This window comes from Eurosta solidaginis, chromosome 1 (assembly GCF_040869045.1).
Source record: "Eurosta solidaginis isolate ZX-2024a chromosome 1, ASM4086904v1, whole genome shotgun sequence".
NCBI classification, from domain to species: domain Eukaryota; kingdom Metazoa; phylum Arthropoda; class Insecta; order Diptera; family Tephritidae; genus Eurosta; species Eurosta solidaginis.
The window spans coordinates 26,434,566-26,701,271 of NC_090319.1; the positions used below are offsets into that span (position 1 = coordinate 26,434,566).

Genomic DNA, 266,706 nt, shown 5'->3' on the forward strand with positions numbered 1-266,706 from the left:
CCGATGATATCAATGTCATCAGCATATGCCAGTAATTGCACGCTTTTATAGTATATTGTTCCAGTGCGGTTAAGTTCTGCTGCTAGTATAATTTTCTCCAGCATCAAATTAAAGAAATCGCACGATTGGGGGTCACCCTGTAGGAAACCTCGTTTAGTTTCGAACGGCTGGGAGAGGTCCCTCCCAATTCTGACTGAGCTGATGGTGTTGCTCAACGTCATTTTGCACAGCCGTATAAGTTTTACGGGGAAACCAAAGTCAGACAAAGCGGCATATAGGCAGCTCCTTTTCGTGCTGTCGATGGCAACTTTAAAGTCGACGAAGAGGTGATGTGTGTCGATTCTCGTCTCACGGGTTTTTTCCAAGATTTGACGTATTGTGAAAATCTGGTCGATGGTAGATTTACCAGGTCTGAAGCCGCACTGATAAGGTCCAATCAGCCGGTTCACGGTGGGCTTCAATCTTTCGCACAATACACTTGAAAGGACCTTATATGCGATATTAAGAAGGTTGATTCCACGATAGTTGGTGCATTTTGCAGTATCGCCATTCTTGTGGACTGGGCAAAGAACACTTAGATTCCAACCGTCGGGCATGCACTCGTCCGCCCATATTTTGCTAAGAAGCTGCCGCATGCGCCTTACCAACTCCACGCCTCCGTACTTGAATAGCTCCGCAGGCAATCCATCAGCGCCCACGGCCTTGTTGTTTTTCAATCTGGTTATTGTTATTCTAACTTCGTCATAATCGGGCGGGGGGACATATGTTCCATCATCATCGATTGCGGGATCGAGTTCTTCATCTCTGCGCGGTGAATTGCTGCCTCCATTTAGGAGAGCAGAGAAGTATTCCCTCCATAATCTAAGCACTCTCTGGACGTCAGTTACAAGGTCGCCGTTTTCATTCCTACAGGAGTTTGCCCCGGTCTTTAAACCTTCCTTCTGTCGCCGTATTTTATGGTAGAATTTTCGGGCGTTATTCCTGGTGGCTAGCAGCTCAAGCTCCTCGCACTCACGCCTTTCTGCTTCTGATTTTTTCTTCCTGAAAAGGCGTCTCGCTTCCCTTTTCAACTCACGATAGCGTTCACATACTCCTCTTGTCGCGCTCGCTTTTAACGTAGCCCTGTAGGCAGCGTCTTTTCTTTCGGTTGCAACGCGGCATTCTTCATCGTACCAGTTGTTTTTTCGTGGCCGCCGGTAACCAATTTTTTCCTCGGCGGCAGTACGAAGTGCTTTGGAGATATGCGCCTACTGCTCCTGTATTCCTTCAGGATGAGTTGCGCTCTCAGAGAGCAGGTGTGAGAGTCGAGTTGCGAAATCATTGGCAGTCTGTTGTGATTGAAGCTTTTCGACGTCTAGCTTTCCTTGTGTTTTTTGTTCCTTGGTTTTAGCCGCGTTGAGGCGGGTGCGTATTTTGGCTGCAACGAGATAATGGTCCGAGTCGATGTTAGGTCCTCGGATCGTGCGCACATTTAAAACACTGGAGGCATGCCGTCCGTCTATCACAACATGATCGATCTGATTTCGAGTATTTCGATCAGGAGACAGCCATGTAGCTTGATGTATCTTTTTATGCATGAACCTCGTGTGAGGACCCCAAAGTCGAGGACTTTGTATCCTCACAACATACACATATCCATACATTTTTCTAAAGAAGATACATTATGAAATAACTTATAATAATATTTGAATTTATCACTTATACATTTTATATGAAATATACATATGTATACCTTTATGAATTATACCCTGAATACATATATTCGGTTGTACATTGAATTGATAATTATTAAATTAGACTTGCGCACTTTTGCACGCAAGCAAAGTACTTACATTTTCGCAAACATAAATTTTAAATATAGGATCACCCTAACATGCATTGAATATTTGGAAGGAAGGTAGATACGCACAAAACATAAAAATGCAGCGGTCAACCAACCCTTTGCAATCTCAAAATCCAATACATCCAGCTACAAATACAACATACATAATAACTTAAGTGAACGGAGATCAGCAGCAAGTCGTCAAAATAAGCGCCGCTACTAATAGAAATTTCGCTATACATATTTACGCACTAGCATACAACACACCAACGCACGCCATACTACAGAAGGCAGAAGCATTGGGCAAAGCAAAACACAACATTAGAATCAGGTGATCACAAACAAATGTACAAACACACAATATATAAACCAAAGCCTGGAAAGCACGGTATGAGCAAGTACAAAGGCATTGTATTCAATAAGGAGCATTATGGTGCATGGAAATTCATGGGAAGCAAATATTCACCGGAATAACAGTTGTTTTATATTGTTAATACTATTAGTAAGAAGTTGTTATTATAAAATAACCGTTTGCCTGCGTGCAAAAATTAGTATATAAGGGCGACGAGTTCGCATTGAAATTCAGAGATTAGGAGACAGGCATACGAGTCGGTAGGCTTTATCACTACCGACCAAGAGTACACCTGAAGGCTTTTTCACTTCATTTGTACTACAAGTATACTCGTCTGGAGGCTTTATCACTCCATTCGACCGCAGAGGTTGGCCGAGGGCTTTATCACCTCAGTCACCCCTTATAGAGCAAGGAAATCAGCCTAGGAGTAGAAAAGTAGAATTTTATTGAATAAATAATTTTTTATAACGTTTTGTATCGAACAAAACAGAGTTATTCTTTCAGAAGGACCGTTAGGAATTTCTACTTCCCGGAACCCTGGACGGACTGAGACCAACCCCGGCAAAGTCAAGGAAAAGTCCGTCACACTCGTGCTGGATATGACCATGTTTCGAGCACCGGCAAAGTCAATCAGCCTCAGTCCGTTAGGAGAAGTTTCATTGTGTAGGCTGAACTTTCCGACTGTAGGGCCAAAAACACCTTCTTAACCCACCCTGTCGTTAAAGTCGCCAAGCACGACTTTTATATCATGACGGGGGCAGCGATCGCATGTGCGTTCTAATTGTTCATAAAAAGTGTCTTTCACCTCATCGTCTTTCTCCTCTGTCGGCGCATGAGCGCAGATGAATGATATATTAAAAAATTTTGCTTTTATTCGGATAGCGGCGAGACGCTCGTCCACAGGCGTGAACGCCAGCACTTGGCGACAAAGTCTCTCTCCCAACACGAATCCGACGCCGAAACTGCACTTATTCGTATGGCCACTCCAATAGATGACACAATTTTTGATCTTCTTTCTTCCTTGCTTCGTCCAACGCATTTCTTGGATGGCGCTGATGTCAGATTTTGCTTTGACGAGGACATCAACCAGCCGGGCATCTGCACCAATCCCATTCAGGGAGCGGACGTTCCAGGTGCATGCCCTCAATTCATTGTCCTTCAAGCGTGTGCCATGGTCGTCATCAATAGAGAGTGTATTTATCCGAGGCTTGTTGTTATATTTCATTGGAGTATGGTTTTACGTGGCGGGTCCCAAGCCCAGCGCACAAACCGCTCAGTGGGGGTGAAAATACTACTTGCATGTTTATATAGCGAGCCGCTTACTCCAAGACAGACGCCCGCTTGCAGCCGCACCTAGAGGTGTACAGACGCTGCCGATGAGATCTCCCCCGGCTAGCCCTTAAACCGATTATGTCAGAGTGACTTAGCCAGGTTGTCGCCTTGTCACATTAGCTCACCGCTAAACGGATGTTTAGCGGCTACCCAGGGGATACTTGGCCGCAAGCGACCGGCAGTAGTGAGCTGCTTTAACCACATGCAAAAGAATCGCTCTGGCCATTCCCAGGTGAATGGCGGTCAGAAGCTTTCCCCACTTTCGTGGACTTCTACACACGGCTCCACCCTCCCAATGGAAAATATCCAACCATGTCGAAAAAATAATGTATGATTGGCAAACAAATGTGTTTGGAATTTCCATTGTTAGTAATACAAATATCGCTCATTATGCAAAACATAAAATTTTATAGGAAATATCCACGTAATCATAAGGAAATAAAAACAAGTTTCAATCTAATGTACATGGACATATGTTAATAAATTTATTTGGGATATAACAACCTTTGGTTAGACAACTGATCATGATGATGAATGACAACTTAGAGGATCGTTCCAGTTGGAAGTGAAGCTATCAACCTAAGTAGTATTACTCACATATTGTTTGAGCATATTGTTTAGTCGTAAAACAATACGCACTCCCCCGCAAGGTATTCGTCACAAACATCTATAGACACGATTATTTGTAGGTGGGTATGTATGTACCCATATGCCTACATAAGCGCTCACGATATACCGTAACATCCAGCAATGTACTTGTATGTACAAAACAATCAGTGCATAGCCATAACGTTATCCAAAATAGTGGATATATTTATTTTGGATATAACAAAATTGGCTAGACTTAAGGATGAAACCATAAAGAATCGTTGCTAAATGAAAGCTTTTGGATGCCAACCTACGAATCCAACATTTTTTTACATATTGTCTGGGCAATTAGAAAAACCGCCGTTTTCGATCATACATCTTCTCTATATATATAAAAAGAAGTGTACATTTTGATTGTCACTCCATAACTCGAGAACGGATAGAAAGATTGCCGTGAAATTTTTAGGAAAGATACAGGAAGGAGAGATGATGGTTAGTTGATTTTGAAATCCCAAATCAGTTTAGCCATTCTTGAGTTATGATTTTTTTTTATCTTATATATAAAATTCTTCTGTCACGGTGTTAGAGGCTTAACTCCTCCGAAACGGCTGAACCGATTCTCATGAAATTTTGTGATCATGTTGGGTAGGTCTGAAAATCGGCCAACGTCTACCTTTTTTTCGCTACGTGCCTAGGGTCTTGAGATCAAAACGTGGACCCGGGTACTCCTAGAATGTGTTTATACAATATGGACATCAGATGAAAGCTGTTGATGAGTGCTATAGTACAGGATATTTTTCATACAACTGGTAAGCTAGGGTCTCGATATATAGCCCAAAACGTGGACCCGGGTACCCCCAGAATGTGTTTATACAATATGGATATCAAATAAAAACTGTTGGTGAGTGCTATAGTACAGGATAATTTTCATACAACTGGGAGGCTAGGGTTTCGAGATATAGCCCAAAACGTGGACCCGGGTACCCCTAGAATGTGTTTATACAATATGGATATCAAATGAAAGCTGTTGATGAGTGCTATAGTACAGGATAATTTTCATACAACTGGGACGCTAGGGTCTCGAGATATAGCCCAAAACATGGACCCGGATACACCTAGAATGTGTTTTTATATTATGGGTATCAAATTGAAGTTGTTGATGTGTGCTATAGTACAGGATAATTTTCATACAACTGGGACGCTAGGGTCTCGAGATATAGCCCAAGACATGGACCCGGATACACCTAGAATGTGTTTTTATATTATGGGTATCAAATTGAAGTTGTTGATGTGTGCTATAATACAGAGTAAGTTTTACACCGCTGAGTGACTAGGGTCTCGAGTTATAGGCCAAAACATGAACCCGGATACCCCTAGAATGTGTGTGTATTATGGATATCAAATGAAAGCTGTTGCTAAGAGCTCTAAAGTTCATTGTGATATTCGATTTAGTCGCATCAACCTGGCAAAACTGAAAAATATGCATGCGAAGCGGAAATAAAGACAAGAATTAATAATACCCACATACCTATTTACATACGTCCTATTCGATATGCCTGAAATTTTGTATATAAATTTGCCTATATTAGTATTTACGATGCTTTTTATAGTATACCAGAGACGGACTGGGACTGGTATTAGGACTAGGACTGGGACTGAGACTGAGACTCCGAGTGGGACTGGGACTGAGACTCCGAATGGGACTGGAACAAAATACATACCACCCTCCGGGGCTGGCAATAAGAGATGAAGAAGAAGGAGAAAAACTTGAGGGAAGAGAAAAGAGGGAAGGAGACTGAGAAAGAGATGGAATGAGACGAAGATGGAGATAAAGCAAAAAAGACGGAAGGAGGAGTGAATAAAAAGATTAGGAAAAAGTGTAGATGGGTAGGGCAGAGTTAGTCGGAAAAAGCTTATTAAAATGTATGCAGGAAGGAGGAGTGAATAAAAAGATTAGAAAAAAGTGTAGAGGGGTAGGGCAGAGTTAGACGGAAAAAGCTTATTAAAATGTATGCAGGTAGGCAAGAACAACGTCTGCCGGATCTGCTAGTTATTTTATATAATGAGTGTAGTAAAATATGCACATGCGTGTAAACTTACCGGAGAATATGTTTAGATCAACGCTCATATACCATTCGCCCTATATGATGTATGTATATATTCGCCTCGATAAGCCCTTACGATTTACTATTGCATCTTAAATTATCCCGTACATGCAACAAAGGAGAATTTTTCTTTCAACAAAGGGGAAAAACAATCAAAAATAATTTAAAAAAACCAAAGGTAATCGAAAAAATCAAAAGTAATGAAAAGTAATCACTTTGGTTACTTTTGATTATTTTTGATTTTTTTGATTTTTTTCAATAATCGGAAAAAAGATGATTTATTTTTTATTTCTTTCTAATGGTAATTAATTAGTAATTGTTTTTTCGGAAAACAATTGAAATAATCATTGGCCATTACAAAAGGCATCTAGTTAATTGATTACTAATGCTAATTCAAATTTAACAGGTCTGTTTGGAACACATAATACATACAAGAATAGAAAGCTACCTATGAAAAAAAATCTCCGCTAGGTGGCGCAAGGATTGAGATATTCACAAAAATCGTATTTGTGGTCCGATTTGGATCATATTTGGAACACATAATACATACAAGAATAGAAAGCGACCTATGACAAAAAATCGCCGCTAGGTGGCGCAAAGATCGAGATATTCAAAAAAAACGTATTTGTGGTCCGATTTGGTCCATATTTGGAACACCATTATACATACATGAATAGAAAGCGACCTATGATGTCCGATTTGGCTCATATTTGGAACAAATATTACATACAGTCCGGTAGAACTGACATCAAAATATTTTGGAGTTGGAGGAGGGACAAGCATACGTGGCGCAGAGTAGAGTAAAGCCTTCCGAAGGATTATATATTCAGGACTTAGATTGTAACAAATTGTCAGGAAAAAGTCCTTGTAATATTGAGTCACTAAATGAACTAAATAGAAGGAGAAATATTAGGCAATTAAATAAAGACTAAAAACTTGAAAATAAAATAATTTAAAAAAAATTTTAAGTTAAACGGTTTTATTGAAAACAATACTTACATGAAGTAATAATACTAAAAGCTAGAAAATAATTAGGTAGGTCCTAGGTACTAGTCATCACACTCCTCATCAATATAGGGCGTTGATCAGACAATTAAATAAAAGTGTTGGACGCGTCAAATTTCTATTGATAGTCATATATAAGACCAACTGAACCTTAACCAGGTTATGCTACGCCTCACACTTTTAGAAACTTCACGCGCCGAACACTTTTATTTAATTGTCTGATCAACGCCCTATATTGATGAGGAGTGTGATGACTAGTACCTAGGACCTACCTAATTATTTTCTAGCTTTTAGTATTATTATTACTTCATGTAAGTATTGTTCTCAATAAAACCGTTTAACTCAAAAGTTGTTTTTAAATTTTTTTTATTATTATTATACCTTTATATTAAGTCCCTTTCATGTTTGTCACCTCATTTCCATACGAATTTTTGACCCACGGAAAAGTCTTTTCGGTAAATTCCCGTTGAGCCAGACACTTGATACTTAGAACATAGTTCAGATCTGGGAGACATTACAATGCAAGTGAAAAAAATCCGCTACGTGGCGCACGGATCGATATATACAGAAAATTAATTTTAAAATGGCAATTTTGCCATCGACTTTTAACTAACTTCTCGGTGATCCAGGGACTTGAAACTTAACACATAGTATGCGAGTCGATGGCACTACAATTCGTGGAAAACAAGATACCGCCAAGTGGCAGATGAATCGAGATAAACGAAAATCCCTGAAAATCTCTGAAAAAACGCAGGGAACTGAACTGGAGATATAAAACTTGAGCAGTAAGTCAGAACCCGATGACAATGCAATATTTTATCAAAAAAATTTCGCTAGGTGGCACATGGATCGAGATATTAAGAAAATTAGTTTTGATTTGGGAATCTTTCAATCCATTTTTAACTAACTTCCCGGTTACCTAGAGACTTGAAACTTGGCACACAGTTCGAGGCTTGGTGACAATACCACACACAGAAAACAAAATTCCGCTAGGTGGGGCCGGTAAGTGAGATAACTACCAATCCTTGAAAAACGGGGGGAATCTTGCAATCGATTTTTGTGTAACTTCCCGGTGAGCTGGAGATATGAAACCTAAGCCGTAAGTCAGAACCCGGTGACAATGCAACATTTGATAAAAAAAATTCGCTAGATGGCACGCGGATCGAGATAGTAAGAAAACAAATTTTAATTTGGGAATCTTTCAATCCATTTTAACTAACTTCCCGGTGGCCTAGAGACTTGAAACTTGGCACTTGTTTAGAGGCCTTCAGACATTACAACTTACAGGTGGCGCGCTAGTCAAGATAACTGCAAATGTTTTAAAAACGGGGGGAATCTTGCGATCGATTTTTGAGTAACTTCCCGGTGAACTGGAGATATGAAACTTGAGCCGTAAGTTAGAACCCGGGGACAATGCAATTCCGCTAGGTGGCACATGGATCGAGATATTGAGAAAACTAGTTTTAACTTGGGAATCTTGCAATCGATTTTTAACCAACTCCCTGGATATCTAGAGACTTGAAACCTGAAATATAGTTTAAAATTCGGTGAAAGTGCAACGTTTGATCAACTAATTTGAGATACGTAACGCACAAGTCAAACTATTTAGAAGATTAGGCCATACCTTCATGGCTAGCCGCCTGAGTGTTGCAGGCGTTGTAGAATCCCACCTCTTTGAAGGCCCAACTCAATGCACGTCCTTGCATAGTTTTAGGCGTACGCGACTTTCACCACGATTATTTTAGACTTTCAGGCGTATGTGAGTATCACCACGATTTTCAGCTGTGAAAAATAAGTAGCTGACAAACCACCACATCAACAATTGTGTTGAACTTACTCCCTCAACAATTATGATCATATTCACCAACATCGATTGCTTTGCACTATCCGGCTTCGGCTGGAGTCGAATAATCGCCAACAAGAACCATTCACCACATTTATCCTCTTTGTCCAACTCACCCGCTCCACCAATATCAAGAACTTCGAACAGCTGTAATAATTTTCCGATTTATATGTAGCACACATACATCTTTCTACTGTCACCTAAGCCGAGTATAGATGTAGACGTAGTACGGCCGAGCAACGCCAAAGAACTGGTATCTATTTTGAACAAATAAATAAAGATAAGAATTTTCACTTAGGAATTACTGAAATTACTAATCAAAGTTGCAATTGCCTTTTTGTAGGCAGTACTAAAAAATTGAAAATAAAAAGATCGCGTGTTTGAATCGAGCTCAAGGCCTAACAATAAATATTTTATCATTATTATTGTTATAATATATTTTTTCTTAATTGAAAAAATATCAAAAAATTAGAATAGAAGAAAGAAAATTTTTTTTAGCAGTTCCCGAAATGAATCTATACAACGAGCTTTGGCAGTTGTCTAAATTTTTTCTTTCGTCTATTCTAATTTAAAATTTTTTCAATTAAGAAAAAATATATTATAACAATAATAATGATAAAATAATTATTGTTGGGCCTTGAGCTCGATTCAAACTCACGATCTTACAAATCAGTAGGCCGATATAACAACAAAATTTGTTAAAATAACAAGATGATAAAAATTTTTGTTGTTATATCGGCCTACTGATTTTAAGATCGCGGGTTCGAATCGAGCTCAAGGCCTAACAATAATTTTTTATCATTATTATTGTTATGATAAATTTTTTCTTAATTGAAAAAATTTTTAAATTAGAATAGAAGAAAGAAAAAATTTTAGACAACTGCCAAAGCTCGTTGTATAGATCCATTTCGGGAACTGCTAAATTCCTTCATCGGCAACGTTTAGGCGCTGCTGCTATAACCATTCAGCCATCACAGCGGTTTTTTGTTTGTCTTCATTAATCCTACTTCTATTCTGTTTCGTGCCAATTGATATTCACAACACTGCGACATCTGTTGCAGAATGGCTGTGAAAATTGATGAAGGAATTTAGCAGTTCCCGAAATGGATCTATACAACGAGCTTTGGCAGTTGTCTAAAATTTTTTCTTTCTTCTATTCTAATTTAAAAATTTTTTCAATTAAGAAAAAATTTATCATAACAATAATAATGATAAAAAATTATTGTTAGGCCTTGAGCTCGATTCGAACCCGCGATGATAAAAATATTTTACGGACTACCTTTATATAAATGGACCAAAAAATAGAAGGCAATTTTTCCTTTAATACAGACATAGTCTTCTTGAATTTTGACTAAAAAACTATAACAATAGCTCTTGTAAAATAATTTTGTGATATAAACCTATAAAGGTGGAGCCCAATCTTTCAATTTAAGGTAAACCATGTACTTGGGATTAACTAATTGATTATTTGAAATTTAAACACGCGCTCTACCTTTATAATTTAAAATCCCGAAATTCTTTTACAAGAGCTATTGTTATAGTTTTTTAGTCAAAATTCAAGAAGACTATGTCTGTATTAAACGAAAAATTGCCTTCTGTTTTTTGGTCCATTTATATAAAGGTAGTCCCTAAAATATTTTTATCATCTTTTTATTTTGAATAAAAAAAAAATACATTTTGTTTTTAAGTTAAATTAATTGATATGACAAGGGTGAAAGGATTACTACTCATAGAACAAAGGAGTGAAACTACAATTAGCTAAAACCAAAGGGTATTTTTAGATGAAAATAGTATTGCTTTTTCGGGTATTTAGTTGGTTACAAAGAGTGTAATTATAGCTATAACCTTTCGTTACAGGATTCATTTAAAAAACCCAAAAATAGAACGAAAAAGTAAGGAAAGCTAAGTTCGGGTGTCGCCGAACATTACATACTCAGCTGAGAGCTATGGAGATAAAATAAGGGAAAATCACGATGTAGGAAAATGAACATAGGGTAACCCTGGAATGTGCTTGTATGACAATTGTATTAAAGAGTATTTTAAGAGGAAGGGGCCTTAGTTCTATAGGTGTACGCAATTTAGGATATCGCCATAAAGGTGGACCAGGGCTGACTCTAGAATTTGTTTGTACGATATGTGTACCAAATGAAAGGTGTTAATGAGTATTTTAAAAGGGCGTGGGCCTTAGTTCTATAGGTGGACGCCTTTTCATGATTTTGGCATAAAGATTTATATATGTAAACGCCGAACAGTATTCCTGCCAAGATTCCAAGGGCTTTTGATTTAGCCCTACAGACCTTTTTTCATTTTACAAAGTTTTTTTCTAAAGTTATATTTTGCGTTAATCATCCCTTTTTTCATATTTGGTATAGAATCATGGCATTTTTTTTCATTTTTCGTAATTATCGATATCGAAAAAGTGGGCGTGCACATAGTCGGATTTCTGCCATTTTCCATACCAAGATAAAGCGAGTTCAGGTAAGTACGTGAACTGAGTTTAGTAAAGATATATCGATTTTTGCTCAAGTTATCGTATTAACGGCCGCGCGGAAGGACAGACGGTCGACTGTGTGTAAAAACTGGGCGCGGCATCGGCCCATTTCGCCCATTTTCACAGAAAACAGTTATCGTCATAGAATCTATGCACCTACCAAATTTCACACGGATTGGTGAATTTTTGTTCGAATTATGGCTGTAAAAGTATCCTAGACAAATTAAATGAAAAAGGCGGAGCCACGCCTATTTTGAAATTTTCTTTTATTTTTGTATTTTATATTATATATATTTGTATTATATATATATAAAAATGGTGTGAAAAATGTATAGTAATTCATCAATTGAGAACGGCAGGACCAATTTGGCTCACATTTTTTTTCAGTTTTTCGTAATTGCTAGGAGAAGGTTTTTACTAAAGAAAATTTTGGGAAAACCCTGCGGAAAAGTCGGAAAATTGGAGAAATCGAAAATTGAGAACGGCGGGACCGATTTGGCTCAAATTTATTTTCAGTCCATCGTAATTGCTAGGAGAAGGTTTGTACTAAAGAAAATTTTGGGAAAACCCTGCGGAAAAGTCGGAAAATTGGAGAAATCGAAAATTCATTATTAATATAACGAGATAAATAACAGATGGTGCTGTGTTTCTGTAAGTTTCGGATAATTGTGAAATTCATTGTGATAAAATTGCATTTTGAGTGGAGAAATTAACGAGATAAATAACAGATGGCGCTGTGCTTAGGTTGAGCGTAATTTGACAGGTGCATTTTTCTCATTGTCATTTTTTATTAAACAAATGTGCTATTTTTCTTGCTGCAATTTATTCGAGTTTTTCTGATTTTCGTGTTCATCGATTTATTTGTCTGATTTCGGATAGTCATATATCGCGTATCACATCCACAAACGCTAAAGCATTACTATCAATTCGATCATTTTTTAAGAAAAAATGTGGGCATACATTGCGATACATTCATTCCGTAAGGGTTTTTTAAAGAATTTTATTTTTAATAGGATTAGACAAAAATTACTTCATTGCATTTTAGCTAGAGTTATTTGCTTGACTAATGCCTCCTATTAGACGATCGAACCTTGGACGACGTACCCGCCGTGCAATAATTAGTCAGAATGTCCGTGATAATCAAACGCAAGAGGAACGTGAGAAGAAAATGAATGGAGACGTGCCCATATTGCACAAGTTCGCGCTGCACAATCACCACCACAAATTCAACAAAATGTTGTTAGAACACCAGTCATAAATGTAGGCTTGAGTCGCGCTGCTTTCGAATACGATTCCGCGATTGCCTACAAAGATTTTTGCTGCGTTGATATCGGCTCATTGTCTGTCGTACGCCAGCATTGCAATGCTTTGGAGTTTCAATCAGAAACCCCCGGCTTATGCTGCGCTGGTGGCAAAGTGAAATTACCCGTTTCAACCCACCCGCCAGAGCCATTGTATTCGTTACTCTATGGAAATACAATCTAATCAAAACATTTTCTAGATAATACACAAAACTATAACGGATGCTTTCAAATGACATCATTTGGAACCCAAGTTGTTGATGTACCCGGCTACAATCACACTTTTAAGGTAATGATGTCCCATTATTATCAAAATGAACAACTGCTGTTATATTTTTTCGAAATTGCTTCCAAAGATTCAGATTCAAGGGAAAATTCACCATCGAGCGGGCGCTTTGTTACCACTACCGAACGAAGATCATAAGTTCCTTCAGATCTATTTCGTTGGTGATTCGGCAATTGAACTAGATCAGCGTTGTGCAATTTTTACTGCGACTAAACGTGAAATGATCGAACAATTACAAAGTCTTCTGCATGAGCATAATGAATTGGTCAGATTGTTCAAAACAGCATTGGATATGATGCCTTCAGACGACCACAAAATCATTATTAGAGCAGACAAAAGACCCGCTGGAGGCCATGCAAGACAATTCAATGCTCCCACTATCAATGAAGTCGCAGTGGTGATTGTTGGCGAGAATAAGGAATCACGCGATATTGTTCTTTACCGTCGGCATGGTGGATAATTGAAGCGCGTTTACGAGACGCATCGGTCATATGATGCACTTCAATACCCGTTGATGTTCTGTCGTGGAGAGGATGGATATCACTTCAATATAAAGATGGTTAATGCAACGACAGGTTTGTTTACAAGTCATCACTATTATTTTATTTTGCAACCGAGTTTCGAGTGCGTATCGTTTGATGATTCGGCGCGATGTTGACAATCATCTTTTGAGATATCGCCGGTTGTTTCAACAGTACTGCGTTGACATGTACGTCACGGTCGAAACGGAGTGCCTCAATTTCATTCGTTTCAATCAGTCCAAGTTACGATCAGATGAATACATACACTTGCGTGATGCCATGGCTACTGAAGGAGAAGCAACCAACATCGGTTGTTTGACCATTTTTCCAGCTACTTACGTTGGAAACCCGCGCCACATGCACGAGTACGCTCAGGTTGCGATGACGTATCTGCGGAATTACGGACGGCCGGATTTATTCATCACGTTCACTTGCAATCCGTATTGGCCTGAAATTACGAATCTCTTGCTGACAGGACAAACTTCCAGCGATCGTAATGACATCATTGCACGAGTGTTCAAACAACAGATCAAAGTACTCATGGATTAGATCGTTAAGCTTAAGGTTTTTGGCATAATCCGTTGTTGGATGTACTCGGTTGAATGGCAGAAGCGTGCCTTACCACATGCAAACATTTTGCTTTGGATGCTCGACACGATCCGTCCAGATGATATTGATTCGATCATTTCGGGCGAATTACCAGATCCAGAAACTGATCCGGAGCTGTATTATATTGTGACAACGAACATAATCCATGGGCCTTGCGAAGTCCACAACCCAGACTCGCCGTGCATGGAAAACGGAAATTGCACAAAGCGTTTCCCCCGTCCGTTGGTGGCTGACACAATCCCTGGTATCGATGGATATCCATTGTATCGGCGTCGACATGGCGGTATTTGGCATTGTTGAACCGAATGCAAACGACGAGGTAACGAAATTTCAACTTGGACGTTACGTGAGTTGTAACGAGGTAATTTGGCGCCTGTTTTCGTTTCCGATTCATGAACGTCACCCGACTGTGGTACATTTGGCAGTACATTTGGAGAACGGCCAGCGTGTCTACTTACGGACGCAAAAGAGCAGAACAACCACCAGCTACAACGTTGACAAATTTCTTTTCGACATGCGAAAGCGATCCGTTCGCAAGGACTTTCCTGTATTCGGAAATGACACGCTATTATACATTTAGCGCTGCATCAAAGAAGTTTCAACGCCGGAAAAAAGTTAATGTTGTTGCTGACTTTACTGGTGTCTATTCCACCAATGCTCTCGGACGAATATACACAGTTCATCCACGCCAAGATGAATGCTTCTATCTTCGCTTGCTTTTGGTATACATCAGAGGCCCTACATCCTTCGATTCCCTGCGTACTGTGGATGTTGTGTTATGCGCAATGTTTCGAGAGGCTTGCCTACGTTTGAATTTGCTTGAAAACGATACACATTGGGACTCCACTCTCGCCGATGCAACTGTTTCTTCGCCAGCGAATCAAATTCGTACATTGTTTGCGATCATCATAGCCGCATCTGATCCATCGAACCCGACCGCATTGTGTGACACATATAAGGACGAGATGGCTGACAACATTTTATGCAGATTTCGTATGAAAACTTTGAATTTCGATCTTCAAGTTAATGACGAGATGCGCAACGAAGCGTTAGTTCTGACTATGATCGAGATGAGCTGGCCGAAAGAGTCCGAACAAATGGGCAGCTGTTGAATGCAGAGCAGAAGAACGTGTACGATTCCCTGATGAAGGCTGTTGACGATGGAATGGGAGGCATTTACTTTCTCGATGCTCCTGGTGGGACAGGAAAAACATTCGTCATTTCTTTGATTCTGGCTACAATTCGGGCAAGATCTCAAATTGCGTTGGCTGTTGCTTCCTCTGGCATTGCTGCCACATTATTGGAAGGCAGTCGAACTGCACATTCAACTTTAAAACTGCCGATGAATCTACACTCGGTAGACAAGCCAACGTGCACAATCTAACGATATATGAGATCAACGCAAGAAAGTCAATTATTTTGCTATTATCGTTGATGCTACGCCTGATGCTAGTCACGTTGAACAGTCTACGTTCATTTTGCGCTACCTCCATTTCATTTCGAAAGCAACAAATTTTACAATTCAAGAACGGTTTTTGGCTTTCGTGGATTGTAACCAACAAACTGGTCAGGAAATCGCAGATTTAATTTGCTATACTCTAGGTAAACATGAAATCCCATTAAAAGATTGTTGTGAACGGCGCCAACATGAAATGAGCTTTCAACGGAGCAGAACGTCATATTCTCAACAAAAGCTCGAATGCTGATTATTCGCCTTGTGTAACCCACAGTATCAATTTATGTGGTATTGATGCTGCAGAATGTTGAACGGCTGCAATTACTTTCTTCGGAGTTGTACAAAAATGTCTTACTATTTTCAGCAGTAGTCCACAACGACATCCTCAAAAAAAAAAAGTGTACCGAGCTCTCTTCACAGTCTTTCAGACGCTAGGTGGTCGGCTAGAATTAAGGCAATCAGACCATTCGCAAACTATGTTCCAAGATTAACACAATCACTAAACGCATTATTATTATTATATTCCTTGATAAAATTGAACATATAGTTGACAATCGCAAAAGTTAAAACTAATACCATAGCCATCCAGTAGCACAACTTATCGCTCCTAGCCGGAGCATAGGGTGGAGACAAACGCTCTCCAACGATTTCTATCAGTAGCTAAACGTCTTATTTCATTCCAGGTGGCGGTGGAAGAGCTCTCATTGAAAATCGTACGCATTCAAGTTTGTCGATGACGTCCCCTGCGCCGGCTTACTTGTGGGTTCCATTGTAAGGCCATTTTGGCAACGTTGTCATCTTCTCTGCTGAGAGTGTGACCGATCCAGCCCCACTTACGTTTTTTACTTTCAGTGTTGATTGAGGGGTTGTCTGTGAGTGACAGTATCTGCGTTACTGATTGTTCAAACCGACTGCGCGAGCGTTGATTTCGAGCTTTTCGGCAGCAGCAGCTAGTGTGTGAGTAGTAAAAACTAACGCACTCCATATCGCGTCACGGAAGATTGTGTCAAACGCACGTTGAAAGTCAGCGAAGAGAAGATATAGTGGCGATCTCCATTCATTAGACTATTCTATGGTTATTCGTAAGGTATTGATGTGGTCCAGGCAATATCGATTTGGTCTAAAGCCGTTCTGTTCTTTACGCAACTGTGCGTTGAGCGTGGGCGTTATTCTTGCAAGTATGATGAATGCTAGAATGTTATGGATTTTGTTAAGCAATGTAATGCTGCGCCAGTTTTTGCATTGGCTAAGATCGCGTTTTTTGGGATAGTGATTATAACCCCTTCTTTCCATTCACCAGGAATTGTGGAGCCTGTCCACGCTGATTGTATAATAGGATGTAGGGCGCGGGCAGTGACGTTCGCATTACCTAAGCTAGATTTGACTGCACAAGCATATTAAGATGTTACCGACATTCTCAAGTACATCAACAAGTTCGAATGTATCTTGCTGTACTCAATTTGGTTCAAAATACTGACTACCATTAATGAAAGAAACGTTGTACTCCTAGCTAGAGACGCCACCATAGATGAAAAGGTCCGACATCTAGATGCCTTATCTGCTGATTTGAAGTTGATCAGGAACCAATGGGAAACAATTTGAAACGAATGCAAAACCGTTGCTATTCAATTAAACATCTCGCCAAAGTTTCCAGACATTCGGAGGAGAACACCCAAAAGACGTTTTGAAGATAATGGAAATGAGATGATTACGGATGATCCAATACATTCTTGGTGATCGTTGATTCGGTAACCACGGCATTACTGAGAAATTTGAACGAGACGTTTTCCTTTTGGTGGCAATTTGACGACATAGATGAAACTACGGTTCAGCCGAGCGCAGCAAAATTTGTCGAAAAATACAAGTCGGACGTTTCTTAAAGCTCAGAATGCGAAATAATTCACTTGAAATACATTTACGAAGCAAATTTTGATAAAGGTCTGTCGCCATTGGAAGTGCTAAATGCCATCTATGTTCAAAATCTGTATACAATTTTCCCCAACATTTGTGTTGCTTTATATATCTTTAGCACTATATATGCCATTGTAGCTAGTGCGGAACGTTTTTTCAGCGTCCTTGCAAGAACCAAAAACTTTCATAGATCGTGTTCATCTCAAGAGCGAGTTTCAGGACTTGCCACCAGGGCTGGATTAACAAGTAGGCAGAATGGCGAGTTGCCTAAATCGGGGGCCCTAGAAAAATGTAAAAAGTCTTCAAAAATTTTCTTACCAACATAAAATTCTAGAGAGTGAAAGAAAAATATAATCAGGGCACGTATTACGATCAGTGACTGAAAACCATTTTCACTCAAGCAATAAGTATGCAACTGTCAAACTTTTTTTAAAAATTATAATAAGGAATAGATCTAACAAGTACTATTTGTCGCTAGTTCAAATATGCGATTAATCCGATCCACATTTCAAGATCTATTGTGATTTAAAAAATGAGTTTCGATCACGAATCGTAACACGTAATACAGGCCCAGAACTGAAAATAAATTTTGCTCAAATAAATAAAACTCAATTTACCGCATTCAAAATGCGACGACCGACGAACTAAGCAAGGTTCTTAAAAAGGACATTTCCGACTCATTTGACAAATTGTATGAGCGTACAAAGAAGTTTATCGAAGTGAAAGGGGAGTATATTGAATAATAAAAAAGAATTATCTAAAAATGTACACTGGTTGTTTTATTTTGATAAATTTCGGTTAGTTTTGGAACAGAGGGTGTAGCAGCTTTCAAGCGGAAATTTCAACTACAATGATGAATGAGTGAAGGATTAATGATGGATGACATATAAATGAATAACGAATTTTAAATTTTTAAATCAAACAGGTTGCTGATTCCTCAGGTTGCGCTGCTTTTATACTCTCGGTTTTCTCGTTCACCCATCTCTCCTAAGGTCTAGTAATATCGCGAACTGTTGTAAGTCATGCTTGGTTGCCAGCTATATACATATATATTTGTAGTTTATACATGTGTATGTGTGAGTAACTACTTCGGCTGATGACTACATGTGTGTGCGTGATATATCTCTTCACTTCGAGCTGCTGGTTATATTTGTGGAATGTTTTTCGTTGACTTGTACATAAGTGTCGCTGCTTGCAGTGTTTTGTTGTTGCGAATCCAGCCCTGTTTGCCACGCTTTGTGTTGAATCTGTTTTGGCAACACAGTTAAATTTGGATATTATTATAAAAAATGTTGAAGCGAAAAAATCAAGAAAAGCCACTCTTTGTTATCCGAATGTACTAAAGTGTTACCAAATAACTAGAAAAGATCATTTAAAACAATATGTGGCTGTTAAAAGAGAATTTTATTTCTACGTTACAATAAAACAGTATAAATAGTAAATATTCTGTGTTGATTTTATTTTCAGATCTTAGGCCAAAAATCAATTAGTTGATGTGGCAAAAACTTTTTTGATGTAATCTATCAATAATTATTCATGCATGAGATGTCCTTAATTCAAATTAATCAAATGTATTATTGAATTTATTATAGGGGGCCCGTAAATTGTTTAGTCCCGGGCCCGGATTTCCTCTCTACGCCCCTAGGTGGCGCATGGATCGCAATATTTCACAAAAAATCGTATTTGTGGTCCGATTTGGCTTTAAATGCGATTTGTGAAAAAACTAAGAAAGATAAAAAATTTCGGTTTGCTCCATTGGAAATTCCTAATAAATTTCCATATCGAAAGTTTCGATATATGAAAAAACTGGGACAATGCATTAACAAGTAATGATAAAGTGCGTGGGTGGAGCCGTGTGTAAAAGTCTACGAAAGTGGGGAAAGCTTCTGATCGCCATTCACCTGAGAAAGGCCAGACCGATTCTTTTGCATGTGGTTCAAGCAGCTCACTACTTCCGGCCGCCTGCGGCCAAGTATCCTCTGGGTAGCCGTTTAGTGGCGACAACCTGGCTAGGCCACTCTGATATAATCGGTTTAAGGGATATCCAGGGGATCTTTCATCAGCAGCGTCTGTCCACAACGAGGTGCGGCTGCAAGCGGCCGTCTGTCTTGGATCAAGCGGCTAGCTATATAAACGTGCCATTCATATTTTCGCCTCCGCTGAGCGGGTTGTGCGCTGGGCTTGGAACTCGCCACGTCAAACCACACTCCAATGTAAAGAACCAACAAGCCTCGGGTAAAAAGAAACGCTCCTATTGATGCAACTGGAACGTCCGCTCCCTGAATGGGATTGGCGCAGGTGCCCGGCTAGTTGATGTCCTCATCAAAGCAAAATCTGACATCACAGCCGTCACGAAATGCGTTGGACGAAGGAAGGTAGAAGGAAGATAAAGAAGTGTGACATCTATTATAGTAAACATACAAATAAGCGCAGTTTCAGCGTTGGATTCGTGGTGGGAGAGAGACTTTGTCAAGTACTGGCGTTGACGCCTGTGAAGGAACGTCTCGCCGCTATCCCAATAAAAGCAAAATCTTTTAATATATCATTCATCTGCGCCCATGCACCAACAGAGTTGAAAGACGATGAGGAGGTGAAAGACGCTTTTTATGAACAATTAGAAGGGATATACGAGCGCTGCCCACGCCATAATATAAAAGTCGTGCTTGGCGACTTTAACGCCAGGGTGGGCATAGAAGGTGTAAAACATAAATGTCCCATCTGCCAATTTGTAGGGAAAATCAAAAGGGAGCAAGACGCAAATTTGAAGAGACGTTCGGCCTAAATATTCATGGAGATAAATCGCGCCAAGCACTAATTATTATTATTTTTCTATTTTATTTTTTATGGTTAATGCGTCAATCATTATCAGTTAAACAAATAAATAGCTTTTATTCTACCGAAATAACAAATACAAGGTTTTTATGTTTATTCTAGCAAAATGAAATTAGTGCGTATGTTCTATTATTTTTCAAAGGAAAATTTAATTGTGTTTCATTGTTCGTTTCTATATTTGTACAGCTGATTCGTGGTATTAACTTCACATAGGTTAAGTGATACGTGTACAATATGACCGTATTTTTTCCCCAGCGGGTCAGGGGGTCAGAATATATCCGCGGTAGGTATGTCAGGGCGGCTGTGTAGCGCAACCCTTCAGGTTGCCAGCGCAATATATAGCTTCTCCAAACCCAATAGTCAGACCCACATAACCGCGGCGAATCCTGTTTCACTAACAGACGAGGCTCGGGCGACCCCAAGCTCCTCATGGAACTTGGGGGTGGAGAGGGAGGGATGGCTGGAAGGTTTAATGTGGGCACATAAATCGTTCCCGAGATGGTCGGGACAGCACCTTAATGGTGCTGTGTTACCGGAGCGTACCGGATATATATCCGGCAAAGGACCATCACATCGATAACCCTCCCCAAAGCCTTCGGGGATAACAACAACATGACCCTATTTTTAACCATTTCAGGCATATGCGACACAGGTGTCCCAAAAATATTTCCTTGTACAGCAAGCAGGCCGTCAATATTTTACTAGTTTTTTCGTTATAAGTTACTTAATCTTATCAGAATGTATACATCCGAACCGATTTTCATTAAATTTAAATAATGTTTATTTCTGTGTATTTCTACTACGAAAAGCTTTTCGGTTAAAATCCCCTACAGTCGGAAAGTTCAGCCTACACAATGAAACTTCTCCTAATGGACTGAGGCTGATTGACTTTGCCGGTGCTCGAAAAATTGTCATATGCAGCACGAGGTTCATGCATAAGAAGATACATCAAGCTACATGGCTGTCCCCCGAACGAAATACTCGCAATCAGATCAATCACGTTGTGATAGACGGACGGCATGCCTCCAGTATTTTAGATGTGCGCACGATCAGAGCACCTAACATCGACTCGGACCATTATCTCGTCGCAGCCAAAATGCGCATCAGCCTCTGCGCGGCTAAAACCAAGGAACAAAAAACACAAGGAAATCTAGACGTTGAAGGGCTGCACTCGCAACAGACTGCCAATGATTTCGCAACTCGACTCCCACACCTGCTCTCTGAGAGCTCACCTCAACCTGAAGGAGCAGTTGGAGCATATCTCCAAAGCACTTCGTACTGCCGCCGAGGAAATTATTGGTTACCGGCGGCCAAGGAAAAAAAACTCGTATGATGAAGAATGTCGCGTTGCAGCCGAAAGAAAAGACGATGCCTACAGGGCTACGTTAAAAGCGAGTGCAACAAGAGGTGTGTGTGAATGCTATCGCGAGTTAAAAAGGGAGGCGTGCGCCTTTTCAGGAAGAAAAAAGCAGAGGCAGAAAGGCGTGAGTCCGAGGATCTTGAGCTGCTAGCCACCAATAACGCCCGAAAATTTTACAAAAAAATTCGGCGACAGACGGAAGGTTTTAAGACCGGGGCAAACTCCTGTAAGAACGAAAACGGCGACCTTGTAACTGATGTCCAGAAAATACTTAGATTATGGAGGGACCACTTCTCTGCTCTCCTAAATGGAGATATCGATTTACCGCACATGGATGACGCACCCGATCCCGCAATCGATGATGATGGAATGAATTTCCCCCATCCGATTATGACGAAGTTAGAATAGCAATAACCAGATTGGAAAACAACAAGTCCGCGGGCGCTGATGGATTGCCTGCGGAGCTATTCAAATACGGCGGCGAGGAGTTGGTAAGGCGCATGCATCAGCTTCTTCGAAAAATATGGGCGGACGAGTGCATGCCCCACCATTGGAATCTAAGTGCTCATTGCCCAGTCCACAAGAAGGGGGATACTACAAACTGCAACATCTATCGCGGAATCAGCCTTCTTAATATAGCATATAAGGTCCTGTTAAGTGTATTGTGCAAAAGAGTAAAGCTCACCGTGAATCGGCTGATTGGACCTTATCAGTGCGGCTTCAGACCTGGTAAATCTACGATCGACCAGATTTTCACAATGCGTCAAATCTTGGAAAAAACCCGCGAAAAAAGAATCGACACACATCACCTCTTCGTCGATTTTAAAACGAAACTCATACTCTACAAGTCACTGCTGTATGGTTCAGAAGCATGGACCATGACAACATCAGATGAAGCGGCTCTGGGAGTGTTCAAGAGAAAAGTTCTTCGAAAGATTTATGGACCTCTATGCGTTGGCGATGGCGAGTACCGAAGAAGATTTAACGATGAGTTGTACGAGCTATACGCAGACATTAACATAGTCCAGCCAATTGAAACGCAGCGGCTGCGCTGGCTATGCCATGGTTTGCGAATGAAAGATGACGCTCCGTCCAAGAAAGTGTTTCTATCGGAACCCGCCTATGGAATCAGAGGTAGAGCGCGGCCCCCACTACGTTGGAAGGACCAGTTGGAAAACGATTTGACCTCCCAATTTGTGTCGGTTGGCAGAGAGAAGGAGTGACTGGCGTGCCTTGTTGGACGGCCATAACCGTTTCAACCGTTAAGCGCCAATTAAGTAAGTAAAAGCTCTCAGTGAAAACACATCTGCCTTGCAGATGCCGTTCGGTGTCGACATAAAACATGTAGGTCCCGTCCGGCCAATTTATAGGGAAAATCAAGAGGAGCACGACGCAAATTGGAAGAGAAGCTCGCCCTTATATATCTTCGGAGATTATCGCGCCTTACATTTATTTTTTTTATAAGTAAGTAAGATTAAGTGCATGAAACATTTTGGGTGGATTAAATTCTTCGCGTAAAGTTCAAAAAGAACATTTTTTAAATTTATCTTACAAGCTTTGCGCATGTGTTATTTTTATTTCACGTTAGGGTATATCGCTTTATCTTGGTTTTCATCAGGTCAAAATGAATGCAATCAAAATCTGTCTGAAGCTGACACGCTGTTCAATTGGAGTCAAAAGGGTTTCTCATGCCACATTACTGACTCAAAGTCGATAAAGCAGTACGGGTCAAAACCCACGCTAAAAATTTGTGTTCATGTATTTCCCTTTATTTGGCAAACGAAAACAATTCCAATAAACTACCAACACGTTGACAAATGAAGCTTGAATGCCAAATTTTCCACACCGTTGGGCCATTGCCGTTTTCACTTAGTCGCTGTTTAGACACAATAATTTTTGTTGCTGAAACTCCTTACTTGAATAATAGGGGCTGACGACGAAAGCGAACAGGCACCGAGTTGCTTATGCTGGGCAACTTGTTTGTGCTGTCTTTCTTCTGTTGTCAAATTCTGGTTTTTTTATACCCAGCTGTACTTGTACATAGGGTATTATAACTTTGATTGGATAACGGTTGGTTGTACAGGTTTAAAGGATCCGAGATAGATATAGACTTCCATATATCAAAATAATCAGTATTGAAAAAAATTTTTATTGAGCCATGTCCGTCCGTCCGTCCGTTCACCTGTCCGTTAACACGATAAATTGAGTAAATATTGAGATATCTTCACCAAATTTGGTACACGAGCATATCTGGCCCCAGAATAGATTGGTATTGAAAATGAGCGAAATCGGAAGATAACCTGCCCAATTTTTATATATATAACGTTTTGGAAAACACAAAAAACCTGATTATTTAGTAAATAATACACCTGGCACCGCCCACTTGTGACAGAATCAATTTAACAAATATTATTAATCATAAATCAAAAATTGTTAAACCTATCGTAACAAAATTCGGCAAAGAGGCTGGCTTTACTATAAGGAGTGCTTTTAAGAAAAATTAACAAAATCGATTAAGGACCACGCCCACTTTTATGTAAGAGATTTTTAAAAGGTTCGTGGATGAATAAAATAAGCTATATATATGCAAAAAATAACTTTATAGCAATGGTATTTTATTTCCCAAGTGGATTTATAACAATAAATAGGAAAAACTTCAAATTTAAAAAAAATTAGCGAGGCACCGCCCCTTTTATGATTAAGCAATTTTCTATGTTTCGGGAGCCATAACTCGAAGAAAAATTAGTTCAGAATAGAACCATATGTATATGTATTATTACGCAGCCTTGTACCACTATTAAGCACACAAAACAAACAACAACAGCATTTTAAGTGTACAGCTGGGTATGTAATGTTCGGTTTCACACGAACTTAGACTTCCTTACTTGTTTACACTGTTTTTGTACACAGCTGAGCAGAGCTCACAGAGTATATTAACTTTGTTCGCATAGCGGTAATCCGTAACGGCATAAACTAATCGAGATAGATATAGACTTCTATATATCAAAATGATCTGGGTGAAAAAAGAAATTCATTTAGCCATGTCCGTCCGCCTGTCCGCCCGTCCGTAAACACGATAACTTGAGTAAACTTTGAGGTATCTTGATAAAATTTGGTACGTAGGTTCCTGGGTGCTCATCTCAGATCGCTATTTAAAATGAACGAAATAGGACTATAGCCACGCCCACTTTTTCGATATCGAAAATTTCGAAAAACCGAAAAAGTGCGATAATTCATTATCAAAGACGGATAGAACGATGAAACTTGGTTGGTGGATTGACCTTATGACAGCAGAATAGAAAATTAGTAAAATTTTGGACATTGGGTGTGGCACCGGCCACTTTTAAAAGAAGGTTATTTAAATATTTTGCAAGCTGTAATTTGGCAGTCGTTGAAGATATCATGATGAAATTTGGCAGGAACGTTACTCCTGTCACTTTATGTATGCTTAATAAAAATTAGCAAAATCAGAGAACGACCACGCCCACTTTTAAAAAAAATTTTTTTAAGTCAAATTTTAACAAAAAATTTTATATCTTTACAGTATATAAGTAAATTATGTCAACATTCAACTCCAGTAATGATATGGTGCAACAAAATACAAAAATAAAATAAAATTTGAAAATGGTCGTAGCTCCGCCCTTTTCCCTTTAATTAGTCTAGAATACTTTTAAGGCCATAAGTCGAACAAAAGTTTACCAATCCTTGTGAAATTTGGTAGGTGCATAGATTCTATGACGGTAACTATTTTTTGTGACAATGGGCCAAATCGGTTGAAGCCACGCTCAGTTTTATACACAGTCGACCGCCTGTCCTTCCGCTCGGTCGTTAACACGATAACTTGAGCAAAAATCGATATATCTTAACTAAACTTAGTTCACGTACTTATCTGAGCTCACTTTCTCTTGATATAAAACATGGCCGAAATCCGACTATGACCACGCCCACTTTTTCGATATCGAAAATTACGAAAAATGAAACAAATGCCATAATTCTGAACCAAATATGAAAAAAGAGATGAAACATGGTAATTGGATTGGTTTACTGACGCAAAATATAACATTAGAAAAAACTTGGTAAAATGAGTGTGACACCTACCATATGAAGTAGAAGAAAATGGAAAAGTTCTGCAGGGCGAAATCAAAAGCCCTTGGAATCATGGCAGGAATACTGTTTGTGGTATCGAATATATAAATAATTTAGCGGTACCCGACTGATGACGTTCTGGGTCACCCTGGTCCACATTTTGGTCGATATCTCGAAAATGCCTTCACATGTACAACTAAGGGCCACTCCCTTTTAAAACCTTCATTAATACCTTTAATTTGATACCCATATCGTATAACACACATTCCTGAAATTGCATCCACATATAGAACTATGGCGCACTCCCTTTTAAAATATTCTTTAATACTTTCTATTTGAAACCCATGTCATACAAACACATTCCAGGGTTACCCCAGGTTCATTTTGCTAAATGGTGATTTTCCCTTATTTTGTCTCCAAAGCTCACTGCTGAGTATGTAATGTTCGGTTACACCCGAACTTAACCTTCCTTACTTGTTATTGAAGAAATTTATTTTGATTTGAAACACATATTTTTAAAGTTTTAATCAAGGAGATTCCATACAAGGTGATGGCAAAGCGAATTCAAACAATTAGCCGTGCAGAAGAACGTCAAATCAAAACAAAATTTTCATTGATTTCGATTAACTGACATATTGTTGTACAAGGCGTTGCATGGAAAATAATCATGAAGAAGCAACCAGCTGTTGGGATAACAACATCTGGTACTGAATTCGCCTTGGTTTTAGTTGATAGGTATTTCCAATGATTCACAACAATTTTTCAAATTTTAAATAACTAAAACAAAAATATCTTAAAAACATTTTAGAATGAGATGAAATGAAATGTCAGACTGTTGCTTAAAAAGAGTCGCCGTGCGTAAATATGATAAGCGTCTCTAAAAGAGAATTTGCCGACAATCAGCAAGCAATATAATTATCGCTTTTGACGTTGTATGACAAGTCGTTTTTATTGATTTGACCAAAATTGTCCAAGCGAAAACCAAGCTATATGTTGTTATAACGTGGATTTAGTCATTTGCAAAGGATTTGATGTTGGGAGTAAATGAGAATTTCTGCAGGTTAAATGCCACTTTATTTATTTTTTAAGAAATACTTCTTTGTTTACTTTTGAACAGGTGAAAAATATCTTAAAAACAATTTTTTTTTGTTCAAATAAATAGGTGATTAATTGTCAAACCTCATTATTGAAACCTTAATTAATGTGCTTTGTTTGCTTTTTGTAAACAAATGGCAAAAACTAGAAAAATTATACCTTAAAAATAACAAAATATTTCCCAATGAACCCATGGCAAAAGAACATTTTAAGGTCAGTGACTAAAGTTGGAAGGGCTTTGGAACATTCTTTAATTTTTTTGTATCCTTGCACTGATCCCTTTCATATTTATAACTAAATCCTTTACTGTACGAATGCATTAGGTATAATAAGTACACAATTGTAAGCCCTAGATACTTAGGCATTGAGAACCAAGAATTCCCATGCCTTCACAGCCTTCTTTAGATGTTACACAACTCAATAATAGATACCCAAATAGATCTTTAAATTTCACTTCACTCATAAGGGACTGCATTATCGTTTTTTTTATTGCACCTTCGCTGCCAACGCACATTCGTATGTGTAACCCGCAAACTTTTGAATATTGATTTCGTCATGGCTTGACTTCAGAAAATTCACTTTACATATGGGATAGCCCAAATACGTAGTTTCTATTTCATTTTATTAGTTAGCGTGCACTTACTTTAACAGAACGTAGGGTTGTTGATTTACGAATCACACAATCATACTTCTTGTTACTACAGCACTTATTTAGCGTTCCTTTGCAACAATGTTGTACGTAGTGTAAAAAGTTGTAAGGTAAATTTTCCTTTTAAGTAGCTATTTTAGAAAGTTTTATAAAGAAAGTGCAATACAGTATGGTAAGTAGTGTAAGAGAATACCTCTTTTCAAAATTCAAGGCTTTAATTTATGATATATCTATATCTATCTATAAATCTTATAAAATAAAGTCGCTAAATGTTATTGTACGCCCATCACTTCACAAAGCATGCTCCGATTTTAAAACGGCGTTTTCCATTTGAAAGCTTAGCAATGTGATATAGACATTTTCGATGTAATTTGAAGGTATATATTATAAGGGCGTGGAAAATTGTCAAAATACAGGTTAACGCAACAAAAATGGTTAAAAGTTCATCGTCATTTGAAAATCTAATTTTTAAGCAAAAGTTCTATTTTTTTGTAATGTTTGTGCTTTAAGAAGATTTAATCTATCTATCAATATACATATACAGAAGGATGTATGTTTGCATGCGGCTTATGGGCTAGGAAATCATTCTCCGATTTGGATCAAATTTGCAGGGTCGCTCAAGAGAATTCCTATCAAATCGCTTCTAGAAATGGGACCCGGGAAAGATTTATTCGAACAAATTCTAGTCACGGTTTGATTTGCCTGAAATTGGGTATTAGGTATCTCTTACCCTAGATTACTATTTACAAGAATATTTTCCGGAAAACGGACGAGGGACTGACTGAGAGTAGAAGAAGCACTCCGACTGCGACTTGGGCTTTGACTGGGTCTGTGACTTTTGGGCTGGGATTGTAACTGGAACTAGGACTAGGAATAAGGGATGGAGAAAGAAAGGGACTAGATGGAGAAAAGAGTGACGACGAAAGACACTGAGAAAGAGATGAAGCTGGACGCAGATAGAGCAAAAATTACGGAGTAGAAACAGAAGGGCAGAGGGAGGAGTCAATAAAAGGTCACGAAAAAGGAGGAGGGAGAGTTAGAGATAAAAACTTCTTAAAACTTGAGTAGATAGATCAAAGTTAGGGCAGAACAAGGTCTGCCGGGTCTGCTTATATTTATAGATAAAAGAGATAAAAATTCATTTTTCCACTTTTTGGAACTTTTTATATTCTGCTTACTGGGCTCATTTTCAATACATGCAAAAAAGATTAAGAATGTGATAAATTAAACAACACATGTCTCTTAAAGGTAAATAATTTATTTTTGAAGCTTATAATTGCCTTTTCATAGCAGTTTAAGAAAACCAAACTAAAAATTGTGTGCTATTGAATCATAAAAATCAATAAGTTTTAGAACAGAAATGAATACCCAGCAGAAAATGAAGAGCGGGACATTTAGTATTCACACGTGTACCAATAGCGCTTAGGTCCGAGCTAGGTATATATATTTAAATAAATTAATCAAAGCCTGAGACTATTTCAAAACCACCTGCCACTGAATCAGTTAAAGACGCGTTTTTAAAGCGTTCCTAATTGGTGTCTTAGGTGGTTATGAAATACTCGTAAACTTTTATTAATTAATTTAAAGCCGTATTGGTCAGACTTCAGCATTGTTGATACAAGTGTGGCTACCTACTCTCCCGATATGCATCCGATTAGCACCAGTTTGGAGGTAGTCATTAAGGGTCGTTTTACCATCTCCAGCTAAGTTAGGTCTTATCAGGAGGATAGCTAATTATCAGATAGATTAATTTGACACTTATGTTTTCACTTATACAGCGTGACCAACCAAGGGTTGAATCTATAATTGGAAAATTTTTTAGAATAAAACATCTTTTGTGAATACACTAAAATTGGCCAAACAGCTTACTTATTAACACGCTTTTATTAGCTTGGCCTGTAGGTAGGTAGGTTGAACTGGCCGGTCCTTGAGGACCTCACATAGACTGATTGAGTCCGTAGTGTTACCAGAAGTTTGTTTTAACGACCAAACTGAAAAACCCTATCAAAAACCAGGACCTATGTTATAAAATAACTCCGTCCTCTTGGCAAATACTAGAAGCTTCCTAGGACTTAAGCCACTTGCTGCTTCTAGATCTGACAGCTGTATCACTCCTAATAACTGGAGTCTTAGCCTGGCAAGTGCAGGGCACGAGCACAGAACGTGCTCGATCGTTTCCTCCTCCAACCCGCACTTCCTACATCTGCTATCACTGACCAAGCCTAGTTTAAAGGCATGTGACGCAAGAAGGCAGTGTCCAGTCAGAATACCCGTCATGAGTCTACAGTCCTCTCTTTTTAATGATAGGAGCAACTGTGTTAGTCTAAGGTTGTAAGACCTACACATAATCTTCGACACTTTACAGCCCCGCGATTGAACCCATGCCTTTCCCGCTTGGTCGATCATGTGCACCTCTCGCCTTCGCTTAATCTCGCCCAATCTAATTGGGACATCTACGGAGCAAGCTTCAAGGGATGCGCCCTTTTTAGCTAGTTCGTCCGCTTTTTCATTCCCATCTATTCCGATATTCCCTGGGACCCAATATAGATGTATGCTTCTCCCTGTCCCGATTCTCTCCAGAGACTGCTTACTCTCTAATACGCATTTAGATGCTGTGCTAAGCGAGATTATTGCCTTAATTGCTGCTTGACTGTCAATATAAAAGTTAACACGGTTGCAGCTTAAGCTATTCTCTTCCAGGGTTTCTACTGCTTTGGTTACGGCTAATATTTCCGCTTGGAAAACGCTACAGTAATCCGGCAGCCTGTAGGATCTGCTTATTTCCGGATCAGCGCAGTATACCGCAGACCCTACTCCTTCCACTACTTTGGAACCATCGGTGTACACATGTATCGCCGCGTCCGCCTTGCGCCAACCGTCCACCTCTATTGTGACCTTAAGATCTCCCTCGAAGCGCAGATAGGGAATCAGGGAAAAGAAGCTATACTACTATGGCCAAATGGTCGCCGCTCAAGCTGCCCCGAAGCACCGAGCCTGGTTGCGGTCGTTAATGCTTTGTTCTTTGCTACCAGGTCTACAGGTGCGATGTGCAAAATGGCATACAGTGCAGCCGTCGGGGTTGTTTTCAGGGCTCCCGTAATGCTAAGCATCGATAGTCTGCATACCCCCTCTAATTTTTTGAGGTATGTTGTTTTTTGTGTGGCTTTCCACCAAACAAGAACTCCATAGTATAGAATAGGGCTTACAATCGCTGTAAAAACCCAATGACAAAGAGAGGGCGATAGGCCGCACGTACACCCCAGCATCCTTTTACATGCGTAGAGTGTCGTTGAGGCCTTCTTGACCCTCTCATCCACGTTGAGCTTCCATGACAGCTTACTGTCTAGGATGATTCCCAAATATTTTGTGCAAGGTTTCTCCTGTAAGGTCACCCCTCCTAACTTAGGCCTGGTCCAATTTGGGACCTTGTACCTCTTTGTAAACAAGACCATAGCCGTATTCTCCGCATTGACTTTCAACCCGACATTAGATGCCCAGGTATGAATATCGCGAAGGGCCCGATCCATCAAAGAACTAATCGTTGGAAGGCACTTTCCACTTATGACAATTGCAACGTCATCTGCGTAAGCCGTAAGTTTTACGGGTCCCTCATCGAATTGCCTGAGCATTTGGTTGATGACCAGCGTCCACAGCAGAGGTGATAGCACCCCTCCTTGCGGCGTGCCCCTGTCCACTGATTTCGTGGCCTCGTATAATCCCCATTGTGATATAATCTTTCTGCAATTTAACATGCAGCCAATCCATCTGATTAAGGCAGGATGTACTTTAATGTAATTAAGACCATCCATAATCGCCCATTTTGCAACATTATTGAAAGTCCCGGCAATGTCCAAGAAGACTCCTAGAGCATACTCCTTATATTCCAGGGATTTCTCTATGCTTATTACCACCCTATGCAATGCGGTGTCTACCGACTTGCCTTTGGTGTACGCATGCTGTGTTGTGGAGAGCAGCTTTTCATCCACGTTGGACTTTATGTACACATCTATCCTCTCAAAGATTTTGAGCAGAAATGATGTTAAGCTAATGGGTCTATAGTCTTTGGAATACATGTGACCGATCTTCCCCGCCTTTGGTAGAAAAGCTACACGAGCAGTTTTCCAAGAGTGCGGTACATGATTCAGTCGTATGCACCCATCGAATATTATTTTAAGCCATTCCACGACCGCCCTACTTGAGACTTGTAGCATGGCCGGGAATATACCATCTGGGCCCGGCGATTTAAACTTAGAAAACGTCTTCACTACCCACTCGATCTTGGTATCGGTCACCAAGCCTGGCACTACTAGCTCTGTGATCGAAGGGTGAGTGATGTCTGCTGGCTCCTCTAAACCGTCTCCCGATGGGAAATGGGTATCAAGAAGCACCTCACTAATACGTGACCATTCCCCGTTCTCTTTCTTTATTAGTCCTTGGACTATTTTTCCCTTTGCTAGGACTTTTTTCAACCGTGCTGTTTCGCTGGAGCACTCTATGTCCGTACAGAAACTTTTCCATTAGTTTCTCTTCGCCCTGGTAATTTCACGCTTGTAGATCCTCAGTAGATCCCTGTACTCGTCCCGACACGCTTCGCTTTCCGCGGTCTTTGCGAGCTTAAATATTTCTTTAACCTGTCTTAGAAGACTCAGCTCATTGCTCCACCATGGCGGCTTTGCTTTTCCTCTGAATCTTCTTAGAGGGCAAGCTTTGTTATACGCAGTCATAAGCGTCCTTGTTAGGAATTCATTCGACTCCTCCAGTTCCTCTACATTAGCAACCTCTTTGGGTTGTCCCAGTTTTGTTTCTACATGTTTCTGGAATTTAGTCCAGCTCGTTGACCTAGGGTTTCTAAAGGTTCCTCACTTCTCTACCCTCTTTAGGGGGATGTTGAAGCTGATATACGCATGGTCGGAGAAGGATGGTCTATCAAGAACCATCCAATCATACCTTGATATATCACGCTCGGAGCTCAATGTAATATCCAGAACATTGCTGGATGTTGGACCAATGTATGTAGGGACATTTCTCCTGTTGGCTATCTGCAAATTGGTTTGCAGGATGTAACAAAACAGAGATTCGCCTTTCCCGTTCGTATCTGCTCTTCCCCACGTATTGTGGTGCGCATCTGCGCTTATGACCAACCGGCCTTTGCGCCCTTCCTCTTGTACTAGCCTTTTGCACTCCATCGGTGGGACCTCCGCAGCATGGGCCATGTAGCAGGACGCCAGGATAAATGCCTGCTTATTCTTTTGCTCAACGGCCACCGCTACGAGATCCTCAGTGGTGTAATTAGGCAGCATATATGAATGCAGATGTTTCCTTACCATTACTACAGCTCGCACCCGTCCTTCCGTTTGCGCGTAGTAAACGCCAAACCCGCGCGCGCGAAGTCCAGAAAACTTTCCTCCCGATGAGAGCCACGGCTCCTGGATCAGCGCCACGTCGAACGAACCCTCCTCAAGGGTTAGAAGGAGTTCGCTCGACGCCACTTTACTGTGTTGGAGGTTTATCTGTAGGACTCGCAGCACCATTGGGCTGTTTGTCCCCCTCCAGCACCTTCGTCTTGACGTCGTCGTCCTCCCCTTGCCCTTTTGGTTTAGAGTATTCGAGGCCCCCTTCAGCCTCTCGTGACTGTTGTGCAGGGTGTTCCTCTGTGCGAGTCACAGCACCATTTAGCGGTTGGTCCTCTTCTAGCACGTTCGTGGTGACGTCGGGGACCTCCACCTGTCTTTTTTCCCTTAGGCTTTTGAGGTCCTTTTCGACTTCGCCCACCTCTAGCGTGTTAGGGTTTTTATCCTCGGGACTTCTTTTCTTGAGTCGCATGTAAATTTTTCCAGTGCCAAAGGACATTTTACCAAGCTGCGTGTACAAAACATCCTCCGCCTGATTGTTTATTTGGAAGATGTAGAACTGACCATCCTCGGTAGGCCGAGATACAGTAAGTACCTTCCAATCCTGTGTCGGTATGTTCGGATTCTGATTCTGCAGAAGTCGCAGTGTATCCTCCGACTTCATCACGCATGGTATCCATACCTTAACTTTTGGTACCGTGGGGATTTGCGCTTTATCCACCACCTCAAACCGCGCGTTCGTGCCTTGCCTTTGGAGGTTTGGAACCACTTCCTCCAGCCACTGCAAGCTCGCGATGTTGTCGCACGCTATCATCTTCACACCGTTATACCATCCCCCCGAATCAAAGGTTGGAAGGGGCTTACTTGGTTGTTCCCGCATCATTTTAAGCATTAAGCTAATAAGCTCCCTTTCCACAGATCTCCACCTTTCAGTAGTCATTTGTCCGAAAGGACTGCTACGATCAACCAGCGCCCCAGTCAGTGAATGCTTTGCCACATCACTCACCTTCTCGGGAAAAGCAGGAGTCTTAGGGTTATCTCCCTTTGGCACCTCCGAGAAAGACGGAGTTTTAGCGTTAACTCCCTTTAGCGCCTCTGAGAAAGTCGGAGTCTTATCGCTATCTCCCTTTGGCTTATCTCCTACTTCCTTAATTGGAACATCCCTCTGACTCGCAGCTTTCGAGGTAGTTGCTACCTCGCTATTGGAGCCCATCTGTCTTACAGCTTTGAGCCTACTTGTCTTGTCTATGCGACTGCCCTGCCTCGCGGCTCTAGGACTGGGTCCTTTCTGCCTCTTGAAAGCAGGCTTGTCGCCTTCCGCCGAACGTTGCCTCTTCATTCTGCCATTCGACGCTTCTTCCTCCTCGTACCGGTTGCAGAACCGAGGGTTTCTCGCAGCAAACCTTTTGAACTGCCTTCGACCTATTTCTACCGCTTCATGGGCCCATTCCAAGCGCTCGATCTCCACTTCTGTTGGGTCGACCACTGCTCCCAAGCGTTGAACAATTCTTAGTGCTGCATGGTACTGCGAGAGAGCTCTTTTACTTCCTCTGCTCCGTACCCTTCTCCACTCTTCTACTCCGTATTCATTTGTGTGCTTCTCCAACACGGAATTCATTGAATCAGCACTACTCTCGCTCCCCGAGTCCAACGCATCGCTTAATTCGTATTTGTCGTCCTTGGATTGCGACTCAGTCCTCCTCTTTACATCGTCCTTATTACAGTCAGTTAATGAGCCGATCATCTTGGTCGTACGACCACCTGCCCGACAAGGCGGGCTCAGCGGTCCAGTATTATATACGGGGAAAGAACCGTCCGCCACAGCAGCGCCCCTTCCTGTGGTAAGGCCATTAATACTTCCCGAGGTGGCCCGGTATCGGGAAGGCTCCGTTCGAATACAGCCGAATTTATCCCCTGGCTGCAAATCGTCCAATAGGCACGGTCCGCATAACACCCTGGATTAGGGGGTTGGCAGTTCTTGGTCACCGACATCCCGCCGCCCTCGTATGAGGCGAAACGGCGTAGATGTCAGTCCTAACCAGCTCCGTCTCATAGTCGGGCGCTATGGAGTTCGGCTAAGACCTCACACCAACGACAAGGTGCCTACCCTAGTGAGGGATCTTGGCCTGTAACTATGTAATGGAATTTTTGAGCTTAATTTTGACCGGTTTCTAGAAGTCTGATTAATGTGAAACTTTGTATACGTATCAAGGACCGATGATAATGCGTTAATGTGTTGGTGTGGTGACATAAGGCCAACGGCCATAAGGTAAATTGGCCTTATTACTACTTTAAATGGCCATAAGTTTGATTGAAACTTTGCACACGTATCAAGGCTCGATGACAATGCATTAATATGATGGTGTGGTGACATAAGGTCAACGGCTATAAGGTCAATTGGCCCTATTACCACTTTGAATGGCCATAAGTTTGATTGAAACTTTGCACACGTATCAAGGCTCGATGACAATGCATTAATGTGATGGTGTGGTGACATAAGGTCAACGGCCATAAGGTCAATTGACCTTATTACCACTTTGAACGGGTACAATTTTGATTGAAACTTTGCACACGTATCAAGGCTCGATTACAATGCAATAATGTGATGGTGGGGTCACATAAGGTTAACGGACATAAGGTCAATTGAACTTGTGACCACCCCAAATGGCCATAGATTTGAAACCTTGCACATAATGCGAAAAACGCATTCCTTTATTAATGATACAAGTGGATGCATGGCACATCTACGAAAGAGCATACTGGAGCCCTTTTTAACACGTTTTTATTAGCTTGGCCTGTATCTATCTATGTATCTATGTATCCATGTATGTATGAAACGGACTCTATAGTGGAGGCGAGAGCCCCGGTAATGCAGAGCTCCAAACTCCGTTGCGACTTTTGAAGCATTTTAAGATAGGTACTTTTACCTAGTGCAGGCCACCAGACCAAGGCACCATAAGGAAGAATCGGGCACACAATGGCTGTGTAAATCCACCTTAGGGGAGAAACCCCAGGAGGTGCCAATTGCCATCGTGCAGGTGAACAGCTCTGCTGCTGCCTTCTTGTATCGCTCCACTATATGGTCACTCCATTATAGCTTCCTATCCAGAATGACTCCCAAATAATTGACTTGATCGCTAAACGCTAAGAACGTACCCCCAATTGTTGGCGGTATAAGATTTGGTACTTTGTACCTCCTCGTGAAGATGACAAGCTCGGTTTTATCCGGGTTGACTTCCAAACCTGTGGCGGGTTGTACTCCTGCAGCAGCTCCAGGATGTAAGCTGGGACCGTTGGCGTCAGTGGAACCCAGGCTCTAGCCCTTGGTCGTGAGGGGATATCACGCGCCTTCACTACCTTGAGGCGCGCGCCTGGATATACCATCCCTATCAGCGTGACGGCGGCCCTATAGAGGTTTACCGACCTGGCGTCGTCACAGGCAATTAGCTTGACATTGCCCTGGAACCACCCTGCATCGGTGTAAGATGGCGGTGGACCAGGGTTGTCTTTCTTAACCTTAACGTCCACCGTAGCGATCGCGGCCTCGATCCACGTCCACTGGTGTTTCGGAAACCTGCCATCTTCGCTGCTCTCGTCTATAATGCCAATGATCTTCCGACCCTTGGCAATTTCGGCGAAAGACCGCGTCCAGTCTCCCTGCGTCTTGGCCCTTTTCAGTGCCGTGGGCTTGGATTCATCCATGGACCGCTGGCGTTTCGAGGTTTCATCACTCTCGACTAAAACTTTTAAAATTACTTCAACTAAAAAATTAAAAATAAATAATAGTTTAAAAAAACTAAAAAACACGCTTTTATAGCTAACCGAACTGAAAAATAGAAAATAATTTTCAATTAAAAAGAATTTATATAACAGTAGTAGAAGGTCAAACAACCATTTATAGTTAATCACCTCAAAAAAAATATAATAAAATTTAAGTTATTAACCGAATAATTTAATTCACAGTAAAAAGCGTGGGGTGCTTGATATTGAATGTTACAATCATTCGATTGGCAACTATCTGAGAGGAAAGATATGAAATGTAGTCAAATGCACCCCACGCTTTTTAATCTTGTGTTGCTGTAGAAGGTCCTGCTACTGTTATATAAACTCTTTTTAATTGAAAGTTATTTTCTATTTTTTAGTTCGGTTAGCTATAAAAGCGTGTTTTTTAGTTTTTTTTAAACTATTATTTAGTTTTTACACTGTGTTTGAGGGCCACGCCCACTTCACAGTTTTTTTCAAGCATGCTGGTAACAAAGAATTCAACCACGATATACAGTCAAATGAAATTGATATAATGGAGCAAAGTTCGAAAGTTAGAAAATTTTTGAAAATGGGTGTGGCACCTCTCTTATTCATATACATTGAAAATCAATGAGGTAAATCCTCGCCTAATTAATAACAATAAACAATTTTGGTAAATTATATGTCTTTTGTGGGCTCACAGAGGCACATACTAGGAAAGCCATAAGTAACTGGGAAGCAAAACACTTCAGACAACACTGGATTGAATGCCCAGGGCAAAGACAGACCAATTCGCTTATGCCCCCAGCAACGAGAGTATTAGCCCACTCATTAATCTAAGCGGAGATAACTTATGAACTCTGCGTACTTTACGGCACACTGTAGTCTACGATATCACCTAAGTAATTTAAATCTATCCGACAATCTCTAACTTCTGTGAGCTGCAGGATGAAACGCCGGTTCTGCGTATACATAGCTCTGTTAAGGCAGAGAAACTCCCGCCTAGGTAGCGCGTCTCTTATTTCCTTCGCGATATGAACCAAAAAGCTTGAAGGAGTGCCTAAATGCATTAAAAGTAGAGTTGTCACGAATATTCGGCAACTATTCGGTATTCGGCCTATTCGGCCACTTTTTTTGCTATTCGGTATTCGGCCGATTACCATATCATGTAAAAAAGACACGTTATATTACTCAAAATTATGTACTTATTTCGAAATTACAACACTTTAGTATTTAAAATTGATCAGTGGTAAGTTATGTTAGACATTTTTGGGGAGTAAACGATTATGCTTTTCATCGTAAATTTTACCAGCATCAGAAAATAAGGTCTCACTATACACGCTACTTCCAGGAGAAGAAAGATAAACTTTAGCAAACTTTTAAACTTTGCCACAGCATTCTTCTCCACGTCCTCCTCATCATTAGCATTTTGCATATTATCTGTAGCGACTTCCTCAAAGCAGTTCCAGAAACTGTCGTGTATTTCAGTAGTCCTCTCATTTTCATTCAGGCTTCTTTTCTTACGAATTGGAGAAGAATCGTCATCGGTACTATTTTCAGAGCTTCTAGAAGAATTTTTTGTCTTGCTCTTTTTGCTTGAACCAATCTTAGGAAACACGGTTTGAAGCGAGGATCCAGAAAAGCAGCAACCAAATATTTGTTTTTTTCATCGAAGCTGAAACGCCTTTCAAACTCGCCTTGCAGTGATGATCTCATTGTTACTAAATTTGGTACTTTCTCAGCTGTCTCTGCTTTCCCCAGATATTTTAATAAATTTACTGCATGTGGAATCACTTCAGAGATGCAACGTTGAGCTCGTTATTTTTGTAATGTCTTCGAATGGTTTGAGGAGTTCGATACATTGTTCCAATAGTTCCCATTGTCAGATTTATTAAAGTTTCATGATCTGTTAGGTACAAGCAGGAAAACAGGTGTCCACTTGTCTTAATCCAGCATGTATTTCGTGCCGAATATTCGGCACTTCGGCCGACAGCGTTGCCGAATATTCGGTATTTGGTATTCGGCCAATTCACTATTCGTGGCATCTCTAATTAAAAGCCTCCACATACAGTAGAAGGTTGAGATGACAAGCACAAATAATAGATCTAAATAAAGGTTGCAGTTCATCGATGCTAATAATAATAAAATAATAAAAAAAAAGCTCATTGTATTCCTATAAATATAACAAAGAAACCAATCCTTTTAACCACCAACAAAAAAAAAAGCCTTGAGCCAAAACTAACGTACAAACTGTGTACTGTGCAAACAATAAACTATGCAAGGAAGTCAATTGGGACACGTTGCATAATAAAAAAGACATAGCCTTTACTGAATGTGCTTGTTACGGTTCAGACTTCGGAGGAGTGCGGGTTCGAATCACTCTCCCGTGAGAAAAGGCTCTGAAGATATTTACAAAGTAGAACAGCGAAACCTGTCACCTTGTCCGTCCTGATGCGACGTTTTTTAAATCTTTCCCAAATTATTAATAAATTATCCACGAATTCTCACAATATTTGATTAGAGTATTGTTTTTACAACAATAACTGTTTATGAAAAAAAAGAGGCGGAAACAGTTTGAAATCACGCTTACTTCTTATACCCAGTCTTCCATCTGTCTTTCCATATCGAAAGTTTCGAGATATGAAAAAACTGGGACAATGCATTAACAAGTAATGATAAAGTGTGTGGGTGGAGCCGTGTGTAAAATTCTACGAAAGTGGGGAAAGCTTCTGATCGCCATTCACCTGAGAAAGGCCAGAGCGATTCTTTTGCATGCGGTTCAAGCAGCTCACTACTTCCGGTCGCCTGCGGCCAAGTATCCTCTGGGTAGCCATTTAGTGGTGAGCTAATGTGAGAAAGCGACAACCTGGCTAGGCCACTCTGATATAATCTTTTTAAGGGATATCCAGGGGATCTTTCATCAGCAGCGTCTGTCCACAACGAGGTGCGGCTGCAAGCGGGCGTCTGTCTTGGATCAAGCGGCTAGCTATATAAACGTGCCATTAATATTTTCACCTCCGCTCAGCGGGTTGTGCGCTGGGCTTGGAACTCGCCACGTCAAACCACACTCCAATGTAAAGAACCATCAAGCCTCGGATAAAAAGAAACGCTCCTATTGATGACGACCATGGCAAACGTTTGAAGGACAATGAATTGAGGGCATGCAACTGGAACGTCCGCTCCCTGAATGGGATTGGCGCAGGTGCCCGGCTAGTTGATGTCCTCATCAAAGCAAAATCTGACATCACCGCCGTCACGAAATGCGTTGGACGAAGGAAGGTAGAAGGAAGATAAAGAAGTGTGACATCTATTAGAGTGGCCATACAAATAAGCGCAGTTTCGGCGTTGGATTCGTGGTGGGAGAGAGACTTTGTCGCCAAGTACTGGCGTTGACGCCTGTGAAGGAACGTCTCGCCGCTATCCCAATAAAATCAAAATTTTTTAATATATCATTCATCTGCGCCCATACACCAACATAGTTGAAAGACGATGAGGAGGTGAAAGACGTTTTTTATGAACAATTAGAAGGGACATACGAGCGCTGCCCACGCCATAATATAAAAGTCGTGCTTGGCGACTTTAACGCCAGGGTGGGCAAAGAAGGTGTAAAACATAAATGTCCCATCTGCCAATTTGTAAGGAAAATCAAAAGGGAGCAAGACGCAAATTTGAAAAGACGTTCGGCCTAAATATTCATGGAGATAAATCGCGCCAAGCACTAATTATCATTATTTTATTTTTTATTTTTTATGGTTAATGCGTCAATCATTATCAGTTAAACAAATAAATAGCTTTTATTCTACCGAAATAACAAATACAAGGTTTTTATGTTTATTCTAGCAAAATGAAATTAGTGCGTATATTCTATTATTTTTCAAAGGAAAATTTAATTGTGCTTCATAGTTCGTTTCTATATTTGTACAGCTGATTCGTGGTATTAACTTCACATGGGTTAAGTGATACGTGTACAATATGACCGTATTTTTTCCCCAGCGGGTCAGGGGGTCAGAATATATCCGCGGTAGGTATGTCAGGGGGCTGTGTAGCGCAACCCTTCAGGTTGCCAGCGCAATATATAGCTTCTCCAAATCCAATAGTCAGACCCACATAACCGCGGCGAATCCTGTTTCACTAACATACGAGGCTCGGGCGACCCCAAGCTCCTCATGGAACTTGGGGGTGGGGAGGGAGGGATGGCTGGAAAGTTTAATGTGGCCACATAAATCGTTCCACAGATGGTCGGGATAGCACCTTAATGGTGCAGTGTTACCGTAGCGTACCGGATATATATCCGGCAAAGGACCATCACATCGATAACCCTACCCAAAGCCTTCGGGGATAACAACAACATGACCGTATTTTTAACCATTTCAGGCATATGCGACACAGGTGTCCCAAAAATATTTCCTTGTACAGCAAGCAGGCCGTCAATATTTTACTAGTTTTTTCTTTATAAGTTACTTAATCTTATCAGAAGGTATACATCCGAACCGATTTTCATTAAATTTAAATAATGTTTATTTCTGTGTATTTCTACTACGAAAAGCTTTTCGGTTAAAATTCCCTACAGTCGGAAAGTTCAGCCTACACAATGAAACTTCTCCTAATGGACTGAGGCTGATTGACTTTGCCGGTGCTCGAAAAATTGTCATATCTAGCACGAGGTTCATGCATAAGAAGATACATCAAGCTACATGGCTGTCCCCCGAACGAAATACTCGCAATCAGATCAATCACGTTGTGATAGACGGACGGCATGCCTCCAGTATTTTAGATGTGCGCACGATCCGAGCACCTAACACCGACTCGGACCATTATCTCTTCGCAGCCAAAATGCGCATCAGCCTCTGCGCGGCTAAAACCAAGGAACAAAAAACACAAGGAAATCTAGACGTTGAAAGGCTGCACTCGCAACAGACTGCCAATGATTTCGCAACTCGACTCCCACACCTGCTCTCTGAGAGCTCAACTCAACCTGAAGGAGCAGTTGGAGCATATCTCCAAAGCACTTTGTACTACCGCCGAGGAAAATATTAGTTACCGGCGGCCACGGAAAAACAACTCGTATGATGAAGAATGTCGCGTTGCAGCCGAAAGAAAAGACGCTGCCTACAGGGCTACGTTAAAAGCGAGTGCAACAAGAGGTGTGTGAAGGCTATCGCGAGTTAAAAAGCGAAGCGTGTTGCCTGCGGAGCTATTCAAATACGGCGGCGAGGAGTTGGTAAGGCGCATGCATCAGCTTCTTCGAAAAATATGTGCGGACGGGTGCATGCCCCACGATTGGAATCTAAGTGCTCATTGCCTAGTCCACAAGAAGGGGGATACTACAAACTGCAACAACTATCGCGGAATCAGCCTTCTTAATATAGCATATAAGGTCCTGTTAAGTGTATTGTGCAAAAGAGTGAAGCTCACCGTGAATCGGCTGATTGGACCTTATCAGTGCGGCTTCAGACCTGGTAAATCTACCATCGACCAGATTTTCACAATGCGTCAAATCTTGGAAAAACCCGTGAAAGAGAATCGACGCACATCACCTCTTCGTCGATTTTAAAGCCGCATTCGACAGCACAAAAAGGAGCTGCCTAAATGCCGCTATGTCTGAATTTGGTTTACCCGCAAAACGTATACGGCTGTGCAAAATGACATTTTGACGACGAATTGAGCAACACCATCAAGCCGTTCGAAACTAAACGAGGTTTCAGACAGGGTGACCCCCTATCGTGCGATTTCTTTAACTTGATGCTGGAGAAAATTATACTAGCTGCAGAGCTAAACCGCTCTGGAAAAATATTCTATGCATATGACATTGATATCATCGGCCTAAATACTCTTGCCAATATATGCTACTTTGGACTAGGTAGGCAACCGAAAAGTAAAGTCCTCTCCCGGCAAACGAAAATCATACTCTACAAGTCACTGCTGTATGGTTCAGAAGCATGGACCATGACAACATCAGATGAAGCGGCTCTGGGAGTGTTCAAGAGAAAAGTTCTTCGAAAGATTTATGGACCTCTATGCGTTGGCGATGGAGAGTACCGAAGAAGATTTACCGATGAGTTGTACGAGCTATACGCAGACATTAACATAGTCCAGCGAATTGAAACGCAACGGCTGCGCTGGCTAGGCCATGGTTTGCGAATGGAAGATGACGCTCCGGCCAAGAAAGTGTTTCTATCGGAACCCGCCTATGGAAGCAGAGGTAGAGGGCGGCCCCCACTCCGTTGGAAGGACCAGATGGAAAACGATTTGAACTCCCAATTTGTGCCGGTGGGCAGAAAGAAAACCGACTGGCGCGCCTTGTTGGACAGCCATAACCGTTTAAACGGTTAAGCGCCAATTAAGTAAGTAAAAGCTCTCAGTGAAAACACATCTGCCTTGCAGATGCCGTTCGGTCTCGACATAAAACATGTAGGTCCCGTCCGGCCAATTTTTAGGGAAAATCAAGAGGAGCACGACGCAAATTCGAAGAGAAGCTCGGCCTTATATCTCTTCGGAGATTATCGCGCCTTATATTTATTTCTTTTATAAGCAAGTAAGATTAAGTGCGTGACACCTTTTGGGTGGATTAAATTCTTTGCGTAAAGTTCAAAAGGTACATTTTTTAAATTTATCTTACAAGCTTTGCGCGTGTGTTATTACTGTGGTTTGAAGCTTATGTTGTGAAGCTTTCCGAACAATCCCATATTTTTTTTGTATCCTTCGTTTAATCCCTTCCACGTTAGGGTGTATCGCTTTATCTTCGGTTTCATCAGGTCAAAATGAATACATCCAAAATCTGACTGAAGCTGACACGCTGTTCAGTTGGAGTCAAAGTCATGTCACGTTACTGACTCAAAGTCGATAAAGCAGTACTTGTACACAGGGTATTATAACTTTGATTGGATAACGGTTGGTTGTACAGGTTTAAAGGATCCGAGATAGATATAGACTTCCATATATCAAAATAATCAGTATTGAAAAAAATTTTTATTGAGCCATGTCCGTCCGTCCGTCCGTTCACCTGTCCGTTAACACGATAAATTGAGTAAATATTGAGATATCTTCACCAAATTTGGTACACGAGCATATCTGGCCCCAGAATAGATTGGTATTGAAAATGAGCGAAATCGGAAGATAACCTGCCCAATTTTTATATATATAACATTTTGGAAAACACAAAAAACCTGATTATTTAGTAAATAATACACCTGGCACCGCCCACTTGTGACAGAATCAATTTAACAAATATTATTAATCATAAATCAAAAATTGTTAAACCTATCGTAACAAAATTCGGCAAAGAGGCTGGCTTTACTATAAGGAGTGCTTTTAAGAAAAATTAACAAAATCGATTAAGGACCACGCCCACTTTTATGTAAGAGATTTTTAAAAGGTTCGTGGATGAATAAAATAAGCTATATATTTGCAAAAAAGAACTTTATAGCAATGGTATTTTATTTCCCAAGTGGATTTATAACAATAAAGAGGAAAAACTTCAAATTTAAAAAAATTAGCGAGGCACCGCCCCTTTTATGATTAAGCAATTTTCTATGTTTCGGGAGCCATAACTCGAAGAAAAATTAGTTCAGAATAGAATCATATGTATATGTATTATTACGCAGCCTTGTACCACTATTAAGCACACAAAACAAACAACAACAGCATTTTAAGTGTACAGCTGGGTATGTAATGTTCGGTTTCACACGAACTTAGACTTCCTTACTTGTTTAAACTGTTTTTGTACACAGCTGAGCAGAGCTCACAGAGTATATTAACTTTGTTCGCATAACGGTAATCCGTAACGGCATAAACTAATCGAGATAGATATAGACTTCTATATATCAAAATGATCTGGGTGAAAAAAGAAATTCATTTAGCCATGTCCGTCCGCCTGTCCGCCCGTCCGTAAACACGATAACTTGAGTAAACTTTGAGGTATCTTGATAAAATTTGGTACGTAGGTTCCTGGGTGCTCATCTCAGATCGCTATTTAAAATGAACGAAATAGGACTATAGCCACGCCCACTTTTTCGATATCGAAAATTTCGAAAAACCGAAAAAGTGCGATAATTCATTATCAAAGACGGATAGAACGATGAAACTTGGTTGGTGGATTGACCTTATGACAGCAGAATAGAAAATTAGTAAAATTTTGGACATTGGGTGTGGCACCGGCCACTTTTAAAAGAAGGTTATTTAAATATTTTGCAAGCTGTAATTTGGCAGTCGTTGAAGATATCATGATGAAATTTGGCAGGAACGTTACTCCTGTCACTTTATGTATGCTTAATAAAAATTAGCAAAATCAGAGAACGACCACGCCCACTTTTAAAAAAAATTTTTTTTAAGTCAAATTTTAACAAACAATTTTATATCTTTACAGTATATAAGTAAATTATGTCAACATTCAACTCCAGTAATGATATGGTGCAACAAAATACAAAAATAAAATAAAATTTGAAAATGGTCGTAGCTCCGCCCTTTTCCCTTTAATTAGTCTAGAATACTTTTAAGGCCATAATTCGAACAAAAGTTTACCAATCCTTGTGAAATTTGGTAGGTGCATAGATTCTATGACGGTAACTATTTTTTGTGACAATGGGCCAAATCGGTTGAAGCCACGCTCAGTTTTATACACAGTCGACCGCCTGTCCTTCCGCTCGGTCGTTAACACGATAACTTGAGCAAAAATCGATATATCTTAACTAAACTTAGTTCACGTACTTATCTGAGCTCACTTTCTCTTGATATAAAACATGGCCGAAATCCGACTATGACCACGCCCACATTTTCGATATCGAAAATTACGAAAATGAAACAAATGCCATAATTCTGAACCAAATATGAAAAAAGAGATGAAACATGGTAATTGGATTGGTTTACTGACGCAAAATATAACATTAGAAAAAACTTTGTAAAATGAGTGTGACATCTACCATATGAAGTAGAAGAAAATGGAAAAGTTCTGCAGAGCGAAATCAAAAGCCCTTGGAATCATGGCAGGTATTACATATATAAATAAATTAGCGGTATCCAACAGATGATGTTCTGGGTCACCCTGGTCCACATTTTGGTCGATATCTGGAAAACGACTTCACATGTACAACTAAGGGCCACTCCCTTTTAAAACCCTCATTAATACCTTTAATTTGATACCCATATCGTACAACACACATTCCTGAAATTGCGTCCACCTATAGAACAATGGCGCACTTTTTTTTAAAATACTCTTTAATACTTTCCATTTGAAACCCATGTCATACAAACAAATTCCAGGGTTACCCCAAGTTCATTTTGCTAAATGGTGGATTTCCCTTATTTTGTCTCCAAAGCTCACAGCTGAGTATGTAATGTTCGGTTACACCCGAACTTAACCTTCCTTACTTGTTATTGAAGAAATTTATTATGATTTGAAACACATATTTTTAAAGTTTTAATCAAGGAGATTCCATACAAGGTGATGGCAAAGCGAATTCAAACAATTAGCCGTGCAGAAGAACGTCAAATCAAAACAAAATTTTCATTGATTTCGATTAACTGACATATTGTTGTACAAGGCGTTGCATGGAAAATAATCATGAAGAAGCAACCAGCTGTTGGGATAACAACATCTGATACTGAATTCGCCTTGGTTTCAATTGATAGGTATTTCCAATGATTCACAGCAATTTTTCAAATTTTAAATAAATAAAACAACTTTTTAGAATGAGATGAAATGAAATGTCAGACTGTTGCTTAAAAAGAGTCGCCGTGCGTAAATATGATAAGCATCTCTAAAAGAGAATGTGCCGACAATCAGCAAGCAATGTAATTATCGCTTTTGACGTTGTATGACAAGTCGTTTTTATTGATTTGACCAAAATTGTCCAAGCGAAAACCAAGCTATAGATTGTTATAACGTGGATTTAGTCATTTGCAAAGGATTTCATGTTGGGAATAGATGAGAATTTCTGCAGGTTAAATGCCACTTTATTTATTTTTCAAGAAATACTTCTTTGTTTACTTTTGAACAGGTGAAAAATATCTTTGAAAACAATTTTTTTTTTGTTCAAATAAATAGGTGATTAATTGTCAAACCTCATAATTGAAACCTTAATTAATGTGCTTTGTTTGCTTTGTATAAACAAATGGCAAAAACTAGAAAAATAATACCTTAAAAATAACAAAATATTTCCCAATGAACCCATGGCAAAAGAACGTTTTAAGGTCAGTGACTAAAGTTGAAAGGGTTTTGGAATATTCTTTAATTTTTTTGTATCCTTGCACTGATCCCTTTCATGTGTATAACTAAATCCTTTACTGTACGAATGAATTAGGTACATTAACTAAACAAACGTAAGCCCTAGATACTAAGGCATTGAGAACCGGGAATTCCCATGCCTTCACAGCCTTCTTTAGATGTTACACACCTCAATGATAGATACCCAAATAGATCTTTAAACTTCACTTCACTCATAAGGAACTGCATTATCGTTTTTTTTATTGCACCTTCGCTGACAACGCACATTCGTATGTGTAACCCGAAAACTTTCATTATTTCGTTGCTGATCCACAAATAGGATTTGCGTCTTGTCATTGCAATAGTGCCTATGCATTAGACTGGGTCGATTTATTAACCGATATCGCGCCATCGATTTTTCGATAGGACTTGGGCTAAGGAGAACAAGTTCCACTACGCCTGAGAAATTACATTTTTGGGTCGGAAAGGTTATACATATGAAATTGTTTTTAGTAGGTCATGAAAAAAACCTTAAAAATCAAAGTCGAAAAAAAGTCAAAAAATGAAATTTCGCAGGGTCGAAAATTATTTTTTTGGGTATGTGTAGTGGAACTTTTTTTCCTGAGAACAAATCCTGTCGAAAGATCGATGGCGCAATATCGGTTAACTTCCGTCCATACAAATCGACCCAACCTAATTAAATAAAATAAGAGAAGTATTATTTTTTATCAAATAAAAATGTTTTCCGTGTTAATTTCGCTGAAAATTTCCTGAAAATTGAAATGAAAACAAAACAAAAGCAATTAAAAGCATTGAAAAACAAATCAAAACAAACATATCTAATGCTTGTTTTTATTAGGTCAAAATGACTGACATCAAAACTGCAGCTTGACTGACCCTGTGGTCAGTTGGGGTCAAAGCCGTTTCATTCTGACACATTACTAACTCAAAGTCGATAAAGAAGTTCATGGTCAAAATCCACGCTAAAATTTTGTGTTCATTTATTTCACAACCTATTTCATTATTTGCCGTTGTTTTACACGCTGTGTCATTATATGATGATGGGACGCCAGTTGGCAAACGAAAATAAAATGCCAACATGTTAGCAAATGAAATTTTAATGGCAAATGGGCAATTGTCGTTTTCATTTATTAGTCATCTTAGTTGTCACTTTGTAGTCAAAATCGACGGCACACCATTTGACGTTGTATAAAAAACAGTTTTTTTATATGAATTAATCGAGGATTGCCCGTATTGCTTTAAATGTATGAACATTTATTTCAAGCAATTTTTAATTTTATAATTTCTAACCATTTCAACTATCGTAGGAGTGCGGGTTCGACTCCCACTCCCGGGAGAAAAGGCTTTGAAGAGATTTACAAGGTATAATCGAAACAGCTGTCGCCTTGTCCGTCCTGATGTCACGTTGTTTAAATTTTTCCCATATTATTAAATAAATTATAAAATTAAAAATTGCTTGAAATAAATGTTCATACATTTAAAGCAATACGGGCAATCCCCGATTAATTCATATAAAAGAGACATCATTTGGTTAGTTCGTTGTAGTTCTATAAACTGAACAAAAACAGCAATAAAACCAAGTTTCTATGAAACCGTCTTACAAACATGCATAACTTCAACACATAACTACATACGACGTATGGAATGTGTGGAAGGTAATATTTGCGAAAAAAAGGCAATTGGGAAAAACTTTACAACAACTAAGGCATGACGTATCTGAATGCGTTTCTAACCATTTCAATTATCGTAGGAGTGCGGGTTCGACTCCCACTCCCGGGAGAAAAGGCTTTGAAGAGATTTACAAGGTACAATCGAAACAGCTGTCGCCTTGTCCGTCCTGATGTCACGTTGTTTAAATTTTTCCCACATTATTAAATAAATTATAAAATTAAAAATTGCTTGAAATAAATGTTCATACATTTAAAGCAATACGGGCAATCCCCGATTAATTCATATAAAAGAGACAACATTTGGTTAGTTCGTTGTAGTTCTATAAACAGAACAAAAAGAGCAATAAAACCAAGTTTCTATGAAACCGCCTTACAAACATGCATAACTTCAACACATAACTACATACGACGTATGGAATGTGTGGATGATAATATATGCGAAAAAAAGGCAATTGGGAAAAACTTTACAACAACTAAGGCATGACGTAGCTGAATGCGTTTCTAACCATTTCAACTATCGTAGGTGTGCGGGTTCGTCTCCCCCTCCCGGGAGAAAAGGCTTTGAAGAGATTTACAAGGTATAATCGAAACAGCTGTCGCCTTGTCCGTCCTGATGTCACGTTGTTTAAATTTTTCCCAAATTATTAAATAAATTATAAAATTAAAAATTGCTTGAAATAAATGTTCATACATTTAAAGCAATACGGGCAATCCCCGATTAATTTATATAAAAGAGACAACATTTGGTTAGTTCGTTGTAGTTCTATAAATAGAACAAAAACAGCAATAAAACCAAGTTTCTATGAAACCGCCTTACAAACATGCATAACTTCAACACATAACTACATACGAAGTATGGAATGTGTGGAAGATAATATATGCGAAAAAAGGCAATTGGGAAAAACTTTACAACAACTAAGGCATGACGTATCTGAATGCGTTTTTAACCATTTCAACTATCGTAGGAGTGCGGGTTCGACTCCCACTCCCGGGAGAAAAGGTTTTGAAGAGATTTACAAGGTATAATCGAAACAGCTGTCGCCTTGTCCGTCCTGATGTCACGTTGTTTAAATTTTTCCCAAATTATTAAATAAATTACAAAATTAAAAATTGCTTGAAATAAATGTTCATACATTTAAAACAATACGGGCAATCCCCGATTAATTCGTATAAAAGAGACAACATTTGGTTAGTTCGTTGTAGTTCTATAAACAGAACAAAAACAGCAATAAAACCAAGTTTCTATGAAACCGCCTTACAAACATGCATAACTTCAACACATAACTACATACGACGTATGGAATGTGTGGAAGATAATATATGCGAAAAAAAGGCAATTGGGAAAAACTTTACAACAACTAAGGCATGACGTAGCTGAATGCGTTTGTAACCATTTCAACTATCGTAGGAGTGCGGGTTCGACTCCAACTCCTGGGAGAAAAGGCTTTGAAGAGATTTACAAGGTATAATCGAAACAGCTGTCGCCTTGTCCGTCCTGATTTCACGTTGTTTAAATTTTTCCCAATTTATTAAATAAATTATAAGATTAAAAATTGCTTGAAATAAATGTTCATACATTTAAGGCAATACGGGCAATCCCCGATTAATTCATATAAAAGAGACAACATTTGGTTAGTTCGTTGTAGTTCTATAAATAGAACAAAAACAGCAATAAAACCAAGTTTCTATGAAACCGCCTTACAAACATGCATAACTTCAACACATAACTACATACGAAGTATGGAATGTGTGGAAGATAATATATGCGAAAAAAGGCAATTGGGAAAAACTTTACAACAACTAAGGCATGACGTAGCTGAATGCGTTTGTAACCATTTCAACTATCGTAGGAGTGCGGGTTCGACTCCCACTCCTGGGAGAAACGGCTTTGAAGAGATTTACAAGGTATAATCGAAACAGCTGTCGCCTTGTGCGTCCTGATTTCACGTTATTTAAATTTTTCCCAAATTATTAAATAAATTATAAGATTAAAAATTGCTTGAAATAAATGTACATATATTTAAAGCAATACGGGAAATCCCCGATTAATTCATATAAAAGAGACAACATTTGGTTAGTTCGTTTTAGTTCTATAAATAGAACAAAAACAGCAATAAAACCAAGTTTCTATGAAACCGCCTTACAAACATGCATAACTTCAACACCTAACTACATACGACGTATGGAATGTGTGGAAGATAATATATGCGAAAAAAAGGCAATTGGGAAAAACTTTACAACAACTAAGGCATAACGTAGCTGAATGCGTTTCTAACCATTTTAACTATCGTAGGAGTGCGGGTTCGACTCCCACTCCCGGGAGAAAAGACTTTGAAGAGATTTACAAAGTATAATCGAAACAGCTGTCGTCTTGTCCGTTCTGATGTCACGTTGTTTAAATTTTTCCCAAATTATTAAATAAAGTATAAGATTAAAAATTGCTTGAAATAAATGTTCATACATTTAAAGCAATACGGGCAATCCCCGATTAATTCATATAAAAGAGACAACATTTGGTTAGTTCGTTGTAGTTCTATAAACAGAACAAAAACAGCAATAAAACAAAGTTTCTATGAAACCGCCTTACAAACATGCATAACTTCACCACATAACTACATACGACGTATGGAATGTCGCTTCCCAAGGCAGTCGGTTCTATGTACCGGAGCGACTCGGGATTTTTCCCGACCAAGTGTGACCCCATCTAATTTGTTTCGTCCCTCCCACAAAATGTCATCCTCCCAGCAGCTCCTTGCAGCAGGACTGCTCCATATTCTCTTACTCCGGGAAGACATCGAATCCAATCCGGGTCCGTCTCCTGACCCCGGTCCTGAGAAATGGGTTTGCTGCATCTGCCCGAAAAGAATCTTTTTAGGACGGTCATACTCTGTTCAATGCGCCTCGTGCAAGGTATGGTTGCATCGGACAGGTGGTTCTGGGCTTGATCCCAAAACCCGACGTCCACGTAACTTTTATAAATCTTTTGTGGCTCCTTGCTGTTTCCGCCCAAGGGCGTCCCGTAGCCTACGCCTAAGCGCCCCCCCCCCCCCCACTACCTTCCAGCAGCCCCGCTGCTCAGCAAGCCACAACAAGTACCCGCTGCTGCTCGCGCCCCACGGCGCCTACAACTCAAACAGCTGATACCACTCATAACTACTATCTTCGTAGTAGAGTTGGTAGCAATGCTGAGCATCAGCCCCTGGCCAGTTTCCCCCCCCCCCCCTCTTTTCCGGCAGCAATCGTGCAGGTCAGGGAAACAGACTCTTAGTCCCTACCTCCGTTTGCACCGTCTGCCAGCACAGAATATATAGGTTTGCGACATCCGCCCAATACAGCTCCTGCCTTGGGTGTTCTGGTCTCCGCGACGGCAACCCCCGACGGGTTTCATCGCGCCATGTTGCCAGGTCGCAAACCCAAATCATCCGGGTACCCCAATGCTTGCCCAAGGACGCTCAGTCCCAGGGCCACAACAGCAATTGCGTCCTGGCCTTCCACGTCCCAGGCGTAGTCACCCGCCACTTACCCCCAGAGTGACGGCGTCTTCCCTTATGCACTTCAGAATTCTGCAGTTAAATTGTAATGGACTAACTGGGAAGATTACGGAGATAGTCGATTTCATGAAGCGGCACAACATCCGCATTGCTGCGATTCAAGAGACTAAACTCACAGCAAGATCTGCATTGCAGACCTGCTGTGGGTATAATGTCCACAGGAAAGACCGCGAGAGCGGAAATGGAGGCGGTCTCGCGTTTATCATACACCACTCTGTGCAATATTATATAATTGATCCTGGCATCGACCGCAGGGACAATGTCTTATAACGTCAAGGCCTATCTGCAAACCTAGAAATCATTAACATCTACATCCCTCCTGCCACCTGTTGCCCCAGTGGATACCGCCCTAATATCAGGGCCTTACTCACTGGCAACAATCGCATTATCTTAGGCGATTTCAATGCCCATCATGATCGATGGCATTCAAACTTGCGGGCGGACAGTAGGGGTGAGATGTTGGCGGATCAAATAGAAGAAACGCCGTTCTGCACAATAAACGGAGACGCCCCCACACGTATGGTAGGAAGCTGTCACAGCTCGCCAGATATCTCAATCGTGAGCGCAGAACTCGTAAACTGCGTCAACTGGCAGCCGATGGTAACATTGGCATCCGACCACCTGTCCATACTTATTTCGCTTGAGCGTACCGCCGACTTCATCGTCACTGAAAAACGCACTTTCATAAACTTCAAAAAAGGAAAGTGGGAAGAATATAAATCCTTTACAGACAACCGCTTTTCTGCCCTCCCTATCCCGACTGATGCCCGCCAAGGGAAGCGTGCCTTCCATAAGGTCATTGAATCCGCCTCGGCACATTTCATTCCCGCCGGGAGAATTCCCGAAATCCGGCCCCACTTCCCGGCGGAGGCCGCAAACTTAGCGAGAGAACGTGACCTTATAAGACAGCTTGATCCAGGCGACCCCCAAATAAGGGATATAAACCAACGCATCAGATTGCTTGTGGATGAACACAAGCGGGCGAAATGGGAGGAGCACCTAAGAGGTTGTAACCTCTCTACCGGTGTGGGTAAACTTTGCTCCACCGTAAAGTTCCTATCGAATCCGACTAAGCACAAAGACAAAGTTTCCATCGCCTTTGGCGACAAAGTGCTGTCGGACGCGAAAAAATGCGCGAGCGCTTTCTGCCAACAATATATAATGCATCCTACGGTCGACAAAGATAGACGGAGAGCCAATAGACACGCACATAAACACAAATTCAGCGCGTCCCCAATCACCATCACCGCTAAAGAGGTTGAGGACGCCATTGGTCGTGTTAAACCATCCAAAGCAGTGGGCCCAGACGGCATAGCCATGCCGATGCTTAAAAGCCTAGGGAAAGAGGGTTTCAAATATATAGCGCCTGTCTTCAACCTGTCTCTTTCCACCTTTGTCATACCTGAGAAATGGAAAATGGCCAAGGTGGTCCCGCTACTAAAGCCTGGGAAACCAGCTAACATAGGTGAGTCGTATCGTCCGATATCTCTCCTATCGCCAGTGGCAAAGACGCTTGAAGCCATTTTGCTCCCTTATTTCCAAGCAAATTTGCAGTAAATGTTCATACATTTAAAGCAATACGGGCAATCCGCGTTTAATTCATATAAAAGAGACAACATTTGGTTAGTTCGTTGTAGTTCTATAAATAGAACAAAAATAGCAATAAAACCAAGTTTCTATGAAACCGCCTTACAAACATGCATAACTTCAACACCTAACTACATACGACGTATGGAATGTGTGGAAGATAATATATGCGAAAAAAGGCAATTGGGAAAAACTTTACAAGAACTAAGGCATGACGTAGCAGAATGCGTTTCTAACCATTTCAACTATCGTAGGAGTGCGGGTTCGACTCCCACTCCCGGGAGAAAAGGCTTTGAACAGATTTACAAGGTATAATCGAAACAGCTGTCGCCTTGTCCGTCCTGATGTCACGTTGTTTAAATTTTTCCCAAATTATTAAATAAACACAGTTTTTGCCTGACATTACAGTATTTGCCAAATTCAGTTGCATGTCGGAAAAGCGAACTCACTTAAACTTGTCACTGCCTTCACTTCATTGATTTCGTCATGGCTTGCCTTTTAAAAAATTCACTTTACATATGGGATAGCCCAAATCCGTATTTTCTTTTTCATTTTATTAGTTATCGTGCACTTAATTTAACAGAACATAGGGTTGTTGATTTACGAATCACACAATCATACTTCTTGTTACTACAGCACTTATTTAGCGTTCCTTTGCAACAATGTTGTACGTAGTGTAAAAAGTTGTAAGGTAAATTTTCCTTTTAAGTAGCTATTTTAGAAAGTTTTATAAAGAAAGTGCAATACAGTATGGTAAGTAGTGTAAGAGAATACCTCTTTTCAAAATTCAAGTCTTTAATTTATGATATATATATATCTATCTATAAATCTTATAAAATAAAGTCGCTAAATGTTATTGTACGCCCATCACTTCACACAGCATGCTCCGATTTTAAAACGGCGTTTTACATTTGAAAGCTTAGCAATGTGATATAGACATTTTCGATGTAATTTGAAGGTATATATTATAAGGGCGTGGAAAATTGTCAAAATATCAGGTTAACGCAACAAAAATGGTTAAAAGTTCATCGTCATTTGAAAATCTAATTTTTAAACAAAAGTTCTATTTTTTTGTAATGTTTGTGCTTTAAGAAGATTTAATCTATCTATAAATATACATATACAGAAGGATGTATGTTTGCATGCGGCTTATGGACTCGGAAATCATTCTCCGATTTGGACCAAATTTGCAGGGTCGCTTCATGGCAAACTAAAGAGAATTCCTATCAAATCGCTTCTAGAAAGAGGACCCGGGAAAGATTTATTCGAACAAATTCTAGTCACGGTTTGATTTGCCTGAAATTTGGTATTTAGGTATCTCTTACCCTAGATTACTATTTACAGGAATATTTTCCGGAAAACGGACGAGGGACTGACTGAGAGTAGAAGAAGCACTCCGACTGGGACTTGGGCTTTGACTGGGGCTGGGACTTTTGGGCTGGGACTGTAACTGGAACTAGGACTAGGAATAAGGGATGGAGAAAGAAAGGGACTAGATAGAGAAAAGAGTGACGAAGAAAGACACTGAGAAAGAGATGAAGCTGGCCGCAGATAGAGCAAAAATTACGGAGAAGAAACAGAAGGGCAGGGTGACTCCTCCAATAAAAGATTAAGAAACAGGGGGAGGGAGAGTTAGAGATAAAAACTTCTTAAAACTTAAGTATATAGATCAAAGTTAGGGCAGAACAAGGTCTGCCGGGTCTGCTTATATTTATAGATAAAAGAGATGAAAATAAATTTTTTCACTTTTTGGAACTTTTTATATTCTGCTTACTGGGCTCACTTTCAATACATGCAAAAAAGATTAAGAATGTGATAAATTAAACAATACGTGTCTCTTAAAGGCAAATAATTTATTTTTGAAGCTTATAATTGCCTTTTCACTTTAAGAAAACCAAACTAAAACTTGTGTGCTATTGAATCATAAAAATCAATAAGTTTTAGAACAAAAATGAATACCCAGCAGAAAATGAATAGTGTGAGTAGTATTCACACTTGTACGAATAGCGCTTAGGTTCGAGCTAGGTATATATATTAAAATAAATTAATCAAAGTCTGCGACTATTTCAAAACCACCTGCCACTGAATTAGTTAAAGACGCGTTCAAAAGGCAAGATCATTGTATACCTTTTTAAAGCGTTCCTAATTGGTGTCTTAGGTGGTTCTGAAATACTCGTAAACTTTTATTAATTAATTTAAATCCGTATTGGTCAGACTTCAGCTTTGTTGATACAAGTGTGGCTACCTACTCTCCCGATATGCATCCGATTAGCACCAGTTTGGAGGTAGTCATTAAGGGCCGTTTTACCATCTCCAGCTAAGGTAGATCTTATCTAGAGGATACCTACTTACCAGATAGATTAATTTGACACTTATGTTTTCACGTACACAGGGTGACCAACCAAGGGTTGAATCTTTGATAGGGAAATTTTTTATTTATGGTAAAACTATTAAGGGGGATGATAAACAGTCCATTTCTGCTTGGCGAGGTGATGTTTAATGTCCCTTTTAGGTCCTCTCGGTATTTCCAACCGCTATATTTAAATACATGTAGATCGAATTTTCAAATGCATTAACCTCTTCGTTGTCTGTGTCAAGATTTCAATAATCACTGCAATAATATTGATACTTGCGACACACTTTACAGTATAAAAAAATATATAATCACTGCCTTGAACTCATAACTGTTTCAAAATCACATGTTAAACTAAATATGTTACCTGCTCCAGTTACTTTGGGCGGGTGGCTTGGAATCACGTCCTTTCCAACCTCCCACACATCGCAGCCCTACTCATTGTGTGTTAAATATACATCAGCTGCTCGAAATCACGTCCATTCTGACAGCACTAATAATCAATAGTTACTTTGGGCGGGTGGCTTGGAATCACGTCCTTTCCAAACTCCCACACATCGCAGCCCTACTATTGTGTGTTAAATATACATCAGCTGCTCGAAATCGCGTCCATTCCGACAGCACTGATAATCAATTCCGTTGCTCGGCATCACAGTCCATCCCGACAACTGATTCAATAATATATGTATATACATATTTTATAATATAATTTTGCTCACTATGTATGCTTGTTAATTTTACACTGTAATCCGCATTTATATTCATTCATTCATTCATATTTAGTCTGATTAATTGTAAAATTTGTAGACTAACAAATAAATAAATAAATAAAAACATCTTTTGTGAATACACTAAAATTGGCCAAACAGCTTACTTTTTAACACGCTTTAGCTTGGCTTGTAACTATGTAACGGAATCTTTGAGCTTAATTTTCACCGGTTTCTGGAACTCTGATTGATGTGAAACTTTGCATACGTATCAAGGACGGATGAGAATGCATTAATGTGATGGTGTGGTGACATAAGGTCAACGGCCATAAGGCCAATTGGTCTTATTACCACTTTAAATGGCCATAAGTTTGATTGAAACTTTGCACACGTATCAAGGCTCGATCACAATGCATTAATATGATGGTGTGGTGATATAAGGCCAACGGCCATAAGGTCAATTGGCCTTATTACCACTTTGAATGGCCATAAGTTTGATTAAAACCTAGCAAACGTATCAAGGCTCGATGACAATGCATTAATGTGATGGTGTGGTGACATAAGGTCAACGGCCATAAGGTCAATTGACCTTATTACCATTTTGAATGGCCATAAGTTTGATTGAAACTTTGCACACGTATCAAGGCTCGATGACAATGCAATAATGTGATGGTGGGGTCACATAAGGTTAACGGACATAAGGTCAATTGAACTTATGACCACCCCAAATGGCCATAGATTTGAAACCTTGCACATAATGCTAAAAACGCATTCCTTTATTAATGATAGAAGTGGATGCATGGCACATCTACGAAAGAGCATACTGGAACCCTTTTTAACACGCTTTTATTAGCTTGGCCTGTATCTATGTATCCATGTATGCATGTAACGGAATCTGGAGTGGAGCCAAGAGCCCCGGTAATGCAGAGCTCCAAACTCCGTTGCAACTTTTGAAGCATTTTAAGGTAGGTACTTTTAGCTAGTGCAGACCACCAGACCAAGCCACCATAAAGAAGAATCGGGCACACAATGGCTGTGTAAATCCAGTAGGTCACCTTAGGGGAGAATCCCCAGGAGGTGCCAATTGCCCTCTTGCAGGTGAACAGCTCTGCTGCTGCCTTCTTGGATCGCTCCACTATATGATCACTCCATAATAGCTTCCTATCCAGAATGACTCCCAAATACTTGACTTGATCGCTAAACGCTAAGAACGTACCCCCAATTCTTGGCGGTGTAAGATTTGGTACTTTGTACCTCCTCGTGAAGAGGACAAGCTCGGTTTTATCCAGGTTGACTTCCAAACCTGTGGTGGGTTGTACTCCTGGGGCAGCTCCAGGACGTCAGCTGGGTCCGTTGGCGTCACTGGAACCCAGGCTCTATCCCTTGGCGCCTTCACTACCATGAGGTGTGCGCCTGGCTATACCACCCCTACCAGCGTGACGGCGGCCCTATAGAGGCTTACCGACCTGGCGTCGTCACAGGAAAATAGCTTGACATTGCCCTGGAACCACCCTGCATCGGTGTAAGATGGCGGTGGACCAGGGTTGCCTTTCTTAACCATAGCGGCCACCATAGCGATCGCGGCCTCGATCCACTTCCACTGTTGTTTCGGGATCCTGCCATCTTCGCTGCTCTCGTATATAATGCCAATGATCTGCCGACCTTTGGCAATTTTGGCGAAAGACCGCGTCCAGCCTCCCTGCGTCTTGGATCTTTTCGGTGCCGTGGGCTTAGATTCATCCATGGACCGCTGGCGTTTCGAGGTTTCATCCCTTTCGACTTAAACTTTTAAAATTACTTGAACTAAAAAATTAAAAATAAATAATAGTTTAAAAAACACGCTTTTATAGCTAACCGAACAAAAAAATAGAAAATAATTTTCAATTAAAAAGAGTTTAGATAACAGTAGTAGAAGGTCAAACAATCATTTATAGTTAATCACCTCAAAATAAAGTTATAATAAAATTTAAAATATTAACAGAATAATTTAATTCACAGTAAAAAGCGTGGGATGCTTGATATTGAATGTTACAATCATTCTATTGGCAACTATCTGAGAGGAAAGATATGAAATTTAGTCAAATGCACCCCACTCTTTTTATACTCAGTTGAGCAGAGCTCGCAGAGTATATTAACTTTGATTGGATAACGGTTGGTTGTACAGGTATAAAGGAATCGAGATAGATATAGACTTCCATATATCAAAATCATCAGGATCGAAAAAAAAATTTGAGCCATGTCCGTCCATCCGTCTGTCCGTTAACGCGATAACTTAAGTAAATTTTGAGGTATCTTGATGAAATTTGGTATGTAGGTTCCTGAGCACTCATCTCAGATCACTGTTTAAAATGAACAATATCGGACTATAACCACGCCCACTTTTTCGATATCGAAAATTTCGAAAAACCCAAAAAGTGCGATAATTCATTACCAAAGACGGATAAAGCGATGAAACATAGTAGGTGAGTTGAACTGATGACGCTGAATAGAAAATTAGTAAAATTTTGGACAATGGGCGTTGCACCGCCTACTTTTAAAAGAAGGTAATTTAAAAGTTTTGCAAGCTGTAATTTGGCAGTCGTTGAAGGTATCATGATGATATTGCAGGAACGTTTCTCCTATTACTATATGTATGCTTAAAAAAAATTTGCAAAATCGGAGAACGACCACGCCCACTTAAAAAAAAATTTTTTTTTAAGTCAAATTTTAACAAAAAATTTAATATCTTTACAGTATATAAGTAAATTATGTCAATATTCAACTCCATTAATGATATGGTGCAACAAAATGCAAAAATAAAAGAAAATTGCAAAATGGCTCAGGCCTGGGACAATAACTTATGTCTGTGAAAAAGGGCGACATCGGCTGAAGCCACGCCCAGTTTTTATACACAGTCGACCGTCTGTCCTTCCGCTCGGCCGTTAACACGATAACTTGAGCAAAAATCGATATATATTTACTAAACTCAGTTCACGTACTTATCTGAACTCACTTTGTATTGGTATAAAAAATGGCCGAAATCCAACTATGACCACGCCCACTTTTTCGATATCGAAAATGGGTGTGACACCTACCATATTAAGTAGAATTAATGAAAAAGTTCTGCAGGGCGAAATAAAAAACCCTTGAAATCTTGGCAGGAATACTGTTCGTGGTATTATATATATAAATAAATTAGCGGTATCCAACAGATGATGTTCTGGGTCACCCTAGTCCACATTTTGGTCGATATCTGGAAAATACCTTCACATATACAACTACCAACACTCCCTTTTAAAAGCCTCATTAATACCTTTAATTTGATACCCATATCGTACAAACCCATTCTAGAGTCACCCCTGGTCCACCTTAATGGCGATATATCGAAAAGGCGTCTACCTATAGAACTAAACCCCACGCCCTTTTAAAATACTCATTAACACCTTTAATTTGATACCCATATCGTACAAACGCATTCTAGAGTCACCCCTGGTCCACCTTTATGCCGATATCTCGAAAAGGGTGCCCCCATAAATTTAGAAAACAAAAATTCTGAAACACACTTTTTCAGAAAACATTAGTCAGAACCCTTTTTTCAGAAAGACAAAATTCTGAAGTCAAAACTCAGAAGTCAATTTTCAGAAAGTAATCAGAATACAGAAAAAACATTAAATATTTATCAAAATTCAGAAACGTTTATTTATTTAGAAGGTATTATGTATAAAGAAAAAGTAGTACAATCTAAAATTTTAAATTGTGTGCAATGGCAAGCATGTAATTAATTAAATCATTTTCGCGTTCATCCTTTTCAAATGAATTTACAATATTAAACAAACGCTGGTCGAAGTCTTTATATTTTTTCTTGCGTTTTCGATATGGCTCACCTCCAGCTGGAAATTGCTGTGGTTTTGTTTCTGTTATTGTTTATTTTATTTATGAAATTAAATATATTAGGGTGTGTCCCAAATGCATTTCGAATGGCGTTGTGCCACCCTTCGATAGTATTATTTGTTCGGGCTTCACCCAATTTGGTGATATTATACATATTCCATAATTCGATGGGATATAACGACTTCTTCCGACGTTGCTGTGTTCCAGGAAGTGGCAATCCAATATAAGTTACCTCGAAATAATTTAATAAGTTTTGTATTTCGGAATTGTATTCCTTATCGTCGTTATCCACATAAAATTCCAGTTCAGATATCAATCCGAATGCATCGATCACCATTTCCTCTAGAACAAATGCAAATGCTAGTAAATATTTTAAGTTCATCGCAAAAATTGAACAATTTGTATAACTCGTTTGCAGCCCTATTGATTGGATATGTCTCCAAATGTTTTTGAAAAAGTGGAAAAAACATCCATGAACCAATGCTTCGGGAAACGAGTTTTTTACTGAATTAATTGCCGCCTTCTCGAAATCCAACATCACATATTTAGGTTTAAATAAGTTTCCTTGTTCTAATAAAGTCTTCATTATGATATTATATGTTTCTTGTTTTTTGTTACATGCTAGTACATACACCAAGGGGACTATTAAACCATTTAAACCTCCTGCAAATAATAGAGATTTTCAATAGAATCGAGAACTTTATTCAAATATATACATATAAATGAAACACTTGCCATGCAATGTGTATAATTGGGAAAAAAGTGGAGGAACAACAGAAAATGTGCCGTCCATATGAATCGAGGAGCAACTTGCTAAAAATTTAAAATTTTCTTCTGTGGAAAAAATGATTAGCCTTTGATCATTTGGCCAACTATCATATAGCAAAAATTGTTTTCCATCTATTATTTTGATAAACTCATTTTCAAGAACGAGTTCTTTGAGATTATTAGGATTTTTCGGAACGAAATTTAAAGCACGTGTTCGCCTGACGGTGCGCATCATTTGATCGACTGAAGGGAGAATCGGTCTAACAGCTGTATTTGCATTTGATATAATCTGTCCTACAATATCTCTCGAGGTACTACACTTTTCCGCAGCCTTCCATTTTAAGTCTTTTGCCAATCGATAACATTCCACTTTCCCAGCATCTGGTGCATGTAAATGTATGCCTGTTATCTTCATGTTGTCATTATTTTCACCTGGTTCCACGTTGTTATATCGAATTAATCTTGCACCACAATTCGATTCACGTTTTTTACTAAAACATATTCATGAAAGTGAAAAAACTTCAAATTTTGTGAATTAGAATTAAGTTCTTACTTGCTACAGAAAAAATAATCTGTTTCATTATATGACCTATCGAGTGTATATTCAAATCCATCTAAGAAAATTTTAGGATGTTTGTTCTTATGACTTATAATGCTGTCCATTCTGATAATACGTGTTAACTAATTTTAAATCACATTGATATAAATTCGAGCTCGTAGTAAAGAAATATCGTAATGGTTCGATTATGAGAAATATACACAACAATAATTGTTCTCGAAAACTGTAAAACAGAGTAGGTGAGAGTTATTCGAAGACGAATTAAAAAAAAAATCTATTAAGCTTTGCCCTCCTCTTCTCCACGCCCAATAGCTTGTGTATCAAAGCGCATATATTTACAAAGTCACCTGTTTTAGTAGTGACAATAGCCGCTTTTTTTTTGCTAGAGGAAATAAAACGCTAGGTATATTAGAGAATTGCATAGAAAGCAACAAAACAAAGTAAGCTAGTTCAGTTGGCTAAGCGGTTTGGTTGAGTGTCTAAAACGTACTGTTCCAGAAGTAGAAATGTCAAAGCAGCTAAAAAAACGTACCAATTAGCTGATAAACTTCCACCTTTAGGGTTCCGCTATGATGAGACTGTTTACCTAGTTGAAGCGTTTTTTCAAGCTCGTTTGCAAAAAAAAGCAATTCATGTTTTATGCCAGCGTACATTTGTATTCACATACGTACAATAATGAATGGAAAGCAATGGTAAACAAAATTTATGCACTGATCAAATTAAGCACTGGGGGGAGTGCAGACTAAAATCAAGTAAATGCTTACATACATTCTTACGTATGAATGGAAGAATGTATATCCATATGGGTATGAAAAATTACAATAACACGAAAAAGTGATGATAAAAAATAAAAATGGATTAGTAGTTTATACTGAAATTCATATAAGATGAATTTCGTATCAAAGGCTGAAAAAAACGTACATTTTGAACCCGACACCCTCAGAATTTGATGAAATTTTGCATGGGGTTACATCTTACCCACCCAAACACAACCTCATTTTTAGAAATTGCATTTTCGAAAAATTGTGGGCGTGGCAAGGTATCGAAATACCGAAAATATTAGAAAAATGACGATAATAGGTACTTTTAAAGTGTGATTACTACGGAATGGCTTTACCGATTTCAAAGATCTTCATACCATTAGATAGGTATTGAAATAAGCTTTCAAAAAAATACACTGTAAAAACTTTTTAGTACACTGGAAAAAAAATTTTTTTTAATAAAATTTAAAACTGAAAAAACACTTCAAAGATCAAGCGATTTTGAAAAATAAAATTTTATTTTAGAAAGGTCTATTTAATATATATAACATATCTGAAAACTAAAATGGGGTTTTTTTTTTTTTTAAATTTATTTAAGTAAATGCATCTCTTGGTTACTTTCTCATATTTGGATATCACGCGTAAATTAATCAACCAATTTGAAAAATTTTTATACCGTTAGAAAGGTATTAAAATCACCTTTGAAAACATATACTGTAAAGATTTTATATTACACTGAAAGAAAAAAAATTTTTTAATTTTTTTCTACATTTTTTTTTTTTTCAAACTGGGAAAACACTTCAAAGACCAAGCGATTTAAAAAAAATTTTTTTTAGAAAGGTCGATTTAATATAAAAGCTAGAATGGTGTTTTTTTTTCTTTTAAAAAAATTTATAAGTAAAACCATCTCTTGTTAACTTTATTTTATTTTGCTATTATTGTGTGACAAAAAAGGTACCTAGCTATACTTTGGAAGTTATACAGATACAGATACTATGACTAAGTATTCTAATAGATTCGAACAAGAATCGTATTATCAAATTTTTCAGACACGCACAATAAATAGACATACACTTAATAAAGTAAATTTTTTTTTTATTTATTTAGATTTAATATAAAACTTTGCGCAGCTCATACTGCTGACTTTCGGAATATTTGCTTACTTTTAGTGATGTTTCATCTAAAGGTACAAAATAATGGAAGCTTTGAGTTCCCGTAATAGTTTTGGCATTTTTGTATCTTGAAATTAGCTCTTCTTTTGTTTTGTTGTATTCATCAGCGTCTGCGTAAGCAACTTCTATGGAGGTGTTATACGTTTGTGAAGCCCAATGATAAAGGTCCTTCGCTGAATTTGATTTGTATTTGCTATGCTATAATTCCGAGCGCCTCTTTTTAATGTCCCACCTATACCATCACATGCAGATTTTCCATGGCTAGTTGCGTAAAAGTGCCACTCAGCGAATATTTCGAAATCAATTTTATGATGACATAAATTAATTAAGTTGTATTTGTTTTTGTACTGTGCTCCTGCACCATCTGACACGTAGATAATTTTCGTAATTGAATTGCTTATATTAGTCTTAACAAAATTAATCATTTTTGAAATATATAGATGAGCATAGCAGTTCATGGATATTACAATCGGATATTATGCAAAGGTTCTATGAATTAAATTATCGTTATCTTTGTAATAAATAATATATATAATAATATAGTAATATTATAATAATATATATATATAATATAGTAAGCTGGGTCGATTTATTAACCTATATCGCGCCATCGATTTTTCGATAGGTTTTGAGCTCAGGAAAAAAAGTTCTACTACGCATACCCAAAAAAACATATATGTATGTAATAATCCTATGTTGCTAATAGAAAATGCTCGCAATGTGTTTTGAATTCGAAATCAAAACAAGACAGCCTATAAAATTTGTGTGATTGTAGGAGCCTAAGTGTGACAAGACAAAATTCAAATTTAGGTACATTCGATTATTGAATACAAAAACAAAAACGTTTAAACAGCAATATATCGGCACTCTGATGTTTGGGAATGTACCTAGCCTGTTGTAGCAATATAGGAGTATTACATATATGCTGAAAATATATCAAAAATGAAAAACCAAACATTTGAGTAATCAGAAGGCAGAAAGACTAAAACTTAAAATTTGGAAAATAACCAGACGGCTGAAAAAAAAAAAATTCAGAAGTTAAACTTCAGGAGTCAAAATTCAGAAAGTAATCAGACAGCAAAAAAACATAAAATTTTGCGCAAAATTTAATGTTTTTTTGCTGTCTGATTAGTTTCTGAATTTTGACTTCTGAAATTTGACTTCTGAAATTTGACTTCTGAAATTTGACTTCTGAAAATTGACTTCTGCAATTTTGATTTCTGAATTTTTGTTTCTGAGTTTTGACTTCTGAATTTTATTGTACAAACGCATTCTAGAGTCACCCCCGGTCCACCTTTATGGCGGTATCTCGAAAAGGCGTCCACTTATAGAACTAAGGCCCACTCCCTTTTAAAATGTTCATTAACCCCTTTCACTTGATACCCATATCGTACAAACAAATTCTAGGGTCACCCCTGGTCCACCTTTATGGTGATATCTCGAAACGGCGTCCACCTATGGAACTAAGGATCACTCCCTTTTAAAATACTCATTAACACCTTTCATTTGATACACATGTCATACAAACACATTCCAGGATTACCCTCGGTTCATTTTCCTACATGGTTATTTTCCCTTATGTTGTCACCATAGCTCTCAACTGAGTATGTAATGTTCGGTTACACCCGAACTCAACCTTCCTTACTTGTTAATCTTGTGTTGTTGTAGAAGGTCCTGCTACTGTTATATAAACTCTTTTTAATTGAAAATTATTTTCTATTTTTTAGTTCAGTTAGCTATAAAAGCGTGCTTTTTAGTTTTTTTAAACTATTATTTAGTTTTTACACTGTGTTTGAGGGCCACGCCCACTTCACAGTTTTTTTCAAGCTTGCTGGTAACAAAGAATTCAACTAAGATATACAGTCAAATGAAATTGATATAATGGAGCAAAGTTCGAAAGTTAGAAAATGTTTGAAAATGGGTGTGGCACCGCCACTTTTTTAGTAAATCTCCCTTATTCATATACCTTGAGAATCAATGAGGTAAATCCTCGCCTAATTAATATCAATAAACAATTTTGGTAAATTCTATGTCTATGGTCTAGAGCCCTTTTGTGGGCTCACAGAGGCACATACTAGGAAAGCCATAAGTAACTGGGAATCAAAACAGTTCAGACAACACTGGATTGAATGCCCAGGGCAAAGACAGACCAATAATATAATTAAAAGTTATAGGATGAAAAATGTTTATTTAAGTTCAAAGATACCAGATAATGCCTGCGTTACTTGGCCAGATATACGTATTTCAATTAAAAAAATTAAAAAGTCAAATGCAGGAGAAATAATATTGGAAGCAGTCCGGTTTAAAAATGTCCATCCTTTCTTTACAGCTCCATTCACTTCACTAGCTCTAGGAATAGCACTTTCGGATTCATTATCTGAAGAAATTGAAGAATTTAAAGCGGATGATGTAGCATATAAATTAATGTTGCTTCCTTCTTCACAAAATTTTCTACTATTGCCTTTATTAAATAGCTGCACTTTTTAATAGATAACAAAAAACAAAACGAATATAAAAAATATAATATAAAAAAATATAATATAAAAAATGTAATATAAAAAAAATATAATATAAAAAATATAATATAAAAAAAATATAATCTAAAAAATATAATATAAAAAATATAATATAAAACAAGTAAGGAAGGCTAAGTTCGGGTGTAACCGAACATAACATACTCAGTTGAGAGCTATGGAGACAAAATAAGGAAAATCAATCTGGGGTAACCCTGGAATGTGGTTGTATAACATGTGTATCAAATGAAAGGTATTAAAGAGTATTTTAAGAGAGAGTAGGCCATAGTTCTATGGATGAACGCCATTTAGGGATATCGCCATAAAGGTAGACCAGGGCTGACTCTAGAATTTGTTTGTACGATATGGGTATCAAATGAAAGGTGTTACTGAGCATTTTAAGAGGGAGTGGGCCTTAGGTCTATCGGTGGACGCCTTTTCGAGATGTCCCCATTAAGGTGGACCAGGGGTGATTCTATAATGTGTTTGTACGATATGGGTATCAAATGAAAGCTGTTAATGAGTATTTTGAAAAGGAGTGATCCTTAGTTCCATAGGTGGATGCCGTTTCGAGATATCGCCATAAAGGTGGACCAGGGGTGTCTCTAGAATGTGTTTGTACGATATGGGAATCAAATGAAAGGTGTTACTGAGCATTTTAAGAGGGAGTGGGCATTAGGTCTATAGGTGGACGCCTTTTCGAGATATCGCCATTAGGGTGGGCCAGGGGTGACTCTAGAATGTTTGTACGGTATGGGTATCAAACGAAAGGTGTTACTGAGCATTTTAAGAGGGAGTGGGCATGAGGTCTATAGGTGGACGCCTTTTCGAGATATCGTCATTAGGGTGGGCCACGGGTGACTCTAGAATGTGTTTGTACGATATGTGCATCAAACGAAAGGTGTTACTGAGCATTTTAAGAGGGAGTGGGCATTAGGTGTATAGGTTGACGCCCTTTCGAGATATCGCCATTAGGGTGGGCCAGGGGTGACTCTAGAATGTTTGTACGATATGGGTATCAAACGAAAGGTGTTACTGAGCATTTTAAGAGGGAGTGGGCATTAGGTCTATAGGTGGACGCCTTTTCGAGATATCGCCATAAAGGTGGACCAAGGGTGACTCTAGAATGTTTGTACGATATGGGTATCAAACGAAAGGTGTTACTGAGCATTTTAAGAGGGAGTGGGCATTAGGTCTATAGGTGGACGCCTTTTCGAGATATCGCCATTAGGGTGGGCCAGGGTGACTCTAGAATGTGTTTATACGATATGGGTATCAAATGAAAGGTGGTAATGAGTATTTTAAAAGGGAGTAATCCTTAGTTCTATAGGTGGACGCCTTTTCGAGATATCGCCATAAAGCTGGACCAAGGGTGACTCTAGCATGTTTGTACGGTATAGGTATCAAACGAAAGGTGTTACTGAGCATTTTAAGAGGGAGTGGGCATTAGGTCTATAGGTGGACGCCTTTTCGAGATATCGCCATTAGGGTGGGCCAGGGTGACTCTAGAATGTGTTTGTACGATATGGGTATCAAATGAAAGGTGGTAATGAGTATTTTAAAAGGGAGTAATCCTTAGTTCTATAGGTGGACGCCTTTTCGAGATATCGCCATTAGGGTGGGCCAGGTGTGACTCTAGAATGTTTGTACGATATGGGTATCAAACGAAAGGTGTTACTGAGCATTTTAAGAGGGAGTGGGCATTAGGTCTATAGGTGGACGCCTTTTCGAGATATCGCCATTAGGGTGGGACAGGGGTGACTCTAGAATGTTTGTATGATATGGGTATCAAACGAAAGGTGTTACTGAGCATTTTAAGAGGGAGTGGACATTAGGTCTATAGGTGGACGCCTTTCGAGATATCGCCATTAGGGTGGGCCAGGGGTGACTCTAGAATGTTTGTACGATATGGGTATCAAACGAAAGGTGTTACTGAGCATTTTAAGAGGGAGTGGACATTAGGTCTATAGGTGGACGCCTTTTCGAGATATCGCCATTAGGGTGGGCCAGGGTGACTCTAGAATGTGTTTGTACGATATGGGTATCAAATGAAAGGTGGTAATGAGTATTTTAAAAGGGAGTAATCCTTAGTTCTATAGGTGGACGCCTTTTCGAAATATCGCCATTAGGGTGGGCCAGGTGTGACTCTAGAATGTTTGTACGATATGGGTATCAAACGAAAGCTGTTAGTGAGCATTTTAAGAGGGAGTGGGCATTAGGTCTATAGGTGGACGCCTTTTCGAGATATCGCCATTAGGGTGGGCCAGGGGTGACTCTAGAATGTTTGTACGATATGGGTATCAAACAAAAGGTGTTACTGAGCATTTTAAGAGGGAGTGGACACTAGGTCTATAGGTGGACGCCTTTTCGAGATATCGCCATTAGGGTGGGCCAGGGGTGACTCTAGAATGTTTGTACGATATGGGTATCAAACGAAAGGTGTTACTGAGCATTTTAAGAGGGAGGGGGCATTAGGTCTATAGGTGGACGCCTTTTCGAGATATCGCCATTAGGGTGGGACAGGGGTGACTCTGGTATGTTTTTGTACGATATGGATATCAAATTAAAGGTATTAATGAGGGTTTTAAAAGCGAGTGGCCCTTAGATGTATATGTGAAGGCGTTCTCGCGATATCGACCAAAATGTGGACCAGGTGATCCAGAAAATCATCTGTCGGGTACTGCTAATTTATTTATATATGCAATACCACTAACAGTATTCCTGCCAAGATTCCAAGGGCTGTTGATTTCGCCTTGTAGAACTTTTTCATTTTCTTCTACTTAATATGGTAGGTGTCACACCCATTTTACAAAGTTTTTTCCAAAGTTATATTTTGCGTCAATAAACCAATCCAGTTACCATGTTTCATCCCTGTTTTCGTATTTGGTATAGAATTATGGCATTTTTTTTTTAATTTTTCGTAATTTTCGATATCGATAAAGTGGGCGTGGTTATGGTCAGATTTCGCCCATTTTTTATACCAAGAAAAAGTGAGCTCAGGTAAGTACGTGGGCTAAGTTTAGTAAAGATATATCGGATTTTGCTCAAGTTATTGTGTTAATGGCCGAGCGGAAGGACAGACGGTGGACTGTGTATAAAAACTGGGCGTGGCTTCTACCGATTTCGCCCATTTTCACAGAGAACAGTTACCGTCATAGAGTCTATGCTCCTACCAAATTTGAGAAGGATTGGTAAATTTTTGTTCGACTTATGGCAATAAAAGTATTCTAGACAAACTAAATGAAAATGGGCGGAGCCACGCCCATTTTGAAATTTTATTTTATTTTTGTATTTTGTTGCATCATATCATTACTGGAGTTGAATTTTGACTTAATTTACTTATATACAGTAAAAATATTAAATTTTTTGTTAAAATTTGAATTTAAAAAATTTTTTTTTTAAAAAGTGGGCGTGTTCTTCATCCAATTTTGCTAATTTTTATTTAGCGCATATAGAGTAATAGTAGTAACGTTCCTGCCAAATTTCATCATGATATCTTCAACGACTGCCAAATTACAGCTTGCAAAACTTTTAAATTACCTTCTTGTAAAAGTGGGCGGTGCCACGCCCATTGTCCAAAATCTTACTAATTTTCTATTCTGCGTCATAACGTCAACCCATCTACCAAGTTTCGTCGCTTTATCTGTCTTTTGTAATGAGTTATCGCACTTTTTCGGTTTTTCGAAATTTTCGATATCGAAAAAGTGGGCGTGGTTATAGTCCGATATCGTTCATTTTAAATAGCGATCTGAGATGAGTGCTCAGGAACCTACATACCAAATTTCATCAAGATACCTCAAAATTTACTCAAGTTATCGTGTTAACGGACGGACGGACGGACGGACGGACATGGCTCAATCAAATTTTTTTTCGATCCTGATTATTTTGATATATGGAAGTCTATATCTATCTCGATTCCTTTATATATGTACAACCAACCGTTATCCAATCAAACTTAATATACTCTGTGAGCTCTGCTCAACTGAGTATAAAAACGAAATATATGAAAATGACTCAGCAACAACCAAATCAGATAAGACAATTTGACTTCAAAGAGAATGAAATAATATTTTGTGAGTATTACAATAATTTGACAACATGCTAGGTATTTTTTTAATAAAATTTTGATACAAATAATTTTAAAAATGATTATTTTGCAGATTACCAAAAAAAAATGATGGAAGTTCAGGCAAAGCAAGGCGGCCAATTAAGCGTTCTTGCTAATAAGGACGCAGATTTGAGGAATTTTAGCAAACTATTCCCTATAAAAACCATTGAGGAAATGGAAAGCGTCAATAACGCCATAAATGAGGTGAACATCAATGAATATGTAAGTTTAATAATTGATTTATTGTAAATTCCACTAATAATTATGAATTAATATTTCAGATTAACGCAATAAAACACTTATTAAAGGGGGAACCTGAAAAGCACTTTGAGGAAATTATCTCCAGATCTATGTGCAACGAAGTCAATGTAGGCGGCGTCCATGGCAAGATTTGCCTAAAAAAATATACTTTCTTGTATGATGCTATTATAAGTACGTATATAAATTAATTTTTGTTTAAATATATTCTTCAATTTATTTTATTTTTAATAACAGGTGGACAGTCGGCGACGTCAGAAAAGCCCGATAAGCAACTATCGAAATGCCTCCACATTGTTAAAAAAAAGGCTGTATAGATTGACCACAGTTAATCGGAAATAATTAATATAATTAACACTATAGACTTTTTATCTATTTTCATTATAAAAACATCTTTTTCCTTTCTGAAAATGTGATTACTTTTTCCTTTAATTTTTGAAATCATTATCTGAGAATTGTTTTTTTTTAAATCATTATTATAAATTATACTTAGTTTCTAGATGAGAAGACTTTAAATGTTTAAATTAAACGAAAGGTGATGAATAAAATCAAAAACCGTATAGGTATATATATATCAAAATATAAAAAAACCAAAATAAAAAACGAGCAACTTTCATTTTTAGAAAAATATATATTGCAGACCAAAGTAGGTAGGTATTATGCAGTTCGATTGGTCTATGCATAAGACAGTCAATTGCATAGACCAAAGTAAATATCTTTTATGCAGTTCGATTGGTCTATCAATGAGACTGTCTTATGCATAGACCAGAATAGGCACTATTTGTATAGTTCATTTGGTCTAGCATCTGACTGTATTATGTATAGACCAAACCGTCTATCTTTGGTCTGGACTATACACGGCATGAATGGTATAATGGTAGACCAAGCCTAGGACATGCTCCGTGTAAATTGGTCCTATGATTTTATATGAGATTGGTCTAGACTTGATCCAGTAGTAAGGCAACGAAATACTGTCTTTTATACAGTCTTAGACCAGACTCGCTTTTTGCAGGGAAATTACGAATAGGTATACATATATGTAGATCAATTACTAGGGTAAACAAGTAGAACATTCTACAAGGAGAAACATCTGGAATATCCCAACGATGCAGAAGACAAAGATGTCTTTCATCCTGATGGCGAGGAGACAACAACAAAAATTGAGGAGAAAACCGAAACATCGCAGACAGTTACGAGCACAGACTTGAACATGATTTTGGCGGCAATATCTGCTCAAACATCGACAGTGTCATCTCAACTGGCAGAACAGAAGACATATATGTCATCTCAACTGCAGGAACAGAAGACATATATGACATCACAAATGCCATCTCAACTAGAATCACAGGAGACACGCATAACATCACAGATTGAAGCTTAAGGAACGCGTATTTCAGAAATGTCGACACATATTACATCGAAGATTAAAGCACAAGAAACACGTATAACAGAAATTTCATCACAAATATCCACAAATATGGCATCTCAACTGGAAGAACAGAAGACATATATGATATCTCAGTTGGCTTAGCAGTTGAAAGCGCAAGAGGATCGCATATCATCGCAGTTGGAGGGTTTTGGTGAACGACAAGATAAACTGGAGGCTGAGATGGATGCTTTGAAAGATCGGATTCAGGAGTTACAATTGAACCGTCCAATCACTTCAGCGTCTACTCTGAAGGTAAAATCACCAACGTTTGATGGTTCTGTTCCTTTCCAGGTATTTAAGCTTCAATTTGAGAAGACGTCAGCAGCGAACAACTGGAATACCGAAGATAAAGTTGCAGCATTGTTCGTTGCTTTAAAAGGACCAGCTGCTGAGATCCTACAGACCATCCCAGAGTACGAACGTAACAGTTACGAATCATTGATGGCTGCTGTAGAACGAAGATACGGAAGCGAACCTAGGAAACAGATCTACTAAATAGAATTGCAAAACCGCTACCAAAAAGCTAACGAGACTTTGCAGGAGTTTGCTTCGGACATTGAAAGATTGGCTCATCTTGCAAATGCGGATCCACCCGTGGAATACACGGAAAGAATGAAGATTCAGAACTTTATAAATGGCATACGGGACGTCGAAACGAAGCGAGCCACATACGCGAACCCAAAGCAAACATTTTCTGAAACGGTATCCCATGCATTGACTCAGGAAACGGCGTCACTATTGAGTAAACCAGCATACAAAGCTCATCCTGTGGAAGTAGAAAGGCCAGAGTGGGTAGATACAATTTTGGAAGTTTTGAAGGGATCACAACAGAAAAATGCTGGAGTTATGAAATGTTTCAAGTGCGGTAACCCAGGTCACATTGCACGTCATTGCAGTAGCAATTCCAATAGTTCCAACAATGTGGGTGGCCGTAAACGCAGAGCTGAAGGAGATAAGCAAATCTCCAAGTATACTCAATCGTTAAACTAAAGCGAGTCATCCGCAAGGGGCGACAGCTGGCTCCCCCAATTGAATGCCCCATAATCTCTATCTCGCAAATCGGAAGAAGGTCAAACAATCTTACTGTAGGAGGACATGTGGATGGCAAGGAACATTTACTGGCTGTAGATGCGGGTGCATCTCATTCCATTATTCGAGCGGATTTAGTCAACAGGAAGATAAGACCATTGCATGGAGCAAGATTGCGTACTGGAGAAGACACCACTGTCCTAGGAGAAGTAGTATGTGAAGTCGTAATTGGGAACGTCACGGCAGTATACAATTTTATAGTGGTGGAGATTGTTGATGAAATCATAATCGGAATGGACTTCTTAATCGACCAAGGCATCAAGATCGATATGCAAAGAAAGATGATGCGATATAAGAACATGGATGTGCCACTTAATTTCGGCTACGAGAGAGGCTACAGCAGGAAACGAGTGATGGTGGAAGAGAATCAGCAAATACCACCAAAATCAGAAGCAGTCATCTGGGCAAAGGTTGATGGAGATTGTGGGACAAATATATTGTGGGTTGTCGAAGCAGCAAACAAATCAACACCGAATGTTCTTGTAGGAAAAACCCTGGCTATGACAAAACAAGGTGGACGTATTCCGATAAGAGTACTCAACGAGTTCAATTCACCAATCAAACTTACCAAACGAGCTACATTGGGAAGATGTCAAGAGGCTGGTGTAATTATTAACTGTGAGCAGCTCCAGGAGCACGTTCCAACCAGCAACAATGATCTTTCAAATGACATCATGGCATGGACGGAGGGGCTAGAGGAAGATTATCAGAGTAAAGCAAAACAACTGCTCCTAAACGACGCGAATATATTTGACCAGGATGGCTCCAAACCAGGCCGCACCAAAGTTGTGAAACATCAAATTGACACTGGAGATGCGAGGCTGATCCATCAAGCTCTTCGTAGTGTTCCACTTGCGAAGCGGGAAGTTTTAAGTCAAATCGTGCAAGAAATGAGCGACAGCGGCGTCATCGAACCATCAGCTAGACCATGGAGCTCACCCGTGGTACTTGTGAAGAAGAAGGCTGGAAAAATGAGGTTTTGCGTGGACTACCGCAAGTTGAACGACGTTACGAAAAAGGATAGCTACCCATTGCCAAGAATTGACGATACTCTGGACTCTCTATCTGGTACGAAATGGTTTTCCACACTGGACTTGAAAACGCGCTACTGGCAAGTGGAGGTGAAGGAGGAAGACAAAGAGAAAACAGCCTTCAGTGTTGTTGATGGTCTTTGGCAATTTACAGTGATGCCTTTTGGACTTTGTAATGCACCAGCTACTTTCGAGAGACTCATGGATCAGGTATTGAAAGACTACATTGGAAAACTGCTAGGTGTACCTGGACGACATCATCGTATTGGGCAAGAACTTTGATGAACATCTTAAAAACTTAGAGGAAGTTTTCCAGAGAATAGCTGGCGCTGGTCTGAAACTAAGTCCCAAAAAGTGTTCGCTGTTTAAAAAGGAAGTAAATTATTTGGCTCACAAGGTAACGACAGAGGGCATCTGTACTGCGAATGAAAAAATAGAAGCTGTAAACGATTGGCCAAGACCACAGAACTTGCATGAAATAAGAAGTTTCCTTGGGCTGTGCACATATTACCGCCGAATTGTACCAAACTTTTCCAGCGTAGCCCATAGCCTTCACGAGCTTACAAGAAAAAATTAAACTTTTCAGTAGAAAAGGGAGCAAGAAGTGGCTTTCCAAACATTGAAAGAGCGATTGTGCACTGCCCTATGTTGGCATATCCGATTCCAGGTGCAACGTTTATTCTAGATACCGATGCGAGTGGATATGCTATAGGAGGCGTTTTATCACAACTGGTCGATGGACAGGAGAAGGTAGTTGCATATTACAGCCGATCAATTGGAAAACTAGAGGAACTATTGCGTTACACGGAGAGAACTATTAGCATTGGTAGAGTGCATTAAACATTTTCATAAATACCTCTACGGGCAGCGATTCCGCGCCAGGACAGATCACGCAGCGTTGAAATGGCTACTGCAGTTCCGTAACCTAGAAGGTCAATTGGCACGGTGGATCGAGCGACTACAAAGCTATGACTCTTCCATTGAGCATCGAAAAGGTAGTACCCATGGAAATGCTGATGCAATGTCACGAAGACCATGTAGTTTGTAATGTAAACACTGTTCAAAAGCTGAGGCTAAGGAAGACATTATAGATGTTCGGCTTATGACTATGACGTGTTCGGATGACTGGGACATGGAACAGCTAAGGAAGTGTCAGCTAGAAGATTCAGATCTGTCCCATGTTATGCACGGGCTCGAACGAAATGAGAAACCGAATAAAGAGGAGATGTCAGCAGAAAGTCCTATTGTGAAGTCATATTGGGCCCAGTGGAATAGTTTACAATTGATATCCGGTTGCCTGTATCGAATATGGGAGAGCGAGGACGGCCAGTGCAAGAAGAAACTGATAGTTGTTCCCAGGAAAAGGATTCCTGACGTTCTCAACGAGCTACATAATGGTCCAAGTGGAGGTCATCTGGGAATCACGAAAACGCTCGAGAAGATTAAACAGAGATTCTATTGGGTTGGTTGCCGTCAGTCGGTCACTGAGTGGATTGCCAACTGCAAGGTTTGCAGCAGAGCCAAAGGGCCCAGAACACGAAGTCATGGCCAGATGAAGCAATATAACTCAGGTGCACCGTTTGAAAGGATTTCTTTAGATGTCGCGGGTCCATTTCCTACTAGCAACAGCGGAAACAAATACGTATTGGTGGTTATGGATTATTTTAGCAAATGGCCAGAGGTATACCCAATCCCAAATCAAGAAGCGGAAACAATTGCAGTCTTGGTTGTAAATAATTGGGTTGCAAGGTATGGTGTACCAATGGAATTACATTTTGACCAAGGCAGGAATTTTGAATCAGCTGTGTTCCAAGAAATGTGTAAAATACTGGGCATTCGAAAAACACGGACAGCTGCATTGCATCCTCAGTCCGATGGTATGGTGGAACGATTCAATAGAACCTTGGAGGAGCACTTAAGGAAAGTAGTCGACAAGTACCATAAAGAGTGGGATACGCACATACAATTATTTTTGATGGCTTACCGATCGGCAGTGCATGAGACAACGGGCCAAACCCCCGCAAAAGTAATTTTTGGTAATGACCTTCGACTACCAGCCGATTTGGAGGAGGGATTAATGCCGATGCGGAGAGAAATGCCAAGAAATCCACTGGTGTCTTGGAAGAAGAGATGAGAGAAATACACGATCTTGTAAGACAACGAACAAAGATTATGAGTGACAAGATGAAAGCCAGATACGATAAAGCAATTATTTCGGAAGGTTTTCAGGAAGGCGATTTGGTGCTGTTATATAACCCACAACGGAAGAAAGGTTTGTCCCCGAAATAGCAGTGTAATTGGGAAGGCCCATACAAAATTCTAAAGCGAATCAACGATGTAGTTTACCGCATACAAACCATCGGCAAACCACGAACCGAAATGAAAGTGGTTCATTTGGAGAGGCTAGCAACGTTTAGATAAGGAGATTTGTCTGATCGGGACGATCCGACTTAGGTGGAGGGCAGTGTCACGAATATTAGAATCACTAAGTGATACTCACATCACATCGCTAGGGTGATTCTAAGCAGTATGTGCGTAAATAAATAAATCATTATGTACACATTACGACAAGCAACATTTACATACACGCAGCGGGGAAATACACATAAAAACATTAATCGTCGTTTACCCACATGCACACAAGGCAACCAAGAGATAACTCACACACAGATGTAGATAGTTAGTCAACAGTCAAAGTATTACTCACATATATACACGCATATGCCTATGTGAGAGTCCATAAACTACAAATAGGTATACATATATGTAGCTCAATTACTAAGGTAAACAAGTAGAACATTCTACAAGGAGAAACATCTGGAATATCCCAACCATGCAGAAAAGAGTATAAAAGCGGCAAAAGCGGAGTAGTCTGACTTGAGTTTGATTTAAAACACGATAACAGTTGTGAAGTATAAGTGTTATTCAAAGTGGTCTAATAAAGACCGTTTTGCATAATTAAATATTTGATTTATTTATTCCACAATTTAGCGATACGAACGTAAGAAGCAAGTTGAAAATAATCGGCGTTACAGTAAAATCGTTACAATATATATCCCATACAACCGACTGTTCCGGTAAGAGGATTTTCATCATTTTTGTCGAAATCGATTTTTAGTGCGATTAAGACGATTTTTTCAGACAACCATCTATGCCGAATACGTAAGCTTGTGGTAGCTGTTAAAATTTGCTATTTGCAGAAATAGCGCAGAAATGGCAAAAGCCCTCTTATTGAACAATCGGTTGTATGGGAGGTATATGCTGTAGTGGTCCGATCCGGTCAGTTCCGACAAATGTCAAATTCCCCATCAAAATATGCCTGCTTACCAAATTTCATCAAGATATCTCAAAAATTGAGGGACTTGTTTGCTTTCAAACAAACAGACAGACGAACAGACGGACATGGCTAAATCAACTCAGCTCGCTCCCTGATCATTTTGGTATACTTATTGTATTGTATATTATAACATATACATAAAAAATGATATGGAGCACTGAAAATGAAAAAAATCGATTTCGACCAAAACAAGTCCCAAAAACCAAAAAAAAAAAAATATATATTTTTTAAAACTGTTAATGCCAACGTTTTTATCGCATAATTTTAAGTGGGATAGGAACTATGAGACAAATTCGTTTTCATCAGCAACACTTTTGCACGTTTCTGAAGAAACTCTTATAAAAAAACAGGCAAAAAAAATAAATTTTTTCACCAAAACACTCCTCAAAACCAAAAAAAATATTTTTTTTTTTTTCAAAAATCTGTTATCGCCAAAGTTTTTAGCGGACAATTTTGAGTCGGACAGGGTATACATGAAAATTTTTTAGTAGGTCATGAAAAAAACCTTAGAAATCAAAGAAAAAAAGTCAAATAAATAATAGTTTAAAAAAGTAAAAAAACACGCTTTTATAGTAAACCGAACTAAAAAATAGAAAATAGTTTTCAATTAAAAAGAGTTTATATAACAGTAGTAGAAGGTCAAACAATCGTTTATAGTTAATCACCTCAAAATAAAATTATAATAAAATTTATGTTATTAACAGAATAATTTAATTCAGAGTAAAAAGCGTGGGGTGCATTTGACTACATTTCATATCTTTCCTCTCAGATAGTTGCCAATAGAATGATTGTAACATTCAATATCAAGCACCCCACGCTTTTTACTGTGAATTAAATTATTCTGTTAATAACTTAAATTTTATTATAATTTTATTTTGAGGTGATTAACTATAAACGATTGTTTGACCTTTTACTACTGTTATATAAACTTTTTTAATTGAAAACTATTTTCTATTTTTTAGTTCGGTTTACTATAAAAACGTGTTTTTTTCTTTTTTTAAACTATTATTTATTTTACTTTTTTTCTTTGATTTTTAAGGTTTTTTTCATAACCTACTTGTTTGAGCGACTGTCGTAGTCGCCAACAACCAACCCTTCTATTTAATAGAAATTAGGCTTAAGAAAACCTAAACCTGAATTTAAATGAATTTAGCTGAATTTTATATTGAAGTTTTTTACATATGTACCTTTTACGTATAAGTATGCATCGTGAATTATTTGCATGTACAAATACGTATATTCTATATTACGTACATATTCCTTATTAACGTTAAGTATTTGAGATGTTTGTATTTTACGCTAACACGCGAGCGTATTTCACCTCTCTGGCAACCCCAACAATGGGTTGACAGATGTGACTATGTACGTACATACATACACTTATATTATTGTTTTGACACTTCTTTATATTTTTACTCATTCGAAATTATCCATCTCGTGTGTGACACAAAAAAAATTGTAAAATCTCCTTTTAAAGATATATATATGCATAATATACTAAAGCAATAGTGAAGTTGAAGTGAAAAGAGTTTTTCTTGTAAATTTGCCAAATATTCCCCTTTGTTTTCGTGCGGAATACTCGTGTAGGAAACATTTTTCACCTCTAGTGCACTTGCAGCACCATATACCTGGAACGAGCCACACCAACCACCATCATCAAAGCAGCAGCTGCAGCCAACAGCTACATCCCACAGTAAAACGGAAGGTAAATTTTAGCTTGTGCTCCCCTAAACAGTGGTCCTTCGACGCCACTAAGGAACCAGCGACAATAAATACCCATTTGCCAAAAAACCGTGAGTATTAAATAACATTTGAATACACCCTAATCACGGAAAAAATACATATAAACAAAGAAAATTAAGGCAAATTTCATTTTCGAGGATTATCATTTCCCGCCAAATTTTCTCAAGTTCCCACCAAATTGGCACATACCATTTCGTATATATATATATATATATATATATACATATAGCAATAACCCCATATTGCAAAACTCAGTACGGTATATGTGCAAAGCAAAATAAGAAAAACTCAGTAGTTAGCTACAGTGGGCACACTTGCTAAAAGCACCCCTTATATTTTAATGCGAAAAATCTCTTAATAATTTTAAATTTCCTCATTTTAAATTAAAATATCTCTTGTCGTTAATTAAATATATTGCACAACCTCTGCTAACTTCTGATTTTTCCCAATTTAAATTAATACAAAACGCAAAAAATATTTTCAAATTTCCATACTTGCGTATACATACATACGGATATAGAAAAGAAAGAAAACGACATAAGCGGTGAAATAAAATATCGTGCACAGTGGTACAAGAGTGGTGCAGTGCGTATTATAGCACTTTTCTCGCATTAAATTTGCACGCTATAAATTCTCAATCCCCATTAAGAATTTCGATAAGCTACTAATTTCTCTCTCCTCAAAGCCCCTACAGTCCAACAAATCGAAGCTAAATAAGACTCCTCTAAGTCACACAAAAAAAAAAAAAAAATAAAAATACACATTTTTAGATAATCTCATACGTATCAAAATTATAATAATTTACCCCCGAGATACTTTTAATACGTATATATACATATATCTCACATAATTTTTCCCACGTATATTTAAACCACCCTCATATACATATATTAAATATAGTGCAAACGCAGCACAGTGGTAAAATTTTCTCAGTCTCACCCTCAAATAAATTTAGCTTAAAAACTTTTTTTTGGTTTTGAAAAGTACTCTCTCTTGCTATTTAACGTGAATATTTTAACGTAACTCCCTCACATAGTTAAAAGCAAATACTCTCTCTTCAAAAAAAAAAAAAAAAGTTTTCTCTCTGAAGTTAAATTTTTTGTTGATTCTCAACTCTAAGCGACATAAAACAAAGCTCAAAAATGAGTGACGATGAAACCAAAAAAGGTGGCTCCAAAACTCAAGGAGTTAAAAAATTTAAAATCTCGTCTGCCCCCAAAAAATTTACATCCGAAACGGAAAATTTTTTGGAATATTGTGCTCGGTTTAGGTCGACGTCGCTCCAAGACAACACGGAGTCCTCACTCAAAATAAAAAACGCCAATATAGACAAATTTTGGAATAGAGTCCAAGCAGTCTTCGATAAGATTGTCGAAACCCCAGATCAGGACCTGCCCGAAGATTTTCCAACATCTGCTAATAGCATATACAGGTCCTGTCTCATAGCATACGAAGACACAAAAGCCCAGATCGAAGACCAGCTTCAGTTGCTTAAACAAGCAAATGCCCCCGCTCCCCCTACCGTCACAACAGGTCCACCCGATAACTCCGGTATTTCGCTAAAAATCCCTCCCTGCGATACCGAAATATTTTATGGTGGTTATGAAAAATGGCCCTCATTTCGTGACATGTTCACAGCCGTTTATATTAACCACCCGAAACTCTCCCAAGCGCAAAAATTGTATCACCTCAGATACAAAACCCAAGGAAAGGCAGCTCAAATAGTCAACCAATTTCCCTTGACTGACGACAACTTTGCCTTAGCGTGGGAAGCCCTAAAGGCCCGATACGAGAACAGACGAGTTCTCGTAGATAACCAAATACGGGCCCTGATGAACTTAAAAACTATCACTACCGAAAACAGTGAAGACATTCAAAGGTTGCAATCGTCGGTAAATAATTGCCTTCAAATTCTCGCCACGCAACAAGTCTCCACAGATAACTGGGACCCCATACTTATTTATCTGGTTACCTCTAAACTCCCAGAAAATACAGTCACGTTGTGGGAGCAATCTCTAACCTCAAGAAGAGAACTTCCCAACTGGTCCCAAATGGACCAGTTCCTCACAACGCGATACGAAGTGGTAGAAAGAGTTGATCAATGGCGCCCAAGTAAAAGTAAATTCACTCCTCCTCAAACTAGGACGCCATTTAAACCCCAACAGTCACATGCGTTTCCAAATAAACCGACACCCAGTCCCATATGACAGAGCAGCGAACAATGTACAAGTGCGCTTTGTGTAAAACCTCATCTCACCCCCTTATAAGTTGCTTCAAATTTAAGAAGCTGTCGACCTCTAATCGCAGAAGGTTTGTGAGAGAAAACAATATGTGTTTCAATTGTCTCTCTCAGTCACACATATTGAAAGACTGTTCCAGTACTCAAACTTGCAATCAATGTCAAGATCGGCACAACTCAGTTCTTCACGAAGACTCATCTCAAGTGCCGAAAAGACAACCCTCACGATTGCAAAGGACAGCCTCACAAGCCACCACCACGAATTCCACAGTCTCACCCGGCAATACTCCCGATCAAGCCAATGCTCTGGATGAAAGCCCTTCATGCTCGCAGAAAAGCCAAGTGCAATCGTTTTATTCCGAAAACGATTGTGAAATAATTTTACCCACGGCTATCGTTCCCGTAGAGCATAAAGGAGAAATTTTTAAACTACGAGCTCTTGTGGATCAGGGATCTGAACGAACCTTTATCTCTACCAGAGCCCAAGATAGACTCAAACTCCCATTCAAACCCTCTAGATTTGAAATATCAGGGATGGGCGGCAAGGTAGTTCAGACCTCAAACAAATTGTGCTCTCTGACTTTGGTATCCCCCGATTTCAAAACCAGAATAAGTGCAGAGGCAATAGTATTACCCCGGCTAACTAAAATGCTCACTAGCGAGCTTCAAGCAAAATGGGCACACCTCAACCTCGCAGACTCGAACTGTCACTCCCCCTCGCAAATAGATCTCGTCCTAGACAGTGATGTAATACCGCAAATCATCCAAAATGGCGTTGAGAAACTTTCCCCCCATCTTCTAGCGCAGAAAACCATTTTTGGATGGATTCTGAGCGGTAGAGCTCCTGTGTTGGTAAACGCTTTCTGCATGCAAGTGTCAGAAGTGTCCAACGAAGATCTTAACTCTTTATTGCGTAAATTCTGGGAATTGGAGGAAGTTCCCACCAAACCCCAAATAATCCCAGAAGACGAGTTTTGCGAAAATTTCTATGCAGCCACAACCTCACGCGGTGATAACGGTCGTTATATCGTAAGGCTGCCGTTTAAACCCAGCTTCCCAGAGTCAATCTCATTATCCCACTCTCGGTCTTCAGCTCTAAGCCATTTTCTTGGAATGGAGAGAAGTCTGCAGAAGAAAGGGGATTTAAAGACTCAATATGATAGTGTTCTAGAAGAATACCTCACCCTCGATCATATGGAGGAAACCGGCTCCTATGAAAAATTTGACGGAGGAAAATGCCTCTCATTTTATCTTCCTCATCACGCAGTTGTCAAACCCGAGAAAAAGACATCAAAGGTGCGGGTCGTGTTTAACGCCTCAAAGAAGTCGGCATCTGGACATGCGCTCAACGACGTTCTTTATACCGGCCCTACTCTCCAGCCCGATCTGATGCTTCTGATTCTCAAGTGGCGTACCTACCAATTTGTTTTTAACGGAGACGTAGAAAAAATGTATCGTCAAATCATAATGCATGAAGACGACAGAGACTATCAGAGGATCGTCTTTCTCTCATCTCCGAGCGACCCCATAAAAGACTATCGTCTGAAAACAGTCACATTTGGTGTGAACTGTGCCCCCTACCTCGCCATACGTACTCTTCACCAACTGGCCAAAGATGTAAAGGAAACTTTCCCCAAAGCCGTCCCTGTTTTGACGAAAGAAACATATGTAGATGACATTCTCTCTGGCAGCCATGAAATTCTCTCTGCTGAAACATCTCTCTCCCAAGTCATCCAAGTGTTAGCGTCAGCAGGATTTCCATTACGGAAAATAACGGCCAATCACCCCAGTATAATAAAAAACATCAAAGAAGAGGACTTGCTAGATACCAATCTTTTGGAATTCGAGAAAGCAAGCAACACCAAAACTCTCGGCATACAGTGGAACGCTCTGACCGACACGTTTTCGTATACAGTGGACTCAATACCCCTCTCGTCCGCTAGTACAAAACGACAAATTCTCTCCTCGGTCGCAAAACTTTTTGACCCCGCAGGGTGGCTTACGCCGATTATGATTCAGGCCAAGATTTTACTCCAAGAGCTATGGATAGACGGAACTGGCTGGGACGAACCAGTGAAGCCGCTCCGCTTTATTAAATGGACGCAGTTCGCAAAAAATTTACCCAACATCTCAGATATAAAGATACCTCGATGGGTTGACTACATGCCGAACCAGCAGGTTGAACTGCATGGTTTCTGCGATGCGTCAGAAAAGGCATATTGCGCCACTATATATCTGCGAACAACCCACGGTGCCACCACTTCGTCCCACCTTCTGGTCGCTAAAGGCAAGGTTGCCCCTCTTCGCACTACCAGTCTTCCAAGACTAGAACTATGTGCAGCTCCACTCCTTGCCCGACTAATCGCCGTCGTACAATCCCATCTCGAGCTCTCTCTTACAAATCTTTACATGTGGTCTGACTCGGAAATTGTGTTAGCATGGCTCGAAAAGCCTCCCCACGCTTGGAAAACTTTCGTATCCAATCGAACAGCTGAAATTATGGATCTCGTCGGAAGCGCCTCCTGGAAGCATGTAGGCAGTCGCGACAATCCAGCAGACATGGGCACTAGAGGGTGCAAACCCATGGACTTGGCAAATTCTTCGCTGTGGTGGAATGTCCCTGCGTGGCTGACCCAGCCCCCGAAGCTTGGCCAAACCCATCTACCCGCAGCATCAACCCGCCTGAAATGCGCCGAGTCGAAGCACTATACTCAGCTGAAGATGACCCCGATGTATTGGATCGATTTTCCTCATTTCCTCGCGCCCTCAGGGTCATGGCATATGCCTTCAGGTTCATTAATAATCTCAAGGACCGAATTCGAGGCAGTAAACCCGCTTACACTCCCTCTCTGTCTCATGAAGATCTCCGCAAAGCGAAAAATAAACTTGTGACGTTAACACAAACCCGATATTTTCCTCGCGAAAGAGCATGCTTGGAAAATGCAAAACCCATTGATCAAAGAAGCTCTCTACTAACCCTCAACCCATACCTCGATGAAAACGGGCTCCTCAGGGTTCATGGTAGACTAGTTCATTCGACGTTGACTTACAATGAAAAACATCCCGTTATTATCCCAGAAAGATCAAGATTCGCTGTCCTCTATATACATTACCTCCATGAACTTCTTCTCCATGCCGAAATACGTCTCATGCAGCAATGCCTCAGACAGGATCTCTATATTCCACGACTTAAACCCCTCATAAAGAGATGCATACATCAGTGCAAAACTTGTACCCTCCACAAGCAGCAAATGCGATCGCAAATCATGGCGGCTTTGCCCCCGGAACGATGCACATATGCTCCGCCTTTCACCACTACCGGTGTCGACTTTGCGGGGCCTTTTCAAATAAAAGCCTCCTTGCTAAGGTCTCACACCTTACTGAAAGGCTACGTGGCCGTTTTTGTCTGTTTCGTGACAAAAGCTGTCCACCTTGAGCTGTGCTCGGACCTAACAACAAATGCCTTTCTCGCAGCATTCGCTCGCTTCGTCGGACGTCGTGGATATCCTGCCACAATGATGAGTGACAACGGCAAAACGTTTATTGGAGCTAAAAGAGCGACGGAAAAAGAGTTCGTTGACTTCATGAAAACTGCCTCTCAAGAAGTAATCGCAAAATACTCTCCCCAGGGCATTAATTGGAAATTCATTCCACCCGGAGCTCCCCACATGGGCGGCTTGTGGGAGTCTGCAGTGAAGAGTTTCAAACTGCACTTCAAGAGGACTGCAGGAACCCACAAGTTCACATTTGAAGAATTTACCACCCTCTTGGTAAGAATTGAAGCCGTATTAAACTCTCGTCCTATCTCACCTTTATCCCAAGATCCCACAGAGTTTACCGCGCTGACCCCCGGCCACTTTCTCCGAGGTAGCCCCCTCCTCGCTATCCCTGAAGTGGATCACGCGGATTTATCTCTTATAAACCGATGGGACAGGGTAAAAAGTTTACATCATCAGTTCAGCAAAAGGTGGAAGGAAGACTACCTAAAGGATCTCCAAAAAAGGCAGAAGTGGAAAAATCCACAACCCCAACCCAAGGTCGGTGAGTGTGTCTGCATTCACGACGACTCACTTCCCCCGACTGAATGGCGCCTTGGACGTATTGAAAAAGTATATCCCGGACCTGACGGCCATATACGTGTTGTTGACGTTCGTACTCGAACCGGCACCCTCACACGACCACTTGTCAAGCTCTGTTTCCTCCCTCAGATTGAAAGCCAACCCTCTCGGGCAAACCCGGAGAATTCGTAGCTACTCTCAAACCACCTCTGACCACTCTTACCACATCACCGTCTCCAATAGTCGTATTTCGCAACATAATGCCAACTGAAACTCCCTGCCTTAAAATTTCTCTCACCTAAAAGGCATTTACAACTATACTTTCAGATTGTCATGAATCGCGAGCAGCAACGGGCACCCCGAAACTCCTTGCGGTCAGCAGTGGTCGCGCGCAGCCCGCCGCTGCAAATCGACTACCGACGATGCCGCGTATGTATGCAAACCCACGCTCTTCGCAATTGCAGAGTCTTAAAGCAACTGAAGCCGCCACAACGATGGATTCTCGCGCGGGCGCATAAATTCTGCCTAAATTGCTTAGCGCTATCGCACGCCACAGATGAATGCAGCTCACATGATCGCTGCCGAACTTGCGGCTTACGACATCACTCTCTGCTACATCGACGGGATACAACCCCGAGCATCCCACGTCATACCCAGGCACCCCGGCCTGGTCGCCAAGTAGTACCACCTCAGGTACCCTCTGCCCCCACCGTGCGACCCCGTTCTCGCCCAGCTGTCTCTCGTTCTCATCCAGCTACCGACGCACCATCGCCAGCATCTACTGCCGCTCGACGCACCATTCGGTGCACTGCTCAAGGGCTGCAGACTGCCACTTTCAGGGGAAAGGTGTCAGACCTCCTCGTACGCGATGCTTTACGGACTCTTCAAGAGCTGCAAGAGGCTCTAGCCGCTGAACGCGCCTAGGGCGGGGACGATGTTTGAGCGACTGTCGTAGTCGCCAACAACCAACCCTTCTATTTAATAGAAATTAGGCTTAAGAAAACCTAAACCTGAATTTAAATGAATTTAGCTGAATTTTATATTGAAGTTTTTTACATATGTACCTTTTACGTATAAGTATGCATCGTGAATTATTTGCATGTACAAATACGTATATTCTATATTACGTACATATTCCTTATTAACGTTAAGTATTTGAGATGTTTGTATTTTACGCTAACACGCGAGCGTATTTCACCTCTCTGGCAACCCCAACAATGGGTTGACAGATGTGACTATGTACGTACATACATACACTTATATTATTGTTTTGACACTTCTTTATATTTTTACTCATTCGAAATTATCCATCTCGTGTGTGACACAAAAAAAATTGTAAAATCTCCTTTTAAAGATATATATATGCATAATATACTAAAGCAATAGTGAAGTTGAAGTGAAAAGAGTTTTTCTTGTAAATTTGCCAAATATTCCCCTTTGTTTTCGTGCGGAATACTCGTGTAGGAAACATTTTTCACCTCTAGTGCACTTGTAGCACCATATACCTGGAACGAGCCACACCAACCACCATCATCAAAGCAGCAGCTGCAGCCAACAGCTACATCCCACAGTAAAACGGAAGGTAAATTTTAGCTTGTGCTCCCCTAAACACTACTTAAAAAATTGTCATGTATACCCTGTCCGACTCAAAATTGTTTTTTTAAACTATTATTTAATTTAAATTTTTTAGTTCAAGTAATTTTAAAAGTTTTAGTGGAGAGTAATGAAACCTCGAAACGCCAGCGGTCCATGGATAAATCCAACTCCACGGCACCGAAAAGGGCCAAGACACAGGGAGGCTGGACGCGGTCTTTCGCCGAAATTGCCAAGGGTCGGCAGATCATTGGCATTATAGACGAGTGCAGCGAAGATGGCAGGATCCCGAAACAACAGTGGAAGTGGATCGAGGCCGCGCTCGCTACGGTGGCCGTTAAGGTTAAGAAAGACAACCCTGGCCCACCGCCATCTTACACTGATGCAGGGTGGTTCCAGGGCAATGTCAAGCTAATTGCCTGTGACGACGCCAGGTCGGTAAACCTCTATAGGGCCGCCGTCACGCTGATAGGGGTGGTATATCCGGGCGCGCGCCTGGGTTCCAGTGACGGCAGCGGATCCAGCTGACATCCTGGAGCTGCTCCAGGAGTACAACCCGCCACAGTTTTGGAAGTCAACCGGAATAAAACCGAGCTTGTTTTCTTCACGAGGAGGTACAAAGTACCAAATCTTACACCGCCAAGAATTGGGGGTACGTTCTTAGCGTTTAGCGACCAAGTCAAGTATTTGGGAGTCATTCTGGATAGGAAGCTATTATGGAGTGACCATATAGTGGAGCGATCCAAGAAGGCAGCAGCAGAGCTGTTCACCTGCAAAATGGCAATTGGCACGTCCTGGGTATTCTCCCCTAAGGTGACCTACTGGATTTACACAGCCATTCTGTGCCCGATTCTTCCTTATGGTGCCTTGGTCTAGTGGCCTGCACTAGCTAAAAGTACCTATCTTAAAATGCTTCAAAAGTTGCAACGGAGTTTGGTGCTCTGCATTACCGGGGCTCTCGGCTCCACTACAGAGTCCGTTACATACATACATGGATACATAGATAGATACAGGCCAAGCTAATAAAAGCGTGTTAAAAAGGGCTCCAGTATGCTCTTTCGTAGATGTGCCATGCATCCACTTCTATCATTAATAAAGGAATGAGTTTTTCGCATTATGTACAAGGTTTCGAATCTATGGCCATTTTGGGGTGGTCATAAGTTCAATTGACCTTATGTCCGTTAACCTTATGTGACCCCACCATCACATTATTGCATTGTCATCGAGCCTTGATACGTGTGCAAAGTTTCAATCGAACTTATGGCCATTCAAAGTGGTAATAAGGCCAATTGATCTTATGGCCGTTGACTTTATGTCACCACACCATCACATTAATGCATTGTCATCGAGCCTTGATACGTGTGCAAAGTTTCAATCAAACTCATGGCCATTCAAAGTGGTAATAAGGCCAATTGACCTTCTGGCCGTTGACATTATGTCACCACACCATCACATTAATGCATTGTCATCGGTCCTTGTTACGTACGCAAAGTTTCAAATTAATCAGACTTCTATAAACCGGTGAAAATTAAGCTCAAAGATTCCGTTACATAGATACAGGCCAAGCTAATAAAAGCGTGTTAAAAACGCAAATTTTGCGACTCGAAAATTATTTGTTTGCATATATGTAATACTCCTATATTGCTACAAAAGGCTAGGCACATTCCCAAACATCAGAGTGCCGATATAATATTATGTATTGCTGTTTAAAGGATTTTGTTTTTATATTGAATAATCGAATGTACCTAAATTAAAATTTTTTCTTGTCACACTTATGCTGCTAAAACTCAAAAATTTTATAGGCTGTCTTGTTTTGATTTCGAATTCAAAACACATTGCGAGCATTTTCTATTAGCAACATAGGAGTATTACATATATGTTTTTTTGGGTATGCGTAGTAGAACTTTTTTTCCTGAGCTCAAAACCTATCGAAAAATCGATGGCGCGATATAGGTTAACAAATCGACCCAGCTTACTATATAACATTTCGGAAAACACAAAAACCTGATTATTTAGTAAATAATACACTTAAGCCCCCATTACTGATACTTAGTATAGACTTTACTTGACTTGGCGTAAACTTGGCAACTTAGCCAAGATTATTCTCCACTTGGCGCATAAAATCTGGCATCATAATCAGCGTTGAAATTTATTTTTAAATAAATGTCAATTTGTATGACAAAATGTCAAAATGAAATGGAATCAAACAAATGGCATCTCAAAATGTAAACGTCACTTAGAACTTACATAGAAAATCAAAATTCAACAGACTTCTAAGTCAAGTTAAGTTTTGAGTAATCAGTAACATGCAATGTCCATTTAACAGAACTGTAAGTGACAGTTCGCAAGCCAAGTCAAGTCTATGCTAAGTATCAGTAATGGAGCCTTAAGAATGTTGAAATTTGACGTGTGGACTGATATTGAGACTCTTGATAAAAATTTGAAAAAATTTTTTAAAATATGATAGAATCAATTTTACAAATATTATTAATCATAAATCAAAAATCGTTAAACCTATCGTAACAAAATTCGGCAAAGAGGCTGGCGTTACTATAAGGAATGCTTTAAAGAAAAATTTACGAAATCGTTTAAGGACCACGCCCACTTTTATGTAAGAGATCGTGGACGAATAATATAAGCTATATCTTTGCAAAAAAGAGCTTTATATCAATGGTATTTCATTTCCGAAGAGGTTTTATAACAATAAATAGGAAAAACTTCAAATTTAAATAATGGGTGTGGCACCGCGCCTTTTATGACTAAGCAATTTGCTATGTTTCGGGAGCCATAACTCGAAGAAAAATTAGTTTAGAATAGAACTATAGTATATGTATTATTGTGCAGCCTTGTAACACTATTAAGCACACAAAACAAACAACAACAGCATTTCAAGTGTACAGCTGGGTATGTAATGTTCGGTTTCACCCGAACTTAGACTTCCTTACTTGTTTAAACTGTTTTTATTGAAGAATTTTATTTTGATTTGAAACACAAATTTTTAAAGTTTTAATCAAGGCGATTCCATAAAAGGTGATGGCAAAGCGAATTCAAACAATCAGCCGTGCAGAAGAATGTCAAAACAAAATTTTCATTGATTTCGATTAACTAACATATTGTTGTACAAGGCGTTGCATGGAAAATAATCATGAAGAAGCAACCAGCTGTTGGGATAACAACATCTGGTACTGAATTCGCCTTGGTTTTAATTGATAGGTATTTCCAATGATTCACAACAATTTTTCAAATTTTAAATAAATAAAACAACTTTTTAGAATGAGATGAAATGAAATGTCAGACTGTTGCTTAAAAAGAGTCGCCGTGCGTAAATATGATAAGCATCTCTAAAAGAGAATGTGCCGATAATCAGCAAGCAATGTAATTATCGCTTTTGACGTTGTATGACAAGTTGTTTTTATTGATTTGACCAAAATTGTAAAACGAAAACCAAGCTATAGGTTGTTATAACGTGGATTTAGTCATTTGCAAAGGGTTTGATGTTGGGAGTAGATAAGAATTTCTGCAGGTTAAATGCCACTTTATTTATTTTTCAAGAAATACTTCTTTGTTTACTTTTGAACAGGTGAAAAATATCTTAAAAACAATTTTTTTTTTGTTCAAATAAATAGGTGATTAATTGTCAAACATCATAATTGAAACCTTAATTAATGTGCTTTGTTTGCTTTGTATAAACAAATGGCAAAAACTAGAAAAATAATAACTTAAAAACAAGTAAGGAAGGCTAAGTTCGGGTGTAACCGAACATAACATACTCAGTTGAGAGCTATGGAGACAAAATAAGGAAAATCAATCTGGGGTAACCCTGGAATGTGGTTGTATAACATGTGTATCAAATGAAAGGTATTAAAGAGTATTTTAAGAGAGAGTAGGCCATAGTTCTATGGATGAACGCCATTTAGGGATATCGCCATAAAGGTAGACCAGGGCTGACTCTAGAATTTGTTTGTACGATATGGGTATCAAATGAAAGGTGTTACTGAGCATTTTAAGAGGGAGTGGGCCTTAGGTCTATCGGTGGACGCCTTTTCGAGATGTCCCCATTAAGGTGGACCAGGGGTGATTTTATAATGTGTTTGTACGATATGGGTATCAAATGAAAGCTGTTAATGAGTATTTTGAAAAGGAGTGATCCTTAGTTCCATAGGTGGACGCCGTTTCGAGATATCGCCATAAAGGTGGACCAGGGGTGTCTGTACGATATGTGCATCAAACGAAAGGTGTTACTAAGCATTTTAAGAGGGAGTGGGCATTAGGTCTATAGGTGGACGCCCTTTCGAGATATCGCCATTAGGGTGGGCCAGGGGTGACTCTAGAATGTTTGTACGATATGGGTATCAAACGAAAGGTGTTACTGAGCATTTTAAGAGGGAGTGGGCATTAGGTCTATAGGTGGACGCCTTTTCGAGATATCGCCATTAGGGTGGGCCAGGGGTGACTCTAGAATGTGTTTGTACGATATGGGTATCAAATGAAAGGTGGTAATGAGTATTTTAAAAGGGAGTAATCCTTAGTTCTATAGGTGGACGCCTTTTCGAGATATCGCCATAAAGCTGGACCAAGGGTGACTCTAGAATGTTTGTACGGTATGGGTATCAAACGAAAGGTGTTACTGAGCATTTTAAGAGGGAGTGGGCATTAGGTCTATAGGTGGACGCCTTTTCGAGATATCGCCATTAGGGTGGGCCAGGGTGACTCTAGAATGTGTTTGTACGATATGGGTATCAAATGAAAGGTGGTAATGAGTATTTTAAAAGGGAGTAATCCTTAGTTCTATAGGTGGACGCCTTTTCGAGATATCGCCATTAGGGTGGGCCAGGTGTGACTCTAGAATGTTTGTACGATATGGGTATCAAACGAAAGGTGTTACTGAGCATTTTAAGAGGGAGTGGGCATTAGGTCTATAGGTGGACGCCTTTTCGAGATATCGCCATTAGGGTGGGACAGGGGTGACTCTAGAATGTTTGTACGATATGGGTATCAAACGAAAGGTGTTACTGAGCATTTTAAGAGGGAGTGGACATTAGGTCTATAGGTGGACGCCTTTTCGAGATATCGCCATTAGGGTGGGCCAGGGGTGACTCTAGAATGTTTGTACGATATGGGTATCAAACGAAAGGTGTTACTGAGCATTTTAAGAGGGAGTGGACATTAGGTCTATAGGTGGACGCCTTTTCGAGATATCGCCATTAGGGTGGGCCAGGGTGACTCTAGAATGTGTTTGTACGATATGGGTATCAAATGAAAGGTGGTAATGAGTATTTTAAAAGGGAGTAATCCTTAGTTCTATAGGTGGACGCCTTTTCGAAATATCGCCATTAGGGTGGGCCATGTGTGACTCTAGAATGTTTGTACGATATGGGTATCAAACGAAAGCTGTTACTGAGCATTTTAAGAGGGAGTGGGCATTAGGTCTATAGGTGGACGCCTTTTCGAGATATCGCCATTAGGGTGGGCCAGGGGTGACTCTAGAATGTTTGTACGATATGGGTATCAAACGAAAGGTGTTACTGAGCATTTTAAGAGGGAGTGGACACTAGGTCTATAGGTGGACGCCTTTTCGAGATATCGCCATTAGGGTGGGCCAGGGGTGACTCTAGAATGTTTGTACGATATGGGTATCAAACGAAAGGTGTTACTGAGCATTTTAAGAGGGAGGGGGCATTAGGTCTATAGGTGGACGCCTTTTCGAGATATCGCCATTAGGGTGGGACAGGGGTGACTCTGGTATGTTTTTGTACGATATGGATATCAAATTAAAGGTATTAATGAGGGTTTTAAAAGCGAGTGGCCCTTAGATGTATATGTGAAGGCGTTCTCGCGATATCGACCAAAATGTGGACCAGGTGATCCAGAAAATCATCTGTCGGGTACTGCTAATTTATTTATATATGCAATACCACTAACAGTATTCCTGCCAAGATTCCAAGGGCTGTTGATTTCGCCTTGTAGAACTTTTTCATTTTCTTCTACTTAATATGGTAGGTGTCACACCCATTTTACAAAGGTTTTTCCAAAGTTATATTTTGCGTCAATAAACCAATCCAGTTACCATGTTTCATCCCTTTTTTCGTGTTTGGTGTAGAATTATGGCATTTTTTTCATTTTTCGTAATTTTCGATATCGATAAAGTGGGCGTGGTTATGGTCAGATTTCGCCCATTTTTTATACCAAGAAAAAGTGAGCTCAGGTAAGTACGTGGGCTAAGTTTAGTAAAGATATATCGGATTTTGCTCAAGTTATTGTGTTAATGGCCGAGCGGAAGGACAGACGGTGGACTGTGTATAAAAACTGGGCGTGGCTTCCACCGATTTCGCCCATTTTCACAGAGAACAGTTACCGTCATAGAATCTATGCTCCTACCAAATTTGAGAAGGATTGGTAAATTTTTGTTCGACTTATGGCAATAAAAGTATTCTAGACAAACTAAATGAAAATGGGCGGAGCCACGCCCATTTTGAAATTTTCTTTTATTTTTGTATTTTGTTGCATCATATCATTACTGGAGTTGAATTTTGACTTAATTTACTTATATACATTAAAGATATTAAATTTTTTGTTAAAATTTGAATTTAAAAAAATTTTTTTTTAAAAAGTGGGCGTGTTCTTCATCCAATTTTGCTAATTTTTATTTAGCACATATAGAGTAATAGTAGTAACGTTCCTGCCAAATTTCATCATGATATCTTCAACGACTGCCAAATTACAGCTTGCAAGACTTTTAAATTACCTTCTTGTAAAAGTGGGCGGTGCCACGCCCATTGTCCAAAATCTTACTAATTTTCTATTCTGCGTCATAAGTTCAACCCATCTACCAAGTTTCGTCGCTTTATCTGTCTTTTGTAATGAGTTATCGCACTTTTTCGGTTTTTCGAAATTTTCGATATCGAAAAAGTGGGCGTGGTTATAGTCCGATATCGTTCATTTTAAATAGCGATCTGAGATGAGTGCTCAGGAACCTACATACCAAATTTCATCAAGATACCTCAAAATTTACTCAAGTTATCGTGTTAACGGACGGACGGACGGACGGACGGACGGACGGACGGACATGGCTCAATCAAATTTTTTTGCGATCCTGATTATTTTGATATATGGAAGTCTATATCTATCTCGATTCCTTTATATATGTACAACCAACCGTTATCCAATCAAACTTAATATACTCTGTGAGCTCTGCTCAACTGAGTATAATAACAAAATGTTTCCCAATGAACCCATAGCAAAAAATCGTTCTGCGGTCAGTGACTAAAGTTGAAAGGGTTTTGGAACATTCTTTAATTTGTTTGTATCCTTGCACTGATCCCTTTCATGTTTATAACTAAATCCTTTACTGTACGAATGCATTAGGTATATTAAGTAAACAAATGTAAGCCCTAGATACTAAGACATTGAGAGCCGGGAATTCCCATCCCTTCACAGTCTTCCTTAGATGTTACACAACTCAATGATAGATACCCAAATAGATCTGTAAACTTCACTTCACTCATAAGGAACTGCATTATATTTTTTTTTATTGCACCTTCGCTGACAACGCACATTCGTATGTGTAACCCGCAAACTTTCATTATTTCGTCGCTGATCCACAAATGGGATTTGCGTCTTGTCATTGCAATAGTGCCTATGCATTAGACTGGGTCGATTTATTAACCGATATCGCGCCATTGATTTTTCGATAGGACTTGGGCTAAGGACAAAAAGTTCCACCACGCCTGCGAAATTTCATTTTTGGTTATACATATGAAATTTTTTTTAGTAGGTCATGAAAAAAACCTTAAAAATCAAAGTCGAAAAAAGTCAAAAAATGAAATTTCGCAGGGTATGTGTAGTGGAACTTTTTTTCCTGAGCACAAATCCTATCGAAAGATCGATGGCGCGATATCGGTTAACTTTCGTCCATACAAATCGACCCAACCTAATTAAATAAAATAAGAAAAGTATTATTTTTTATCAAATAAAAATGTTTTCCGTGTTAAATTCGCTGAAAATTTCCTGAAAATTGAAATGAAAACAAAACAAAAACAATAAAAAGCATTGAAAAACAAATCAAAACAAACATATCTAATGCTTGTTTTTATTAGGTCAAAATGACTGACATCAAAACTGCAGCTTGACTGACCCTGTGGTCAGTTGGGGTCAAAGCCGTTTCATTCTGACACATTACTAACTCAAAGTCGATAAAGAAGTTCATGGTCAAAATCCACTCTAAAATTTTGTGTTCATTTATTTCACAACCTATTTTATTATTTGCCGTTGTTTTACACGCTGTGTCATTATATGATGATGGGACGCCAGTCGGCAAACGAAAATAAAATGCCAACATGTTAGCAAATGAAATTTTAATGGTAAATGGGCAATTGTTGTTTTCATTTATTGGTCAACTTAGTTGTCACTTTGTAGTCAAAATCGACGGCACACCATTTGACATTGTATATAAACCGTTTTTGTTGACATGGTCAAGCATTACAGTATTTGCCAAATTCAGTTGCATAGTGGAAAAGCGAACTGACTTAAACTTGAGACTGCCTTCACTTCATTGATTTCGTCATGGCTTGACTTTCAGAAAATTCACTTTACATATGGGATAGCCCAAATACGTAGTTTCTTTTTCATTTTATTAGTTAGCGTGCACTTACTTTAACAGAACGTAGGGTTGTTGATTTACGAATCACACAATCATACTTCTAGTCACTAAGTGCTGTAGTGCGTTCGTTTGCAGCAATGTTGTACGTAGTGTAAAAAATTGTAAGGCTCATTTTTCTTTTATGTAGCTATTTCATAGAGCTACATTTAAGATTTTTTTAAAGCAAGTTACAATCCAATACGTTTAGTATTGTATCAGATTACATCTCTCCGACTTTAATTTATGATATATCTATATCCATATATAAATCTTTTAAAATAAAGTCGCTAATGTCATTGTAGGCCCATCACTTCACACAGAGTGCTCCGATTTTAAAACGGTTTTCTGCATTTCAAAGCTAAGCTACATGAGATTGGCATTTTCGATATAATTTGAAGGTATATATTATAGTGGTGGGGAAATTTGCAAAATGTTCGGTTCCCGCAACATAAATGGTTAGAGGTTAAATATACTTATAAAGAAGGATGTATGTTTGCAAACAACTTATGTACTCCGAAATCATTCCCCAATTTTGATCAAATTTCAGGTTCGCTTCATGGCAAACCGAAGAGAATTCCTGTCAAATCCCTTCCTGGAAAGGGGACCCGGGAACGATCCATTCCAACTAATTCTATTCACGGTTCGATTTGCCTGAAATTAGGTATTTAAGCAGCCCTTTGTCTGGATTAGTATTTACGAGATTTTTTTCCGGGGAGCGGACCAGGGACTGACTGGGACTAAGACAGGGACTCCGGGGGGACTTGGGCTTTGACTGGGGCTGGGACTGTAACTGGAACTGGGGCTGGGAATAAGGGATGGTGTAGAATAAGAACTATAGAGAGAAAAGAATGACGGAGAAAGAAACTGAGAAAGATATGGAGTTCGACGAAGATAGAGAAGAAAATACGGAGAAGGAGAAAGGGACGTATAGAAAGAGAAAAACAGAGGGACGAGTGAATAAAAGGACAAGGAAAATGGGGAGGAAGATTTAGAGATAAAAGCTTATGTAGATAGATCAAAGTTAGGACAGAACAACGTATGCCTGGTCTGCTTATATTTATAGATAAAAGAGATGAAAATTGATTTTTTTTACTTTTTAGAACTTTTTATGTTCTGCTTGCTTGGCTCATTATCAATATATGCAAAAACGTGTACGAATGGGATAAATTAAACAACACGTGTCTCTTAAAGGTAAATAATTATATTTTGTAGCTTATAATTGCGTTTTCAAAGCACTTTACGGAAACTAAAGTAGTATTGTGTGTTACTGAATTATAAAAATCAATAAGTTTTAGAACAAAAATGAATACCCAGCAGAAAAAACGAACGGTGCTGAACGGGTACAAATCGGATGAAGAGCGTGACATTTAGTACTCACACTTGTAGCAGTAGCGCTTAGGGTCGAGCTAGGTTTATATATTTAAATAAATTAATTAAAGGCTGCGACTATTTCAAAACCACCTGCGACTGAGTTAGTTAACGACGCGTTCAAAAGGCAATTTCAGTGTAGACACTTTTAAAGCATTCATAATTGGTTCAGTCTCCCGATATTCATCCGATTAGCACCAGTTCGGAGGTAGTCATTAAGGGCCTTTTTACCATCTCCAGCTAAGGTAGATCTTATCTGGAGGATAGCTACCTATCAGATAGATTCATTTGACACTTATGTTTTCACCAACACAGGGTGACCTACCAAGGGTTAAATCGATAAGTAGAACAAAACATCTTTTGTGAATACACGAAAATTGGCCAAACAGTTAACTTTTTTTACACTATGTTAGGAAATGCACATAACAGAGACGCGAGTATGTAGAAAATAGAAATTTGTATATGTAAACAAAATAATTGTAAGGCGCGATAACCTCCGAAGAGATCTAAGGCCGAGCTTCTCTACTAATATGCGTCGTGCTCCTCTTGATTTTCTCTACAAATTGGCCGGACGGGACCTACTTGTTTTATGCCGACTCTGAACGGCATCTGCAGGCAGATGAGTTTTCACTGAGAGCTTTTCATGGCAGAAATATACTCGGAGCGCTTCCCAAACACTGCCGAGGGGCGACCCCGCTTAGAAAAATTGTCTTCTAATTGAAAAACCTTATTTCTAAAATTTTGATGTTGCTTTGCCAGGGATGGGAACCCAGGGCATAAGGTGTGGTAGGCGGAGCACGCTACCATCACGCCACGATGGCCGCCAATTTGTATATGTATCTTAGAAAAAAGGGACGGACCTAAATCTATTGCGAAACTGTCGCTTTGCGTGATTGTCTCTAATTTTTTCTGTAGGGTATATACAATGTTACCCGAACTTAGGCTACTTTCTGTTTTTGTTTTGTTATTTGGAATGGTATAATGTGTTTTGTGTGTGTGTGGAAATTTCGCTGAAAAAATCGGCATAGATTGCAAGTATAAAAGGTGTGAAAAATTTTAATATCACATTGTCAGTTTCAGTGTTGAAGACGTAAGTGATATTTTGTTGTAATTTCTTCAAGCTAATACTTTACAAAATGCTGAAACATCTGATTGCTAAGTAAGTAACTAAATTATATTATCCTTTCAGAAAAAAATAGTATCGTAAATTAAAAGATATTTTAAGAGTCAAATCGATATATTAGTACAGCACATACTGCTATATGTCCTTTGGTTTAAATTTAGAGGAATATATATGTACATCCTGTTTTTTGAATTTTTCCTTTATTTAAATCAGATATAGTACAGTTAGTGGCATAGGTCCTAGAAAGCTTTATCAAAAGGACGAACTTATTTTATAAGATAGGTCCTGCTTTTAAATATTATTTCTCAGTTTGGTCGTTAAACAAACACAATGGACGCATATAGTATATTTGGGGTCCTCACAGACCAGCTAGTTAACACAACCAGCTAACATAACTTTATTGAGCGCGCTGAATCTGATTTCTGATAGGCTATTGGCTACATTCAATGCGTTCACACGCAAACTAAATTTTAAAATACCGAGGGGATCGATTCGGCCACGTTATCAAATTGGTGATTTATTTCTGCAGTCGGTTGAAAAACATATCTATGTATGCCTTTGCAAAGTTTTCCTTCCAGATATTTTTAGATAATTTTATCGTCTATCACCAGAAAGTAACTAATTCGATACGTTTTGCAGTTACTACGGCGATATAAACTCATTTCATAAATAATTTGACAGAATTTTGGCCTCTAAGCAGATATTTAGGCGATCGTTAACTGTAGCGTTTTGAATTTTTCTTTGTTTCGATAATTTATATGGCGAATGGTCCAAACAGAGATTTTTTGCAAATAATTGCAAAACTTAAAATTTTTCTCTAGTCTATGCTTTCGCAGGAACACACTTTTGCACTTTCATTTGTATAAAAAACATAGAAAACATATAGTTTTTCTAATTATTGTGAAAAACTTTTTAAACACAACAGCAAAGTAAGTCGGTAAAACATTTTCTAGGATTTCTGAATTTCTGTACCCAAGTTCTTTATATTTGTGTTCGGGTGCAAGCGAACATTACATACTCAGATGAGAGCTATGGAGACAAAATAAGGGAAAATCACCATGTAGGAAAATGAACCTAGAGTAACCCTGGAATGTGTTTGTATGAAATGTGTATCAAATGGAAGGTATTAATGAGTATTTTAAAAGGGAGTGGGCCTTAGTTCTCTAGGTGGACGCCTTTTCGAGATATATCCATAAAGGTGGACCAGGCCTGACTCGAGAATTTGTTTGTACGATATGGGTATCAAATGAAATGTGTTAATGTGTATTTTAAAAGGGCGTGGGCCTTAGTTCTATAGGTGGACGCCTTTTCAAGATATCGCCATAAAGGTGGACCAGGGTGACTCTAGAATTTGTTTGTACGATATGGGTATCAAATGAAATGTGTTAATGTGTATTTTAAAAGGGCGTGGGCCTTAGTTCTATAGGTGGACGCCTTTTTAAGATATCGCCATAAAGGTGGACCTGGGGTGACTCTAGAATTTGTTTGTACGATATGGGTATCAAATGAAATGTGTTAATGTGTATTTTAAAAGGGCGTGGGCCTTAGTTGTATAGGTGGACGCCTTTTCAAAATATCGCCTAACGGTGGATCAGGGGTGACTCTAGAATTTGTTTGTATGATATGGGTAGTAGCAAATGAAAGGTGTTAATGAGTATTTTAAAAAGGAGTGGGCCTTTGTTCTATAGGTGGACGCCTTTTCAAGATATCGCCATAAAGGTGGACCTGGGGTGACTCCAGAATTTGTTTGTACGATATGGGTATCAAATGAAATGTGTTAATGTGTATTTTAAAAGGGCGTGGGCCTTAGTTCTATAGGTGGACGCCTTTTCAAGATACCGCCATAAAGGTGGACCTGGGGTGACTCCAGAATTTGTTTGTACGATATGGGTATCAAATGAAATGTGTTAATGTGTATTTTAAAAGGGCGTGGGCCTTAGTTGTATAGGTGGACGCCTTTTCAAAATATCGCCTAACGGTGGATCAGGGGTGACTCTAGAATTTGTTTGTATGATATGGGTAGTAGCAAATGAAAGGTGTTAATGAGTATTTTAAAAAGGAGTGGGCCTTTGTTCTATAGGTGGACGCCTTTTCAAGATATCGCCATAAAGGTGGACCTGGGGTGACTCCAGAATTTGTTTGTACGATATGGGTATCAAATGAAATGTGTTAATGTGTATTTTAAAAGGGCGTGGGCCTTAGTTCTATAGGTGGACGCCTTTTCAAGATACCGCCATAAAGGTGGACCTGGGGTGACTCCAGAATTTGTTTGTACGATATGGGTATCAAATGAAATGTGTTAATGTGTATTTTAAAAGGGCGTGGGCCTTAGTTCTATAGGTGGACGCCTTTTCAAGATACCGCCATAAAGGTGGACCTGGGGTGACTCCAGAATTTGTTTGTACGATATGGGTATCAAGTGAAATGTGTTAATGTGTATTTTAAAAGGGCGTGGGCCTTAGTTCTATAGGTGGACGCCTTTTCAAGATACCGCCATAAAGGTGGACCTGGGGTGACTCCAGAATTTGTTTGTACGATATGGGTATCAAATGAAATGTGTTAATGTGTATTTTAAAAGGGCGTGGGCCTTAGTTGTATAGGTGGACGCCTTTTCAAAATATCGCCTAACGGTGGATCAGGGGTGACTCTAGAATTTGTTTGTATGATATGGGTAGTAGCAAATGAAAGGTGTTAATGAGTATTTTAAAAAGGAGTAGGCCTTTGTTCTATAGGTGGACGCCTTTTCAAGATATCGCCATAAAGGTGGACGAGGGGTGACTCTAGAATTTGTTTGTACGATATGGGTATCAAATGAAATGTGTTAATGTGTATTTTAAAAGGGCGTGGGCCTTAGTTCTATAGGTGGACGCCTTTTCAAGATATCGCCATAAAGGTGGACCAGGGTGACTCTAGAATTTGTTTGTACGATATGGGTATCAAATGAAATGTGTTAATGTGTATTTTAAAAGGGCGTGGGCCTTAGTTCTATAGGTGGACGCCTTTTTAAGATATCGCCATAAAGGTGGACCTGGGGTGACTCTAGAATTTGTTTGTACGATATGGGTATCAAATGAAATGTGTTAATGTGTATTTTAAAAGGGCGTGGGCCTTAGTTGTATAGGTGGACGCCTTTTCAAAATATCGCCTAACGGTGGATCAGGGGTGACTCTAGAATTTGTTTGTATGATATGGGTAGTAGCAAATGAAAGGTGTTAATGAGTATTTTAAAAAGGAGTGGGCCTTTGTTCTATAGGTGGACGCCTTTTCAAGATATCGCCATAAAGGTGGACCAGGGGTGACTCTAGAATTTGTTTGTACGATATGGGTATCAAATGAAATGTGTTAATGTGTATTTTAAAAGGGCGTGGGCCTTAGTTCTATAGGTGGACGCCTTTTCAAGATATCGCCATAAAGGTGGACCAGGGCTGACTCTAGAATTTGTTTGTACGATATGGGTATCAAATGAAATGTGTTAATGTGTATTTTAAAAGGGCGTGGGCCTTAGTTCTATAGGTGGACGCCTTTTCAAAATATCGCCATAACGGTGGACCAGGGGTGACTCTAGAATTTGTTTGTATGATATGGGTAGTAGCAAATAAAAGGTGTTAATGAGTATTTTAAAAGGGAGTGGTGGTAGTTGTATATGTGAAGGTGTTTTCGAGATATTGACCAAAATGTGGACCAGGGTGACCCAGAACATTATCTGTCGGGTACCGCTAATTTATTTATATATGTAATACCACGAACAGTATTCCTGCCAAGATTCTAAGGGCTTTTGATTTCGCCCTGCAGAACTTTTTCATTTTCTTCTACATTAAGTAGATGTCACACCCATTTACAAAGCTTTTTTCTAAAGTTATATTTTGCGCCAATAAACCAATCCAATTACCATGTTTCATCCCTTTTTTCGTATTTGGTATAGAATTATGGAAGTTTTTCATTTTTCGTAACTTTCGATAACGAAAAAGTGGGCGTGTCATAACCGGATTTCGGCCATATTTTACACCAATACAAAGTGAGTTCAGATAATTTTTTTTAAGTGGGCGTGGCCGTTCTTCGTTCTTCAACGACTGCCAAATTACAGCTTACAAAATATTAAAATTACCTTCTTTTAAAAGTGGGCGGTGCCACGCCTATTGTCCAAAATTTTACTAATTTTCTAATCTGCGTCATAAGTTCAACTCACCTACCAAGTTTCATCGCTTTATTCGTCTTTGGTAATGAATTATCGCACTTTTTCGGGTTTTCGAAATTTTCGATATCGAAAAAGTGGGCGTGGTTATAGTTCGATATCGTTCATTTTAAATATCGATCTGAGATGAGTGCCCAGGAACCTACATATCAGATGAGATACCTCAAAACGGACAGACGGACGTATGGCTCAATCAAATTTTTTTCGATACTGATGATTTTGATATATGGAAGTCTATATCTATCTCGATTCCTTTATACCTGTAAAACCAACCGTTATCCAATCAAAGTTAATATACTCTGTGAGCTCTGCTCAACTGAGTATAAAAACAACAATGTTACACGTGTGGCACTTTATATTTTGTTAAGTTTCTCTAGACTTTTTTGACTCTAATTTAAATATATTTTTCTTTCCGTATGTTTCCGCATTCTTGGAGGCTGCAAGTCTTCTATTATTTATATTTCCGTAGGAATATATGCAACTGTTTCATCTACTACAAAGTTTTATTTAACTATCAAATGCAACTCAGCTTAAAGTACTCTTACGTACCAAAAAAATGCAACTCTAGACCTGAGATTTACGAGCGAGGCTGTTTGAATTTTGACATTTATCCCTTAGTTAACACACTTTGTATTGTACACAATGATTGTGAAAGTACTATATTTTCTCTGTTTTAAATATGAGTCCACACATATCAAAAGTGCCTAACTCCACAAATGGCATTCTTACTAGTGTTTCGTGTATTATACATTAGACGATCAAATCAAAAGTTTTTAATAAAACAAGCAAGGTTAAGACAAAATAAGGGAAAATCAACATTTAGGAAAATGAACCTAGGGTAACCCTGGAATGTGTTTGTATGGCATGGGTATCAAATGAGAGGTGGTAATGATTATTTTAAAAGGGAGAGGGCCTTATTTCGCAATAAGGTGAACCAGGGGTGACTTAAGAAGGTGTTTGTACGTTATGGGTATCAAATTAAAGGTATAAATGGGGGTTTTCAAAGGAAGTGGCCTTTAGTTTTATAAATTAAGGCGTTTTCAAGATATCGACCAAAATGTGGACCAGGGAGACCAAGAACATCATTTGTCGGGTACCGCTAATTTATTTATATATGTACGAACAGTATTCTTGCCATGACAACAGAGCACACAGACCTTGCTGCCAACGACCCAAGGCTCGTGGGCTAGAACGACGTCCTCATATGTTGTGCTGTGGCATAATATTAGCGCAGCCGAAGCTGCCTTAGAGTGGTGCAGGTTTATTTGCAGTACCTGCGCGCTCGTTAACGGTCGGTTTCAGCATCGACGTCCATCCTCCGCTGATCCGCATCGTCGTATCTTCCTCCACGATAGTATCGTCGAATTCAGCATCCGACGGATCTAATTTCAACAGAAGTTGCTCGTCCATGCCAGTAAAGAACTGGCCCGCAATCTCAGATACCGAGAATGTATCTCTCTCGCTGAGTGCTAGTTTTATATCGGCCCCATGCCCACTCAAAGTGTTGCACGGGTCCTCGCAATTTGTTGTGGCGGTTGCGGGTTCGCTCAAGGCGGTGCCCCCAATCACCAGATTTTCAGTCGGCTAAGAAGTTCTTAAAAAACAATAAAGAACTATTAGTCCTGAACGCTGACAAGGGCAACGTAACAGTTCTGATGGAAAAATCTGATTACGATAAAAAATTACAGGAAATGGTAAAGGATATTTCCTCATATCGGGGTTTGAAACGCGACCCACAAACAAGTTACAGGACAAGAATAATGAAATTGTAGAAAAACTTTTTAAAAAAATGTGATAAATATAAAAGAAAAATATAGTCTCCTCAGTACACTGCCAATACGCCTAGGTTGTATGGTTTGACGAAAATCCATAAAGAGGGAGTTCCACTTAGACCCATATGCTCGTCCGTTAATTCTCCGTCGTATAATTTATGTAAATATTGTAACGAATTTAGTGAAACTCCGTTTGTTTTACACCTTCTGCTAAAGTTCGGACCGCTAAATTGTCGAAAAAATAACTCCAATATTTGGCAATGCAAAATGGTCTTTATTAGATTACTTTGGGAGTAGTACAATTATACTTCACAATTATACTTCACTTCGCAACTGATAGCGTGTTTAAATCAAACTGCTTACTGACTAATCAGCTTTCGCTGCTTTTATACTCTCTGTTGCTCGTTCACCCATTTCTACTGAGGCCTAGTAACTTCGAGAACTTCACGCCTGGTTATCAAACATATATGTAAATGTATATTTGTAGTTTATAGTCTCTCGCATAGCCACATGCATGTGTATATGTGAGTACTACTTCAGCTGATGGTGAGTATCCCTCTGCTGCCTTTTGTCCATGATGATTGATTTGTTTACGTACATACTGCTTATTATCGGCTTAGTGATGGTAGTATCGCTTACGAATACTAATATTCGTCACACTGCCCTCCACCTAAGTCTAATCGTCCCGATCAGATAAATCTCTCGATCTAACCGCTGCAAGCCTCTCCAAGTGAATCACCATTCTATTTCGTGGTTTCCCAATTGTTTGTATGCGGTAGACGACATCACTGATCCTCTTCACAACTCTGTACGGGCCTCCTAAATTGCACCAAAATTTGGACGGAACACCTTTCCGCCGGTGAGGGTTGTATAGCAGTACCAAATCTCCCTCCAGGAAACCTTCCGGATTATTGTTCTTGTCGTACCTGTGTTTCATCCTACTACTCATTATCCTGAACCGTTCCGTCACACTGTGTTGTTTGGCGAATGAACTACTTCGCAGAGCTTTATCTTGACGAAATGACTTTGCATCCTCAGTATAGTCTTGACAGTTCACAACAGTAGTGCGTCCTGGCTTGAAATTACCCTTGTGTTCTTTCTGGGAAATTCTTTCCTTCGTTTTAGTGCGTCCATTTGGTTTTGTCAATACCAGTGTTTCTCTCGCAGATACCTTTGATTTTGCTTTATTTGGCCCATTCGTTCCACCAACCTTTACCTTTGACTTTCGTGGTCTTTGTCGAGTCTCCTCCACCAGCACTCGCTTACTGCTGCACCCTTTCTCCAAACTGAAGTTAAGTGGCACATCCTGGTTCGCATAGCGCATAATCCGTCTCTGCATATCGATCCTGATGTCATGGTCAACTAAGAAGTCCACTTCCACTCCTACTGAAACACGTATTTTCCTTATAGCAGAAAATATTCCTAGTAAAAAATGGACGGGATCGGTTAAATACCACGGCAAATTAGATATAAAACAAGTTTAAAAGGGTCGTAGACAAGAATAATAAGCTATAACTTAGCAAAAAATAGTTTTGAATCAATGATATTTCACTTATCATGTTTTATTGTAAGAGGAAACGGGGAGTAATTTTTTTTAAACGGGCGGTGCCACGTGTTATGTCGACAAGTAATTTATCTGAAATGAAATGTACACTTAAAGTACACGCTGCGGGCTATGCGAGAGACTATAAACTACAAATATACATTTACATTATATAATGTTCGGTTACACCCGAACTTAGACACCTTTACTTGTTATATTTTATATTTACCTTAAAAATCGCTTAGGTATGTACATCTGTTCACTATATATTTCTTATCTTATAAAGCCGATTATTTGGAGATTACGAATGGGATAAGATTATTGTTCAACCCCATTCATGAAAGGTATGAAGTCTTCGGCACAGCCGAAGACAGTCCCGTCCTTACTTGTTTTTTTGCGATTTTGCGAAGTGGAATTCCGGTTACAGTTAAGATAATTATTGTGCTTTTGTAGGGTCCTCTCCTTCATTGCCAGGAGGGAGGCGTATCAGTTTGACGAGGGCTCTCGTCACTTGGCCTCGAGCGGTCATGATTGCGACCACTTGAATTCGGTCGTCGTAGCCAAGGTGGACTTTGACCACCCTGTCCAGTCTCCATTCATTCGGGGGGAGGTTGTCTTCCTTTATGCTCATCAAATCCCCTATTGTCATATTTGTTTTTTGGTGCCACCATTTGTTAAGTTTTTGGAGTTCGATTAGGTTGATGACCGATGGTGGGTTTTCGCTGGCATCGGGTTGTAGAGGAGCAAGTAGTGCCCTTCAATTAGGAAATGCCCAGGCGTTAGTCGTTCCATATCGACTTTATCATTTGAGGATGGGGTTAAGGATCGAAAATTGAGACAATACTTCATTCTGCGCAATAGCGTGGCAAAGTCCTCGAATTTTTATTTGGAGTTTTGAGACATTTTCGTGAAATGTTTTGTGAAACTTTTGACTCCTGCTTCCCACAGCCCCCCCATGTGAGCAGCCGCAGAAGGGATAAAAAACCACGCTATTTCTTGGTGGGTGTAAAGAGCTAGGATCTTGAGGCGGGCATCCGTTAATAATGCCTTAAATTCTGCTCTTAGCGCCCGAGCTGCCCCGACGAAGTTAGTTCCGTTCCACATGGATGGCCTTCGTAGAGAAGCAGATCCAGCCAAATACGTCTAAAATAAGGTCGACTGATTCGTTAATAAAGAACCGTTTGTCCGCTAATATGATTTTAGGGAAAGCTTGTAATGCGGCTGGATTTGCCTGACAGGTTGGGAGGTTTCACTTTCGCGGATACCTGATTAGTGATACCAGTGACAGCCTAGTAGGCGGCAAGTTGATACGGCCTTTGAGCCTTTCTGTAATAAAGGTGCATTCGGGCCCAGAATCATTTAAGGCACGCGCCGAAAAATTTGTATTATTGTAAAATACGTTTTCGTGTGCTGTACCTAGTAAGGCTTCCGTATTTTATATTGGAAGCTGAGAAACATGATGTGACATTATTGACATTGTTGTTGTGCTTATTTGCCGCATCACGCCTCTGCATTGCTTCGGCCGAAGTGCCTGGGATGTTGTCATTGGGGTATGATCCTTTTGACCTACCCGTAGGTGTTGATGCAATTGCCTGAATATGTAGGAGCATGTGATGTCGTAGGTGGCAAGTGCTGTAGTTATATGAGCTAGTACACTTAGACACAGTATGTCCCGACGAGAGGCACTTGATACAAGTGTTGTTACTTTTAATAAAGTGTAATCTGATATCGGACAGCTTATGAGTTTGGGCTCGTTGGACTTGCACATACTGCACGCGCGCTTGGCCACGCTTCTTTGAAAGGCGCCAAGCTTTCGGCGCGAGCGAAGAATCGGTAGGCTGTCTACCGTTCTGCTGTTTAGGGGCTTTACTAGTATCGCTACCGGTAATTCCTGAAACAGTTTCCAGTGCCTGGAATCTATGGGAAGAATTTGTCCATTTCTTTCCACTTGGAGACTTTTGTCTTATTGGCGACTGTCTGTTCCCAGAGAGCTAAGGTACTTTCTGGCAGCTTGGTCGAGCATAGGTAAGTAATGATGGCATCCCAGTTTGAGATGTCGATCTGAGCGTTTTAAGGTACGCGATACAATTATTGATCTCGCGTTGCGTCGAGTTACCACACTCACTCAAAATTTTTTTAAACTAAATAAAATCTTTAGTTGGGTGTTGATCAGGATACTTTAGTCAGGATACCTGTCAGTTAAATTCTTCCATGCTGTGGTGAAAACGTCGTTTGTGAGTTGGTACTCTAGAACAATTTCCTTTGCTTCCCCCTCAGTCTTTTGAATGAGGTAATAAAACCTCTCGACATTAAGCGGACTCTCGTTGATATATATGGACGTGAACATGTCCTGGAAAGTTGGACAAGATAGGCAATCGCCCTTAAATACTTCGGTGTCGCAAGGAGGCAAGCTGATATTGCGTTCACGCTCGCGCTCTACTTTGGGTCGAACCTCACTGTCTTTTTATACCTTTCATGAAAATGAAATAGTATATTAATTTCGGCACGAATACTAAAATTGTAAGTTCTTAAAAGAAAATAGATAGACCCACCACTAGGTATACCGAAACAATTAAGATGAAGAGCTGAGTTGTTTTAGCCATGTCCGTCTGTCCGTCTGTTCGCCTGTCCGTCTGTCTGTTTGTGTGCAAACTAGTCCCTCAATTTTTGAGATATTTTAATAAAATTTGGTGAGCGGGTGTATTTAGGTGTCCGATTAGACATTTGTTGGAACCGGCCTGATCGGACCACTATAGCATATATCCTCCATACAACCAATTTTTCAGAAAAAGAGGATTTTTGTCATATCTTCCTCAATTTATCAGATTGAAGCTTCAAACTTCACCATATGCTTTCGTATATTACACATATTGTTATCTGAAAAAATTAAAGAAAAAAAACTTTTTTAAAAATAAGCTTTTATTATGGTTAATAAAATTAACTAAAAAGTAAACAATAAATTGACTCTAAAGAAATATAACACTTTATAAGTTCATTGTAAGCTTAAACGATAATTAGGCTTTTTCGTAAAAAATTCTATATTGTACATAATTATATTTTTTTAACATTAAAACTTTACACCTAAATTATTAAAGCTTACAGTTTATATCACAGTCCTAATTGTTCTAATAAAAAACGTGTTAAATTTTGATGGTATAATTAAGAACATTTAGGATCTCATTTTCTGGCTATCGCAATGTAACACGCTTTTATTAGAACAATTAGGACTGTGATATAAACTGTAAGCTTTAATAATTTAGGTGTAAAGTTTTAATGTTAAAAAAATATAATTATGTACAATATAGAATTTTTTACGAAAAAGCCTAATTATCGTTTAAGCTTACAATGAACTTATAAAGTGTTATATTTCTTTAGAGTCAATTTATTGTTTACTTTTTAGTTAAGTTTATTAACCATAATAAAAGCTTATTTTTAAAAAAGTTTTTTTTTCTTTAATTTTATTTTTTACTTTTTAGTTCGTTTTATTAACAAGTAATAGAAGCTTGTTCTTAGAAAAGCCTTTTTCTTAAATTTAATTTAAATATGAATTTTTTTTTTAATTTTTAGTAGGGTAAAATATTGTTTAAATAAGTTACGTAAACTTTACTTAGTTATTTGTAACGTTTCTCATTCTATCCATTTCTTTTAATGCATCAACATTACAGGGTTTCTTCGAAGTCAACTTTGAACAGTCAAGTTCTTCGATTCGAATACCTGATAAAGACCTAGCTCGGCTTAAAGCCACATAAGCTTGACCAGCAGCAAATAATTTGCAGCCTAGATAAATAACAGCATGATCTACAGTAGTTCCCTGCATTTTGTGCACAGTTGAAGCCCACGACAAGACAATCGGGAGCATTCTTCTTTCAGCTGTGCCGTGATTAAATTTAGAAGGAAATTGAACTGATTTAGGCTGTATTATATGAGCGCCATCGTTACCAAAGTCTACGCGAACCGATGGTATATCGTTATGGTACAGTTGAGCACGTCTGTAATATGGCCACATAATTTCAGTAATGTGACCTATTGCTCCATTTACAAGTCCCTTAGCAACGTCAACGTTAGACCTCAACATAACTTTAGCACCAACAAATATTTCTAGTTCTTTTGGAAGACCTCCTGTTTTGTTAATGTCTGAGTGTATTATATTATTAACATCAATCTGATCATTGTTTTTTGTTCCATCAATTAATTGATCTTGGGCTGTTATTTTAAATATTTCTATATTTTTCTTCCTAAAATGTTCGAGAACGGCTGCATTGTGTTTATTGACTTGCTGATTCGTTGGGTAAATTCGTAGAGCGTTTTCAATGGAGAACTCTCCAGAGCTATTTACAAGTAATTTCTGCATAAGATCAGAAAAGTGTTCAGTAGTCATCTCACCTAATCTCAAAGAGTTCAATATATTCACAAACTTATCGCAACCCTTTTGTCTCATGTTCTCTTTTAGCTCTATTAAAGAGAACAGGCGCCATAAATGTGTCGCTGGAACCATTCTTCCTGGTTGATCGAATACTTGGTTTCCTCGTACCGGAGGTAGTTGCATTAGATCGCCGAACAAGAGCACATTAAGACCACCGAACATTTCTTCACTATTCTTAAGCTGTTTTAATCTGGATTCGATCATGCAAAGCATCTCATACGGCACCATTGATATTTCGTCAATAAATATAAATTGTATATCTTTCCACTGCAACCGCATTAATCTGAGAAAGTTTCCCGTCAGCATAGGCATTTGGCATATTTTTCCATCTTTTTGCACAGGTAACTTTAGTGCAGTATGAAGTGTAGAGCCTCCAATCAAACGCGCTGCGACTCCTGTTAGAGTGCACACTTTAACGACAGTCTTGGCATGGCAACGGTTGGCTTGATTTTTCAGCAATTTAAACAAAAATGTTTTACCAGTTCCCGCGTTCCCTGTAATGAAGAGCCTTAGTCTGTTGTCGTCTCCATGAATCTGCTCTTGAATATTTCGTGTCACAAACCGAAATACTTCTGCCTGATCACCATTCATAGCTCTGCAACACGTACTGAACTCATCATCAGCCATACATTTTTCAGGGGCTTCGATTTCATCAATGGGTTCGTCATTAGGTTGTAGATTTTCTTCACCGAGAATGTGAAATGCGTGAACTTGGTTAAACGCGTTTTCTAGCTGTCGGTCTCGTTCTCTAAAAAGTTGCATACGCTCGTTGGTTTGGCGGAGGAATTCTTCTTTTGCCAGGAATGCTTCCTGAGCGGAGTCGTATTCTTCCAGTAGCTCACATTCATTACGATACGGCATGTATTGTAGCAAAAGACTATAATAATAGCTCTCGGGGTCTGTCGCTGCTACAAAGTATGGAACTCGTACTATGGCTGGAATATTTCGAACTACAAGTTTACTATTATCGGGCAATGTGATAAGTCGTCTTCTGGTGGTCTTTTCTTGAGATTGGTGATCATCTACGGATTCATCGTTGTTCACGTTGTAGGTTTTTTTTATGTAATAAGGCTCAAATAACATTGCGAATTCTAGCAAACTCATCTTAATAAAGTCGAATTCTGGGTGTTCGTGTGGACGTATTTCGTACCTGTCAAAGATATTATTGCAATATCCCGTTGCTTGTCCGTCGTCATCAAATTTTAATACTCGGTATCTGACTTCCGGCTTACGAGTGTTTAAGAAAATACATTTCCTTGAGCTATCGCGTAGATTTAGATGACACAGTCTAAATGCGGACTCACAAGCAGAGATTTGTCGCTCTTGCATAATTCGCATACAAACCTTAAAGAGTTTTCGGGATATGTCACTTTCTTCACGTTGTATGTTTCGCACTGCCTGGGCCAGACTTGAATCTAATGCATTTGGTTCAGATTTAGAGATATATTTCGCAACATAATATGCTATTGCTTCATTTGAGCCACATGGTTGCAAATCTATATTCCCATTCCAAACCTTTAGGAAAGTTGGATTATAATTATTAACCCATCTATCCTCCAGGCGTCGCCTTAGAATACAAATTCTACCACCATTCCGGAGGTATTCATCAGAAGTTTGATCAATTATCCGAGTTTCATCGGATTCTTGTCGGGGAAATCCGAACCGGCAAGTATTGGTGTTGTTCTTTTGACAGGTATGGGTATGACGGTGAATTTGATTTTTTTTAACCAATTCATAAAGATCAGTATTTTCTGGTGGCAATTGGCAGGATACAACTTGGTCAAGGAGACGAATGCCTTCTTCAGTTTCAAAAGATGGGTAATTTTCGATCCATATTACCATGTGTAAATGTGGGCTCCCGCGATTCTGATATTCAATGCGCCACCAGAAATCTTTCATTTGGCCGCCGAATACCTCGTGAGAATATGTTAAAAACGTTAAAAGTGCATGAACTCTTACCATAAAATGCCGGCTTACAATAACTGGATATGATTCAATCAATTTTTGTACTTCCAATATGTTAAGGCCGGTAGGATCTTCATTTGGTCTCCCGTCAGCAATCAAAAGTGTCTTTCTCATGTCAATCCAATTCAAATCGTTGCAGCTGAAAGTTAGAAAATACGTCGGTGGTCCAAGACACCTGATTTGTGCTACGAGATCATTCAGTGCTGCTCGCCAGTAAGAAGCAGAGCCTCTCAATTTTTTTAAATATAAATGTACATCCTCAACCATACCATTATGTCCTTGAATTTTTTTTCCACAAGCAGCAATCGTAGATTTGATTCTATAAAATTCAAACATTGATAAGGCGTAGAACAAATAATCATTCCTCTGAAATCGAGTATCATCGCTAAGAATGCGGTACTGATAGTAATCAAGAGGAGATATTAGAACTTGCCTCGTCTCTTCATTTAATCCATTGACACCGTAGGGGAATAGGTAAAACCAAGATAATTCTTCTGCTTTCCGTTCGTGGTTTACGTTAACAATGTTGTCTTTCGTTTTGCGTACGATTTTATTGATATTACCAGATACTTCGAGCTCATCTTCAACTTCCGGTTCATGACAATCAATCGGACCCATGAAAGAAGTTTGTACAGGTAGATACGCATCGTTGATTGCGGTGCTATTGGATATATTTTCATTAGTTGTTAATTTTGGTAAATGCGGCGTGCTTATCGGTGCGTGATTTGGACTGATGATGGGTATAGTTGTCACTGCAACATATGTCAAAGTGTATGGGACATTTTTCGATGTAGTAGCTCGTTTACATAAACGAACTAACTCATCGACTGTTGTGCATTCAATCACGCATGCTTTCCCATCATTAGCTCTAGCCCCTTTTGGGCCACACGAATGAGAATCAGTTAAATAGAACTTTCGATCATAACAAATAATCCCAAATGATTTTCCGGCAGCTATAAATATACCTGTTTTATGTGTCAAGAATAGCCTGCACATAGCATCTTTTAAAGGCAGACCAATATTGTTGCGATTAATCGAATCTCGTAAACTGCCGAACAAAGAACTGTCACTCTCATATTCTAAAGCAAAGGCACGGCCAAATATTTCCAATTTAGCTTTAACTAAATTGAAATGCCTTATTTCTAAATAACCGTCTTCTTGGATTTGGATACCTGCAGGATTTTCAACATTTAATAATCGCAGTTTGACATACAGTGAATCTCCTTCTACCATGTTTTGATCAAGAGTATTTTTGCTCCACTGCTGAGGTGGAGTAATGGATACTCTTATAATATTACTCATTGCCATAGCACAGCATTGCAGGCCAGCATATCCCGATGTAAAAACTTCAACATTTCCTTGATGCCATGATGCCTGTAATATACGAGAAACGTCATTAATTTGTACAAAGTCCTTATTGCTAGGGACCGCGCTTTGAAAAACAGTTTGCGATGTAGAACAAGCGTTTTCGAAAACTAAAATCAGATCGTCGGTCGATAGGTTTGCGTTGTTGTCTATAAGGACATCTTTGTACAAGGGATTATTAGCCACCAACCATGTCAGAGCCTCGAACACATTATCGCGAGAAACTGAGAACTCACGAGTAATATTAAAATTCTCCAAATGCTCTGTAACAATAACAATTCCACATTTATTCACAGATCTAGGCAACATATGTGGAAGTTTTTCGGTAACCTCGAAAAGATCTTGAGCAAAAAGAACTGCCTGGCCACGAAATCCATATTGTCCAAATAAGCCGTCAAGCTTTATAATTTTTAAAAACGGTATTATTCGAGAAATAAGGCACTTTTCAGTTTGCGACAATCGTAGTATAACTTCTGGAATATGCCCAGGTTCCATGCTGTTCCAGTATGCCCTAGAAGGAGATACGGACGTGTTGCTTTTACTTACGTGATTTTTACATCGGCAACACAGTAACAATTCTTTCTTCTCGCGCAATTCTCGTGGAAGATAAGAAGGAGATGTGGCACTAATTTTATATTTGGTCACTTGTTGGGGATAACATCTCTTCGTGCAAATATTACACACTGTATCGCAAAATGTATTTATCGAGTTATTAAAGTATTCAACGCTACCACGTTGAAAATTTTTTACCATGCGTTCCTCTCCCGTTTGCGTTAACTGACGTACTTGCCTGTTAATTGTGTTCCTTTCGAGTCTGACCAAGTGTTCTTCTTGTAATTCATTTTTCCTTCCCTCTTGATGACGTATTCTATCCGTATCTTGCCTATTTGTGCGTTGTTCTGGTGACTCATTTTCTCTATGCTTTCCGACTGCTAAACTTATCTTTTCTAAGCGTTGCCGCTTGTGGGCATCGCTTTCATTAGCAATCTTCTCCTGCCGCTTAAATTTCCGCTTCTCTAAACGTCGTTTTCTTTGTGTAATAGTTTCTTTCTTTTTGTTCATTTTGTTCCCACGAGTGTAGAACAAAAAACGGTCCATCCCCCCAGAGGTCCATTGTAGAGGGATAAGGGCTTCAGTACAACAGGGTTCGCCCTGGTACCCTGAGGTGCAACGTTAGCGATATGAAATTTTTATACACCCTCATATCATTAAGCCCTCGGCACGTGCTCACCTTGGCATTGGGTCATAAATACTAATAATAAATCAGAAAAAATCCACATTCATAACCAACAAATTTTCCCTGTGGCAGAGATCGGCATCAGGTAACTTTTTTGATACTCTAATATATCCGCAGCAATTTGAGTATGAGTACGTATAAAACAACCAAGCGCAGCTAGCCTGATCTATTCGTTGACATACAAAAATTATTGTGTAAGTATAAGCTATGATGCATATGGATACAAGCTAAAACGGTCTCTCACGAACTATTCTCGTGTTTGGTTTGTTTTCGTGTGAAATTTGTCATTTAAATACGAAGCGAAATTGCTGCGCATAAAATGTGTACTAATAAATTTCAATACGCATTATACGCAGATGTAACTGAAATATGTGTTTTTGTTTCACCCCCTACACTAATTCTATGTATTATATGTGTGTCCACAATTCATCGCAACTGATTTAGCTATATGTTATACACAGGCATACAACAGAGGGTCGTGTCTTCGCTTTTCGGTACACGCTGTAGCTAGTTGTTTAACCACTGCCGCTAGATGGGTCTCGTAAGCATTATTTAAGCGAGGACAGGCGTTTTTTTTCACGCGCAAACGTAAACCTATACGCGTGTATAAAAAAACACGGCTAATATTCCAACTTTCGCTTAGCTAAAATTCCATCGCCAAAAATCTGTAAAACAAAATCAAGTGCGCAGAAAAGTATGCAACGCTTACCGATAAGAGCCTAACCGCGTTAGCGTTCGTTGTATCACAGAATTTTTACACTTTGTAAATGACGGCTGTTGTTTGCAAGGTTGCATTCCTTTGAGTGTTTGTTTTCACCATCTGGATTAACAAAGTCATGAGCCTGGGCATTCGCGCAATTTTAGTGATGTAAATTGCATGGCGCCAGCGGCAATGCGGTGCCAGCTCAATGGTAGCTCATTGACGAAATTACTCCAAGCGAATTTTTGACGCTTCTTAGTAGTGAGTGCGTAGTACATTTTACTTGCGCTATTGAGTGAAACGACTTTTGTGTGTCAGGCACGAGTTTGGTGTTATTGGCGCTACTGGCAATGATGACACTGAGCTGTTGACGGTAGCGCTGGTAGTTCAGATTTTGAATCAGAGAAAGAATTGATGACCCGTGTGAATTATTATGGCTTTGGCCGTGTAAATTATTATGGTGTATTTGTATATTTTAGATTTAATGCACAATTAATATTTGTGTGTTTGAGCGGCCAAATAATAACAGTAGTATTGCTAAAGTGCTGCTTAGTTGATGGAATGTCGCTAATTTCTTAGCGATGATCAGCAGATTGTCAATATTTCGTTCAACGGACGTGCGAAATTGCCACATCTGCTAAAATTTTCCAAAGATTTTCCATTCTTGATTTAACTTAAGCTGTTATGCCAATATTTTTCAGCCAGCTTTTTTCAAATAGGTAATTTTTCCAAAAGCAAAATAAATTACCGAAAAGATTACAGGGTTAAACAGCCTTAAAAATTCAGCTATGTTGGTTATACACAGAAATACAACAGGGGGTTGTGTCACCGCTTTTCGCAAGCGTTGAGATTCACCACGCGTGACACGCGTGATTCACCACGTCCAAATATCACAATGCACGGATAGGTACCGGCGGGTTTGTATGGGACTTAGGCTGTTATGCCAAAGTAAATACAAATCTTTACCGATAACTGTGTTATCGATTAATTTATCGAATTCTAACAAAGTAAAATTGCATTGTCATCGGAGTTATACATGTGTGCAAAATTTCAGCTCAATCGGACACCGGGAAGTGTATCAAATTTAACTTGCAAGATTCCATTACAGACAACAAAAGTGAAAGTAAATAAAAGCTTATAAAAATGGATGAGATCGGTCGTATATATAGCAAATATCTCCCACAACCGATTGTTCAGATAGGAAACTTTTCGTAATTACTGCCCCATTTTAAGAGCTAGAGGCTTCAAATTTCAACAAATGCTGCTGTGTGAATAAATGATAGTGATCGGTTGTATATATAGTATATATCTCATACAACCGATTTTTCAGATAAGAAACTATTCGCAATTTCAGCCCCATTTTACCAGTTAGAAGCTTCAAATTTCACCAAATGCTCACATATATAGCATATATTGTTATCTGAAAAAATCGTGGAGATCGGTGCTATATATCTAATATCTAATCTAATCTAGTCTAATCTAATGTATATTATAAATATGAAAGTTTGGATGTTTGTATGTTTGGATGTTTGTCCAGACTTTTGTTTTTGTGGACTCAATAACGCACGAACAGACAGATTTGGATGAAATTTCCACACATGTAGCCAATAGTCTAGAAGGATCTACTAGCTATATTTTTTTGAAAAGGGGGGGGGGGGGGCGGGAAGTCCCCGCCCCCCAGGAACAGTTATGATTTAATTATTGTATTTTTTCGTCTTTGTAACTGAATCACACCAGAATGGCTACACGGATTTAGGACAGAGACAATAGTCTACTGGCGAAATCTTTTTCGACCCCTTCGAATAATTACTTTTTAACAATTTTTACACGTTATAACTTTACGTATACTGACCTTCACCAATATTACAAACTCAATGGGTCAAATAAGTCGAGAGCTTACAAAGTGCGCAGTGACACCCCCCCCCCCTCGTGATCCCCTCTGGTGCACAATCTGTAAATTGGTATAACTCCATGTAAATTTTCTCCTAAATCAATAATTTTTGGTATCTGGCCCATACAGTTCGTGATCTAAACAATTTTGGAAAAACGATCAGAGGTGCTCTCCTTCTCCTCCCGGCATCCCCCCTCCTTCAATTGTTTTTGTTAGCTTTACCTGTATGTTTGTTTGTAACTCTTCAACGCGCCTGCTGCCTTATTAACGTGCTTTTATAATTAATTACCTTCACCATATTTGTAGTCCCGTCAGGGTCATATCGAGACCCTTCCGGGATAATTTCTGAATGGTTTTCGGTATCCGGGCGGGATCCCGTCGTGGTCTTTTCGGGACTATTTCCGGATTGTTCCGGGATAATTTCTGTACAGTTTTCGGGGTACGCCCGGCATCCCGTCGGTGTTATTTTGGGAGTTTTTCGGGATTATTCCGTGATCATTTGGGGATCATTTCGGGACTATTTCGGTATCATTTGGGGACTCTTCCGACATCATTTCTGGATGGGGTTCGGAATCCCTCCTGAATCCCGTCGGGGTAATTTGTGAATATTTATGGACTATTTCGGGATCAGTTGCGTACCCTTCAGAGATCAATTCTGAATGGTTTTCGGGAGCCCTCCGTCCCGTCGGGGTCATATCGGAACTTTTTCGGTATCTTTTTGGGACCCTTCCGAGATCATTTCTGGGTAGTTTAGGGGATCCGCCCGGCATCCAGTCGGGGTAATTTCGGGACTTTTTCTGGACTATGTCAGGGTCATTTCGGAACTTTTACAGGATTATTTCTGGATGGTTTTCAGGATCCGTCCGGCGTCCCGTCGGCATTATTTCGGGACCTTTACGGGACTATTTCGGGATAATTTTGGAACCCCTTCGGTATAATTTCTGAAATATTTGCGGGATGGAACCCGTCGGAGTTATTTCGGGACTTTTTCGGGATCCTCTGGGGATCCTTCCGGTATCATTTCCGGAAAACTTTCGAGATCTCGCCAGGGTCATTGCGGTATTTTTTCGGGACTATTTCGGGATCATTTCGGGATCCTACCCAGATCATTTCCGGATGGTTTTCGGGATTCCGATAGGGTAGTTTCGGGGCTTTTTTGGAACTATTTTTGGACCCGTCCGGCATCATTTCTGGATGATTTTCGCGATCCGTCCGGGATCCCGTCAGGGGCATTTCGGGACTTTTTCGCGATCATTTCTGGATAGTTTTAGGGATACATCTGAGATCCCGTCGGGGTTATTTCGGGTCATTTTCGGTATCCCTCCGAGAGCATTTCTGGACCACGTGAGAGTTATTTCGGGATCATCTCGGATCATTGGGGACTCTTCCGCTATAATTTCTGGACGACTTTCGGGATGTGTCCGGAATCCCGTCGGAGTTATTTCGGGTCTTTTTCGGGATCATCTGGGGATACTTCTGGTATCATTTCTGGACGATTTTTGGGATCCCGTCAGGGTCATTTCGGGACTTTTTCGGGACTATTTCGGGATCATTTGGGGATCCTTCCGGGATAATTTCTGGTTGATTTTCGCGATCCGTCCGTGATCCCGTAGGGTCATTTTGGGACTTCTTCGCTATCATTTCTGGATAGTTTTTGGGATACATGTGGGATCATTTCGGGACTATTCCGGGATCTTTTGGGGACTCTTCCGGTATAATTTCTGGATGATTTACGTGATCCGTCCAGGTACTAGTCAGGGTCTTTTCGGGATCATTTTGGACTCTTACGGAATCATTTCTGGATAGTTTTCGGGATCCGTCCGGGTCTTTTCGGGACTTTTTCGGGTTCATTTAGGGACCCTTTGGTAATACTTTCTTGACGGTTTACGGAATCCCGTCGGGGTCATTTCGTGATGGCTCAATCAAATTTTTTTTCGATACAGATGATTTTGATATATGGAAGTCTATATCTTTCTCGATGTGCAAAGCACGATGAGTATAAAAATAGGTAGGTACTTGTGTGAAGATGCCAAATGATCCCGGAATAGTGAAATGATCCCGAAAGGATCCGCAAATTATCCCGAAATAATCCCGAACGAATCCCTGAAACCATCCAGATATGATCCTTAAAGAGTCCCTAATTGATCCCGAAATGACCTTGACGGGATCACAGATTGATCCCGAAAGCTATGCAGAACTGGTGCCGGCAAACTCTCCGTCCGTCCGTCCGTCCGTTAGCACGATAACTTGAGTAAATATTGAGATACCTTCACCAAATTTGACACACTAGTTTATCTGGACTCAGAATATGTATTGAAAATGAGCGAAATCGAATGATTACCACGCCCACTTTTTATATACATATATAAAATTTTGGAAAACACAAAAAACCTGATAATTTAGTAAATAATACACCTAGAATGTTGAAATTTGAAATGGGACTGATATTAAGACTCTTGATAAAAATTTGGAAAAATTTTTTCAATTGGGCGTGGCAGCGTCCACTTGTGATAAAATCAATTTTACAAATATTATTAATCATAAATCAAAAATCATTAAACCTATCATAACAAAATTCGGCAGAGAGGTTGCCTTTACTATAAGGAATTATTTGAAAAAAAATTAACGAAATCTTTTAAAGACCACGCCCACTTTCATATAAAATATTTTTAAAAGGATCGTGGACGAATAAAATAAGTTATATATTTTGGAAAAGAACTTTATATAATGGTATTTCATTTCCCAAGTGTATTTATAACAATCAATAGGAAAAACTTCAAATTTAAAAAAATGGGCGTAGTAGCGCCCCTTTTATGACTAAGCCATTTTCTGTTTCGGGAGCCATAACTCGAAGAAAAATTAACATATCGTAACAAAATTGTGTACACGTATTTTCCTTATAGCAGAAAATATGTCTAGTAAAAATGGACGGGATCGGTTAAAGATTACGGCAACTTAGATATAAAATAAGCTTAAAAGAGTCGTAGACTAGAATAATAAGCTATAACTTAGCAAAAAATAGTTTTGAATCAATGATATTTCACTTATCAAGTTTTATTATACGAGGAAATGGGGAGATATTTTTTTAAACGGGCGGAGCCACGTGTTATGTAGAAAAGTTATTTATCTGAAATGAAATGTACAATTGAAGCTCACGCTGATTATATAATGTTCGGTTACACCCGAACTTAGACACCTTTACTTGTTATACTCAACTGAGCAGAGCTCACAGAGTATATTAATTTTGTTCGCATAACGGTACCCCGTACCGGCATAAACTAATCTAGATAGATATAGACTTCTATATATCAAAATGACCTGGGCGAAAAAAGAAATCCATTTAGCCATGTCCGTCCGCCCGTCCGTCCGTCCGTCTGTCTCTCCGTGAACACGATAACTTGAGTAAATTTTGAGGTATCTTGATGAAATTTGGTATGTAGGTTCCTGGGCACTCATCTCAGATCGCTGTTTAAAATGAATGAAATCGGACTATAACCACGCCCACTTTTCCGATATCGAAAATTTCGAAAAACCGAAAAAGTGCGATAATTCGTTATCAAAGATGGATAGAGCGATGAAACTTGGTGGGTGGATTGACCTTATGACAGCAGAATAGAAAATTAGTAAAATTTTGGACATTGGGCGTAGCACCGGCCACTTTTTAAAGAAGGTTATTTAAATATTTTGCAAGCTGTAATTTGGCAGTCGTTAAAGGTATAATGATGAAATTTAGCAGGAACGCTACCCCTATTACTATATGTTTGCCAAATAAAAATCAACAAAATCGGATTTCGAACACGCCCACTATAAAAAAAAATTTTTAAAAGTCAAATTATAATAAAAAATTTAATATCTTTAGAGTATATAAGTAAATTATGTCAACATTCAACTCCAGTAATGATATGGTGCAACAAAATACAAAACTAAAAGAAAATTTCAAAACGGACGTGGCTCCGCCCTTTTTCATTTAATTTGTCTAGAATACTTTTATGCCATAAGTCGAACAAAAATTTACCAATCATTTTGAAATTTGGTATTGGCATGGATTCCATGACGATAACTGTTTTCTATGAAAATGGGGGAAATCGGTTGAAGACACGCCCAGTTTTTATACATAGTCGACCGCCCTTCCCTTCCGCTCGGCCGTTAACACGATAACTTGACCAAAAATCGATATATCTTTACTAAACTTAGTCCACGCACTTATCTGAACTCACTTTATTTTGGTATAGAAATGGCCGAAATACGACTATGGCCACGCCCACTTTTTCGATATCGAAAATTACGAAAAATTCCATAATTCCATACCAAATATGAATAAAAAGATGAAACATGGTAATTGGATTGGTTTATTGACGAAAAATATAACACCTACAATATTAAGTAGAAGAAAATAAAAAAGTTCTGCAGGACGAAATCAAAAGCCTTTGGAGTCAGGGCAGGAATACTGTTCGTGGTATTACATATATAAATAAATTAGCGGTACCCAACAAATGATGTTCTGGGTTACCCTGGTCCACCTTTATGGCGATATCTCGAAAAGGCGTCCACCTATAGAACTAAGGCCCACTCCCTTTTAAACAATCATTAACACCTTTCATTTGATACCCATGTCATACATACACATTCCAGGGTTACCCTAGGTTCATTTTCCTACATGGTAATTTTACTTTATTTTGTCTCCAAAGCTCTCAGCTGAGTATGTAATATTCGGTTACACCCGAACTTAGCCTTCCTTACTTGTTTTTTAATTAATTTCATTTTTTTTTTTCAGTTCCCCTTTGTTAGTTTTAATTTTTTTGACATCATCATATTTGGTGGCCGGACAAGGCCGAAAGCCAGGTTCGTGTCGAACAGATATACAATATTTGCAAAGAGTCGACAGAGCACGTGTGAGTATGAAGTTTTATATACTTAAATAAATTAAGTGTCAGCTCTATGTATATAGCTGGGCCAATTTTATAGTACTATGCATAGATTTTAAAACCATTTTAAAAGCTTATCGTCGCTGCGCTAACGAAAACAGTTATGTGTTTTTCTTAAAATTTTTTTTATTGCATATTTTGTTATCACTATATAGAGCCCACATTTCTGCATATGCAGTTTTTTTATATCTCTTTTGGTTTAGAAGTGAATGAAAACAACTATGTGCTCACAGTACTAGAAGTACTCTGAAAAACGGTTATGTACTTACTCACTAGCTTATAATTTTTTTGAATCGCTGGCGAAAGTGCTTTGATTTCAATGTAAAAAATAATTACAAACCATCTCGCTTCCCAAGGCAGCAGGTTCTACGAACCGGAGCGACTCCGGATTTTTCCCGACCAATTCAGTGTAACCCCATTTAATTTGTTGCGTCCCTCCCTCAAATTGTCATCCTCCCAGCAGATCCTTGCAGCGTGACTGCGCAATATTCTCCTGCTCCGGGAGGGTATCGAACGCAATCCAGGACCTCTACCTGACCCCGGTGCAGAGAAATGGTTTTGCTGCGTTTGCCGGAAAATAATCTTTTTAGGACGGGCACACTCTTGTCAATGTGTCACGTGCAAGAGATGGTTGCATCGGACAGGATGTTCTGGGCTAGAGCCCAAAACCCGAATCCGTCATAACTTTTATAAATTTGGCTCCTTGCTGATTACGCCCAAGGGAGTCCCGTAGTCAGCGTTCACTTCCTTCTACCTGCCCCGCTTCTCAGCAAGCCATAACAAGTAACCACTGCTGCTCCGGCCCCATGGCGCCACCAGCTCATATGATCGCTCCTCCCCCGATGGGTAAGGGGGTCAGAATATACCCGCGGTAGGTATGCCTGTCGTAAGAGGCGACTAAAATACCAGATTCAAGGGGTGTGTAGCGCAACCCTTCAGGTTCCCATCGCAATATATAGCTTCTCCAAACCCAATTGTTAACCTCGCCTATCCGCGGCGAATCCTGTTTCACTAACAGGCGAGGCTCTGGCGACCCCAAGCTCCTCATGGAACTTGGGGGTGGGGAGGGAGGAGATGGCCTGAATGTTTAATGTGGGCACATAAATCATTCCCGAGATGATCGGGCTAGCACCTTAATGGTGCTGTGGTACCGGAGCGTACCGGACCTGTATCCGGCAAAGGACCATCACATCGATAACACTCCCCAAAGCCTTCGGGGAGCAACCCTATCGCTACAACAACAACAACATCGCTCCTCCTCATAACTACAATCTCCGTAGTAGAGTCGGTAGCAATGCCGATCATCAGCCCCCGCCCCCGTCTTCTTCTCCCCCTCTTTCCGGCACTAGCACTCGAGTAGGTCATAGAAACAAATTCTTTGGGCTCTACCACCTTTTGCACCGTTTGCCAGCACAGAATATATATGGTTGCAACATTTGTCCAATGCAGCTCCTGCCTTGGACGATGCCACTTTCTTAGATGTTCTGGTCTCAGCGACGGCAATCCCCCGACGGGTTTTATCGCGCCATACTGCTAGGCCGCAAACCCAACTACATCGGGTACCCAAATGCTTACCCAGGGAAGTCTAGTCCCAAGGCCACAACAGCAATTGCGCCCTGGCCTCCCTCAACTCAGACGTACCCCCAGAGTGACGACGTTAACCCCGTTGCACTTCAAAATTCAGCAGTTAAACTGTTATGGGTTAACTGGAAAGATCACGGAGATATGTAGTTGATTTCATGAAGCACATTGCAGCGATCCAAAAGACCAAACATACAGCAAGATCTGCTGAGGACCTGCTCTGGACATAACGTCCACAGAAGAGATCGCGAGAGCGGAAATGCAGGCCGTCTCGCGTTTATCACCCACCACACAGTGCAATATAATCTATTTAATCCCGACATCGGCAATACGCTACCGACTGTCTTACACCCTAAAATCTTGGGTGTGACGTTCGATCAGGATCTACATTTTGGATTGTACCGAAAATCCAGAGCCGTAATAAAATCGCCAAACCTCTTTCCGGCAGCACTTGGGGTAAAGACAAAGAAACACTCATTACTACTTACAAAGCAATTAGCCGGCCGGTTGCATGCTTCGCGCCCCGATATGGTCGCCAAGCCTAAAGGTTACTCACTGGAAGAAAATACAGGCCTGCCAAAATACTACTCTCAGAACCGCTACGGCCTGTTTTCTTACGTCCCCAGAACACCACGTACACAATGAGGCGAGAGTACTCCCAAACAGTTCTGTTTCTGTTGAATACCCAGAAACCTGGGCAGCCCAACAGACATCTGATTGATGAAGCTACACCTCCCATGGGCTTAAGGGGTAATCTCCGTAATCATAATGAGGAATAACGGCAAAAATTGCATGCATTTCCCTGCCGCCGAAAGCAAATTTGAATCATGTTTGAAAGCAGCTATGTGCTATAAAACGGCGCAAATATTTATCACGTCGTAATTGGTTAAAAATAATGATTTTTTCCTTCACACATCAATAACGTACTTTCCATAAAATATTTCAAAATACGACATTTGCAAAATTTTGCAAATGGACACCAGAAATAAATGTTTTTGATCTCCTGAAAAGTTACTGAAAAACACATAACTGTTTTTGGGAGCGCAGCGACGTTATGCTTTAATTATTTACAGTTCGAAGGTATCTGGTATATGCACCATGGAATGACCCTCGACAATCCTAGGGCTTTCCGCTGCCGAAGAATGAATTTCACGTATTTATATATAAGCCCAGACGAAACGGGGTATAGAGCAGAAGCATTCAGAATACGTAATAGAGGGTAAGTATTTTTAATTGCAGGCAAAGCTTTTGGTTTTAATTGAAAGTTATGTTGTCTTTTATGTTGTTGATTTTTCGATAGGGTGCAAAAGTGAAGACTTGTGTCAAAAGAAACTTTTCTCAAATACCAAGTGCATAGGTAAAATATTAGTTTCCCTTTTCGTTCTCAAAAAATAGCACTGAAGATGGCACAACACCGAACCCGGTTCGTTTTCAAATCAAATTTGACAAGGAATGATGGAAAATTGTTCCAATATACAGCAATTACTTGAATTGGAACCATTTCCCGCCATTCCGCGTCAAGTTTGGTACGGAGACAAACCGGTTTCGGCGTTGCGCCATCTTTAGTGCAATTTATCGAGAACGAAACAAGAAAAACAATTTGACTATAAAATTTGATTTTGAAAAAAATTTCTTTCAACCCAAATAACTACACTTTTCTTTATATTGGAACGAATTTCGGGGAAATTCCGCTTATTTCAAACTTTCTGCTAACGTTCGAATCGCTAAACTGTCGAAAAATTCACTGCAATTTTCACTATTTCAAGCTGGTCTTTCTTTAGATTTTGGGAGTAGTACAATTATACTTCAATATCAAGTACTTAACAAAAGCGTGTTTAACTCAAACTGATTACTCGTTCGTCAGCTCGCGCTGCTTTTATTCTATCTATTGTCTCTTCCGCATATTTCTCCAAAGGTCTAGACGTTTCACCTTCTGCAACTGTTGTATCTCCTGCTTGGTTACCAGCTATATATGTACATGTATATTTGTAGTCAATGCTTTTCTACTGGTCATATGCGTGTGTATGTATGAGTAACTACTTCGGCGATGACTACATCTGTGTGTGTGGAATATCTCTTCGTCGCCTTTATGTACGCGTGTAAATGGATTAAATTGATGTGTTCGTGTACACAAGAGTGGCAGCTTGCTTTATTGTTGTTGTGCCTTTATTTACTAACAGTCTAGTTATGCTAACATTCGCCACACTGCCCTCCACCTAAGTCGGCTCGTCCCGATCTAAACACTGCCATCCTGTCCAAATGAACCACTTTCATTTTCTTTCGTGGTTAGTATGTTGCAAACTACATCGTTGATTCGTTTTACAATTTTTATGGGCCTTCCTACTTACACTGTAATTTCGGAGACAAACCATTTTTTCGTTGTGGGTTGTATAACAGCACCAAATCTCCTTCCCGAAAGCCTTCTGACTTAATTGCTTTATCATATCTGGCTTTCATCTTGTCACTCATAATCTTGGTTCGTTGTCTTACAAGATCGTGTATTTCCTTCATCTCTTCCTCCAAGACGCCAGTGGATTTCTTGGTATTTCTCTCCGAATCGGCATTTATCCCAGACATCAAATCAGTTGACAGTCGAAGGTCATTGCCAGAAATTACCTTTGCGGGAGTTTGGCCCGTTGTTTCATGCACTGCCGATAGGTAAGCCATCAAGAATAATAATATGTATGTATCCCACTCTTTATGGAACTTGTCCACTACTTTCCTCAAGCGCTCCTCCAAGGTTCTATTGTATCGTTCCACCATACCAACGGGTTGAGGATGCAATACAACTGTATCCGTGTTTTTCGAATGCCCAATGTCTTACACATTTCTTGGAACACAGCTGCTTCAAAATTCCTGCCTTGGTCACAATATAACTCCATTGGTACACCTCCACCCCAATTATTTGCAAACACTTCTGATATTGTTTCAGCTTCTTGATTTGGGATTGAGTATACCTCTGGCCATTTGCTAAAGTAATCCATAACCACCAGTACATATTTGTTTCCGCTATTGCTAGTAGGAAATGGAACTGCGATATCCATAGCGATCCTTTCAAATGGTGCACCTGAGTTATATTGCTTCATCTGGCCACGACTTGGGGATTCGGGCCCCTTCGCTCTGCTGCAAACCTCGCAGTTGGCAATCCACTCCATGACCGACTGACGGCAAAGAACCCAATAGAATCTCTGCTTAATTTTCTCAAGCGTCTTCGTGATCCCCAGATGACCTCCACTTGGACCATTATGTAGCTCGTTGAGAACGTCAGGAATCCTTTTCCTGGGAACAACTACTAGTTTCCTCTTACATTGACCATCCTGTATCCAAACTGTTCCAATATGACTTCGCAATAGGACTCTCTGCTGACATCTCTTTATTTGGTTTTCGTTTCTTTCGAGCCCTCGCATAACATGTGACAGATCTGTATCTTCTTGCTGACACTTCCTTAGTTGTTCCATGGTCCATTCATCCGAACACATTATAGTCATAAGCCGGACATCTATGATGTTTTCCTTAGCCTCAGCTTTCGAACAGTGTTTGCATTCCAAATTACATGGTCTTCGTGACATTGCATCGCCATTCCCTGGGTACTACCTTTCCGATGCTCAATGTAAAAGTCATAGCTTTGTAGTCGCCCGATCCACCGTGCCAATTGACCTTGTGAATTACGGAACTGCAGGAGCCATTTCAACGCCATCTGTCCTGATTCGGAATCGCTGCCCGTAGAGGTACTTGTGAAAATGTTTAATGCACTCTACCAATGCCAGCAACTCTCTGCGTGTAACGCAATAGTTCTTCTCTGGTTTTCCAGTTCGTAGGCTGAAATCTCCTGTCCGTCGACTAGTTGTGATAAAACGCCTGCTATAGCATATTCACTGGCATCTGTATCTAGAATAAATGTTGCTCCTGCAATCGGATATGCCAACATTGGGGCAGTGCACAAACGCTCTTTCAATGTTTGGAGGGCCACATCTTGCTCCTTCTTCCATTCAGAAACTTTATTTTTATACTCAGTTGAGCAGAGCTCACAAAGTATATTAAGTTTGATTGGATAACGGTTGGTTGTACAGGTATAAAGGAATCGAGATAGATATAGACTTCCATATATCAAAATAATCAGGATCGAAAAAAAAATTTGATTGAGCCATGTCCGTCCGTCCGTCCGTCCGTCCGTCCGTTAGCACGATAACTTGAGTAAATTTTCAGGTAAATTGATGAAATTTGGTATGTAGGTTCCTGAGCACTCATCTCAGATCGCTATTTAAAATGAACGAAATCGCACTATAACCACGCCCACTTTTTCGATATCGAAAATTTCGAAAAACCGGAAAAGTGCGATAATGCATTACCACAGAAAGCTAAAACGATGAAACTTATGACACAGAATAGAAAACTAGTAAAATTTTGGACAATGGGCGTGGCACCGCCCACTTTTAAAAGAAGGTAATTTAAAACTTTTGCAAGCTGTAATTTGGCAGTCGTTGAAGATATCATGATGAAATTTGGCAGGAACGTTACTCCTATTACTATATATACGCTTAATAAAAATTAGCAAAATCGGAGAAGGACCACGCCCACTTTTAAAAAAAAAATTTTTTTAAAGTAAAATTTTAACAAAAAATTTAATATCTTTACAGTATATAAGTAAATTATGTCAACATTCAACTCCAGTAATGATATGGTGCAACAAAATACAAAAATAAAAGAAAATTTCAAAATGGGCGTGGCTCCGCCCTTTTTCATTTAATTTGTCTATTTACCAATCCTTTTGAAATTTGGTAGGGGCATAGATAGTATGACGTTAACTATTTTCTGTGAAAATCGGCGAAATCGGTTGAAGCCACGCCCAGTTTTTATACACAGTCGTCCGTATGTCCCTCCGCGTGGCCGTTAACATGATAACTTGATCAAAAATCGACATATCTTTACTGAACTTAGTTCACGAACTTATCTGAACTCACTTTATCTTGGGAAAAAAAATGAACGAAATCCGACTATGACCACGGCCACTTTTTCGATATCGAAAATTACGAAAAATGAAAAAAATGCCATAATTCTATACCAAATACGAAAAGAGGGATGAAACATGGTAATTGGATTGGTTTATTGACGCGAAATATAACTTTAGAAAAAACTTTGTAAAATGGTTGTGACACCTACCATATTAAGTAGAAGAAAATGAAAAAGTTCTGCAGGGCGAAATAAAGAACCCTTGAAATCTTGGCAGGTATTACATATATAAATAAATTAGCGGTATCCAACAGATGATGTTCTGGGTCACCCTGGTCCACATTTTGGTCGATATCTGGAAAACGCCTTCACATATACAACTACCACCACTCCCTTTTAAAGCTCTCATTAATACCTTTCATTTGATACCCATATCTTTCAAACATATTCTAGCGTCACCCCTGGTCCACCTTTATGGCGATATTTCGAGACGGCGTCCACCTATAGAACTAAGGCCCACTCCCTTTTAAAATACTCATTAACACCTTTCGTTTGATACCCATATTGTACAAACAAATTCTAGGGTCACCCCTGGTCCACCTTTATGGAGATATCTCGAAACGGCGTCCACCTATGGAACTAAGGATTACTCCCTTTTAAAATACTCTTTAATGCTTTTCATTTGATACACATGTCATACAAACACATCCCAGGGTTTCCCTCGGTTCATTTTCCTACATGGTTATTTTCCCTTATGTTTTCACCATAGCTCTCAGCTGAGTATGTAATGTTCGGGTACACCCGAACTTAACCTTCCTTACTTGTTTCTTGTAAGCTCATGGAGGCTATGGGCTACGCTGGCAAATTTTGGTACAAATTGGCGGTAATATGTGCACAGCCAAAGGAAACTTCTCAATTCATGCAGGTTCTGTTGTCTTGGCCAATCCTTTACAGCCTCTATCTTTTCATTCGCAGTGTAGATGCCCTATGTCGTTACCACGTGACCCAAATAACTTACTTCCTTTTTAAACAGCGAACACTTTTTGGCACTTAGTTTCAGACCACCGCCAGGTATTGTCTGGAAAACTTCCTCTAAGTTCTTAAGATGTTCTTTAAAGTTCTTTCCCAATTCGATATTGTCGTCTAAGTACACTAAACATGTTTTCCAATGGAGTCCTTTCAGTACCTGTGTAAAATATATTAAATTATTTATTTGAGTGGAGACACCATACATACCCCTAAATATTTAAACAAGATTATTTAAGGAGGTGGCACCCTTGAGTGCCGAATACCGAATCTTCTTTATTAATAAAAACTTCAGCGTATTTATACATAATTCTTATGCGCTACTTAGTTACTACATAAACATATACATATTTACTCTTAATTCTTACATTCTTACTAAGTCTAACAAAATAACAAAAGTCATGTAGCCAAGCGTATGCATACACATTCGTACACACATTCATAAGTTGCTTCAATGTACTTGCTGAAAGCGTGTGAAAATGTTGGAGTAGAGGAATACGCGGTGTCAGCAAATTCTTAGTTACAGACTAAACAACTTAGACACCGTGTGTGTTATGTGTGTAGATATGTATGCAGTCACTTTGGATACATTACACCTGATCCATAAATCCAAAAGACTATAAATTTCCAAAGACCAGCACCGACACTGAAGGCTGTTTTCTCCTTGTCTTCCTCCTTCACTTCCACTTGCCAGTAGCCGCTTTTAAGGTCCAGTGTGGAAAACCGTTTCGTACCAGAGAGCGACACCAGAGTGTCGTCAATTCTTGGCAATGGGTAGCTATACTTTTTCGTAACGTCATTCAACTTCCGGTAGTCCACGCAAAACCTCATTTTTCCATCCTTCTTCTTCACAAGTACCACCGATGAGCTCAATCGACTAGCTGTCGCTTATTTCTTGTATGATTTGACTCACAACTTTCCCCTTCGCCAGTGAAAGACTACGAGGAGCTTGACGGATCGTCCTCGCATCTCCAGTGCTAATTTGATGTTTCACAACATTGGTGCGGCCTGGATTGGAGCCATCTTGGCCAAATATATTTGCGTACTTTAGGAGCAGTTGATTTGCCTTATTCTGATAGTCTTCCTCTATACCCTCCGTCCATGCCGTGATGTCATTTGAAAGATCAATGTTGCTTGTTGAAACGTTTTGCTGGGTCTATTCACAGTTAATAATTACATCAGCCTCTTGGCATCTTCCCAATATAGTATCAGTTTGAATGGTGACTTGAACTTATTGAGTACTCGTACCGGAATACGTCCATCTTGTTTAGTTGTACCCAGGGTTTTTCCTACAAGTATTTTCGTTGTTGATTTGTTTGCTGCCTCGACAGCCCACAATTTGTTTTTTCCACAATCTCCATCAATCTTTGCCCAAATGACCGCCTCCGATTTTGGTGGTATTTGCTGATTCTTCTCCACCAGCACTTGTTTACTGCTGTGGCCTTTTTCGTAGCCAAAATTAAGTGGCACATCTATGTTCTTATATCGCATCTTCTTGCTTTGCATGTCGATCTTGATGCCTTGGTCGATTAAGAATTCCACTCCAATTATGATTGCATCAACAATCTCTGCCACTAAAAAATTCTGTAGTACCGTGACGTTCCCAATTGCGACTTCACATGCTACTTCTCCTAGAACCTGGGTGTCTACTCCAGTGGTTGTAACCAATATTGCTCCATTCAATGGTCTTATCTTCTCGTTGACTAAATCCGATCGAAAGATGGAATGAGATGCACTCGTTTCTACAGTCAGTAAACGTTCCTTTCCAACCACACGTCTCCCGATGGTGAGATTGCTGGACCTTCTTCCAATTTGCGAGATAGAGATTATGGGGCGTTCAATTGCCGCTGACTCGCTTTAGTTTAACGACTGAGTAAACTTGGAGATTTGCTCATCTCCTTCAGCTCTGCGTTTGCGGCCACCCACATTGTTGGAACTATTAGGACCGGTGCTGCGATGACGTAGAATGTGAGCTGGGTTGCCGCACTTGAAACATTTCATAACTCCGGCATTTTTTTGTTGTGATCTCTTCAGTGCTTCCAAAATTATGTCTATCCAATCTGGCTTTTCTACTTCCACGCGATGAGCTTTGTATGCGGGCTTACTCAAAAGTGACGCTGTTTCCTGAGTCAGTGCATGGGATACAGTTTCAGCAAATGTTGGCTTTGGATTTGCGTATGTAGCTCGCTTCGTTTCCACGTCCCGTATGCCATTTATAAAGCTTTGGATTTTTACCCTCTCGATGTATTCCACGGTTGCGTCCACATTTGCTAAATGGGCCAGCCTTTCGACATCCGACGCAACTCCTGCAAAGTCTCATTCGTTTTTGGTAGCGGTTTTGCAACTCAATTTGGTATATCTGTTTCCTGTGCTCGCCTTCGTAACGTCTCTCAATAGCGGCCATTAATGCTTCATAAGTCTGGTGTGAGATGTCAGCGTGCGACAACATCGCGAGCCTGCGATGGCTGGAAGAAGTGGTTCCAAACCTCCAAAGGCAAGGCACGATCGCGCGGTTGGAGGTGGTGGATAAAGCTCAAATCACAACGGTACCAAAAGTTAAGGTGTGGATACCATGCGTGGTGACGTCGGAGGATACACTTCGACTTCTGCAGAATCAGAATCCGAACATACCGACAAAGGATGGGGAGGTACTTTGTTACGTGGCTGACTGTTTGGGTGGTGAGGAGCGGCGGCAAGCAGGTATGCTTGCGGGCCCAGGCTAGCTCGTCGTCTTGGGCGTGGTATTGCACCACCGACCTCACCCGCAGCCACATGAACAAAAAAGGTTCATACCTGCATGTGATTACAAAGGAAAGCTGAAATAGATAGAAATAGACGTGAGGGGCAAAGTTATAGAGGGGAAAGCATGAGGGGCAGAAAAAGGTGAAGGCCTGTCCTGTCAGGTGGAGTCTACCCTCCCTCTGCAGTGCAACTTGCACTGCACCGTGGGCACTGTGCTGACTCCTGTTTACCTTACAGTGCCCCCAAACCTGACCTGAGTCTGTCCATCCGTCAAGTCATTTCCCTATTACTCACCTTCACCTTACCTTACCGCGCGCAAGCGCAGCACCAACACCAAAATTCGACTTAGCCCTGCATTATGAATGTCTTAAAATTTCATTCAAACATAATTCTTATAATTTATTTACAAAATTTTTGGTTTACAAATTACCGACTAATACCCTACTACCAGTTCAATAATTTCAATAAAACTTTAAACTCAAAGTTTACTACAAAATAATTTTCCAAGGGCTTCAAAAGTTTACTCAAAGTAACAATAAAAAAAATTGCTCAAACTTAATGCTAACTTTTATTACTGGCGAACATTAAAAATTCATAAGAGTGCAAGAACCAGTGGATACATTCCAAATTCAATTCTATAAAAAAAAAAATACCTACGGCTAATAGACCAAGTGCCTGGCCGCAAACAAAAAAATTTAAACTTTTAGGGCCACCCTAATGCGATATTATTAATAGGAGCTAATTCTATATTCTATAGATACAAATTCAAATAAAATAAAATAAGAGGGTGAATAAAAAAATTCAAGTACCCTAATCCCTGACCTACCGCAACCACTTAAGTAAACATAAGATCAATTATGTACCAGCAAAAGTAGGTCATCAAAGGAATGGGATTTATGTGCATATGAAAACAAATGGTATGTATGTAAGTGCAAATGTACGTTTGTGACGTTTTTCATGCATGCACATATGTTCGTCGCAATCTGTTTTTATTTTTTGGATTTGCTAATTCCTGTTCTATTTTTGCAAGAGCAGGAATCTATGCTAACACATGTACATACAACTAAACAGGTGTATTTTGATAAATTTTAATAAGTCACTCAAAACACTCACCAAGTTACTCTTCTTATCCAACGGCGCCGCTGCAGTTGAGTAGCTGAAACAAAAAAAAACTCAAACATGCATTTGTACCTATGACCACACTCAGACAAGATCACTCGCTAGTGATCTTTGATAATGAGTGCTCTGGTAGTATCAAAGCTGCCCGCGTGATGGTAAACCGCGAAAATTAAAAATCAAAAATGTGTAATCAAAAAAAATGTTCTTGGTGCTGAAGGCACACTGTGCATATACACCCTCGGGGTGTGATGTTGCAATTGATTTTGCCAATAATAATAGAAGTAAGTACAAAAAAAATGAAAAGATGGCAAAAAAGATCGAATGATTGAAAATCCTAATTTGGTGCATATGCAAAAGAAAAATGTGTATATGGTAGAAAGTGGAGATATAAAAATACAAAGAAAAATTAAATGTCAAACTGACGTAGAAAAATTAAAACAAAGAAAGGAAGAAAATGAAGAAACGAAGAGAAAAAAAATGTGATGGAGGCAGAAGTGCCACCATTAACTCCTGAAATATGGAGTTAAAGTAAAACTAAGACTTTATATGCGCGAAACGGAAATGCTTGGCCCCGGAGATATAATGCCCCCTTTTTGCCCGTTCCCTGTAAAAATTATGACCCTTATACCAATATTTAAATAAACTTAATAATATATCCCAAACATACAATGTGTTGTTTGAAAAGCTCCTCCTTTGTTGTGTATGGTGTAGTGGCTGTTGTTGTTGCGGCTCAACTCCGCCAGTGAACGATGTTATGTGTAAATTCCAAGTCCTTGTAGGTGATTCTGTTGTTGGGCGGTATGTCGCCAATATGAATAATTTGTTGTTTTTGTTGATGGTGTGGTGCACGCCGGTAAAAATGACAATGTGATGTTATGCTTTTGGATGCGTGATAATTGTTGTTGGCCGGAATGCCGCCAATATGCAATATGGTGTAGTTGCTGTTGAGCGTTATGCCGCCAATATAAAAACGTTGTTGTAGTATTGTTGGGCGGTATGTCGCCAAGAAAAAAAATAACTACCGGTTGTGGTTGGTGTTGCGCCGCCAATATAGCAAAAATGGTGTAGTTGTTGCTGAACGTTATGCCGCCACAAAAAAAAATGCTGTTGTGGTTGTTGCGGCCCTACATCGCCAATATGAAAATGCTATAGTGGTTGTTGTTGTGGAGTGCGCTAACAGATTAAAATTTTAGTGTAGTGCGTGGTAGTTGTTGTTGTTGTGTTGACCGCCAAGTATAATGTATTTGCTTTTTGGCGGTACGCCGCCCATATACGTGCCCAGTGGGTCTTTCCCAAAGGAAAATCAATTGTGCGCTGAAATTAAATACAAAAGAAAATCTATTTAGAAATTCAAAAGCAAATGTGTATCTATGTGCATATACATAATTGCCTACGGATTTCTTGTCTGCATGGTCATATATTCATCTACATACATATATTTGTATGCAGAGATGTATATGTCGATGCAAGTTTTCTTTTGGCTTGCTCTGGAGATAGGCAAGGTTGAAGCCCCAGCTCCCGTCAAGCATGCCTAAAAAAGAGTATAATATCTTACCTCTTGTAACTTGTAATTTTTTTAACAACTGATTCCAGCTCTTTGCACGTGCCGCGGAAACTTTTCGACGCGCACAATTTTATTTACAAAGCGGTTTAATTCGCGCACTACTAAGGACTATGCACTTTGTAATTTACGGTTGTAAACGCGCACTTCACTTGTGATTTTTCACTACTCACTTGCACTGGACACTGTTGAAACAAGACTTTGGCCCGTTGACTCAGTTTTCCCCTTCTTATAGCCACCGCCGTGGTAAGGAACGTTACCCAAAAACGGAAAATTTTTACCATTACATGCCAAACTTTCTTTTCGGCTTTCCCGTATTTTCCATCTATACAATCATGCACTCATACATTCATACGCTTACCGCTCCACAAAACGAACACCTACACAGATACATTTGGTTCGTGCCTTGACCGCTTACACTGATGCATTCACACGTTCATAGCCTTTCACAAATACACATCCACATACATAATACCGAACAGAACAAACACATAGTTACATATCATTCGTCAAGGCTGCTAGGTTGTTAGCAACATGGTGAAATTTTTCTTATTATAACAACATGATGCCAAGCCCAACATCTTATTTCCGTTGCAACATTGTGTTCACTACAGGTACAATGTTGTCAATGTTAATGTTATCATGTTAATATCATTTTAATGGCAACATTGCGGCTAAGGCACGGACCTGGACACAAAACACATACACATAGACGCATATACACTCTGCCACTCAGTTAGGCCAGTATGGAGACAGGCTGTCGTTACAGGCTCGCAACCGCCGATGGTGCCTGCACTATGGAGCGTGTGCGTAAAGAATCCAAACGCAGCCTGCTAAGTATTATTTCCCGCGTCCAACGTGTGGCCTCGACCCACGACTCAATGCCGGGCCTATTTTTTTTCACGCCTTTAAACTTTTCACACTACTTAACTACGAACTACATCACTGGGCTAATGCTACTACTTAAACCTATATCACAGATACTACTATACATCTCAACTAGTAAATAAGATATCACAGATAAAATAAATAACAAAAACCATAAATAAATCTAAAATAAAATAAAATAGAATAAAATAAAATATCACAGTTAGCAGAACAAAAAAAAATTTATAAAATAAAATATCACAGATGGCAAAAAAAAAATGTAAAAAAAAAAAAAAAAAAATATCACAGATCAAATAGTCAGGTAGGTAAAATAAGTAAAAAAAATAAATAAATGCAAAAATAATCAAATAAAGCAAAAGGTCAAAAAAAAATATAATTCAATAATATAATCACATACGTCGATAAATAAATAAATAACATAGATCAAGAGTACTAGCACTACAAAAAAAAACATTAAACTATTTTGCAAAAATGTCTTTAGCGTGGTATACGCCGATCTTTTTCCCATTGCTGTCGCCAAGTTCATACATAGAGTTCCCTATAACGTTTAAAACAATACATCTTACTTGTTTTGGAGCTAATTTAGCGTTGTAATTTTCGGCTTGGGAACTTTGTTTAAAGTTTCGGCGATATACCACTTGTCCAATCTGAAACTTTACATCTCTACTTCTAGTGTCATATATCTTTTTACTCCTATCATGGGCCAACTTCAGCTCTTTCATAATCTTGTTCCTAATCATTTGCATTCTATCGCTTGTTGCCTCTATCTCACAATCAACATCCTTTACCGCCGCCAGCTTTCGGTATAGCTCGTATGATGCAGCATGCTGTATCATAGGCATACCGAAAGTGGCATAATATGGAGACATGTTGATGGCTGAGTGTACAACGCTGCGGAGGGCAAATGCGGCATCGCTGACGCATTTGTCCCAGTTTTTCTGGTTATCCCTTATAAAGGATCTAATGATCTGCAGAACAGATCTATTTACCCTCTCCGCAGCGTTACCCTGTGGCGAATAAAATGCAGTTTTTATATGTTTGGTACCATATTTTTCTAAAAAGTTGTTGAAGATCTCAGACACAAACTGTTTTCCGTTGTCCGAATGGACATATTCGGGCACGCCGAATATGTGGAAAACATCTTTCTCTAAATATTTTATGACTTCAGCTGAAGTTGCCCTTCTCATTGGTTTTAAAAACACAAACTTCGAGAAGTGATCTAAACATACAAAGACATACACATGACCCTCACTAGTACGCGGATAAGGGCCCATAAAATCAATGAACAGACGTTGGAAAGGTCGTTCTGTTAGCTTCTGTTTACCCATCATCGGTTGTTTAAACACGTTTTGAGTTTTGTTAGTTTTGCAGGTTTCGCAGTCTTTTACATGGGCGCATACGTCGGTGACCATTCCTGGCCAGTAATATTTCTGACGTAGTCGTGACAGTGTCTTGTGGATGCCACCATGACCAGCGGACGGTGAGCTATGAGACGACTCTACCAGCCCCGGTCGCAGTTCCGACGGAACCCAGAGCTTCCAGGTCTGGCCCGCTAGAAGATCGTCCCCCCTGTCGAATTGCGTCCGTTTGTAAACGTAACCGTCCGATAAACACAGATCCGGTAACTTGTCTTTGTTCTCGGTGACCGTCTTTTTCAACTCCGTATACTCCTCCGACTCGAAGCACGGTGACTCGAGACACACGTCTATGGCTCGGTAATTCGTCTGTATTTCGTCCATGTGCATTCGTGAGAGTGTGTCGGGAACCACGTTTTGCGCACCTTTTCGATGTTGGATATCGAAATCATAACCCTGGAGTTTCAAACTCCACCTTGCCAACCTCCCAGAAAGATCTTTCTGATTCATGAGCCATTTGAGGCTGGCATGATCAGTTATGATAGTGAACGGGGTTCCTTCCACATAAGGTCGGAATCTTTTAACACTCACGATCGCAGCATAGCATTCTAGTTCTGTTATGCTGTAGTTCTTCTGCGCTTTATTTAGTTTTGCCGAAACGTAGGCAATCGGTCTTTCGTTCTGGTCATCGTCCAACTGAAACAAAACCCCTCCCACTCCGTCCGTTGATGCATCACATTGAATATAAAAACGACGCTTAAAGTCAGGATGTGTGAGCACCGGTGCCGAAACCAAACTCTGCTTTAAAATTTCAAATGATTTTATTGCTTCTTCCGTCATTGCAAACTTTTTGATTTTGTCTTTCTTGAGGCAGTCGTGCAGCGGGGCTGCAATAGTCGCATAGTCCTGTATAAAACGTCGGTACCAGCCCGACATACCCAGGAACCGTCGTAGTTGCTTCGGGGTTTTCGGAACTGGAAAGTCCCTCACAGCTACCACTTTGTTGGCGTCTGTCCTAATACATCCATCCCCGACTACGTATCCTAGATAGCGAACTTCTTTAAAACAAAACTTGCTTTTTTCTACGTTAATTGTTAACTTAGCCTCGCGAAGACACCGAGCGACCTTTTCCAATAAACACATATGGGACTCGAAATCTGCAGAACAAACTAACAAATCGTCAAGATAAACAAAAACACATTCACGTAAAGCGGCCGGAATGACCTTGTCCATGAGACGACACATTCGTTGCGCTGCATTGCACAACCCGAAAGGCATGACGGTGAAATGGTATAGGGGTCGGCCAGGGACAGTAAAATCAGTCTTTTCTCTTGACTTCTTCTCCAGAGGAATCTGCCAGAAAGCGTCCTTCAAATCTATCGCGGAAATAAATCGTGTATTTTGTAGTCGGCTGAGGATTCCATCAATGTGGGGTAAGGGGTAGGCATCCTTAATTGTTCGTTCGTTGACTTTGCGAGCGTCAAGGCATAAGCGGTTTTTCGTCCCTTTTATTACCAGCGATACCGGCGAATTCCAGCTGCTGTTGGACTCCTCGATGACTCCCATGTCCAACATTCGATCTAACTCTGCGTATATGAGTTTTTGAATAACTGGTGAAATCGGGTAATGGCGCTGCTTTACTGGCAGATTCTCGTCAACCACCTCGATGACGTGTTCCTCCTTATCTGTTTGACCTAACCCTAATACCGCGAAGGACGGGAATTGGGCTTTCACACGCTCCAACCTATTATTTTGCTCCGGCGTTAAAACATGCCGCCGCTCCTCACCACCCAAACAGTCAGCCACGTAACAATGGCGCCCAACGTTAATAGCCCGGTAATCTTCTTAGTTTTTTTTTTTTTTTGTCTTTCCATTTAGTTAATTTCTTTCAGTTTTGTTTTGATCTACATAAATCCGCCTTAATTCCTTTTAGTTCCAAAAATTTTCTTTCAGTTCTTAGCTTTTGTATTCTCAACGCCAATAGCCCGATCACCTTTTTCACTCTTCCATTTCCCTTTTTATCAATTTTAAATTTGTATTTTGTTTTGCAGTTTTTTTTCTCGATCCCGATTAATCCTTCAAGTTCCGCTTACATTTTTTTTTTAGTTTCCAAAATTTTCTATCAGTTTTTAGCTTTGGTATTACGAACCTTAATAGCTCGACCAATTTTTCATTTACACGTTAATTAATGATCTCTTCTTTTAAATCTCCCATTTTTACTTTAATTAATTATTTCCTATTTGTCATTTTTGAAATTCTAAATTTTTTCCCAACCTTTCCTTTCTTAGATTTTCCATTTTTTTTCTTTTACCCTTCCAAACCCAATCCTTATTTCCGTCTTTTGACAGGACAGGGACAGTCATGATGGCAACGCCGGTTGGGTTCACCTGATCGACAAGTGTCATCATGACCAGAGGATAGGGATTAGCTGAGTGCCCATGTCAGGGTTCCTTTGTTGAACTTTAACAGCTCGACAAAGTGGTAACTGGTATGGCACTTAGCTAGCGACGGACTTAGGTAGGAGATCGTGGCGAGCTGTTCAAGCTACCTTACCGGGGTCCAGCACTGCCGGTAAGTGAGGTTTACAGTCGTCGCCACGATATTTAGGAGTAGGAGGTGTGGCATCCACGCTTAGGAACAAGTTCTTGAACGTGAAGTGCCACACTTCCACGGACAGCACGAAGACTGACTACACAGGATATAGATACGAACGAACACACTGCCTTCACCGAACCTTCGCCAAGGCAGCACCGCACACACCAATACACATTCAATTTCAGTAGTGACTTTTTTTTACTGGCTAATTTCCAATTTAGTCTTTTTATATTTTCTTATTGGAATTATTTCCAAACAAATTTGTTCAAACTGCGTTATAAAATTTTTGGTTTTTGCTATTATATCGTTCTTAGGGTTGTTTCATATTGCTTTCCATTTTTAGTATTAGGGACTTGAAAAAAAAAAATTTTTTTTTTTTTTACACATACATATGTATATTGAAAGTCGTATACATTTTGTAGGTGTTTAGCATATTCCATAAATTACAGAGTATCTTGGAATTTTTTTATAATAATTAGAACTAAGTTTTTATTTTTCTATTTTTATTTTTGAGCTTGGGTTTTGGGTGAACTTTATTAATTCCTTTCCAGGCGTTTAAGATATACAATTTCAGTTTGTATTGTCATATCCACACCATTACTTGAATTACCATACACATATATACATACACACAAACATATTACCTATTAATTGATTGAATTTTTATATACCTACATTGTAATTTTTATATCTATTAGTTGATATCCATTATTTATATATATTTCTTATTGGGTTTTGGGTGAATTTGAACCTGTTATCTTATAGTGTTTACGCTTTTATTATTTAGATCTGCAAATACAAACAGTTTGCTTTTATTGGAATATTTTCTTTGCATCTTATCGTTTTTTTTTTCTTTTTCACATAATTTTTTTCTCTTCTTTTTTTCCATTTGGGTTGCGGTTTGGATATCGTGTCCTTGGATATATTAGGGTGTCTGGCTAAATAGATTCTTTTAATTTATTTTTTTTTCAAATTTTTGACATAAATCTATTGTTCAGACAGTGAATGTCTGATAAAGAGACAGAGAACCGCGTAATTGGGGGATTGGGGATTTTAAATTCCGATAGGCGCGTTACGAGAAGTCACACTCGAGCGCTTGAAAATCAAATCGTGGGTTCAGTTTTCAACCAGATCGACACTGGTATTCCGAGGGCCGTCGACTTTGTGCCCACAGACTATTTTAATAGGTGCGCGTCGCGGATCTTCGGATCTTTTGGCCCTGAACGCCCGATTAGGATCTCTGTCGCGAACGGGGTGTCAGTCAGTGAGGCTGAAAATTCATTGAACTTTTCTCAGAAGATCAATTTGGTGTGCCAAATGTCGGATAGCGGAGATGAGGGTGCCCGAGGGGGCGATGTTCCAGTGGTGGGCGCACGGGTAGGGGATCCCAGAGGTCTTAATGCCCCTCTTCCTGAAGCCACCCGCCAAGACACAAATGTCGAACAGCTGAGCCGAATGATGGCTATGATGGCGCAACAACAAGACTTGGTTGTGCAAATGGCAGGGGAGGTCAGGAGCATTAAGACCAATGTTGATATCCTTGGTGGTCGCGTAGCGGATATGGAGGCTTCCGCGCAACCTTCGGGACATCGGTCCGCCGTGGCATCAACGCCACAACCTCAAAACCAGAGGGGGGAAACTACTGCTCGTGACGGTACGCCGAATACCAATCGGACTGCCGAGCGGGACGGTGGTAACCCTCCAAGGTGGAAAAAATTAGATTTGGACAAGTGGCACATCAAATTCGATGGGACAAACAAGGGAATGAGCGTCGAAAGCTTCGTATTCCGGGTGGAGAGAATGCGGGAACAACACAACATCTCCTACTACCAGTTATTCACGGACTTTCATTGTCTGGTTTCCGGCGGTGCCTTGAAGTGGTATTGGCAGGTGCTCGAAGACCATTCCGATGATCCCGATTTTGGGTATTTTGGTCTGAAAGCAGAACTGCTAAGTCACTTCAAGTCTGCCGAGTCCGACTATGAAATAATCCGTGAAATAATGGAACGGAAACAGCAGCCCGCTGAAGCTTTCGACGACTTCTATAGCGAAGTCCACAACCTGACGTTCCGTTTGCGGAAGAGAATCCTGAGAGGGAATTGGTTGGCATAATTAGGGGAAATCTTAAACCGTACCTAGCCAACCTGACCTTCGCCATTAAAATGGACTCGTTGGCGGAGCTCAAAGCTGAGTGTAAGAGAGCGGAAAAACTCATTAGGGAAAATAAGAACCGGTCCAGACCAGTTAGTGAGATAGGGTTCAAACAGCCCGACATACTGGGAGAGAGAAAGTTAGAAGCTTTTGATAGGAAGCCTCAGCGCCCACCCCAACACCAATCCCAATCCTTACCCCAACACCAAACCACAGCCAATCCCAATAGTGTTCGTCCTTCTGTTAGTCCTTCCGTGTCCAACTGTACCGTCAATTCCTTTTGCGCATCACCCTTCCACTTGATGTTGTGTTTTTCGTGCGGTATGCCGGTGGATCACTTTGTGAAAAACCCGGCAGCAGCACAAAAACCAAATAAATGTTCGTCCTCGTTCCACAATATGGTCTGTTTTGCTTGTGGTAGTGATTCGTCCTTTTGTGTATTTAAGCCTCAGCAGGGAAACCCGAGACTGGCGGAGTTGACCGGGGACTCCAGCCAGAGGACAGACAACCCGGCAACCCAGCAGTAAAGATTTTGAAGAAGGAAATGAAAGAGAATAAAGTTAAGGTAGAGGAAAGGATAACAGAAAAACGGGAGGTCAAAAGTTTGCACCAGAGGAAGTTAGGTTACGAGGAGGCAAGACGTAGGATTTTTTGTGAAGCAATACTAAACAATAGGAGAAATAGAAATTTTAAAAAGATAGAAAAGATGAGGGAGAAGGGGAAATATTTCAAACGCTTAAGAAATAAAATAATTTCAACAATTGTGACTGTTAAAGGCGATAACAGGTTTTTCGCCAAAACCGCGATAGGAGGTAGGGAAGTTTTAGCTCTCTTGGACTCAGGGGCGAGTGTCAGCTGTTTAGGGAAAGGCTCAGCGGCACTCCTGTGCGGTAAAGAGGCCTTGATTGTGCCAATCAGGGGCCAACATATCCGGACCGCGAACGGGGAGGAAACCGCCGTGGTAGGGGTCATAAAGTTACCAGTCGTGTGGGATAATACGACCAGGGAATTAGAATTTTTGATAGTTCCTGATCTGCAACAGGAAGTATATTTTGGGATAGATTTTTGGCAGGCCTTTGGTATGAGTGTTGTGAGTAAGGGTATGAATGGGAATGTGTGTCCAAATATAGCCAGTGTGGCGGAGCTCGTGCCCGCCGAGGGTGACTTGTCTTTCGATGCTGTGCAGCACGTTTTAACGCCGGAGCAAAATAATAGGTTGGAGCGTGTGAAAGCCCAATTCCCGTCCTTCGCGGTATTAGGGTTAGGTCAAACAGATAAGGAGGAACACGTCATCGAGGTGGTTGACGAGAATCTGCCAGTAAAGCAGCGCCATTACCCGATGTCACCAGCTATTCAAAAACTCATATACGCAGAGTTAGATCGAATGTTGGACATGGGAGTCATCGAGGAGTCCAACAGCAGCTGGAATTCGCCGGTATCGCTGGTAATAAAAGGGACGAAAAACCGCTTATGCCTTGACGCTCGCAAAGTCAACGAACGAACAATTAAGGATGCCTACCCCTTACCCCACATTGATGGAATCCTCAGCCGACTACAAAATACACGATTTATTTCCGCGATAGATTTGAAGGACGCTTTCTGGCAGATTCCTCTGGAGAAGAAGTCAAGAGAAAAGACTGATTTTACTGTCCCTGGCCGACCCCTATACCATTTCACCGTCATGCCTTTCGGGTTGTGCAATGCAGCGCAACGAATGTGTCGTCTCATGGACAAGGTCATTCCGGCCGCTTTACGTGAATGTGTTTTTGTTTATCTTGACGATTTGTTAGTTTGTTCTGTAGATTTCGAGTCCCATATGTGTTTATTGGAAAAGGTCGCTCGGTGTCTTCGCGATTCTAAGTTAACAATTAACGTAGAAAAAAGCAAGTTTTGTTTTAAAGAAGTTCACTATCTAGGATACGTAGTCGGGGATGGATGTATTAGGACAGACGCCAACAAAGTGGTAGCTGTGAGGGACTTTCCAGTTCCGAAAACCCCGAAGCAACTACGACGGTTCCTGGGTATGTCGGGTTGGTACCGACGTTTTATACAGGACTATGCGACTATTGCAGCCCCGCTGCACGACTGCCTCAAGAAAGACAAAATCAAAAAGTTTGCAATGACGGAAGAAGCAATAAAATCATTTGAAATTTTAAAGCAGAGTTTGGTTTCGGCACCGGTGCTCACACATCCTGACTTTAAGCGTCGTTTTTATATTCAATGTGATGCATCAACGGACGGAGTGGGAGGGGTTTTGTTTCAGTTGGACGATGACCAGAACGAAAGACCGATTGCCTACGTTTCGGCAAAACTAAATAAAGCGCAGAAGAACTACAGCATAACAGAACTAGAATGCTATGCTGCGATCGTGAGTGTTAAAAGATTCCGACCTTATGTGGAAGGAACCCCGTTCACTATCATAACTGATCATGCCAGCCTCAAATGGCTCATGAATCAGAAAGATCTTTCTGGGAGGTTGGCAAGGTGGAGTTTGAAACTCCAGGGTTATGATTTCGATATCCAACATCGAAAAGGTGCGCAAAACGTGGTTCCCGACACACTCTCACGAATGCACATGGACGAAATACAGACGAATTACCGAGCCATAGACGTGTGTCTCGAGTCACCGTGCTTCGAGTCGGAGGAGTATACGGAGTTGAAAAAGACGGTCACCGAGAACAAAGACAAGTTACCGGATCTGTGTTTATCGGACGGTTACGTTTACAAACGGACGCAATTCGACAGAGGGGACGATCTTCTAGGGGACCAGACCTGGAAGCTCTGGGTTCCGTCGGAACTGCGACCGGGGCTGGTAGAGTCATCTCATAGCTCACCGTCCGCTGGTCATGGTGGCATCCACAAGACACTGTCACGACTACGTCAGAAATATTACTGGCCAGGAATGGTCACCGACGTATGCGCCCATGTAAAAGACTGCGAAACCTGCAAAACTAACAAAACTCAAAACGTGTTTAAACAACCGATGATGGGTAAACAGAAGCTAACAGAACGACCTTTCCAACGTCTGTTCATTGATTTTATGGGTCCTTATCCGCGTACTAGTGAGGGTCATGTGTATGTCTTTGTATGTTTAGATCACTTCTCGAAGTTTGTGTTTTTAAAACCAATGAGAAGGGCAACTTCAGCTGAAGTCATAAAATATTTAGAGAAAGATGTTTTCCACATATTCGGCGTGCCCGAATATGTCCATTCGGACAACGGAAAACAGTTTGTGTCTGAGATCTTCAACAACTTTTTAGAAAAATATGGTACCAAACATATAAAAACTGCATTTTATTCGCCACAGGGTAACGCTGCGGAGAGGGTAAATAGATCTGTTCTGCAGATCATTAGATCCTTTATAAGGGATAACCAGAAAAACTGGGACAAATGCGTCAGCGATGCCGCATTTGCCCTCCGCAGCGTTGTACACTCAGCCATCAACATGTCTCCATATTATGCCACTTTCGGTATGCCTATGATACAGCATGCTGCATCATACGAGCTATACCGAAAGCTGGCGGCGGTAAAGGATGTTGATTGTGAGATAGAGGCAACAAGCGATAGAATGCAAATGATTAGGAACAAGATTATGAAAGAGCTGAAGTTGGCCCATGATAGGAGTAAAAAGATATATGACACTAGAAGTAGAGATGTAAAGTTTCAGATTGGACAAGTGGTATATCGCCGAAACTTTAAACAAAGTTCCCAAGCCGAAAATTACAACGCTAAATTAGCTCCAAAACAAGTAAGATGTATTGTTTTAAACGTTATAGGGAACTCTATGTATGAACTTGGCGACAGCAATGGGAAAAAGATCGGCGTATACCACGCTAAAGACATTTTTGCAAAATAGTTTAATGTTTTTTTTTGTAGTGCTAGTACTCTTGTTCTATGTTATTTATTTATTTATCGACGTATGTGATTATATTATTGAATTATATTTTTTTTTGACCTTTTGCTTTATTTGATTATTTTTGCATTTATTTATTTTTTTACTTATTTTACCTACCTGACTATTTGATCTGTGATATTTTTTTTTTTTTTTTTTACATTTTTTTTTGCCATCTGTGATATTTTATTTTATAAATTTTTTTTTGTTCTACTAACTGTGATATTTTATTTTATTCTATTTTATTTTATTTTAGTTTTATTTATGGTTTTTGTTATTTATTTTATCTGTGATATCTTATTTACTAGTTGAGATGTATAGTAGTATCTGTGATATAGGTTTAAGTAGTAGCATTAGCCCAGTGATGTAGTTCGTAGTTAAGCAGTGTGAAAATTTAAAGGCTTGAAAAAAAAATAGGCCCGGCATTGAGTCGTGGGTCGAGGCCACACGTTGGACGCAGGAAATAATACTTAGCAGGCTGCGTTTGGATTCTTTACGCACACGCTCCATAGTGCAGACACCATCGGCGGTTGCGAGCCTGTAACGACAGCCTGTCGCCATACTGGCTTGAATGAGTGGCAGAGTGTATATGCGTCTATGTGTTTATGTGTTTTGTGTCCAGGTCCGTGCCTTAGCCGCAATGTTGCCATTAAAATAATATTAACATGATAACATTAACATTGACAACATTGTACCTGTAGTGAACCCAATGTTGCAACGGAAATTAGATGTTGCGCTTGGCATCATGTTGTTATAATAAGAAAAATTTCACCATGTTGCTAACAACCTAGCAGCCTTGACGAATGATATGTAACTATGTGTTTGTTCTGTTCGGTATTATGTATGTGGATGTGTATTTGTGAAAGGCTATGAACGTGTGAATGCATCAGTGTAAGCGGTCAAGGCACGAACCAAATGTATCTGTGTAGGTGTTCGTTTTGTGGAGCGGTAAGCGTATGAATGTATGAGTGCATGATTGTATAGATGGAAAATACGGGAAAGCCGAAAAGAAAGTTTGGCATGTAATGGTAAAAATTTTCCGTTTTTGGGTAACGTTCCTTACCACGGCGGTGGCTATAAGAAGGGGAAAACTGAGTCAACGGGCCAAAGTCTTGTTTCAACAGTGCCCAGTGCAAGTGAGTAGTGAAAAATCACAAGTGAAGTGCGCGTTTACAACCGTAAATTACAAAGTGCATAGTCCTTAGTAGTGCGCGAATTAAACCGCTTTGTAAATAAAATTGTGCGCGTCGAAAAGTTTCCGCGGTACGTGCAAAGAGCTGGAATCAGTTGTCAAAAAATTACAAGTTACAAGAGGTAAGATATTATACTCTTTTATAGGCATGCTTGACGGGAGCTGGGGCTTCAACCTTGCCTATCTCCAGAGCAAGCCAAAAGAAAACTTGCATCGACATATACATCTCTGCATACAAATATATGTATGTAGATGAATATATGACCATGCAGACAAGAAATCCGTAGGCAATTATGTATAGGCACATAGATACACATTTGCTTTTGAATTTCTAAATAGATTTTCTTTTGTATTTAATTTCAGCGCACAATTGATTTTCCTTTGGGAAAGACCCACTGGGCACGTATATGGGCGGCGTACCGCCAAAAAGCAAATACATTATACTTGGCGGTCAACACAACAACAACAACTACCACGCACTACACTAAAATTTTAATTTGTTAGCGCACTCCACAACAACAACCACTATAGCATTTTCATATTGGCGATATAGGGCCGCAACAACCACAACAGCATTTTTTTTTAGTGGCGGCATAACGTTCAGCAACAACTACACCATTTTTGCTATATTGGCGGCGCAACACCAACCACAACCGGTATTTATTTTTTTTCTTGGCGACATACCGCCCAACAATACTACAACAACGTTTTTATATTGGCGGCATAACGCTCAACAGCAACTACACCATATTGCATATTGGCGGCATTCCGGCCAACAACAATTATCACGCATCCAAAAGCATAACATCACATTGTCATTTTTACGGGCGTGCACCACACCATCAACAAAAACAACAAATTATTCATATTGGCGACATACCGCCCAACAACAGAATCACCTACAAGGACTTGGAATTTACACATAACATCTTTCACTGGCGGAGTTGAGCCGCAACAACAACAGCCACTACACCATACACAACAAAGGAGGAGCTTTTCAAACAACACATTAGGTTATATGTTGAAATTTGTATGTTTGGGATATATTATTAAGTTTATTTAAATATTGGTATAAGGGTCATAATTTTTACAGAGAACGGGCAAAAAGGGGGCATTATATCTCCGGGGCCAAGCATTTCCGTTTCGCGCATATAAAGTCTGAGTTTTACTTTAACTCCATATTTCAGGAGTTAATGGTGGCACTTCTGCCTCCATCACATTTTTTTCTCTTCGTTTCTTCATTTTCTTCCTTTTTTTGTTTTAATTTTTCTACGTCAGTTTGACATTTAATTTTTCTTTGTATTTTTATATCTCCACTTTCTACCATATACACATTTTTCTTTTGCATATGCACCAAATTAGGATTTTCAATCATTCGATTTTTTTGCCATCTTTTCATTTTTTTTGTACTTACTTCTATTATTATTGGCAAAATCAATTGCAACATCACACCCCGAGGGTGTATATGCACAGTGTACCTTCAGCACCAAGAACATTTTTTTTTGATTACACATTTTTAATTTTTAATTTTCGCGGTTTACCATCACGCGGGCAGCTTTGATACTACCAGAGCACTCATTATCAAAGATCACTAGCGAGTGATCTTGTCTGAGTGTTTGAGGGTGGCTACCTTGAGTGTGGTCATATGTACATATGTATGTTTGAGTTTTCTTTTTTCAGCTACTCAACTGCAGCGGCGCCGTTGGATAAGGAGAGTAACTTGGTGAGTGTTTTGAGTGAAATATAAAAAAATTTATCAAAATACACCTGTTTAGTTGTATGTACATGTGTTAGCACAGATTCCTGCTCTTGCAAAAATAGAACAGGAATTAGCAAATCAGAAACATAAAAACAGATTGCAACGAACATATGTACATGCATGAAAAACGTCACAAACTTACATTTGTACTTACATACATACCTTTTGTTTTCATAACCATATAAATTCTTTTGCTTTGAAGACCTACTTTTGCGTTGTACATATTTGATCTTATGTTTACTTGAGCGGTTGCGGTAGGTCAGAGATTAGGGTACTTGGATTTTTTTTTTTTTATTCGCCCTCTTATTTTATCTTATTTGAATTTGTATCTTTAGGATTTAGAATTAGCTCCTATTAATAATACCGCATTAGGGTGGCCCTAAAAGTTTAAATTTTTTTGTTTGAGGCCAGACACTTGGTCTATTAGTCGTAGGTATTTTTTTTTTATAGAATTGAATTTGGAATGTATCTACTGGTTCTTGCACTCTTATGAATTTTTAATGTTCGCCAGTAATAAAAGTTAGCATTAAGTTTGAGCAATTTTTTTATTGTTACTTTGAGTAAACTTTTGAAGCCCTTGGAAAATTATTTTGTAGTAAACTTTGAGTTTAAAGTGTTATTGAAATTATTGAACTGGTAGTAGGGTATTAGTCGGTAATTTGTAAACCAAAAATTTTGTAAATAAATTATAAGAATTATGTTTGGATGAAATTTTAAGACATTCATAATGCAGGGCTAAGTCGAATTTTGGAGTTGGTGCTGCGCTTGCGCGCGGTAAGGTAAGGTGAAGGTGAGTAATAGGGAAATGACTTATTGACGGATGGACAGACTCAGGTCAGGTTTGGGGGCACTGTAAGGTAAATAGGAGTCAGCACAGTGCCCACGGTGCAGTGCAAGTTGCACTGCAGAGGGAGGGTAGACTCCACCTGACAGGACAGGCCTTCACCTTTTTCTGCCCCTCATGCTTTCCCCTCTATAACTTTGCCCCGAACGTCTATTTATATCTTTTTCAGCTTTTCTTTCATCCTTTTTTTTTCATCATGCAGGTATGAACCCCAATTTTGTTCATGTGGCTGCGGGTGAGGTCGGTGGTGCAATACCCCGCCCAAGACGACGAGCTAGCCTGGGCCCGCAAGCATACCTGCTTGCCGCCGCTCCTCACCACCCAAACAGTCAGCCACGTATCTCGGCCTACGGGGGAAGATCAGTTCTACATCTTCCAAATAAACAAGCAGGCGGAGGATCACAAAATTTTATTTTAATTAAAAAATGCCTGCAGATATGGTTTTTGGATGCGCAGACGCAAGAAGACGTGCTATTGTGCGTGCGAATCGTAAAAATGCGATGGATCGGAGTTCAGAACAGGTCGACTTCATTTCGATCAGAATCGATTTGTTTGCCTAATAGATTTCTTGATAGAAGTTTTTAAAGAAAGATTTATTATGCCAATTTAACTCAAATTTAAACAAAACAAGTAAGGAAGGCTAAGTTCGGGTGTAACCGAACATTACATACTCAGTTGAGAGCTATGGAGACAAAATAAGGAAAATCACCATGTAGGAAAATGAACCTAGGGTAACCCTGGAATGTGGTTGTATGACATGTGTATCAAATGGAAGGTATTAAAGAGTATTTTAAGAGAGAGTAGGCCATAGTTCTATGGATGGACGCCATTTAAGGATATCGCCATAAAGGTGGACCAAGGCTGACTCTAGAATTTGTTTGTACGATATGGGTATCAAATGAAAGGTGTTACTGAGCATTTTAAGAGGGAGCGGGCCTTAGGTCTATCGGTGGACCCTTTTCGAGATATCGCCATTAAGGTGGGCCAGGGGTGACTCTAGAATGTGTTTGTACAATATGGGTATCAAATGAAAGGTGGTAATGAGTATTTTAAAAGGGAATGGGCTTTAGTTCTATAGGTGAACGCCTTTTCGAGAAATCGCCATAAAGGTGGACCAGGGGTGAGTCTAGAATATGTTTGTACGATATGGGTATCAAATGAAAGGTGTTAATAAGTATTTTCAAAGGGAGTAATCCTTAGTTCTATAGGTTGAAGCCTTTTCGAGATATCGCCATAAAGGTGGACCAGGGGTGACACTAGAATGTTTGTACGATATGGGTATCAAATGAAAGGTGTTACTGAGCATTTTAAGAGGGAGCGGGCCTTAGGTCTATCGGTGGACCCTTTTCGAGATATCGCCATTAAGGTGGGCCAGGGGTGACTCCAGAATGTGTTTGTACAATATGGGTATCAAATGAAAGGTGGTAATGAGTATTTTAAAAGGGAATGGGCTTTAGTTATATAGGTGAACGCCTTTTCGAGATATCGCCATTAAGGTGGGCCAGGGGTGACTCTAGAATGTGTTTGTACAATATGGGTATCAAATGAAAGGTGTTACTGAGCATTTTAAAAGGGAGTGGGCATTAGGTCTATAGGTGGACGCCTTTTCGAAATATCGCCATTAGGGTGGGCCAGGGGTGACTCTAGAATGTGTTTTTACGATATGGGTGTCAAATGAAAGGTGGTAATGAGTATTTTAAAAGGGAGTAATCCTTAGTTCTATAGGTTGAAGCCTTTTCGAGATATCGCCATAAAGGTGGACCAGGGGTGACACTAGAATGTTTGTACGATATGGGTATCAAACGAAAGGTGCTACTGAGCATTTTAAGAGGGAGTGGGCATTAGGTCTATGGGTGGACGCCTTTTCGAGATATCGCCATTAGGGTGGGCCAGGGGTGACTCTAGAATGTGTTTGTACGATATGGGTATCAAACGAAAGGTGTTACTGAGCATTTTAAGAGGGAGTGGGCATTAGGTCTATAGGTTGACGCCTTTTCGAGATATCGCCATTAGGGTGGGCCAGGGGTGACTCTAGAATGTTTGTACGATATGGGTATCAAACGAAAGGTGTTACTGAGCATTTTAAAAGGGAGTGGGCATTAGGTCTATAGGTGGACGCCTTTTCGAGATATCGCCATTAGGGTGGGCCAGGGGTGACTCTAGAATGTTTGTACGATATGGGTATCAAACGAAAGGTGTTACTGAGCATTTAAGGTGGGAGTAGGCATTAGGCCCATAGGTGGACACCTTTTCGAGATATCGCCATTAGGGTGGGCCAGGGGTGACTCTAGAATGTTTGTACGATATGGGTATCAAACGAAAGGTGTTACTGAGCATTTTAGGAGGGAGTGGGCATTAGGTCTATAGGTGGACGCCTTTTCGAGATATCGCAATTAGGGTGGACCAGGGGTGACTCTAGAATGTTTGTACGATATGGGTATCAAACGAAAGGTGTTACTGAGCATTTTAAGAGGGAGTGGGCATTAGGTCTATAGGTGGACGCCTTTTTGAGATATCGCCATTAGGGTGGGCCAAGGGTGACTCTAGAATGTTTGTACGATATGGGTAAATAACGAAAGGTGTTACTGAGCATTTTAAGAGGGAGTGGGCATTAGGTCAATAGGTGGACGCCTTTTCGAGATATCGCCATTAGCGTGGGCCAGGGGTGACTCTAGAATGTGTTTGTACGATATGGATATCAAATTAAAGGTATTAATGAGGGTTTTAAAAGCGAGTGGCCCTTAGATGTATATGTGAAGGCGTTTTCGCGATATCGACCAAAATGTGGACCAGGTGATCCAGAAAATCATCTGTCGGGTACTGCTAATTTATTTATATATGCAATACCACTAACAGTATTCCTGCCAAGATTCCAAACGCTTTTGATTTCGCCTTGTAGAACTTTTTCATTTTCTTCTACTTAATATGGTAGGTGTCACACCCATTTTACAAAGTTTTTTCCAAAGTTATATTTTGCGTCAATAAACCAATCCAATTACCATGTTGCATCACATTTTTCGTATTTGGTATAGAATTATGGCATTTTTTTCATTTTTCGAAATTTTCGATATCGATAAAGTGGGCGTGGTTATGGTCGGATTTCGGCCATTTTTTATACCAAGATAAAGTGAGTTCAGATAAGTACGTGGACTGAGTTTAGTAAATATATATCGGTTTTTGCTCAAGTTATTGTGTTAACGGCCGAGGGGAAGGCCAGACGGTGGACTGTGTATAAAAACTGGGCGTGGCTTCCACCGATTTCGCCCATTTTCACAGAAAACAGTTACCGCAATAGAATCTATAAAAAAAAAATAAAAAATCTATGCCCCTACAAAATTTAAGAAGGATTGGTAAATTTTTGTTCGACTTATGGCATTAAAAGTATTCTAGACAACCTAAATGAAAATGGGCGGAGCCACGCCCATTTTGAAATTTTCTTTTATTTTTGTATTTTGTTGCATCATATCATTACTGGAGTTGAATTTTGACTTAATTTACTTATATACAGTAAAGAAATTAAATTTTTTGTTAAAATTTGAATTTAAAACATTTTTTTTTAAAAAGTGGACGTGTTCTTCATCCAATTTTGCTAATTTTTATTTAGCACATATATAGTAACAGTAGTAACGTTCCTGCCAAATTTCATCATGATATCTTCAACGACTGCCAAATTACAGCTTGCAAAACTTTTAAATTACCTTCTTGTAAAAGTGGGCGGTGCCACGCCCATTGTCCAAAATCTTACTAATTTTCTATTTTGCGTCATAACGTCAACCCATCTACCAAGTTTCATCACTTTATCTGGTTTGGCAATGAATTATCGCATTTTTTCGGTTTTTCGAAATTTTCGATATCGAAAAAATGGGCGTGGTTATAGTCCGATATCGTTCATTTTAAATAGCGATCTGAGATGGATGCCCAGGAATCCACATACCAAATTTCATCAAGATACCTCAAAATTTACTCAAGTTATCGTGTTAACGGACAGACGGACGGACGGACATGGCTCAATCAAATTTTTTTTCGATACTGATGATTTTGATATATGGAAGTCTATATCTATGGCGATTCCTTTATACCTGTACAACCAACCGTTATCCAATCAAAGTTAATATACTCTGTGAGCTCTGCTCAACTGAGTATAAAAATACACACAACTCTTCCAAATAAAATGAAGAATTAAAAAAAATTTATTTGAAAGACAAATATCGCAACATTTGTGTATAATCTGTTAATTAATTTTCATTCCGACTGCTCAGAGGCAATACTTTTCAAACCGATAATTTTTGGTCGGAATCGAAATTGAGAACACCAATCCATTTCGATTCCGAAAAAATTGATCGGAATCGGAATTCAGAACGCCCGATAAACAAAAACAGCTGATTAAACTGGTTACCGAATCGGAATGAAAACGATTCGAAATCGACTTCGAATCGATTTTTTACAATCGGAATTGAGAACACCAAATAGAAACCGAGTCGAAATCAATGTCGTTTTACTATTCAGAACAGGCCTGAATGTAATAATAGCAATGTAAATAAATGATATGTTTAAAGACACAGCCAATATCGTCGGTCCAGTGCCAAATTCACGAATGTGGATATTTGATGTTTTGTGAAAAAAGCGTTTCAAACCTTGAAGACATTGTTAAAAATAGAGATTTAATTAATACAGATTTAATTTTGTATACTTCAACCACCTTTGGGAGGTTTACTTTTGTAAACTACTAAGCAATTCTAATTGAAAAATGTTTATATTTTATTTTTTCAAAAAATGCACATTCGTTTTGGCTTTGCAAAATTTGACATACATACATATATAATATTTCGTTTGAACAAAAATGGCACATTCGTGACTTTGGCATTGTAACGACGATATATGATGACGCACTTATTTTTAGCACTGCTTCGTGTTCGACATCAATTTCAACTTCGTCATCGAATTTGGCATCAACCAGAGAGGATAGATAGAATAAGTGACGTCATTTCATACTTTTTGCGAAATTTATTTGTAATGTCCCATTTGAGGGGTAATTTCATGAGGTATTTTTGATTGTTTTAAAGAATTGTATTAATTAAGCAATTCATCCTTTCCAACAATCACAATATATATTAATATACACTTCTTAAAAATGTGGAGAAGCCAATTTTCTAATACCCGCCAATCAGTTACATCTACTATATATTTGTGAAAGTATGTCTGTATGTATGTTTGGACTTGCAGCCTAAACCGCAGAATGGAATCGAACGAAATTTTGCCATGACATACCCTGAGTGCCTCAATCTATGGTAGGCTATATAAAAATAGTTTTCGACAAGGGGGCGTGACACCTCCCATACAACTGGAATTTTTCGTAGTCAATATATCTGAAAGTATTAAGGCTAGACGACTGAAATTAGGTGAGTGGTTATATGAGACCAATCCCTACCCCTCCAGAAAAGCTGGGTATAACGAAAAATAAAAATGTGTAGAAGCCAATTTTCTAATACCCGCCAATCAGGCACATTACAAATAAAAATTGAAATGACGTCTCTTATTCTATCTATCCTCTCTGACGATATCTTTGTCATTGTTGAAACTTGGCTGACTCCAGTTTTTTTTTGATGGCTAATTCTTCGATCCCAATTTGTAAGTCGTTTTCCGTAAAGACAGGGATGCAGGAAAAACTGGGCGTCCGCGAGGTGGAGGTGTACTTATTGCAGTTCAACGCAAGTATAATACTTCCCTAATTCAGCTGGATAATAACGATTCGCTACTTGACCAGCTCTGTGTTAATGTTAGTGGCTCTACGTACTGCGGCTCTCTATTCGTAATGGCATCTTATATTCCGCCGAAAAGTTCTGAAGATCTTTATAAAGCTCATGCTGACAATATTTCGTCTGTAGTTCTTAATAAGCCTTTGAGGCTTATTTTTTAGATAACATGCTAAGCTTAAACTTACTGCAAATCAATAACTCCACTAAAAGGCTTGACAGAATATTAGATCTTATATTCCTCAGTGATAATATTAATTTTAACATATCCGAATGCCATGCACCATTTGCTCCGTCGGATATGCATCATACTACTATTGTTCTTAAACTTGAGTTTTATGAGTTTTGTGTACCCTCTATAAATGATGATATCGCTTTTAATTTTGCACGGTGCGATATGTCTATCATTAACCATGTTTTCTCGGAAATTAACTGGGCTGATCTTTTTTCCTCCTCAGATGTTAGCATTTCCTATGAAATATTTATATCATAGCTTTTTGACCTATGTTTAAGGCATGTTCCAGTCTTTAACAAAGGGTTTAAAAAAATTGAGGAATTTGCGAAACAAATACTAAAAAAGTTTAGTCAGGCCAAGAGTCTGTCCTTTTACGAGAAGTATCAGCAGTATCTAAAGGAGTTTAACTGTATAAGTTTCTTTACAAAAACTATATTCTTAGCTTTCAGATAAACATTAAGTCCCATTCTAAAACATTTTGGAATTTTATTAAATCTAAAAGGACATGCTCCTCGGTTCCTGCTTTTGTCTTTTAAAAAGATAATGTAGCTAAAAATCCTAGTGTGGTATTGAACATGTTTGCGGACTCTTTTAGTGCTAATTTTGCATGCTATAATGATGCCCTTTCTTTCTGATTTAAATTCTTCTCTGGATTTCGGTTCAATGTCCATCTCATGTGACGATATCTCAAGTGTTATTACTAAATTAAAGCAATCGGTCAAGACAGATTCTGATGGTCTCTTAAGTGCCTTGATTAAAGGTTGTCCGGCCTTAGTTTTGCCTCTTGAGATCCTGTTGACATATTAACTTTAGTGCGGGGAGTTTGTTGATGCTTGGAAACTTGCATCGAAAACTCCTATCTACAAATCTGGAAATAAGAGTGATGTCTGTAACTACAGACCTATATCAAAGCTCACTACTGTTTCGAAGTTATTTGAATGTGTTTTAAAAGACAAGTTATTCTTTTCAGTGAAGAGCCTAATTTGTGCCAAGTAGCATGGTTTAGTTGCGGGACGTTCGACGGTCACCAATCTAGTGGAGTTTAGTGAGTATTGTATATCTGCTTTTGCATCTGGATACCAGGTAGATTGTGCTTATTCTGACTTCTCCAAAGCTTTAGATAAGGTATCACTTATTCATAAACTTTCCTGTCTTGGTTTTCACTCAATTTTTCTGTAGTGGCTATAATCATATTTAATTAACAGATGGTGTATTGACTGTACTGATGGTGTATCATTCGATCCTTACGTTGCGACTTCCGGCGTTCCGCAAGTCAGTATTCTTAGACCCTTGGTCTTTGTCCTGTTCGTCAAGGACATCAGCGCTTGCTTTTCGTATGCTAGGTTTCTCTTGTATGGTGATGATCTTAAAGTTTTCTCCTATATAAAGTCTTCGCGTGATATTTTCGAACTTCAGTATGAAATTAATAGTCTCCATTCCTGGTGCGTTAGATCGCACCTCTCTTTAAATATTAGTAAATGCTTTCACGTAACCTACTCTAAATTGAGCTTTAAGTTTAATAGTTCATATACCATTGATAACAATCCAGTGCAGACTGTTGATAAAATCAAGGACCATGGTGTGGTTTATAATACCAAACTTTCTTTCAACAGCCATGTAAACTTTATCATAGCCAAATCGTATGCAATGCTTGGTTTTATTCGGCGTAATAGTTCCGAGTTCTTTGACCCGTATACACTTAAATTGCTCTACAATTCATTTGTACGATCTCATCTCGAGTATGCCACTATCCTTTGGCGACCGTTCCAACAGTTTGCAATTAACAGGATTGAGCGAGTTCAAAAAGTTTTCTTAAATACTGTCTGCGGTCGCTTAGATATACTAGCCCGCTTCCCGCATATAATGCACGTTTACTTCTTTTAAATCTTAAACCTTTAGAAGCGAGAAGGTCTATTCTTTCTTTGACCTTTTATATTGCATCATCCATGGGGATACAGATTGTGCTGCTCTTCTTAAGAAAATTTATTTTAATGTTCCCAGAAGAGAACTTAGAAGCTTTTACCCTTTTTATGGCATTAATAGTAAATGAATTATGCGTGAAATTCCCCAATTAATTACCCGCGCTGTGAGTGAAATTAATAAGATCGCATATTTTATCAAGCTTGATTTCTCTTTGTCGAAGAATGTTTTTATTAATTTATTAAAGTGTGTTTTTTAGTTATCAATACTTTTATATTAGCCTGTAAGTGCTAGTTTTTCATTGACTTGTTAAATTTTTGTATTTCTTAATTGTAGTCTGTTTTTTAATTGTATGAAAATTGTTAGTAGCCAGTAAGAATTTTGCTAATAGTATGCTGTATAATTTTTGAATTGGTAGTCTGCAAGAACTTGTGTTCGTTAACTTAATAAACAAATAAATCAATTCCACTTCTGACACCAATTTTATCGAATTTCGGTGAAATTCTGCTTATTCCAAGCCTTCTGCTAACGTTCGAATGGGTAAACTGTTTAATAGTTCACTCCAATTTTTAGTATTGCAAACTGGTCTTTATTTTGATTACTTTGGGTGTAGTAGAATTGTACTTCAATATGACTTACTTAACAAAAGCGTGTTTAAATCAAACTGAGTAAACATTCCTCAGCTTGCGCTGCTTTTATACTCTCTGTTGGCTCGTCCGCATATTTCTCCAAAGGTCTTGACGTTTCACCTTCTAGAAATGTTGGATCTCCTGGTTAGGTACCACATATATAGACGTATATTTGTAGTTAATGCCTTTCTACTGGCCATATGCGTGTGTATGTGCGAGTAACTACTTCGGCGATGACTACATTTGTGTGTGTGAGATATCTCTTCGTCGCCTTTTATGTACGTGTGTAAATGGATTAAATAGATGTGTTCGGGTACATAAGAGTGGCAGCTTGCTTTACTGTTGTTGAGCCTTTATTTACTAACAGCTTAGTGATGATATATTATGATGTGATTATGATATAGATATGGCCCGATTTTCATTGCGTAGCGGAGAGGGATGAGAGCTGAGTTCAGTATGATCTACACTGCAACTTTAAAAACAATTGCTGCCAAGTGTTTGCCTGCATAGATGATCTAGACATGCTGGTTAGGGGTAAATTGCGTGTAAAATAAAAAATTGAGCCAAAAATCAGCCAAACAAACATTGGACTGAAGAACTGGTCTACCTAAATGATTGCTCTCAACAAGGCTCAAGCAGCCCTGGTGATTAGGTTTCCGATAATATTCATTAGGGATCTGACGAACACTCAAAACCTCTTCGTGTTGAGGCTGCATTGAGGACGATGATATTAAATCATGTTGTCGATACATTCTTTAAGGGTTCGCCGCTAGGTTATGGTATTTTGTTCTAAGTTAGTCAGATCTCCGGAGGATATATCGATGATCTAATTTCGTGGTATTTGAAAACACATCCTCGCCACGAATAAGTTCTACAAGTGGAAAGTGGGGGGCAGGCAAGGGGAGCATTTGCACCGGGCGCTACACACAGTGGCGCCAAATGGTTCGCAAAGCAGAACTTCCTGGATAATTTGTATTTTTATTATAACTGATTTCTGGAAAATATTGATTTCTGGAAAAAATTTTCTATACAAAAAAATGCATGCATATATCCGGAATACTTGCGACAGGTTCTGGAATAATTGAAAGCATATATGTTTTTTCTCACGTTCAACGTTACGATGTCAAACGTGAATATGATACACGATGCAGCGCCAGAATACAAGCGCTTAGCGTTATCCTCGATGGGCTAGAGAATGTAGTAGAACACATAGAACAGTTTGCAGATTAGCACATAACAAGTGACACCAGATGCGAAGCTACAATCCTTTCCAAAATATACTAAATTTTAGTTTCATAACATTAGTTTGTTTCTGGTATGAAATCTTAAGGAGGATTGATCGTGTGCAGCTCAGATTACAAGATCCGGGGATGAATTTTAGAGAAGGAAGCATATCATTATCTTAATCATTAGCGACTGAACTATCCGAAATTCGAGACACTTTCTGTGAAGAAGTAATAGAAAAAGCGAAGTCTCTTTTTGAAAAATGCGATATTGATATAGTAAAACGTGTAAGAAGGCGCCGCAAAATGCCTGGAGAATCGGCTAGAGATGTTGGTCTTTCCGCAGAATGTGAAATTTCTCGCATAATTAAAAGTGTTCTCGATCGTCTCCAAAAAGAAATACGTACAAGATTTACACGGCTAATTTTCCTTAATTAATTGGCGCTTAACCGTTAAAACGTTTATGGCCGTCCAACAAGGTGCGCCAGTCGCTTCTCCTCTCTGCCAACCGTCACAAATTGGTCACACCAAGGAAGTATAATTGTTTTCCACCCGATCCTTAAAGCGGAATGGGGCCACCCTCTACCTCTGCTTCCATAGGCTGGTTCCGATAGAAACACTTTCTTGGCCGGAGCGTAATCTTTCATTCGCATAACGTGGCCTAACCAGCGCAGCCGCTGCCTTTTATTTCGCTGGACTATGTTGATGTCTGCGCAGAGCTCGTACAGCTCATCGTTAAATCTTCTTCGGTACTCGCCATCGCAAAGGCGTAGAGGTCCATAAATCTTTCGCAGAACTTTTCTCTCGAACACTCCCAGAGCCGCTTCATCTCCATATAGCAGGACGGGTACGATAAGTGACTTCTATAGTTTGATTTTCCTTTGCCGAGAGAGGACTTTACTTTTCAATTGCCTATCTAGTTAAAAGTAGCATTTATTGGCAAGAGTGATTCTTCGCCTGATTTCAGAGCTGATGTTGTTGCTAGTGTTGATTCTGGTTCCCAAATAAACGAAGTCTTTTACTCTTTCGAAATTATGACTGGCAACAGAAGCGTGGTTGCCAAGGTGCATATGCGCTGACTGTTTGCTCGATGACAGAAGGTACTTCGTTTTGTTCTCTTCACCATCAAACCCGTCTTTACCGCTTCTTTTTCAAGTTTGGAGTCAGCAGAACTAACGGCGCGGGTATTTAGGCCGATGATATCAGTGTCATCAGCATATGCCAATAATTGCACGTTTTTATAGAATATAGCCTTTACCCGCTGCCCCCTCCGCAAGGAGAAAATGAAATATATGGGCTATTCACGTTAGCCTGCTTATCAGGTTATCGGTTTAAACAATTTTTTCTGTCTAATGCATTTTATTTTTGTAATGGAGTAAAAAAAAATATCTAAATGTGCTAATAACGTGATAGGATCCCCAAAGAATCCCGAAATTATCCCGGAAAAGCCACGAAATGACCCGACGATATCGCGGACGGATCCCGAAAGCCGTCCAGAAATGCCCCGGAAGGGTTCCAAAAGTTCCCGGAGCATTCCCAAAAAACCCGAAATGACGACACGATTCTAGACTTATCCAGAGAACCACACAGAAATGATCCCTGAAGGGTACCAAAATTATCCCGAAATAGTCCCGGAAAAGTTCCGAAATGACCCTGACGGGCTCACGGACGGATCTCAAAAACCATTCAGAAAATATCCAGGAAGGGTTCCTAAATTATCCTGACATAGTCCAGAAAAAGTTCCGAAATGACCCCGAGGGGATCCACGACGGATCGCGAAAACCATACAGAAATGATCCCGGAAGGGTCGTAAAACTATCCCGAAAAAGTACCAAAAATATCTCGAAATGACTCCTACGGCATCACGGACGGATCCGGAAATGACCTCGGAAGGATCCCCAAATGATCCCAAAATGGTCCCGAAATGACACTGATGGACCCGGCAAACCATCATGAAATGATGCCGGAGGGGCCCCCAAATGATCTCGAAATAATACAGAAAAGGTCATGAAATGACCCCTAAGGGGTTCCCAAATGATCCCGAAAAAGTTCCGAAATTACCCCGATGGGTTCCCGTACAGATCCCGAAAACTATCCAGAAATGATGCCGGAAAGGTCCTCAAATAATCCCCCTAACAATCCCGAGATGACCCTGACGGGATCCCGGACGGATCCCGAAAACCATCCAGAAATGATGCCGAAATGGTCCCCAAATGATCCGAAATAGTCCCGAAATGACCCCGACGGGATCCCGAAAACTATCCAGAAATGATGCCGGAAAGTACACCAAATAATCGCCTAATAGTCCCGAAATGACCCTGATGGGATCCCGGACGGATCCCGAAAACCATCCAGAAATGATGCCGAAATGGTCCCCAAATGATCCGAAATAGTCCCGAAATGACCCCGACGGGATCCCGAAAACTATCCAGAAATGATGCCGGAAAGTACACCAAATAATCGCCTAATAGTCCCGAAATGACCCTGACGGGCTCACGGACGGATCTCAAAAACCATTCAGAAAATATCCAGGAAGGGTTCCTAAATTATCCTGACATAGTCCAGAAAAAGTTCCGAAATGACCCCGAGGGGATCCACGACGGATCGCGAAAACCATCCAGAAATGATGCCGAAATGGTCCCCAAATTATCCGAAATAGTCCCGAAATGACCCCGACGGGATCCCGAAAACTATCCAGAAATGATCCCGGAAGGGTCGTAAAACTATCCCGAAAAAGTAACAAAAATATCTCGAAATGACTCCTACGGCATCACGGTCGGATCTAGAAATGACCTCGGAAGGGTCCCCAAATGATCCCAAAATGGTCCCGAAATGACACTGATGGACCCGGCAAACCATCATGAAATGATGCCGGAGGGGCCCCCAAATGATCTCGAAATAATACAGAAAAGGTCATGAAATGACCCCTAAGGGGTTCCCAAATGATCCCGAAAAAGTTCCGAAATTACCCCGATGGGTTCCCGTACAGATCCCGAAAACTATCCAGAAATGATGCCGGAAAGGTCCTCAAATAATCCCCCTAACAATCCCGAGATGACCCTGACGGGATCCCGGACGGATCCCGAAAACCATCCAGAAATGATGCCGAAATGGTCCCCAAATGATCCGAAATAGTCCCGAAATGACCCCGACGGGATCCCGAAAACTATCCAGAAATGATGCCGGAAAGTACACCAAATAATCGCCTAATAGTCCCGAAATGACCCTGATGGGATCCCGGACGGATCCCGAAAACCATCCAAAAATGATACCGAAAGGGTCCCCTAATGGTCCCGTATTAGTCGCGAAAAAGTCCCGAAATGACCCCGACGAGATCCTGGTCGAATCCCGAAAACCATCCAGACATGATGGCGGAAGGGACCAAAAATGATCCCGAAAAGTTCCTCAAAAGACCCCGACGGGATCCCGGACGGATCCCGAAAACTATCCAGAAATGATGTCGGAAAGGTCCTTAAATGATCCCCTAATAATCCCGAAATGACCCTGACGTGATCCCCGACGGATCCCGGAAACCATTCAGAAATGATGCCGGAAAGGTTCCCAAATGATCCCTAAATAGTCCCTTAATGACCCTGACGGAATCCCGAAAACCATCTAGAAATGATGCCGGAAATTACCCCAAATGATCCCGAAAAAGTCCTGAAATTATCCCGACGGTATCCCGGACGGATCCCGAAAACCATCCAGAAATGGTACCGAAAGGGTCCCCTAATGATCCTGTATTATTCGAGAAAAAGTCCCGAAATGAACCCGACGGGATACCGCTCGAATCCCAAAAACGATCCAGAAATGATGCCGGAAGGGACCCCAAATGATCCCGAAATGACCCCGACGGGATCACGGACGGATACCGTAAACCATCCAGAAATGATGCCGGTAGGTACCACAAATGATCCTGAATAGTCCCGAAATGGCTCCGTCCGGATCCCAACTATCCAGAAATGATGCCGGAAAGGTCCGCAAATGATCCCCTAATAGTCCCGAAATGACCCTGACGGGACCCCGGACGGATCCCGAAAACCATCCAGAAATGATGCCGGTAGGTATCCCAAATGGGGGGGGGCGGAGGGTGTCACTGCTCATTTTCTAAGCCCTCGACTTATTTGACGTATTGAGTTTGTGATATTGGTGAAGGTCCCGAAATGACCCCGACGGAATCCCGGACGAATCCCTACAACAATCCAGAAACAATGCCGAAAGGGTCCCCAAATGATCCCGTATTAGTCGAGAAAAAGTCCCGAAAGGACCCCGACGGGATCCCGGACGAATCCCGAAAACCATCCAGAAATGATGCCGGGAGGGACCGCAAATGATCCCGAAAAATTCCCAAAATAACCCCGACGGGATCCCGGACGGATCCCGAAAACCATCCATAAATAATGCCGGTAGGTACCCCAAATGATCCCGAAAAAGTCCCAAAATGACCCCGACGGGATCCCGGACGAATCCCGAAAACCATCCAAAACTGATGCCGGAAAGGAAAGGAACGAAAAGATCGCGACGGGATCCCGGACGGATACCAAACCATCCAGATGTGATCCCCAAATGATGCGGAAATAGTCCCGAAATTACCCCGCCGATAGCCCCGACGGATCCAGGAAATTATGCAGAAATGATGCCGGAGAGGTCCTCAAATGATCCCCTAAGAGTCCCGAAATGATCCCGCGCGGATCCCGGACGGATCCCGAAAACCATCCATTAACGATGCCGAAAGGGTCCCCAAATGATCCCGCATTAGTAGAGAAAAAGTCCCGAAATGACCAAGACGGGATCCCCGACGGATACCGAAATCCATCCAGAAATGATGCTGGAAAGGACCCCAAATGATCCCGTATTAGTCGAGAAAAAGTCCCGAAATGACCCCGACGGTATCTCGGACGAACCCCGGAAACTATGCAGAAATGATCCCGAAATAGTCCCGAAATGACCCCGTCGAGAGCCCCGACGGATCCCGGAAACTGTGCAGAAATGATGCCGGAAAGGTCTTCAAATGATCCCCTAGTTGCCCCGAAATTACCCTGACGGGATCACGGACGGATACCGAAATCCATCCAGAAATGATGCCGAAAGGTTCCCCAAATGAACCCGTATTAGTCGAGAAAAAAAGTCCCGAAATGACCCCGACGGTATCTCGGACGAACCCCGGAAACTATGCAGAAATGATCCCGAAATAGTCCCGAAATGATCCCGAACGGATCCCGAAAACCATCCAGAAATGATGCCGGAAGGAGCCCCAAATGATCCCGAAAAAGTCGCGAAATGACCCCGACGGGATCCCGGACGGATCCCGAAAACTATCCAGAAAAGATGGCGGGAGGGACCCAAAATGACCCCGAAAAAGTCCCGTAATGATCCCGGAAACCATCAAGAATTTATATCTCAAGGTACGCAAATGATCCCGAAAATACCCCGACTGGATGCCGAACGGATTCCGGAACCCATCCAGAAATGTTGCCGGAAAGGTCCCTAAGTGTTCGTGAAAAAATCCCGAAATGATCCCGGAATAGTCCCGAAAATATCCCAAAATAACCCCGACGGGATCCCGGACGGATCCCGAAAACTATACAGAAATGATCCCGGAAGGGTCCCAAAATAATCCCGAAATAGTACCGAAAAAGTCCCGAAATGACCCAGGCGGGATCCCGGACGCATCCCGAAAACCACCCAAAAATGATCCCGGAAGGGTCTCGATATGACCCCAACGGGATTACAAATAAGGCGAAGCTGATTGTAGAACAATTTTAATAAGGCAGCAGGCGCGTTGGAGTGAATAAACAGTTACTAAGAAACATACAGGTAAAGCAAATAAAAGCGTGCTAATAAAAACAATTGATGGAGGGCGGATGGCGGGAGAAGTACCGCTGCTCGTTTTTCCAAAATTGTTTAGATCTCGATCTGTATGTGCCAGATACCAAAAACGATTGATTTAGGAGAAAATTTATATTGAGTTATAACAATTTATAGATTTTACACCAGAGGGGTTAGAAGGGGAGGGGGGAGGCGAGTGGAGGGTGTCACTGCTCACTTTGTAAGCCCTCGACCTATTTGTCTGTGATATTGGTGAAGGCCAGTCAGTATACGTAAAGTTATAATGTGTAAAAATAATTAAAAAGTAATTGCTCGAAGGGGACCCCACCCCTCTTTCTATGTTCGAAAAAGATTTCGCTAGTAGACTACTGTCTGTGTCCCAAATTTCATCAAAATCCGTGTAGCCGTTCTGGCGTGATTCAGTCGCAAAGACTAAAAAATATAATAATTAAATTATAACTGTTCGTAGGGGGCGGGGTCCTCCCCCCTTTTGAAAAATATATAGCTAGTAGATCCTTCTAGACTATTGGCTATATGTGTGCAAAATTTCATACAAATCGGTCCAGCCGTTCTTGCGCGATTGAGTCACAAAGACAAACGTCTGGACAAACATCCAAACATCCAAACATCTAAACATCCAAACATCCAAACATCTTCACATCCAAACTTTGCCATTTATAATATACTAGCCTTTACCCGCGGCCCCGTCCGCAAGGAAAATTTTAAATATATGGGCTATCGCGTTAGCCTGCTTATTATCTGTTTAAAATTTTGTTTTCTGTCTAATGCATTTTATTTTTGTAATTGAGTAAAAAAAAGAACTAAATGAGCTGATAACCTGATAGGATCCCAAATGATCCCGAAATTATCCAGAAAAAGCTACGAAATGACGCCAACGCTATCGCGGACGGATCCCGAAAACCATCCAGAAATGCCCGGAAAGGGTCTCCAAAAGTTCCCCGAATAGTCCCAAAAAAACCCGAAATGAGAGCGACACGATTCTAGACGTATGTAGAGAACCACACAGAAATGATCCCTGAAGGTATTCCAAAATGATCCCGAAAAGGTTCCGAAATGACCCTGACGGGCTCCCGGGCGGATCTCAAAAACCATCCAGAAAATGTCCAGGAAGGGTCCCTAAATTATCCCGACTAACTCCAGAAAAAGTTCCGAAATGGCTCCGAGGGGATCCACGATGGATCGGTAAAACCATACAGAAATGATTCCGGAAGGATTCCAAAATGATCCCGAAATAGTACGGAATTGACCCAGATGGGATCCCGCACAGATCCTGAAATGATCCCGGAAGGGTGCAAAAACTATCCCGGAAAAGTAACAAAAAATCCCGAAATGGCTCCTACGGCATCCCGGACGGATCCAGAAATGATCTCGGAAGGGTCCCCAAATGATCCCAAAATGGTCCCGAAATGACCCTGATGGATCCGGCAAACCATCAAGAAATTATGCGGAAAGGGTCCCAAAATGATCCCGAAATAATACAGAAAAAGTCACGAAACGACCCCTAGAGGATCCCCAAATGATCCCGTATTAGCCCCGAAAAGGTCCCGAAATAACCCCGACGGAATGCCGGACAAATCCCGAAAACCATCCAGAAATGATGCCGCAAGGAATCCCAAATGATTCCGTAAAAGTCCCGCATTGATTCCGACGGGATCCCGAACGGATACCGAAAATCATCCAGAAGTGATGCCGGAAAGATCCTCAAATGATCACCTAATAGTCCCGAAATGACCCTTAAGGGATCATGGACGGATCCCATAAACGATCCAGAAATGATCCCGATATAGTCCCGAAGAAGTCCCGAAATGACCCTGGCGGGATCTCGAACGCACCCCTAAATGGCCCTGACGGGATCCCGGACAGATCCCGAAATCCATCCAGAAATGATCTTGGGAGGGACCCCAAATGATCCCGAAAAAGTCCCGCAATGATTCCGAGGGGATCCTGATCGGATACCGAAAACCATCCAGAAGTGATGCCGGAAAGGTCCTCAAATGATCACATAATACCAAAATGACCCTGACGGCATCTCGGACTGATCCCAAAATCCATCCAGAAATGATCTTGGGAAGGTCCCAAAATTATCCCGAAATAGTCTCGGAAAAGTTCAGAAATTACCCTGACGGGTTCCCGGACGAATCCTGAAAGCCATCCTTAAATGATCCCGAAAAAGCCCCGAAATGACCCTGACGGGATCCCGAAAGGATTCCGCAAACTATCCAGAAATGATGCCGGAAATGTCCTCAAATGATCACCTAATAGTTCCGAAAAGACCCTGACGGGATCCCGAACGGATCCCGACAACTATCTAGAAATGATGCCGAAAGGGCCCGCAAATGATCACGTATTAGTCGAGAAAAAGTCCCGAAATTAACCCGACGGGATGCCGGACGAATCCCAAAAACCATCCAGAAATGATGCCGGAAGGGACACCAAATGATCCCGAAAAAGTCCCGCAATAATTCCGACGGGATCCTGAGCGGATACCGAAAACCATCCAGAAGTGATGCCGAAAAGGTCCTCAAATGATCACCTAATAGTCCCAAAATGACCCTGACGGCATCCCGGACAGATCCCGAAATCCATCCAGAAATGATCTTGGGGGGGGGTCCCAAAATTATCCCGAAATAGTCTGGGAAAAGTCCAGAAATTACCCTGACGGATCACGGACGAATCCTGAAAACCAATCTTAAATGATGCCGAAAAAGTCCCGAAATGACCCTGATGGGACCCGGAAAGGATCCCGAAAACTAACCAGAAATGATGCCGGAAAGGTCCTCAAATGATCTCCCAATAGTTTCGAAAAGACCCTGACGGGATCCCGAACGGATCCCGACAACTATCCAGAAATGATACCGAAAGGGCCCGCAAATGATCCCGTATTAGTAGAGAAAAAGTCCCGAAATGACCCCAACGGGATGCCGGACGAATCCCAAAAACCATCCAGAAAGGATGTCGGAAGGGACCCCAATGATCCCGAAAAAGTCCCGCAATTATTCCGACGGGAATCTGAACGGATACCGAAAACCATCCAGAAGTGATGCCGGAACGGTCCTCAAATGCTCACCTAATAGTCTCAAAATGACCCTGAGGGCATCCCGGACAAATCCCGAAATCCATCCAGAAATGATCTTGGGAAGGTCCCAAAATGATCCCGAAATAGTTTCGGAAAAGTTCAGAAATTACCCTGACGGGTTCCCGGACGAATCCTGAAAGCCATCCTTAAATGATCCCGAAAAAGCCCCGAAATGACCCTGACGGGATCCCGAAAGGATTCCGCAAACTATCCAGAAATGATGCCGGAAAGGTCCTCAAATGATCCCCTAATAGTTCCGAAATTACCGTGACGGAATCCCAAACGGATCCCGACAACTATCCAGAAATTATGCCGAAAGGGTCCGCAAATGATCCCGTATTAGTCGAGAAAAAGTCCCGAAATGACCCCGACGGGATCCCGGACGAATCCCACAAACCATCCACAAATGATGCCGGTAGGTATCCTAAATGATCCCGAAATAATCCCGAAATGACCTCGTCGGCATCCCGGGCGGATACCGAAAATTATCCAGAAATGATGCCGGAAAGGTCCACAAATGATCCCCTAATAGTCCCGAAATTACCCTGATGGGATCCCGGACGGATCCCGAAAACCATCCAGAAATGATGCCGGAAGAGCCCCCAAATGATCCCGAAAAAGTCTCCAAATGACCCCGACGATATCCCGGACGGATCCCGAAAACCATCCAGAAATGATGCCGGAAGAGCCCCCAAATGATCCCGAAAAAGTCCCCAAATGACCCCGACGAGATCCCGCACGGATCCCGAAAACCATCCAGAAATGATGCCGGAAGAGCCCCAAATGATCCCGAAAAAGTCCCCAAATGACCCCGAAATACTCCAAAAAAGGTTCCGAAATGGCTCCGAGGGAATCAACGACGGATCGCGAAAACCATACAGAAATGATTCCGGAAGGATCCCAAAATGATCCCGAAATAGTCCGGAAATGACCCAGATGGGATCCCGCACAGATCCAGAAATGATCCCGGAAGGGTGCAAAAACTATCCAGGAAAAGTAACAAAAAATCCCGAAATGGCTCCTACGGCATCCCGGACGGATCCAGAAATGATCTCGGAAGGGTCCCCAAATGATCCCAAAATGGTCCCGAAATGACCCTGATGGATCCGGCAAACCATCAAGAAATTATGCCGAAAGGGTCCCAAAATGATCCCGAAATAATACAGAAAAAGTCACGAAACGACCCCTAGAGGATCCCCAAATGATCCCGTATTAGCCCCGAAAAGGTCCCGAAATAACCCCGACGGGATCCCGGACAAATCCCGAAAACCATCCAGAAATGATGCCGGAAGGAATCCCAAATGATTCCGTAAAAGTCCCGCATTGATTGCGACGGGATCCCGAACGGATACCGAAAATCATCCAGAAGTGATGCCGGAAAGGTCCTCAAATGATCACCTAATAGTCCCGAAATGACCCTTAAGGGGTCATGGACGGATCCCATAAACCATCCAGAAATGATCCCGATATAGTCCCGAAGAAGTCCCGAAATGACCCTGACGGGATCTCGAACGCACCCCTAAATGACCCTGACGGGATCCCGGACAGATCCCGAAATCCATCCAGAAATGATCTTGGGAGGGACCCCAAATGATCCCGAAAAAGTCCCGCAATGATTCCGAGGGGATCCTGATCGGATACCGAAAACCATCCAGAATTGATGCCGGAAAGGTCCTCAAATGATCACCTAATAGCAAAATGACCATTACGGCATCCCGGACTGATCCCAAAATCCATCCAGAAATGATCTTGGGAAGGTCCCAAAATTATCCCGAAATAGTCTCGGAAAAGTTCAGAAATTACCCTGACGGGTTCCCGGACGAATCCTGAAAGCCATCTCTAAATGATCCCGAAAAAGTCCCGAAATGACCTTGACTGGACCCCGAAAGGATCCCGAAAACTATCCAGAAATGATGCCGGAAATGTCCTCAAATGATCACCTAATAGTTCCGAAAAGACCCTGACGGAATCCCGAACGGATCCCGACAACTATCTAGAAATGATGCCGAAAGGGCCCGCAAATGATCCCGTATTAGTCGAGAAAAAGTCCCGAAATGAACCCGACGGGATGCCGGACGAATCCCAAAAACCATCAAGAAATGATGCCGGAAGGGACACCAAATGACCCCGAAAAAGTCTCGCAATAATTCCGACGGGATCCTGAGCGGATAATGAAAACCATCCAGAAGTGATGCCGAAAAGGTCCTCAAATTATCACCTAATAGTCCCAAAATGACCCTGACGGCATCCCGGACAGATCCCGAAATCCATCCAGAAATGATCTTGGGAGGGTCCCAAAATTATCCCGAAATAGTCTGGGAAAAGTCCAGAAATTACCCTGAAGGATCCCGGACGAATCCTGAAAACCAATCTTAAATGATGCCGAAAAAGTCCCGAAATGACTCTGATGGGACCCGGAAAGGATCCCGAAAACTAACCAGAAATGATGCCGGAAAGGTCCTCAAATGATCTCCCAATAGTTTCGAAAAGACCCTGACGGGATCCTGAACGAATCCCGACAACTATCCAGAAATGATACCGAAAGGTCCCGCAAATGGTCCCGCAAATGATCCCGTATTAGTCGAGAAAAAGTCCCGAAATGACCCCGACGGGATGCCGGACGAATCCCGAAAACCATCCAGAAATGATGCCGGAAGAGCCCCCAAATGATCCCGAAAAAGTCCCCAAATGACCCCGACATACTCCAGAAAAGGTTCCGAAATGGCTCCGAGGGAATCAACGACGGATCGCGAAAACCATACAGAAATGATTCCGGAAGGATCCCAAAATGATCCCGAAATAGTCCGGAAATGACCCAGATGGGATCCCGCACAGATCCAGAAATGATCCCGGAAGGGTCCAAAAACTATCCCGGAAAAGTAACAAAAAATCCCGAAATGGCTCCTACGGCATCCCGGACGGATCCAGAAATGATCTCGGAAGGGTCCCCAAATGATCCCAAAATGGTCCCGAAATGACCCTGATGGATCCGGCAAACCATCAAGAAATTATGCCGGAAGGGTTCCCAAATGATCCCGAAATAAAACAGAAAAAGTCACGAAACGACCCCTAGAGGATCCCCAAATGATCCCGTATTAGCCCCGAAAAAGTCCCAAAATGACCCTGACGGGATCCCTAAAGGATTCCGAAAACAATACAGAAATGATGCCGGAAAGGTCCTCAAATGATCCCCTAATAGTCCCGAAATGACTGTGACGGGATCCCGACAACTATCCAGAAATGATGCCGAAAGGGTCCGCAAATGATCCCGTATTAGTCGAAAAAAAGTCCCGAAAGGACCACGACGGGATCCCGGACGAATCCCAAAAACCATCCAGAAATGATGCCGGTAGGTATCCCAAATGATCCCGAAATATTCCCAAAATGACCTCGTCGGCATCCCGGACGGATCACGAAAATTATCCAGAAATGATGGCGGAAAGGTTCCCAAATGATCCCCTAATAGTCCCGAAATTACCCTAATGGGATCCCGGACGGATCCCGAAAACCATCCAGAAATGATGCCGAAAGGGTTCCCAAATGATCCCGTATTAGTCGCGAAAAAGTCCCGAAATGACCCCGACGGGATCCCGGACGGATCCCGAAAACCATCCAGAAATGATGCCGAAAGGGTTCCCAAATGATCCCGTATTAGTCGCGAAAAAGTCCCGAAATGACCCCGACGGGATCCCGGACGGATCCCGAAAACCATCCAGAAATGATCCCGGATGAGCCCCAAAATGATCCCGAAAAAGTCCCCAAATGACCCCGACGAGATCCCGGACGGATCCCGAAAACCATCCAGAAATGATGCCGGAAGAGCCCCCAAATGATCCCGAAAAAGTCCCCAAATGACCCCGACGATATCCCGGACGGATCCCGAAAACCATCCAGAAATGATGCCGGAAGATCCCCCAAATGATCCCGAAAAAGTCCCCAAATGACCCCGACGATATCCCGGACGGATCCCGAAAACCATCCAGAAATGATGCCGGAAGAGCTCCCAAATGATCCCGACAAAGTCCCCATATGACCCCGACAAGATCCCGCACGGATCCCGAAAACCATCCAGAAATGATGCCGGAAGGGTCCCCAAATGATCGCGAAATAGTCCCGAAATGATTCCGGAGTAGTCCCGAAAATGTTCCAAAATAACCCCGACGGGATCCCGGACGGATCCCGTAAACTATACAGCAATGATCCCGGAAGGGTCCCAAAATGATCCCGAAATAGTCCCGAAATTACCCCGGCGTAATCCCGGACCGATCTCGAAAACCATCCAGAAATGATCCCGGAAGGGTCTCGATATGACCCTTACGGGATTACAAATAAGGTGAAGCTAATTATAAAACCATGTTAATAAGGCAGCAGGCGCATTGGAGCGAATAAAAAGTTAGATAGAAATATACAGGTAAAGCTAATAAAAGCGTGCTAATAAAAACAATTGATGGAGGGCGGATGGCGGGAGTAGAGGAGAGGACCACTGATCGTTCCTCCAAAATTGTCTAGATCTCGTTCTGTATGTACCAGATACCAAAAACTATTGATTTAGGAGAAAATTTAGATTGAGTTATAACAATTTATGGATTTTACACCAGAGGGGGAGATAAAGGGGGGCGGGCGGAGGGTGTCACTGCTTGCTTTGTAAGCCCTCGACTTATTTGACCCCTTGAGTCTGTGATATTGGTGAAGGCCAGTATACGTAAAGTTATAATGTGTAAAAATTATGAAAAATAATTTCTCGAAGGGGTCATGGGACCCCCACCCCTCTTTCCATGTTCGAAAAAAATTTCGCTAGTAGACTACTGTCTGTGTCCCAAATTTCATCAAAATCCGTGTAGCCATTCTGGCGTGATTCAGTCGCAAAGACGAAAAAATATAATAATTAAATTATAACTGTTCCTAGGGGGCGGGGACCACGCCCCTTTTGAAAAATATATAGCTAGTAGATACTTCTAGACTATTGGCTATATGTGTGCAAAATTTCATCCAAATCGGTCCAGCCGTTCTTGCGTTATTGAGTCACAAAGACAAACGTCTGGACAAACATCCAAACATCCAAACATCTTAACATCCAAACTTTCCCATTTATAATATATATATTAGATTAGATTAGATATTAGATATTAGATTAGATATTAGATTAGATAGATTAGAATTAGATTTTTCCAGAGCAATTAAATTCTGCAGCTAGTATAATTTTCTCCAGCAACGAATTAAAGAAATCGCACGATAGAGGGTCACCCTCTCTGAAACCTCGTTTAGTTTCGAACTACTCGAAGAGGGTTTTCCCAATTCTGACTGAGCTGATGGTGTTGCTCAACGTCAGTTTTGCGAGCAAACCAAAAAAATATTTTTCCCGGGCGCAAGAAAATCTCACTACGTCACTGATCGTCCGAGGTCTTGTTGTTTTTTAATCTGGTTATTGATATTCTGATTTCGTCATAGTCGGGTGGAGGAACATAAGTTCATCGATTGCGGGCTCAAAGTTGGGCGATAGGTACATCGCTGTCTACATTTGGAAGGTCAGAGAAGTGTTCCCTGCACAATCTAAGTGCTCTCTGAACATCGGTTAAAAGGTAATCGTTTTCATTCTGACAGTATTTTACCCCGGACTAAGAATTTTTCGTCTGTCGTCGAATTTGTTTGCTAAAATTTGCAGGCGTCATTCTGGTGACTAACAGCTCATGCTCCTCACACTCATGCCTTTCTGCCTATGCTTTTTTCCTCCTGCAAAGGCGTCTCACTTCCTCTTTAAACTCGCAGTAGCGTTCACATACTCTTCTTGTTGTTTACTTTGAAAATATACACAGCAGCTTAACACATTTTTTTCACAATTACTAGGGAGACCCCAATTGTTAGCGTCGGATCACTTAAATTCCCTTCGAATTGTGGAGCACAATTTCGAATTACATATTGGCCAAGAGGTATGTTATTATAATCATATCTTTCTAAGAAATGTAAACTATAAATTTTATTTATATTTTGCAGCTAATCCCGGAACTGGAGAGATTGATTGGAATAATCTTAGGTACAAAGTTCTATTTAGTGATTCAGAGTTACTTATCATCTATGCCTGCCAGAATTTTGAATCGTCTTCAGAGCACGCTGGTTAGTAAGTTTTGATTTGACTAAGCATTTCGATTTTTGTGTGTGTCCGAACGCCGCCAGACCAGGTCCCTATTAAGCATGTTCGTCACCGAAAGCGAATGGTCTGCAAGATCATTTGAGCGATATAAATATAAATGGAAGCGGTTTTCTTATTGGTGGAAAATCAGTTGTACAATTCTTATTTTATACTTATATTTAAGAATTCATGAGCTTAACACCGGCTTATAATAATTGAATTTCAATTATTATGTTTTTTTCTAAGAGAAACTGAAAAGAAAGAAACATTTACTGGCATATTGCGATGGACCATTTCGAAAACCGCCAACGTAATCATCATCAGGCAATTTTGTAATGTTATCAAAGGTTTCACCGAGATTCGAACCGTGAATCACATGGTGAAACTGCAGTAGCCTTTCTCTTAGAAAAAAACATAATAATTGAAATTCAATTATTATAAGCCGGTGTTAAGCTCATGAATTCTTAAATATAAATATAAACTGAACACACCATTAAACAAACATACATAAATTCTTATTTTACTAAAAATTATTTCCGCCAACTTATTCTCATTCCCTATGCCATAAAGGCAGTAAAGAAGATATAGGAGCACACGCTAATACGACTCTCTCACATACAGGATATGTATTTTAAAATGTATTGCAATGTATAGTTGATCTGACCGATCCGTGAGGACGTCAAATAGGATGAATGAGCCCGCCGTTTTTTACTAATTATTTTTATTTTTATAAGTTTTTTTTCTAAATTTACATATTTCTTTCTTCTTTTAAATACATTTTTTTTACCAATATTCTTTACTAATTTTAATGAAATCATTAATGAAGTCATTAAAATTAATAATAATTTCTTTCTACTTTGTTACATTTTCACAAATTTTATGAATTTTTTGTTCTTGTTACTAAATACTTGTTTATATTTTTTATACTTATTTCAAAAAATTACTTAGTTTTTATACTCAGCTTGTACGCAGAGTATTATAACTTTGATTGGATAACGGCTGGTTGTACAGGTATAAAGGAACCGAGATAGATATAGACTTCCGTATACTCGTATCAAGATCATCAGTGTCGAAAAAAATGTGATTGAGCCATGTCCGTCCGTCCGTCCGTCGATGCGTTAACACGATAACTTTAGTAAATATTGAGATATCTTCACCAAATTTGGTACACGAGCATATCTGGACCCAGAATAGATTGGTATTGAAAATGTGCGAAATCGGATGATAACCATGCCCACTTTTTATATATATAACATTTTGGAAAACACAAAAATCCTGATTATTTCGTAAATAATACACCTAGAATGTTGGAACTTGACGTGTGAAAATTTTAAAAACTTTTTTAAAATGGGCGTGGTACCGCCCACTTGTGATAAAATCAATTTTACAAATATTATTAATCATAAATCAAAAATCGTGAAACCTATCGTAACAAAATTCGGCAGAGAGTTTGCCTTTACTATAAGGAATGCTTTGAAGAATAATTAACGAAATCGGTAAAGGACCACGCCCACTTTTATATAAAAGATTTTTAAAAGGGTCGTGAACGAATAAAATAAGCAATATCGTTGCAAAAAATAGCTTTATATGAATAGCATTTCATTTCCCAAATTTCGGGACCATAACTCGAAGAAGAATTAGTTCAGAATAGAACCATATGTACATATATATTATTGTGCAACCCTGTAACAATTTTAAGAACACAAAACAAACAACAACAGCATTTCAAGTGTACAGCTGGGCATGTAATGTTTGGTTTCACCCGGACTTAGACTTCCTTACTTGTGTTTACTAATTATTTCCAAAAAAATTCTTTGTTTATTTATTTTACTACTTCTAAATAAAAAAGTTATTTTTCGAATTTTTTTTATCAAATATCTGTACTCGTTTTAATTAAATCAAGTTTTTATCAAAACCTTTTCTATTTTTCTTTTTATTAACAAGTATTATAAGTTCTTAAATTTTTTTACTCCTTTATGGCTACTTATTTTTATCAAATACATTTTTAATAATTTATCAAAGTACTTGTGCTTTTCATCATATTGTGGTGAACTAAATAAAGTAAACAGAAATCAGCTGTTTAGTGCAAGAATCGTGAAATGCAAAAAACGTAAGAAAAAAACATAAGTAAATATTGTTCATTATTTTTTGTAACAAATATTTTAAAATCATAGTTTTTTCAAGGAAATCAAAAGTGGAACGTGCTACGCATGAACAATTGGAGCGATATATCTCATTTTGTGCTGCTGACCCCGAAATGGGAATAGGAAAAAATAATCCGCTGGATTTTTGGTGGTCATTTCGGCATGACTTTGGGGACTCTCTCGGGTCATTTGGGGGTTATTTCTGTATCATTTTGGGGACTCCCTCGGGGTCATTTAGGGGTCGTTCCGGGATGTTTATGGGGACTCCCTCGGTATCTTTCCGGGGAGGTTTTGGCGACTCCGTCGGGTTCATTTGCAGGTCGTTCCGGGATCTTTTTGGGGACTCTCTCGGGGTCATTTGGGGCACATTCTGGGATGGTTTTGGGGACTTCTTCGATGGTAATTTGGGGTACCTTCCGGGATGGTTATGAAGACTCCCTTGGGGTGATTTGGGAGACATTCCGGGATGGTTTTGGGACTCCCTCGGGGTCTTTTAGGGGTCGTTCCGGGATTTTTTGGGGACTTCCTCGGGGTCATTTGGGGGATATTCTGAGATGATTTTGGGGATTCCATCGGGGTCCCTTGGGGTAATTTGGAGGACCTTCCGGAATGGTTATGGGGACTCCCTCGGGTTAATTTGGTGGGCATTGGGGACTCCCCAAAACCATCCCGGAAGAACCCGAATTACCCCGAGAGAGTCTCCGAAAAGATCCCGGAACGACCCCCAAATGACCCAGGGAGGACCCCGAGGGAGTTTCAAAAACCACCCAGAAATTACCCCAAAAATCCAATCAAGGAGGGTCCTCGCACAATAATAGCAAAAGTAATAAATCTTCTTCCATTTTCTCTCGATCGCACAATAACAGAATTCTAGTTTAAATTTATCCCTATAAATTAAATTAACAAGAGCGTTTGACTTATTGACAATTTGTCAGCGAAAAAACTTTTTATTTTTTACATAAAGTAGCAATTATCTACTTGATAAATTGTCAAACTTGACAAATAACAAATAAGCAAGATGGTGAATTTGTCCAAGTGCACAGAATAGCGCTTTTAATTTATTTTGTGGAAGCCTTCGGCAGCATAGCAGAGAAGAGAAAAGTAGCGCCAATACTATTACAATAAGTTTCAATTGGCAATTTTTCCGAGAAAGGAACAGAACAAAAATTCTCAAAAGTTGTAGAAAAATTTGGATCCCAATTTGATTCTCTGCATTGTTCATTCATCATGTTTGTGATGGGTTTGGGAATTCTAATTAAAAATCCCAAATTAACGTTAGCCTTGTTCTCAAATCTGACACGTTAGCTCTAAAAAGAAACTCAAACAACAATTGGTAGGCAAGTTTTTAATATGAGATTTTCACCAACTCTCAAATTAACATTAAGCAAAAGACAGCTGTATTGTTGGGCTTCGTGTATTATGTATTTGCAATATGTTTTAGCTATTTGTTCTACAAAATATTGGAATGCAGAAAAAACAATGACACTGAACATCGTAATAATTTCGTTAACAAACCAAATTCCAAAAGGGATGTGGGTAAATCATTCCCACACTTATCTTCAAAATAGTCTTTGAACCAAAAGTCTACATAATGGATTAGATTTCAACAATCCATTTATACCTTTAATAAAATTTGAAGAATGCTGCACAAATGGACGAACGTAGTCATAATTTTACATGCCATTCAAAAATCACATATAAACATATTTATAACATTATTTTCTCTTCCAAAATTTAGAACTCGTTTGGGTTTATACACGATCTGACATTCAATCGGGTTGGCTTGAAACCCTGTACATGCATAGGTTAAGGCAGAAAGGGATTGACGTAAATCAACTCTACCGTATCGATCACAGGCAATGCGGAAATTATGGAATCCCACCACGGCCTGCAGGAACTTTGCTTGTTATAGGCATTTAGTTTTCATTTGTAATTGTCAGAAACTTTATTATAAAACTGAAAATTTTTGAAACTGATTACAAAATAGAGAATTATGAAATATTTTACATTTGTAATTTGTTTGTTCGGTAATTCTATTGACACTGTACGATATGGCTAGACACCGCATTGCATAGGGTGGTAATAAGCATAGAGAAATCCCTGGAATATAAAGAGTGTGCTCTAGGAGTCTTCTTGTACATTGCCGGGGCTTTCAATAATGTTGCAAAATTGGCGATTATGGATGGTCTTAATTACATTAAAGTACATCCTGCCTTAATCAGATGGATCGGCTGCATGTTAAATTGCAGAAAGATTACATCACAATGGGGATTGTACGAGGCCACGAAATCAGCGGACAGGGGCACGCCGCACGGAGGGGTGCTATCACCTCTGCTGTGGACGCTGGGCATCAACCAACTGCTCAGACGATTCGATGAGGGGCCCGTAGTACTTACGGCTTACACAGATGACGTTGCAATTGTCATAAGTGGAAAGTGCCTTCCAACGATTAGTTCTTTGATTGATCTGGCGCTTCGGGATATTCATACCTGGGCATGTAATGTCGGGTTGAAAGTCAATGCGTAGAAGACGGATATTTGACCAGGCCTAAGTTGGGAGGGGTGACCTTACAGGGGAAACCTTGCACAAAATATCTAGGAATCATCCTAGACAATAAGCTGTCATGTAAGCTCAACGTGGAGGAGATGGTCAAGAAGACTTCAACGCCACTCTATGCATGTAAAATAATGCTGGGGTGTACGAGGGGCCTATCGCCCTCTCTTTCTCATTGTGTTTTTGGAGCGATTGTAAGCCCTATTCTATACTATGGAGTTATTGTTTGGTGGAAAGCCACACAAAAAACAACATACCTCAAAAAATTAGAGGGGTATGCAGACTACCAATGCTTAGCATTACGGGAGCCCTGAAAACAACCCCCACAGCTGCACTGTATGCCATTATGTACATTCCACCTATAGACCTGGTAGCACAGAACAATGCATTAACGACCGCAACCAGGCTCGGTGCCTCGGGACAGCTAAAGCGCCGACCATATGGCCATAGTAGTATAGCGTCATCAATCTCAAGACGAACAGACTACCTGATTCCCTATCTGCGCTTCGAGGGAGATCTTAAGGCCACAATAGAGGTGGACGGTTGGCGCAAGGGTGCGCAAATGGCGGACGAGGCGATACATGTGTACACCGATGGTTCCAAAGTAGAGGAAGGAGTAGGGTCTGCGGTATACTGTGCTGATCCGGAAATAAAAAGATCCTACAGGCTGCCGGATTACTGTAGCGTTTTCCATGCGGAAATATTAGCCGTAAACAAAGCAGTAGAAACCCTGGAAGAGAATAGCTTAAGCTGCAACCGTGTTAACTTTTATATTGACAGTCAAGCAGCAATTAAGGCAATAATCTCGCATAGCACAGCATCTAAGTGCATGTTAGAGCGTAAGTAGTCTCTAGAGTGAAGGGGGACAGAGAGAAGCATACATCTAAATTGGGTCCCAGGGCATATGGGAATAGATGGGAATGAAAAAGCAGAAGAGCTAGCTAAAAATGTCCCATTCCTTGAAGCTTGCTCCGTAGACGTCCCAATTGGACTGGGCGAGATTAAGCAAAAGCCAGAGGTGCACATGATCGACCAAGCGGGAAAGGCGTGGGTTCATGCGCGGGGCTGTAGGTCTTACAACCTTAGACTAAGGAAGTTGCTTCTATCAGGTATTCTGACTGGACACTACCTTCTGGCGTCACATGCCTTTAAATTAGGCTTGGTCAGTGATAGCAGAATTAGGAAGTGCGGGTTGGAGGAGGAAACCATCGAGCTTGTTCTGTGCTCGTGCCCTGCACTTGCCAGGCTAAGACTCCAGCTGTTAGGAGTGACAGAGCTGTCAGATCTAGAAGCAGCAAGTGGCTTAAATCCTAGGAAGCTTCTAGTATTTGCCAAGAGGACGGAGTTATTTTATAACATAGGTCCTCGTTTTTGATAGGGTTTTTCAATTTGGTCGTTAAAACAAACTTCTGGTAACACTACGGACTCAATCAGTCTACGTGAGGTCCTCATGGACCGGCCAGTTAAATCTAACCCAACCTTACGGTATGGCTGATCTAAGTTTGGCGATTACGACATTATATCGCGATAAACACGAGCTGTGAAAATATAGAATTCAGCTTATTATGAAGATGGAAAAGGTTTGGGAATTCATTGAAAGTCCTGTTCGTGAATCTCGAGATGCCTCATGGTAGCAAAGAGACACGAATGCTTCAATTATTATTGGATTGACGGTTGAAGATACGGAAACCTTTCGGATAAGGTTAGGTTAGGTTGAACTGGCCGGTCCATGAGGAAATAAAAAAAAGATTCAATGAGTCCGTAGTTTTACCAGAAGTTTGTTTTAACGAACAACTGACAAACCCTATCAAAAACCAGGACGTATGTTATAAAATGACTCCCTCCTCTTGGCGTATACTAGAAGCTTCCTAGGACTTAAGCTACTTTCTGCTTCTAGATCTGACTGCTGTATCACTCCTGGAGTCTCAGCCTGGCAAGCGCAGGGCAAGAGCACAGAACGTGCTCGATCGTTTCCTCCTCCAGTCCGTACTTCCTACATCTGCTATCACTGACCAAGCCTAATTTAAAAGCATGTGACGCCAGAGGGCAGTGTCCAGTGAGAATACCCGTCATGAGTCTACAGTCCTCTCTTTTTAATGATAGAAGCAACTTTATTTAAGGTGGTAAGACCTACAAATAATCTTCGACACTTTACAGCCCCGCGCGTGAAACTACGCCTTTCCTCTCGCCCGGTCTAATTGGGAGCTTCAAGGGATGCGCCCTCTTTAGCTTCTTCATCCGCTTTTTCATTCCAATCTATTCCCTTATGCCCTGGGACCCAATATAAATGTATGCTTGTCCCTGTCCCAATTCTCTCCAGAGACTGCTTACACTCTAACATGCATTTAGATGCTGTGCTATGCGAGATTATTGTCTTAATTGCTGTTCCACTGTCAATATAAAAGTTAACACATACAGTTGTCTGTTTAAAAATTTGTTCCTAACTAATGCATTTTATTTTTGTGATTGAGTAAAAACAAGAAACTAAATCAGCTGATAATCTGATAGGAAGGGTCTCCAAAATCTCCCGGAATAGTCCCAAAAAAACCGGAAATGACAACGACACGATTATCCAGATAACGACACAGAAATGATACCTGAAGGGTACCAAAATGATCCCGAAATAGTCCCGAAAAAGTTCCGAAATGACCCTCACGGGCTCCCGGTCGGATCTCAAACAACATCCAGAAAATATACAGGAAGGGTCCCTAAATTATTCCGACATATGTAGTTCAGAATAAGTTCCGAAATGACCCCGAGGCGATCCACGACAGCTCGCGAAAACTATGTAGAAATGATCCTGGAAGGTTCCGAAAATGATCCAGAAATAGTCCAGAAAGGACCTCGATGGGATCCCGCATGGATCCAGAAATGATCCCGGAAGGGTCCCAAAACTATCCCAAAAAATTAACAAAAAAATCCTGAAAGGACTCCCAAAAAAGGACTCCCCAGAAAGGGTCCCCAAATGATCCCATAATGGTCCCAAAATGACCCTGACGGATCCGGCAAACCATCACGAAATGATGCCGGAAGGGTCTCCAAATGATCCCGAAATAATACAGAAAAAGTGACGAAATGATCCCTAAAGGGTCCCCAACATATCCCGAAAGTGTCCCGAAATGACCTTGACGGATCCCGAAAACCATCGAGAAATGATCCTGAAATAGTCCCGAATAAGTCCCGAAATGACACAGACGGGATCTCGAACGGATCCCTAAATGACCCTGACTTGATCCCGGACAGATGCGGAAATCCGAATGATCTTGGAAGGGTCCCAAAATAGTCTCGGAAAAGTCCAGAAATTACACTGACGGGATCCCGGACGAATCATGAAAACCATCCTTAAATGATCCCGAAATGATCCTGACGAGATTCCGTACGAATACCGAAAACCTTCCAGAAATGCTGCCGAAAGACTACTCACATTATCCCGTATAAGTCCCGAAAAAGTCCCGAAATGACCCCGACGGGATTCCTGACGGATCCAGAAAACCATACAGAAATTATGCCGGAAGGGACCCCAAATGATCACGAAATAGTCCCGAAGAAGTCCAGAAATGACCCCGACGGTATCCCGAAAACAATCCAGAAATGATGGCGGAAAGGTCCTCTAATGATCCCACAATAGTCCCGAAATGACCCTGACGGGATCCCGGACGGATCCCGAAAACTATCCAAAAATGATGCCGGAAAGGACCCCAAATGATCCCGCATTAGTCGCGAAAAAGTCCCGAAATGACCCCGACGGGATCCCGGACGGATTCCGAAAACCAATATAAATGATGCCGGAAGGGACCCCAAATGATCCCGAAAAATTCCTGAAATGACCCCGATTGGATCCCGGACGAATCCCGAGAACCATCCAGAAATTATGCCGGAAAGGTCCTCAAATGATCCCCTAATAGTCGCGAAATGACCCTGAGAGGATCCCGGACGGATACCGAAAACCATGATGCCGGAAGATCACCAAATGATCCCGAAATAGCCCCGAAATGACCCGACGGGATCCCGGACTGATCCCGAAAACCATCCAGAAATGATGCCGAAAGGGGTCCCAAATGATCCCGTATTACTCGCGAAAAAGTCCTGAAATTACCCCAACGGCATCCCGAAAACCATACAGAAATGATGCCGGAAAATACCCCATAATGCCAAAATGCAGATTAGCAGCTAAAACAAGTCTAAATGCCGCCCCCGTGGTTGGTATGAACGATAATTTGGAGCTTGATGTGGTTGCTAAGAAAAGATGGATTCACCTCTCTTATTTTAAAAATACCGTCAAAGGAGAGTATATTATCTCTTACGTTACAAAGCACACTGGGATTACTCGCGACCATCTATCGTGTTTTCCGCTTGTGAAGAAAGATGCAAATATCAATGAATTAAGGCGCATAAGCTTCAAACTCGGTGTATCTCCATGTCACTATGATGCTATATTTGATGCAAAGCTATGGACTGCTAATGTTAAAATCCGTCCATTTCAGTCTTTTCAAGAGGGAGCGGAGTATGTCAACGGGCTAACTGGCTCAATATCACTTGAATCATTTTCAATATACTATCAAAATGCAAGTGGTATACGAACAAAATCAAATGAATTTAGGATTGCTTCATCATTACGTGAATATGATATTGTTGCTATCTCCGAAACCTGGCTTTGTGCACAAATTTCCAGCTCCGAGTTTTTTGACAACCATTACACTGTTTATCGCCATGATAGATGCCCTATTGCTAGTGGCTGCGCTCGAGGTGGAGGAGTGTTATTAGCAGCTAAAACAAGCCTAAATAGCAGTTTGTTAGTGTTGCCCTTTGCTGATATGTTAGTCGAACAAGTCTGCATAGATGTATCAATTTCAAATGACAAACATATTTACATCTTGATATCATATATACCGCCTAACTCTAGTTTTAATGTTTATGAACAACATATTAATAACATAAACTTTGTCAGTGAATCTGTTGCACTAAATGGGCAGATAATAGTTATGGGTGATTTTAACTTACCTGACATTATTTGGTCATATGACAATGGCTGGCTACTACCTTTTAATATTAAATCCGATATTGAATCTTCTGTCACTAGTTTTTTCTTATCTAACAATTTTCAACAATTAAATTAGTTTGCAAATTCTAATGATAAAATATTGGATTTAGTATTCGCAACAGAAGATCTCAAATTGGCATGTGAATTGAATTTGTCACCTGCATCACGTAACACAATTCATCATAAAGCTTTAACTATTAAATTCGAATTTCTAAGTTTTCAGCGACTTAATGTGAACCACGAACCTTTATTATCTTTTAGAAAAGCCAACTTCGATGCATTGAATAACTCTCTTTATTGCACGAACTGGGATTTCTTAGCTTTCATAGAAGATCCAGACTTAATATATACAAATATTTGTGACATTCTTTCTGATGCCGTCACCAAGTTTGTTCCTTCGAAATCCTCTAAGCCCAAAAATAAACCGCCTTGGTTCAACGCGGAATTAAGCCATTTAAAGAACATTAAAAATAAGGCTCTAAAAAAATACAGAATCTCAAAGTCTCCCGTGGACCTTCATAATTTCAACAATTATAAAAGCGAATTTGACAGAATTCATAAATATCTCTTTAATCAATATATAACCAAAATTGAAGACAGCCTGAAACTCAATCCGTCTTCGTTCTGGAATTACGTGAACTCTAGGCGTAAATCATGCGGCATACCTGATAGAATGGAATACAAAGGCTGTGTATCCAATACTACGCTAGAGACTTGCAATCTGTTTGCCTCATTTTTTCAAGAAGTTTATGAAAGCTACCAGTCCGAAGACACTCCTTCTACAATTTCAAGACCAATTGATTTTAATTTTATTGACGCATTTATTATCACTGAGGGTGATGTTGCAGATGCAATCTTAGACCTTAAACCAAGCTTCAACTGCACTAATGGTCTTCCCCCAATATTTTTCATTTGGTGCGTGGATTCTCTAGTAAAACCAATCACCAAACTCTTTAAGACATGTTTACGCCAAGGAATAATCTTAGATTATTGGAAGTCATGCTCAATTGAACACATCTTCAAATCTGAAAACAAAAGCCTCATCTCCAACTATCGAGCTATAGTAAAGCAGGGGGTCTTTCCAAAAATTTTCGATCACATACTAAACAAAAAACTTCTGGAACATGTTCAGCATGCCCTAACTAGCTGCCAAAATGGGTTGTTGCCAGGTAAATCAATAGTCACTAATCTATCTCTTATTTCAAACAACATTATCACTGCAATGGAACAATATTCGTAACTCGATGTCATATATACCGACTTCACAAAAGCTTTTGATAAAGTAGACCATAACATTCTTTTACTGAAGATCAATAAATTTGGTGTTTCCGGCACTTTATTGAGCTTTTTCAGAAGTTTTCTTTTTGGTAGGAAATTGTCGGTGATAATAAACTCAATACGCTCGAACATTGAAGTCTATGCCACATCGGGTATTCCTCAAGGAACTCACATTGGCCCTCTGTTATTCTTACTCTTCATAAACGACTTACCGTCCTATATCATATCGTCAAAGTGCTTAATGTTCGCAGATGATGCCAAAATATTCCTCAATATTAACAGCCTTCTCGATTGCCAAAAACTTCAGCAAGACTTCTTCTTAAATTGGTGTACCATCAATAACCTAAGCCTAAACATTAGCAAGTGCTGCGTTGTCTCTTATTGCCGCCGCGCATATGTCTATACTTTCAACTATTCTCTGGATGGCGTTGATTTGTTGCGTAAATCCGAAATTAAAGATTTATGAATTATCTTTGACACAACATTAACTCTTTCTAAACATATTGATCTAGTCTCTTCTAAAGCGTACTCGATGGTGGGTTTCATAATCAGGAACACCAAAGATTTTAAGGAATATATGACTCTGAAAACACTCTATATTGCTTTGGTACGGAGTATTTTATACGATCTTTTGGAACCCATACTATACAAAGTACTCTGATAAAATAGAGATGATCCAGAGGAAATTTACCAGATTTGCTATGAAAAGAGTGTTTATCGAAAATGACATTCCAAGTTACGCCTCAAGGAGGAAACTCCTTGGCTTACAATCTCTTGCGGACAGAAGGTCATATCTGTCGCTGTTATTTGCCTACAATATTTTATCTGGCAATATTGACTGCCCAGATATATTTATTCTGTTTCGAGTACAGGAATCTAATATTAATCTCAGAAATCCCAGAAAGTTTACTGAGGGTTCACATAGGTCGCTTTATTCTTATAATGAACCGATATCCAGAATCATTCGCCTGTGTAACACATTCGCTCCGCAAATAAACTTTAACGACAGCCTTTATTGTTTTAAGTTAAGCATATTTGCACTATTTAATTAAATATGTAAACATGATCATAGTCTGTAAGAAATCTTGTTTCGATGACTGAAATAAATAAATAAATGATCCCGAAATAGGCCCGTAATGATCCTGGAAACCATCAATAATTTTTCCTGAAAATACCCCGACGGAATGCCGGACGGATCCCGAAACCCATCCAGAAATGATGCCGGAAGGGTCCCCAAATAATCCCGGAATAGTCCCGAAAATGTCCCAAAATTACCCCGACGGGATGCCGGACGGATCCCGAAAACCATCCAGAAATGATCCCGGAAGGGTCTCGATATTACCCTGACGTTGTAATTCCGTGAATAAAGTGAAGCTAATTACATTGGTTTACAGCCAAAATGCATCAGAGACGGTACTTCGAAATTCCTATGTAAAATCACCCTGATTCCGAAAATAAAGGTTATTCTTAAACGTTTTTCTTTAGGTTGATTTGACTGGCATGAATTTAGTAATTGAAATTTAAGTAACTTCACGATAAGCTACAGGCTTGAAACTTGGAGTATAGTTCAGAACCCGATGACAATGCAATAATATGAAAAAAAATCGCCGCTAGGTGCCGCAAGGATCGAGATATTCACAAAAATCGCATTTGTGTTCCGATTTGGCTCATATTTGGAACCAGACCTGTTAAATAATGATTACTAATGGTAATGATTAGCCGTTCCATTGATTATTTTCTTGAAACTCCATTTAATGATTTCTTGCCATTATTTTCTATTTTTAATGATTACTTTTCAATTGATTAAAAACAAAAATAAAAAAAAAATCATGATTTTTTCCGATTATTGAAAATAATAAAAACAAGTAAGGAAGGCTAAGTTCGGGTGTAACCGAACATTACATACTCAGTTGAGAGCTATGGAGACAAAATAAGGAAAATCGCCATGTAGGAAAATGAACCTAGGGTAACCCTGGAATGTGGTTGTATGACATGTGTATCAAATGGAAGGTATTAAAGAGTATTTTAAGAGAGAGTAGGCCATAGTTCTATGGATGGACGCCATTTAGGGATATCGCCATAAAGGTGGACCAGGGCTGACTCTAGAATTTGTTTGTACGATATGGGTATCAAATGAAAGGTGTTACTGAGCATTTTAAGAGGGAGTGGGCCTTAGGTCTATCGGTGGACGCCTTTTCGAGATATCGCCATTAAGGCTGACCAGAGGTGACTCTAGAATGTGTTTGTACGATATGGGTATCAAATGAAAGGTGGTAATGAGTATTTTAAAAGGGAATGGGCTTTAGTTCTATAGGTGAACGCCTTTTCGAGAAATCGCCATAAAGGTGGACCAGGGGTGACTCTAGAATGTTTGTACGATATGGGTATCAAACGAAAGGTGTTACTGAGCATTTTAAGAGGGAGTGGACATTAGGTCTCTAGGTGTACGCCTTTTCGAGATATCGCCATTAGGGTGGGCCAGGGGTGACTCTAGAATGTTTGTACGATATGGGTATCAAACGAAAGGTGTTACTGAGCATTTTAAGAGGGAGTGGGCATTAGGTCTATAGGTGGACGCCTTTTCGAGATATCGCCGTTAGGGTGGGCCAGGGGTGACTCTAGAATATGTTTGTACGATATGGATATCAAATTAAAGGTATTAATGAGGGTTTTAAAAGCGAGTGGCCCTTAGATGTATATGTGAAGGTGTTCTCGTGATATCGACCAAAATGTGGACCAGGTGATCCAGAAAATCATCTGTCGGGTACTGCTAATTTATTTATATATGCAATACCACTAACAGTATTCCTGCCAAGATTCCAAGGGCTGTTGATTTCGCCTTGTAGAACTTTTTTATTTTCTTCTATTTAATATGGTAGGTGTCACACGCATTTTACAAAGTTTTTTCCAAAGTTATATTTTGCGTCAATAAACCAATCCAGTTACCATGTTTCATCCCTTTTTTCGTATTTGGTATAGAATTATGGCATTTTTTTCATTTTTCGTAATTTTCGATATCGATAAAGTGGGCGTGGTTATGGTCGGATTTCGGCCATTTTTTATACCAAGATAAAGTGAGTTCAGATAAGTACGTGGGCTAAGTTTAGTAAGGATATATCGGTTTTTGCTCAAATTATTGTGTTAACGGCCGAGCGGAAGGACAGACGGTGGACTGTGTATAAAAACTGGGCGTGGCTTACACCGATTTCGCCCATTTTCACAGAGAACAGTTACCGTCATAGAATCTATACCCCTACCAAATTTGAGATGGATTGGTAAATTTTTGTTCGACTTATGGCATTAAAAGTATTCTAGACAAACTAAATGAAAATGGGCGAAGCCGAGTCCGTTTTCAAATTTTCTTTTATTTTTGTATTTTGTTGCATCATATCATTACTGGAGTTGAATTTTGACTTAATTTACTTATTTACAGTAAAGATATTAAATTTTTTGTTAAAATTTGAATTAAAAAAAATTTTTTTTTAAAAGTGGGCGTGTTCTTCATCCAATTTTGCTAATTTTTATTTAGCACATATATAGTAATAGTAGTAACGCTCCTGCCAAATTTCATCATGATATCTTCAACGACTGCCAAATTACAGTTTGCAAAACTTTTAAATTACCTCCTTGTAAAAGTGGGCGGTGCCACGCCCATTGTCCAAAATCTTACTAATTTTCTATTCTGCGTCATAACGTCAACCCATCTACCAAGTTTCATCATTTTATCTGCCTTTGGCAATGAATTATCGCATTTTTTCGGTTTTTCGAAATTTTCGATATCGAAAAAATGGGCGTGGTTATAGTCCGATATAGTTAATTTTAAATAGCGATCTGAGATGAGTGCCCGGGAATCTACATACCAAATTTCATCAAGATACCTCAAAATTTACTCAAGTTATCGTGTTAACGGACAGACGGACGGACGGACATGGCTCAATCAAATTTTTTTTCGATACTGATGATTTTGATATATGGAAGTCTATATCTATCTCGATTCCTTTATACCTGTACAACCAACCGTTATCCAATCAAAGTTAATATCCTCTGTGAGCTCTGCTCAACTGAGTATAAAAAATCAAAAATCATAAAAAAATCAAAAATAATCAAAAGTACATACAAGTACATTTTAGGATGCAATGGTAAATCGTAAGCACTTATCGAGGCGAATATATACATGCAACATATAGGGCGAATAGTATATGAGCGTTGATTCAAACATATTCTCATTATATAAAATAATAATGGTTTCGTCCTTAAGTCAAGCTGTTTTGTATCAAAAATTAATATATCTGCTATTTTGGATTAAGTTATGGCTATGCACTTGTTTTGTAATCAAAGTTTATCATATTTTTCGCTTTATTTTAATAATATTGGTTTCATATCATCGCCACTATGTGAGTGTTCTTCGTCCCATTTAGAGAGCTTTATCATATATCGGCATTTTTCTTCGGTAATACTCAATTAAAAACTCAAAATTTTTGTTTTCCGCCTTCGGATTATTAATACTGAGGTCAATCTAAGTCTTTTAGGGTGCGTGTTAGTAACCGACCTCTGTTATAGACTTTTAAAATGTATATATTGTAACGAATTTACTGCAAATCCTCTTATTTGCAACCTTCTGCTATGTTCGAATCACTAAACTGTTGAATAAATAACTCCAATATTTAATAATGCAAAATGACTTTTATTAAAGTACTTCACAATAAATAACTCTACTATTGCTCGACAGATAGCGGGCTTAATCAAAACTGACTCTCGCGCCTCTACTGTTGGTGCTTTTATACTCTGTGATTTCCTCGTTGCATCTTCTAGGCGCTTCCAGAATTTACTTAATTACTGCCATATAATTATAACTACAGATGCACGTGTATAGCTTCTCATATGCGCGTGTATTTGTGAGCGACATTTCCACAATTACAATTGCATACTTTTGGGAGCATCTCAGACGATTCCTGAAGGAGAGCGGAACAACTATGAAGCATTGATGGCCGCTGTAGAGAGACGTTATGGAAGCGAGCATAGAAAACAGATATACCAAATTGAGTTGCAAAACCGTTACCAAAAAGCAAATGAGACATTGCAGGATTTTGCTTCGGATGTTGAAAGATTGGCTCATCTTGCAAATGCGGACTGTGGAATACACTGAAAGGGTAAAGATTCAGAGCTTTATAAACGGCATACGGGACGTCGAAACGAAGCGAGCCACATACGCGAACACAAAGCAAACATTTGCTGAAAAGGTATCCCATGCATTGACTCAGGAAACTGCCTCACTTTTGAGTAAGCCAGCGTACAAAGCCCATCGTGTGGAAGTAGAAAGGCCAGATTGGGTGGACACAATTTTGGAAGCACTGAAGGGATCACAACAGAAAACTCTGGAGTTATGAAACGTTTCAAGTGCGGCAACCCAGGCCACATTGCACGTCATTGCATCACCGGTCCTAATAGTTCCAACAATCTGGGTGGCCGTAGCAGAGCTGACGGAGATGAGCAAATCTCCAAGTCCACTCAATCGTTAAACTCAAGAGAGTCAGCCACAAGGGGCGACAGCTGGCTCCCTCAATTTAATGCACCATAATCTCTATCTCGCAAATTGGAAGAAGGTCAAGCAATCTTACTGTCGGAGGACATGTGGATGGAAAGGAACGTTTACTGACTGTAGATACGGGTGCATCCCATTCCATCATTCGATCAGATTTAGTCAACAAGAAGATAAGACCATTGCTTGGAGCAAGATTACGTACAGCCACGGGAGAGGACACCCAGGTAATTGGAGAAGTAGCATGTGAAGTAGCAATTGGGAACGCCACGGTACTACACAATTTTATAGTGGCAGAAATTGTTGATGAAATCATAATTGGAGTGGACTTCTTAATCGACCAAGGCATCAAGATCGATATGCAAAGCAAGACGATGCGATATAAGAACATGGATGTGCCACTTAATTTCGGCTATGAGAAGGGCTACAGCAATAAACGAGTGCTGGTGGAAGAGAGCCCGCAAATACCACCAAAATCCAAAGCAGTCATCTGGGCAAAGGTTAATGGAGATTATGGGACAAACAAATTGTGGGGTGTCGAAGCAGCAAACAAATCAGCACTCAACATACTTGTAGGAAAAACCCTGGCTATGACAAAAGATGGACGTATTCCGGTAATAGTACTCCATGAGTTCAAGTCACCACTCAAACTGACCAAAGGAGCTATTTTGGGAAGATGCCAAGAGGCTGAATTTGTTATTAACTGCGAACAGCTCCAGGAACACGTTTCATCTAGTAATACTGATCTTTCAAATGACATCACGGCATGGATGCAGGGGCTAGGGGAAGCCTATCAGAGTAAGGCAAAACAACTGCTCCTAAAGTATGCGAACATATTTGACCAGGATGGTTCCAAACCAGGCCGCACCAACGTTGTGAAACATCATATTGACACTGGAGATGCGAGGCCGATCCGTCAAGCTCCACGTAGTGTTCCACTGGCGAAGCGGGAATTTGTGAGTCAACTCATATAAGAAATGGCGACAGCGGCGTCACCGACCATCAGCTAGTCCATGGAGCTCACCGGTAGTACTTGTAAAGAGGTTGCGAGGTTGAGGTTTTGCGTGGACTACCGGAAGTTGAATGACGTTACGAAAAAGGATAGCTACCCATTGCCAAGAATTGACAACACTCTGGACTCGCTATCTGGTACGAAATGGTTTTCCACACTCGACGTGAAAAGCGGCTACTGGCAAGTTGAGGTGAAGGAGGAAGATAAAGAGAAAACAGCTTTCAGTGTCGGTGATGGGCTTTGGCAAATTACAGTGATGCCTTTTGGACTTTGTAATGCACCAGTTACTTTTGAGAGACTTTAGGATCACGTACTGAAAGGACTACATTGGAAAACATGCTTGGTGTACCTGGGCGACATCACCGTATTGGGCAAGAACTTTGATGAACATCTTAAGAACTTGGAGGAAGTTTTCCAGAGAATAGCTGGCGCTGGTCTGAAGTTAAGTCCCAAAAAGTGTGCGCTGTTTAAAAAGGAAGTAAATTATTTGGGTCACAAGGTAACGACAGAGGGCATCTGCACTGCGAACGAAAAGATAGAGGCTGTAAAGGATTTGCCAAGACCACAGGACCTACATGAATTGAGAAGTTTCCTTGGGCTGTGCACATATTACCACCGATTTGTAACAAATTTTTCCAGCGTAGCCCATAGCCTCCATGAGCTTACAAGAAAAAATAAAGCTTTTGAATGGAAGAAGGAGCAAGAAGTGGCTTTCCAAACACTGAAGGAGCGTTTGTGCACTGCCCCAATGTTAGCATATCCGATTCCAGGAGCAACATTTATTCTAGATACAAATGCGAGTGGATATGCTATAGGAGCCGTTTTGTCACAACTGGTCGATGGACAGCATATTACAGCCGTTCGATTGGAAAACCAGAGAGGAACTACTGCGTTACGCGGAGAGAGCTGTTGGCATTGGTAGAGTGCATTAAACATTTTCACAAATACCTCTACGGCCAGCGATTCCGTGTCAGGACAGATCACGCAGCGTTGAAATGGATTCTGCAGTTCCGTAACACGGAAGGACAATTGGCACGGTGGATCGAGCGACTACAAAGCTATGACTTTTCCATTGAGCATCGAAAAGTGGTACCCATGGAAATACTGATGCAATGTCACGAAGACCATGTAGTTTGGAATGCAAGCACTGTTCAAAGGCCGAGGCTAAAGAAGACATTATATATGTCCGGCTAATGACTATAACGTGTACGGATGATTGAGACAAGGAACAACTAAGAAAGCGTCAGCTAGAAGATACAGATCTATCACATGTTATGCAATGGCTCGAACGAAACGAAAGACCAAACAGAGAAGAGACGTCAGCAGAGAGTCCCATTGCGAAGTCATATTGGGCAAAGTGGAACAGTTTAGAATTGATATCCGGTTGCCTTCATCGAGTATGGGAGAGTGAGGGTGGTCAATGCAAAAAGAAACTGATAGTTGTTCCCAGAAAGAGGAATCCTGACGTGCTCAGCGAGCTGCATAATGGTCCAAGTGGAGGCCATCTTGGAATCACGAAGACGCTCAAGAAAATTAAGCAGATATTCTATTGGGTTGGTTGCCGTCAGTCGGTAACCGAGTGGGTTGCCAACTGCGAAGTTTGCAACAGAGCGAAAGGGCCCAAAACACGAAGTCATGGCCAGATGAAGCAGTATATTTCAGGTGCACCATTAGAAAGGATCGCCATGAATGTCGCAGGTCCATTTCCTACTAGCAACCGCGGAAACAAATACGTACTGGAGGTAATGGATTATTTCAGCAAATGGCCAGAGGTATACCCAATCCCAAATCAAGAAGCGGAAACAGTAGTCGAAGTGGTTACAAACGATTGGGTTGCAAGGTATGGTGTACCAATGGAGTTACATTCTGACCAAGGCAGGAATATTGAATCAGCTGTGTTCCAAGAAATGTGCAAGAAGTTGAGCATTCGAAAAACACGGACAACTGCATTGCATCCTCAGTCCGATGGTATGGTGGAACTGTTCAATAGAACATTGGAGGAGCATTTAAGGAAAGTAGTAGACAAGTACCATAAGGGCATGAGACATTGGGCCAAACTCCCGCAAAGGTAATTTTTGGCAATGAGAAATGCCAAGAAATCTCCTGGTGTCTTGGAAGAAGAGCTGAGAGAGATACACGATCTGGTAAGGCAACGAGCAAAGATTATTAGTGACAAGATGAAAGCGAGGTACGATAAAGCAATTAATTCGGAAGGGTTTCAGAAAGGAGATTTGGTGCTGTTATACAACCCACAACGAAAAAAAGGTTTGTCCCCGAAATTGCAGTGTAATTGGGAGGCCCATACAAAGTTATAAAACGGATCAACGATGTAGTGTACCGCATACAAACCATTGGCAAACCACGAACCAAAATGAAAGTGGTTCATTTGGAGAGGCTAGCAGCGTTTAGATCGAGAGATTTGTTTTATCGGAACGATCAGACTTAGATGGAGGGCAGTGTAACGAATATTAGCAGCACTAAGGGATACTATCATCTCTAAGCCGATGCTAAGCAGTGACTTGATGCACATCAATAATTCAATCATTATGTCTACACATATGTACGTACACGCAGCGGAGAAGAAACGCACAAACACATCCATATATCTTATCTGAGATGATCCCAAAAGAATGCAATTATAATTGTGGAAGTTTCGCTCACAAATACACGCGCATATGAGAAGCTATACACGTGCATTTGTAGTTATAATTTTATAGCTGTAACTAAGTAAATTCTGGAAGCGCCTAGAAGATGCAACGAGGAAATCAAAGAGTATAAAAGGCAGCAACAGTAGAGGCGCTACAATCAGTTTTGAATTAAGTACGCTATCTGTCGAGCAATAGTAGTGTTATTTTACTTTAATAAAGGCCATTTTGCATTATTGAGAAGTGGAGTTATTTATTCAACAGTTTAGTGATTCGAACCTTAGTATAATATTTGAAATAAGCGGAATTGCAGTAAATTCGTTACAATATATTACTTACTTACTTAATTGGCGCTTAACCGCCTAAACGGTTATGGCCGTCCAACAAGGCGCGCCAGTCGCTCCTTCGCTCCGCCAACCCGCGCCAATTGGTGACACCAAAGGAGTTTAAATCGTTTTCCACCTGGTCCTTCCAACGGAGTGGGTGCCGCCCTCTACCTTTTCTTCCATAGGCGGGTTCCGATAGAAACACTTTCTTGGCCGGAGCATCATCATTCATTCGCATAACATGGCCTTGCCAGCGTAGCGGCTGCGTTTTAATTCGCTGGACTATGTTGATGTCTGCGTATAGCTCGTACATCTCATCATTAAATCTTCTTCGGTACTCGCCATCGCCAACGCGTAGAGGTCCATAAATCTTTCGAAGAACTTTTCTCTCGAACACTCCCAAAGCCGCTTCATCTGCTGTTGTCATGATCCATGCTTCTGCCCCATATAGCAGGACGGGTACGATAAGTGACTTGTAGAGTATGATTTTCGTTCGCCGAGAGAGAACTTTACTTTTCAATTCCCTACCTAGTCCAAAGTAGCATTCATTGGCAAGATTGATTCTTCGCTCGATTTCAGCGCTGATGTTGTTGCTAGTGTTGATGCTAGTTCCCAAATAAACGAAGTCTTTTACTATTTCGAAATTATGGCTGCCAACAGTAGCGTGGTTGCCAAGGCGCGTATGCGCTGACCCTTTGCTCGATGACAGCAGGTACTTCGTTTTGTCCTCATGCACCATTAAACCCATCTTTACCGCTTCTTTTTCCAGTTTGGAGTAAGCCGAACTAACAGCGTGGGTGTTTAGGCCGATGATATCAATGTCATCTGCATATGCCAGTAATTGCACGCTTTTATAGTATATTGTTCCAGTGCGGTTAAGTTCTGCAGCTAGTATAATTTTCTCCAGCATCAAATTAAAGAAATCGCACGATAGGGGGTCACCCTGTCTGAAACCTCGTTTAGTTTCGAACGGCTCGGAGAGGTCCTTCCCAATTCTGACTGAGCTGATGGTGTTGCTCAACGTCATTTTGCACAGCCGTATAAGTTTTGCGGGGAAACCAAATTCAGACATAGCGGCATATAGGCAGCTCCTTTTCGTGCTGTCGAAGGCAGCTTTAAAGTCGACGAAGAGGTGATGTGTGTCGATTCTCTTTTCACGGGTTTTTTCCAAGATTTGACGTATTGTGAAAATCTGGTCGATGGTAGATTTACCAGGTCTGAAGCCGCACTGATAAGGTCCAATCAGCCGGTTCACGGTGGGCTTCAATCTTTCGCACAATACACTTGAAAGGACCTTATATGCGATATTAAGAAGGCTGATTCCACGATAGTTGGTGCATTTTGCAGTATCGCCATTCTTGTGGACTGGGCAAAGAACACCTAGATTCCAACCGTCGGGCATGTACTCGTCCGCCCATATTTTGCTAAGAAGCTGCTGCATGCGCCTTACCAACTCCACGCCTCCGTACTTGAATAGCTCCGCAGGCAATCCATCAGCGCCCACGGCCTTGTTGTTTTTCAATCTGGTTATTGCTATTCTAACTTCGTCATAATCGGGCGGGGGGACATATGTTCCATCATCATCGATTGCGGGATCGGGTTCTTCATCTCTGCGCGGTGAATTGCTGCTTCCATTTAGGAGAGCAGAGAAGTATTCCCTCCATAATCTAAGCACTCTCTGGACATCAGTTACAAGGTCGCCGTTTTCATTCCTACAGGAGTTTGCCCCGGTCTTAAAACCTTCCTTCTGTCGCCGTATTTTATGGTAGAATTTTCGGGCGTTATTCCTGGTGGCTAGCAGCTCAAGCTCCTCGCACTCACGCCTTTCTGCTTCTGCTTTTTTCTTCCTGAAAAGGCGTCTCGCTTCCCTTTTAAACTCACGATAGCGTTCACACACTCCTCTTGTCGCGCTCGCTTTTAACGTAGCCCTGTAGGCAGCGTCTTTTCTTTCGGTTGCAACGCGACATTCTTCATCGTACCAGTTGTTTTTTCGTGGCCGCCGGTAGCCAATTTTTTCCTCGGCGGCAGTACGAAGTGCTTTAGAGATATGCGCCTACTGCTCCTGTATTCCTTCAGGATGAGTTGCGCTCTCAGAGAGCAGGTGTGAGAGTCGAGTTGCGAAATCATTGGCAGTCTGTTGTGATTGAAGCTTTTCGACGTCTAGCTTTCCTTGTGTTTTTTGTTCCTTGGTTTTAGCCGCGTTGAGGCGGGTGCGTATTTTGGCTGCAACGAGATAATGGTCCGAGTCGATGTTAGGTCCTCGGATCGTGCATACATCTAAAACACTGGAGGCATGCCGTCTGTCTATCACAACGTGATCGATCTGATTTCGAGTATTTCGATCAGGAAACAGCCATGTAGCTTGATGTATCTTTTTATGCATGAACCTCGTGCTGGATATGACCATGTTTCGAGCACCGGCAAAGTCAATCAGCCTCAGTCCGTTAGGAGAAGTTTCATTGTGTTGGCTGAACTTTCCGACTGTAGGGCCAAAAACACCTTCTTAGCCCACCATGGCGTTAAAGTCGCCAAGCACGACTTTTATATCATGACGGGGGCAGCGATCGCATGTGCGTTCTAATTGTACATAAAAAGTGTCTTTCACCTCATCGCCTTTCTCCTCTGTCGGCGCATGGGCGCAGATGAATGATATATTAAAAAATTTTGCTTTTATTCGGATAGCGGCGAGACGCTCGTCCACAGGCGTGAACGCCAGCACTTGGCGACAAAGTGTCTCTCCCAACACGAATCCAACACCGAAACTGCGCTTATTCGTATGGCCACTCCAATAGATGTCACAATTTTTGATCTTCTTTCTTCCTTGCTTCGTCCAACGCATTTCTTGGATGGCGGTGATGTCAGATTTTGCTTTGACGAGGACATCAACCAGCCGGGCATCTGCACCAATCCCATTCAAGGAGCGGACGTTCCAGGTGCATGCCCTTAATTCATTGTCCTTCAAGCGTGTGCCATGGTCGTCATCAATAGAGAGTGTATTTATCCGAGGCTTGTTGTTATATTTCATTGGAGTATGGTTTTACGTGGCGAGTCCCAAGCCCAGCGCACAACCCGCTCAGCGGGGGTGAAAATACTACTTGCACGTTTATATAGCGAGCCGCTTGCTCCAAAATAGACGCCCGCTTGCAGCCGCACCTAGAGGTGTACAGACGCTGCCGGTGAGATCTCCCCCGGCTAGCCCTTAAACCGATTATGTCAGAGTGACCTAGCCAGGTTGTCGCCTTGTCACATTAGCTCACCGCTGAACGGATGTTTAGCGGCTACCCAGGGGATACTTGGCCGCAAGCGACCGGCAGTAGTGAGCTGCTTTAACCACATGCAAAAGAATCGCTCTGGCCATTCCCAGGTGAATGGCGGTCAGAAGCTTTCCCCACTTTCGTGGACTTCTACACACGGCTCCACCCTCCCAATGGAAAATATCCAACCATGTCGAAAAAATAATGTATGATTGGCAAACAAATGTGTTTGGAATTTCCATTGTTAGTAATACAAATATCGCTCATTATGCAAAACATAAAATTTTATAGGAAATATCCACGTAATCATAAGGAAATAAAAACAAGTTTCAATCTAATGTACATGGACATATGTTAATAAATTTATTTGGGATATAACAACCTTTGGTTAGACAACTGATCATGATGATGAATGACAACTTAGAGGATCGTTCCAGTTGGAAGTGAAGCTATCAACCTAAGTAGTATTACTCACATATTGTTTGAGCATATTGTTTAGTCGTAAAACAATACGCACTCCCCCGCAAGGTATTCGTCGCATACATCTATAGACACGATAATTTGTAGGTGGGTATGTATGTACCCATATGCCTAGATAAGCGCTCACGATATACCGTAACATCCAGCAATGTACTTGTATGTACAAAACAATCAGTGCATAGCCATAACGTTATCCAAAATAGTGGATATATTTATTTTGGATATAACAAAATTGGCTAGACTTAAGGATGAAACCATAAAGAATCGTTGCTAAATGAAAGCTTTTGGATGCCAACCTACGAATCCAACATTTTTTTACATATTGTCTGGGCAATTAGAAAAACCGCCGTTTTCGATCATACATCTTATCTTCTCTATATATATAAAAAGAAGTGTACATTTTGATTGTCACTCCATAACTCGAGAACGGATAGAAAGATTGCCGTGAAATTTTTAGGAAAGATACAGGAAGGAGAGATGATGGTTAGTTGATTTTGAAATCCCAAATCGGTTTAGCCATTCTTGAGTTATGATTTTTTTTTTATCTAATATATAAAATTCTTCTGTCACGGTGTTAGAGGCTTAACTCCTCCGAAACGGCTGAACCGATTCTCATGAAATTTTGTGATCATGTTGGGTAGGTCTGAAAATCGGCCAACGTCTACCTTTTTTTTCGCTACGTGCCTAGGGTCTTGAGATCAAAACGTGGACCCGGGTACCCCTAGAATGTGTTTATACAATATGGACATCAAATGAAAGCTGTTGATGAGTGCTCTAGTACAGGATAATTTTCATACAACTGGGAGGCTAGGGTCTCGAGATATAGCCCAAAACGTGGACCCGGGTACCCCTAGAATGTGTTTAAACAATATGGATATCAAATGAAAGCTGTTGATGAGTGCTATAGTAGAGGATAGTTTTCATACAACTGGGAGGCTAGGGTCTCGATATAGAGCCCAAAACGTGGACCCGGGTACCCCTAGAATGTGTTTATACAATATGGATATCAAATGAAAGCTGTTGATGAGTGATATAGTACAGGATAGTTTTCATACAACTGGGACGCTAGGGTCTCGAGATATAGCCCAAAACATGGACCCGGATACACCTAGAATGTGTTTTTATATTATGGGTATCAAATTGAAGTTGTTGATGTGTGCTATAGTACAGGATAATTTTCATACAACTGCGACGCTAGGGTCTCGAGATATAGCCCAAGACATGGACCCGGATACACCTAGAATGTGTTTTTATATTATGGGTATCAAATTGAAGTTGTTGATGTGTGCTATAATACATAGTAAGTTTTACACCGCTGAGTGACTAGGGTCTCGAGATATAGGCCAAAACATGGACCCGGATGCCCCTAGAATGTGTGTGTATTATGGATATCAAATGAAAGCTGTTGCTAAGAGCTCTAAAGTTCATTGTGATATTCGATTTAGTCGCATCAACCTGGCAAAACTGAAAAATATGCATGCGAAGCGGAAATAAAGACAAGAATTAATAATACCCACATACCTATTTACATACGTCCTATTCGATTTGCATGAAATTTTGTATATAAATTTGCCTATATTAGTATTTACGATGCTTTTTATAGTATACCAGAGACGGACTGGGACTGGTATTAGGACTAGGACTGGGACTGAAACTGAGACTCCGAGTGGGACTGGGACTGAGACTCCGAATGGGACTGGAACAAAATACATACCACCCTCCGGGGCTGGCAATAAGAGATGAAGAAGAAGGAAAAAAACTTGAGGGAAGATAAAAGAGGGAAGGAGACTCAGAAAGAGATGGAATGAGACGAAGATGGAGATAAAGCAAAAAAGACGGAAGGAGGAGTGAATAAAAAGATTAGGAAAAAGTGTAGAGGGGTAGGGCAGAGTTAGACGGAAAAAGCTTATTAAAATGTATGCAGGTAGGCAAGAACAACGTCTGCCGGATCTGCTAGTTATTTTATATAATGAGTGTAGTAAAATATGCACATGCGTGTAAACTTACCGGAGAATATGTTTAGATCAACGCTCATATACCATTCGCCCTATATGATGTATGTATATATTCGCCTCGATAAGCCCTTACGATTTACTATTGCATCTGAAATTATCCCGTACATGCAACAAAGGAGAATTTTTCTTTCAACAAAGCGGAAAAATAATCAAAAATAATCAAAAAAAAAAAAATTTAAAACAATCAAAAATAATTAAAAACAAGTAAGGAAGGCTAAGTTCGGGTGTAACCGAACATAACATACTCAGTTGAGAGCTATGGAGACAAAATAAGGAAAATCAATCTGGGGTAACCCTGGAATGTGGTTGTATAACATGTGTATCAAATGAAAGGTATTAAAGAGTATTTTAAGAGAGAGTAGGCTATAGTTCTATGGATGAACGCCATTTAGGGATATCGCCATAAAGGTAGACCAGGGCTGACTCTAGAATTTGTTTGTAAGATATGGGTATCAAATGAAAGGTGTTACTGAGCATTTTAAGAGGGAGTGGGCCTTAGGTCTATCGGTGGACGCCTTTTCGAGATGTCCCCATTAAGGTGGACCAGGGGTGATTCTATAATGTGTTTGTACGATATGGGTATCAAATGAAAGCTGTTAATGAGTATTTTGAAAAGGAGTGATCCTTAGTTCCATAGGTGGACGCCGTTTCGAGATATCGCCATAAAGGTGGACCAGGGGTGTCTCTAGAATGTGTTTGTACGATATGGGAATCAAATGAAAGGTGTTACTGAGCATTTTAAGAGGGAGTGGGCTTTAGGTCTATAGGTGGACGCCTTTTCGAGATATCGCCATTAGGGTGGGCCAGGGGTGACTCTAGAATGTTTGTACGGTATGGGTATCAAACGAAAGGTGTTACTGAGCATTTTAAGAGGGAGTGGGCATGAGGTCTATAGGTGGACGCCTTTTCGAGATATCGTCATTAGGGTGGGCCAGGGGTGACTCTAGAATGTGTTTGTACGATATGTGCATCAAACGAAAGGTGTTACTGAGCATTTTAAGAGGGAGTGGGCATTAGGTCTATAGGTGGACGCCCTTTCGAGATATCGCCATTAGGGTGGGCCAGGGGTGACTCTAGAATGTTTGTACGATATGGGTATCAAACGAAAGGTGTTACTGAGCATTTTAAGAGGGAGTGGGCATTAGGTCTATAGGTGGACGCCTTTTCGAGATATCGCCATTAGGGTGGGCCAGGGGTGACTCTAGAATGTGTTTGTACGATATGGGTATCAAATGAAAGGTGGTAAGGAGTATTTTAAAAGGGAGTAATCCTTAGTTCTATAGGTGGACGCCTTTTCGAGATATCGCCATAAAGGTGGACCAAGGGTGACTCTAGAATGTTTGTACGATATGGGTATCAAACGAAAGGTGTTACTGAGCATTTTAAGAGGGAGTGGGCATTAGGTCTATAGGTGGACGCCTTTTCGAGATATCGCCATTAGGGTGGGCCAGGGTGACTCTAGAATGTGTTTGTACGATATGGGTATCAAATGAAAGGTGGTAATGAGTATTTTCGAGATATCGCCATAAAGCTGGACCAAGGGTGACTCTAGAATGTTTGTACGGTATGGGTATCAAACGAAAGGTGTTACTGAGCATTTTAAGAGGGAGTGGGCATTAGGTCTATAGGTGGACGCCTTTTCGAGATATCGCCATTAGGGTGGGCCAGGGTGACTCTAGAATGTGTTTGTACGATATGGGTATCAAATGAAAGGTGGTAATGAGTATTTTAAAAGGGAGTAATCCTTAGTTCTATAGGTGGACGCCTTTTCGAGATATCGCCATTAGGGTGGGCCAGGTGTGACTCTAGAATGTTTGTACGATATGGGTATCAAACGAAAGGTGTTACTGAGCATTTTAAGAGGGAGTGGGCATTAGGTCTATAGGTGGACGCCTTTTCGAGATATCGCCATTAGGGTGGGACAGGGGTGACTCTAGAATGTTTGTACGATATGGGTATCAAACGAAAGGTGTTACTGAGCATTTTAAGAGGGAGTGGACATTAGGTCTATAGGTGGACGCCTTTTCGAGATATCGCCATTAGGGTGGGCCAGGGGTGACTCTAGAATGTTTGTACGATATGGGTATCAAACGAAAGGTGTTACTGAGCATTTTAAGAGGGAGTGGACATTAGGTCTATAGGTGGACACCTTTTCGAGATATCGCCATTAGGGTGGGCCAGGGTGACTCTAGAATGTGTTTGTACGATATGGGTATCAAATGAAAGGTGGTAATGAGTATTTTAAAAGGAAGTAATCCTTAGTTCTATAGGTGGACGCCTTTTCGAGATATCGCCATAAAGCTGGACCAAGGGTGACTCTAGAATGTTTGTACGGTATGGGTATCAAACGAAAGGTGTTACTGAGCATTTTAAGAGGGAGTGGGCATTAGGTCTATAGGTGGACGCCTTTTCGAGATATCGCCATTAGGGTGGGCCAGGGTGACTCTAGAATGTGTTTGTACGATATGGGTATCAAATGAAAGGTGGTAATGAGTATTTTAAAAGGGAGTAATCCTTAGTTCTATAGGTGGACGCCTTTTCGAGATATCGCCATTAGGGTGGGCCAGGTGTGACTCTAGAATGTTTGTACGATATGGGTATCAAACGAAAGGTGTTACTGAGCATTTTAAGAGGGAGTGGGCATTAGGTCTATAGGTGGACGCCTTTTCGAGATATCGCCATTAGGGTGGGACAGGGGTGACTCTAGAATGTTTGTACGATATGGGTATCAAACGAAAGGTGTTACTGAGCATTTTAAGAGGGAGTGGACATTAGGTCTATAGGTGGACGCCTTTTCGAGATATCGCCATTAGGGTGGGCCAGGGGTGACTCTAGAATGTTTGTACGATATGGGTATCAAACGAAAGGTGTTACTGAGCATTTTAAGAGGGAGTGGACATTAGGTCTATAGGTGGACACCTTTTCGAGATATCGCCATTAGGGTGGGCCAGGGTGACTCTAGAATGTGTTTGTACGATATGGTTATCAAATGAAAGGTGGTAATGAGTATTTTAAAAGGGAGTAATCCTTAGTTCTATAGGTGAACGCCTTTTCGAAATATCGCCATTAGGGTGGGCCAGGTGTGACTCTAGAATGTTTGTACGATATGGGTATCAAACGAAAGCTGTTACTGAGCATTTTAAGAGGGAGTGGGCATTAGGTCTATAGGTGGACGCCTTTTCGAGATATCGCCATTAGGGTGGGCCAGGGGTGACTCTAGAATGTTTGTACGATATGGGTATCAAACGAAAGGTGTTACTGAGCATTTTAAGAGGGAGTGGACACTAGGTCTATAGGTGGACGCCTTTTCGAGATATCGCCATTAGGGTGGGCCAGGGGTGACTCTAGAATGTTTGTACGATATGGGTATCAAACGAAAGGTGTTACTGAGCATTTTAAGAGGGAGGGGGCATTAGGTCTATAGGTGGACGCCTTTTCGAGATATCGCCATTAGGGTGGGACAGGGGTGACTCTGGTATGTTTTTGTACGATATGGATATCAAATTAAAGGTATTAATGAGGGTTTTAAAAGCGAGTGGCCCTTAGATGTATATGTGAAGGCGTTCTCGCGATATCGACCAAAATGTGGACCAGGTGATCCAGAAAATCATCTGTCGGGTACTGCTAATTTATTTATATATGCAATACCACTAACAGTATTCCTGCCAAGATTCCAAGGGCTGTTGATTTCGCCTTGTAGAACTTTTTCATTTTCTTCTACTTAATATGGTAGGTGTCACACCCATTTTACAAAGTTTTTTCCAAAGTTATATTTTGCGTCAATAAACCAATCCAGTTACCATGTTTCATCCCTTTTTTCGTATTTGGTATAGAATTATGGCATTTTTTTCATTTTTCGTAATTTTCGATATCGATAAAGTGGGCGTGGTTATGGTCATATTTCGCCCATTTTTTATACCAAGAAAAAGTGAGCTCAGGTAAGTACGTGGGCTAAGTTTAGTAAAGATATATCGGATTTTGCTCAAGTTATTGTGTTAATGGCCGAGCGGAAGGACAGACGGTGGACTGTGTATAAAAACTGGGCGTGGCTTCCACCGATTTCGCCCATTTTCACAGAGAACAGTTACCGTCATAGAATCTATGCTCCTACCAAATTTGAGAAGGATTGGTAAATTTTTGTTCGACTTATGGCAATAAAAGTATTCTAGACAAACTAAATGAAAATGGGCGGAGCCACGCCCATTTTGAAATTTTCTTTTATTTTTGTATTTTGTTGCATCATATCATTATTGGAGTTGAATTTTGACTTAATTTCTTATATACAGTAAAGAGATTAAATTTTTTGTTAAAATATGAATTAAAAAAAATTTTTTTTTAAAAAGTGGGCGTGTTCTTCATCCAATTTTGCTAATTTTTATTTAGCACATATAGAGTAATAGTAGCAACGTTCCTGCCAAATTTCATCATGATATCTTCAACGACTGCCAAATTACAGCTTGCAAAACTTTTAAATTACCTTCTTGTAAAAGTGGGCGGCGCCACGCCCATTGTCCAAGATCTTACTAATTTTCTATTCTGCGTCATAACATCAACCCACCTACCAAGTTTCGTCGCTTTATCTGTCTTTTGTAATGAGTTATCGCACTTTTTCGGTTTTTCGAAATTTTCGATATCGAAAAAGTGGGCGTGGTTATAGTCCGATATCGTTCATTTTAAATAGCGATCTGAGATGAGTGCTCAGGAACCTACACACCAAATTTCATCAAGATACCTCAAAATTTACTCAAGTTATCGTGTTAACGGACGGACGGACGGACGGACGGACGGACGGACGGACATGGCTCAATCAAATTTTTTTTCGATCCTGATTATTTTGATATATGGAAGTCTATATCTATCTCGATTCCTTTATATATGTACAACCAACCGTTATCCAATCAAACTTAATATACTCTGTGAGCTCTGCTCAACTGAGTATAACAAGTAAGGAAGGTTAAGTTAGGGTGTAACCGAAAATTACATACTCAGTTGAGAGCTATGGTGACAACATAAGGGAAAATAACCATGTAGGAAAATGAACCGAGGGAAACCCTGGAATGTGTTTGTATGACATGTGTATCAAATGAAAGGCATTAAAGAGTATTTTATGAGGGAGTGGGCCATAGTTCTATAGGTGGGAGACATTTAGGGATACAGCCATAAAGGTGGATCAGGGTTGACTCTAGAATGCGTTTGTACGATATGGATATCAAATGAAAGGTATTAATGAGTATTTTAAAAGGGAGTGGGCCTTCGTTTTATAGATGTTCGCCTTTTCGAGATATCGCCATAAAGGTGGACCAGGGGTGACTTTAGAATTTGTTTGTATGATATGGGTATCAAATGAAAGGTGTTAATGATTATTTTAAAAGGGCGTGGGGCTTAGTTCTATAGGTGGACTCCTTTTCGAGATATCGCCATAAAGGTGGACCAGGGGTGACTCTAGAATTCGTTTGTGCAATATGGGTATCAAACGAAAGGGGTTAATGAGTATTTTAAGAGGGAGTGGGCCTTAGTTCTATAGGTGGACGCATTTTCGAGGTATCGCAATAAAGGTGGACCAGGGGTGACTCTAGACTTTGTTTGTACGATATGGGTATCAAATGAAAGGTGTTAATGAGTATTTTTAAAAGGGACTGGGCCTTCGTTTTATAGGTGTTCGCCTTTTCGAGATATCGCCATAAAGGTGGACCAGGGGTGACTTTAGAATTTGTTTGTATGATATGGGTATCAAATGAAAGGTGTTCATGATTATTTTAAAAGGGCGTGGGGCTTAGTTCTATAGGTGGACCCCTTTTCGAGATATCGCCATAAAGGTGGACCAGGGGTGACTCTAGAATTCGTTTGTGCAATATGGGTATCAAACGAAAGGAGTTAATGAGTATTTTAAGAGGGAGTGGGCCTTTCTGGACCAGGGGTGACTCTAGAATTTGTTTGTACGATATGGGTATCAAATGAAAGGTGTTAATGAGTATTTTTAAAAGGGAGTGGGCCTTCGTTCTATAGGTGTTCGCCTTTTCGAAATATCGCCATAAAGGTGGACCAGGGGTGACTCTAGAATGAGTTTGTACGATATGGGTATCAAATTAAAGGTATTAATGAGAGTTTTAAAAGGGAGTTGTGGTATTTGTATATGTGAAGGCGTTTTCCAGATATCGACCAAAATGTGGACCAGGGTGACCCAGAACATCATCTGTTGGATACCGCTAATTTATTTATATATGTAATACCTGCCAAGATTTTAAGGGTTTTTTATTTCGCCCTGCAGAACTTTTTCATTTTCTTCTACTTAATATGGTAGGTGTTACAACCATTTTATAAATTTTTTTCTAAAGTTATATTTCGCGTCAATAAAGCAATCCAATTACCTTACCATATTTCATCCCTTTTTTCGTATTTGGTATAGAATTATGGCATTTTTTTCATTTTTCGTAATTTTTGATATCGAAAAAGTGCGCGTGGTCATAGTCGGATTTCGTTCATTTTTTATACCAAGATAAAGTGCGTTCAGATAAGTACGTGAACTAAGTTCAGTAAAGATATGTTGATTTTTGCTCTAGTTATCGTGTTGACGGCCATGCGGAAGGACAGACGGACGACTGTGTATAAAAACTGGGCGTGACATCAACCGATTTCGCCCATTTTCACAGAAAACAGTTAACGCCATAAAATCTATGCCCCTACCAAATTTCAAAAGGATTGGTTAATTTTTGTTCGACTTATGGCGTTAAAAGTATCCTAGACAAATTAAATGAAAAAGGGCGGAGCCACGCCCATTTTTAAATTTTCTTTTATTTTTGTATTTTGTTGCACCATATCATTACTGGAGTTGAATTTTGACATAATTTACTTATATACTGTAAAGATATAAAATTTTTTGTTAAAATTTTACTTTAAAAAAAATTTTTTTTAAAAGTGGGCGTGGTCCTTCTCCGATTTTGCTAATTTTTATTAAGCGTACATATAGTAATAGGAGTAACGTTCCTGCCAAATTTCATCATGATATCTTCAACGACTGCCAAATTACAGCTTGCAAAACTTTTAAATTACCTTCTTTTAAAAGTGGGCGGTGCCACGCCCATTGTCCAAGATTTTACTAATTTTCTATTTTGCGTCATAAGTTCAACTCATCTACCAAGTTTCGTCGTTTTATCGGTCTTTTGTAATGAATTATCGCACTTTTTCGGTTTTTCCAAATTTTCGATATCGAAAAAGTGGGCGTGGTTATAGTCCGATATCGTTAATTTTAAATAGCGATCTGAGATGAGTGCTCAGGAACCTACGTACCAAATTTCATCAAGATACCTCAAAATTTACTCAAGTTATCGTGTTAACGGACGGACGGACGGACGGACGGACGGACATGGCTCAATCAAATTTTTTTCGATCCTGATTATTTTGATATATGGAAGTCTATATCTATCTCGATTCCTTTATATATGTACAACCAACCGTTATCCAATCAAACTTAATATACTCTGTGAGCTCTGCTCAACCGAGTATAAAAAACCAAAGGTAATCGAAAAAATCAAAAGTAATCAAAAGTAATCACTTTGGTTACTTTTGATTATTTTTGATTTTTTTGATTTTTTTCAATAATCGGAAAAAAGATGATTTATTTTTTATTTCTTTCTAATGGTAATTAATTAGTAATTGTTTTTTCGGAAAACAATTGAAATAATCATTGGCCATTACAAAAGGCATCTAATTAACTGATTACTAATGCTAATTCAAATTTAACAGGTCTGTTTGGAACACATAATACATACAAGAATAGAAAGCGACCTATGAAAAAAAATCTCCGCTAGGTGGCGCAAGAATTGAGATATTCACAAAAATCGTATTTGTGGTCCGATTTGGATCATATTTGGAACATATAATACATACAAGAATAGAAAGCGACCTATGACAAAAAATCGCCGCTTGGTGGCGCAAAGATCGAGATATTCAAAAAAACGTATTTGTGGTCCAATTTGGTCCATATTTGGAACACCATAATACATACATGAATAGAAAGCGACCTATGATGTCCGATTTGGCTCATATGTGGAACAAATATTACATACAGTCCGGTAGAACTGACATCAAAATATTTTGGAGTTGGAGGTGGGACAAGCATACGTGGCGCAGAGTAGAGTAAAGCCTTTCGAAGGATTATGTATTCAGGACTTAGATTGTAACAAATTGTCAGGAAAAAATCCTTGTAATATTGAGTCACTAAATGAACTAAATAGAAAGAGAAATAATAGGCAATTAAATAAAGACTAAAAACTTGAAACTAAAATAATAAAACAAATTTTTTAAGTTAAACGGTTTTATTGAAAACAATACTTACATGAAGTAATAATAATACTAAAAGCTAGAAAATAAGTAGGTATCATCAATCTACGGCGTTGATCAGACAATTAAATAAAAGCGTTGGACGCGTCAAATTTCTATTGATAGTCATATATAAGACCAACTGTACCTTATTCAGGTTATGCTACGCCTCACACTTTTAGAAATTTCACGTGCTCAACGCTTTTATTTAATTATCTGATCAACGCCCTATATTGATGAGGAGTGTGATGACTAGTACCTAGAACCTACCTAATTATTTTCTAGCTTTTAGTATTATTATTACTTCATGTAAGTATTGTTTTCAATAAAACCGTTGAACTTAAAAATTGTTTTTAAATTTTTTTATTATTATTATACCTTTATATTAAGTCCCTTTCATGTTTGTAACCTCATTTCCATACGAATTTTTGACCCACGGAAAAGTCTTTTCGGTAACTTCCCGTTGAGCTAGACACTTGATACTTAGAACATAGTTCAGATCTGGGAGACATTACAATGCAAGTGAAAAAAATCCGCTACGTGGCGCACGGATCGATATATACAGAAAATTAATTTTAAAATGGCAATTTTGCCATCGACTTTTAACTAACTTCTCGGTGATCCAGGGACTTGAAACTTAACACATAGTTTGCGAGCCGATGGCACTACAATTCGTGGAAAACAAGATACCGCCAAGTGACAGACGAATCGAGATAAACGAAAATCCCTGAAAATCTCTGAAAAAACGCAGGGAAATGAACTGGAGATATGAAAGTTGAGCCGTTAGTCAGAACCCGATGACAATGCAATATTTTATCAAAAAAATTTCGCTAGGTGGCGCATGGATCGAGATATGAAGAAAATTAGTTTTGATTTGGGAATCTTTCAATCCATTTTTAACTAACTTCCCGGTTACCTAGAGACTTGAAACTTGGCACAAAGTTCGAGGCTTGGTGACAATACAGTTTACAAAAAAAAACAAAATTCCGCTAGGTGGCGCGCTAATTGAGATAACTACAAATCCTTTAAAACCGAGGGGAATCTTGCAATCGATTCTTCCCGGTGAGCTGGAGATATGAAACTTGAGCCGTAAGTCGGAGCCCGGTGACAATGCAATATTTGGTCAAAAAAATTCGCTAGGTGGCGCATGGATCGAGATATTAAGAAAATTAATTTTGATTTGGGTATCTTTCAATCCATTTTAACTAACTTCCCTGTGTCCTAGAGACCTGAAACTTGGCGCACAGTTCGAGGCTTGGTGACAATACAGTTTACAAAAAAACAAAATTCCGCTAAGGTGGGGGGCTAAGTGAGATAACTACAAATCCCTGAGAAACGAGGGGAATCTTGCGATCGATTTTCGAGTAACTTCCCGATGAGCTAGAGACATGAAACTTGGGCAGTAAGTCAGAACCCGGTAACAATGCAATATTTTATCAAAAAAAATCCGCTAGGTGGCGCATGGATCGAAATATTGAGAAAAATAGTTTTAAATTGGGAATCTTGCAATCGATTTTTAACCAACTTCCTGGATATCTAGAGACTTGAAACCTGAAATATAGTTTAAAACTCAGTGAAAGTGCAATGTTTGATCAAAAAATTTGAGCTACGTAACGCACAAGTTGAACTATTTAGAAGATTAGGCCATACCTTCATGGCTAGCCTCCTGAGTGTTGCAGGCATTGTAGAATCCCACCTCGTTGAAGGCCCAACTCAATGCACGTCCGTGCATAGTTTTAGGCATACGCGACTTTCACCACGATTCTTTTAGACTTTCAGGCGTATGTGAGTATCACCACGATTTTCAGCTGTGCAAATTAAGTAGCTGACAAACGAGGTGGAATTCTCTTCACCACATCATCAATTGTGTTGAACTTACTCCCTCAACAATTGTGATCATATTCACCAACATCGGGTGCTTTGCACTATCCGGCTTCGGCTGGAGTCGAATAATCGCCAACAAGAACCATTCACCACATTCATCCTCTTTGTCCAACTCACCCGCTCCATCAATATCAAGAACATCGAACAGCTGTAATAATTTTCCGATTTATATGTAGCACACATACATCTTTCTACAGTCACCTAAGCCGAATATAGATGTAGACGTAGTACGGCCGAGCAACGCCAAAGAACTGGTATCTATTTTGAACAAATAAATAAAGATAAGAATTTTCACTTAGGAATTACTGAAATTACTCATCAAAATTGCAATTGTCTTTTTGTAGGCAGTACTAAAAAATTGAAAATAAAAAGATGATAAAAATATTTTATGGACTACCTTTATATAAATGGACAAAAAAATAGAAGGCAATTTTTCCTTTAATACAGACATAGTCTTCTTGAATTTTGACTAAAAAATTATAACAAAAGCTCTTGTAAAAGAATTTTGGGATTTAAACCTATAAAGGTGGAGCGCAATCTTTCAATTTAAGGTAAACCATGTACTTGGGATTAACTAATTGATTATTTAAAATTTAAACACGCGCTATACCTTTATAATTTTAAATCCCAAAATTCTTTTACAAGAACTATTGTTAAAGTTTTTCAGTCAAAATTCAACAAGACTATGTCTGTATTAAACGAAAAATTGCCTTCCATTTTTTGGTCCATTTATATAAAGGTAGTCCTTAAAATATTTTTATCATCTTTTTATTTCGAATTAAAGAAAATACATTTTGTTTTTAAGTTAAATTAATTGATATGACAGGGGTGATAGGATTACTACTCATAGAACAAAGGGGTGAAACTACAATTAGCTAAAACCAAAGGGAATTTTTAGATGAAAATAATGTTGCTTTTTCGGGTATTTAGTTGGTTACAAAGAGTGTAATCATAGCTATAACATTTAGCTATAACATTTCCGAAATGGTCGCAAAATGATCCTGATAACTCCAACGGGATCCTGGACAGATCCCGAAAATCATCCAGAAATTATCCCGGAGGGGACCCAAAATGATTCCGAAATAGTCACAATAACCCTGACGGGATCCCGGATGGATCCTGAAAACTTCCCAGAAATGATCCCGAAATACTCCCGACGAAGTCCCAAAATGATCTTGACGGGATCCAAGACGGATCCGAAAACCATGCAGAAATATTTCTTGAAGGGTTCCTAAATGATCCCGAAAAAGTCCCGAAATTACCCTGACGGGATCCCGCAAGTCGTCCAGAAATGATTTCGGAAGGCTCCCCAAATGGTCCCGTATTAGTCCGGAAATTACACTGAAGGGATCCCTAAGACCATCCAGAAATAATCCGGGAAGGATCCCCTAGTGATCCCGGAATAGTTCCGAAATGGTCCCAAAATAACCCCGACGGGATTCCGGACGGATCCAGTAAACTATACGGAAATGAGATCGAAAGGGTCCCAAAATGATCCCGAAATAGACCAGAATAAGTCCCGAAATTGCCCTGACGGGATCCCGAAAACAATACACAAATTATCCCGAATGGATCCCCAAATGATCCACATATTCGTAAAATAAATATATGTGACCCGGCCTATGAAAAGGTAGCTTATGACCCAAATTGTGAGAAACAGCTGTTAAAGATAAACAATGTATTTTCTTAGTAGTTTTCTTTTTTTTTGAGTCATAAGCTACCTTTTCATAGGTCGGATCACATACATATTTCTAAAAATTTTAAATGGTTAAAAAAATGTAGATTGTTTTTGTTCTTATTTAATCAATGAAGAATTTTCATTCGGAATACGTAAAAATTTCGCGACAATTTCTTTGTTAATTAGTCATTTTTTTAATGCGTTTGTCAATTAACTCATTTTTATTAAATCGGAAAAGATATACGAAGTAAAAAATGTTTTATCAATATAAAGTTTTTTTATTTTTTATTTTGACAATGAACAATTTTCTTTTCCCAGCAAGGAAAAAATTCAGTCATGTTGTTTTTTAAATAGAAATATTTTTTTTGTGTTTGTTTTGTCAATTAAAAATGCTTACATATAACAATAAAAAAATTATTTGTTTTCATTTTGACAATGAACAATTTTTGTCCTCAAATCTGAGAAAACTTCAGAATTCATAATATAAGTATATATTTTTCTTTCTTTTTTTTTTCAATGAACAAACAAACAAAAAATCAAAAACTCAAAATATGTAACAAATATGTTTTTTTATATTTTGGCAATATATAATTATAATTTTTTGTAAAATAGAAAAAATTTAAGAAGTAAAAAACTGATTTTAAATGAAAAAATGTCTTTTTTGTTAATGAACACATTTTTTTCGAAGCGCGGAAAAAACTTTAGAGTTAAGAAATCATTCAAAAATTAACAAATTAAAAAAAAAAAAAAACAACACGATATATGTATTGTTAAGAATATTAGCAACACTAAGGGGTACTGCCATCTCTAAGCCGATGCTAAGCAGTGATTGTATGCACATCCATAAATCAATCATTATGTATCTACATAAACGAATTAATCATTATGTCTACACATATGTACGTACACGCAGCGGAGAAGCAACGCACAAACACATGCAGATATATTATCTGAGATATGCAATTATAATTGTGGAAGTGTCGCTCACAAACACACGCGCATATGAGAGCTATACACGTACATCTATAGTTATAATTACAGCAGATAACCAACTAGTAGATTCTAGAACAGAAGCGCCTAGAAGGTGCAACGAGGAAATCAAAGAGTATATAAGGCAGCAACCGTAGAGGCGCTACAATCAGTTTCGATTAAGCACGCTATCTGTCGAGCAATAGTAGAGTTATTTATTGTGAAGTACTTGAATAAAGGCCATTTTGCATTATTAAATATTTGAGTTATTTATTCAACAGTTTAGTGATGCGAACTTAGCAGAAGGTTGCAAATAAGAGGATTTGCAGTAAATTCGTCACAATTCGTGTCAGAAGTGGGATTGTTGAATAAATTCCGAAGATTGGGAATACAACTTGGACATGGCAAAGTTGAGGGAATTGACGATCCAGCAACTGAAGGAGGAGTTGGAAGTCCGTGGATTGGCTACTTTTGGCGATAAATCCCGGCTACAAAAACGACTAAGTGTATCTAGCTATGGTATTTGAAAGAATCATCAATGCTGAGGAGTATGTCTTTCATTATGATAGCGACAAAACAACAACAAAAATGGAAGAAAAAAACGAAACACCGCAGAAAGTGACGAGCACAATATCTGTACAAACACGCATTTCAGAAATGGCGTCGCAAATGTGATCTCAATTGGAAGAACAGAAGACATATATGTCATCTCAACTACAAGCGCAAGACGCACGTATATCTGGAATGTCGACAAAAATTTCGGAACAGGTATCATCGCAGCTCTTTGCGAAACTGGAAGAGCAGGATGCAAAAATTTTACAACTCGAGGACAAAATTGATGCCGAGATAGAAGCGTTGAAAGGTCTTAGGCAACAGTTACAACTAAATCGCCCAGCTGTTCCAGCGAGCAATCCGAAGGTAAAAACTCCATCTTTTGACGGCTCTGTTCCTTTCGGGGTATTCAAGCTTCAATTTGAGAAGCCGTCAGCAGTGAACAACTGGAATGTTGAAGATAAAGTTGATGCTCTATTCGTAGCATTGAAGGAGCCAGCAGCCGAAATCCCACAGACGATTCCCGAAGGAGGGCGGAACAACTATGAAGCATTGATGGCCGCTGTTGAGAGACGTTATGGAAGCGAGCATAGAAAACAGATATACCAAATTGAGTTGCAAAACCGTTACCAAAAAGCAAATGAGACATTACAGGAGTTTGCTTCGGATGTTGAAACATTGGCTCATCTTGCAAATGCGGACGCACCCGTGGAATACACTGAAAGGGTAAGGATTCAGAGCTTTATTAACGGCATACGGGACGTCGAAACGAAGCGAGCCACATACGCGAACCCAAAGCCAACATTTGCTGAAACGGTATTCCATGCACTGACCCAGGAAACAGCGTCACTTTTGAGTAAGCCCGCATACAAAGCTATTCGCGTGGAAGTTAAAAGGCCAGATTGGGTATACACAATTTTGGAAGCACTGAAGGGATTACAACAAAACAATGCCAGAGTTATGAAGTGTTTCAAGTGCGGTAACCCAAGTCACATTGCACGTCATTGCAGCACCGGTCATGGTAGTTCCAACTTGGCTGGTCGTAAACGCAAAGCTGGAGGAGATAAACAAGAGCGAGTCAAATGTAAAGATCGAGAATTTGCCCCAGTTATTGAATGTCGTGTGATACCTATCTCGCTAACTGGAAGGAAATCGAGCAGTCTTACCGTCAAAGGAAATGTGGATGGCAAGGGGCGTGTACTGACTGTAGATACGGGCGCATCTCATTCCTTGATCCGATCTGATTTGGTCAACAGGAAAGTAAAGCCATTCCCTGGAGCAAGATTGCGTACGATTACTGGCGAGTATAACCAAGTCCAGGGAGAAGTGGTATGTGAAGTTTTAATTGGGGAGGTCATGGTTGTACACAAATTCGTTGTGGCAGAGATCGTTGATGAAGTCATATTGGGAGTGGATTTCTTAGTTGACTATGACATCAGGATCGATATGCATAGAAGGATTATACAATATAAAAACCAGGATGTGCCACTTAACTTCAGTTTGGAAAAAGGGGTCAGCAGTAAGCGAGTGCTGGTGGAGGAGATTCGACAGAGACCACGAAAGTCAAGGAAAGTAGATCGAGCAAAGGTTGATGGAACAAATGGGCCAAACAAATCAAAACCGAAGGTACCTGTGAGTGAAACTCTGGTATTGAAAAGCCCCAACGGACGTACTAAAACGAAGGAAAGGATTTCGCAGAAAGAATGCAAGGGTGGTTTCAAGCAGGGCACACTACTGTTGTGAAGCGTCGGAACGATATTGATTATGCAAAGCAAATCCGTCAAGCGCATGCTCTACAAAGTAGTTCATTGGCCAAACAACAGAGTGTGAGGGAACGAACCAGGGTAATGAGTAATAAGATGAAACACAGGTACGATGAGAACAATAATTCGGAAGGTTTCTTGGCGGGAGATTTGGTACTGTTATACAACCCTCATCGGCGGAAAGGTGTTCCATCCAAACTTCGGTGCAGTTGGGAAGGCCCATACAGAGTTGTGAAGAAGATCAGTAATTCCATCTACCGCAATTAAACCATTGGGAAACCACGAAATAGAAGGGTGGTTCATTTAGAGATGTTAGCACCATTTAGATCGAGAGATTTGTCTGATCGGGACGATCGGACTTAGGTGGAGGGCAGTGTTACGAATATTAGCAACACTAAGGTGTACTGCCATCTCTAAGCCGATGCTAAGCAGTGATTGTATGTATGCACATCCATAAATCAATCATTATGTATCTACATAAACGAATCAATCATTATGTCTACACATATGTACGTACACGCAGCGGAGAAGCAACGCACAAACACGTGCAGATATCTTATCTGCGATATGCAATTATAATTGTGGAAGTGTCGCTCACAAACACACGCACATATGAGAGCTATACACGTACATCTGTAGTTATAATTACAGCAGATAACCAACTAGTAGATTCTAGAACAGAAGCGCCTAGAAGATGCAATGAGGAAATCAAAGAGTATATAAGGCAGCAACCGTAGGCGCTACAATCAGTTTCGATTAAGCACGCTATCTGTCGAGCAATAGTAAAGTTATTTATTGTGAAGTACTTGAATAAAGGCCATTCTGCGTTATTAAATATTGGAGTTATTTATTCAACAGAGGAAGGATTTGCAGTAAATTCGTTACAGTATAATGTACACAAGCTGCTGAATTATATTTTTTTTATTTTATATCCGAAACATCAATAAAGAACACATGACAAATCACGATGGATAGCAGACTTTGCGAATTGCCTAAAAATTTTTACAAATACATTTTTTCCATTAGCTTTTCAGTTTTTGACAAAGTTTACTACTAAAATTGGGCATTATCAGCAATAGGAAATGAAAAATGCTCGCTTGATTACACCTAAAATTTTTACTTTTAACCGCTAGTGAAGGCCATATGGGCCAGTGTGCCACTGCTTGACTAACAGGAAATTTTCATCTTTGACTTATTAAATCGGAATTCCCTTGCCTCTTTGACGTTCTATTTGTATTGTCAAAGATAAGTGATCATTTTGGCCAAAAAATTGACTCTGAAATATATAAGTTCATACGCATTTTGTGTGCAGTTCAGTTTTAAATTTTTGGTGAATAAGCTTTGTTGCCGGATTCGTGTTTTATGATGGGAAGCTTCGTAAGTTGACGGCGAAATGTTGTACGTGAATAAATGTTGGGTTTTATCTGCTTTGGACATTTAATACTAAAAATATAATTCTTTCATCTACCGGTGGCAAATCGGAAGTAGTTATCGAAATGAAAAGGTGTTTGAGAAAATTATCGAAATATTTAGAACAATTGTAGTCCAAAAACTGCAGAATCAGCCTCACAAGAACACTATGATGAAAAAATTCAAAACAGTTTTTTTTAATACACGTTGTCATACAGCTCGGGTGAAGAAGCTTCGAGCTTATAATCTCATTTAGCGATTACATTTAACGGTTAACCAGAAAAGGCAATTCGGGTGATTGCGGATAACAACTTTTATACAAGAAGAATAAAAGGCTTTCTCAGTGAGATATGTTTTGTTTTTAATTATTTCGGTCTTTGTCAGTGATTAATTTTTATTTTCAAACGTTTTCTCACTATCACTGAGATCGTGTATAGTGATTTATTGCGTAAAGGGCCCATTATTGATACTTAGCATAGACTTGACTTGGCTTGAGAACTGTCACAGTTCTGTTAAATGAACATTACATATTACTGATCACTCAAAACTTAGCAACACTTAACTCGATTTAGAAGTCTGGTGAATTTTGATGTAAGTTCTAAGTGACGTTTACATTTTAAATGCTATTTGTTTCTTTCCATTTCATTTTGGCATTTTGTCAAACAAATTGGCATTTATTGATTATGATGCCAGATTGTATGCGTCGAGTCAAGTCTATGCTAAGTATCAGTAATGGGCCCTTTAGGCTTTTTAAAACTGTTAAGTTGCGACCGTAATAGGTTTCGGTAATGGTGAATCTCTCTTCTGTTATGATAAAATTAACATTATAAGGGTATGCAAATAATTGTTATTTTTCAAGGTGAACAGCATATCGTCTTTGTCCGGATCGCGGCCACTATTTCTTAACAATTTCTTAATTGTTCGGGATAATTTTGAGATCATTGAAGGGTTCTTATTATTTTTATTTAACTTTATATTTTAGTTATTTTGAACTTTGTAATTTTCAAATGTATTATAAATATTTTAATTTTCAATATTGATTTTTCAATTTTCAAAAATTTTCATTATTGTGAAAAATAAAAAATAAAATAGACGCATACATTTAGGCGTTTTAAAAAATATAATTTAAAGTTTTGTTAAAATAATAATACGTGGTTTCAATTACTACATTGGCGATCTCTGCCTATTTTAAAAAAGTGTGTGTGTGATCATACAAATATTTAAAACGATTTTAAATATATAAATTATACGGGATTCCTAAACGCAACTGTAGTTATTATGGAACATTCTTAAATTAAAATTTTGCAAAGTAGACGATTTTTCTTGTTCATTGCAGTAACTTGGTGTGGTGGAATTATCAAAAACGTTTTTATTTTGAGGTCAATTTGACCAAGATAATTCAGACGGCTGTTCAATTCGATAAAAATCGCAATATAGTGCACACCGCCACAAATTATACAATAAGTATTAAAAAAAAAAAAAACTAAATAAACAATATAACTCTATGAAAAGTATATATATAGTCAATTTAAGTCGTATCATAATCGACATTTGCTTCTAACACCTGCTATGTATTTTTGATTTGGAACCTATGATTTTTTTGAGCAAAAGTCATTTATGCGTTTGTGCGAATGAAACGTTCTATTGAAATATTTAACTTAATTAAATCACATAAAATTAACGAAAGTTATTAAAAAGGAGGTCCACATTTGTCAAATACAAATGCTTCAAAATAGTGAAACCAGCATCAATCAATCTGTCAGAGGCTCAATCCTTTCTAAAGCCATTGCATAATTTAATCAATCAATTTTAAAACCATTGCACAATACATTGTCCAATTTCATCAATCAATTTTAAAGCCATTGCACAATATTAAAACCATCGTCAAATTTCATCAATCAATTTTAAAGCAACTACACAATTAAAAGGGAACAAAATTTTGGAAGAAGAATTTTGAGGTTGGTTTGTTCTAAGTTAAATATATATATATTGTTTATGTAATTGATATTAGAGAAAAATTGTAAGTTTACAAACGGCGATGGTTACTAGGACATGTTTCTGAATTTCACTTCTTCAAAAGGAATATAAACAAAAAGGCAACTCTTAGAGACCAATTGTACAGCGAACAACGGAACATTCATGTGGCGTAGCAGCTAAAGGCTTGCACTGATATGAATGTTGGAGATTCGAGTTCAACGCTCAGCTCCCGAAAAGCTAGCTGATGAAGAAGTGAAATTCAGAAACATGTCCTAGTAACCATCGCCGTTTGTAAACTTACAATTTTTCTCTAATATCAATTACAAAAACCATTGTATAAAGCAATATGAGCAAAGCTCGCTAATTAAATACATATGATCATATTGATATAATAGTAACAGCGGAAGTATTATAATCAAATACTGTAAAAATCCGAACAAATGTTACTAAGCTTTCAAAAGCGCGCCTAAAAATCATATCCACACCATTAGGAATAAACTACATACAGAGTGTATGTGCCTACATGGTGATCAAAAGGCATATAAACAAAAAGGCAACTCTTAGAGACCAATTATACAGCGAACAACGGAACATTCATGTGGCGTAGCAGCTAAAGGCTTGCACTGATATGAATGTTGGAGATTCGAGTTCAACGCTCAGCTCCCGAAAAGCTAGCTGATGAAGAAGTGAAATTCAGAAACATGTCCTAGTAACCATCGCCGTTTGTAAACTTACAATTTTTCTCTAATATCAATTACAAAAACCATTGTATAAAGCAATATGAGCAAAGCTCGCTAATTAAATACATGTATATTGTTTATTTAAACAGTTATTATAAAATATAAATATTTTTTATAATATTGATATTTAATATTTTACTAAATTTGTAAACTCCTTCTTCAATTTAGTTAAAATGTTTCATTCTCCACGAGACAATACACACACTTCTACACTCACACAAAATTTAAATGATTCGCTTATTGATCAAAATAATTGCGAAATTTGTGCTACATCTGTCAAACTTCCACAATTTTGGACTAGTTGTCCAGAAGCGTGATTTATACACGCTGAAACACAATTTAGCACCAAAAATATAACTCAAGAGAATACCAAATACGAACACATTATAACAGCACTTCCACAAGACGTAATAGTAACAATTTTAGATTTTATCCAAAATCCTCCCCTCACTAACAAGTTTAGTGAACTCAAAAAAGTTTTAATAGAAAGACATTCTCTTAGTGAAAATTCAAAGCTTGACAAAATCTTATATGATTCTGAAATGGGTGATCGCAAGCCCTCTGAATTTTATCGGTCATTAATTTTGTTAGCCGGTTCAAATTTTAGTGAAAATATTTTAAAAAGAATTTGGTTGAGAAAATTTCCCAAAAATTTAAATGCAATTTTGGCTAGCTCAAGTTCTAATAATATTAATAAATTAGTAAAATTAGCGGATAACATTTTTGAAGTTATGAATAAAAAAGAAGTTTTCTCAGTAAATACAATATCAGATACAAAAGCTCAAAATTCAGTTATTGAAAATCTAGTTAGAACCACTTCTTTAATGTGTGAAAGTTTTCAGAAACTTTCTTTGGAGTTAGCAGAAATTAAAACAGAAGTGTATAGGAATAAATCTAGGTCGCGTTCTAATTCTAGGAATAATTTTAGAAATTCTTTTAGGCATCGTTCTAACTCGCGTAATAATCCAAATTGGTTGTATAGATTTCACTACAAGTTGGAAATAATGCTAGAAGTTGTGAACAACCTTGTTCTTATAACAAAAACAAAGATTCAACAAACTAAATTCTTCCGTTTTGCAGCGACGAACAACGGAAATTTAGAATTTTCGACGCGTCGCTTATTTATTTTTGATAGAAAAAACACACAAAATTTTTTAATTGATAGTGGAGCAGAAATTTCGGTATTACCCGCGTCTAAATTTCCTCGTACGAAACGTTCAGACATAATTCTCACTGCAGCTAATGGCTCAACAATTGCCACTTACGGGAAAGGCTTTTAAACGTAAATTTGGGTTTAAGACGTGAATTTCCCTTTACATTTTTGATTGCGGATATAGCCAAGCCAATAATCGGCGCTGATTTTCTTTGTAAATATGGTCTTCTTATAGACATTAAACATAAACGTTTAGTAGATCCATTAACCAATCTCTCAGTTAATACAGTATCCTACTTTTGTGATATGCCATTACCTAAATTATTTGTGGTTGACAATAAATTTACAAAATTATTAAAAGAGTTTCCGTCACTTATTTCAGAGCCAGATTATACTAAACCTGTTAAACATACAACAGTACATCGACTTGTAACAGAAGGTAGTCTTCCATTTTCTAAGCCCAGGCGCTTAGATCCGGTAAAACACAAAGTCGCAAAGACGGAGTTTGATTTCTTAGTTAAAACAGGCATTTGTCGGCCTTCAAATTCTTCAGTAGCATCACCACTTCACCTTGTACCTAAAAAAGAGATGAATGATTGGCGTCCATGTGGTGATTTTAGAAGATTGAATATTGTAACTGTTCCTGATCGTTATCGCTTACCTCACATTCAGGATTTTAAATACCTTCATAATAAAAATATATTTTCAAAATTAGATTTAGTTAGGGCATATCACCAAATTCCTATGACTGAAGAAGATATTTATAAAACTGCTATTACAACTCCTTTCGGTATGTTTGAATTCATGAGAATGCCTTTCGGATTTAGAAATTCTGCACAAACCTTTCAAAGATTTATAAATGAGGTAGTAGGTGACTTAGATTTTGTATATGCTTACATTGACGACTTACTTATTGCAAGTAAAGAGGAAGAACAACATTTAAAAGATTTACGTATCCTTTTTCAACGCCTTACAGAGTACGGTTTAAACATTAAACCAAGTAAATGTACTTTTGGTGTAACAAATATAGATTTTTTAGGACATAACATTTCTGGAACAGGTATTCGACCTTCCGATGAAAAGGTATCAGCTATTCGCAATTTCGAACGTCCAAAATTAGTTAAGCAAACAGAAATTTATTGGTATGGTAAATTATTATCATAGATACATTCCAAAACTAGCAGAATTTACAAACAAAATTTATGAGCTAATTAACAAAGTAAGTGAGAAACGTGACAAAACTTTGGTATGGGACGAGAATTCGAATGAAGCTTTTGAATGCATTAAAGATAAGTTTGCATCTACGATATTGTTAAATCATTTTAACAAAAATGCTAAATTATCTTTAATAGTAGATGCATCTAACACAGCGATTGGGGGCGTTATACAACAAAATTACAATAATAAAATTGAGCCCATTGCATTCTTTTCTAAAATACTTTCTCCAACTGAAATAAAATATAGTGCTTTTGATAGGGAGTTATTGGCGATTTACTTAAATATAAAACATTTTAGATATCTGTTGGAAGGAAGACAATTTACAGTTTATACAGACCATAAACCTTTGACTACTGCTTTAAATTCAAAAACAGAACGAAGTCCCAGACAAACGAGACACTTGAAATTTATAGCACAATTTACTGATGACATACAATACATTAAAGGAGAATCCAATGTTGTAGCAGATACGCTATCTAGAGCTTTTGAGGTTAATGCAATATATAATACAGAACTGAATTTTAAAATTTTACAAACTGAACAACAAAAAGATGATGACTTAAATCAACTTGTATCTGAATCTCAATATCTAAATTTAAAACTAATTAGTATTCCCATTTTAAATTTTTATATTTGGTGTGAAATTTCAGGAGACACTCCTAGGCCATTTGTACCGAGTAATTTGCGAAAGACAGTATTTGATATTTTACATGGAATAGCACATCCGGGTACAAGAGCTACACGACGGCTCATAGTTAAAAAATATTATTGGCCTAATATGAATAAGGATATTAATATTTGGTCAAAAGAGTGTCTTAATTGTCAAAAGTCTAAAGTTTATCGTCATACAAAATCCCCTGTTGTCAAAATTCAAATTCCCAAGAATATATTTGAACACATCCATTTAGATATAGTTGGACCATTACCTATTTCAAAAGGACATCGCTATATTTTAACGATTATTGAAATATGTACCCGCTGGCCTGAGGCATATGCATTAAAAGATATTTCAGCAATTACAATTGCAAATAAGTTTTTTAGAGAATATATTTCTCGATTTGGAGTTCCGTTAAAGATAACAACTGATCAAGGTAGCCAATTTACATCGAAATTGTTTTCAGAGTTAACTAAATTACTTGGTAGTCACCAAAATACAACATCCGCATATCACCCTCAAGGAAATGGTATCGTTGAAAGGTTTCATAGACAATTAAAGACTACTATAATAGCTAGAGAGGACACAAATAATTGGTATGACGAGTTACCTGTCATATTACTTGGTTTGCGATCTATTTACAAAGAAGATATTTCGGCTACACCAGCGGAAATGGTTTTCGGTCAGAATTTACGTTTGGCAGGGGAACCTGTTTTGCCATCAGCTAAAAATTTCTCATCAACTGAGGTTTTAAGTAATTTACGTGAACATTTTCGAAATGTTAGATAAAATTTAAGTCATCATAAAGATGCTGATACTGGAATTTATGTTCCAAAAGATCTTCAAACTTGTAAATTTGATTTTGTTCGAGTCATTAATAAACATTCATTACAACAACCATATGAAGGACCTTACAAAATTGTGGAAAAAGACCAAAAATGTTTTAAACTTCAAATAGATAATAATATTAAAACTATTCCTATTGATAGATTAAAACCTGCAATAATTGAAACAACGGACACAAACAACACCAAGAATTTACATAAAAAGAGAGTTACATTTGTTTAATGATAAATTTTCTTGAAGGGGGAGTAATGTAGGGTTCTTATTATTATACTCAGTTGAGCAGAGCTCACAGAGTATATTAAGTTTGATTGGATAACGGTTGGTTGTACATATATAAAGGAATCGAGATAGATATAGACTTCCATATATCAAAATAATCAGGATCGAAAAAAAATTTGATTGAGCCATGTCCGTCCGTCCGTCCGTCCGTCCGTCCGTCCGTCCGTCCGTCCGTCCGTTAACACGATAACTTGAGTAAATTTTGAGGTATCTTGATGAAATTTGGTATGTAGGTTCCTGAGCACTCATCTCAGATCGCTATTTAAAATGAACGATATCGGACTATAACCACGCCCACTTTTTCGATATCGAAAATTTCGAAATACCGAAAAAGTGCGATAACTCATTACAAAAGACAGATAAAGCGACGAAACTTGGCAGATGGGTTGATGTTATGACGCAGAATAGAAAATTAGTAAGATTTTGGACAATGGGCGTGGCACCGCCCACTTTTACAAGAAGGTAATTTAAAAGTTTTGCAAGCTGTAATTTGGCAGTTGTTGAAGGTATCTTGATGAAATTTGGCAGGAACGTTACTACTATTACTCTATATGTGCTAAATAAAAATTAGCAAAATTGGATGAAGAACACGCCCACTTTTTAAAAAAAAATTTTTTTAAATTCAAATTTTAACATAAAATTTAATATCTTTACTGTATATAAGTAAATTAAGTCAAAATTCAACTCCAGTAATGATATGATGCAACAAAATACAAAAATAAAAGAAAATTTCAAAATGGGCGTGGCTCCGCCCATTTTCATTTAGTTTGTCTAGAATACTTTTATTGCCATAAGTCGAACAAAAATTTACCAATCCTTCTCAAATTTGGTAGGAGCATAGATTCTATGACGGTAACTGTTCTCTGTGAAAATGGGCGAAATCGGTGGAAGCCACGCCCAGTTTTTATACACAGTCCACCGTCTGTCCTTCCGCTCGGCCATTAACACAATAACTTGAGCAAAATCCGATATATCTTTACTAAACTTAGCCCACGTACTTACCTGAGCTCAGTTTTTCTAGGTATAAAAAATGGGCGAAATCTGACCATAACCACGCCCACTTTATCGATATCGAAAATTACGAAAAATGAAAAAAATGCCATAATTCTATACCAAATACGAAAAAAGTGATGAAACATGGTAACTGGATTGGTTTATTGACGCAAAATATAACTTTGGAAAAAACTTTGTAAAATGGGTGTGACACCTACCATATTAAGTAGAAGAAAATGAAAAAGTTCTACAAGGCGAAATCAACAGCCCTTGGAATCTTGGCAGGAATACTGTTAGTGGTATTGCATATATAAATAAATTAGCAGTACCCGACAGATGATTTTCTGGATCACCTGGTCCACATTTTGGTCGATATCGCGAGAACGCCTTCACATATACATCTAAGGGCCACTCGCTTTTAAAACCCTCATTAATACCTTTAATTTGATATCCATATCGTACAAAAACATACCAGAGTCACCCCTGTCCCACCCTAATGGCGATATCTCGAAAAGGCGTCCACCTATAGACCTAATGCCCCCTCCCTCTTAAAATGCTCAGTAACACCTTTCGTTTGATACCCATATCGTACAAACATTCTAGAGTCACCTCTGGCCCACCCTAATGGCGATATCTCGAAAAGGCGTCCACCTATAGACCTAGTGTCCACTCCCTCTTAAAATGCTCAGTAACACCTTTCGTTTGATACCCATATCGTACAAACATTCTATAGTCACCCCTGGCCCACCCTAATGGCGATATCTCGAAAAGGCGTCCACCTATAGACCTAATGCCCACTCCCTCTTAAAATGCTCAGTAACAGCTTTCGTTTGATACCCATATCGTACAAACGTTCTAGAGTCACACCTGGCCCACCCTAATGGCGATATTTCGAAAAGGCGTCCACCTATAGAACTAAGGATTACTCCCTTTTAAAATACTCATTACCACCTATCATTTGATACCCATATCGTACAAACACATTCTAGAGTCACCCTGGCCCACCCTAATGGCGATATCTCGAAAAGGCGTCCACCTATAGACCTAATGTCCACTCCCTCTTAAAATGCTCAGTAACACCTTTCGTTTGATACCCATATCGTACAAACATTCTAGAGTCACCCCTGGCCCACCCTAATGGCGATATCTCGAAAAGGCGTCCACCTATAGACCTAATGTCCACTCCCTCTTAAAATGCTCAGTAACACCTTTCGTTTGATACCCATATCGTACAAACATTCTAGAGTCACCCCTGTCCCACCCTAATGGCGATATCTCGAAAAGGCGTCCACCTATAGACCTAATGCCCACTCCCTCTTAAAATGCTCAGTAACACCTTTCGTTTGATACCCATATCGTACAAACATTCTAGAGTCACACCTGGCCCACCCTAATGGCGATATCTCGAAAAGGCGTCCACCTATAGAACTAAGGATTACTCCCTTTTAAAATACTCATTACCACCTTTCATTTGATATCCATATCGTACAAACACATTCTAGAGTCACCCTGGCCCACTCTAATGGCGATATCTCGAAAAGGCGTCCACCTATAGACCTAATGCCCACTCCCTCTTAAAATGCTCAGTAACACCTTTCGTTTGATACCCATATCGTACAAACATTCTAGAGTCACCCTTGGTCCACCTTTATGGCGATATCTCGAAAAGGCGTCCACCTATAGAACTAAGGATTACTCCCTTTTAAAATACTCCTTACCACCTTTCATTTGATACCCATATCGTACAAACACATTCTAGAGTCACCCCTGGCCCACCCTAATGGCGATATCTCGAAAAGGCGTCCACCTATAGACCTAAATGCACATATCGTACAAACACATTCTAGAGTCACCCCTGGCCCACCCTAATGACGATATCTCGAAAAGGCGTCCACCTATAGACCTCATGCCTACTCCCTCTTAAAATGCTCAGTAACACCTTTCGTTTGATACCCATACCGTACAAACATTCTAGAGTCACCCCTGGCCCACCCTAATGGCGATATCTCGAAAAGGAGTCCACCTATAGACCTAATGCCCACTCCCTCTTAAAATGCTCAGTAACACCTTTCATTTGATTCCCATATCGTTCAAACACATTCTAGAGACACCCCTGGTCCACCTTTATGGCGATATCTCGAAACGGCGTCCACCTATGGAACTAAGGATCACTCCTTTTCAAAATACTCATTAACAGCTTTCATTTGATACCCATATCGTACAAACACATTATAGAATCACCCCTGGTCCACCTTAATGGGGACATCTCGAAAAGGCGTCCACCGATAGACCTAAGGCCCACTCCCTCTTAAAATGCTCAGTAACACCTTTCATTTGATTCCCATATCGTACAAACAAATTCTAGAGTCAGCCCTGGTCTACCTTTATGGCGATATCCCTAAATGGCGTTCATCCATAGAACTATGGCCTACTCTCTCTTAAAATACTCTTTAATACCTTTCATTTGATACACATGTTATACAACCACATTCCAGGGTTACCCCAGATTGATTTTCCTTTTCTTGTCTCCATAGCTCTCAACTGAGTATGTTATGTTCGGTTACACCCGAACTTAGCCTTCCTTACTTGTTTTTATTTAACTTTATATTTTAGTTACTTTGAACTTTGTAATTTTCAAATATTGATTTTTCAATTTTCAAAAATTTTCATTATTGTGAAAAATAAAAAATAAAATAGACGCATACATTTAGGCGTTTTAAAAAATATAATTTAAAGTTTTGTTAAAATAATAATACGTGGTTTCAATTACTACAATCATTAGGAGACTTTTTGTAGTAATGCTTTCAGGAAGTCGTTCGGGAACATTTCGTCGTCTATTTTTGGACTAATTTAAGATCGCTTCGGGATATTTTTTGGATCAATAGTGACTAATAATAAAAAATTTTGCATAATTTTGAAAAAAATCATTTACAAATACGAAAAGTCTTACTATTATCGGATAATCTAGATTTGTTATCAAAAGTATATCGATTTTTTATTGATTAGTTATCGATAAATTACCGGTTTGCCATCGGAAAAATTTTAATTTTTCTTCGAGGATTTATCCGTAAAATATCGAATTGTTATCGCAACTTTTCGACAACAAATGAATATATTTTCTATAAAAAACTAATATTTTTCCGATGATAAATCAATATTTATTCTTGTTATCGATTGGTTCCAAAAAAAGTATATTTGCTGTGTGAGAAATATTCAAAATATCGAATTGTTATAGCAAAAATATCGACTTGTTTTCGAAACCGATGTTTTGTCGGTAACTTTTCGATAGAAATATTTTCGATATATAATCGATATATTTTGACAAAAAATGGAAATTTTTCCGAAATAAAATCGAAATCTTTCGATATTTTTACGATATCAATTCGATATATTTTCGATAAAAGTTCAATACCTTTCCGACAACAAATCGACACTTTTCTATAAAGGAACCATATTTTTTCATTAACAAATCGATCAACGTTTAAATCTACTCAATAAACACACTTTACAAGGTTGCATTTGCAGTTTGAAATAATTTATTACGCAATTTTTTTTAAATTTGCATTTTATTATATGATAAATTGCGTAATAAATTTGCCAAATGGTATAAATTGCCAATTTGGTGTGTTTTTGTACACAGTATAACAGGGCGTATTTTATCGGTAATCGGTTGTTCTCGTTCACTGACCATTTCTTTTATTTTGCTTCTCTGTCAGAAACTCATGGTTCAACTATATGATTGGCTCATTCTACAGCAACAACATACCTTTGTTCAGGTTGTCAAAATCTGTGTGTTGGTGTTAGGCGAATGGAATGGAGGGAATATAAGACGCTAAATTAGATGCATTTACTAAAAATAAACTTAAAATGTTGTGAAATATTTGTTAATAAAAAATTTAGCCCGACGGCAAAAACGAATTGACAATTTGTTTTGGTACATTTTGCGTTTGCCATTTGCTTTTGACAATCCCTATGCCAGTGAAAAGAAAAAAATAAAATCAGCTGATGATATGAGCCAACCATATAATTGAGCCATGCAGAAACCGAAACGATAAGTACAGGCATTTAACCGACATTCAAAGAGTGCTCGTTAAATAATTGTTTTAATTGAAAATATCGGTTTCCGGAGCTGTTATTTGCGAACTCTGATCTTGATCATATCTTGTTTCGTTTTTTTTTTATGAATAAATGATGGTAATGTATGATTTTTTTCACCCTCAGAAAATCACCAGCTTGCTGCAAAACTGCTCGTCGGAATATTTGCTTCACCTATAAGAGCGCATTTCAAAAAATTCGGTGGTGGCGGCTTTGAAGGTGGTTATGCAGGTGCCTTTGCCACAAGCAATGTTATAAACAATTCTCAACTGGCACCAGTGCAGGTACCGGTACCGGTTCCAGTTCCAGTGCATGTGACGAAATTTTTGCCTGTACCAATTCATATAGCGCGTCCTCTGAAGTATGGCCTAACAGTGGTTGGGCTGGTGGTTTTGGTGGTGCAAGCGCTTCGGCGTCGGCATCTAGTTTCGGTGGAGGATTTGGTGGTTTCGGCGGTCAAGGGTTAGGATATTTCGGCGGAGAAAGCTTTAGAGGTTTTGGTGGCTTAAGACGTCGTTAAAATTTTTTATTTATTTTTATATAATTTTTCTTGTTATCAATATTTATTTATATACTATTTTATTAAATTATTAAAATGGAGTTATGACAAAAGTTGACCCGTATTTTATTTCAAATATCTTGCTATCTTTGCGATAATAATTTTTAATTGACACCAAGGCATTTTTCCAGTGCATTCTCTTTCCAAATAACTCTGGCTGTCCAAGGAAAAAGAAGGTAAATAGTGGAGATGGGATATAGTCTCAATATGATTTTTATAAAGATAGTGAAATAGTCCAAAAAAAACAATCCTGAAAGCGTCGACACCATCGCAATATGATAATTCAAACAATTTTAAAATAATGTGAAGATATTTCCCAAATGATCCACAGATGGGGCCAGAATTATCCCAGATAGGAATCAGCTAAAATTGCGTAGGTGGTTAAGCGCCAATTAATGATGATAAAGATGCTCCGAAGATAGTCCTGAAACCATACCGAGAATAATCGTGAAAATATCCCGAAATATATTCGAAATAAACCCCATATTAATCCGCAGATAATTCACAAACGGTTCCGGAATGATTTCGAAACTTTCCAGTGTTTCCGAAAACAATGCCCATAAGATCTGGGATAGTCACACCATGATGCCAAAATGGCTCCGAAATAGTACAGTATTTTTGAAATCAACCCCATGAAGAGAGTCCCGCAATGATGCCAAAATGGTTTGAAAATAGTCCGGATATAATCCCAAAATCACTAATGTTAATAATACCGAAGTGATCCCGAGATAATTCAAAAATAATCCCAAAACAGATTAGAAGTGATGCCGACATTATTTATAAATCAATTCGAAATAGTTCGGATGACTAAGGCGTGGGACCTCCTCTTTTTCGAGAAAGAATATAGCCAGGAGATCTTTTGCAGGCTATTCGCTATCTGAATTCAAAATATCAGCAAAATCTGTTAAGCCGTTTTGGATTGATTGTGTCACAAAGAAAAACATCTCAATTCATAAAGATGGTAAAATATTTTAAATAGAGTATCGGAGTATCGTTAAAAAACAAAAGCTTCAAACAGACAAAAAGTGGGAAAAATATTACCAACAGCTATAGGAACGAACAATTAAAACAACAAGCTAAGAAGAAAAACAACAATAGCAAAAACATCTACAGAAATAGCAATAAACAAACACAAACATTATCAAAATAACAAGCACCATCACTTTAAAAATAGCATTAAAATCAACAACAAGGCAAGTGTAAAAAGAGAAATACCAAAAAACATAACAATAAAACACAAAAACCCAAACAAGAAAGATACAATAAACAAAACAAAATTTCACAATAAACGAGAAACAAGCAGACTGCGGATTTTGATCTGTCACAACTGTTGTGTGTGTTGCTTTAACATTTTTAAAAACCCTTTTTTCCTCACTTCGGCCCCTAACACTATCTTATGCTGCTCTTAAGTTCCATATCCATCCTTCTACAGCTCTCCTTTTATCTCTACCCTACCTTCTATAATTCCCACCCCACCCTCACCAAACACTGAAAGTATATCAAAATGGCGCCTAGAGCGCTATTTGGGTCCGGTATCTCCCAATGCTGCCCGACTAACCAACCCACCCCCAACCCGTTTTCTTTATACCTAGGTTCACTATGCCAAATATTGTATACGTATATGAAGGATGTCTATTCGAAATATTGGATATCTCTTTCGGCCATATTAGGATATATAGAAAACTGGCAAGCCTTTAAGCCCCCGGGCCTGTCGTTTCTGAGGGGCCGCGATTTAGAGGTACTAAGACATTTTTTTTTTAATTCCGGAGTCTTTAGTTCTTCCATGTGCAATTTTTAAGCCGAATTTCAAAAGCATTTCGTTTTAATATTATAGTGAAGTGTGAAAAATAATTAGAAAAGTTCTTTTCCTTAAAATTTAAGAATAAATATTTCATTTGGCAGCTGGCACAAAACCATTCAGGTTCTGCATCCCGTTCGACTATTGTTAATGATTTTTTGCCTGGGCCTTCGAACAGTGAGGAGACAATAAAAACATCAAACAAAAATATATGTTTACATGAATCCGAAATCGTAAAGTTTCGTGCGGACACTTACATAAGCATACTTTCGGGAGTTAAACTATAAAAATATTTTATAATAAAATTTCAAATCAAAAATAAATAGTGGTGTTCTCATTTTAAGTGGTCTAAAACCCACAACACTAATGAAGGTTCATCTTGAAAAAGTATTCCAACAATACCACCAACTCTGTATCAAAGTGCAGATTATTTAAACGACTTCGACATCGGTACCGTGAATAATGAGTTTTTGCGATCTGAAGAAGTGAACGAAATATTTCATCGACGAAAAAGTGTCCTGTATTTTCCACGTGATCGTCAGGACGAGGCATTTCCTACCTCGTTGTTAAACAGAATCTTGCCAAATGGAGAGAAAGTGGAGCGTGACTGGTTGATGCGGAATAATAGCAATGCTTTTTATTGCCTACCATATCGTCTGTTAAGCACTAATACTTTAAATCGACCTAAAATTTGTTGTCCTGGCAGATATTCGAAATTGCAGGTGGGAAGAAGCTATACGATAAACTGCCAGCACACGAAAATACTCAAGATCACATTAAATGTTATATTCAATGGCGATCTTTACAAAATCTAATTCAACAAGTAAGGAAGGCTAAGTTCGGGTGTAACCGAGCATAACATACTCAGTTGAGAGCTATGGAGACAAGAAAAGGAAAATCAATCTGGGGTAACCCTGGAATGTGGTTGTATAACATGTGTATCAAATGAAAGGTATTAAAGAGTATTTTAAGAGAGAGTAGGCCATAGTTCTATGGATGAACGCCATTTAGGGATATCGCCATAAAGGTAGACCAGGGCTGACTCTAGAATTTGTTTGTACGATATGGGAATCAAATGAAAGGTGTTACTGAGCATTTTAAGAGGGAGTGGGCCTTAGGTCTATCGGTGGACGCCTTTTCGAGATGTCCCCATTAAGGTGGACCAGGGGTGATTCTATAATGTGTTTGTACGATATGGGTATCAAATGAAAGCTGTTAATGAGTATTTTGAAAAGGAGTGATCCTTAGTTCCATAGGTGGACGCCGTTTCGAGATATCGCCATAAAGGTGGACCAGGGGTGTCTCTAGAATGTGTTTGTACGATATGGGAATCAAATGAAAGGTGTTACTGAGCATTTTAAGAGGGAGTGGGCATTAGGTCTATAGGTGGACTCCTTTTCGAGATATCGCCATTAGGGTGGGCCAGGGGTGACTCTAGAATGTTTGTACGGTATGGGTATCAAACGAAAGGTGTTACTGAGCATTTTAAGAGGGAGTAGGCATGAGGTCTATAGGTGGACGCCTTTTCGAGATATCGTCATTAGGGTGGGCCAGGGGTGACTCTAGAATGTGTTTGTACGATATGTGCATCAAACGAAAGGTGTTACTGAGCATTTTAAGACGGAGTGGGCATTAGGTCTATAGGTGGACGCCCTTTCGAGATAACGCCATTAGGGTGGGCCAGGGGTGACTCTAGAATGTTTGTACGATATGGGTATCAAACGAAAGGTGTTACTGAGCATTTTAAGAGGGAGTGGGCATTAGGTCTATAGGTGGACGCCTTTTCGAGATATCGCCATTAGGGTGGGCCAGGGGTGACTCTAGAATGTGTTTGTACGATATGGGTATCAAATGAAAGGTGGTAAGGAGTATTTTAAAAGGGAGTAATCCTTAGTTCTATAGGTGGACGCCTTTTCGAGATATCGCCATAAAGGTGGACCAAGGGTGACTCTAGAATGTTTGTACGATATGGGTATCAAACGAAAGGTGTTACTGAGCATTTTAAGAGGGAGTGGGCATTAGGTCTATAGGTGGACGCCTTTTCGAGATATCGCCATTAGGGTGGGCCAGGGTGACTCTAGAATGTGTTTGTACGATATGGATATCAAATGAAAGGTGGTAATGAGTATTTTAAAAGGGAGTAATCCTTAGTTCTATAGGTGGACGCCTTTTCGAGATATCGCCATTAGGGTGGGCCAGGTGTGACTCTAGAATGTTTGTACGATATGGGTATCAAACGAAAGGTGTTACTGAGCATTTTAAGAGGGAGTGGGCATTAGGTCTATAGGTGGACGCCTTTTCGAGATATCGCCATTAGGGTGGGACAGGGGTGACTCTAGAATGTTTGTACGATATGGGTATCAAACGAAAGGTGTTACTGAGCATTTTAAGAGGGAGTGGACATTAGGTCTATAGGTGGACGCCTTTTCGAGATATCGCCATTAGGGTGGGCCAGGGGTGACTCTAGAATGTTTGTACGATATGGGTATCAAACGAAAGGTGTTACTGAGCATTTTAAGAGGGAGTGGACATTAGGTCTATAGGTGGACGCCTTTTCGAGATATCGCCATTAGGGTGGGCCAGGGTGACTCTAGAATGTGTTTGTACGATATGGGTATCAAATGATAGGTGGTAATGAGTATTTTAAAAGGGAGTAATCCTTAGTTCCATAGGTGGACGCCTTTTCGAAATATCGCCATTAGGGTGGGCCAGGTGTGACTCTAGAACGTTTGTACGATATGGGTATCAAACGAAAGCTGTTACTGAGCATTTTAAGAGGGAGTGGGCATTAGGTCTATAGGTGGACGCCTTTTCGAGATATCGCCATTAGGGTGGGCCAGGGGTGACTATAGAATGTTTGTACGATATGGGTATCAAACGAAAGGTGTTACTGAGCATTTTAAGAGGGAGTGGACACTAGGTCTATAGGTGGACGCCTTTTCGAGATATCGCCATTAGGGTGGGCCAGAGGTGACTCTAGAATGTTTGTACGATATGGGTATCAAACGAAAGGTGTTACTGAGCATTTTAAGAGGGATGGGGCACTAGGTCTATAGGTGGACGCCTTTTCGAGATATCGCCACTAGGGTGGGACAGGGGTGACTCTGGTATGTTTTTGTACGATATGGATATCAAATTAAAGGTATTAATGAGGGTTTTAAAAGCGAGTGGCCCTTAGATGTATATGTGAAGGCGTTCTCGCGATATCGACCAAAATGTGGACCAGGTGATCCAGAAAATCATCTGTCGGGTACTGCTAATTTATTTATATATGCAATACCACTAACAGTATTCCTGCCAAGATTCCAAGGGCTGTTGATTTCGCCTTGTAGAACTTTTTCATTTTCTTCTACTTAATATGGTAGGTGTCACACCCATTTTACAAAGTTTTTTCCAAAGTTATATTTATTTATGTTTCATCACTTTTTTCGTATTTGGTATAGAATTATGGCATTTTTTTCATTTTTCGTAATTTTCGATATCGATAAAGTGGGCGTGGTTATGGTCAGATTTCGCCCATTTTTTATACCTAGAAAAAGTGAGCTCAGGTAAGTACGTGGGCTAAGTTTAGTAAAGATATATCGGATTTTGCTCAAGTTATTGTGTTAATGGCCGAGCGGAAGGACAGACGGTGGACTGTGTATAAAAACTGGGCGTGGCTTCCACCGATTTCGCCCATTTTCACAGAGAACAGTTACCGTCATAGAATCTATGCTCCTACCAAATTTGAGAAGGATTGGTAAATTTTTGTTCGACTTATGGCAATAAAAGTATTCTAGACAAACTAAATGAAAATGGGCGGAGCCACGCCCATTTTGAAATTTTCTTTTATTTTTGTATTTTGTTGCATCATATCATTACTGGAGTTGAATTTTGACTTAATTTACTTATATACAGTAAAGATATTAAATTTTATGTTAAAATTTGAATTTAAAAAATTTTTTTTTTAAAAAGTGGGCGTGTTCTTCATCCAATTTTGCTAATTTTTATTTAGCGCATATAGAGTAATAGTAGTAACGTTCCTGCCAAATTTCATCATGATATCTTCAACAACTGCCAAATTACAGCTTGCAAAACTTTTAAATTACCTTCTTGTAAAAGTGGGCGGTGCCACTCCCATTGTCCAAAATCTTACTAATTTTCTATTCCGCGTCATAACATCAACCCATCTGCCAAGTTTCGTCGCTTTATCTGTCTTTTGTAATGAGTTATCGCACTTTTTCGGTTTTTCGAAATTTTCGATATCGAAAAAGTGGGCGTGGTTATAGTCCGATATCGTTCATTTTAAATAGCGATCTGAGATGAGTGCTCAGGAACCTACATACCAAATTTCATCAAGATACCTCAAAATTTACTCAAGTTATCGTGTTAACGGACGGACGGACGGACGGACGGACGGACGGACGGACATGGCTCAATCAAATTTTTTTTCGATCCTGATTATTTTGATATATGGAAGTCTATATCTATCTCGATTCCTTTATATATGTACAACCAACCGTTATCCAATCAAACTTAATATACTCTGTGAGCTCTGCTCAACTGAGTATAAAAAGAGGCTACAATTGATATACTTATTAATGAACAGCTAATCACTGAAACTCAAAAGTGGAAAGAAATTTTATATAGAACACGTGAGGGAAACTACATATCGTTAGCTTAATGTGAAAATGTGCTAAGCAACTTTTACGAATTTTACAGGAGACGAAAAAAACTTAATAACTTTTGAAATAACCTTCTTTTTTCCAAAACTGTGAATGAAAATACCTTAATTGCAATGCTTTTGAGTGTAGAAGCTTTAAAAAAGTTAAATAAAAGTCATGTCTGCCAACCCAGCAGCTATTTTATGACTTAGCACAATTTCCGCACTCATAACGAATTTTTTCTCCAGACCTAACACTTTTTACTCAATATGTTTTCTCATCACTCCTCACATTTAATGATTGAAATAAAACACTAAAACTGTATATTGCACAAAAAATACTATTTAGAGCCAAGCACAGATGGTCTCTGCCTCAACGCAGGTATATCGTTATTGGTAATATTGGTAATCTACCTATCATACATATTGATAACAACGTGACTAATATTGTTAACAAGGTTAAAAACCTGGGATTTGTTGTTAACTCCAGTCTTACTTGCGTTGATCATGTTAATTTCATGGTAGGGGGGGTATACTGCACACTCTGAAATCTAAGACAGTCGTCAATATTTACGCCAGTTGCCATACGTAAAAAACTTGCAGCTCAACTATTGTTGCCGATAATAACCTATTCAGAGTTGGTATGCAATAAAATAGATTCCTGTTCCGCTCATACAATTGATGTTGCGTTCAACCACATAACGTGATATGTGTATGGCCTATGTAAGTATGACCATATTTCTGCTTGGAGAACTAAGCTTCTTGGTTGTGAAATCCATGCTTATTTGAAAATGGGAAGTTGTATTTTTCTTGTTCAGCTGATTGCCACAAAAACGCCCCCTTATCTATATGAAAAGCTTGTTTTTCCTAGGTCTAGTCGTTTGAATGATTTAATCGTGCCGAATTTCGACTTTGTGGCTTCAACAAGACTCTTTTTTGTAAATACTATACGCACTTGGAATTCCATACCGGCTGCCACAAAGAACCGTATAAACCAAAGGAACTATAGACAAATTATTTATCAATATTTTTCAACATAATTTGCTTAAATTGGCCACCTATAAAACTATTAATTACTTACTTATCTTAGATTGTATTATCTTTTATTAATTTACTTTTCTGTATATGTTTTATGTATAATGATTTCCATGAATAGTATAATATTATACACTCCTAACTGGATGTTTAGTTTTGATATAATTTTTAAATAAAAACTGAAATTTTTGGTTGAGCTCAAGGCCGGGTTTTGTTAAATAAAACACTTGGATGTGTATTTTATTTTGTTTTTATTTTTCAATTCTTCGACTTCAGTCTGAAGTCATCCTCAGGAATCTTAAGCTACGCTTTGAAGACTTTGGAGATTTTGAAGTCTTCAAAGCGTAGCTTAAGATTCCTGAGGATGACTTCAGACTGAAGTCGAAATATTGAAAAATAAAAACAAAATAAAATACACATCCAAGTGTTTTATTTAACAAAACCCGGCCTTGAGCTCAACCAAAAATTTCAGTTTTTCTAAACACTAACGGCCAATAACGAGACAAATTATAATTTTTAAATTTAAATTAAATTGATTTTGTTAACATAAATATTATTGCGTAAGAGTTATGTGATAAAAGTTGTACTAAAAAAGACTGCAGTCAGGTCTTATTGTCCTAATGTTTCCTAAATATATAATAACTAGCAGACCCGGCAGACGTTGTTCTGCTCTAAATTTGGCCTATCTGCATACTCTTTAATAAGCTTTTTCCGCCTAACTCTGCCCTACCCCTCTACACTTTTTCCTAATCTTTTTATTCACTCCTCCCTCCGTCTTTTTCGCTTCATCTCCATCTTCGCCTCATTCTATCTCTTTATCAGCCTCTTTCTCTCTTTTCTTTTCTCCTTCTTTTTCATCTCTTATTGCCAGTCCCAGAAGGTGGTATGTATTTTGTTCCATCCCCATTCCGAGCCTCAGTCCCAGTCCCACTCCGAGTCTCAGTCTCAGTCTCAGTCCCAGTCCTAGTCCTAATCCCAGTCCCAGTCAGTCTCTGGTATACTTCCCGGAAAAAAGCATCGTAAATACTAATATAATTTATTTATTTATTTCATAATTTATTTATTTATTCATATTATAGTCTAGGACAATCAGAACCTCCTTACAGACAATTTACTAATATATCTTAACTAATAAATATATAATATTCAAATTATTTCATTCAATAGCAGTTTAAACCTAAATTTATTTAATACAAAATAAATATCTATAGAATACAGCAAATTAAACTCCCTCATTGCCCTAGCAATTGGAGAATTGGAAGCATAAGTCGTTCTAAATCTATCTAACCAGAAAAAATCGTGACATCGAAGGGTTCGCGATGGTACATTGAACCGTATACGTTCTAAAAGATAAGGCGAGTCAACCGTCCCATTGATGATATCATATAAAAATGTCAATAAAAGCATTGATCTTCTACTCACTAAAGATTCAAGGTTAATTAAAAGACACCTAGAACTGTATGTTGGAACAGGGTCGTGAAAACGCAAAGACCGGAGGGCAAATCGCAAAAATATTTTTTGAATACGCTCAAGTCGATCTATATGGCAGGCATGGTACGGCCTCCAAATGAAAACAGCATATTCTAGTTTAGACCGCACTAGGGTTGTAAATAAAAGTTTTAAAGTATAAGGATCACTAAAATCCATACTGAAACGGCGAATGAACGCGAGTGTGGAATAAGACTTCGCAATGACATAATTAATCTGACTGTGAAATAGAAACTTCGCATCAAAGCCTACACCAAGATCTGATATTTCATCAACAACCCTCAGCGTAGAGTCCCCAATATGATAATAAACAGGAAGAACATTTCGAGTTTTAGCAAAGGTAATACTAAAACATTTACTTATATTTAAAAGCAGACGATTCCGTCTACACCAGTCCATTACGTTATCAAGATCAGCTTGGAGCGTAGTGGACTCAGATTGAGTCGTGATTGATGCAAAAATTTTCAAGTCATCAGCAAACGAAAGGAATTCAGCATAACTGAAACAATGACGTATGTCATTAATAAAGATAACAAATAATAAGGGACCCAACACACGCCCTTGGGGTACACCAGAAGTGGCAGTAACCGACCGCGAACAAATACCATCTACCACAACAACACAGCTACGATCTGCCAAGTAAGATCTCACCCAAGATAGCATACTAGAATGGAAGCCCAAGCCAGCAAGTTTAGATATTAGTAATGAATGGTTGACTTTTTCAAAAGCCTTTGAAAAATCGGTATAGATAGTATCAACTTGTGCCCTCCTTTAAATGAAGGAACACAGTATTCAGAAAATACTGCTAGATTAGTTACAGTTGATCTGCCAGGCATGAATCCATGCTGATTAGGTGAAATCAAGGTCTTTACTGCGAATAATATTTTATCCTTAACTACAATTTCAAACAATTTCGAGACAGTGGAAAGTTTAAATATATGACGGTAGTTGGCAACATTGCTTTTATTACCACTCTTGAATATCGGGGTAATAGACGTTACCTTCCAAGCGTTTATGAAGTCTCCATTCCTGAGAGATTTATTAAAAATTAATAAGATTGGATACGCAACTGCTGCAATATTTTTAAACAAAAAAGAACAGAAACCATCTACATCCATTTGCACTGACGACTTGATCACCGAGATGCCACAAATGACATCTTCAAGAGTCAGGGACAATTGACCAAAATTAATAGGGTTGTCATTTTCCGTATCTAGTTCCTCGGTGAGAAACGTCCCAGTCTCAAAATTCGCCCCGAAAAAATAAGCAAAGAGGTTGACAGCTTCGCCGAGGGAAAACGCAGAGTTTCCATTATAAGAAACTTGAGATGGGATACTTGCACACGACTTTTTAGCCTTAACGTAACGCCAAAAAGATTTAGGGTTTAACTTAATATCCCTTTCAAATTTAGCAACATACTCTTTATGAAGTTTCTTACTCAAAGATTTGAACTTACTTGAGTATAATAAATATTTATCCTTATGAAGACGCATTTTAGATAATTTATACCTTTTAAAAAATGTATTCCTTAAATTTTTAAGGCTTTTCAACTTTCTTGTATACCAAGGTATTTTGTAACATTTCCTTTTCACTCGAGAAATTAAAGTGGATCAAATTTCATTGACTTTAACTTTGAAAAGATCAAAGCATTCATTTACACTTTTCCCAGAAAATATAGTATCCCTATCATGCAAATTGATTCTATCGCTAATGGCATTAAAGTTGCAATTTTTGAAACAGTAATTATCCGGTAGCAAATCTAAGTCGACATTTCTAAATTCGTAAAACTCCAGTTGCAGGACAAGAGGAACATGATGCAAGCCGGGGCCTAAGCAAATTTATATACCAAATTTCAGTCAAATCGAATAGGACGTGTAAATAGGTATGTGGATATTATTAGTTCATGTCTTTATTTTGGCTTCCCATGCATATTTATCAGTTATGCCAGGTTGATGCGACTAAATCGAATATCACAATGAAAATTACTTTAAAGCTCTCTGCAACAGCTTTCATTTGATATCCATAATACACACACATTCTAGGGGTATCCGGGTCCATGTTTTGGCCTATATCTCGAGACCGTAGTCACTCAGCGGTGTAAAACTTACTCTGTATTATAGCACACATCAACAGATTCAGTTTGATACCCATAATATAAAAACACATTCTAGGTGTATCCGGGTCCATGTTTTTGCCTATATCTCGAGACCCTAGCCTCCCAGTTGTATGAAAATTATCCTGTACTATAGCACTCATCAACAGCTTTCATTTTATATCCATATTGTATAAACACATTCTAGGGTACCCGGGTCCACGTTTTGGGCTATATCTCGAAACCCTAGCCGCCCAGTTGTATGAAAATTATCATGTACTATAGCACTCACCAACAGCTTTCAATTGATATCCATATTGTATAAACACATTCTAGGGGTACCCGGGTCCCCATTTTGGCCTATATCTCGAGACCCTAATCACCCAGGAGTACGAAAATTATCCTGTACTATAGCACTCATCAACAGCTTTCATTTGCTATCCATATTGTATAAACACATTCTAGGGGTACCCGGGTCCACGGTTTGATCTCAAGACCCTAGGCACTTAGCGAAAAATGAGGTAGACGTTGGCCGATTCTCAGACCTACCCAATATGCTCACAAAATTTCATGAGAATCGGTTCGGCCGTTTCGGAGGAGTTAAGCCTCTAACACCGTGACAGAAGAATTTTATATATTAGATTGCATTTTTTCTAAAAAAAAATCATAACTCAAGAATGGCTAAACCGATTTGGGATTTCAAAATCAACTAACCATCATCTCTCCTTCCTGTATCTTTCCTAAAAATTTCATGGCAATCTTTCTATCCGTTCTCGACTTATGGAGTGACAATCAAAATGTACACTTCTTTTTATATACATATATAGATAATAATAATAATTTGTCAAACTATTTCTAACGGTTCTGATCTGGACTCTTTTGCTGGATGGTGCGCAGACAATAATTTATATTTAAATTCAAACAAATGCTGTGTTGTGTCTTATTCCCAAAAAACAACTGCCACATACTTTATCTACAAACTAAATACTAAATCTCTTAATCGTTGTCAAGAGAGTAAAGACTTGAGTCTAATTTTTAACTCCAAACTCTCTTTTGTTGCAATGTTTGGGTTCAATAGACATAACACCAGTGACTAGACCAGAAGGTACTTCATATATCCTTGGTCAGAAGTCTTCTTGAATATTGCTCAATAATATGGAATCCTTCCTATGAATATAACTCCTATAAAATTGAGAGAGTTCAACAATTTTTTACAGTTACGTATGGTTCACTGGCCAGACGGCCTCCCATCCTATAATGTAATAAACGTTAGCATGAATTGCTCTGATTTATCTAATTTTCTCATTCCATATGATCTTCGGCATAATATATTATTTATCTAAATAACTAATAAAACAAATTATGCTATGAATGAACCTATAACTAGGACTATACATCTAGCAAATCGATTCAGTACTGTTCTTAATTTTAATAACAGCTTATATAAGTTTAAGCTTGAATTGTTTTCTATTTTTAACTAGTCTGTTACAAAGCATGTAGTTATCGACATGTAAGAATTGAAGTAGATTATGGTCAGTGCAAAGCATTTATCAAACACCAAAGGCATGTCTCAATTGGGTAAATCCAATTTCAAGGGGCTGTGTAGGCAACCCTCTCAAGGGGTTCCCAGCGCAATATATAGCTTCTCCAACCCAATTGCCAACCTCGCCTACCCGTGGCGAATTCTGTTTCATTGACAGACGAGGCTCTGGCGACCCCAAGTTCCTCATGGAACTAGGGGGTGGGGAGGACGGGATAGCCTAGAAGGTTTAATGTCATATAAATCGTTCCCGAGATGGTCGGACTAGTACCTTAATAATGCTTTGTTACCGGAACGTACCGGATCTATATGCGGCAAAGGACCATCAACATCGGCCCAAAGCCTTCGGGGAGTGTCTTTATCGTTAATACAGCAAGAACAACAAAGCATGTACTTTTAGACTGAATGAATTAAATAAATAAATAAAATGCGCCCACAAAGAAATGACTAGTAATTCAGATTGATATTACTGACAGGTTGACTTAGCATATTTTTTTTTTGAACAGTTGACGATTTAGCACATTTACACATCATTGCAAACAGCACGTAAAAATTTAAAATAAAAAAATGTTTGTCTTGTGATCGATGTATTTTGAATTCAGTTTTAAAACTGCATTAAAATACAATTTTTCAAAAAAAGTGACTTAGCACATTTTCACATTTAGCTAATGATATATGAGATCAACGCAAGGAAGCCAAGTATTTTGCTATTATCGTTGATGCTACGCCTGATGCTAGTCACGTTGAACAGACTACGTTCATTTTGCGCTACCTCCATTTCATTTCGAAAGCAACAAATTTTACAATTCAAGAACGGTTTTTGGCTTTCGTGGATTGTAACCAAAAAACTGGTCAGGAAATCGCAGATTTAATTTGCTATACTCTAGGTAAACATGAAATCCCATTAAAAGATTGTTGTGCACAAGGGTATGATAACGGGCCAACATGAAATGAGCTTACAACGGAGCAGAACGTCATATTCTCAACAAAAGCTCGAATGCTGATTATTCGCCTTGTGCAACCCACAGTCTCAATTTATGTGGTATTGATGCTGCAGAGTGTTGTACGACTGCAATTACTTTCGTCGGAGTTGTACAAAAATGTTTTACTATTTTCAGCAGTAGTCCACAACGACATCCTCAAAAAAAAAAAAAAAAAGTGTACCGAGCTCTCTTCACAGTCTTTCAGACACTAGGTGGTCGGCTAGAATTAAGGCAATCAGACCATTCGCAAACTATGTTCCAAGATTAACACAAGCACTAAACGCATTATTATTATTATATTCCTTGATAAAATTGAACATCTAGTTGACAATCGCAAAAGTTAAAACTAATACCATAGCCATCCAGTAGCACAACTTATCGCTCCTAGCCGGAGCATAGGGCGGAGACAAACGCTCTCAAACGATTTCTATCAGTCGCTTAACGTCTTATTTCATTCCAGGTGGCGGTGGAAGAGCTCTCATTGAAAATCGTACGCACTCAAGTTCGTCGAGGACGTCCCCTGCGCCGGCTTACTTGTGGGTTCCATTGGAAGGCCATTTTGGCAACGTTGTCATCTTCTCTGCTGAGAGTGTGACCGATCCAACCCCACTTACGTTTTTTACTTTCAGTGTTGATTGAGGGGTTGTTTGTGAGTGACAGTATCGGCGTTACTGATTGTTCTTGGCCAAAAGATACGGCAGACTATTTGCAGATACTTGTTTATAAACGATTGCAGTCGTCGGCTAATACGGTCAGAGACAAGCCAGGTTTCGGATCTATATAACTGATTTCACGCTGGTGTTAAAAATCCTCAATTTTGTTTTCATCGACAGTATGCGAGAGCGCCATACTCGGCTTAACTTATGGAATGCAGTTGTGCCCTACAGATCACTGCAGATACATTCGATTTTGCACCGCCATCTTTAGTAATTTGGCTACCAAGGTAGCAGAACTCTTTTACATCCTCAATGACGGTAGTGCTGCCTTTTGATACAAGTTTGAGAGGAGATGTGTTCGTTGTTTGCAGTCTCATTAGCTTAGTTTTTGCGTAGTTAATTTTCAAACCGACTGCGCGAGCGTTGATTTCTAGCTTTTCGGCAACAGCAGCTAGTGTGTGAGTAGTAAAAACTATATCATCAGCGTAGTCTAAATCGCTTAGTTGCTGATTCAGCCTCCATTGTAACTCATCCGCGGCTTCTGCGTTTGTGCACTTCAAGATATCATGCAGCTCTACTATGAAAAGCAGCGGTGATAAGACGCTCCCTTGTCGTACGCCTTTGTTTATGCTAAATTTGTTGCTGTTTTTTCCTTTGAAGCGTACGCTGATCATTGCATATTTGTAAAGGGCCTTAATCATGTCGATGACTTTCTCTGGGATGCCACAGTGTTGCAGCGCACTTCATATCGCGTCACGGAAGATTGTGTCAAACGCACGTTCAAAGTCAGCGAAGAGAAGATATAGTGGCGATCTCCATTCATTAGACTATTCTATGATTATTCGTAAGGTATTGATGTGGTCCAGGCAATATCGATTTGGTCTAAAGCCGTTCTGTTCTTTACGCAATTGTGCGTTGAGCGTGGGCGTTATTCTTGCAAGTATGATGAATGCTAGAATGTTATGGATTGTGTTAAGCAATGTAATGCTGCGCCAGTTTTTGCATTGGCTAAGATCGCGTTTTTTGGGATAGTGATTATAACCCCTTCTTTCCATTCACCAGGAATTGTGGAGCCTGTCCACGCTGATTGTATAATAGGATGTAGGGCGCGGGCAGTGACGTTCGCATTACCTAAGCTAGATTTGACTGCACAAGCACATTAAGATGTTACCGACATTCTCAAGTACATCAACAAGTTCGAATGTATTTTGCTGTACTCAATTTGGTTCAAAATACTGACTACCATTAATGAAAGAAACGTTGTACTCCAAGCTAGAGACGCCACCATAGATGAAAAGGTCCGACATCTAGATGCCTTATCTGCTGATTTGAAGTTGATCAGGAACCAATGGGAAACAATTTGAAACGAATGCAAAACCGTTGCTATTCAATTAAACATCTCGTCAAAGTTTCCAGACATTCGGAGGAGAACACCCAAAAGACGTTTTGAAGATAATGGAAATGAGATGATTACGGATGATCCAATACATTCTTGGTGATCGTTGATTCGGTAACCACGGCATTACTGAGAAATTTGAACGAGACGTTTTCCTTTTGGTGGCAATTTGACGACATAGATGAAACTACGGTTCGGGCGAGCGCAGCAAAATTTGTCGAAAAATACAAGTCGGACGTTTCTTAAAGCTCAGAATGCGAAATAATTCACTTGAAATACATTTACGAAGCAAATTTTGATAAAGGTCTGTCGCCATTGGAAGTGCTAAATGCCATCTATGTTCAAAATCTGTATACAATTTTCCCCAACATTTGTGTTGCTTTATGTATCTTTAGCACTATATCTGCCATTGTTGCTAGTGCGGAACGTTTTTTTAGCGTCCTTGCAAGAACCAAGAACTTTCATAGATCGTGTTCATCTCAAGAGCGAGTTTCTAGCCCACCAGGGCTAGATTAACAAGTAGGCAGAATAGCGAGTTGCCTAAATCGGGGCCCTAGAAAAATGTAAAAAGTCTTCAAAAATTTTCTTACCAACATAAAATTCTAGAGAGTGAAAGAAAAATATAATCAGGGCCCGTATTACGATCAGTGACTGAAAACCATTTTCACTCAAGCAATAAGTATGAAACTCTCAAACTTTTTTTAAAAATTATAATAAGGAATGAATCTAACAAGTACTATTTGTCGCTAGTTCAAATATGCCATTAATCCGATCCACATTTCAAGAGCTATTGTGATTTAAAAAATTAGTTTCGGCCACGAATCGTAACACGTAATACAGGCCCAGAACTGAAAATAAATTTTACTCAAATAAATAAAACTCAATTTACCGCATTCAAAATGCGACGAACGACGAACTAGGCAAGGTTCTTAAAAAGGACATTTCCAACTCATTTGACAAATTGTATGAGCGTACAAAGAAGTGTATCATAGTGACAGGGGAGTATATTGAATAATAAAATGAAATTATTTAAAAATGTACACTGGTTGTTTTATTTTGAAAAATTTCGGTTAGTTTTGGAACAGAGGATGTAGAAGCCTTTAAGCGGTAATTTCAACTACAATGATGAATGACTAAAGGATTAATGATGGATGACATATAAATGAATAACGAATTTGGGGATTTCCTGATATTGTGCACCTTCTGCTAACGGTCGTTTCGCTGAACTGTCGAAGAAATAACTTCAATATTCAGTATTGTAATATGGTCTTTATTTAGTCAATATCACATAATTCATAAAAGCGTGGTTAAATCAACCAGATTGCTGATTCCTCAGCTTGCGCTGCTTTTATACTCTCGGTTTTCTCGTTCACTACTCTCTCCTAAGGTCTAGTAATATCACGAACTGTTGTAAGTCATGCTTGGTTACCAGCTATATACATGTATATTTGTAGTTTATACATGTGTATGTGTGAGTAACTACTTCGGCTGATGACTACATGTGTGTGCGTGAGATATCTCTTCACTTCGAGCTGCTGGTTATATTTGTGGAATGTTTTTCGTTGACTTGTACATAAGTGTCGCTGCTTGCTGTGTTTTGTTGTTGCGAATCCAGTCCTGTTTGCCACGCTTTGTGTTGAATCTGTTTTGGCAACACAGTTAAATTTGGATATTATTATAAAAAATTTTGAAGCGAAAAAAGCAAGAAAAGCCACTCTTTGATATCCGAACGTTCTATATTGAATAATTAAAATTTATTATCATCATTATATTTATCAGAAATGTACTAAAATGTTACCAAATAACTAGAAAAGATTATTTAAAACAATATGTGGCTGTTAAAAGAGAATTTTATTTCTACGTTACAATAAAACAGTATAAATAGTAAATATTCTGTGTTGATTTTATTTTCAGATCTTAGGCCAAAAATCAATTAGTTGATGTGACAAAAACTTTTTTGATGTAATCTATCAATAATTATTCATGCATGAGATGTCCTTAATTCAAATTAATCAAATGTATTATTGAATTTATTTTAGGGGGCCCGTAAATTGTTTAGTCCCGGGCCCGGATTTCTTCTCTACGGCCCTAGGTGGCACATGGATCGCAATATTTCACAAAAAATCGTATTTGTGGTCCGATTTGGCTTTAAATGCGATTTGTGAAAAAACTAAGAAAGACAAAAAATTTCGGTTTACTCCATTGGAAAGAGCGTTAAATTTCCTATAAGAATCACTTAAAAAGTGAACAACGGTATTTTCGCACAATAGGGTCGTTTCATGATTCCAGGTCACATATGCAAAAAAGATTACGAATGAGATAAATTAAACAACACGTGTCTCTTAAAGGTAAATAATTTATTTTTGAAGCTTATAATTGCCTTTTCATAGCACTTTAAGAAAACCAAACTAAAAATTGTGTGCTATTGAATCAAAAAAAAGCAATAAGCTTTAGAATAAAAATGAGTACCCAGCAGAAAATTAAGAGCGGGATATTTAGTATTCACACTTGTACCAATAGCGCTTAGGTTCGAGCTAGGTATATATATTTAAATAAATTAATCAAAGTCTGCGACTATTTCAAAACCACCTGCCACTGAATTAGTTAAAGACGCGTTCAAAAGGCAAGTTCATTGTATACCTTTTTAAAGCGTTCCTAATTGGTTCAGTCTTAGGTGGTTCTGAAATAGTCGCAAACTTTTATTAATTAAACTTTTAAAATTAATCAGCATTGTTGATACAAGTGTGGCTACCTACTCTCCCAATATGCATCCGATTAGTACCAGTTTGGAGGCAGTCATTAAAGGCCTTTTTACCATCTCCAGCTAAGTTAGATCTTATCTGGAGGATAGCTACCTACCAGATAGATTCATTTGACAGTTATGTTTTCACCTACACAGGGTGACCAACGAAGGGTTTAATCTATAATTGGACAATTTTTTAGAACAAAACATCTTTTTTGAATACACTAAAATTGGCCAAACAGCTTACTTACTTACTTACTTACTTTTTACACTGTGTTTGGGGGGCACGCGCACTTCACAGTTTTTTCTAGCTTGCTGATAACAAAGAATTCAACTAAGATATACAGTCAAATGAAATTGATATAATGGAGCAAAGTTCGAAAGTTAGAAAATGTTTGAAAATGGGTGTGGCACCGCCACTTTTTTAGTAAATCACTCTTATTCATATACATTGAAAATCAATGAGGTAAATCCTCGCCTAATTAATATCAATTAACCATTTTGGTAAATTCTATGTCTTTTGTGGGCTCACAGAGGCACATACTAGGAAAGCCATAAGTAACTGGGAAGCCAAATAGTTCAGACAACACTGGATTGAATGACCAGGGCAAAGACAGACCAATTCGTTTATGCCCCCAGCAGCGAGAGTATTAGCCCACTCATTAATCTAAGCGGAGATTACTTATGAACTCTGCGTACTTTACGACACACTGTAGTCTACGATATCACCTAAGTAAGTTAAATTTATCCGACAAAAACATCTGTCACTTCTGTGAGGTGGAGGATGAAACGCCGGTTCTGCGTATACATAGCTCTGTTAAGGCAGAGACACTCCCGCCTAGGTAGCGTGTCTCTTATTTCCTTCGCGATATGAACCAAAAAGATTGATGGAGTGCCTAAATGCATTAAAAGCCTCCACATACAGTAGAAGGTTGAGAGGCCAAGCACAAATAATAGATCTAAATAAAGGTTGCAGTTCATCGAGGCCTAATAATAATAAAATAATAAAAAAAGCTCATTGTATTCCTATAAATATAACAAAGAAACCAGTCCTTTTAACCACCAACAACAAAAACAAAAAGCCTTGAGCCAAAGCTAACATACAAAGTGTGTACTGTGCAAAGAATAAACTATGCAAGGAAGTCAATTGGGACACGTTGCATAATAAAAAAGACATAGCCTTTACTGAATGTGCTTGTTACGGTTCAGACTTCGGAGGAGTGCGCGTTCAAATCACTCTCCCGTGAGAAAAGGCTCTGAAGATATTTACAAAGTAGAATAGCGAAACCTGTCACCTTGTCCGTCCTGATGCGACGTTTTTTAAATCTTTCCCAAATTATTAATAAATTATCCACGAATTCTCACAATATTTGATTAGAGTGTTGTTTTTACAACAATAACTGTTTATGAAAAAAATAGGCGGAAACAATTTGAAATCACGCTTACTTCTTATACACAGCCTTCCATCTGTCTTTCCATATCGAAAGTTTCGAGATATGAAAAAACTGGGATAATGCATTAACAAGTAATGATAAAGTGCGTGGGTGGAGCCGTGTGTAAAAGGCCACGAAAGTGGGCAAAACAAAACTTCTGATCGCCATTCACCTGTAAATAGCCAGAGCGATTCTTTTGCATGCGGTTCAAGCAGCTCACTACTTCCGGTTGCCTGCGGCCAAGTATCCTCTGGGTAGCCGTTTAGTGGTGAGCTAATGTGAGAAGGCGACAACCTGGCTAGGCCACTCTGATATAATCGGTTTAAGGGATACCCAGGGGATCTTTCATCAGCAGCGTCTGTCGACAACGAGGTGCGGCTGCAAGCGGGCGTCTGTCTTGGATCAAGCGGCTAGCTATATAAACGTGCCATTAATATTTTCACCTCCGCTGACCGGATTGTGCGCTGGGCTTGGAACCCGCCACGTCAAACCACACTCCAATGTAAAGAACCAACAAGCCTCGGATAAAAAGAAACGCTCCTATTGATGAAGACAATGGCAAACGTTTGAAGGACAACGAATTGAGGGTATGCAACTGGAACGTCCGCTCCCTGAATGGGATTGGCGCAGGTGCCCGGCTGGTTGATGTCCTCATCAAAGCAAAATATGACATCACCGCCATCACGAAATGCGTTGGACGAAGGAAGGTAGAAGGAAGATAAAGAAGTGTGACATCTATTAGAGTGGCCATACAAATAAGCGGAGTTTCGGCGTTGGATTCGTGGTGGGAGAGAGACTTTGTCGCCAAGTACTGGCGTTGACGCCTGTGGAGGAACGTCTCGCCGCTATCCGAATTAAAGCAAAGTTTTTTAATATATCATTCATCTGCGCCCATGCACCGACAGAGTAGAAAGACGATGAGGAGATGAAAGACGGTTTTTATGAACAATTAGAAGGGACATACGAGCGCTGCCCAGGCCATAATATAAAAGTCGTGCTTGGCGACTTTAACGCCAGGGTGGGCAAAGAAGGTGTAAAACATATATGTCCCATCTGCCAATTTGTAGGGAAAATCAAAAGGGAGCAAGACGCAAATTTGAAGAGACGTTCGGCATAAATATTCATGGAGATAAATCGCGCCAAGCACTAATTATCATTATTTTCTTTTTTATTTTTTATGGTTAATGCGTCAAGCGTAATACAAATTCTGAATCAGTTAAACAAATAAATAGCTTTTATTCTACCGAAATAGCAAATTCAAGGTTTTTATGTTTATTCTAGCAAAATGAAATTAGTGCGTATATTCTATTATTTTTCAAAGGAAAATTTAATTGTGCTTCATTGTTCGTTTCTATATTTGTACAGCTGAATCGTGGTATTAACTTCACATAGGATACGTGTACAATATGACCGTATTTGATACGTGTACAATATGACCGTATTTTTTCCCCAGCGGGTCGGGGGGTCAGAATATATCCGCGGTAGTTGTCTGTTGTAAGAGGCGACTAAAATACCAGATTCAAGGGGCTGTGTAGCGCAACCCTTCAGGTTGCCAGCGCAATATATATCTTCTCCAAACCCAATAGTCAACCTCACTTAACCGCGGCGAATCCTGTTTGACTAACAGACGATGCTCGGACTCCTCATGGAACTTGGGGGTGGGGAGGGAGGGATGGCCTGAAGGTTTAATGTGGCCACATAAATCGTTCCCGAGATGGTCGGGATAGCACCTTAATGGTGTTGTGTTACCGGAGCGTACCGGATCTATATCCGGCAAAGGACCATCACATCGACAACACTCCCCAAAGCCTTCGGGGAGCAAACTTATCGCTACAACAACAACATAACCGTATTTTTAACCACTTCAGGCATATGCGACACAGGTGTCCCAAAAATATTTCCTTGTACAGCAAGTAGGCCGTCAATATTTTACTAGTTTTTTCGTTATAAGTTACTTAATCTTATCAGAATGTATACATCCGAACCGATTTTCATTAAATTTAAAAAGTGTTTATTTCTGTGTATTTCTACTGCGAAAAGCTTTTCGGTTAAAATGCCCTACAGTAGGAAAGTTCAACCTACACAATGAAACTTCTCCTAATGGACTGAGGCTGACTGACTTTGCCGGTGCTCGAAAAATGGTCATATCCAGCACGAGGTTCATGCATAAGAAGATACATCAAGCTACATGGCTGTCCCCCGAACGAAATACTCGCAATCAGATCAATGACGTTGTGATAGACGGACGGCATGCCTCCAGTATTTTAGATGTGCGCACGATCCGAGCACCTAACATCGACTCGGATCATTATCTCGTCGCAGCCAAAATACGCATCAGCCTCTGCGCGGTTAAAACCAAGGAACAAAAAACACAAGGAAATCTAGACGTTGAAAGGCTGCACTCGCAACAGACTGCCAATGATTTCGCAACTCGACTCCCACACCTGCTCTCTGAGAGTTCAACTCAGCGTGAAGGAGCAGTTGGAGCATATCTCCAAAGCACTTCGTACTGCCGCCGAGGAAAATATTGGTTACCGGCGGCCACGGAAAAACAACTCGTATGATGAAGGATGTCGCGTTGCAGCCGAAAGAAAAGGCGCTCCCTACAGGGCTACGTTAAAAGCGAGTGCAACAAGAGGTGTGTGTGAACGCTATCGCGAGTTAAAAAGGGAAGCGTGACGCCTTTTGAGGAAGAAAAAAGCAGAGAAAGAAAGGCGTGAGTGCGAGGATCTTGAGCTGCTAGCAACCAATAACGCCCGAAAATTTTACAAAAAAATTCGGCGACAGACGGAAGGTTTTAAGACAGGGGCAAACTCCTGTAGGAACGAAAACTGCAACCTTGCAACTGATGTCCAGAGAGTGCTTAGATTATGGAGGGAACACTTCTCTGCTCTCCTAAATTGAGGCAACGATTCACTGCGCAGGGATGACGAACCCGATCCCGCAATCGATGATGATGGAATATATGTCCCCCCGCCCGCTTATGACGAAGTTAGAATAGCAATAACCAGATTGAAAAACAACAAGGCCGTGGGCGCTGATGGATTGCCTGCGGAGCTATTCAAGTACGGCGGCGTCGAGTTGGTAAGGCGCATGCAGCAGCTTCTTAGCAAAATATGGGCGGACGAGTGCATGCCCGACGGTTGGAATCTAAGTGTTCTTTGCCCAGTCCACAAGAAGGGGAATACTACAAACTGCAACAACTATCGCGGAATCAGCCTTCTTAATATAGCATATAAGGTCCTGTTAAGTGTATTGTGCAAAAGAGTGAAGCTCACCGTGAATCGGCTGATTGGACCTTATCAGTGCGGCTTCAGGCCTGGTAAATCTACCATTGACCAGATTTTCACAATGCGTCAAATCTTGGAAAAAACCCGCGAAAAAAGAATCGACACACACCACCTCTTCGTCGATTTTAAAGCCGCATGCGACAGCACGAAAAGGAGCTGCCTATATGCCGCTATGTCTGAATTTGGTTTACCCGCAAAACGTATACGGCTGTGCAAAATGACATTTTGACGACGAATTGAGCAACACCATCAAGCTGTTCGAAACTAAAAGAAGTTTCAAACAGGGTGACCCCCTATCGTGCGATTTCTTTAACTTGATGCTGGAGAAAATTATACTAGCTGCAGAATTTAACCGCTCTGGAACAATATTCTATAAAAGCGTGCAATTACTGGCATATGCGTAGACATTGATATCATCGGCCTAAACACTCTTGCCAATATATGCTACTTTGGACTAGGTAGGCAACTGAAAAGTAAAGTCCTCTCCCGGCAAACGAAAATCATACTCTACAAGTCACTTATCGTTCCCGTCCTGCTGTATGGTTCAGAAGCATGGACCATGACAACATCAGATGAAGCGGGTTCTTCGAAAGATTTATGGACCTCTATGCGTTGGAGATGGCGAGTACCGAAGAAGATTTAACGATGAGTTGTACGAGCTATACGCAGACATTAACATAGTCCAGCGAATTGAAACGCAGCGGCTGCGCTGGCTATGCCATGGTTTGCGAATGAAAGATGACGTTCCGGCCAAAAAAGTGTTTCTATCGGAACCCGCCTATGGAAGCAGAGGTAGAGCACGGCCCCCACTACGTTGGAAGGACCAGTTGGAAAACGATTTGAACTCCCAATTTGTGCCGGTTGGCAGAGAGAAGGAGCGACTGGCGGCCATAACCGTTTAAACCGTTAAGCGCCAATTAAGTAAGTAAAAGCTCTTAGTGAAAACCCATCTGCCTTGTAGATGCCGTTCGGTGTCGACATAAAACATGCAGGTCCCGTCCGACCAATTTGTAGGGAAAATCAAGAGGAGCACGACGCAAATTGGAAGAGAAGCTCGGCCTTATATATCTTCGGAGATTATCGCGCCTTACATTTATTTTTTTTATAAGCAAGTAAGATTAAGCGCGTGAAACATTTTGGGTGGATTAAATTCTTTGCGTAAAGTTCAAAAGAAACATTTTTTAAATTGATCTTACAAGCTTTGCGAGTGTGTTATTACTGTGGCTTGAAGCTTATGTTGTGAAGGTTTCCGAACAATCCCATATTTTTTTGTATCCTTCGTTTAATCCCTTCCACGTTAGGGTATATCGCTTTATCTTGGTTTTCATCAGGTCAAAATAAATGCAATCAAAATCTGTCTGAAGCTGACACGCTGTTCAGTTGGAGTCAAAAGGGTTTCTCATGCCACATTACTGACTCAAAGTCGATAAAGCAGTACGGGTCAAAACTCACGCTTAAAATTTGTGTTCATGTATTTCCCTTTGTTTGGCAAACGAAAACAATTCCAATAAACTACCAACACGTTGACAAATGAAGCTTGAAGGCCACTATTGACACACCGTTGGGCCATTGCCGTTTTCACTTAGTCGCTGTTTAGACACAATAATTTTGCTGCTGAAACTTACTTGACTAATAGGGGCTGACGACGAAAGCGCACAGGCACCGAGTTGCTTATGCTGGGCGACTTGCTTTTTGCTGTCTTTCTTCTGTTGTCAAATTCTGGTTTTTTTATACCCAGCTGTACTTGTACACAGGGTATTATAACTTTGATTGGATAACGGTTGGTTGTACAGGTATAAAGGAACCGAGATAGATATAGACTTCAATATATCAAAATCATCAGTATTGAAAAAAAATTTTATTGAGCCATGTCCGACCGTCCGCCCGTTCGCCTGTCCGTTAACATGATAAATTGAGTAAATATTGAGATATCTTCACCAAATTTGGTACACGAGCATATCTGGCCCCAGAATAGATTGGTATTGAAAATGAGCGAAATCGGAAGATAACCTGCCCAATTTTATATATTGTAACGAATTTACTTGCAAATCCTCTTATTTGCAATCCTCTGCTAAGTTCGAATCACTAAGCTGTTGAATAAATAACTCCAATTTGTAATAATGCAAAATGGCCTTTATTAAAGTACTTCACAGTACACTCAAACTGTGCAACGAATAGCTTGATTAATAACCACGCTGATTGATAGCTCAATGAAACTCTACTATTCAAAATAATACTGCTATTGCTCGCTAGATATCGTCTTAATCGCAACTGCTTGAAAACTCAAATCAAACTGAATTACTTCTTACTCGCTTGCCCCGCTTTTATAGTTTACGCTGCATACTTCTAGGCTCTTCGATTTCCAGAACTTACTAGTTGTTTCGGCTACAAAATCGCCAGCCACAACTACGTGCACACATTATTGCTCTCTCTTGTGACAACTCAGATAAGATATATGCACGTGTTTATGCATTGCCGCTCCGCTGCTCGTATACGTACATATGTGTAGACGCAATTATTTATTCGTTTATGTAGATACATAAAGATTGAATTATTGATGTGAATGTTTGTAGTTTGCGCACATAGGCATATAAGTAAATGCATCTGTGTGTGACATCTCTCTGGGCTGCCTTATATGTGTATACTTGATTTAATTATTAACGTAAATACTGCTTGGCATGGCCTTAGCATCGCCTTAGTGATGGGATAATTTAGTGATGCTAATATCCGTGACACTGCCCTCCACCTAAGTCTGATCGTCCCGATCAGACAAATCTCTCGATCTAAACGTTGCTAGCCTTTCCAAATGGACCACCTTCATTTTGGTTCGTGGTTTACCGATGGTTTGTATGCGGTACACTACATCGTTGATCCGTTTTACAACTTTGTATGGGCCTTCCCAATTACACTGCAATTTCGGGGACAAACTTTTTTACGTTGTGGGTTGTATAACAGCACCAAATCTCCTTCATGAAAACCTTCTGAATTAATTGCTTTATCATATCTGGCTTTCATCTTGTCACTCATAATCTTTGTTCGTTGCCTTATCAGATCACGTATTTCTCTTAGCTCTTCTTCCAAATCACTAGTGGATTTCCTGACATTTCTCTCCGCATTTGCATCTATCCCAAACTTCAAATCAGATGGCAGTCTAAGGTCATTGCCAAAAATTACTTTTGCAGGGGTTTGGCCCGTTGTCTCATGCACTGCTGATCGGTAAGCCATCAAGAATAATGGTATGCGGGTATCCCGTTCTTTATGGTACTTGTCCACTACTTTCCTTAAGTGCTCCTCTAATGTTCTATTGAATCGTTGTACCATACCATCGGATTGAGGATGCAATGCAGTTGTCCGTGTTTTTCGAATGCCCAATGACTTACACATTTCCTGGAACACAGCTGATTCGAAATTCCTGCCTTGGTCAGAATGTAACTCCATTGGTACACCATACCTTGCAACCCAATTGTTTATAAAAACTTCTGCTACCGTTTCCGCTTCTTGATTTGGGATTGGGTATACCTCTGGCCATTTGCCGAAATAATCCATAACTACCAGTACATATTTGTTTCCGCCGTTGCTAGTAGGAAATGGACCGGCGACATCCATAGCGATCCTTTCAAATGGCGCACCTGAGTTATATTGCTTCATCTGGCCATGACTTCGTGTTCTGGGCCCTTTCGCTCTGCTGCAAACCTCGCAGTTCGCAATCCACTCAGTAACCGACTGACGGCAACCAACCCAATAGAATCTCTGTTTAATCTTCTCGAGCGTCTTCGTGATTCCAAGATGACCTCCGCTTGGACCATTATGCAGCTCGCTGAGCACATAAGGAATCCTCTTTCTGGGAACAACTATCAGTTTATTCTTGTATTTACCATCCTTACTCTCCCATACTCGATGAAGGCAACCGGATATCAATTCCAAACTGTTCCACTGTGCCCAATATGACTTCGTAATGGGACTCTCTGCTGACATCTCTTCTCTGTTTGGTCTTTCATTTCGTTCGAGCCCTTGCATAACACGTGACAGATCTGCATCTTCTAGCTGGCACTTTCTTAGCTGTTCCTTGTCCCATTCATCTGTACATTTTATAGTCATTAGCCGGACATCTATAATGTCTTCTTTATCCTCGGCTTTTGAACAGTGCTTGCATTCCAAACTACATGGTCTTCGTGACATTGCATCGGCATTTCCATGGGTACTACCTTTTCGATGCTCAATGGAAAAGTCATAGCTTTGTAGTCGCTCGATCCACCGTGCCAATTGTCCTTCCGGATTACGGAACTGCAGTAGCCATTTTAAAGCTGCGTGATCTGTCCTGACACGGAATCGCTGGCCGTAGAGGTATTTGTGAAAATGTTTAACGCACTCTACCAATGCCAACAGCTCTCTCCGCGTAACGCAGTAGTTCCTCTCTGGTTTTCCAATCGAACGGCTGTAATATGCAACTACCTTCTCCTGTCCATCGACCAGTTGTGATAAAACGCCTCCTATAGCATATCCACTCGCATCTGTATCTAGAATAAATGTTGCTCCTGGAATCGGATATGCTAACATTGGGGCAGTGCATAAACGCTCCTTCAATGTTTGGAAAGCCACTTCTTGTTCCTTCTTCCATTCAAAAGCTTTATTTTTTCTTGTAAGCTCATGGAGGCTATGGGCTACGCTGGAAAAATTTTGTACAAATCGGCGGTAATATGTGCACAGCCCAAGGAAACTTCTTAATTCATGTAGGTTCTGTGGTCTTGGCCAATCCTTTACAGCCTCTATCTTTTCGTTCGCAGTGCAGATGCCCTCTGTCGTTACCTTGTGACCCAAATAATTTACTTCCTTTTTAAACAGCGCACACTTTTTGGGACTTAACTTCAGACCAGCGCCAGCTATTCTTTGGAAAACTTCCTCCAAGTTCTTAAGATGTTCATCGAAATTCTTGCGTAATACGATGATGTCGTCCAGGTACACCAAGCATGTTTTCCAATGTAGTCCTTTCAATACCTGATCCATGAGTCTCTCGAAAGTAGCTGGTGCATTACATAGTTCAAAGGGCATTACTGTAAATTGCCAAATACCATCTTCGACGCTGAAGGCTGTTTTCTCTTTGTCTTCCTCCTTTACCTCCACTTGCCAGTAGCCGCTTTTCAAGTCCAGTGTGGAAAACCATTTCGTACCAGAGAGCGAGTCCAGAGTGTCTTCAATTCTTGGCAATGGGTAGCTATCCTTTTTCGTAACGTCACTCAACTTCCGGTAGTCCACGCAAAACCTCATTTTTCCATCCTTCTTCTTTACAAGTACTACCGGTGAGCTCCAGGGACTAGCTGATGGTTCGATGACGCCGCTGTCGCTCATTTCTTGTATAATTTGACTCACAACTTGCCGCTTCGCCAGTGGAACACTACGTGGAGCTTGACGGATCGGCCTCGCATCTCCAGTGTCAATTTGATGTTTCACAACGTTGGTGCGGCCTGGTTTAGAACCATCCTGGTCAAATATGTTCGCGTACTTTAGGAGCAGTTGTTTTGCCTTACTCTGATATGCTTCCTCTAGCCCCTGCGTCCATGCCGTGATGTCATTTGAAAGATTAGTATTACTAGCTGAAACGTGTTCCTGGAGCTGTTCACAGTTAATAACTACTTCAGCCTCTTGGCATCTTCCCAAAATAGCTCCTTTAGTCAGTTTGAGTGGTGAATTGAACTCATTGAGTACTCTTACCGGAATACGTCCATCTTGTTTTGTCATAGCCAGGGTTTTTCCTACAAGTATGTTCAGTGCTGATTTGTTTGCTGCTTCGACAACCCACAATTTGTTTGTCCAACAACTCCATCAACCTTTGCCCAGATGACTGCTTCGGATTTTGGTGGTATTCGCTGACTCTCTTCCACCAGCACTCGTTTACTGCTGTAGCCTCTCTCGTAGCCGAAATTAAGTGGTACATCCATGTTCTTATATCGCATCGTCTTGCTTTGCATGTCGATCTTGATACCCTGGTCGATTAAGAAGTCCACTCCAATTATGATTTCATCAACAATCTCTGCCACTATAAAATTGTGTACTACCGTGACGTTCCCAATTGCGACTTCACATGATACTTCTCCTAGAATAGTGCTGTCTTCTCCAGTGGCTGTACGCAATCTTGCTCCATGCAATGGTCTTATCTTCTTGTTGACTAAATCCGCTCGAATGATGGAATGAGATGCACCCGTATCTACAGTCAGTAAACGTTCCTTTCCATCCACATGTCCTCCGACAGTAAGATTGTTTAACCTTCTTCCAATTTGTGAGATAGAGATTATGGGGCATTCAATTGAGGGAGCCAGCTGTCGCCCCTTGCGGCTGACTCGCTTTAATTTAACGATTGAGTGGACTTGGAGATTTGCTCATCTCCTTCGATACTTTTAATGCCATAAGTCGAACAAAAATTTACCAATCCGTGTGAAATTTGGTAGAGGCTTAGACTCTAGGACGATAACTGTTTTCTGTGAAAAAGGGCGAAATCGGTTGAATCCACGCCCAGTTTTTATACACAGTCGACCGTCTGTCCTTCCGCTCGGCCGTTAACACGATAACTTGAGCAAAAATCGATATATCTTTACTAACCTCAGTTCACGTACTTATCTGAACTCGCTTTGTATTAGCGTAAAAAATGGCCGAAATCCGACTATGAACACGCCCACTTTTTCGATATCGAAAATTACGAAAAATGAAAAAAATGCCATAATTATATACCAAATACGAAAAAAGGGATGAAACATGGTAATTGTATTGGTCTATTGACGCAAAATATAACTTTAGAAAAAAACTTGGTAAAATGGGTGTGACACCTACCATATTAAGTAGAAGAAAATGAAAAAGTTTTGCAGGGCGAAATCAAAAGCCCTTGGAATCTTGGAAGGAATACTGTTCGTGCTATTACATATATAAATAAATTAGCGGTACCCGACAGATGATGTTCTGGATCACCCTGGTCTACATTTTGGTCGATATCTCGAAAACGCCTTGACATATACAACTAAGGGCCACTCCCTTTTAAAACCCTCATTAATACCTTTAATTTGATACGTATATGGTACAAACACATTCTAGAGTCACCCCTGGTCCACCTTTATGGCGATATCTCGAAAAGGAGTCCACCTATAGAACTAAGGCCCACGCCCTTTTAAAATACTCATTGATACCTTTCATTTGATACCCATATTGTACAAACGCATTCTAGAGTGAACCCTGGTCCACTTTTATAACGATATTCCGAAAAGGCGTCCACCCATAGAACTAAGGCCCACTCCCTTTTAAAACACTTATTAACACCTTTCGTTTGATACCCATATTGTTCAAACGCATTCTAGAGTGAACCCTGGTCCACTTTTATAACGATATTCCGAAAAGGCGTCCACCTATAGAACTAAGGCCCACTCCGTTTTAAAATACTCATTAACACCTTTCATTTGATACCCATATAGTACAAACAAATTCTAGAGTCACCCCTGGTCCACCTTTATGGCGATATCTCGAAAAGGCATCCACATATAGAACTAAGGCCCACGCCCTCTTAAAATACTCATTAACACCTTTCATTTGATACTCATATCGTACAAACAAATTCTAGAGTCACCCCTGGTCCACCTTTATGGCGATATATCGAAAAGGCGTCCACCTATAGAACTAAGGCCCACTCCCTTTTAAAATACTCATTAACACATTTCATTTGATACCCATATCGTGCAAACAAATTCTAGAGTCAGGCCGGTCCACCTTTATGGCGATATCCCTAAATGGCGTCCATCTATAGAACTATGGACCACTTCCTCTTAAAATACTCTTTAATACCTTCCATTTGATACACATGTCATACAAACACATTCCAGGGTTACCCTAGGTTCTTTTTACAACATGGTGATTTTCCCTTACTTTGTCTCCACAGCTCTCAACTGAGTATGTAATGTTCGGTTACATCCGAACTTAGCCTTCCTTACTTGTTTATTTATTTAATTTCAATGCTTTAACGGTGAACACGTGTCACACGCACTCTTTGGTACTCTGTTTTAAGCGCGCGTGCGACACTTCCTCACCGTACGACCATCGAAATCAAACTAAAAGAGCTGTCGTTGATTTTTACGAAGTAGCCATTGTGCTATCGCTTATCGTATACATATATGGTTGCTTACAAGCCAACCTAATAAAACTGCACTGCGTTTTTTTAGCGCACGCAAACAACCGGCGTTTTTTGCCCTAACCCAAATAAGCATGTGTTGCGACAATGTAAAGCATGTGTGCAAACGTCAAATCTATATGTCACGCAGAACAAAAATTGGAAATCGAGTTAGGTTTTCACGCAGCAAATTAAATTTGAGTTGCTCTCATACAAGTTGTATGTGCATGAGACATTTTTGACAGAAAATGACTTGCGTGCGTTTATATTAGGTTGGCTTGTTAGCAGGTGCTAAGCTCACGTACACCCCGGATCATAAATTTAAAGTTAAAGTTAAAGTTAAGGTTAAAGTTAAAACTAAAGTTAAAGTTAAAGTTTAAGTTAAAAATAAAGTTAAAGTTAAAATGAAAGTTAAAGTAAAAGTTAAAGTTAAAGTTAAGGCTAAAGTTAAAGTTAAAGTTAAAGTGAATGTTGAAGTTAAAGTTAAAGTTAAAGTTAAAAATAAAGTTAAAGTTAAAGTTAAAAAGAAAGTAAAGTTAAAGTAATTGATATTAGAGAAAAATTGTAAGTTTACATACGGCGATGGTTACTAGGACATGTTTCTGAATTTCACTTCTTCATCAGCTAGCTTTTCGGGAGCTGAGTTAAAGTTAAAGTTAAAGTTAAGGTTAAAGTTAAAGTTAAAGTTAAAGTTAAAGTTAAAGTGAAAGTGAAAGTTAAAGTTAAAGTTAAAGTTTTTTTTTTTTTTTTTTTTTTTTTTTGTGTTTCGTGGAAGGAGGAAATGCTTTGTGCACTGACCGGGATATTTATGCCTCACCGCGAGACTCTCCGAGTGTAGGACTCCCTTCTTCCATGAAGGCCTACCCACTAAAACCTAACATTCCACGGCCCGCGCAAATCCCCGTACCTGGGACCGCGTTTAGCATTACTTCGGGTACGGGTGCGCGCTACGTGAGCTATATGGCTACTCTCAAGCTAATGGGCTAGGCACCCGTCTTCTCGTTTACTGGTAAGTATATGCCTCACATATGTGCTGACCGTATCCCATCTGTCTCTTCGAAAGGTCATGTTATTAATGACAATGTTCGGGGATAGGTCGCCAAGTACCTCTTCTACCCTCCTTCGCTGATGGGAGAAGTGCCTGCATTCGAAGAAGGTGTGGCGTACATCGTCTATTTTCCCACAGTACAGGCAGCTCGGGCTATCAACCTTACCCATTCTGTGTAGGTATTTGCGGAAGTAACCGTGTCCCGTTAGAGACTGGGTCAGGTAAAAGTCTACCTCTCCGTGCGGTCGCTTCAACCATGGATTCAGTTCAGGGATTAGTTCCCTAGTCCACTTTTCTACGATGCTGTTGCTCCGCTGATCTTGCCAGCGTCGGATCGATTCTTCTCGCGCCTGCATGGCAAAAGCAGCTCTACTTGCTTGCGATCCATTGTCATATATTGTTTTTCTTTCCTCAACGAGAAGATATATCGGTATGGTTCCCGCAACGACCAGGACAGCTTCAGCTGATACCGTGCGGTAAGCCGAAGATACGCAGCGCCCCTCTGCGTTGGACCGAGGTGAGGGCGACTCGGTTCTTCCGGTATTTCATTGCGTTCGCCCAGATTTCTGCACCATATAAGAGTATAGAATCCGAGGCTGATGCAAGCAACTTCCTTGTGCATGGCTTTGGGCCCCCTGTGTTTGCCATTAATCTACTCAACTGCGCTATTATGCGCGCAGCTCTTTCGCAGGCCCCTCGTATGTGATCGGAGAAGTTGAGTTTGCTGTCTAACCTCACTCCCAGATATTTCGTTGAAGCGAGTGTTTCTATTGGCTGGTCCCCAAACATCATGTTCCTGGTAGTGGGAATACGTCTCTTTGTGAGGATGACGATCTCTGTTTTGGCTGTTGCTAACTGGAGACCGTGCTCAGCCATCCACCTATTTACATTCCGCATGACCTGGTTTAAATTTAGCTGTGCCAGCTCGCAGCTTGGTGCTGTTATCACAGCTGCCACGTCGTCTGCAAAGGCAACGAGGAAGGTGCTTTCTGGCATGTCTAATCGAAGAAGACGGTCGTAAGTTATATTGCAGAGATAAGGACCTAGTACCGAACCCTGGGCTGCTCCACCTGTTATTTTACCTTTTTTTGACCGTGAGTACTTTCATATATTAGATACCTCTCTCTTAGGTAGTCCCTTAAAATTTCTAACAAATATTGCGGTACTTTGAAAGTACTTTCTAGTGCCTCAAGCATGTCCTCCCACCTAGCTGAGTTAAAAGCGTTTTTGACGTCCAGCGTGACCAGCAACACTATAGGTCTTGCTCTGTGGCACGCTGTCTCGGCTTTCTTGACTGCGTCTGTAACTTCTGCTATGGCACCGATTGTGGAGTGCCCCCTCCGAAAACCATGCTGTCTGGGCGACAGTCCTCCGGCGTCCTGTAACGCTCTGGTGAGGCGTTGCTTCAGGAGACTCTCCATCAATTTCCCTGCTGTGTCCAACATACATAGGGGACGGTAGGATGATGGAGAGTTGGGATCTCCTTTCCCTTTTGGAATGAGAACCAGTCGTGCTGTCTTCCATATGGTGGGGAAAGTTCTTTCTTCGAGACATTTGTTGTACATGTGCAACATAAGTTCTGGGCAGTTATTTGTAGCTAGTCTAATTGCCTCCGCGGGTATTAAGTTAAAGTTAAATTTAAGATTAAAGTTAAAATTAAAGTTAAGGTTAAAGTTAAAGTTAAAGTTAAAGTTAAAGTTAAAGTGAATGTTAAAGTTAAAGTTAAAAATAAAGTCAAAATTAAAGTGAATGTTAAAGTTAAAGTGAAAGTGAAAGTTAAAGTTAAAGTGAATGTTAAAGTTAAAGCTAAAGTTAAAAATAAAGTTAAAGTTAAAGTGAATGTTAAAGTTAAAGTTAAAGTTAAAGTTAAAGTGAATGTTAAAGTTAAAGTTAAAGTGAAAGTGAAAGTTAAAGTTAAAGTTAAAGTTAAAGTTAAAGTTAAAGTTAAAGTGAATGTTAAAGTTAAAGTTAAAGTTAAAAATAAAGTTAAAGTTAAAGTTAAAGTGAATGTTAAAGTTAAAGTGAAAGTCAAAGTTAAAGTTAAAGTGAATGTTAAAGTTAAAGTTAAAGTTAAAGTTAAGGTTAAAGTTAAAGTTAAATTTAAAGTTAAAGTTAAGGTTAAAGTTAAAGTGAATGTTAAAGTTAAAGTTAAAGTTAAAAATAAAGTTAAATTTAAAGTGAATGTTAAAGTTAAAGTGAAGGTCAAAGTTAAAGTTAAAGTGAATGTTAAATTTAAAGTTAAAGTTAAAGTGAAAGTGAAAGTTAAAGTTAAAGTTAAAGTTAAAGTGAATGTTAAAGTTAAAGTGAAAGTCAAAGTTAAAGTTAAAGTTAAAGCGAATGTTAAAGTTAAAGTTAAAAATAAAATTAGAGTTAAAGTTAAAGTGAAAGTTAAATATTAACTTCTCATTTATTCAATAAAAGTAAAAAATTTGTTTTCTTATCGGTCACCACGCTTAAAAAGGTTAACTTGAATTAATATCAAAGAAAACAAAATGTTGCATAAATATTATAATTGCATAAGTTGATAATATGCAATAGCTTTACCGCGGCATTCCCCGAGCGCCACACGTCCTTTTTTTGTAATGTTTATGGACTAAGTAGATTTAATCTATCTATAAATATACTTATGAAGAAGGATATATGTTTGCATACAACTTATGTACTCCGAAATCATCCCCCGATTTTGATCAAATTTCCAGGGTCGCTTCATGGCAAACCGAAGAGAATTCCTGTCAAATCTTTTCCAGGAAAGGGGACCCGGGAACGATCCATTCCAACTAATTCTATTCACGATTCGATTTGCCTGAAATAAGGTATTTAAGCAGCCCTTTGTCTGGATTAGTATTTACGAGACTTTTTCCGGGGAGCGGACCAGGGACTAAGACAGGGACTCCGACTGGGACTTGGGCTTTGGCTGGGGCTGGGACTGTAACTGGAACTGGGGCTGGGAATAAGGGATGGGGAAGAATAAGAACTGTAGAGAGAAAATAATGACGGAGAAAGAAACTGAGAAAGATATGGAGTTAGACGAAGATAGAGAAGAAAATACGGAGAAGGAGAAAGGGACGTATAGAAAGAGAAAGGCATGGGGACGAGTGAATAAAAGGACAAGAAAAAGGGGGAGGAAGAGCTAGAGATAAAAGCTTATGTGATAGATCAAAGTTAGGGCAGAACAATGTCTGCCAGGTCTGCTTATATTTATAGATAAAAGAGATGAAAATTGATTTTTTTACATTTTGGAACTTTTTATGTACTGCTTGCTTGGGTCATTATCAATATATGCAAAAAAGTGTACGAATGAGATAAATTAAACAACACGTGTCTCTTAAAGGTAAATAATTTATTTTTGAAGCTTATAATTGCGTTTTCAAAGCACTTTACGGAAACTAAAGTGGTATTGTGTGTTACTGAATTATAAAAATCAATAAGTGTTAGAACAAAAATGAATACCCATCAGAAAAAACGAACGGTGCTGAACGGGTACAAATCGGATGAAGAGCGTGACATTTAGTACTCACACTTGTACCAGTAGCGCTTAGGGTCGAGCTAGGTTTATATATTTAAATAAATTAATTAAAGGCTGCGACTATTTCAAAACCACCTGCGACTGAATTAGTTAACGACGCGTTCAAAAGGCAAGTTCAGTGAAAACATTTTTAAAGCATTCCTAATTGGTTCAGTCTCCCGATATTCATCCGATAGCACCAGTTCGGAGGTAGTCATTAAGGGCCTTTTTACCATCTCCAGCTAAGGTAGATCTTATCTGGAGGATAGCTACCTATTAGATAAATTCATTTGACACTTATGTTTTCACCAACACAGGGTGACCTACCAAGGGTTAAATTGATAAGTAGGACAATTTTGTAGAACAAAACATCTTTTGTGAATACACGAAAATTGGCCAAATAGTTTACTTTTTTTACACTGTGTTAGGAAATGCACATAACAGAGACGCGAGTATGTAGAAAATAGAAATTTGTATATGTAAATAAAATAAATGTAAGGCGCGATAACCTCCGAAGTGATCTAACGCCGAGCTTCTCTTCTAATATGCGTCGTGCTCCTCTTGATTTTC

The 266,706-nt window shown here is 39.6% G+C and overlaps 2 protein-coding genes and 1 pseudogene across 3 annotated transcripts; all 3 read left to right on the forward strand.

Moving 5' to 3' along the window:
* The first annotated feature begins 70,638 nt into the window (after positions 1 to 70,638).
* LOC137238930 (uncharacterized) lies at positions 70,639 to 71,412 on the forward strand. The gene is made up of 3 exons (XM_067763954.1): positions 70,639 to 70,802; positions 70,862 to 71,012; positions 71,076 to 71,412. Exons 1-3 carry the CDS (start codon positions 70,647 to 70,649, stop codon positions 71,153 to 71,155), a joined length of 387 nt encoding a protein of 128 aa, XP_067620055.1. The 5' UTR covers positions 70,639 to 70,646; the 3' UTR covers positions 71,156 to 71,412.
* A 27,017-nt stretch (positions 71,413 to 98,429) lies between these two features.
* Positions 98,430 to 230,292, forward strand: LOC137250521 (uncharacterized). Of its 2 annotated transcripts, none has more exons than XM_067783478.1 (6): positions 98,430 to 98,522; positions 122,349 to 122,466; positions 125,154 to 125,299; positions 174,685 to 174,767; positions 174,832 to 174,951; positions 229,912 to 230,292. In XM_067783478.1, the coding sequence occupies exons 1-6, from the start codon at positions 98,500 to 98,502 to the stop codon at positions 230,250 to 230,252; spliced, it is 831 nt and encodes a 276-aa protein (XP_067639579.1). In that variant the 5' UTR covers positions 98,430 to 98,499; the 3' UTR covers positions 230,253 to 230,292. The 2 variants fall into 2 exon arrangements, with proteins under 2 accessions (XP_067639579.1, XP_067639588.1); XM_067783487.1 differs by lacking the exon at positions 229,912 to 230,292 and adding an exon at positions 178,850 to 179,126.
* A 20,473-nt stretch (positions 230,293 to 250,765) lies between these two features.
* On the forward strand, positions 250,766 to 253,377 carry LOC137238587 (uncharacterized; annotated as a pseudogene).
* Positions 253,378 to 266,706: the final 13,329 nt, after the last annotated feature.

What these genes read in the sequence shown, in the direction of transcription:
- LOC137238930 (XM_067763954.1), top strand. Translation starts at nt 70,647, where the DNA reads ATGATGGAAGTTCAGGCAAAGCAAGGCGGCCAATTAAGCGTTCTTGCT. An exon ending in AGGTGAACATCAATGAATAT is followed by an intron (nt 70,803 to 70,861) that starts GTAAGTTTAATA and finishes TTAATATTTCAG; the next exon opens with ATTAACGCAATAAAACACTT. An exon ending in CTTGTATGATGCTATTATAA is followed by an intron (nt 71,013 to 71,075) that starts GTACGTATATAA and finishes TTTTAATAACAG; the next exon opens with GTGGACAGTCGGCGACGTCA.
- LOC137250521 (XM_067783478.1), top strand. Translation starts at nt 98,500, where the DNA reads ATGCTGAAACATCTGATTGCTAA. An exon ending in AATTACATATTGGCCAAGAG is followed by an intron (nt 174,768 to 174,831) that starts GTATGTTATTAT and finishes TATATTTTGCAG; the next exon opens with CTAATCCCGGAACTGGAGAG. An exon ending in ATCGTCTTCAGAGCACGCTG is followed by an intron (nt 174,952 to 229,911) that starts GTTAGTAAGTTT and finishes TTTCACCCTCAG; the next exon opens with AAAATCACCAGCTTGCTGCA.